Here is a 288,358-nt window from a genome sequence, read left to right as displayed (position 1 = left end):
ACACCTTCAGGTTATTTGTTTTAAGTTTATGGACAGTCCTTTAGGCAAGGAAAGGGTCTTCCTAAACACAATACCATGGGGAGACCACAGTGGTTCCTCTCTGAAATGACAAGCTCTGAGCTGGAGAGTCACAGCAAAAAAAAAAAAAAAAAAAGTAAAAGGAAAATGAACGTTCATTTTAAAGGGGTAATAGACATCTCTACCACGAGGCCCTCGCAGAGGGAAGAGTAAAACGAGACCAGGCTGTCACTCCTTTCGGAATTGCAAAGGTGCTGCCTAAAAGGGGAGAAAACTTCCATTGGCAACTTCCTCTGAAACACTCCAAGAAAGCAGCACGCAAACGCTCGTACTCCCCTTGCGTATAATTCATCTGATAATGTCTAAAATTTATTAACAGCAACTTTAAACACCGCTGAAGAGAAACGGCTTTTCTAAACGAGGGTCAAAGACAAACGCTTTGGAAACACAACAAGGCACAACCGCGGGAACATAGGGGAAAGAGCAGGGAGACGAAACGGAGTAACAAGTGTGGGGCCGGGTTTGCTTCGCCTGCAAGTGTTTCCCAAGGGCATCGTGGCCGGCGGGCCGGGCCGCGGCGGGGGGAGCCGCGGGCGCGGGGAGCCGCAGCGCTCCCGGAGGGGAGAAGCGCTCGGGCCGCGGCCGAGAGAACGGGGCCGGACCGCCGCGGGCGGCCCGCGGGAGCCCCGGAAGGAGCGGCGGGCTTCGCTCCCGGCCGCCTCGGGCTCGCACCGGGCTGCTCCCGTCGGGATCGGCCTGGCCGGGCCTCGGCCACTTCCCTCGGGGTGCAAGATCCGCCATCGCTGCCCGGCCTGCGGCGAGCGGAGCCCGCCTGCCAGCGCTGCCCTCCGCCGCTTTCACACTGTGTGATACCGCACCGCTGAACAAGGACCTGCGCTGGCCAGGCCGGCCCTGCTCCCCGGGGAGCTGGGCACCATCGCTCCCCGCTCCCGTCTCCCCCCTGTCCCTCTCCCCGCGGCGCAGGGTGAACAAACACGCCGCCGTCTACCTGTGCAACACCTCCGCCACACACTTTATTTACACGGAATCAGCTCGGGGCATTGCACACTATATACAGATATTTTCCCCCTCCAACAAGGCAGATCTTGTGCAAGATTAGTAGCATCCTCTGGAGCGCATCCGACAGTCCACGGGAAATGTCCCCCCCACTTAAAAGTATCAGCTGTCAGAGTCCAAGTCACTTTTCCCGTCCTCTTGTCTCTTCTCCGGTGACGTTTTAGACGCTTTATTCCACTTTTGTGCGTTTTCTGATTCCTCCGAAGACGATCGCTTTTGCCTCCTCCACTTCGCCCGGCGGTTTTTGAACCAAACCTGTTACGTTAAGAAATTAAATTATCAGTGGAAAAAAAAATAAAAATAGAACTATGCAAACCCTCAGTGTGACCTCAGCCCTGCAGGAGCTCTGCCGAGGCCGGTGTGCGGAAGCCGCGCTCGGACGGAGGGAGGCAGGCGGAGGAAGCAGCCGCTCGGGTGGGACCGGCCGGGCGCCTTCAGGAGGCACAGCCGCCTCACGACAGTCGCTCACAGCCCTGTGACAGGCTCGGCCGGCTGCCCCGAGGAAGGGCACTTGGAAATATTAAAAAACTTTCCCTCTGCCCGCGCAAAGCGGTCGCTCTCCCTTCGCTGGCCGAGCCGCACAGCGATACATCCGGTTCGAGCGCGTTTGAGTGCGAGAGGGTTGAAGAAGGAAAAAGAAAACAAAGTACCTCCACTTTTTCCTCTCTTAAGTGCACCCTTCTGGCCAGCTGTTCTCTGGTGCCCACGTCTGGGTATTTCGTTTCCTGGAAGAGGTTTTCCAGCGCTTCAAGCTGCTCGTCAGTGAAGATAGTCCGGTGCCGTCTTTTTCGCCTGCAGTGCAGCTGGTTCAGTAACTGCAGCTCCGTCCGGGACAAAGTGCCCACGTTCATGTAGGGCAACATCTGATGGGGAACAGGGGACATCAGGACTGACCCAGTGCCCTCGTAACCTACGGACAGACAGACGAGTCGACGACAGGCTTTGCATGAGATCGCTGCTTCCCCCCCACTCCCGTTCCTTCCCGTCCCGTCCCGTTCCGTTCCGTCCCGTCCCGAAAAAGCCCCCTCCCGCCGCCCACCCGCGCTCCTGCGGGCCGCCAGATGCCCGCCACCCCCTCCGGCCCCGCGACTGCGGGAACAAAGGGAGCCCGTCCGCCCCGTCCCACGCGGGGCCGCCTTACCTGCGGGGGGGACGCAGGAGCACTGCTGGGCGCCCAGGGGCGGCACGGCCCCGCAGCACGAAGGGCCCACGGGGGACGCCGGCACATGCAGCTGCCCGTAGTAGTAGTTGTTGTAGCCGAGCCGAGATCCAGTGACGGCCGGCGGCAGCGCGGAGGCGGGAGCCACCGCCCGGGAGTAAAATCCGCCGTAGTCAGAGGCGCTGCCGTAGAGCGAGTCCCCGTGGAGGCTGGGGAAGACGACGGGCGCGGCGCTCGGGGGCAGCAGCACCGAGTCCTTGCAGCGAGGTCTGGCCGCCAGGATATTGTCGATGCTGAACATGCTCACAGGCATGCCCCAAACCGTGCGGGGCAGGGCGGCGGGGACCGGCCGGGGGAGGGAGGGAGGAGGGCGGGAGGGAGGGTAGGTGGTGGCTGGGGAGGGGGGGGAGAGGCTGGAAGGACACGAAATCGAAACTTTTCGGATAAATTTTAAAAAGGGATCGGAGCAAAAAGAACAGAGCCTTTTCCGAGGGCAGCTTGCGGGCAGAGTGTGCGTGTGTGCCTGTGCGCGCTTGTGTGCGTGTGCGCAGGATCCACCCCTGGAACTTTCCCCCCTCAACTCTCGCCTGTTTACTGATCTCAACCCAGAGGGCTGCTCGGAGTATAATCCATCTGAACCTCTTCCCTTTTTTATACCCAGGCGACGTCATCCTGGATTTAGTTCCTGGTAATATGCAGATGACAAACAAAACCAGATTTGATTTTTTTTTTCTCCCCTTTTTTTGGTGGGGGGAAGAAGTGGGGGTTACACAAAGGAGTGAAAGCAGCCTGAGTCTGTGTATTGAGAATTAATGAAATTAACGTAATCCTTTCCATTAGCAGGCTTTTTAGAAAGGCCCCAGATTTAGGCTTGATCTCTGCTGCACCGGCTAATTGCCCAGGTTAATCTTATTAATGCCATTGTGTAGAAGTGGTTAGCAGCTCCTAATCTTGTCTATTATGCGCCTGCTTTGGTCGTGTTAGTTCACATTAGTGGGTGCGATTTCCTCTGTCTAAAGCTCAGATTCATTATTTATGCTTCGAACTGGTTAAGAAGTACTTTTTAAAAAAAATAAACTGCCACATAACCATGCAACGCCCCCCCACTCCGAGTGTTTCTGTAGCAGGATTTGTATCTTGCGTCCCCGTCTCGGAGGACTGAAAGGGCATCGAGGAGTACCCGTTTCTCGGACTTAAGGTTTATGCAGTGAAGCAACAACGTCTTCACTGAGTAACTGAACTTTTTTTTTTTTTTATTTTCCTAGGTCACCTGGCGGAACAAGGACGCGTAAATATTGTAAACTTCTCTCTCTCTCTCTCTTCCCCCCCCCTTTTTTTTTTAAACAGATTCAGACAGGTATCACTTTTTGTTTTAAAACAAGCCATGAGATGCAAATGTTAAAGACCAGTGCCGTCTCAAATCCCCGGGTGTGGTAGGTATTCCGATTTGCTTCTGATCTATCTTGGTGCTTATTTCTTTTCTTTTTAATCTTTAATTATCTACCTTAGAAAACAAAGTTCATAAAGTTGCAACGATACAGAGAACTTTGTATTTTGCATGTTCCGTGAATTTTTAAATGGAGACATTTTAAATCCCTAAAACTCTTCCTATTAAGAGGTTTGGCTCTCCTGGTAGCTGGCTCTTGTGATTTGCAGAATACTTCGTCTGTCACGACTGTCCCTGGAAATCCACAGGAGGTGAACTGAATAAGATTAGACTATTTACCCCATCAACTCTCCATCAAACAAGGTAGGAAATTGTACGCATGAAATGAAAACAAGCCATTAGAGTCCGTTTACGAGGAACACATTATTTTTCCTCACCAAAGAATATCCTCGTTAGCGCTTACTCGCACTTTATCCTTCCTTTCCTCGATATTCCAGGATTTAAAGCCACACCTGAGAATGATCTGAAACCTAGTTATAGCGAAAGACCCGTATAAACGTTAAAGAAAAAGAATGCCAAAACTAAATTCTTGCTTTGTTGATACATCGCAATGTGAATAATTACCAGCATCAGTTTTTACTTCAATTTGTCTGTGTATCAATTTATTTACGCCTTTGGCATTTAGACCTGAACTTCGTGCAAGTTTTTCAAATTTAATGAAAAGTGAAACTATTTGACAGAGGGTTCGGCGGTTTTTTGTTAGATTTGTGAAAATTTTTTCTGTTGATGTTTTTAGAGTTTTCTTTAATTTTTGTTTGTTTGTTTGTGGGTGGGCTTGGAGAGGGAGTTTGGGTTTGTTGGGGTTTTTTGGTCAGTAATTCCCTGAGCGCAGCCGGTCACGCTGCATGCAGAGCAGCGCCAGCTTAATGCCGCCATCGGGATGCTCGTTCACGTCCTCAGCGGCTCTGCAGCAATGCGCAGCAGCATCCCTCCGGTGGCCTGTGCACCCGGAGGGGAGCGGGGCTCCGGGCGAGCCGGGCTCGGGGTCCCCGGCAGAGCCAGGCCTGAGGTGAGGCCGGCAGCGGAGGCGCGGCCCGCTCCGGCTCCGGCCCGGAGTGGAACATCCCGCGGGTGCCCTGGGGGCCCGGGGGCGGCGGCGAGGGACGGGCGCTGCCCAGCGGCGGGAGAAGGGCGGCGGGGACAGCGCTCAGCCCCGGGACTGCCGCCCCTCGGGGAACAAACCGGGTGACCCCCGCGGGGGCTCGCAGGTGGGGGCACCCTCCGTGGAGACACCCTCGCCGGGGCGACTTCTCGGGTGTTTAGCATCACTCGCGTCAGAGCTTCATCTCCGCGCCTGTCCGGCTTCTCCCAGGTGAAAGCAGCGCCGCGGGACGCGAGTGGGGCACCGGAGGAGCCGCGGCGCTGGCGGAGCGCACACACACAGCTCGGGCTGTGAGGGCTCGGCTTCTCAAAGAGTTTTTTGCTCCCCTGACGGATGATCCACCACGCTGCAAAGCTTACCTTTATTCCTAATTTAGAAATGATATTTTCCAAATAACTTGTCCCCCCAGTGGGGAAGGTTTCTTTTATTTTGTTTTGTTTTAATCTGAGTCGCCTTGCCGTGAAACTCCCGATTTTGATACCCGCTTCGCAAAACCCTCTCTCGGAGTTTCTCATTTCCCAAGCGCTCTTCGCTAACCTGGCAAACGGAAAATTGTGTTAAACAAACAATCAGTTGTCACATAATGTTGGGGTGAAATTGTAATAACAAATGAAACACAAGCGAATTGTGCTGCATAGTGTTGCTAAGCAATTGTTTGTTACGGGAGGGTGGTCACAGCATGGGTTGAAAGAGGGATCTAAAGAGAAGCATAGCACTGGGCAGAGCAAGCTGTTAGGTATGAAATACAGTAAACACGGCGCTGATTTTCAATATTATTACCCAAACACGATTTCATACAAAGCAATCACCGTACACAAGTCTATGAAAATGCGCTTGTTGAGAAATCGAAATTTTTTTTTTATTTTAATACATTAAGGAATAATTCCGGGGATGCAAAACGCACCCACCGCCTTCCCGGCGGAATCTTTGACGGGCCTGGCGGCGGGAGAGGCACCGGGACGGCCGGCCGGGAGGGGCCCGGGGCACCGCACCCCAGCCCGCCCGCCTGGCCGGGGCTTGCCTCGGGCCCAGGTCCCGGCTGCGGCTCCCGCCCCACGCGAGGAATAACGAGGGGGTGAACCAGGGGTTTGGGGGATGACCGGCGGCGAAACCCGCACGGAAACGGCGCTTCGCGGCACATCTCTCGCTTATAAATGCCATCACCCTGCAGCGTTCCCCACGTTTGTTTCAAATTGATTGCATCATTGCTTCACCAGGAAAAAAAGTATAAAAGTCATACAATGCGAAATTACGGTAATTTGTTCCCAGAATAAACTTATCTTGAACTGATTAGGAGAGTCAGTCATTTGAAAATGAGGCAGAAACGCGATTGGGGTTTTTTTTCCGAAAGCTTCCCTCTAACAATATCAGCTTCTAAAGTTTTCATTCATATAAACTTTATTAATGAAGATCTTTTATTTAAATGTCAAGGGGATTTGAAATTTAGAGTAAATTATGAAGCATGCATGTCTTGCCAAGTCATGGGTCAAATGCATTTGTGAAAAACTGCTAAAAGAGCATATGGTTTTGAATTTTTCTACAATGACTAGTGTTTAAATAAATTGCTTGTACTGCTTAACTTCATGTATAATTTTGACAGAAATTGGCCTATAGCCTTTTGATATGTAAACATTTCAGGCTTTTATGCGGTATAAAAAGACACTTGCTTTTTGGGATCAGCTAAAGCAGTCACCCTGTAATTCAGAAAACTGGCACCTAACGTTACATTCTTGCTGCATTTCAACTTTCAAGTGGCAGTATAAGGGGGGAAAAGAGAAGGGACATTTCAAAAGTAATTGGAATTAAAAACTGCGAATGAGGTGAGAATGTGCCACTCACTGTCTGATTGAAATGGATAAACCTTAGCACTAAAGAGAATTCTCTGTCTTGTTTTCTAAAAAACAACAGAGGAATCAGTGAAAACAGGCTTCAACGTAGCACAGACCTGACTCGCATGTCAAATTAATGCCTTAAAACAAAGTCTGTCTAAAGTACAAATAGGTGTGATGAAGAAAATCCAGATATCCCTTCTGAATTCTGTCAGCTGTTTCTCTTCTACTGACTATCTTGGGCTGTAAAAATTGAAACAGACTTTTATACATGGAATATTGCATACAACGTATATAAATACACCACAACCCTTTGAAATGCCCCTTAGCTATCTTCATGTTCACTTGCATTTCACCAGTTCTTAAGTCTTTTGCAGTTTTTGCTCCAGTAAACATTCAATTGACTTCAATTAGTGTTTTGTTTTGGTGGTGTGTTTTGGTTTTTTGTTCAGGGTTTTTTTGGGGTGTGCGTGTGTGGGTTTGTGTGGTTTGGGTTGTTTTTGGGGTTTTTTTTCTTGTGAAGAGGAGACTAGAATGTGCTAAGGGCTTCAGGATACAGTCCATAAAAGTAGTGGAGTCACTCAGTTTTAAGTCTCCTTAAACTAAAATGATTTTGTACATGTATAAATCCATCAAGCTACTGAATAAATTCATTTATTACTAATATATCTGTCTCACATAAATAAACCTCCTAATGTTGATTAGATGGATAAGCCTAGCACAGTGCTAGACAGAACAGGACCTGGATAGTTGCCTGGTGCCAGACAGCTCAATATGTTTATTTCCTGTGTGCTTTAGCAGGGACTAAGCTAAAGTTGGAAAAAGGTTTAAATGAACTATATAATTTCAATCTGTTACTGTAGTAACATTTGTATTTATTGTATATGTCAGTTAGTCATACACAGAGTTCTCAAGATACACTACCCCTTTTGTTAATGGTCAGGGGTGATTTTTTTCAGAATTGTAACGAGTCAACATAGACAAATTCTGCTATAGACAATTCAAATTCTATAGCAATTTAAAAGCTGGTATGGATTCAGTTTGATGTGATATAATCTAGTGAAGAAAGCAGAATCTCTCATATGTTTCCATTAATTTGAACAAAGGAATTGAGATTATTTTGCAGGTTTCATACATATTCCAATGAACAGCATGGTTGGCAAATAAGGACATATAACATTAATGACTCAGCAAGAAAAAAACTTTTCCTCTTAACAGAAGTATCTGCATCTAAAGTGAGCAGATTGTTGCAAAGAAGAATCTTTTAAAATAGTGCATCTTTACAAGGGGACAGCGGGGTCAAACACTTTGGGTCCTTGGCTGCAATTGCAGGAGTCAACAGGAGAATGCCCTGCTACTTGAAAGTTTTGTTTTCCATCAAAAGCAGTTTGAGTGCAGTACTTTCTTCAAAGATACTGTAATCAAACCAATTTAAGCTCAGAAAAGTGGGATGATCTGGACTTCTACATTAAGAAAAATTTCATTCCAAGGGACGTGCTAGAGAGGCTGACGTAGCAGGTCTGTTGCACACACATGGCTGACCCAGGTTTTAAAAGTGGTTCTCAATCACTGTACGGCCAACAGCCAAAATTTCTCCCGGAAACTGAACATACTGTAGCAGTGTGCTTACCAGCTTCAAGATGGCTTCACTCTAACCTATTAGTAGTTTAATTTTCTCTGTAAGGATGAGATCATCCTAATTCCTCATGTTATATGTACAGTCACACATAATGGTAGATAGGGAGATAGGTGTGTGTATCTGTTCCCTACAAACAGTGTGCATAAGATGCGCTCATTATGTTATTAGGTCACTTTCTATGCCAGGGTTTGTACTAATAGAAGTAGAGCAATTAAAATAAATAAACAAACAAACAAGCAAAGCCAGAGGACCATTTTCCTGATTGACAAACGTAAACCAAACTAAGACTTCTGTTGTTGATTTGCCTTTTTCCAATAACTGAGCTAAGTTTCTGGATTGTCATGTAGCACACTGGATTTTAAACCATGAGAGATCCTGAGCACACACAGCTACAAATCAACAGAAATTGTGTGTGGTCAGCACTTATTCCACCCAAGTATTATTACATTGGCTAAAGATCTTCTTTGTAGTATAAACTGTACATACTTAGTGCCACCAGAACCTCTCCTCTCTCTGAAAAGGCCCTGGGGGTTACACCCAAAGTAGCTCTTTATTTGTAATGCAAAGAACCTCAAAAGTCTTTGCAAGGGAGTTAGAGCAACAAAGTCAGCTTTAAAAATAAATAAGTCAACTGTACAAAAGACAGCTACTGCATTGTTTTCTGTACTGTGCACACGATGTATATTCAGACTTCCATGGTTTTCTATGAGCTTTAGAGTTTGTGAAAATGACTAGTCTAATTTAACAGTGTTTACCATGGTGGAACTAGAACTGGAGCCCAATCCCACACCTACGGAAGTCTGCTTGGTACTTGCCAGTGATTTTGAATCAGAAGTGAAACAGAGAGTATCTTCCAGCTAAAAGTCACATTATCATTTCCAAACACTGTATAACTGAAACCTAGTAGACTTTTTTTTAGTGAAGTGTGCCAAATACATATCATGAATATGTATCATTTGCATTTTTTATAAATCCAGGAAATAATAATAAAAATGAAGGTCCAAAGTAAAAAAAAAGAAAATAAACTTATAGTGGAGAAATCTATAGTGGAGGGTAACAGATTTGAAGTAGGCAAGGCAAATATGCCAGAAGGAATTACAGAATTACTATCTTGGTTAGAAGATGTTTTGATCATAGCATTGAATTGAATATCACTATGATCTGTTTCAGTGACCAGTGCTTACATTAGACAGGAGAACAAGATCATCAAGTGAAGTAACTGAAGTGGAAGAATTACTATATTTACCTACTAATGCTCTCAACTTTAATCTATGTCTCTACCACACTGTCAGTCAACCATGTCCCCATTTGTGTTCTAATTTAGGCAAAATAGCCTATTTCCAGCAAAGGTAATTTGCCAAATTGAACACAGGACTCAAACCACTAGATGACAGAACTAAAAAGTTGTATTTATATGATTTTTTAATGTTTGGATTTTGTTTCTTTTTAGTATTTCTAAAAACATTTTAATTTACAATATTGATATACCTAAGTGTTTTGATACATTTCTGAAAGCCACCAGAAAATGTTAATTATGACTAACTTGAAGTCTAGATTAATTTATGGTTATTCCCTTCCTAACTAACCATCTAGTTCCAAACTAACCAGAACTAGATTTTTGAAGTCCTGTCATATATGTTCACCTCTAGTTGAAAATTTGCGGCATGTACCTTTTATACCTTGAATCTCATCTAATGAGAGAAGGAATTTTTTATAATTTGGGATTATATAATGTTTTGGAGCAACAAGTATGTCTTCTGCTCCTATGAATCAGGAATATTATGCCAGTATTTATCCATTTGCAGCTGTCTCCAGACACTTTGCCTTTTGATTTCTATTTTCTTTCTAATTCTATGCACTGCTTTCATACAGCCCAGTCTCCAAACTTTTGTTTTTGAAGGGAACTCTATTCTTTTAAGAAAATGTAAATTCAGAGGTTTTTTGATGGATTTGTTCCAAAGTTTTAGTAAGATATGCAAGATCACAGTCTGGGCCTGATGCCTGTTTCAAGAGGTCGGAGTGTTGTGAAGTTAGATAAAATTCTGGACTAGGAACTGAGCAGAGAACATGATACAGCAGCCAAAAGTCAGGGATATTTCCTTTTTCAGAAGTTTTATCAATGACATCCTCTTTATTTATGTGCTGATGTGGCATTACATGCTTTTGGGAGTGAGGATGAATCCTTACGTGACTTTTGCCATTGGTAAAGATTCTCAGGGAGAGGGAATAATGGCTCTTTCCCCATCCTGCCTCTTGTAGTGGATATATCAACATACATTAGCAACTGATTTGAGGATTAAATATGCTCAAAACTTTGGATGGATGGATGGATGGATGGATGGATGGATGGATGGATGGATGGACGGATGGATATCTGCATTTCTTGTGCCAATTCTTCACTGTGGTTTAGCCTCAGGGTAGTAAGCATGCATTTGCTACAACGTTGAAAAATCCAGTGGTCATAAGATATTTCAGGAAAGATCTAACCAAGGAAGTCAGTGCATAAAGAATGTGAATTTAGAGAGTGCTCTGATATACTCTGAATTTTCACATGGAAAAGGTTTTTTACTGAGGGTATTTTGTGCCTTTCAGCCATCTCATCATATGTACTGTGAGCATCTGCACAGCTTGAAGAAGGCAGTGAGTTGCAGATCTTTTCCCTACCTTTCTGCATGCTCCTAGAGAGACACCATAGTTCACAGAGCAGGCTTACTTTAAAGTAAGCTGTGGGCTTTTACCACTTCATGTTCAGAAGTGACCTAAAAAAAAGGAAAGGCATCCCACTTAAGAGCAAAAGTCTTACTGAGACTCCAGATGTTCTCAGAACCCCAAATTTTAGCCCAATAACAGCTCTCACAATAACTGTCTGTACAAAAGTTTTTCTTTCCAAACCTTTGAATTTCATGTTGGTTACAGAATTTGCTGTTTCGAACAGGGCATGAAAATGGATTTGAAACAGCAGTTAGTGACAGCAACATCTACCCATTTTCATCGCTAATTTGGTGCTCTATCTGAAGGGTTATCTACTTGAGTATCTTTAAATATTGCAAAACCCATGATAGGTGTCATGTGATGTTCCAGTGTATATTCATTTTGTAACATACATAAGATAGAACTTTTAAAAGTTTGGGGTAAATTTCAGAACCTTAGTAACCCAACCAATTTTCCAATAGACAGACATATTCTCAGTCTGCCCAAAGCAGGTAGTGCACTGTTTTAGTTTCCTTTGATTGAAAAATATTTTCTTTAAAAAGACATCTTAAGGCGTCAGTCACCAGATGACTAATGCTTTAGTCTAGCTATTAGAGTTTAAATCCCACTAATTTTAGGTTTTCCTAACCTCAGCCTGCCCTATTGCAGCAAAAGGAGACTGGCCCATGTTGAAACATTAGCAGGATCCAGGGAAACCAGAGAATAACTTTAAATATTTTGTACAAATATTCCCTAGTCTATACTCTGGCCCAAACAACTGGATTCTTAATTCTAAAATGATTTAAACATGAACATCAAGTTCTGGAAAGAGCTATGTTGAAAGAAATCTGACTTTCTTGTGCACAGAATGCCTTGACTTCAGAACTGGCTGTGGTTAACAAAAGCATTAACTTGACGTGACATTTGCTTGCTCTGTCCTCAAAGAGGGAGTGATACACAAACAGCCTTCAGACTGTGTCTTAAATTTTCTGGACTGTATTCCACACTTGGTTGTGTTACATGTTGCGAAGTCACAAACAAGGCTCAAGGAGGAAACTTGAAACATTCACTCTTAAGCAATCCAGGACTTAGACTACACACAGCAAGTCCACCAACACGCTTACTCTGAAATCACTGAACTGGTGCTGTTTCTCCATTAAAATCCAGAAGAGAAAATCCAGCAATTGCAAAAGTAACACCTTAAATGCTGAAACTGCATTTGAATTTTCTGTCAGCTTACTGCAGGTAGAGTAATTCTGTGCTGAGAGTGACTGCAATCGTATAGATAGTGTTCATAAAGACAAAGAACCGTGCAACATAAAGTTGAATAATTTTTTTATTTTCTTTCTTGTGGATTGCTCAAGTCCCATTGACTTCTCCAGCCTATACAACTTCCCTCCCACCCTCCCACTGCTCTGTTAGTCTGCCTGCTGTCTATCTGTCACTTGAAACTGTGGGCTGATTTCAAACACCCTCAAGCCTGACTGGTAAAACACATGCTTTTCTCTGATGTGTAATTCACAATATTCATTTAGAGGGATTTAAATGGAGCCTTGCTCTTACAGATTGAAGGAAAGTAAAAGTGCAGTAAGAGTCTATTGTTTTGGCACTCGGCTGCATGTTGCAGAATGTTGCATAGTGATGCATTGATAAGATAAAATATATGCTACCAGAAACAAGTCAGAGGTTTTTCTATTAAAATCACTCATTGCTCTGTGGCACTGTATAAACAGGGCAGAGTAAGGCACAGTAGAAGGTGTTCAGGAAAGGAAAACACATTTAACATTCATGCCATCCTACACAGGATTTTAATATATAAACACATACAAATATATATAGAGATCACAACATTTCAGGCAAGAAGCAAGTGTCAATGCATTCGAATTCCTAACACTAATAGTCCACTCTAACAGCAACCACCACAGATTCCCTTGGATATGTCTGACTTTGTGTAGTCGTGCTGTGCTAATAATGCACACAAATTCAGAACGCCGACTGCAGAAACTTGCAGATGCAGGCAGTAACCCTCAAGGGCTACAGTGAGCAACGTGACTTCAGATACGATCACTTCTATAGCACTGGTCTATAAAATCTGTGGTTTTTGCAAGATCAAAATGTGATTTGGTGTTCCCAGAGGCAAGTGGGAATGTTTGTGCCACTGACTAGCAAAGGTGATAGCTGAGTTGTCCTCCTTCACCTCTCTTGTCACTTTGTTTTCTACGACTGCTCTGAAGCAGGGTAGGTGATCCCTGAGTGACAGGGAAGCTGCAGCAGCTCAAGCCCCTAAACAAGCTACACAGGCAACAAACTGACAGAGAGAATTTCAGCAAATCTACATTACCCTTGGTTTTAGCAGGAGTTGGATTAGGTTTTAATTCAGATTACATTGCAAATACCTTCCTGTGGGATGACTGGCTAATTGCAAGTCTGGATGAAAACCACAGGACCTCGAGGGTAATTAAAACTCTCAAGAAAGCAGTACTTACGCTTAGAGAAATTACCTTGTTGTTGACACTGGGTGTAAACCACAGGTCTTCCTATTCCTCCTTCAACAGGACATTAAAATTGGTTGGCAAACATGAAAGGAGCTGAACACTTTAATACCATTACAGAAAGCTCTGCTAGACATCCCGCTGTTCAGGGTCCAAAGTGTCACTTTTGTTACTGAATTCTTGTTCTGTACTGACCTTTTAGACCACAGCTACAGTTGTGGTGGTACAACACGTTCTCCAGTAATTTGTTCTACCCCAAGCAAGTTGTAGATTATCAATATAATGTTAGTGTGATTTAATTTTAAATACTATTTTGAGATAGCCTTTGCACTAGCCAAGCACTATGAACCACTGACTGCTGGTTTAACTATGTTGATTTTAGCTGAATTCAACTGAATTAAGAAAGATTCAAAACAAATTCAAACCAGCCCCTCCAGAACTGAGAGAAATAATATTGGACCCGTACAAGGTTTTGTTTCAGTTCAATTAATCTAGCATAGAAAACAACCCTAAAAATAATTCAGTTGTCAAGCAGATTGGGAAAAAGTATTTTTTATACATTTTAGAGAAAAGCTTTTGGGGCTTACTCTCTGCCAGTGTATCAGTGGATTATTTCTAAATGCTGAAAGTATTTAGAGCTACCTTTTATGAGAAGTGGGCCAAAATTGAAAGAACAGATTTGAACTCTTGAATTTGCGGATTGGAATGTAATTCTCACACCTATTTATCCAGCCTTGCCAGACTTATTACCAGTACTTGAGCCCTAGGAGTGAACCTACTTTTACAGCTTTGTTTCCTGATCCGATGCAAAATTGCAATCCATGTATTTTACGGTTTGGGAATAGGCAGAGCCAAAACCTTGTAGAGCACCATTCCGCTCAAGACCAAGTATTCTCATCAAGATCACCTAATATCCCAGGTCTTCTATTTGGAACTCTACGTTTTTGAAGATGCTTGTGGGATTTTACCATGCTGCAAGTGAAGCACAGCTTAACACAGAGCCAACACCAGAATCTTCAAACTCTGTCTCTGTCTGTTCCTCCCAGTAGCTGCAACTAGTCTGGAAAACCAGTTGATCTAGTGCCAATTGCTCAGGCAAACAAGCGGTGTTAGCAGTATTTGATTTCTGAGCTTTTTTTTACTTTTTTAAGCAAGTTATTCATCCCACACACTTTCTAGACGTTAATTTTTAAGCCACCTTTTTTTTTTTTTTTAATTCCAAACTATATACACAGACACAAAAGTAATCCTTACACTCTTAAAAACATGGAAATTACAGCATGTAGGACTTTAAACTGCTTGAGAGACATTTGGGAAAAGAGAATACACATTCACTATGGATAAAAGCGAGTTGCTAACCAATACAAACAAATGTAACCTAATCTATCCACAGCAGTACCCTACTGAACACTTTTGCCTCCTATTATACAATTCTGCCACAGCAATAAAATCAACTGTCTGCAACAGTTTTAGTTCGTTGTATGGTTAATACCAATAATGTACTCAAAATTGATGTTTAACAGGGTGAACTGATTTGTTAGAGTGTTAACAGCCACAGACTTTAACTAATAAACAGATCATTAACTGCTGGTAATAAACAACTTGCTAGGATCATTTATTATTTAAGAACATACTTTGTCTTAAGAAAAGATGGCCCGCTTAAATCTATCTATGACACCTTTCTGGCTGCCATTCAAAGTGGGAGGCACAGATGAAGCCACAGAGAAACTATGCCACACACACTAGATCAAAATTCTTGAAAAAATACTGGTTTTCGTGAGAAAGTACTCACAAGAAATACATTAACTGCTTACACTGTTCAATAATATAGTCAGCATTTTTACCAAGCTCTTGTTTTTAATACTGTCTCTAATTGTAATGCAAGGAATCTAATTTCTAGTTCTGATAAAAACTGTAACATCTTCAACCTTCTTTTACCAGATGGGATGCCACTGCAGCAAGCATTTCCTTCTGGAAGTAGCTCTGAATGGGAGATACTATTTAGGTATATAAAGAGTTTTCATAATGGAAGAGGAAAGAAGTTAAAGGGAAAGGCCATGTAAACTTTGTTACACGAGAGGAAGGAAAAAAGGTAGCTTGAAATCACTCATTCTCAGGAAACCTTTTAAAAAGCTGAAAAGTTGTAAATACATTGCTTAATTACTCTAGATGATGACTGGAGATTTGGAAGGAACAAAAGAAATTCCCTGTCTCCCCATGGTTTCTAAGCCATTCCGTGTGTAATAAAACAAAGTCACACAATAAGATAGACTTCGCATATTGGAGTGTCCTAATTTTGTCAATATTTGAAGTTCAACAGTGTGGTACCACTGTAGTTTCCTTTTGGTTCTCACTTCTGAAAGAGGTGATGTGGCACAATGCCAATCTGATTGAAAAGCAGAGACACCTTCTAAGACTATTAGAATAAATTTAAGTTACCAAAGCAGCCAGATGAAGATTTCTTAACCTCCTCCCTGCATTATTTCAATAACCTTATTAGTCAAGCCCGTAAAAATACAACCACATATTCTGAAAAAGAGTGAGAGATAAGAGGAGCTCAATGACAGTTTGTTGATATCCAGATTTTAGATTCAGAATCACAAAATATTGATTTGTTTTCTAGTATCTCCTTAGAGCCACCAACATAAATTATGAGGTTATTTTTTCTAGGCACTGTGTAAATAAACTGCACAAACACTCCAAAGAAGCTACAGGCTGAATGCAAATGCAGTCTCAAGACTGAGTGTCAGCCTTTAACAAGCCTGCTGAAATGTACATATAACACTTTAATTACAGAGAGTTGAAGGATGACTTCTTTACGCCAGATCCTTACAAGTGAAGAAATGTCGTTTAAAGAAAATTTTTCATTACATTTTTTTTACATCCCTGTGCAAGCTCAGGAGAAGGCATTTTTAATATCATCGTTAAAATAATTCTGACCTTAAACAAATATAAATTGGCTATTGCTTGCAGTAAGAAAAAACCCCTGTATTTGCATGCTGGTTGGAAAAATGCTTCTATTTAATTGTTTGTGGAAGAAGCAATTTATTTATAGACATACTGTGCAGGAGGAAATTTGGCTCTCCTACCATATAATAAGATGCATGGCGCTCTGCCAGGATGCTGGCTATCCCTGGACATTTGGTGTTCCATATACCAAGAATGTGGAATTGCACTGCCTGTAAACAGAGAAGGCTTGTTTTCCAAGGACACTGTAAGACATGATTTTTCTTGAATGACAAAGTGAAAAATTAATGCAACAATTATGAATTTGCAAGAGCAGAAACTTTCTTTTTTGTATTTATCACCAGTTGCATTAGTCAGCTAATGAGTAGCTAAAACATATTACTTGTTACTTTTCCTTATCCCGTTTAGGGAAGATGCCGAAAAAACCTCTGGTTTTATGGGTTTTGAATATAATTCTTCTAAATCAGGGTATTACACAAATATTTCCACACAGCAGGATGACTCATAAATAAGTAAGGCAAGACTGGGATTTACTAATCTGTCAGTGACAGTATATCCAATTAATTCCTCTGTTTATTTAGGTAGGAGTTTTTTGCACTTTATTATCTTCAGTCTGTTTGACCACAGGGGAGAGAAGGCCTTGGAGGGGGAGTGGAAATAGATTTTTGAAAGGGAGCCATAATTAGCTCAATTCTTGGATTGAGCTCAGGAATGTTGTTACTGCTAAATAGCTCCTTAAATAGAGTATTTATAAACTACAGGCAAAGCTGTAATATTAGAAGAGAAGAAAACCCCAAATCAAATATATTTAGATGGCACAAGCCCTAGGTTAATGCCCTGGCATGATGACATAATCCAGCTCAAGGGGCGGGGAGTGAAGAAACATTTTACTGATGGCAAATCAGTGCATTGCACACAGCCCTGTTGGAGCCCATGGAGGGGATCTGGAAACCTTAGAGGTTGGATCCGCCCTGAAGGTCCCTTAAACAGCACCTGGCTCTCATGGAGGGGCCACACAGGTCCTTCCCAACGACCCATGTGCACACCCAGATGGAATCTGCTCTGCCCTGCAGCCGCAGCAATACTGAGTTTTCACTTGCCCACCTCTTACCCTCCCTCCTGCCCTCCCCAGCAGCCACCCCATACACAGCTTTCCCATGAGGGATTTCTACCCAAATGGGTGGAAATGAGAAGCATTTGCCCAGGAGTGGCCAGGCTACTTTCTGCCTCATTTTGCAGTCCTCTGGTGTCAGGCAATGGGGCAGAGATCTACCTCAGGGTATCTTCTAGCTACCCTATCTGAGAATAAAAATATATTTAATGTCACACCCACACAGCCATGCCCTATAATGCCCTGGACCCAGCCCCATTTACTCAAAACAGACTTATTTTTTTTTATCACACACAGACTACGTGGTCCAAACCAACTCCCCTGGAAGACATTTGGACTTCAAAAGGGACAAATTCAGGACCAAGCAAAATAAATCATTAAGCTATGATGCAGAGGATTTGTGCCAGGCCTCCACATAAGACTAAGTTTAATCATTGCAGATCAGGGTATTTGGGGACAACATCTATTTTGTAACTTCATTTAAAAAAAGTCAAATAAATGAGACATGGTTTGTCCAAAATTTCAGATTATTTTCCACATTTAAGAATTTTTCGTAGAAGACCTTTGCTTGCAATGTAATATCCCTATGAAGCTTGTTAAATGCTTTTCCAAGGCTATATAATATTTATTAAAAATTTATAACATTGTCTCCTGGACACAAGGAGAAAAGAAATAATCTCTTTTTCAGATTAAGTACTTGAAAGCTTGCAATAGTGGAAAATAAGTCTTACAAATTCTCTCTCAATTTCCATTTAATATATCCTGTTCCAAACACAGAGACAGTTGTCTCCAAAAGGTGCTGAAGTGCAATTATAAATTGCAGTAATACTGTTTCCTTGACAAATCCATTTCAAATACAATAAAAAACTTAATGAGATTAACTGCTTGGAAATTTAGTTGAGAAGTTTAGCTTAACGGAGTAAAACCCAGTGTGTTAATATATTAAAAGTGCAAAACAAAGTAAGGGGAAATGGAAAACAGAGAAATAGATAAGCAGTAGACATAGAGACAAAATCAAAAGAGCAGAGAAATAGAGAATCAATGTTTGCACCTGGATGCAAGTCGCTGTGTAAGGCTTTGATCCCAAAGCGTGCAAGCCATGCTCTACACAGAGCCTGCAGGCAGGACTTCAAAGAGACCCTGTGGTGCTGGAGCCCCTGCGCCCCCACAAGGGAGAGCCGGGACAGCCTGAGACTCTGTGGTTGAATCCCAGCATGGGAAAGAGCTTCCTCCTGGTCACACAAAACAGATAATCTTAAAAGCTTTTGTCTGTCATTGCTGCAGGAGTTGGTCTGACCAGCACAAACAGGACTCTGGTGGCAGCCTGACACAGTGTGCTTCTTCACTGGCACCAGCAGCCAGTGCTGCTGGGACCCCCATCACGCCTTTCAACACCTTTAGAAGAGGGAGTGGGGACACAGAAATGCAAAATACATTTTCTGAAATATAGATACATATATATATATAAATATAGGTGCATTTATGTATAGAATCACAGAATATTCTGAGTTGGAAGGGTCCAACAAGGATCAAAGTCCAACTCCCAGCACAGCACCATCCCCAAAAGTCACACCATGTGCCCAAGAGCATTGTCCAAAAGCTTCATGAACTCTGTCAGGCTGGTGCTGTGACCACTGTCCTGGGGAGCCTGTTCCAGGCCCCAACCACTCCCACTCTTTGGGTGTGTATATAAGTGTGTGTATGTGTGTGTGCATATCCATGTGTGTATTTATGTGTATGCCTATGAATTTTTGTGTATGTGTGTATATAAAGATATCCATATGAGAAAGATTTCTCCTACAATTTTTCCTTTGACCATTTTATTTAAGATGCAAAACTCAAGGGGGAAGGAGGAAGAGGGGTCATGGGAATCAAAAGTCAGCTTCCTAATTGATGGTTGTGAAACCTGATGAGTAAAATGAACATGGCATTTCTGACTTCCTCTGAGGAGCTACTGTAATAAATACAGTAGGTAGACTTTTGTGTGTGCCAGAGAAAATGATCAAAACCCTGTAGATCCAGCTCTGCTTGGTTTGGCATTGCCTATACTACATTTCTAATTTTAAAAACAAGCTGTATTTATACTGGTAGAAAAAAGGAGTAGAAAAGAAGAAATACATTTTGTTTGAAGCCAATTCCACTCAGATATTTGAATTTCTCTATTTCTAGCAAGAAATTATTAAGCCTTTTTTAAAAACTATTATTGTTATTCCAGTTCATCCCCTTCACTTGCTTAGTTCTTCAAACAAATCAAAAAAATTAGAACTGCATGACTGGAATTCACCACATAGTTGTAAAAACTTTATCTGATATAGATACATGAGTATAAATAGAATGTGGCAGGATCATGAGCTGAATTAAATATTGATTGGTATAATATAAACACGCACAGATGAATAAATGGTGAAATAACACACTGTAGTAATTTATTACTTTTTCAATCAAAAGTTATTTCCAAACTGTTTTTGTGTTAGAAGACAAACACATTCCTGCATGTTTATCATTTGCAAGCGTGTTCTTTTTTGTGCTTCTTGCTGGTTGTTGTTCTTACTGGATGACAAACCACCCTGGGTACATGGTGTTGGTTTTATTCTCTTATTGGAGAACAGAAAACAAGTCCTGCAGGAACCAATAATAAGAGATTTAACTTTTTTTTTGTAAATCCTTTTATTACCACAAATGATTATGATCACTTTTTACTGCACAGGATTTAAAACATTTCAAAGCATCCTTCAAGTAAATCTATTATATCCATCACCTCTCCCCACCTATTCCTTAGTCATTCCTATGTCCTCTGTGCACACAGCCAAAATGAAAATATTTCCCTATCACGGTGCATGACTTACGAATTTTTCTATTTTAAAAAATAAGAAACTGCAAGCATAGATTAGGTACCAGTTATCAAAATTAATTTATGCAAAATTCTGCTAGTATTTCTATATGTTGTACTGTTAGATGTAGAAAAATACCAGGGCATAAATCTATATTGACCATTCAAATACCCTGTTCCCCTCTGTTTTTGTAGACATTTCTATCTGTGAAGTCAGTAGCATATAACTTAAATCTGGAGCAGCAAACATAAAGATCTAAAAATTTGTGTTTTGTAGTTATAGTTATAACTGTGCACATGTGTATATACATACACATAACTATTGAATACATTTAAATTAAATTAAAATTTTTTAATCCATAAACATTATAGGAGGTCTGCTGTCAGCCTCAAAACTCAGAAGTTCTTGGTCAGAACCAAAGACATTTAAGTTCAACTTAAAAACGGAATTTGAAAGTATTTGGCCTTTACCTTTGCTTTAAGTGTTTAGGGCTCAGACTTGCAAAATTTTCTCTGCAACTACAAGATCTACAGGCATTGCTTTTCAATGAAAGCTAAGAATCACAGGTAATGAGATGTCTCCGAGAGTTGGAGCTTCATGGAAACACACCAAACATCATGAGACTTGTAATAAAATGATGAATGTTGGAAGCACTGCTGTAGTGTTGCTTTCAGAATACGATTCTTATAAAACACAAAATAGTTCATGCTAAACCCATGTTTTCATATTAATACCTCTACATTTGGTACTTACACTGGCAGGCTGAGAGTTATATGGCTGGTTTTTTCATATCACAGTAATTTACATAACCATGACAGCAAACTTCAGTTGCTACAAACTAGTATAAATCAAAGATTGAGGAAGGGAAGTGGACTATTTCTCTGAAATATGATTCTTGTTCCTTCTTACTATGGCTTCAATCTGAATTTTCATCCTGAGATCTTACCTTACATGACCCTTCTATGGGAAGCACAGTATTTCTTCTAAAAGGAGAAAAGTGCTTTGTGGGTGGCAATATTTTCCCAGAAAGGGAAAAAGTTGCAAGCATCAAGCCAGGAAAGTGAAGGAAAAGACATCACACATTTGGAGCTCTACAGGCAATAAATTTATTGTCAGTAGCCAGGTTCAAATAGCCTCATCTAGGGAGAAATTCCCAACAGAACCACAGCATGGATGAGAAAATAATTTTGGTCACTTGTGTTCTGACATTTTTATGAATTTAATTTAAGGTGACAAGACGAGACCTAGTAAAAATGGCTGAATGCCTACCAAAGGGAAAAAACAAATAACCTAAAAGAAAATGAAACACTTTTTTTCAGAAGGAAGTCTTTCATGGCTGTTGGTGTGTTTCTATGTTCCAAGCTAAAAGCATTCATACCAACATTTCAGTAGTGGGACAGTTAAGAAAAAACAGTCACAGAAACATTTCTAATAATCTGATCTGAATTACTTTTTGATTAAGGGCAACATTGAAGTCTAAAATGAAAGCTGAACAAGGTAACTCAGGCTCTCAGTTTGATAAATTTCTTTTGTGATTTTGGGCAAGTCAAGTGATTTAGTATTTACCACATTTTTAAGCCCAAATTTGCAAAGAGAGATAACATACTTCTGCATAGAGAAGAAATCTGATGCATTCAGAAGGGCATCCAGCCTTCTTTATTAGAACTGCCTTTGTGTTCTTAAAGGGAGCTGTACTTTGAAAAATTTTCTTTCCCTGTCCTTCCTTTTTCTCCCCTCTCCCATTGATACATATTTAATGGGATTTTGCAGGAAGGAAAAGATCCTAAGTGGTGTATTTGCGATAAGGGTCACTCTTTGGGCGAGGAATGATAACCACATACTGGGCTGTGTTAGGGAGTGCTGTGTGCAACTCAATGGGTGCAATTATTCTTCTCCCTTAGGCACAGGTGTGATCAAACAGAGGGTGCTGTGTCCAGTTTGATACTCCTCAGAATGAGAAGGAATTGGAACTAGTCCAATGCAAGATTATTAGGGAGATGAAGCACATGATGTACAAGGAGAGGTTAAAGAAATGGATTTCTTTAACCTGGAGAAAAGAAGGCTTATAGGAAATCTAATTGTTTTCTTATCTTCATAGTGGTAAAGGAGATGGAGACAGACCCTTCTCTGAGGTGCACAGAAAAGCCCAAAAGACAAAAAAGAAGTGCAACAAGAGAAAATTCAGTTAGATACAAGAAAAAAATTCATCACGAAACTGTTGCCCAGAGATTGAGGCATCTGCATACATGGAGAACTTGATAAAAACCTGATCAACAAGATTAGTCCTGCTTTGAGTGGGGATTTACATCAGATGTGATTATGATTAAAAAAATACGCTTTTCATCCTCAAGACAGATGTTTGTTGTTTGTGGAAGTTTTTGTTTTTAATTCTGTACCATTAGAACAAATTAATTTCCACACTTTTTTCTCCTTTGGAAGCATCATGATGGTATTTGCCTTAAGTGTACTACTGAATTTATTGTGCTACCTTCACTGCAGTCCAGGGTGTGGTTAAGGTTTCTACGGATATACATAAGCAATCTTTAAAATCCTGTGCTCAAGATCTACTAGCAGATCTGTTCCATCAACACAGAACTACTAACCTTATTCTTCAAATATTTGGTGTCATTCATGATGCTAGGTTTGCAAATGGATTGTTTTGCATGTTACCAAGACTGTGCATACTATCTAGGATATCTGGTTTGTAATCACACCTTTGACTGACAGGTGTTAACAAAAACTACCTTCAATAAGGATCTCCTATGAAGAGTGCCTAGAAAATGGGGTTCTGTCTTTAGTGCAGAATTGTTCCTTAGGTACCAGGAACAAATAGATAAGTGGCCTTGTTATAATGCACTGGCAGTGCTTCATCTTTGTGTGGAGTCTTTAGTTTTACTTGCTAATTCCAGTGGCAACCCATGTTGGGTACATATTCAACAGTTGCCATCATGACACTCTGCTGTTCTGCCTTCTCTAAGGTACCAAAATATATCAGAGATATCTTCTCAGGAGCCTTGGAAAGCTGTGAGGGAAGGCTCAAGATCCACTGAGCAAAAAAGGATCTGACATTCCCCAAGTTCTTGACATGGCCTGCAGGAATAATGTCCTTTAAAAATTGAGAAAAATTAACAAAGAAAAATAAATGAAAGCACCTGAAGAACTTGTGATGCACTCACTAAGAAGCAGAGATTATTTCAGGAACATGGTGGGGATGGGTCTGGACTGCCCATCCTAGGAAATTGGTATTTTTATTGCTGAAGTTATGTACAGCCTCTAGATATGCCAGCCCTTTTGTTTCCACTGGATGGAGCACTGGATTTGCATCTTGACCACTTCAGTGAGTGAGGTCTGAGGTGCTTTTTAGGTCCTAGGTAAGCAATCAAATGCATCACTTTTGTAGTAGGACATTGACCTGTGTCTTCTGCTCCATCTGCTTCTGCTCCACCTGCTTCTTCTACATCCAAACAGAGGCCAACGCTGCTCCCAGTGCAGCACAGTGATTATCAGATGATCTGTAACTCCCCATCTGGAACCAGAGGTCTTGTCATGCAGCAAACACCCGTGGTGTGCTGGTGGGTCAGTCACCCACAGACCTGAATTCTTTGCTGTTTGTAACTGCACAGAGGATTCCTCTGTACTGATTTAGTCTGTGCAAAGAGCCATTAGAAATATCGAGCCATGACAGAGATGGGTCCAAAACTGTCTAACAAACCAACTGAAATTATCTGGTGGACAGGAACTATTGGCTTCATGAGAAGCTGTTAAAGCCCCATGTGAGCAGATGCTGGATCTAGGAGGAAAATCTGGTTCTGGGGAAGACCACAGATTGGCTACCATCATCTCACATCAATCTTATCAAAAGTGACTGTGAATTCTTGATTCAGTTGGGGCCAATTTTAGGGCAAGGACTTGAACTCTGGTTAGGGCACCAAGTTTCTGACAGTTGTAGACAAAACCTGAGTTACTGTTGATCAGACTGGATTTTCTCTTTTTTTTCTGACTAGCTGTCCAGAATTTTCTGAGTGAATGAATAGCCAGCCATTTTCTCAAGTGAATAAGTCAAAGCAGATTCTAAGATGCTCCACTTTAGAAATTACTATGATCACTGGATATAAAAAACTCTTTTCTTGGTAAATAGTGGCTTTTCTTAGAGGCATAATTCTGAGTATCATTTTACTCTTGGTGATGATTAAATTTTCAGATTTCGACACCTTAACAATTGACCTTGATCAAGGTTCTGAATTGCCCATCATACGAAAAGAGCTTTAGACACCAAGCAATTATTTAGTGATAGCCATCAGGATAAATATTCACTGAAAAGAAAAATAGAATGAGTGCACATCTCAAATAGCAAGTGCAAAAAATATAATCAAAGTCAAAACTTAATTTGCATGTGTCCACAACTCTGCACTATAACTTTTTCCTCCACAATTTCCATGTATTGGAACATAGCAAAGGTAAAATTTAAGACTTCAAAATAAAATTACATCTTTTCAATAGCTATCATGAAAAGATGAGGAGCTGAAATCTAATGTCAAATCAAATTAAAGAGTATTATAGTGTAAATTCCATTTTCATTTTGCACATTTTAATACCTTGACTATTTACAAGCTAAAGAGACAACACTCCACTTAGATACAGCTACTTCTGAAATCTAAGAAAAAGCACAATGGACTTGCTTCTTTTCACAAGCAGCTGTGGCATATTCAGCTAGAGCCAGGAGACCTGTTACATTTGTTACATCGGAAGAAAGCCGATTACAGATTCTGTGTCGCTTTCTTTGTTAAAGAAAGGTTTATGAGGTCTCAAACAGAAACTCTTCAGGGTGAAACAAAAACTCTGAAACCACTTAGAAAGAATTCATGAAAGGAAACTCCTGCCAATATGTAAAAGAGGCTTTTACATATTCAGCATAACAGCAGGAAAAGAAGCAAATATCACTCATTTGATGCTATAGAACATCACAATATGTCTCTATAGATCAGTAGAAAGTATCCCCCTCTTTCAAGCAACAGTATATGGAATTAGCAATATACTTTCATATTTAAATACGAGAATGGCTTTTCTCATAATGTTGTTTGCATTTCAGGTGAGAACGGCTACACCTTTGTTTATCTGTTTCACTGTGCAGGAAGTTTAATGAGTCTGGTGCCATACCTGAATTGTCATTTGCAAAGTGAGAAACTCAGCAGTATGTAACAAAACATCCATACTTTTTGTGGCAGTGAGGAAAATCTCAAGTGTGTGTCTCAAGTATTTGATGCAGTGACACATGAGAATAGATAGAGCTTAAAGAGGGATAAACTCCTTGTGTCAGTGAGTTGCTGCCTGCACCCGCTGACCTATCAGGCAGAGTAACATCATGAAGTGAGGAGCTGAGCCACAGGGTCAACCAGCACGGATGAATTAATGTGCATTGTGGTTAGGGGACACTGGATTCCTTTAGTCCTGCTGCATCTGCAAGAGACCACAGAGCAAAAACAATCAAGTCTCACTTCCTCTGCAGTAGAAGAAAAGACCAATCATTTTTATGCAGTGGGGTTCTCTGTACTGACATAGCACACAGCATACAGCTCCGCTTTAAGTCCAATCTTGCAAGTCAGAAAAGTGAAGAACATGACAACATGTACATCCATACTCATCAACATGCATGTCCATAGATACTGAGATTTATGTACTTGTTGAAGGCTTCTGAGGACTCAGAATAGGGCTCTGGGTGAACATGGGGCATAGGACTCCTGGGCTCCAAAAGCACCCACTGCTGAGCTCCCTGCAGTGCTGAGGACAGCTCTCCCTACCTATCCTAGAGAGACGATAACAAACATTTTATCAGGGCCTATAGGGATTGGACAAGGGGTAATGGTTTTAGACTCAAAGACAGTGATTTAGATTAGATGTAAGGAAGAAATTTTTTACAGTAGGAGTGATGAAACACTGGAACAAGTTGCCCAGAAAGGTGACTTTTGCAACAAGGCATTTCACTTATCAGTACCAAGCAAGGAATAAAGCTTTAGCAAAGTTTATCTGCAGGACCATGTACAGCCACACAACACACAAACTAATATTTATGCTTTCCATATGTTAAACTTTATCATCCATGTATATCTATACTCACTTTTCCCTACTGATTCATTGTACTAGTAGGCTTAATCCACTTAATCTCTGTCTCTCAGTGTCTGGGACTATAAAATAGGATAATGAGGGAAGGACGACATATTACCTACTGCATGGTTTGTAAGACTTATGGACAATTCCTGAAAGTGGGAATTTTTCTGCAGAAAAAAATGGCAGGATCTGCTTATGATGTTTAGCTGGATCCACCACTATGCTAGCAATGAGCTCAGTTAAACCCTGTAAAGTTGCACCATTACAGGAAACATTCAAGTTCAAGAGTTTGTCCTTCTAAACTGATTTGTAGGAGTTTGTTTTTGTTCATTTTCACCAGTCACAAGAATTGTTTCTAAACATTAAAAAGTGTATAAACTAACTTTTAATTTAAAACACTCCTGCAGAAAATGTGCACAAGGAAAATAGGTATTCCATGCACAATAGTGACACAGTGACTTACAATGAGTAATTAATGAGAACACCTGGAGTATCTTTCAGAGCTAAACTGGAAACAAAATACTGGAGATTAGGTTTTCAAGCTACTGGTGGTCCCAACTAATCTCTTTCAGGTGTAAACCACAGTGTACGTGGAAAGCAAATTCTGACTCATTCCTGCGAGACAGGAGGTCTTCAGGCTAATAATTGCAGTATGTAGTTTCCATAAAATTTACGAGGTTGGCTTTAAATTTTAGTAGTGGCAGGCCTGCAATAAATGCCAATGAGGTCCATCAAAATGAGTATTTGTGTGTGTCCTCATAAAAATAGATCAACCTTTTTAACAGACTCCATGCAGAGGAATTTGTATAATTACAACACATATCTACAGCTTTAGAGTCCTTTCCACACCAAAACCAACATGCTAAGTCATAAATGCAGAGGAAAAATAAACACAGGAACATAATAAAAGAGATTTGGTTGGGTTAAGTCGCTCTGTCTCGGCTGCCATGTTGTAGCTAACAGAATTTCCACTAGGGGTGGGCAAAGGGATTATTTTCCCTGTTTGTCAGCTCTCCCCTCACCTTTGCCTCTTGCACTCTGGGGGATGGCAAGCAAGTCTGTTCACATAAAGGAAAGGAAAGGGACAATCAAAAGGGAGGAAGGGTCCCACCACACATACATACATTAATTTCCAGCCCATGCATTAACTCTTATCATGCTGGTCTTGATGGAAATGCTCAACAAGGAATGAGAGATGCCAGGCAGCCCAGAGGAAAAGACAAATTAAGTTTACATCTTGTGCATTGCGTCTATAACTTGCCAGTTCCATGGTCACAGCTGAATTGTCAACTCCAACTAATAAAATACAGTTTATATCTGAGATTCCCCACCATGCCAAGTTTCCACACAGTTCAGCTGAAGTGAAAAGGCGGTTATGATTCACTGATTCTCTCCCCAGCCCAGCCACAGCTCTCATCCTCAGGAATTATCCACCAGCAGGGAAGAACTGGAGTGTTATGTGTCACACAGAGTCCTCATCCAAGACTACCTCTGCTGCCAGGGACAAGACCCACAAAGCATGGAAGCAGGGGTGTCTGGAGGGATGAGGGGCAGAAGCCAGGGAAAATGCTACTTGGAAGCCAGTATGCATTTTAGGATAGTGCTCTTCCTAATAAGAGTGGGGACAGAGTTTTATGAGTGTTCATATACCTAAAAGCACATATGGGCATTTAGTGAGATTTCCAAAAATTCCTATGACTTTTATAGGAGTTAGGAGATGTTAAAACTCAAGAGGCACCTCTCTACACCTTTAATTTTCAAGTATTTTTAAAGGGTCTGGTCTAAAAATCAGCCAGTGTTTTCCAAACTGGCCTTGGTTTTGAGCAATTTCCATTGGCATAGCATTGCATTGTTTTAAATGGACTTAATGGATTCCACTTTTGTGTAACAGCCAGAAAACAGAGACTAAGTATGGGACTTGGTCTGATTTATTTTAGGCATCTGAAAATGAAGGGTGAGAGTCTGAATTAGTTGCTGATCTACCTATTGAGAGAGCAGACACTGGAAAGGGGTGAGTCTACCCCTGGAGGTGCCTGTCTCTCTCCCTTGACCACAGAGGGAGCACAGGCAACAAGCTCAGTTTAGACATCTAATTTGTAACAGCTGAAGCCAGATGAGATGAATTCCTCCCCCTCCTCCTCCTTCTCCTCCTCCTCTTCCTCCTCCTCCTCCTCCTCCTCCTCCTTCAGTGACTTAGCCAAAGGCATACAGAAAACAATGGGAGAGAAAAACACTGAATTCAGCCTCCCAAACCTCTAGACAGGGTTTAATCACTGAACTGAGCTTCCCTCTTGAGAGGAGGTATTGGAGACTCTTGCCAAAACAAATCCAATTGGTACAGGATGGAAAGCAGTGGAAGTTGTGCTGACTAATAAGTACAGAGTTGGGAGCTGGAGAGAACAAAAGGGTGATACCCAAGCTTAAAGGCTTTCCCCATAAATTAACCAGTTCACAAGAACTGTGGCACCACAGACATGCAGAGGCTGCAGCCACCCAGGGAAGCACAGAGGAGCAGGACTGCCTGGGCATGGGTCCTGACAATACGAATCCAAAAGCAAAGCTAGTTCAGACAACCAGATGTGCTAGTTTTCTCATGACATATCTATCTCACTACCCTGATCAAGGTCAAAAAACACGCATCTTTCTCTTAAAAATATTACTGTTAATAATAAGGAAGATTAACTGGCAATACTTCAAAATCCTAGTGAAAGCTGAAGATAGTCTGAAGTTTTGCAGCACAGCACAATGCTAACTCACAGTGAGGCATATGAAGTAATAGCTCTTATAAAGCAGTGTAGACAAAGAGTATTTCTGTTAAAGCTTTCTGTTTCATTTGAAGTTTTCACCTTTTTTCATTTTTTATTTCGTCTTTTATTTTCTACTCATTCTGATGAGGAAACTGTTCTCCCACTAATGAACTCTGAACCATATGACAAAAAGGGTTTTAAATAAACTTAAGAGGAGATGTTCTTTCTTTAAATATTTCTTACACTGCCTTCCAGTTTTTAAATAATAAAAAATAACCAATAGCACAACTTGTCATTATAAAACCAGATGATTCAAAAAGTAATTGCTTCAAAAGTTATAGTAGAAAGATGTTAACTATTTCTAGGGGCTATGAAAGGCAAGGGAAGACTTTCAAACGGTCTCCTAATCATGCACTGTTTCTTACTGTCCTTGTGCCGTAGATCTTGTCATAACACTCCCCAGGCTCCTCCTCCCTCATGCCTTTTAAATGACATTTGAGAATATAAAGCAGTTAAGCATCTACAATAGACACAAACTTTTGCCTTAATGATGAAGTCACTGGGAAAGTCCTAGTTGGTGTCAGTCAGGCCAGGCCTTTCCTCCAACCATGGCTTGTGAGATCCCAGGCGGAGCACAGGCACAGATGGGCTACAGACATGTCCTTCAGGACTGGGGGGTCTGGCAGCAGCTAGATGACTTTGCCAATAAATTTATTATGGTCTTCTGAACACTCATTATGGTCACACTGAGATATCAGAGGCTCAGTGTGATGTGCAATTACTCTTATTCCAATCAGAAAGCCAGCAACCAGCAATTTAATGTTATTTGTGTTTCAGTTTCCCTTGTGACTCTATGTGGCTTTGATGTTCTGAAGGCTGTTGGTCAGAGCAGTACCCACTCAATGCCTCTTCAAGGTGCAACTGCAAACCCCTGTCTCCAGTCCAGCCTTCAAACAGCTGGAAAATTTACTCATCTTTTAACTTTCTGGAGGGCAGTTTGCTACACAAAAGCTTCAGCAGAGTTTGTGCTAGCTGTTGTCAACACATACAAATGGGCAGCATTCCAGAGGGTTTATGAAAAATTAGACAAAGAGCTGTCAAGTAGACAAAATAACATTTCACTTTTGGACCCAAATGGCTAAACAAATGCTCTGGTCCTGTGGGTTTTTCCATAAGAAGGAGCTGGCAGTTGTCAGGTGTCTCCTTGACCGACCTGAGGAACCTGTAAAGCACCATGCTTTGAGAGACCAGCAGTGCAGGAGCCAGCTCTCATTCTGTTGCCCAGTTAGCACTTTGCTGAAAACCTTGTCCATTTTCTCAACTTCTCACAGACCTGACCCTGACGCTTGTATTGGCTGACAAAGTTCTGAGTATTTTTCCCTCTTTTCCTAGGTTATTTTCCCTGCTTCTCCTTCCCAGACACCCAGCCAGCTGTCAGCAGCACCCTAGGCCAGCCCCAAGTGTTGTTTCAGCAACATTTGTCTGCATTTGTTTCTGAGAAGTCCTTAACTTAGACCTCCGTGGCAGTAGTGTTTGAAGCAAAGCTCATCACAGAACTGGATTTTAGCCCCAATGTCTGTCACCAGCAAGACAGTGCCCCGGTGCCTTTAACCTAAACAAACTGGATGGTATGGGAGGGTGAATTCTCACCTATTTCACCCCCTTGTTAACCTACCTTTTCATAATTAATAACAGAAGTAACTCTGGGGCAATGGGGCATATCCTAAGTGTGTGTAAAGAATTAAGCTCTTTCAATTGCTATATATCCAGAATAAATTTGGCCTAATTAAATAATAGTGTTGTAACTTTCACTTCTCTGCACCAATCTACCCAGTTGTGAGCTGCAGTGATTGCTGTACATGAAAAACCATCACTCCTCAGTACCATTGCACCTTTGAGGTAAGTGAGATTTTCTTTCCAGCATATTCTGGAGCTTACTGGTACCTCAATAAAACAGCACTCTATGTCTCCAGATCCTAAGTTTCTTTTTTTTATTTTATGTACTCATACAAGTAACTAAACCTTAATCTGAATTTTTATTTAAATGCTGTGTGTTTTTCAGGAGATTTGAAAGCTTTTGGAAGATGCCTGATGATAAGCCTGACAAGAGCCAGCATGTTGTGTCTATAGAGCATGGCAGAGAGTTCAAGTGCTTCAGGACCAGGAAAAACCTTGGTGAGAAGGAGACAAATGCCGATACTCCAGCAGTGGGTTTCCCCATAGAGCTGCCAATTCCTATGGTCCTTTTCAGTCACACAGGCTTTGCACCTGAAATGGTGTAATGGGAGAAGGAGGAGGAGAGGAGACCTGGTGCTATGTCTAACACATTGTACACACAAAGCCATCAGCAAAATCACAGGCTGGGCTGCATTTTAGCAAGGAAGCTAAGGATGAAAGGCTTTCTGTTCCCATTGGAAACCCTCAGAGCCATCCATTCACCCTATCATATGTTCACTATCAGAAACTGCTCTTCAAAGCTGAACAAAAACTACTGTGCTGCATATAATTGACAAAGTTAATTGTATGCAGCATATTTCCTCTACCATAAATATTCCCAAACACCATTTGTTTCTGGATTTTACTGTTCTCTTCACTAAAGAACAGCTACATTATTGTTTCATCTGTAGCCCAACTGTTTTCTTTACATTTTTACCACTAAATTGAATCTACTGCCAGTAATCTAATTTACATTTAAAATGCACAATATGCCAACACGACCAGACTTCAGTAAAATTTTTACTAAAACTCATAAATGCCTTGATTCTGGTGTTTATAGAAATTTTAGACTGTTCGTTCCCTGAATGTTATGTGGCTAGTATCCTGAAATCATTCCCATATGAAATAAGAAACATTCTTAGATTCATGCTGTGTCAGGAAATACAAAATACAATGTCACTAGCCATTGCTCTCAAAATCAAAGATTTGTCATCTCCCAGCAAAGTGATTTGGATGGTGTGTCCAGCCTGCACGAGCGTGGGATATTAGCTCCACTCACCTGCTTGTGTTATTGATACAGCACATCTTGTTCCCTGCATTTCAGATTACAAATATTTCTTACCATCTTTGCTTCATTTATTTTTTCTTCCTGTGCACACAATTGCTTGGTTTCAAAATATTGCAGAATTCTTCAGGTGTCTTATGAGAGCTCTCCATCATCACTGAATCTACCCAGAGGCATCTTTGCTGAGTACCTACCTGACAGCTCCGGGAAGGTCATTTCCTCAAGGTTTAGATTACATTTCTCAGCTGGATACTGATTGTCAAATTTGTAATTTTAGCAAAACAAAAATTATCAGAGGTTCAGGTAAAATTGGAACAAGGTTTCAGGGTGGTCTTCCTTTTTCTGTTTGTTTGGGGTTTTTTTGGTTTGAGGTTTTTTAATGTGAAAATGGATTGTGTAGTAGACACAGCTCATTTTTGTACTTTCTAAACATTTTGACTTCTTAATTTAAAACAATATTTTCAGGGATATTAGGCTAAAGTTAGAGTTTTTAAAAGAAAAAATTGAAAGCAAAGAATACATTTGCTACCTATTAAAACTCCTTTTTTTCTTGCTTTGAAATAAAAGTGGTGGGATGTGTGCAGGCAGGCACATGTTTGTACACAGGGAATTAGAAAGGGTTGAGTTCTTTGAGTCAAACCCTCATTACAGCCCCAAGCCTGTATGAGTCCAAGAAGCATTTGGACAATGCTTTCGGGCACATGGTGTGACCCTTGACTCCTGGCCCCTGTGCAGGGCCAGGAGCTGGACTCGATGATCTTGATGGGTCCTTTCCAACTCAACAAATTCTATGATTCTATGATTTTCTTTTTTCGTTTTGTTTTAATATTTAACTTCAGCAATCAAGCCAGTTATAAAGTACTTCTAAAATTCTACACATAGCACTTATTTATATCCTTCAGCTAATATTTGATTGTCCAAATCCATTCTTGTTTGATTGCCTGTGCTTATCAGAAATGTCACAAGCTACAGCAGTATGAGGATCAGTGGCCACATCTTCAGCACCATCATAGTTTCAGTCAGTGTCCATAAGCTGTTCTACAGAGTGGATACTCTGATACAAAGACATTTATTATTTAAACTTATTTATCATAGAATCATAGAAGCAGGGACCATAAAGATCACCTACTTCCAGCCCCTCTACCACAGGCAGGGATACATTTGTTTAGATCAGGTTGCTTGGGGTCCCATCCAGCCTGGCCTTGAACACTTCTGGGAATGGGACATCCACAACTTTTCTGGATAACATCTTGCACTGCCTTACTACCCTCACAGTAAAAAATTTCTTGCTAATATCTAATCTAAAACTCTCATCTTTTAGTTCAAAACCATTCTCCCTCGTCCTATAACTGTCTGCCTATATAAAAAGTCCTCCTTTTTTATAAGCCCCCTTTGAGTACTTAAGTCTCATTTTGCAGTTGAGGCCAAATATGGATTCTTGCATCCTTACTAGTGGTTGAGAGAGCACACTGGGCCATATTTTACTTTACATCTCATTTTGAAAACTCAAGATTTATATGCTGTTATTACCCTGTGGAAGGGGAAAGGATAATCTAGAGTTTGTTTGATTCAGAGTGGCAAAAAGCTGAAGAGATGTAAACTAAGGCACTATCTGTGCTTAGATGGTGGGATTATGATTGCTTTAGGTAGAAGACAAGGTTGCAGCTGTTTCTTTCAAGGATGAATCAGACTCCTCTGGGTATGTTTGCTGTCTCACCTCTAAATGCATATAATCAGCTTGCAGAAAACCTATCTGTACATTACATTGCTTAGAAATATTGATTCAATTTTGTTTGTGCTGTTGTATACTGGAGCTGAGCATTGAATTCCAATTCTGCACTTGGATGCATGCACTTAAAAGGCTCAGCTTGGTTCTGAATAGAGAAAAAAGTGAGGACAACTAGTTTTATGCACAACACACCATTGCTCAAGCTGTATTCTTCTCTCAGGAAATTTTAATAGGATTTTTGTGTACAATAGGATTGTTGTACTCCAGGGTGCAACTATTTATGTAAATATAATCATGCTATTTATGTAAGAAATTCAAAAGTTTACAGTAAGAATCAAGAACAATTTCATCCTGAAGGAGTAATCATTTAATTGAGAATGCAGAGTTAAGGTTTAATGTTTTCTTTTTTCCTTTTCCAAGTGGTTTTTGCTAGCATTCTTACTACACTCAGAGTTTCATAAAGTAAATATACATTGTAGCCAAGCCAAAACTGCTGTGCCAACAGAAAGCAATACCCCACACCTGCTGAAAAAATCTCCCTTCTCAGTGCCTTATTTTTGCAAAAGCCCTTGCTGGGATATGGAAGCCCTTGATTGTCCTGCCTGATGAGCAAGCACCACAGCCGTTCTGAAAACTGAAGCACTCTGCACACTGCTGGGTAAGCAACACCAGACACTTAAATTCATGTTTAGAGCTACCCAGAAGATGGTAGTTTGAGGTTTTTGGACAATTTGTAAAATTTTAAATTAAAATTTCAAGTGTATGCTCTTATCCATCTAGTCTATGCAACAACATGGTAAACCTGATCCATGTTTACCCTGAATCACAGTATGCAGATGACACAAAGCATGGGGTCCATTTGCTCAAAACTCTTCCCTTGTCCATTCATGTCCTGGGGACCAAGCTGCCCTGCTGTGGTCTATGTCCCCTCTGCAGGGATGTCAACTGTGGTGTCACTGTATCTTAAAATGGTACCTTGAACAGAGGATTGACAGTGGGACACAGCTGGCTGTGAAATGGAGACCTTCTAGTGCTTGGGGAGAACAGCAAGGCAAAAAAACCTTGAGGGTGTTAAACTGAAAATAAAAAGTTCCTTCCTTTCTAACCATCTGCAGACTTCGGTCTTCATATGAGTTTTCCAAACAAGGCACTCAGGAAATGTTACATTAAAAGTTTTAGGAAGAAATGTGATAACCCCACCAAGGGACAGAGCCAGACAATTCTTAGAAACAGAGAATTAAATTTAGAGCAGGAGTCTATGGATGTCCAGTTAGTAAAGGGTTGCTGAAAGGAAATTGAGTGGTTGTAAGAACTTAATGCATTTAATAGAAATGCATTAATAGAGAAAAACTCTTCTTGGAGGATCTAGACTCCCACTTCAGCACGAAGACTGATAGTAAACCAACTGCTGAAGATGACTCCAGCTGTAATAAACTATTGGTTGAAGGACAGCATGTGAGAGAAAGGTACAATAAGATTGGTTTGGAACTTTTTGCACAGACTGTGAACTCTAGCTGAAAAATTACCTAAAAAAAGCTGGAGCAATAGTCTAAATTTCTGGGTAAATTTAGCTAAATGACAGGTTTTAGTACAGTCAGCCTGAAAAGTCAGACATCCGAACTCAAAGTGCATAGGTCTAATTTGTGAGCCTGGGAAACGGTAACTCTGGAGGGATTTGGGGTTCTTTGTGGATATTCAGACAAACATCATCTCCACCACTGACTCTAAAGGGCAAGTCCTCCTCTGGAATGGGTAGTGGTGAGGCAACTGAATGAGAGGTTGTAACATCCTACTCCTGGGCACCCAGACAGCTTAAAGTTGTCCAAGCTACTTCTGTCAAGTACCCATACAGGCCACACACATACGATGACAGGCTTTGTCAGTTTTGGAGAGGAAAACAGTACAAGATGAGTCCTAACATTTAAATCTCAAAATGAGACCCATTCACCTTGTGAGGGGATGCAAACTCTGCAGGGAAAACGGATACGGGAATGTCACCATTTTGTGGGAGGCCTTCTAACACTGGAAACAGAAAACCAAGATTAGAAGGTTGGGTTTGGATTTTTTTCCTAAAATATATGCTGTAGCTCAACTAGCGTTGTTACTGGTCTTGGAACGGCAGTCAAGCAGTCACAGTGCATTATCACAGCGGTCTCCTCTGGCGATAGAAATCTCTGAAGACAAGAAAAACACAGACAACGTGCCAGAGGCTTATTTTGTTAAAACCCCAACAATTTCAATACACACATCCCGTAATTAATTTGACTTCTTGCATAGTACACCTCCTTGTCCTGTCAGCCTACCCTAGGGCCAGGGGCAGAGGCAGTGCATACCCAGCATCCCATTCCAGTCCAGCACACCTTCCCATCTTGATAGAAGGGCTTCCAGTATCAAAGCCTCAGACTGGGGCCATTTAATTGAGCCAATGGTTTTATATTATTGTGAATTCTTTGACTGTTGTTTAACCTGCAGACTGAAAAATTCACCATGAGAGTCAGAACAAGATTCAGATTTATTGTCTGTGAACTGAAAGCCCATATCCTAAGGAGGTAGAGAAGTCTTTCCAGGTTGTTGGTGTTAATGAGCCTGACACACAACTAAGCACTACTGGCTCTATCCAGCAGAGGGAAGCAGCAAAAAGAGAGCTATATTGGTTGGTTTATCATTTTAACAATCACATAATAGAATCACTAGTTACTGCCTAAAGAAATATATTCATAAAAGGCAGCTACAGCCGAGGTCCCACCAGGCAGATTTGTTCATTTTTATCCAGTGACTAAGATCATGTAAAAGTGGGACATTTCATTAGACAGAGATGTTTCCTCTGAACCTGTTGAACACTTTAATATAACCTCAAATCATTGCAAAGAACAAATAATCCCTGCAGATGATACGAAACCTACACTTTTTACCTGCCCCTGTAAAATTGAATGAAAAAGTAACAGCACCACTATTGTGATTCAAACATAATTGAGTGTGCCAACTAATAATCTTTAATATCCACTGCTGACAGGATGGAATTAACTGCATTTTTCCCTGTCCAACTTTCATTTTTTTCCTTGTGGTGTAAGCCAGTATCTAATCCCATCCTTATATCATTTTGGCTATATTAACTCAATTGAGGAGAAAGTACTTAGCCTAAAGCACGCTAGGGTGAGACCTTGAAATAACAATGTTTACACAAGCTAAAGATGTCTTTTGTTGAAGCACTCCACTGATGCTTGCCAACAAAAGCTTTTCATGCGCGAAAGAGTCAATGCTGAATTATAGTTAAGCCATGTAATAATTATCCTCATTAGATGTAACCAGAGCATGGATAGGATGAATTCAGTTATAAACTCTGCTAATACTCAGGAAGCATATTCTATATGTAATTTAATAATCTTGGAAATAAATACACAAGTCTTTCTGTCTTTTAGCACAAGATCTATTTAAAGCAGAAAGGCAGTTCACAGTGAGAAGACCAATTTTTTCATTATTTGTTTATAACTTAATCTGGGTGAAGCTTTTGAATATGCTATTTAGGTGAGTGTAACAAGGCTTCCTGAGAGCCAGAGAGCTGGAACATGCTGGCCACCATGCCTTGGGTGTATCATCCTGGTGGGGAGATGGGCATGGGTGGGAACTTCTATCCTGAGCAGGGAGTGCAGATCTGGGTTGGCGTTGTTTCTGTCTTCTCCTGAAGCTGGTGGGAGGAGAGATTAATCCCCATGGAAAGATGCCGTGGGTGCACTGCAGTGTCATCTTTTCTGTTCCTGGCTCATAATTCCCTGTTCTTCTTGACTTACTTCTGACAATTTTTGGAGATCCTTTGACTGCTTTTAACAGGTGGTTTTAGCACAAGTTTGTAACATTCAGGTTCTGGTTAGAGCCTGCCAGACTGCTCCTCAAGCAATTTCTGCCCATGCACTTGGCAGCACAGGGGTAAGGGACTACTCCCATCCCAGTCCCAGACCAGTTGCTCTCCCTTGCTTCCTCCACCCAATTCTACCATTCACTGTCTGCATGTTTTTCAATTGACACTGTAGGCAGGTGACCTTACAAACTTCATCTCGAAACTTATATTGAGGGAAGAAGATGGTGGAGAACATTTTATTTATCTGTTTTACAGCATCTCATCTCAACGAGGTGAGCAGAAACAGACAGGACAGAGGGATGGTGATTCCCTGGCCTGGTATTGCTTTCAGCACCCTCCTACTGGCAAGCAAGGCAACTGTGGGCATCTTATTGTGCTATTTACCATGTGAAATCCCCCTGACCCTGTTGTGGGAAGCATGGCTGCTCTTTTCCCTGGGATTTTCCTCCCCCAGGACAGGAAGCCTGGCTTGGCTGCCTGAACAGAGCATCAAACCCCGGGGCAGGTTGAAGTCCCAGAATCAATTGGGGCTCTGATTGTCCCTGAACAGATCTCTTGCAATGTCTGTGACTTTGCTGTTTCTTCTATTACAGGGGATAATATTACTTCCCTATCGCTGAATTAACCAGCTGTGTCTGAAAGCATGAAAACATCACGTTTTCCTCTTCAACATTTAAACCTGATGCTGTTCTGTGAACAAAACTATTCAGAAAATTAGCTTTTGGAGGTTGAGAGACTTTGAGAGACAGGAGGCTCCTTTGGTGCTGCTTTGATCAGTCCTCACAAGACCCCAGCAGACCAAGGAGAAAGAGCAGCAAATTATATCAGCTCTTATCCATACCTTGTCTTATTTGTTCCAGCCCTGCAAGTGGTGAACACAGCAACAGGCGTGTCAGTGAGAGGTCCATGGCAAAGAACACTGGGTGGTGAGACTATATGTACACAAATATTTCTAAATAAAGGGGCCAAATGAAGGCAGCAGCCATGCACCATGTCACTAGGAGCTGCAGCATTCATCTCATGGATGGCACAGTCCGTGGGTGAAAACCTGTTGTTTTTTATGTCAGCCTCCCCCATTTGAGGCAGTGGCAAAAATCCATAATTACAAAGAGAGAAAATTCTGCGCCTTTCTAGTGATGCAATGCTGATGCAACTATCAAAGCTGGGTACAGTATACTGATGTGGTAATAATGCAACTCTAAGCCTACCAAGGTAAGGGAGAGCAGACAGGATGTGAAAAAAATTTGATTAATGCATTTATTTTTCCAAAGATTATTTACTTACTTTTGGCAAATGGCAGTTATTCAAAGGAGACTGATTTTTCAACTACTGATATGCCTCACAGTGATAGAGTAATCAGCATTTCTCAGAATATTATGAAAAAGGCCTATGGTCCATGGAAAAGTCGTATTCAAAACAACTGGTGTAAGAATGTGCTTGTGTAGTCTGAACATTTTTAAGCAATGAGGCCAGAACACTAAATTAAATATCCCATATTTTAAATTTTCATTGCAAAATATTTTGTAGTTACATTCAAAGTTATCAAATTTGAGGAATGATATAAATAAGATCTAACCTCCATGCAATTAAATTAAGCTGCTGCCAACGTTATTATTGGCAGTAAAATTGCTTTGATTGCTATCAGCTATAATCAAATATAGGAAAAGCTTGGAATGCTGATATGTTCCACAGTAGTATGCTCTGAAGCAGTCATTAAAAAAGAAAGCTCTGACACAACATATCTCTCTAAAATTATGCTCCACAGTAGCAGATATACAGCATAATGAATTATTGGGTTGTTGCAGCCTGTGTGCTTAAGCTCAAGTTATTATTTTATCTCCATTTGAGTTTTTGAACAGTTTAATGTTGTAAGTAAGCAGCAGTTCAATATACTGAATTATTCACCAGCCTGTGGAGTGCAGATTCCTAACACAGCAGTTCTGGAGAAATCTCTCTCAGCTCTAGCCAGGACATGCAAGCCAAAACAGAGAGGGCAGCTCTCCAGCACCCAGATCATCCTGGTCCATCCAAGCCCTGCCCAAGGACAGAGTGAATCTCTGCTCACAGCCTGTGGTTGGGTTAATTCTTTCTATTAGGAGCCACTCCAATGCAGCAGCAATGAAAGGCAGAGCAGAGCAGAGCAGAGCAGAGCAAACTGCACAGCTTGAAGGGGAGACTCGGTGTGTGAAGGGACCCCTGGGGTCACTTCTCAGTCACCATGTAGTCAGGCTTCAGGCAAAAACTGCACACAGACCTTGGGCTAAGCCTGAGGTTTGTTCCACTTGTGGCTTTCATAGAAACCGAGAGAACATGGGCTGAGACCATAAACACAGCTGGGTACCAAGGGCTGTTCCTTCTCTGGCAGGAGCACTGCAGCATAGTCTTCCCCTAGCCCCAGGACATCCGCCTCCCCTCCTCGCAGGGACACTTCCCCCCAGGATCTCAAAAGCAGAGAGCAAGGGCCAGGACACGCTGAGTGAGGGCAGCAGCCGCTGGGGATGTTCAAGTTCATTCCACACTCACCCTACAAGGGAAATCACAGGACTGGGTCACTTCCCAGCTCTGCAAAGCCACACTACTGGAGCAACAGGGGAGAAAAAAAAATGTCTTCATGAAACAAATCCTACAGGATTTCCTCACAATAATCCTCTACCCAGAGTGAGGTACCTGCATTGCTTTAGTGACCTGCTGTTTTGAGGAGTGTAACTGCTGGAAGAACAGAAGGGCAGACTTATTCAGTTATTTCCCCCATATACTCTGGAAAAACAGAGGGTTGCCTTCAGATACCATGTCTCAGAAGTGGAACCTAAATTTTCTCCAAGGTTCATGCTTTGTTGTTGAATTTCAGAAAGAAGCAGAATTAACTGCTTCTTGCACTCGGACTACACTACAGACAGCTTTTTGCCCCTGAGAATCTTATTGTGAAACCATTGCAGGGGCAGCAGGGATTTTCAGAGGGATTGCATGAGACAGCACCTCTAGATGCCTTGGAAAATCTCAGTCTAAACACAAATGGCAATCAACTAATTTGATGGGTAAAAAAGCTGTCCTTTACGAGATATACCTGTGCCAATTATACTCTATAATCTCACCTCCAGAGGTAAAATAACTTTCCTCCCCCAGACTATACTCAATGTATGCCATAAAAATTTCATCAGACAGTGGAAGATTCAGTGTACTATAAGAAAACATGTATGTCAGAGGGAGCCAAATATTCTGTCAGTCCCAGAACAATTCTACACTAGTTTTTAGAAATAGAACTAGAATAAGGAAGGGCAGATATTTTTAATAGTTATTGCTTTTTTATTGAGGGTAATCAAGAATGTTGAAAGAACAAGTGCTATTTTAGATAAGCATTGAAGGAAGTGATAGATACAATGTTACTTCTAAATTAATTTTATCAGTTGACCCTCTTCTTCAAAATTATAAAAGGTCGAAATATGAAGTTGTGTTTTGTGGATGCAGCAGGTCTTGGACACAAGGTACAGCGGGAGCATCTGACCCTCCTTGCCAGCGCTGGTCCGGAAGGGGCCAGCTCCCTGCAGCCTGGGCATCCTGGCAGCTCAGCTGGGAGGTGGCTCCAGAGGGGGAGTTGAACAAGCTGCAGCCAGACACAACCTTCTGCCCTTACTTACCCCAGCTGGACCCAGCTGATCATCTCACAGCACCCAAGCAGCCAGTGCTGCTGCTTTAAAGAATGGGCAGAAATGGGGAAGTGGTGAATGGCAGCATGTTCTTTGCACTACTTCATGTTAAAATATTTTCTTTACATTTTGAAAAGGCAGCTTATACCTGATCTCATCACATGAAGGACAAAATATGCCACTTTCAGTTATGTCACTGCATGCTATGTAGGAAAGCACAGACATTAACAGAGCCACAGCCAAGCATTGAGTGCATCTGCATTCTTTGTCTGCAGCCCAGGCTTTTCCTGCCTCACAGTGACAGGATCAGGGAAGAATTTTCTGTGACTAATTAGGTTTTAACTTGCCAGAGAGAACATGGACATTGGCAGTCTATTGTATAATAGTGAAGCAAAGTTTGAACTAGATTGAACTTAATTTCCTTTTCACTGAAAGGAAAGAAAGATTAATGAAATATCCCCAAATCCATCCTGTTAGCTTTTATTAAATCAGCAAATGAAATTTAACCTCCAATTCTGTTATAAAATCTTTTCCTGTAGATTAAGTTTCTGCAAACATAAATGAAATAGACGTACTCTCCCCTGCAACATTTTAGATATGAAAATTGCATTACTTCAATCAACATCAGTTACTTTAAGCAAATGTCATATTAAGAAACAATTATTTTTTGTGTTTCTTTTCACAATGTTACCTAGATTTTATGAAATGCCAGAACTTTGCTAGATATTCCATTTGCTGATATTCCAACATGTCCTTGTTCTTTCAGCCAATAGAACAGAGTTAACTCTTCAGGAATAGAGAGCTTTCTTTTATTGATGTTATACTTTTCTTCTGAGGGACTCTAAGTCAGGTTCCTCTCCCACCTTTTCTACTGCTTCTGGGCTCTAGTTATTGCATTAACACCCTGCCTTTACCACTCTTCTGCTAAACATCTCATTGAAGTTGGCAGAGTGACATCAGGAAAACCCAGCATCCTTCGCCTCAGCAGACGGGGACAGGCACTCAGGTGTTCTTTATGGAGAGTCAGCCAAGAGTGGTCCCTAAACTTGCTTCCAGTCATACTCTCGAAGGATCAGAGAAGGTGACATCTACCTGAAGCATCCATAACTGCATGGCAATGTCTATGCCTTCGAAGGTATTTACCTGCAAATGTTAAAACAAATGGGTTGGGAAGCAGGGCTCTGCTATTTCTCACTGGTAAGACAGAGCCGTAAAAATGAGTGCAATGAGCACATGCTGCATGGGGACTGCCTCTGTCCTGCTGCCTGCACACCAGGCCCTTGGGTTGCTGAGGGTCTAACTAGAGGCTCTGAGGGCTCTGGTGTGCTGCCGCAAAGGGCAGAGCCATGCAGAACCTCACCTCTGAAAATGGGTTCCTGTGCTCCCCCCAGGTGAGTGTTCCCACCATGCTGAACAGGCCCTGCCAACTCCAAGCCTTTGGAAAGCACAGGGCTCTGCAGGGGGAGAAGTGTCACTGCCATAGAAGCTAAAACATTAACACTGTTTACGTCAAACTGCCAGTGCTTGGTACTGCACAAGACAATATGAAACTGTATAAAATATTTGCAATGATTGCCAAGAAAGCAGACGCTGCCAATACTCCAGAGCACATCCTCTGGAACTGATTACTTCTAATCCTTTAGAAAATGTATAAATAAAATGATGCCAAGACTGATGGACAAGCCAGGGCACCTACTCATGTTTCTAATATACTGCTTTCCCTCCACCCCCTTCCCTTCTGTGTACAAAATGCTCTCCTTTTTTAGTAACTTAAGTTGACAATCATCAAAAGAAATCAAACTGTATATAAACGAACATTCTGAAGCATGTCATAGTACGTCAGAAACTATAGAAATCTACTAGAAGTCTGCAAAACAAGTATTTAAATCTTTTAGTAATGCTTTAGTAGAATGATTATTTAACTTACTAGCAAGAATGCATTTAGCAGGAACACCAGAGGCGTTTACCCTTAGTATTAGCTGCTCAATCACATAGCCTAATCCCAGAGGCCTAATCTGCGTGTTAGTGGGAACACAGCAATTATCTACATTCATTAGAAATTAGAAAGGGGGAAGGTGGAGAGAAAACCTCAATGGGTGGATAATTAGTTTCACATACTCTCATTGTTTGCATGAGGCCAAATCCATATTGCCATTGAAGTCAAAGGAGCTTTTACTAGCCCATGCTGCCTTTTCTTGCCGTCCAGACCACCAGCTATGATCATCAGAACTGCTTGTCTTAGCCAAGGAGACACAAGCTTGTTCTAGCCTTAAATATATTGGAAGGGTCTTTCTTTCTCATAAGTGTCTAGTAAGCTAGAGTAAGTGGATTTCAATAGCCTGCTTGCTGGTAACTGCAGCTGGTGCCTGCTTTGGGTTCTTAATTTTGTGCTAAACACAATACTGCTTTAGAACAGATGGATTTAGCAAAGTTTGCTAAGATACTAAATAAGAGTAGGGCGTTCCTAAAGCAGCTGGACACAAATTGGGTAAACATATAATGGAAGACCAGTTCTTTCACTCTCCATTCCCTAATAAAGATGTAATGATTTATCATATAGCTGGAGAACTGACATTCCTCTCAATAGAAAGGTAGTGTTACGCCTCACTATGAGTCATTTATGGCTAATCCCAGGCAGGGGGAGAGAACAGGCTACTCTTGCAGCCTGATTTCTGCAAGCTCGGTATAATTACAGCTGTCCTCAAGCTGAAGAATTCAGACATATTTCATGTCTCCAAAGTTTTACTGTAGCTCTTTGTAGCAGCAGATCTGTGTTCGTTTTCAGTCAGTGTAGCAATAAGATGTTCTGTGGTATTCTGTACTACCCTTATAATCCTCTTTTACTAATGACAGAAACTGGTGAAACCCATTTTACTAAGGGTCTTTGGACTTTTCCAGTCACTCCAAGTGACCAGGAAACTGTGCAAGCTGCATCTACAAATACCTATTCTAAGCTCAGGTCAGAGATTGCTATTTAGAGATGTTCTGTCTTCATTAATTCACCATAGATATAAATCTTAGGTGATTTCTAGCATGAAAAACATGGCAAATGCTTGCAATTTTCTTTGCTTTGAGAACACACATTGAAATAAGTCTTACTTGCAGGTGAACTGGCAAAGTCTATATACAAGCAGCAAGAAATGCATGAATCCAGCTTAAGCACAACTGCTCCTGGGTCTGAGGTGTAAAATGGGGGGTTCTCCTCATGAGATTCACTTTCTCTGCTCAGTGTTCTTTGAAGGCCTCTACTACACAAGGCAAAGAAGTGCTGTGATGAGAGGAGGTTAGGACCAAGCAGGGTGTGATGGATCTAAACAAAGCTATGTTCAAGGAAGTGTTAAATGCTGGCTGCATTTCTGTGACTGCAGAAATGGAAGTGTCTGCAAAGACCTGGAAGTGTCTCTGAAGTCATTAAGTGACTTTTGAGGAAAGGACTCCAGCTTCTCAATCCATCCACAAATGGACTCTCAGTTTTGGCAAAGAGTAGTTATTTCAATTTTCCTATAAGAGAAAGTGGGGAGAGATGGAGGAAACAAAAGGTTGCAGTATGTTGCCATGCTGCATAGAGGCTGAAGGGTCACTTCCCTGGGTACTGCAACGTCCAGCATGGCCCTCTGCTGTGTGATACCTTGGTAGACATCTCATCTCCAAGTGTTTAGCAGTGAAAAAATGCAAAATAGGAAGAACCAGAAGAAATTCTAACCTTGAGTTCATTTTCAGAAGATCAGGGAGATTTTTTAAAAATGCATGTAAGATCACAAGAAAATTTGGTTTGGAAGAGGCCTCAGGAAGCCATCTAATCCAGCCTCCTAGTAACTTCCCATGGCACATCCCTACTACACAGACATGTGTATCCCCTTCTACAGAGAGAAACTCCTTGTAATAGGGAAACAAATAGTTAAAAGTGTAACATTACCCAAGAATTACCTTTCCCTGGAATGATGCTTCTACAATTAAAACAGGCAGTAAAAAGCCATTCTGTGATGACAAGGAGGTGCAAAAGTGTCAAAGTCAAGGATTGAAACACAAATTTATTGGGGTGAATGGTTTGTCACAGAGTAATTAATATATGAAGAAAAATCTGACCGATATAATTTTGGAAAATCTTTTCTAGGAAGCTACTGGAAACAGAGCCACCAAGTAGGAAGACTAACTCCTTCCAAGGAGCTCAAAAGCAGATACCATTTGTGCGGCAGAAAACAGAAATTGAATATGCTTCCTGGCAAAAATGTGAAGAGCTCAGTGAGAGCTCCTTTCCAAACTGTGTTGTTCTTCCTCGCTTTCTGGGTGGTGGTGGTTCTGCTTTCTCATGTATCAACTCAGCCTCAGACAGAAACTCATTATTATGTAAAATACAACATGCAAACTCAGAATCTAAAACCCTATAATCTTAAAATCCAGCATATGGAAAATGTAAATGGGCGGTGTGGTGTGAGAAGCTGTTTTCATCTACTTCTGCCAGCAGTTGATGCCCAGAAGAAAAAAAAAGAAAGCTTTGTTTATGTGCCATCCTTACACCAAAACAATTTCCAAAGAGCCATCATGTGTCCCAAGTCAGGCCACTCTTTGTTTTATTCAGCAACCTTTCAAAGCACAACTTCACCAGTGTGAGGAAATAAATTTAAAGAATTCTATTGAAATAGTTTTGTCCTTTCTATGGACATGGATACAAACCCACAGGCACCCATCTTGTAGCTACTGCCAGCTTGTAACTACAGCTTATTCATTATGTGAGATGGGAGTGAAGTCAGGGTGAATCCTGGTTCCTTCTCCTGATGGTGTCTCATCCTTAGGCGAAGACAACAGGGGAGGGGATGACAACAATTTCCCAAAACCACAAATCTGAGCAGGGCATGGGGGTCACCACTGAAAGAGCTTTGGAAACAGCTAAATGATGGCCAGGGAGAGGTTCTGGGAGAAGTGCAGGTGGTCCTGCTGCATGGGACCCTGGGCCACGGGGCACAGAAAGACAGCAGCCTGTCGTGGGATCTAGAGGAACCTGTGTGGCCAGGGACTGGCAGCTCAGTCAGAGGAGGGGATTTTGCAGGACAGCTAGAGAGAAGAACTTGGTCAAGATAGCAAAGGCTCTCAGAGACACCTCTCTTTATGAGGAACCTGTATCCCTGCTACAGAAATCTGCCTTAAACAGTAACATTATGAGACTGCTATTGTTTTGAGAGGCTTTAAAATGCAGCTGCTCAACATATCTAAACAAATTCTGTTGCAAGCACGCAAAGTAATATACTTCAGACAATATACTCCCACAGAGAGCCTGGGCTCTAGCAGTAAAGACGCTGATGCAAGAACAAGTTAAAAGTATTCATAAAATAACAAATGTAGGAGCCTCCAGACTTACACGGTTACAAGACACACAGCTTTAAAGGACACAGACCAAGATTAGAGGTATCATTGCTATAGCTATGACAACATTTGATAATCAATCTCGTTTAGTGTTTAAAGATCTCTCATAGGTTTTTAATTAAACTTTGGAGGATCCAAATTATAAGTTTTGCTGTTGCACAGTATATGTTTACCATGAGATTAATTCTGGTTGATTGATGTGCATGCACTCAAGCCAGTTCAGAATATGCTGATAGAAGGCATGCAAAGTCTGCTTGTACTGCAGCATACCTCAGCCACAATTAGCTGTCATGAATTTCTTTTCATAGAAGGACTACCTATTTTAATTATCTTTATAGTACCAGGTGGACTGGTTTAGCAATTATTACATTTCATTCAAACCTTTGTCCATATTTAGATTTTTAACAAATTTCAAAATTAGCCTAAGAAAATGAGACTTGTGCAGTCCTATTGTTTCTGTGTTTGTGTCTGTTTGCATGTCCCTTAGCACTTGACAGAGGTTAGACGTCTCTAAAACACTACTTTTCTGTGTTTTATGCAAACAGGCAACCTGGAGAACACAAACTCTAGTATTTTCCTCACTGCAAGAAAAGTTGCCTTATTAGACACCAGAAAATCTACATATGAAAGATAAGATAAACATCCTCAGTTGCAAGAAATATTTCATAGGAACTTAGGGTATTTCAGGCTGGTAGTGTCCCCAGAAAGGGTCTTCTATGATACCCTGGGGAAAGTCATGAAGACAGAACACATTGCTCAGGGTTTGGCCCAGACATGTCTGGAGAACCACTGAGAATGAAGCCTGCACAGACCCTCCAAGCAACCTGTTCCACCACTTATAGTCCCCACAGGGAGAAAAGCTTCCCTGTACCCAGTCTGAACCCCTCTGGTTTCAATGTACACTGTCATCTCTTGTCCTCCCACCCTGCGGTGCTGAGCACAGCCTGGCTTCATCTTCTCCATGACCTCCCTGTAGGTACCAGGGGTTGCTGTGTGGTCTGCCTGAAGTTGTCTTCTGGCTGAACAAGCCCTGGTCCCACAGCCTCTCTCGAGTGGGTCTGTGCCCAGCTCACTGCCCACCATCCCTACAGGATCTTTCCTACAGAGCAGCTCAGCCAGGCAGTGCCAGCCCGGGTCGCTGCCAGGGGTCTGCCTTCCCAGGGCAGCGCCTTGTCTTTGCCCTCGACTGAAATGCCAGGAATCTTATGAAATACAAGCTGCTGGCCACCCTGCTGCTGGTGTCAGAGCCTGGCCATGTGGGATAGTCCAGCTGTGCTATGCTGCAGCTGGAGTCTGGTGACTTCCCAGCACACCAAGACCAATACAGAACATCTGCTCCCAGACAGAATGTTAACTAGGCTGGCTCTCATCTCTGCGGTCAGAGCCACAGCATGGGACAATTTTAATGTCTACTTACTTTAAACATATTTTGAAGGCAAAATTTTGCCCTCACCACTTGGCAGAGGATAGGAAATGGACTGACACAGGCTCATCTCTTGCCAGCCTGCCTTTGCAGGACAGGACACACACTAAGATGCATTTCACCATGAGCAGCACGCATTGCCCTGATATGCAGGCCAAGAGAGGAAATAATCAGGTTCCAGATTCAGAGTAAACCAAAGGAAATTGTACTCTGTGAACATGCAGGTAAGTAAGTGCAAAAAGTTAACCCAAGTTCAGGCAGCAAGCGGATAAAAGAGAAAAAACATTCAGAGAGACCATAAGAGAAAATTTCTGTCCCACAAAATCCCTGAGCCGAATATCACGGGTAGATGAGATTGTATTCTGTGAAATATTTTTGCCTTTTTTGTGTTCAGGTTCTCCTTCCTAGACATCTGTGGTTGGCTGCTGCACAGATGGGATACCAAACAGAATAGGTACCTGTGACTGGCCTGACACAGTGTGATTGTGCCTAAATTGAACCAACACACAGGATTCACACAGATGGGGTGCCTGAATTGCCCCTACCAGTGAAGAGCCCTTTCATGTCCACCCATGCCATCCACTTTCTCTCCATCTCCCAGCAAAGGTGATTGTGAAGACAGCCTCCCAGACCTGGTTCCATGATCATACAACACAGGACAAGATCACACCCCTATCCAGTAACTGGGCTTAAAGCTTCATTCCCATTTAGGCAGTATTTCAGGCAGTAAAGATCACAGAAACTGCACAGTTTCAAATGGGACCAGAAGCCTGGCTGTTCAGTGGGCTAGTTCTCACTCTATCAATGCTTTTTTTAAATATATGTAGCAATGACTTGCTGAAAAACTAGACTATTTGACATTGTTTTGAAGTTCAGGCTGTCTTCAAGGCCCTTACCTTCAATTCACATGTTGCAAGCCTTTTGAGTCTGGTATTAATAATAAATATTATTCCATGCATCCTTATGTTTTGCTTAATTTAATTACAGAAAATGTAATAGCCTTATGAAAATAATATATGAGTTTTCAAACCTAATTAACATGATACAAGTGCACAGGTCACTAAAACAGTTGTTTTATCTGGAAGTCTTCCATGCAAACAGATAAAAACAAAACTATATTTAATTCAGCAACTTCACTGTAAATTTAAATCAAAGATGACTACTTCTTGCCTAGGGGTGCAGCCTTCCTGGTAATAAATGCCTTCCTCTTGTCATTATTTTAGAAAAAGAGAAAGAGATATGAGAACCCTATCACAGAGTTTAAAGTATGTCCAAGTCAGCCATGACCAAGGCTTAACTGTTAGACCAGCCCTCTATCACCAAGGAGAAAATCAACCCAGATGTATCATATTATTTTATTAGTCAAACAGCAAATTTTACGTTTAAGGTAAACCCACTCATTTCTGCCCCTCCTCCACCTTGGTATACCTTCTATACCACCCCTCAACACGCCAGTCTAATCGCACAATTGACTCTGGTCTATAATTTAAGTTAGCAAGAGCTGTACATCAAATGAGAAAAAAATAACCCTAAGATTTTACTCTCATTTTACATTTTCTTGAATATTCTTAGAGTTGTGCCCTGAAGAAAAAAACAAAGCAAGTTTGATAATGGCAGCAGAGTCATTTGTAATTCAGGACTAGAGACCTGCATTCAACAAGTGGTTTACTGCTCCCAGTCAAAGAGAGTTGATTCCCTCATTTCTTGGAAAAGGGAAAAAAAATTACTCTGGTATCCAGGATGTCACATACCTGCCTACCCACAGGCATTTGTCTGTCCATCAGCCAAGGAGAAACAACTGCCCACTGGCAAATAGACAGTGCAGTTTGACAGACATCAAGGCTGATTCATCCAAGGGCTAAAGCAGGCAAATATTTTGTCTGTGGCAGTTGAAGAAGCTCCCGCCTGCTGCAGGCTTGCACAGTGCTCTGGCTCCTGCACAGCTAAGGAGTCCACATCTGAATGCATGGCCATGCTGCCCATCATGTCCTGGGAGGACTGAGTTGGACAGCCCTCAGCCTCAGAGGGGATTCTCTTGGATTTTCCAAGTGCCGTGTCAGAACAGAGGGGCAAGAACAAGGTTGGAGGAGAAACTGTGCAAAACAAACACCTGAAGACTTGTGTTCCCCTGGTGCAGTTTGGCAACCCAACTAGATGAGCTCAGAAAGCCAGCCTAGCTGCTTGGGTGCCTTGAGACTTGAAGAAACCTTCATTTTAACCACAGCTTTCAGGGAACCAAAGCTACCCAATAAGCCCAGATGCACACTGATGAAGGCTAAGGTGAGTTTTTAGCACCTGGAAAAGACAAATCCACTTGAGGTAAACAAATCAGCTGTACCTTCACTGATGGGTACCTCCAGTTGGCAGCAGAGGTGAGGGCATGGCAGGCAATGGCTACCTGGAGCAATAGGAGACCTGGAGCAATAGGAGCCAGGCTTTCCAAAATGATTCAGTGGGTGCAAAACCTGCCCGTGAAGCAGACTACCTGTGCTGGGGCCACTTTGCTTGGCACCACCCACAGCTCCCTGCTCCCCAAAATATTCCCTCCGTATGGCAAATATTTCTTCAACAGAGCTGTAAGTGATGTGAACGTGCAACTCCACCCACTTCTCTAGGAGCTCCAGAAGACGTCAAGACGTCAGAAGGGTATGTGAAGATGTAAAAATCCACATATGTCTGTATTCTCCATATCTCCATAACCCTCATATTCCAGTAACCTTCTCTGTGCAGCAGTCCTTTAGCAGATTTTTAGAAAGAGCCAACGTCACAATGCAAAGGCTGTATCCTTAAACCACCACATGTTTATTTAAAGAGGGGTTCAAAATTTAATGCTATTTTTCTGCTTTGTTCAAACTCTTAAAACATTGAAACATGCTACCCATTAAAGTCATTACCTCTGAAATCCTCTCATAAAAACCCCCTGTTTATTTCTATACCTCAATGTCAGGACCTTCATTACTTTTAAAATTCTGTGAAACATCTACACCTAATTCATAATTAAATGACCTTTTCACAAGACTCCATAACAGCACAAGAGCAGGTTTTGGATGAGTACAGAATTGTACAGTCAAACCAAGCACTTTGGGTTTCCCCAAAGAAAGGCTGGTCATGTGGCCAGCAGCTGTGACAGAGCAGGATCTCTATATAATGTGAAATGTAGTAATAATTACCTTTTCCTGTGCTCCCCCAAAAAATAACAAATAAATTATAACTTAGAAGAAAAAGAAAGTTAGTGTTTCTTCGCAAAGATTAAAAAAACAGTGAAGATTCAGGATAAAGAAAAGAAGTTGAAGAATGAAAGAAAAAATACTTCAAATAGAAAAAAAAAAAAGCTTTTGTACAGTTGTACTTCCCCAGATGCACAGAGCAGCATGCAGTTTAGAATTACTAGGAACAATTAAAATGAAACAATAACAAATGCGCAGACCAAAGGCGAGGCAATCCCCCTTTCTCCCCTCTTCACACTCTCTCAGCCTGCAGCCAATCCAAAGACCACGAAGAGGCTTGTGCCCTGCAGGCAGGTAAAGTTATGAAACATGGGAGAGAAAGCCACCCCAGGTTCACACCAAAATACATCTCAGTGCAGGTTTCCCAAAACAAGCACAGCAGGGATTTTGTGGTCGGCATCAACACTGCTAAAAATAGGTATTTCTTCCATTTGTCCTCCCAAGGTGCACCCCTCTTGAGTCTAGAGAAAAAGCAGCAACCCATCACACACAGGAGAAAGGGGTAGAAAATGTTTGGACTGATTGAATAATTAGAAGCAATAAGGAATAGTTATCAACACCAGGAGACTCCTCTGGAACAAAGAAAGAAAGATGTGACAAGAGCTACCATCTGGAAGAGGAGACAGAACGAGTGATGACAGGACCTAAAATGGTTTGCAGTTGCTTCTGGGCTGCTGCAGCTACTCTTTGCTATATTTAAAGAGCCAATGGCCAGAGCAGCCTTTTGGGAAAATACTCCTCTTGCCAAGGTGCTCCTGTGCTAGAGGATGTCACTGTTCATCAAGGGAAGGAGGCCTTGGGAATCCATTTCAAGCTAAAGGGCTGCTGCTATGGAATAATATATCCAGTGATGAACCCCAGCGGATTTATCTTGTTAGTTTCTTTTTCTCTAAGCAACACAGTCTGAAGAAACAGCTCCTAAATTTTGGGTGCAGAGAGCTAGAGAGATTATACTGTCATACATCACCAGTGTCACTTTCCCACCCCTGTCCTGTGCCAATCCCGAGGGGTTTGTAACCTTCATTCAGCACCTTTCTGTGGTACTCTCTGGCAAGACCTTGATTTCTACTGAGAGCCCCAGAGCCACATGGCAGCTCCGGAAGCACACAGCTTTTAGCTCTGGGGTCCCTAAATCAGTTCCCACTGTGGTCTCTAGGGCAGGTGCTATCACATGGACACAGAACAGGACTTCACAACCTTGCCTGGGGGAATTTGCTCCTTTATCAGGACAAAATCCCTGATCCAGGACAAATCATGTGTGAGATGAAAGCATGTGTTCCTCTGCCTATGGCACATCCTCATTTCTAGTGGGCGTGTGTGAGACTGAAATATGAACACAAGAGGGTCACAGCTTTTCTTCTCTTGTACCACTTCAGTTAGAATATGTCCCAAGGCAGCTTGGTTTCGGCAGTTTCCTCTTCACTCATTTTTCTGGTATTTCTATTTCTTTTCCTAATCAAAATATCCGAGGCTGGAACAGCAGGAAGGAGTTAGAACTGTGGCAGTTTCATATCTCAACTAGTGGTGAGGAAGCAAAGCGTAGGGTGAATGCTGTTTGCTATAATCCACGCCTGCCCAACACCCACAAAAGTTCAAGGATTCAGGCTGTGACCTGTTCTGCTTAGATTTTAAGCTGGGGTGGCATGGTGAAGCAGCATGAAGGGCTTGAATTTGACAGCAAAGAAACTTCAGGAGCATTATGAAGGTTGTGCTCAAGATGGCAGAAACCTCAATCTTTTGGCCCTCTTCCCAAGAGGAACTGGCTAAATTAAGGCCCCTTTCAGTTGTGGATATAACCCTAAACCAAAACCACAGGGATCTGATTCAAAATCTGCCTGCCTGAAATTGAGGCAGCTGGAATTCAAAGCTGGAATTCAAAGACTTTCAAAAGGAAGGTTCGGGCTTGCAAAGGAAAACCTAAATTTGTCAAACCCAAACAAACACACCTCAGCAGTGAGCTCTGGGCCCATCCCCTGCCTTTCGAGGCCTCGCATTCCTCATGTCCCTCTGAAAACACAAAGCAGTCCTGTTATCCAAGTGCTTGCTAGCATGGAGACTAGACAAGATGGAAAGAATTGATTGTGGGTGTCATTCTGCTTTCCAGAGACCAGCACTGCTCAGGTGGCAGTGGCAGGTGGAGGATGCACTGCAGAGCAGCAGTGATGCCCCTCAGTTTGCTCAGGCACTGGCAGTGAGCATCCTCTGCTCAGAGTGCTTCATGGGGAGCTCAGCTGCTGAACTTCTCCCTGAAGCCCACAGGTTGTAGCATAGACAAGAAATATTCTTGCTCTCCTGAACTCTATAAATTAACAGTGAGTTTGACCTGGATTTCTCAGTCTTGTTCATCAGGCATAGCTGGACTGAAGAGAAGTGAAACAAAACAAAACAAAACAAAACAAACCATGCTGCAGCTTTGTTAAAAATGTACTTTGGAAGCAGTTTAGGAAAGGGCATGTGGCTGCCCTTACAGCCCCCTAGGGATGCTGTGCTTGTGGGAAGTGCAGCAATGCTGAAAGAAGTCTGCATAGCTCTAAATCTGCTGCAAACACCCTGCTGGGTCACAGCCAGGTGAGAACAAGGGCTGAGGTATAGAGTTTGAGGCCACATCTTTATAGCCTTGCTGGAGGGCATGGAGTTCTCCTTTTTACATCTCAAACTGATGGCCCTGACATCAAACACACTGCACCCTTCTTTTTCTTAAACGAAACTACTTGCACTCCAGAAGGCTGAAAATGTATATCTCAGTTGTGAGTCTGCATTTTGCCCTGTGGGGACCATTACTAAGTGCAGTTACGGATGGACCTGCCCCAAACCTGCTGTGTGTATTTCAAACACACCCCAGACTGTCTTTTCAGAGCTGCAGATGCAAGCAGAGTGAGAATATGGGTTCAGCCTCTATTTCAACTTGGACTCATTCCCCACATTTCCACTTGGATCTATTTCTAATTTTAACTACATCCATTATAACATTTAGAGTTTGCTTGCAGTTTTTTTAAATAGTAGGGCTCTCAGCTCCACAGACAGCCTCTGACAAGTTTGAGTTAATGTGAAAGCACACCAAGGTATTTATGTCTCTGCAGACAAGGGTGAAAAGGCCAAATGCAGCTGCTGAAACTCTCACCCGATGTGAGGGGAGTGACGTTTCAGTGACAAAGTGACTTTAACACAGGGCTTGCAGTCCAACAGCCTGTTGCAATTCTCTTTAGCCTGTCATTCTGCCAAAGTTTGATCACAGAATAGCACCCAGGCCAGCAGCAGCTCCTTAAGGGAACCACAAAATCTGAGTGACTAACATGCAGCATCATTAAACAAACAAGTAGAAGGGAACATCCTTTCTGGGGATGGTATTATGATAGTTCTCCCTACCCAAATCCTCTAGGGCTGCAAGACTGCACCTATGATTGTCTGACTATAAAGCCTGTATCTTGCACTCAGTCTAATTAGAAATCTGAAGCAAAAATTACTTAAAATATTTTCTTCTTTTAATGCAGATATGTGCACTGAACACATTCAACATGAACAGGAAACTACAAAGAACTTTATATCCTTCATATTGTTGTGTGCAAAGAGCTACAGAGACTTTGCTAGGACACCTCCCAGCAATTTATAAAATGAACTAAAATATTTGTAAAAAGAAACCCCAGTCCTGAATAAGAAATATGATCCATTACTATACAGTTCAGTAAATACAATATATGTATACAGTAAATATATAGTGAATTTACTGATGTACTGTCCAACAACCACTCAATATGGTCTGATTGATCACCTAAATTTTCTCACAAGTCTTATCATCCAAGACTATGTCTTTGGGGCAGGGGCCTCTTTGCTCTGAATTTTTTCAGCACCTTGTAGTTCCTGTTCACTCTTAAGCACTGCAGTATAGTTATAGCACAATATTGAACTACAATATTGTTATTGAGTAATATAAACACAGATACTTACCTAGTTTGAAAAACATGCATTAGCACCATCTGGCCTGAAAAACTGTGACTCTACTACAACTAAAATACATTAATTTGCTCACCTGTAAAAGCACTGATGCAAGCAAAATTCTGAAACTGTCTTCAGTTTCCTTTAGTACAACACTGACCTCTCCCTTCCGCCACTGACTTCAAGTTCTCAGGCCCAAAACTTACATGCTTTGTCCTCTTTAGTTCCTGGAGCTTCAGCTGTCACACAGAGAATAAGTATTGTGTCAGGAAACAAGTTGTCTTGCCCAGTTTATAATATTCTAAACAAACTGAGAAATGTCCTGGACTGAGGTCCCGAGCACTTCCACACTTGGGAAATGCAGTCTTGTGTCTTTAGATGTGATTTCTTGGCAGCAGGTGGTACCTATATATACTTCCATATATACAGACTGTGTGCTACTTCCTTTAAAGGTAAAGGCTACAGCATTTTTTTCTAGGTGGCCTGACACCTCTGCTTGTGTGTGACACATACTACACACTCACCTCAGCCTAAGTCAGCAGGCATTAGCTGTCATGCAGACTAACCTGTAGGTCATCTAGAACCTACAATTCTTGGTCAAAAAAGAGGTATATATAAAATTCTTTTAAGGAAATATTAGCAATACAATCAGCAGCTTTAATGGGATCTTCAACTCTGTCACACCTATTGAGGAATGAGTCATAAATGTCACTTTTCCTTGTTTTGCTAGAGGACATTATGAGGCCATGGGAAGTGATCCAGGGCTTTGCTGCATGAAGCAGTGGATTTAATCATATTTCAGTTAAAAGTTTTAGTCTAAATATAGGGTGTGAGAAGTGTTGAGAATTTATAGTGGTCCAGAAGTTTTGCTGATGGTGATCCAGAAGTTTTGGAAAGAATCTGGGCTAAAGTCCACCTCATGTAAAGAGCAGCCATACCTAAGGTCGAGCTGTAGCCTCTGCAGGGACTGGAGCCGCCTTGTGCCCAACACCACAGAGCTGGGTGCAGGCAGCTTCTGCAGTCCAAATGATCAGGAATAGCAGGAAGTCGAGCCACGTGAGTGCGTTCAACACTAAATCTGTACATCAGAAATTACCATGTGGTCAACAGGACCATGACATGGTATCCCTTCATTCATCTGTGGAATGTATGTGTGCATCTAAGACAGGAGTTTCCAAGCCATTCCAAGAGGCTTGACATGCACTGAAGCTTTGTGGTTTTTTCTGTTCCAGAGAAGAGAATGGCTTGGGTACAAAAATCTTGTTCCAAGGCTAAGATAAAAGCACCTCTTTTAAAGGGAGTTTCATCTTCAAGATCCTGAAACAAAGGGATTATGCCATTCCTGAAGAGGGATTAGAGAGCTTTATCATCACTCATTGCATCTGCACCTACTGCTGAAACAGGAGGCTGGAGGAGATTAGAAACCAACTAAATGTGAATTAAAATTAGCATTATAAAAAGTTCCCAATCTGATTCTGGGAGTTAGGCTGTGATCTTATTTACATGGTTTTTAATAAGGATAAGCTCCAGAGGCTGCCTAGAGGATAATAATGTTACAGGATTTAAACTGCTGTAATTGGGACCCAAATCTGAATTACTGAAATTACTCCAGTTTCATACCAGAGAAATTAAGAAAATAATCCAGGCCTTCCTATCCCAACCTCCCAGGGGGACAAGAGTGTAATGCTGAACCTAAGAAATCCACTGTATTAATAATCCAGGAGGTGGTCAAGTAACTACACTTACACCTTTGTTTCTTAATGTATCATTTCTATTCTCACAACCAGTTTGTATTCTGACCCTTTCTGTCTCTGAAATTATAGACAAAAACAAACACTTTTTAAAGCAACAGAAATATGCTCTCTAAAAAGCTGGACAAATTGTAATTCCTTAACCTGTTGCTCTGGGAAACATTTTTGCTGCAATGTCAAAATAGTTAAACACATATCAGTTCCAAGTAACTTCACCTGTACTGTCAGCTTTCCCTGTTGGACACGTGAAGTCTTGGGGTACACATGAGCAGTTGTGGTACTAGAGTACAATGACAAAACCTGGCCTAAAGAAAGGAAACATTTTTGGACTGAAATTCAGTGTGTTGATTAAGGTCTGCTAGAGGCAAGAATGATCAGCCCATGAAGGATTTACTTTTGGAAGACAGTGAAAGGAAGGCATTGGCACAGGGTCAACACAGCATTGTGGCACTGCTACACATCAGCAGGTACCCACTGCTGATGCATACGTGGTTTGCTTGGCCTCAGGGGCTTTCAAGGCTGATGTGGATGGATGTTGTGTGTAGGCAGGTAGGTGGTGAAGGGAGATGCCAAATCTGGGCTGTGGGATGCAGAGCCACAGAGCTTCCCCACTGCTCTGCCTGGTCAGAACTCTCTGGACAACTCATCTGCTGCAGAGCTTCCCCTCAGAAGGTGAATTATTACAAATCATGGAAAGGTTTCCTAATAAAGGAAAGGAAATAAATCCATCAACCTCTATTCTGTCTGGTTCAGCAGAGTCTCATGGCACTTGTTAAAGTTTGTGGCTGGAATGGGACTGTAGGTAGGTTTTGATTTAATCTTGGCTCTGCTGAAGTAGATGGCAAAAAACTCACTGAACTTGAGGAGGGGAAAGATTAATACATTAAACCTTGTCCCTTAGTGGTTTTGCTTTGCAGAAGACAAAGTATCAGCACTTGCCTGGCTCACAGGCGAGCAAACCCTTGCTGACTGGAGTTCATTTTCTAGAGTAGGTAGAAGGACTGCTGCTCTGCCATGCGCCTCCTAGCTCCTCCTTAAAATCTGCCCTGAGCTCACTCCACTGTGCCAAGCTTTTGAAGGCCATAGTGCAGATAGTGAAAAAGAAATAATTCACACTGGTCCTAACTTCCCATTAGAGCAGTTTTCCCCCTCTGTATCCCTGTGAAGGCAGCCTGGTCTAGTAGGTGATTCAAAGCTCCTGTATTGGTAAAACTGACCTTTGCAGCCTCCCTTGCCTTGTCCCCATTTTACAGGGCAAGCAGCAGAAGAGGTTCATACTTTTTCCAGTCATGCTGTTCATCTGCAATGGGGGAGAAGCCAGCACTGTCTGCTCACCATTTTGTGCTTTATGACCTCAGATACCAAGTCACTCAATTGCTCTTTTCATCAACCTGAGACTCCTTTTCAATGAATATTAGAAATACCTGCTAGACAAGCTGTTTTGTTAGCAGGTCATGGAATTTTGTAATATTCCATACATCAGTTGGCAACTTTAACCCAAGGATTTTCAGACTTTGGCATCACAAGCACTAACTTATTTTTTCAGACTTTCTTTCATGATATTTGGAAAAGCCTTTTAATAAGACTTGCCTTGAATGTATTGTCTTAATTCTCTGTTTGGGTACAGTCCCAGAGGATAGTATTTTCCAGTGCCTACCAAAGCATACAGAAGGGGCCAAAATGACTTTTAATTCAATAAGCTCAAAAAACCGTGTATAGATTCTACTGAAGAGCAAAATTCCATAAACAGAGTCTGTATTTTCATTGTACTCAGAAAAAGAAATATTTTTTTCAATATTAAAAAGTCCTGGGTTGATCAAATTGTTGCATATTTCTTTCTGGGTAAGTGGTAGTGAGTAGAGATCTCTGACAGTTCTATATTAAATGCAGGTGGCTCTGTGAATGCTATTCCTGTCTGATACACTACATTAACCATAACCTGCAATTTCTTTCAAAAGAACTGGAATTAATTAAATTGTTTAATAAAACCTTACTTACCTGGATAAACTCATTTCTAGTTTGCATTTAGGTTCCCCTAATGTATCTTACTAGATCAGTATTTGTAACATAAAAAGGTAGAATTGTTTACTTAGAAAACCAAACATCAAGTGTAATCCTGATAATTGTCCAAGATTTTCCTTTTTAAGATGGTATTTTCTTTTATACTTTTTCTTGCTATATTCTGAATTACTAAATTAATTTAACATGAATTGAAAACTTCATTCCTGTTTCACAGCTAAATTCAAGGCTCAAACACAAATCCTTCTGTCTAATTTGCAGTTCAATGCACCTCCATTGAGTCTGCCTATAAACATGGATTTGGGCATTAAAGACATCAAGAGGTTTGGGGATGGACATACCTGGATGTGACTTGTTTTTCTTGTTGCTGTTGTTCAGTTTAAAGCAAATACACAGAGCAGAAAATAAAATGCATCATCACAGATCTACACCTTAACAGGACCATCTCTTATTGAAAGCAAGGTTTTTAACACAGAAGCAATGCAAAGCAGCTATATTATATCAGGAGTGCAAACCAAAAATATTCTTTCACTTGGTGCATGTTGAATACAATAAAGTTTAAAATTTTGCTGTTCTAAAATTTATTTTAAATTCCAGAAGAAAGTACGCCTGGGAGAAGATAACAGCTTTATTTTGTTTTCATGGTTAAAGCAAGCCATAAAATTCTTTGTAGCTGAGCATGGTTGAGCCAAAAAACGCAGCCCCATGATTCCAAGTGCAGCATCATTTATATCCATAAGCAGATTAAATTTTAAAAGTTCTCTCAATACCACTGACCAGAGGAACAATGTCATTGTTAGAAAACACACGCACTGGTTACCTTATAATCAAATTTTCACTGCCCTTTCTGACAGGTTTTTAAGTTACTTAAGGGATCTATTTATATGTGGAAGCATCAACATCATGCAGTAAATCCAACCACAACTCAGTCACATATTTTATTAAGTTTAAGTTCAGTGAAAGTGCAGAGTAAACTAGGGCCCTATGTCTCTCAGTTACATCTGATTTGCGGTTGCTATAAAAAGGCCCACATGCCGCTCTTTCAGATGTGTTTTGGATTGAAAATAGGATTAATGTGCTAAAGTGTGATTAGAATGGTTAAACACGATTAATTGGAACAGACTTGTATTGCCAAGGGAGCTCCGCTGTTACTGGCCAGCCTCCAGTTTACCAAGTGAACAAAGCGGGCCAACTGTCCAAGTTTTTCCATGTCTTTGCTTATGTGCCTTTTCCTTTGCATTTTCTCATAGCCAGCTTGTCTCAGAGCAGATTAAATACAGCTGAGAATGTTGGTCTAGGTCTGCAGCGAGGATCCTCAGGGAATAAGCAGGAACCTCAGGCCCAGACTTGGCTTCTCCAGCGCTGGTTGAAAACTGCCATGCACCTAGGGCAAGGGTCCAGGTGGATCGACTAGGGAGTGGGAGTAATTTGGGGTTTTTAAAATGATCTATTAAACCCCTGAACTTTAATCAAGCTGCTACCATACTGACAGCTGTGATTTACTCACACATGGCTGAGAGGGGTAAAAGGGGCAAGGACTGCAGAGCTCAGGCACTTGTCCCCAGCTTGAGAGCCCATGCGTGGGCCACACGTGCATGCTCCCCCCTCAAATTAGCACAACGGTGTGCTTTTATCATGGGCAAATTCATATGTATCTGTGCCTTAGAAAATCTATTTCATTTTTTTAGTAGATACTTGGCTGGACATCCAGAAAATGCTACCCCTCTCCACTAAGTGCCCTTCCCTCCCCCCCACCTTTTCCAAGCACAGATTAAGGATTTAAAGCTTAGGTAATCAAAGCTTTAAACTGATCCTGCCTGGAGAAGTCAGAATGGTTTAGTATATTGTTCTAAAAACAGAAATACCTCAGTGGTTTATTGCATGAAGATATTAAACTTTGCACAAATTAAACTCAGGAGTGCAGACATTTTGAGCTAAATTCCTGGCTATAAGCAACTAAAACCTTCATAGCAATTAAAACCATGTTTGATATTTTTTTTAATAACTCCAGGCACAATTCAAGTCACAATGGGATTGCCTTTCTCAATAATGAAATCATTGTACAGATTGTGGAGTAATGGCATTCTATCTGGGAATGGGCTTGGAAAACACACATGCATACAAGATCTCCAAGACAGCATGCACATATGTACACAACTGTCTTTCAATATTTAGTATCCTCCTTTAAAAACTGTCTAACCACTAGGGACAGAAGGGTAACCATATATTTATCTTCTGGGATTTGAGATCCTGAAGCAATTATTAGAGAAAAAAATTGGAAAGATAAATTCAGGGATATTTCTTGCTGCACTCTAGTTCATTTACGTGACTGTACATAAATTTCCATCTCTCTGAACAATGCAAACAGAGAGGCAAACAGCATGTGCTATCTTTGCTCATAATTTACAAACTTGCCTTGGAGTCAGTTCAGTGTCACTTCCCCCTAAGGGGCTCAACAACAACCTCTTCCCTTGCTTCCTTCTGGCTTTCCCTTCTCTGCCTTCCTACCTCTCATTCTCTCTGCCTCATACACAGCTTCCCAAAACCAGGCATATAGCTCCTGTGCTTGTGGTCATGTCCACAAAGCCAGCTCAGTTTCTTATCTAGATTTAACTACTAAGTCCATTGCATTAGGTAGATGATACTGCTTCAGGTGCAGAATGGATGTCCTTCCATTTTTTATTTGAAAGCGTTGTAGCACACAAAATCATAGATTAGTTTGTGTTAGAAGGCACCTTAAAGATCATGCCATGGGATCTTTCACTAGACCTTGTTTCTCAAAGCCCCATCCAGCCTGACCTTGAGCACTGCCAGGAATGGGGCAACTTCTCTGGCCAGCCTCTTGCAGTGCCTCACCACCCACATAGTGAGGAATTTCTTCCTAATATCTAATCTGAACCGACCTTATTTCAAGGTACATCATAGTATGCCAGGAAAAAAAAAGGGAGACTATTGACAAGCTTCTTCACAAGCTTTCTATCTTTCCTTCAGGTAAACACAGCAACTTCCTTTAGTGCTATGCAGTACATGCTGGTGGCAGCAAATCCCTTGCAGAGATCTGATTTTGAGCCGCTGCCACATGTAAATTGGAGTCCTAAGGTTTTCTTCTATAGTTAGATGATCAGCACCTTTAAAAATTAACTGCAGCTGCAGAAGAGTTAATTACCATTAACAACAGCAATTGCAGATGTCTGACACATTATAAGCTCTGTAGTTATCCTACAGGTGGTCCTGCTAACCAGCTATCTCAGTGCTTGCAGTGACTGACCCATCCCCATAAAGATACTCACAGGGTTTTCTTTTGTTAATGCTGGGGAGCTATTAAAGCCTTCTTGGCAAGCTTCGATTATGCCTTTCACTGACCATAGTTCAAAGTGTGCCTCTGTAGCTTGTCAAGCCTGCTACACACTGACAGGTACCCTCCCTGCTGCCCTCCCTCTTTGAACACCTGTCTGGTTAAACTTGTGAGCCCCAAACCTTGAGCACAGAGCTGAGCATTCACCAGGAGAAAAACATATCCAGTGGCGAAGGCAAATCCACGCCATCGAAAATACTGGTTGAAAGTAAGCTTCCAAAGCCCTGTGCTTGGACAGTCCTTTGGAGTAGTCTAGTTTGTCACTGAAGCAATAAAGTCATCATCCAGGTGCTTTGAAAACCTCTCATAAGGACTTGCTTCAATCAAAACACATTCAGTTCACAATGCTGCTTTCTTCTGTGGTTGCAGAGGCTGTTTCTCCCTCCAGTACACGGATGTGGATGAGATGTGGCTCAACAAGAATAGGGGCAGCCTGTGGTTCACAAGTTCTGCCAGTTCAAGTGGTGGCAAATAAAAGTTTCTGCTCCATACCTGACCAAGCTATCTACCCAACTTATGGTAACCATGAGAAATGGGAACATCAAGCAACCTTCCTGTTCAGAAGCCTTCAATGTTCACAGCCTAGTATACAAGCAAAAATATCAACATCTACTTCAGTTTATATTACTGGGCTAGTCTGGGAACTGTCTCAAAACTCCTATCAGATGTAGCTCTTCTGGCTGATGAAGGCACCATTCAGCTGACTTCCTCAGTCACCACAGCCTGACCTGGCAGTGCTTGTGAGCACTAGGAGGGCGTTTTGTTTTTTAAGACTTCCCTGGAAGGGAAGACTCAGCATAGCTGGTGTCACATAGAGAACCCTTGGTGATCTGTTATACAGCTGTGTGGATGCCCCATCTTGGTTAAGAGCAAATATTTCAATAACATCTCCCAGACAGCTATTGTATTTTCAACTCATCAGAAGACAAAATGAAAGGTCAGTGTTTATATCTTTGGTGTGGTACAAACTGGAAACACTCATTATATTTCAAACTACTGTGGCACCAAGCTAAAAAAAGTTTTAGGAAGAGAACTTCCACTGTCAGATGGGTCTTATAGTTCCTCACCACAGAATGTTGGATGTTGCAAAGTCATCAGATCACAACAGTACCTGTACCATGTCCTATCTTTAACACCAGCTAGTTACATTTTTCATAACCAAACATGTTGCAAAGTCCCTTTTAAATTGAAACCAGATTTTTTAATTCCTTGTGTAGTACACTAAGAAAGCACAAGGTACAACCTGCCCTCTGCACCACCACCGTGTATTGGAAGCTGCCAGTGCTGAGAAGAAGAAAGCTGCAGCTATGGGTCCCGGGGTGCCCAGTGTAAGCCATGCAACCAGCCACATATTCTGTGCCTTAATTATGCATCTGGAGATCTTGCCTTAGGGGAGGTTTCCATTTTTGCTTTTTTGTCAGATCTGATCGGTGTTTAGTGCGTGTGCACACACGCACGACACCACTTCCAGATTTGTGTAGAACACAACCGTAACTCTCTGAGAGAAGGTTGTTCATTTGTGTACTTAGGGGTGCTGTAAGCCTTGCTTTAGTTGCCCAACCTCAGCGCCAGGGAACTAATCTATCATCTCCTCACCAAACGTGAGACACGGCAGCGGAGATCCTGAAGCTGGACTGTGAGTGTTCCTACAAGAGACATAGAGCAGTGACACGTCAATGGTGGGGATGGAGGTACAGGAATGTAGGTGGAAGCAGAATTGGGACCCAGGCTATTTATAGCACTGAGTTAAGGTGATTCAGAAGTTACAGCCTGAGTAGGACACCTGGGTCTTTGCATGGCCATTGATTTTTTTGTGACTTATGGAAGTCACTTAGCTTCCCTTAGCTGTACATCCATAAAGCTGGGGTTACCAGCATGACCTTGCGCAGCACAGTGACAATAATTGCACAGAAGACATAAAAGAATGATGGTAGCAGCTATTGTGCAAGTAGAATGGATATATCACATTTATTTTCCTACTAACACTTCCCAAAATAATACATTGACATTCATAATTCACTTTTCTGAGCTTTTCTCTTGCACAATGTGTAACATTATAAAATCTTTATAGGCTGAGTACCATTACATGCATATTTACAGACAGTGAGAGAAAGAGAGTCGGAACAAAATCATCAAGGACTGGATGGAATAAGGAACTGAATGCTCCAACCCTCTTAACTTTTTCAAGGAAAGCAAAAGCACTGATCACAATGAAGCCTGTGAGTCCTTCTTTTGATTTCAACAACATGCTTAAGTCTTTTGTCAGAAGGGGGCCAAGACCCCTCAGCACCTAGCAGGGCTCTGCAGTCCCTGTGTTGCCTGAAGTCATGCAGTGAAGCAGTGGGAATATTGTGGGAATATCTTCTCTGGCTTCCTGAACAGGACAACTGAGAAATTACAGCTAAGAATGAGAGTCTGTCCCGGGTTTTACACAAAGCTCTGTGCACTCCAGAGAAGAATTTGGAGAGCTTAGTTACTGCTGGCTAAATACATATTCAGAGCAAAATTCTTTTCTGCATGCACCTGGTTTGCATGAATTCCAGGCTTGTGCATGCAAGGGAGGCGTGTGCACAACTGAAAAGAGAAGCCAGAATAAAAATGACCCCTAATTTCATATGACTCAGCAGGGGGGAAAAGAGTAACCCTGCACACACAGGTGTATATGACCTTCTTTAGATCCAAGATCTGGTATAGGACACTGAGGTCTGAATATGGTCTCTCTGGTTAACTGGAGAGAGACCTTTCAACTTGAGAATGATCCTTGTCCCTTTCAGCAACACAGAAGGAATATTGCCCATTCTGTCTGTTAAAACAGAGGGAGGAAAATAATCAGTCACCAATTCTTTGATTTTTTTTGTGTTGTCCTGCTAAATCCTCCCACTTTTGGCTAAACCATACCCTTTTGGGAAGCAGAGGACTATCATGACGCATATGGAAAACATGCAGAGCTGGAGAGCAGCATTTGGAGATGAGGAGAGCTGACCCCGGGACCAGCAGCCCTCAAAGACGCTGACAGCCCCACTCAGGCATCCTCTCCTCCAGGGCTCCACAGAGCAGAATCAAGTCCTTGAACAGGGGCTGAATGTGACATGCAGGCATTCAGCAGCTTTTCATACATCTTTATCTCTTCTGTTGTAGATTCAGTGCACTACACAGATTTATGGGAATTCTTTCCATGTTCACAACTTATAAGTATTAATAACCCGTCCAAGTTGGAAAATAATACACCATTCCTAACTCTATTAACTACAGAAAATCTGGCTTCAGTTAAAATAAGATCCCCTTTAGCAATGCCCAATATCCAATAAATATTATATATAAAAAAAGCCAGGCCGCATCTTATCTGACGTACGGTAACAGTAATGTTTTTGCCTGAGGCACTGCAAACTCCAGGCTTAAGAAGTCAAAATGACAGGGTGCAGATGATCGCTTGAAAGTTATAAGTTTTAACTTAAATAGTTAGCTTTAAGTCTTTTTTTATCTAATAATGATTATAGACAGGCAAATTCAGCAGGCTCACAAATCTACAAAGAGATATTAAAGTTGTAGATAATATTCAAAAACTGTTTTCTTAATAGTTGTGTTTCTGTCACTGACCTGAAAGGAAAAACGGCATTAACATTTCTGCCACTGCTATATAAAAGTGGCTTGGAGTTTTCCAAACAAGTGGTTTCATCCAGTTATCAATTGTTTTAAAACTACTTGTCTTCAAATTTAAGACTAAATCCTTTGGTCCTTACTCTGGCAAAACTCCTGTTACTGTTAGTGAAGGTCTTTCATTCAATTAAGACTTCTAATTTCAGGTTAAGATCTTCTGAGATACTTAAATGACAGATTTACATGTTTTCAGCAGATATTTGGTACTTGAATACCTAGGTCTGTGCCTTACTGGTACATAAAAAGTACATTAGTGTGTTACAGTATCTCAGGATCTTTTGGGATTAAATATGCCAAGAGATATCCTCAGAGTTACTCAGTGACTCCTTAAATTGGAAATGCTTCAGACCAGCATAGCCTAACTAGAGTTATAACTGCACCACTTTCACCCTGCTTTAAACTAGCAGAAGTGACTTGCAGCATACCCTGCCTTAGCAGGGGTCACTTGCAAAGTCAGCTGCCAAACCTGTCCTATTGAAGGCTGTTGGAGAATGCAAATTACCCCAATTATTTACTGAGAGCAGCCCGTCTCTGGCCTCAGAAGTTCAATTAACCTGATAGACAGTTAATTAAAAGTTAAAATCAACTATTGTCTCAGGTACTCCTCAGATGCCCTTCACCAAGTCCTGTGACTCTGTTACCACATTTTAGCCTTTTCTCTTCCCCTATGCTCAGGGAAACCACAATGCCAGCCCTGAAGACAGTGCTGGGGGAATGTCCTGTCCAGGAGCTGTGTCACAGACCAGTTACAGAATCCATCAGTAGCTACGATTACTATTTGCTCCATTTCTGACATCCTCAAGAATTCACAGTATTCGTTCATTCATTCATTTTCCCACTTTCTTGTTTTGCTTTGTGTATTAGTCTATAGGCCAGATGCCATTTTAAAGAGTTAGGACCAAAATGACACAAAATTTGTTTTTATGTGAGAGTGTGGATGAAACTTTTTAAAAAAGGAAGTAAGCTAGTGATGCTATTCACAGCAGCTCATGGACCCTTCTGCACCTATGGATTTTAAACTCAGAACATTAATTTGATTACACTTTTGTTAATCACATTGCAGCACTGGCTGGCTCACTATTGCTTATTTTAAGGAGATTTTTTCTGATCAGAGAAAGTCAGAAAACGATCTATTCAGCAAACTTTTTATTTATTGTCTTTGTCTGAGGCAGCAGTCTAGCAAGGTTAGAATGACTGAAAATTAAAGTCAATGGAGAAACTGAAAGGTTTCACATGCATACCAGAAAGGAAACTCATTTTCAGAATGAGATCTGGACAGTTATCTCACTCTGAACATGACTTCGTTAATTTGGCAGCTTCCAGCCTTCAGCAGGCTTTGAACTCTTTGGTGGATCAGTGGCCTAAACTTTGACTTTCTTCTCTGTGTAACAGTGAGGGGGAACCCTCAATAATTTTGCAGGATTTTGCAAGAAACTGTCTAGTCACTCATTCATCAGACTTACAAAGAGACTAAAATTGTTGTTGTTTTTATCCAGTTAAGGTCTGTTCTCTGCCTAGTTTGTTTCTGATTCTTTTTCTCTTTGGGTTTTGTGGGTTTTTTTGTCTTTTTTGCTGTGAGTTAAGTGAGGAATTGCTCAGGATCTCCGTGAACTCCGAGAATGGCACTTTTACTCCAGAGACACACTCTTGCCAGATTTCACTGCAGCTGAAATCCCCAGGGCCAACACTTTTAGTTGAATGATGTCCATTTGAAGCATCATTCCTGTCCCTGGCTTTAAAAGTGACAGATATGCTCTGGTTACAGCAGGGACGTGGGCCTCCACAGTTACTGCACACATTGTTCCCCCAGTGATGCTGGGCTTTTCTGCTGGTCCAAAGCTTTCAGACTTAACGAGAAGCAAGTGTGGGACACCCTGGCACAGCTTCAGACACACCTCACTTTTCCCATATAAAATCTGGCAAAGAGAAAAGCCTCGTGATGCTATCTTTCCACGTTTACACCACATAAGCAGCAGCTTAGAAAAACTGGTATTTTTCCATATGACAAATGGCAGCTTTCCAGACAATACCCTAAAATTTTGGTTGGTATTTCCTCTCACAGGCATGCCAGTTGGGAAAAAAAGGAAAGCCTCTTGTAGCTTTTGTGTGATGTTATGGCAGTGGGATACCACTGTCCCTCCTGTGCACCCCAGAGCCAGCTCTACTATACCACATTGGTCACTCACACCTCTGCAGGTTTCCAGGGCATTGTGGATAGAGGTCCTTACACCCCCAGCCACTAAGGGCCATCATTTTAACCAAGGGAGCAGGAGATTTGAGGGGAAGATGCTTCCACTGTAAACTGGATGTTCAAGAGTGTCTTGGGAAAGAGCCTGACATCAAATTACAGGCAGGCCCAGGGCAAGGGGGAGTTGAACACAGCCTGTTTTCCTCTGGAAGAGTTTGAGGACAGAAACAAAGGACTAAATGGGAGTCTGTCAGGGTGGAGAAAGCTCTTATTTTTATTTCCCATTATAGCTTTCAGCTGAGAAAGAGGTTTGGCCAAACTCATTACTTTCTGAGCAGCAGCAGTCATAGTTAGGGAAAAAATACTGTGAAAACTGCAAAAATTGAAAAATATATTCTTTCATAATAAAGTCTGAACTAAGGACTTGCTTGGGTCTCAATAAAATTGACAGAAATTTGTAATAGACATGAAAAACAGTAAGAATGGGAGTTTGCTTTGATCAAGAAATCTTCTGACATTTGTATTTCTAAGTTACCCTAGACAGTTACAGCAGGTTTTGAAAGCCATTAAAGAAAGGCTCCTTTCACAAAAAGGGTTTGGATTGACATTTCATTCAAATAGCTTCCTTTCTCAACCAAATGAAATTTTAAAGAGTGCCTTTAATTATGAGTTAGTGTTGTTATGGAGGCTGGATGTGTTTCATGTTAAAAATTGCAGGAAAGTATTTTATAGGTTTCAGTTTGGACTCCGTGAGTGTATCTGCAGAGTATCTTAAAAGTAGGTCAGAGCTGGCTAAGCCCAGTGACTGCCTGGACCTAAGGCTGATGTGGGCCTGGTAGCAAAGGGATGTCCTGACACAACCCGTGCCTCAAGCTCCATGCTTGGCTCAGTGATATCCCACCTCTGGCCCCAGGCTGACCACAAAGCCCAGGGCCCTTTCTGCAAGGGCTCAAACAGCACCTGCTCCCAGAAATATCCATTTTGTAGACAACGTGAGTCAAAGATGACTACCTTCATCCTTGTCCAGTCCTGGTTTTCCCTTGGGAAGGAAAGCAGTAGCTTTCACATCAATTTTGGGACTCAGACTAATAGTGTCTAACCCACATACTAGCTTCATTGAAGTAAACTGAAATTATTCACTTGTGCAGAGATTAAATCTCTTGAGAAGCTGTAGAAAAAACAGTCATGCTCTTAATAAATACTAGCAACATCCAGACGCCTTAAGCACAGCCATTTTTAGTAATTAATTCACTATAGATGTAGCTAGCTGATTTAAAGAGTCTGATTTATTCTGATTAAAGCATTTACTTCTATGTCAGCAGAAGGAAAATTTACTGCCTCAGGAAAACATAAATGTCAAATGTGTGCTTGAATATACAGAGTACCGTAGATAGAAAGAAGACGATGTTTTCACAGGTCATGTGCTTAAAGGTCAGTAGGGTTAAAGAGTACTTTTTTTGTTGTTTTAAAGCTGCCATACATGAAGAAGGAGCTGTGCAGCTGAAGGGAAAATGGCAAGATGGAATGTGCTCTAATGTCCATGGGAAGAGCACCAGGCACTCAAAAGGAGTACATGCATACAAACAATAGCTGAATTTGCCCCAAGACCCATAAAGAAGACTTTTGTATATTGTTCTGGCGCCAGAACTACTACTTTCCTGTTCTGATGCACATTGGCAGTTTTACTTTTTTAGACATCATTAACCAAGGGTACTCTTCTATTCACAGGCTTTCAATGTCTAATGTTATTATACTTGTGTGAAAAATTGCTATGTCCAAACCAATTCTTACCAAGGGAGAATTCCAGTCTCCAGAAGACTAAGCCAGGAATATTTCACCTGCACAAATGCAGTGGGGACATTGGAGAGAAAATATTGAAATAAATTGAAACCAACCTCTTACAGCCAGAAATTCGTGTTGGAACTAAGGGAGCAGTACTGGTGCCTAGCTGTAAGCACTGAATGTCACCTGGGACCACTGAGGGTGCCTAGGACATTAGCATAAGACCAGCAGCAATGACAGAGGACTCCTGCAAGAGACCCCTGCCCTCATGGAGTGGTATCTGGAAGCCACCTATATTTAGGGACCTGAATGTCTCCCTACATAATTCTAAGAACAGGCATTTTCAAAGCAGAAATTAATACAGAGCCTATGAAATTCAGGCAGCTATAGACAGAAACACAAATGGGACAAGGACTTCCTGGATTTTGTGTGTTCTGGAGACCAGATTTCATGTTCCCACCTCAAGTGCTGGCAGGGACTGAAATCCTGCTCTGAATATTCTCTGTAACTTCAGGTCTTATCCTGAAACAGTCTGGGCTGCTGCTGCTGGCTGTGATCCGTTTTGAGGCTGCTCACCCAGCACCTCACAAGAAGTGCTGCAGGATGAGGCCATTAGCCTGTATTTACATTGCCTGGTAATGCCATCAAACTTTCTACTTCTGGTCATTAGTAATCCATCCCTCCTGCCTCTCCTCTCCCTGAGGAAGTGCTCACAGAACCTGTCTCAAGGATTTCTGTTTTTTCATTATTGTTGTAGTCTCCCCAGTTTATCTTTCTCTTTCATTAAACAACAAACCACAGATACAGTTTCAACCTAACAGCCTGCTTGCAAGAAACTAACCATCCAGTAGCAGGAGCGCATCCTTCCCACATTCCTCAAAAATGCACTTAACGTGATTCATTGCTTTATTCTTTGCTTGAAGCATGTTTCACTTACATTAATAATATTTTACCTTTCACTTATAAATTCAAACACGAAAGTGGTGCCATTCTCCACATGATCATATACATAAAATATTACTAGCCTATCACTTTCCAAAGGTCAAATTCTCTTTTTTCCCTTAATTAGGATTCAAGATTTCCAACAATAAGCTGTTGCAGCAGAAGTATAGCTCTTTTATGCTTACTAATTCACATCTCTGCTTTCTCACTTTGCAAGAGGAAAAAGGAAATGGTTTTAAGTGGGATAAGTACACTTTTTTCTAAACAAAATGAGAAGAGGAAGTTCCAAATATGGAGGAAACAAGCAATTGGTGATCTGATTCAATAAGAATTTACACACAGAGTCCTTAGTTTTTGAAAAGTTTATCAAGTCAGTCCTTCACACTGAAGTGGTACAACCTGTGATGGGCTGTGTCTCACGTGCTTGAAAATGCAAGTTGGAGCTCCTTATTAATAAAGTTCCAGTCATGAAATGGATCTTCTCACACCTAAAATGGCAATATCAATGTCTTAAGTCATTTTTTCATGTTCTTGCAGGAGCAGACTTCATTTTGAGTCTGATTAAAATAAAGGGTAATATTTCATTATGAAACAATACCCTGATTTTTTAGGTAATACCTGAAAGGAAGTAAGTTTTGTATAAAGTGAAAAAGGTGTGTTAAATCAACCAACCTGAGAGTGCAAAGATAAACATAGTGAGCAGTGTGATTTCCTGTAACATGATTTTGCTACATCTAAATATAAAAATCTCACGTAATAGGAACCATGCCATTTGTGTCCCACAAGAACCTTCCCAAGGGGCCAGAGAGAAAGTTTATAAATGTGTTCTTGCAAAAAAATATCTGTTTTAAAAAAATAAAATTCAATAATGGGGAAAAGAACAAGCAGTACCCACACAACGGGTATACCCACACCATTAAGAAATTTTATTGATGAAATTCCTTTTTTTCTGATTTCATGTGTATATATGTCTCTGGAATTTCCTCTAACCTGGCTGTGCTACAAGTAAAGGGAGCTTTTTGGCTTTGGTTATATGCCTGGACTTCAGGATCTGGGCTGATGCCTGCCCTCTGTTGGAAATCATCTGTGTGTCCATGAGCAGATGAGTCCACTCCTCCCATGTCTTAGTCAGTCATTTGCAGGATACTTGGATTTTCCTGCTACAGCTCCTGGTGTAACACCACTGCCACATCTGAGGAAAAAGTGTCTATAAAATGGGACTTGGACCTTGTCAGCAGTTCAAGGCACAGTAGCCCTTCAGGTTCCAACCTTGCAGATGCTGGTACCCTCAGAAAGCAAAGTTCTTGCTGATGAGGGGGTCGGTGCAGTTTCCCAACACAGATGCCAGCGCTTTGCTTGGGAGTTGCTGAGGGCCTTGTCATGGTGCAGGAGCCTTCCCTGGCATTCCAGCTCCCCGCTGGCACTTCCAGCCTCAGATTTTGAGGTTTCCAGTCCCACTGAAGAGATGACTCAGCTGCCTGTAAAGCTGTACCAAAACCACGTCATTTTAGAGCCCAATGTAAACCAGCCCTGTCTTCAATTTACCTTCATATGCCAGCCAAAAATGGTGCCAGTTCTGATGCAAGTCAGAGTTCTGAGTCACTGCCTCATTAATTTCTAGATACAGGTTTTAAGTGCTTTAAAATTTTCCTCAAAATCCAATTCCGCCAGATTCCCAGTCACTTTAACATGTCTTCTTTGAAGTCCTTCCAGTTTTTCTAGATATTTTTGGTAATAGGGTGCCCAGCACTGAATGTAATTTTGCTTCCCTATATATTTTCTAAATCCTAGTTCTTAAAGCATTAGGGGTTTATGCGTGTGTGTATAGTCTATTATGTATTACAGTGTATCATATAATATATAATGTGAAGAATTTGCCTTCATATCAGTGATGCCAATTTTATTGGGAGAGAAATATTAGCAGGATTTGATTTTGAGTCACCAGCTGTTTTTTCTTTAAGGTTATTTCTTTTTTATTGGTGTCCCAGTGAATGACTAAAATGTAAACTAAGTTAAGACTTAACACCAGGAGGATTCATATAAGCATAAAATTATATTGGCCCAAATTTTTCTGAACTCGCTCCAGAATGCTTTGAGTTTACTGGACAGATTTCAGGTTGCCATCACAAAAGTGCCAAACCAGACCGAAAATTCTCAGATATCAAAGCTGCCAGTGCCATTTCTCCAATCAAGAGAAATGCCAAGCTTGGACAGAGGATGAACAACAGCAATGGTCACGGTACAACCTCCATTTTCAAATCTGAGCAAACCTTTACTCCAGGTCAGTGATATTAATAATGGACTTTCTACTGATTTCAGTGGGAATTAGCCCTTTTGTAGACATACAGGAAGTGTTTATCTCAGCAGATATCTCCTTAACTGTGATAGCTAACATGCATTGACTCAGCAGATGTGAGTGGCTCTGTAACAAAGCTGTGCCAACATGCATAATGTAGGTGGTGGAAAGTCTTAAGAAGAGCTATTTCAGAGAGTTAAAGAAATACAGAAAAGTTTTACATGAGGTATGAACCTCAACTTCAATTCTGAATACCACAGACTCCTGGATGATACTGGGCAACCTGCTTAGTCTGTCCCTGGATTCTCCATCCAAATGGAAGTCTTCCTCACATTTTCCTAAGAGGAGAGCCATAGGACCCAGCCTTTTCTCACTGTGACTTTCTTGATTGTTGTAAAAACAGAAATTGATTTCAGTGTCTTTGTTTCTGGAATAGCTTGTCAGCATTTTTTTTTCTTTTTTGGACACAAAACTTTCCAGGAAGTGGACTGCTTTTTTACCAAGTGAGATGACAGCAAATCTCCCTTGCTTATAGCTCACTTCCAGCTGGAAGGAAGGGGAGCCACAACTCCTAAGGTGTGAAAAAGTGAGGAGAAAATGGCAGTGAAAGCATTTTTGGTGTGGAAAGGTGGCTGGAATGGGGACACCGCCTGTGAGTTCCATTCACAGACAGAACAGCCCTCATGTCCTCACACTCAAGTGAGCATGCTGCTGGTAGCCTGGAGCTGGTATCAGCTGTGCTTTGGGTGTACCATGCAGTGAACAGTGAATTGAAACCATTCACCACTGCACGGATCTGTGGAAGTTTTCCTGTGCTGCCCGACACACCCAAAATAAGAATAGGTTGCTATAAACTTGTTATATGAACCTGGAAAAGGGCTTAACAAACTTAACAATGTGTTTTAAGATAGTAGTATTTCATTTTCCAATTAGCTGAAAAACAATTCTTTTCTGTCCCACACCTTGTGAAATAGCCTACCTTAAAGGCCAATGCTAATTTTGCACTGGTGTAAATAACAGCTGGGAGTAATTAAAAAAAAAAAAAAAAAAAAAAAAAATCACTCTGTACCAGGCTGAAAACAGATAAAACTCCATCCTTCCATTAAACAGGCATGACTATTAGAGTGGATTCAAATAACTTCCCCAGCCCAATAAAGTGCTGCATGGAACAAGTACTGTTGTTTAGGCTGAAAGTCTGTCTCTACTGGAGATAACAGATCGTGCTGATAACATCCAGGAGATAAATTGGTGCTGAGTTAGCTATGTTTTTTGAATGCAGAATTTGAAGGATTTAAGCAATTATATCTTAAAAAATCCCACTTTCCTTTGTATGCTACACAGTTACATACTATTGCAACCCACTCTGAAACTATTAAGCCAAAGGCAAGAAATAGGAAAACACGAGGACTCTTGAATAGTGAGAATTTGCACAGGGAATCAAAGAGGTTTCAAGTTCACTTAGTGCAGATGTTTCTATAATTGAGACACACTAGAAAAATGCATTAATGCACAAATCAGTCTTGCCTACAGTTATCTGAACCATAAAAAAAAGTCCATAGTCAGGATATAATTCCCTATTAAATCCTATAGGATACTTTAAAAAAATAACATAGGTTCTTTTTTTCCTATTAAACTCTTCAGGACTTTTTCAGTAGGGGAGTCCACAGGGAGCACAAACAAACCTAAAAATCTGTTGACCAATTCACCCCATAACCCCTTTTCATACACTTGCCCATAGATACTAAGGACCTGAATTTTAATGAGGCCAGCTAAGTGCAGCTGGTGACCTGAAAGATTTATTACTCCCATTTAAACCAGTAAGACTTCCTTTGGAACTGGCTCAAGCTCCCTTTACTGTATGTGCTCAGCCATCCATCCAACCCAAGCACAGACTCACGCATGCAAAGGCAGGAACTTGCACCTACACTTTCGCTCATGATGCAAAACACGCAACCTCACAGGTGGAGGAAGAACATGGAGTCTCACAGGCTTTAGACTTCTTAAAACCGTAATGCTTGAAGCATTCAAAGGAAAGAAAATGTCTAGGACAGCTCCAAGGCAACCTGAAAAGAATATTTTTTTCTGATCTTTCTAAGCATGACATAATTGTCTACTTTTAGCGTCCAACACATATAGACAGAGCTGGCCTGTTCTCCTCAGCAATAAACTGTAGCTCCCTATCCAAAATCAACAGGGACCATCTGCACCCTGCTGTACCATCCTTCAGGAAAGTTGCCTTTGATGGAAGTCTAAGCTCCCAGGAGTGACTCCTACCTGCAGGTTGCACATCTGTTTGCTCCTCGAGAACCCCTCGGGCACACAGCCTCCTGCTGTTATGCTAAATTTTAACAGGGATCTCCCAACCTCAAATCCAGAGGTCAATTAAGATTGTCAGGTGCTGGTTTCCAAACATACCTGTTTGCCCTGCAATGCTCCTCTAAAAGAACAGCAAACACTACCTTTTTTTTTTTTTTCTTTCCATCCAGACTTGCCTTGATTGCCCTGATGGACTAAAATAATGATACAAACAAGAAGGAAACTGTGTATCTCTTTATCTCAGCCCAGCAGGACGCAGATGGATAAGTGTGAATAACAAATTACTTCGCAGTGGATTCCGCTAATCAGCCTCAGGGCTGGGCTGGTTTAGCGGGAAACAATTCTTAGCCTTTTTTGACAGTGCTGGTTCAGGCGTTGGGCGGAGGACCCTACCCCCTAATTAAGAACCTGAAACGAATTGAAAACAGCTGTGAATAATTAGACAATTTAAGTGCTGTTAAGAAGGAATAATTTTTGTAGCCATCGTAATAAATCTTATGCTGCCCGAACCCATAGGTTTTACTTGAACTTTTTTCTGCTGGTGGGTTAGTGCATTACTCATAAAAGAAACAGTATCCCTTTTGTTTTGATTGGGCCTGCTTAATAACAAAAGAGCATATCACTATAAGTGGAAGTGTGATGACAAAGAGAATAGCCTTTACTTTCCTTAATTTTCAATCGTTGTGGTTCAGATCCTATGTCAGATTCCTGGCATATGAGTTTGGTGAAAAAAAAAAGAATTCTTGATTTGCACTGTAAATAATACCTGAACCCAAGCTACTTAACATTTTTTAGATTTCTCTGGAAAAATACATGTCAGGAAAATACTTAAAAATTCAGCAACCGGCCTACTGGCTTTATATAGCAGATAAGTTCTTGGAGTATTAACTAAGGCCTAGGGAAATCTATTTTTCTCTGAAATTTTCCAACTTTTTTTTTTAATCTCCTGACTTGTCTGGAATTCGGTTAAAGTGTTTCACAGTAAGTAATTTACAGATGGGGAGCTTTCACCAGGCACTGCCAAACTATTCAGGGCCTGATTCAGCAACACATAACTGGCTTTATTATACAATAGTTCTGTGAACACCTAAATTTATATTTAATATTATGTTGTGTATAGCTTTCCTGAAGGCAACGTATCTACTCACTCACTTAATGGTAAGGCCATTCATAAGTCTGTGGGATCCATCCTTTGCTTGAATAATGGCATTGCTTGTAAACAGGATATGGACAGAACTTGATTATTTAGAAGCATGCTTTGGCTTTATTGCTATCTTAGAATAGCATACATTCCTCTGTCATTTTGATGGACTCACATCACATAATTCCAATCTGGACACAGGTTCTGAACACCCAGTTTTCTGAGGTGCTGTTTTGTTTTCCTTACGTTTCCAGAGAAAAGAAAACAGAGCTCACTGTGCCAGCCATATGTCCACAGTATTGCAAACCAGCCAGCAGAAATGATGCTGTGAGGAAATACCTGATGCAAAATACTTGGTTCTGCACTCTGATGGCCTAGATTTAAGTACAAAGAAAGGAAAAAAAGCATTGTGCAAAGCCTCAGAAAATGAACCTTATGAAGGTGTTGGGAGTGAGGGTTGAGATCTATCTTCTTCCTAGCTCATAAGGTGGTAGGCAGCGCAACCCTTGCTGCACACCTTCCTGCGTTAGGTCCTTGGACACCTCTCGCTGTTCTGCATCTGCCTGCACATGAGATCTGTGGCAGTGGCTCCTGTATTTGAAGCTCTCCTCATCCTTTACACTATTTTGCCAAGGCCCCGGGGGGCATTTCCTCAACTCTGAATTACCCTTTTAATGGTTTATGCCCAAAGCAGTATGACTTCATCAGGATGCTGTTATGGGATGATTCCTTACCAAGATTTCCGTGACCCTATTTCTGTTCTTACATTGGCATTTGGATATTCTGCATATGGAAACAGTGGCCCCGCTGGGTATGAGGAGCTGAGATTTAAATTTCGGATGTTGTATCACCTGACTACATGTAAGAATTATGAATCTGCTTTGTACTAAAATGCATTTCTGGAAGTTGTTTTGAAAAATCCAGGATGCCACAAAAGCAGGGCAACTGTGCTGAACCAGGGCAAATATTTCCATCACTGAAGGTATTTACAATATTCAAATTCCTTTAGGAAAAAAAGAGAAATAATGATTTATGTCCTAAAGATACTTTAGAAATAGTAGCACTATAAATATACTATTCCTAATTTTCCACCCTTCACTTTTCATTCATCTACTTGCAAGCGCATGTATGAATTTCATTTTTCAAGAACGAAGACTGAATGTCTTCCCCAGAAAAGAGATGCAGTGCTGACGAGGAGGGAATTAATAGATTGCCTCTGCATCCAGTGGGAGCAGAGGAAATATCAGCAGAGACATACCTATCTATTCATAGGTGCTTCTCCTCTTTCCTCCCTGACTGCTGCTCTCTTTGGAGAACTAGTGACTAATGAAGATCCCCAGAGGTTTCCTAATTTTGGCCTAGGGTGCAGCAGGAGTTCACAGTGGCCAAAAGAACAATTTGATGTTTCAACAATACAACCTTTGGCAACACTGAGTTCAAGAAGCATTTGAACAATGCCCTCAGGCTCATGGTGGGACTCTTGGGGAGTCCTGTGCAGGGCCAGGGGTCGGACTTGATGATCCTGATGTGTCCTCTCCAAGTCGGCATATTCTATGATTCTATGATAATCAGTTTAGGCAGGAGTCATCAGTCACAGCCATGCTTGGGGCTTGCTGTTAACCCCATGGAGGACTTCTGGATGGGTCAGTGCAAGTCTTTGGGGGAGAACAGTCACATTACAGGGAAGCAGATGCAAATTAAAACCAGCTCCTTTGGTTCCTGTTGGCCTTGATGGAGTCGCAGTAGGGAAGGAGCGGTTTTGGTCGCCAAAGGAAACTCGTGTGTGTCTCCCAGCAGCAGCACCTCCGTCCCTCAGCTTCTCGTTCCATAAAATGGGGCCAATAGCTCCTTACCCTGTACATGGCTGCAAGGCTTAATCGGCTGAGGTTTATAAGGTGCTTTAGGAGCCTTGACTGCAAGTTGCTGCAGACTTGCTAACTACATTATTTCAAAATAAAATAAACACATTTTATACAATCAAAAGGAAAAAGGAAAAAAATTCACCACTCTTTTCTCCCCTCCAAGTCAGCTTCTCAGAACTCCTTCAGCACAAGTTACACTGCACTCCTCGCTCAAGGTTTCACAAATAGACATAGCTGGTTGGCCAAGAGATTTTTTTACCCTGGTGTTTATAATTCCAATTGGTGTAAAATTTCCTGATGGTTAACACATCCCGTTACAGACACTTTTGAATGAATGACTCATTCCCAAATAATTGACTAGCTTTGTAATTTGGGAAGTAAAAATCACATTTATGAGTCCCTGGGGGGAAGGCCTATAATGTTGTGCATAAAAAGTAGATAAATCATAAAACCTGATTTTTTTTTCATTTGTAAAAGCTTCCATTAGCCTTTGTGTGCACATTAAAGCATTGCCCTCTAAATGTGTGCAGCTGCTTTAAATCACTGGTGCACTTTAAAATCAAGTCTTTTTATATTGTGATGTTAAAATTACATGTTGGTTACTGTAATTCTGTCTTGTTTTTTGTGGGACATCCTTGGATCAGATCTGCTTCTGGGAAAACCTCTCCCTTTGCACTAAGTTTTCTAATCCCTGTAAGCAGAAGCCTAAGCATTTTGCAGCCAGTGGAAAAGTTGTTTATCAGGTAAACAAGGGAGACAAACTGAAAGGACCAGCCACTGCCAGTGCAAATAGGGCCCCATCCTCACTTAGCAGATGCATGAATTTTAGACTAAGGTTTCAAATAAATGTGCAGTGTGATTCTAATGGGATTTGACAAGGGTATTTGATGGCTGCAAGGCAAATCTATTATTATCTACAGAATATCTAGTTACAAATGTAACCCCCCAAAGGTGGTACTGAGACTACGTGATATTTAAACTCCTGAATGAAATGGCCATGCCACTTGTCTTGCCTTTGCAGTCTAAAAGTCCCATAGTCCTTTATGCTAGCAAGGCCTTTTCCCACATTTTCAGAGTACTGTAAATTAGTTTAGTATGCTTGAAAGAACCTGTAATTGTAACTGCTCTTGTTGACACATCAGCTTGATGCCACACAGAGCATGACTGGGACCATATCCTTTGGTTTTGCAGCTACAGTGCATTTCAAGTACTTGACAGGTCCAGCGCTAAGATGTTCTGAATTAGATTTGAATTACAACCGCTAAATGCCCTTGTCAAAGCTTGTTATGCCTGAAACTAGCCATATACATTTAACTGACTATTCCTATGGAAGATATACTGCTTAAACAAAGACATACTCCAAAGTTTCATACAGAATTGTCAAAATATAATTGAGTTAAAAAAACAACTAAAGCATAAGAAGAGCAATCTTTACTGCCTTCTCCCCCCACCCCCTCCTTTTCCTTCTTTGAAATAAATCCAAAGGACAATTTAGTGGAATCGCAGTACAAAATAAAAAGAATATATGCAGTTCCCGTGGAGACATTGAAATTTATACAAACAGCAGATTCATCCATACATTGATCCTCGTGTCAGGAAAGGCCATAACAGAACTTTAGGATCTCACCCTGTGAAAAACATTTCACATCACGTTGCTGGCATCAGAGAGCATCTGGTGCTTCAGGAAGAAAATTAACTAAAGCTAGCACATCGCTGAGAATCAGGATCAAGCCTTGAATTCTAGAGGACTCCAAATTCATGCCTCTTCAAATAAGGGAAGCACACATATAGACATGTGTGGAAGCACACAATGCCCATATGCAGTATGAAACGCACGTATGCACTGTTTATACAATTTAATAGAAACATAATAGAAACTTGTTTCTAACTTGCAGATGCATTCATGATCACATACTGGTTGTACCAGGCCATAATCATACCTTCTTAGGCTAGGAAATAGCAACCAAAGAGCACAAAGCTGATTTTGACAGTGTTTGAAACTCAGTCTGTGCAATGGAGATGTCAGTAGCTCTCAGGGCCTGCATTGTGCTGCTGCTTGTTAACCCCTGGGCTGCTGACACCAGCTGTGTGACTGCTGGAGTGGTCTGCTTAGGCTGACCTGGCTGGAAAAAAAGGGTGCTGGTTGTAAGCACCGCAGTGGGCAAAGGAGATGGTCTAAACCTTAAGGCTGAGAGAAAAGAGTGAGCACCTATTGCATCTGTCGAAGACAAGACCACCGCAGGCCTGCTTGTGCATGTGAGTTAACATCATCAGCTTCTCTTCCAAATTCTCCTGCATGAATGAAACAAAATATCTTGGGAGAATATCTGTTGCTTCATCACAGATTTCCTGATTGAATTTGAAAGTCGCATAATTCTGGAAGTTTTCTAGACTGGAGGGCAGGTCTCCACTATGATGTGCTCCCAGGTTTGCATTTGCTGACCTGGCTGCAGACACAGCCCGTAGTGCCCTCACTTACAGCTTCTCCCTTTCTTCAATGGGGTCTGTGAGCACAGAACATTTCAGACGGGGTTTGCTGGCATTCTGCAGTAGGGAGCCAGCACATGGCAGAGGCATATGTTCTGAAAGACCCCATGCCGGTCCAGCCACAGTAGATGTAGATGTAGACTCAGCATCAGTTCTTTGTTTCCAAAATAAGGATAAAGGTCCTTCCTCTGTGTGCCTTGGCCTGTAGATTGTAGCTTCTCTGGGAGACTCTCCATCCCTGGGAAGTGCAGGAAGCATCCAGCACAACGGCGTGCCATTTCACCCGGGGCCTCTAGAAGGTACTGTAAGACAAACAGAGAATAATCCTGCTTTACAACGGATAAGGGCTAGACAAAGACCAGGGCACTGCTGCAGGGCCGTGTTCCCATCTCTGGTGGAGCCGTGGTGCAAACAGATTGGGAACACACAACCAAGATTTCTCCCATCTGAAGCTGCCCTAGGCATTACCTCAAAAGTTGAATTCTCCAGCAGCATCAACTACAAAAAGATTTCTAACCCCATTCCAAGAGCAAAATGTGGCTTGAACTGGTCAAAACCTGCTGACAGCCTTAAGCAGCATGAGAAACCTGTTTCATGATGGCAGTTGGTTATTTTAAAACTGAGCTGAAAGATTAATGGTGAGATTTTCAAAAAATGTAGGCTCTCAATGACAGGAACTGACAATTTGCTCATGCAATTTCCCATCGCTGTGTGTGCAGCAGGGAGAAACGGGTGGGCAAAATGACACATGGCCGTTCTGTGCCTATGCTTTTTCTGGAAACCCTAGCCCTGAAAAGGCAATAAGCAAAGCTTTTATATGAGAGGCAGAAGGACTTAAGCTGAGAGATACATTGATATTCTTTGTTAATTTTTTTATTCAATTAAAAGGCACATGCTGATTATTTTTAGCAGTGTCCCCCTGATACAATTCAGATGTAAATCACATTTCTGTAGTCAGCTGCTGCTGTTTAAGCAGAAATATTTTGACACTATAATTACAGGGTTAAAACTATGCTTTACATTAGTGTATAAAACACTCATTAAATTAAAATTCTTCCATGAAATCATGAAAATAAACAGTCTGTCTGAACTAGCATCAACAAATTCACAGGATGCTTCTGCGTTTTCTCAGGGCTGGCCTTCAAGTGACTGTGTTACAAGGCCCTTATTTAACCATGAAGTGTTAAAGGTTCACATTCTTTTGAAGGTCCCATTCTGCTTATTTTTAAAATTATTGCTTTAATTGTTTTTACAACTTGTAAGATTTTAAAGCTATTAAGCCTCAAAGTTGTGGGAAAAATTAGAATGGTGATTATTATAACTTGCATAAGTCTGTGAGATGACTGTGGCACTGCATTTTTTTTCAAGGTGGATTAAATAAAAGGTGTCCGTGGCACCATATGTGACATGTCACATTGGTCTATTATGGCTGAGAAGCAGAATACACAATGTATACACAGCACCTTGGGGGATGGAAAAGAAACCAAAAACTCGGGGTGGTAATGTGTTAGGGGATCCTTCTTGTCCTCTCCTTTGCTCCCCACCATCTCCTTGCCTTTCATTTCCCTCCAGTCCATCACGAAGCTGATAGTCCTGCAGACAGCAGGTTCTACTGTCCGTGCCTTGAAGCAGGCAGAAGTTTCTGGCAGGAGATATCAGAACAAGAGCATCCCAGTGAGGTCCATCCACAATGCAGGAGTGGGAGCGAGGGAAAGAGTGCCTTAGCCCTGCCCTACTAACACAGGAATTCATTTATTAGGTCTGTTTCCACTTGCTTTGCTCCCCAAGGATAAGAAGTCACAAAGAGAGGTCGCTGACCATGGGAAGAGGCAGTGTCCCCTGGCCTGATGGTCTTACTAGAGGGACCCACTGATGGGCAATTGCATCAGTCCAGGCTCCTCCACCACCCACCGTGGGCAAAGCTTCCTGGGTGGGACCACGGTCAAGACCCCTGAGCCTCACAGGCATTCCCCAAGAATGTTGGAAAATCTGCATATGTTGGCACTCTAATCCCTATAAGCCCTGACTGGGTTTTGTTTGTTTCCTCTTCATCTGTACAGTATCACTGGTCTTTACAGTGCACCGAGCAAGCTGTGGCTGTGCTGGGTTTGGGAGTGAATGGCACGGGATCGTCAGGATGCAGATGATGTAATCACAGTGGTCTGAAACATTTTTGCTACATCCATATTCCACTGAAATCCACAATTATGGTTGACTTTTCTTTGATTGAAGATATTCCAGAAAGATGGACTGCAATGGTAATTGCACGATTTTATCTTAAGATACGAATCTGAGACTGATCCCTCTGGTCTTACGAAATTACAGTCAACATGTTATTTTCTCCATTTGTGCATGAAACGTATATGCAACAGTGGTTGCTGCAATGTATATTTAGCCTTAACTTGTCAGAGCCATCAGTTAGAAAATATTCAAACCCTTCAACCATTTTATTAATCGGGATTATGCACAAGAAAGTCTGTTTCAGAGTGTAAGTTTTAGTACACACTGTAATTCAATAGTAAAGATTTTTTTTTTTTTTAATGCTACAGTTGTTTTCTTTCAGCAGCCACATGGATGGTTGTTTTTTCTGTCCAGTATTACTAGCATTATGGTTAGCCTTTCTCTACCACAGGATGACATTTTCCATGCCAGATAGGAATAACCGTCTTTTCTGAGCCTAGATACTATAGCCCAGTGAATTAAATTAAAGAAAGTAAAACATTTTATCACTGGAAAACATTAATATTTTATTCTGACTCCACATTATCATGATACCTGTGGAGTATCTTCAGTAGGATTTTGAGAAATCCTACTAATAACAGTTGAAGTTACCCTTTCATTTTTGTTCCAGATCATTCCACAAAATACATTGTTCTTAAGTTAGATAACTAACAAATGTAATTTTTTTACTTAATATGTTTATTCAGATGAATTATTGTAACTGTTGGTCACTGAATTTTCAGGTTCTAAACAGAATCTCATGAGGATTCCTTCAGATTTTTAAACTTTATGCAGTTTAGTTGTTGAATAAGGAAAGAAAGCCCAGAATGAAAGCCCAAAGAACTATTTCTTGGTTAGTAGAGGCTTCTTCAAAGGAGAAAAAATTTTTAAAAATCTAAATTTTTTTCTCAAAAAACCAAAAAACAGGTCAAAAAGTATTTCTAGTAAGCTATTAAAAATATCCAACATTAAATTTCTTGAACACATTATTTTTACTGCCTCTGTTTGGATTACCACAGGATAGGTGTTAATGAACTCTTCTACACAGTTATAGCTTGCTTTCTGTTGATATTTTCTAGGGTCTGCTCACCCCTCTTTTTTCCTAAAAACATCACTGTTAGCAAAGTTCCTCTCTACAATAGTCACAGAAGACAAACACAGCTGAACTCAGAACTTGTTTTAAGAAAAATATTTTTCTAGAAATTCTTTTCTGGGGCTATCTCTTATTAAAGACATTACACACATAAAATTTAGTGAGAAGGAAACGATGACACATTGGTGTAAGGGTGAGTGTAAACTCTGAGGGCAGAGTGACTTAAAACAGTACCAAGTGATGGCAGCATAAAACAGACATTAGTAAACACTTGCCATGACCAATGCCCAAATAAATCAGATTACTCTGCAGTATAGATGTTTATAGAAATAGCCATTTTGGTGAATTTAAGGCACTTCAGATATTAACCTTACGTTTCGGAGCTGTGTGACTGCCCATTGATGTCAGAGAACTTAAGTGCCTGCTCCTACCTCTTCTGGCACAACTTTTGGAATATTTTTGAGTAACTCCACGAACACAACTCCATAGTCTTCATTTTCCAACAGCTATTTTACCTTCCCATTTCCCCCCTGTGACTGGAGCAGCTCTAGGGATACTCAGGAAACACAGAGCTACTTGTGGTTGAAGAAGACCTGTCACTGACCACCAGAACTAAGTAAATATATAACTAAATAAATATCCAGCCCTACATGTTTCAAGAAAGGCAGTTTGACACCATTTTGCATTTGGTTTCATCTACTTCTTGTAGCTTCCTCTCCCTCAGGAACAGCTCCACTTCTCCTACACTATGGTAGGGTAGTCCATTTGTGGCCCCTTACTTAACTGGTGATGATGGAGACATCTGAATTCCTCTGTGTCCAAGATAACAGCTGACACAAACATCACTACAGACATAATCTTCTTGCCCATACCTACCCCACCTATGGAAGTCCAGGAGCTTGTGGCTTTCTCGGCTTTCCCATGGCCAGAAAACAGCTATATAATCCAAACCACTGGGAAATATTAGCTCTTCCGCTACCTTCTACACACCCGTCCACATTTTCTTACATTCTCCAGGAAGAAGTTGTCTCTCCTCTACCTTCTTACGTGCAAGAGTTGAAAGAGTAAAGTAGGGACTAGATCCCTGTCTTTCTTAACTTCCCAAATGATGACCCCTGCGCTAGGGTGGCTAGACAGTCACTCCTGGGCATGAAGGATAAAACCTCCTGGGCAGCACCCACTAAAGGGCATCTGACTGCCATTCTGCCAGCAGGCTGTTGGCAACTGGGTGTTAATGGCCATCGTTGCCTCAGCTGACTGTCCAATGATGAGGTTAGGGCATTAACACTGACACAGAAAAAATCAGATGGAAACATTACTTGGCCTTGCAGGCAGCTAGAACTCCTCTCCACCACTTCCACCTCCCTCACCCTCTCACTCACATCCCCAGGCACACTTGCAGCCTCTGATTGCTTTATTGGTTCCAGGGGAAGAACATTGCTTGTTCTTTGTACAGATCTCTCTTCCTTCCCCTACCTCTCTCTTTCTTCCCATCCCCAGTTCCCAAATACGTTACTGGTGCTAAATAAGCAGCACATCAAATGGTTTTGAAGCTTCCTCTGGCAAAACCATAAAATCTGCACTGGTAAATACATATATATTTCTGCCTCAGATTCCCAATCTGTTTCCTTTAAATCCAATAAAATTTATATCATAGGGCTTAAGGGCAGAGAGCTTCATACAATTGAAACTGATTCAGTAAATGCAAAACATAAAAACAAAGTATTGGTGTTCGGTATTCCTATGTTTCAATATTGCTTTGATATTTCACTATGAAACTTAAACTGGGTTGGGGTTTTATGCATTCCTTTTCCCCCTCTTTTGTTCCCCCACTTTTTGCTTTGAATTTCATCTCTTTAATCACTGGACCATGGACCAGAAATTCTTGCAACTTGTTTGTGGATGGGCAGAGACTAAAGCAACAGCTTGTTTAGGAGTTGTTTCACCATCTGTTCTTGCTTTTTCCATTAGATGGCTGGTTTTACACAGAGATTCATTTTATCGTTCTCTCTGTAGTGCATCATCTTGTTTCATTCACATACTCACACAATTGCTCACTTATCTTCCTGTTTGTTCACAGTACCTATTTGTACAGGGAGTGCACATTCCTCAACAGGCAATATCCTCCACTGACTTCCACCAGGACCACATGTAACTCCTGGAGCCAGGGCTGGGATTTCCTTAAATTGTATAATAGATCCAAAGTTCTGGTGGCTGAAAGGGGCTGTTATGATTATCTAGTCTGACTTTCAATATAACAAAGGCCGTAAAACAACAAAGACCAAGAAGCAATTCCTGAACTGAACAAAAACCCTTTGGCTGAGCTGGAAAATGTTAACAGAGACCTCCAGTTTGGGTAATCCCCTACAGCTTTGGAGAAGTTGTTCCAGCAGTCAGAGGTAGCTGGCCTCTTTTTGTGAAGAAAACGTGGCTGCCTTCTAAAGTTTCCCTTTGCAGACACTGATTTGTATTCCCTTTGCACTGAAAAAATCAAGACCTATCTGATAGCCAAAATCTTCTCCCCCTAATGGATTCTGAGTATGCAGCTGGCCCCCAGAGGAGAGGGCAGGCACCCAGGCTATCCTTCTGAGCAGCAGTGAGCTGTTGTTCCTCTTTCATCTGCAACCATGCCCAGTTTCTGTCTGACAAAATAAATAGGTTACACTGCTTTCCATTTTTGCTATAAAGCAGGTTTTGAAGACCTTATCAGCTCATACAATTTTGAATATTTCTCAGTCATAGTCCAGTAAAAGACCTGCAAGAAATGGTGTTGCAAAGTACTCTCAGTGCTGGGCTGAGGAAGCTTTTTCAGCATCAAGGTGAATCACTTGATTCCTGCCTGTATCACAGCAACACGTGAGATCTGCTGTCTGAAAGCGAGGACAGATGACCACGTGCATAGGTCACACACTTCCGATCACTTCAAACCCTTCACCTAGATAGGAAGATGCAGATTAGACTCCACACAGCACAAGAAGTTGCTCCCACCTCAGCAGAAAATGTTGGAATAACTAACTTTTTGAATTTGTTCCCAGCCCTGTTTCCCATGAGTCTAAAATACATTAATTCACAAGGCTGTGTAATTAATGTTTATTTTCCTGCCATCACCTGCGTTCAGTGAGTTAAACATCTCCCTATGGCTTCCCCAGGCAATTTCAAATGGCCATTTTAATTACATATATAAATATACTAGAAAAATCTTTTCTTTCCTCCAAAACCTGGGATTCTATACCAAAATGATAATTTCTTGATGTCTTCTCCTTTCAACATTTAATGCGATATAGTGACACCATTTCCATAAGTAAAACTACCATAAGCTGAGGGGCTGACAACTCACAGCCTGAAAAGTGAGATATTGGAACCTTGCACTGCTGGGAGGGTGAATGGAGCTGGAGCATGGTAGGGTCAGCCAATACTTGCCCCAGTCCTGGACTAACCAAGGGATTAGACATAGAAATCTGAATGGTTTTAGCTTTAGAAAAACTATTTTTTATACCACTGTTTATTTATTACTTAGGAAAATTTTCCACCCAAAAAGCGGTATTTATCAGTGAGCTTTTTTCAGAGCTTTTTTTCTCTAGCTTCTCAAGAAGGTCTTTGTAAGGGGAAGATTTGTGCTGTTCAGTGAGGAAAGAGAAAAAAATCAGGAAACTTTATAATTTCTTTTTCTTTATAATCCCTTTACATTCCTGGCTTATTTAATCTTATGAACTATTCTTGAAGTTACCAAGAACAGCACCTGGACTATGATTTCCTCTCCTGTGAAGGTGAATGGATGTGTGTCACCTTTCTTGTCATTCTTGGTGGCTGATGGAATTTTTCAGGGTTTTTTCTAATGTACGGTTAATCTCAGAAATTCATTTTTTCATTTATATGCAGTCATTTTGCAATGGGGGCCTGAATTCAACTGTATCACAAATTCTGAAGCATCCTTTTAATGGCCAAATAGCTGACATCTGATTATTGGGAAGGAACCCTGGATAATTCAGCCTGTTCTGTAGGGTGACTGCCATTTTAAGTTACACCATGTCTGTTTGCTAGTGAAAATTGCTTAACACATCCAGCTTATTTAAGACAGCAAGAAATCAGTTTGACAAGCACTCATTATTCTGAAATCACATATTAAAGAGAGTAACATTTGCAAAGTACCACAGCTATTCAGGGAGAAGAACTTATGTGAGGTATAACCTGATTGTGCAGCGGGTAACAGAAGCATTAATACGAAAAACCTAAGTGGAAACACTTGACAAAATAAATTAAAGCACAGCTCTCCCCTGAAAAGTGACTAAAAATGGCATCCTAGGGTCCCATGTTTATTATGTGTTACCAAGTCCAGATCAGATTTGCTCAGTGTACAAATAAGGGGTGAAATTCTATCTGGGTTGAATTCAACTAGAGCTTTGCAGATTACTTCAATGAGGCCAGGATTTCATTTTAGGAAACTTTTTTTTCCTTTTTGAGCAGTCTGTGGAGACTTGACTTGGAAGATCACAAGACTGGTTGAAATGTGAAACAGAAAAATCCTAAAAAATTTCAAAATTGTTTCCATTTAGTAGGGCTGAAAGCAGGCCAGTATTTCGCTTCTGTGTTTTATAGCTGAAGATTTTGCATATGGGGTTTTTAATCAATCTTCTTATCAAGGATATCACTGACATGTTTATTAGCATTCTTTTCTTCCAGAAACACATAATTTGGAAAAATGAAAAATCTAAATGATCATGCTGGCATTGATCTTGATACGCTTGTCAGTAAAAATGTCAAGAAAAAAAAGAAGCCAAATCATGATGTGAAAAAGTCCACTTTTCTCCAATGATCTTTGTCTTGAGAAAAAGTCAGCTTTTGAAAGAGAGGAGGAGAGAATTACTTTCCCAAAACACAGACTCGCTGTCCCCGGTGGTTTGTGTATGTGGACTGGTTTTATGGGTGCCTTGGGTGATTTCTCAACCTGCAGCCCATGAAGGCAGATGGCTGCTTGCCCTGAGTGCTTTAAGACATTGGAGAAGCCTATGGAGAAGGACAGCCCACTGTGCTTCCCTCCTCTTTGGCACTGATGGGGTGTGGATCGGGCTGGGGAAGGAAGTTTGTTTTGCCATTTCCCGTGCTGTACTCCTGTGGTTAAAAAGAGGCTCCAGACTCCGGAGCTGTCAATCTGGCACTTTTCACTAGCACTTAAAAACAATTTCAAAATTGACTAGAAAAATGAGATCCCAAACCTGCTGTATGTGAACAGACAACAGCAAGAGCCATATCAAGGGCTTTGCTTGCAGGCGAGGCTGGCTGGAAAGAGGCAGTGCTGTGCGGATATTGCATTTTATTCTTGATAGCACAGGACCTCGCCGTGCTTCTGTCATGTTTAAGCTGTCTGTTTCCATCAGGGAAAGGTCTTAGAAGCACAAAACACATGGGCAGCCTTTCAGCCCTGTTTCAAATTTCTGCAACACAATAAATCCGTTTGTTTTTATTTCTTCTTTCTGTAAACATTTCTCCATCTAACATAGTAACTGCTGTTTATACAGTGCAGTAAAAGCACAGGTCAGAGCACAATAAGATTATAGTCTTACTTCAATATGTCCAATCCACAATAAAATAAAACCTTACAAAATATCCAGAGGAACAGTTTGGGGTTCTCTTCATATTAATGTGTGTCGTATGGGAGGGTTGTATTGGGGCATAATATTTTCCACAGCTGTCAGGACTTATTTAAAAGGCAATATCCTTTTTCTGGGATTTTATTTAGGTTCTGTTTATACCATATGTAGGATTGTTAATCCCATGATGTATGACTCAGTGGTGTATGATTACTTGAAGGTAATATGTACAAAATGAGCTAAATATTTTGGGATACATCCTTGGGATTAAACATACTGGGCTCACAACAGAGGGGTGGTATGGTAAGGAGGGGACAGAAAAGGTAACTGCAATCTGCTTTTGTGTCAAGTGCTTGGCCCAAAGGCAGACGATATCACTCTATAATATAAGTTGTCGTCAGTCCTGCTCCAGTGCATTCCCCATTCTCTGTGGCCCCTGTGCTCCCTTCCACAGGGAGGCACGGGGTGGAGGCTCAGATGCTTTGAAGGTTTTGAATCCTTTTCCACAAAGGATTCAATTCCTTCCCCTCTGGGAAGGAAGGTGCATTTATTCCCCTGCCCTGGCTCTGTTCCTTTCACTGGGACATGCCTGAAGAGGCAGAAATCCTAAAGGCCAGCTACCTCGACTCTCATGGGTGAGTTAACCATGAGGGTTGATAGAGCATTCTGGGGGCTCTTTGACAAGAAATACAAAACATGTCTTCAGGTTTAAACAACATGAAACATGGGTTCATTTCATGGATGGTGTGAATGTATTGAGACGTATTTTCTATCAGCTTTGACATGGAAAACAGAGGCATACCTAAATCCACTGAGCTAAACTTGTCCCGAGTGTAACTTCACTGGCCTTACATCAGGAATGTGTTTGGCCCAGTGACTCCACAGGTACTTATTTTTGCCATTTAGTCAGGTTCTTTCCAAATGATTGGAAATGAAAGGACACATTAAAAGGCCATAAAGGAGCTGTACTGTTAGATTGCTAATTTTCTCGTAGTTATTCAGTGTATTTGGTAACCAGCCTGTTTGGTTAGAGAATTTGCAGAGACACCAACTTCAGTTCTCCCAAACTCTGTGTGCCCCTGGAAAGAGATGAAATATGAAGAGATACACCTTGTTAAGGTGCCAACAGGCCAGAGTCTCATAAGTGTTCAAGCGCCTGAAAAAGCAGACAGACTCCCAGGGGAATTGTTTTATAGTGCCCATATGCCTGACTCCTCCAGGTCATGCAAGGGTGGTTGAGAAGGGAAGGAAGAGTTCAAACATCTGAGTAAGATGCCAGGCCAAGAAGATTTAGCAGCTGAGATCCAGGTAAGTGTTTTTTCCATTTTAATGCAAAATGTAGTCAGCTTTTGAAGGGTATAAAGCAGTACGAGTCTCTTAAAGGACAGTCCCTGAAAAGGACAACTTAGTTGCTGGGTGCATCACCAGGAAGTATCAATGAAATCTCTGAGACCTTGGCTCATCCCAGCCCTGCAGTTACCTCAAATGATGTTTTTGAGCTCTGGGCACTCCTCTAGCCTTACACAGCTCATAGCTGCATGAAACTACCAGGAACACCATGCACTGCTGTACATGGTCTCCCACCATAAACACACCAAGAGAGGTGCCCCACCAATGCAAGGCTGCTCAGGAGGCTGGCAGGAGGCTCCAGCCCCAGCCATGGGCAGACAAGGGACAGAGAGGCAACAGGAAAGTAGGAGGAGAGAAGATGACCCCCATCGCAGAATGGTCCTGCTTTACTTGAGATTTAGGCGACCACCTGGAGAGATGCTGTGTGGGGGGCTGGAGGGTTCAGTCCCCTGCACTGCTGCTTGTCCTCACTGCTGGGTGATGCACGGAGCAACACAGAGGCAGAGGGAGAGAGTGCAGCTGGCAAGGGCTCATGAAATACTGGAAGAGCGCCTTCATGGGACAGCATGGGAGCTTCAGCTATGAGGGAGTTGGGAAGAATATAGCCTGTTTCAGAGAAAATACATGGGTTTGAGGCACTTTCATCACTTAAAGCCAGAATCAGAAGTATTTACTTATCCCTAGGTAGAGATCTGAAACCTGATTAGAGGGAAAGGCTGCAAGGCATTCAGTGCAGCACAGCTGTGCTAGGCTGTATTTGTACACTCCCTAGGTGGAAACTCGTGTTCAAACTTTGCTCTTATCATGGAGTCATGTATTAGTTTGGGTTGGAAGGGACCTTTGAGATCATCTAGTTCCAACCTCCCTGTCATGGGCAGGGACAGTTTCCACTATCCCAGGTTGCTCCAAGCCCTGTACAACCTGGCCTTGAACACTCCCAGGGATGGGGCATCCATAGCTTCTCTGGGTGACCTGTGCCAGTGTCTCACCACTCTCACAGTGAAGAATTTCTTCCTAATATCTGATTTAAGTCTACTCTCTTTCAGTTTTCTGCAACAATTAACTCTGTTCAAGATCAAAGTAGACATACAGGCAGCCTTGGCACCACAGTTGAGGGCAGGAACTGAGAGAAAATTGGGGAGAAGTGGGGAGATGCCTAGGACAGCAGGAAGGGTGGTGAAAGTACTCCCCAGGCTGAACTAGGTGATCCAGTCAGTCATTTCACTGCCACCCCACTGCATACACTTACAGGCAGCATTCCACCAGCAGTGCAAACAGCAGCCTTGGTTACAGCTGAGCAATGACTGCTGTGATGGAAAACAGCTCTTAATGGGATGAATTGGGTAACTACAATTTTCCTCCAAACTGTCAGTACGAGACTTACTCGGCAGGGAAATGGCTCTTAAGGAGAGTGGCAGAGCTTTTCTCACACAGGATGTTGAACACAGCAAGATGCTACATGGGATGCTACTGAGGCATCTGTAGGTGAGATTCCAACCAGTATACACTGTGCTGGCCACTGGCAAACCGGGGGGCATCTGCTGGCTCCTGACACAACCCCTTCTCCCCTCTTATTCCCGGAAGCTAAACTGCATTTAAAAAAAAAAAAAAAAAAAAAAAGATGAAGTGAAATGGGGAGCAAAATTACTTCCCTCATGTCACAGTGTTTGCTGGAAAATTACAGGGAAACAATGTGATTCCAGAGAGAGGGGAATAGGCAGGGGGATGCATCCTTCCTGTGCAGGAACAGCAATGAATCCTCACAAAATTGGGACAGTGACTTAAAAATAATCCATGTGTTTGATTTGCTTAAAAATGCAAGGCAAATGCTGCCTGCTCTCCTGCTCTTCAACCCTGAATAATGAGCTTGCTTCCAGTTCTAAAGTTTTCTGTGTCACCATGACATCTAAAAATTTACATTTCTTCATTCAGAGGTTAAGGAATATTGATTGTTTAGGCTTTCTTTTTTTTTTGCCTACCAACAAAGTGGGGCATTATGCAATATACTGGATATCACAATATGGGGTAGTTTCTGACATCGTGTCTCCATTAACGTACAGCCGCAGTTAGAAAAAAAATGAGAAATCTTATGTATACTTCATAATCTGACAGACCTATCCTATTTATCATTTCTATAGCCAAATCCTGAAGATATTTATTAGCTATGGGTAAGATTCTTGTTTATTTTTCAGTGTAGATAAAAGACCTTGTCTCAGAGCAGTACCTTCTGCTGGATGCTGGACAAGCCTTCCTTTTAGTTTAGGGAAAAGAACATTTACACAGCTTTTTCCAGGCAAACATTGCCTTGCTTTGGTCATGCTCAGAGCAGGCTAAAAGCAATGGGGTTGTGTTAGCACAGTGTGGTATCTGTACTAATCTACATTTCAAATAATTAATAGAGCTGCACTAACCATAGCTTCTGGTCAAGACAGGTCATAGCAGAGAAAGATTGTGTTTGTTCAGAGAGAGGTTAAACCACTTCAGGAAATGGACAGAGCAGGCTCAGATATAGACAAGCTCTACAGGTGGCTTGTAGAAGCTGTTAGTTTAAGTTGGTGAAAGATGCAGGATTTTGTGCTGCAATTTAATATTTTTTACACATAAAAGAGGATGGAGACCTTCTGAAGCCATAAATGTGTCTGGTGAGAACCTTGGAAATCAATGGAAGTTTTGTCTAACCTTCCCGTAAGCACTATTTGGTGATGAAGGCAAGGCTGGAGCAGTACCTGGTGTTGCTAACTCTTGTAGTCAGCTCTTTGGAGTTCTCTCACCTCCCAAAACACATGGCTTCTACAAAAAAACCCAACACTTCCTCATGCTCCATATTGCCCTTCCCACTTTACTCTGGAGCTGACTGACCTCTGAAGAGGAACTTGCCTGGAGAGCTGATATTTGGAAGCTGACACTGTGATCATGTTTTAGGCCCAGTCAGAAGATGCAGTTTCCAGTTTTCTGTGTTGTGTAGCACAGAAAGAAAATTAAGCTTCTATGTTGGCATTCTTGAGGCAAAGAGGTTCCATGGCATGCATGGCATCCAAGAGCAGGGACTTTCTTCTAAATCTCATTATTTGTGACAAGCTCTGGTTGCATGTAAATAACTCCTGCACACAATAATGCTATTATCCACTAGTGTCTTTTTCTTGCCTTTCAATATCATTGTAAAGTTTATTTACATGGCCCCTTGCTCTTCAGTTAACACCCTTCCAGATGTACAATTTTCTTTCTCTATAATTATCTAGCCATTGTAAAGCTGAATTGGCAGACACTATATTGTAATTCTGGCACTTTTAGCCTAATTGGGGATAACCACATCAAGAGAAGATGGTCACTGACAAATGAGCACTTTTTTCCCCTGAAAAATAATAGTTAGCTGCTGCTTCAATCACTTTTTTTGACAGCTCAACATTTTTATATTTTTTGAATATACATTTTTACAAGGAGAAAGCTATTACCAATGCACCATACAAGCATGTCCTGTCCATAAATTTTTTATTATGGTAGAGCTTCACAGCTCAAAACAGTGCGGGTGACTTTCTGCATTAATGTCAGTAGGCATGTCCAGCAAGACCTACAGCCTCTCCACCCGGTGAAGCAGGACCAAGAACTGCTAGACAGGTTGTGGGCCACTAAAGGGGTCATGGAACGGCTTAATGGATAAACCAGAGAAATCATAGACTTTTTTGGGCTCAAGAGAAACATATGATAGCAGCAATGTGAAAATCCAGGGCTGCTGTCCCTGGGATTAAAGGGGTTTTTTAAAACTTTGAAAAGTATTTCATCTCACTCATGACATATGGGCCTTGGAAGTCATACAAGTCTTGTGAGATATTAAATATGCGATGCTTTGCAGTGACAAATGTACACTGCTGAACAGAGGGTAACAGGGGCCATGTCCCCTGCCAGATCTCTCCAGGCACACGTGCGGCACCCCAGGGGTGAGCTGTCACCATGCAGCCTGCCCACACCACACTGGACATTTGGCCTTCCTTCTCTGTGTCTTTCTTATTAATTCCCTTAGCCAAAGAGCAAAGCTTTGGTGAGAAGCAGCTTGTTTTGTCATCTCTTTGTGGGGGTTGATGTGAACACAGAGCTCAGTGCTGGGACATGCCAGTGCAAACATTCTCCATGACCTATCCAGCATCCCAGCCAACACAGATCCCCACGGGCTGTCAGAAGAGACTGCAGATCCTCCAGAAACTCCTCATGACACCACAAGGCTCACGGGGATGCGAGGGACCTCCTGCCCCTCCAAAGTCTCCCTTCTCACCTCAGGTCAGCTTCAAAATCCCTTTGGTCTCTGGGAAACCAAAGTGCTCTCAATGAAACACTCTTTCATTTCACTCTTGTGTTGGTATCGAGGACAGGACAGAAATAAAATTACTCAAATCTTTCATAGGCCTTTAATCTAAGTGTTTCAGCCTACACATTTGTACCTCTCTTAAATACATCGTTTATTCCACCTCCAAATTTCTGCACAATCCATCCATCCAATACACCCTATACCAAATATTTTGCCTTGTCATCTCCTTGTAAATAGAGGGTGTCAAATACATGGCCAGCTCACTGGACACAGCTAGGGAAATAGTTTAGTCTTCCCAGTGGAGTAATTAAAGAAATCATCCCAACTAGCTGGTCGGCTCTAGCCACACACCTAATCAGCCAGGCTGCAAGCAGGAGACTTGTGATACACATGCACTGGGAGGGGAAGGACATGCAGCACATGCAGTCATACATGGAGAATTCATGTTTCTGACGCCTGTGTTCCCAAGGATCCAAGAGTGGGACTCAGTCTGAGAAAAGTGGCTCTAAACACTGGAGAGCTGTTAAAAGGCCTGTGATGGACTCTCCTGGTAACTCCTCCAGGGAAGGCAAATCTGTGAGCTCAGCTGTGATTGAGTACATTGTGTCCCCAGTTGATAAAATTGCTATCATACCTTGGGCAGTAACACTCCAGCTGGAGTCACAAACAAGGAGTCTTGCCCACCCAAACAAGAAGAAAGTTATCCACAAAACTTCTTTTGGGCCAATGTTTGTATTGCATTGTTCAAAAATGTACTGCACTGCATTGTATCCCACCACATGCCTGCTACAAACTCTGAGCAAAAAGGATCTGATAACCCAAAGACTGAAGATTCCTCCTTTTCTCATTTTCCTGACGTTTCTTTTTGCCCTACTTAGATTTGTGCTGTATGTTAAAAAACCCAAATTCTCCAAAACAAAATAGTTTGTTGTGACAATACTCTAACTCAATAACAAGTCTGGAATTTAATTAAAATCTCTTATTTCAGTCCTTCTATGTACAAGCTACTAATCCTTGAAAATTTGTGAATTAAAAGTCTTTTTCAAAGAGCCAAGCTGTTTGGCAGAGAAAAGAATGGAGATGAGTAAACTTGAGAAGTAAATTGGCATCGTGGTTCTTGCTGTGTCTTCAGTTCCTGAAGGGGAGACAAGAAAAGGAACTTGACCAGCATTGGCTGACAACACTCATTTTTGCTGTGTCCCGTGGTGGCAGTGCAGGGATTGTTTCTTGTCTTTTTTATTTAGTACTAGGATTCTAATGGGCTTATTTTTCTTCTTCATCTCCACAGGGAAGAATATTTCTTTTCCTTTCCATTTTATTTCCATTTGCCTCACCAAAGGAACTCTTCATAGAAAAAAGTGGAAACTACAACAGAACTGTTCATCTTAATGTGTTTCTAGCATGGTTCCACGTTTACAGATGAGACTTAGCTGTGCTTCTGTTATGTGCTTTAATTAAGTCAAAGTGCAAAATCCCACCATGCCCAATAGAAACCTTTGGCTTGGAAGTGTGACTGGAGCCATCGAGGGAAACAAGGAATTCAGTGGAACAAGGTAGTCAGTGCACTAATTAGTATCCAACATCTGCATCAGAAGTCTGAAAAATGTGATTTTGAGCCTGCATCTGAAAGGGCATGAACTGTTCTTTCCTTTGTGCTCAGCCACATGTACCTGTCTCTCTCTGTGTTCACAGCAGGACTCAAGGGGGTGAGGCCATTGGATGAGGGAACTGATCTGACTAACCTAAGGAAACCCTAAGGAAAAGGACAGGAAAATCCAATACAACCAGTATGTCTCTAGGATGATGAGGAGGTGACAGCTGGCTGTAACACTACACCCAGGTATATGGAAAATAACATTTAAAACATATGATCTATGATTTTTTAATTCTGTGCATCAGCAGAATATCTTGTTAGCATAGAATAAATTCACTCCAGAGTTCCCCTGCCTCAGCTCACCAGAATTTTTGTATGTTTAAGTTCTCAAACTGAAACACAAACATGTTTCTTTGAAGAGTGAAGTCTGCTTGGAATTCATAAAAAAAAGTTCTTGTATTATGGGTTTTAATATTTATTTGAACTTTCTGAAGAATCAGAAGAAAAGGTTCATTTTTCAAATGATTTCGTGCATTTCAGCAGGAGAAAGCTGCTTCTGTAGGGGTGTCTGTCTGCTGCTGTTAGTAGGAGAAAGGCAGCAGGTTTCCAAAACTTTGCCTCTGTACCAGAGGTCTCAATCATGTCAGTGTACCTTTTTTGCCAAAACAGGCTGCAGTGAGATTTCCTGGCTGACATTACTAAAATGCTGTAACAGAAAGAGAAACTATCTGACTTGTGAACTGAAATGAGGCTTTTGATAACTGCAGAACTAAAATATATCCTATTCATCAGTGATGTTCAGATGGGTCACAGTGTAAAATACATTTCAGCATCACTGATTAGACACCTGCCAGAGAAAGGCAAGCAAACCTCATAGGAGAAGACATTTTTCAATCAGTAGGGCTCGTAACACTTGCCATGGAAGCTGTTCCATTACAAACAGCTCTGTTTCCTCTGCTGAAGGTGTAGTGGAAACATCTCATTTTTATTTAGCTGATCAGACAACCATTTCTTTGCAAAGTGGAGTGTGGCATAAAATGTGCAAAATGAGGTCTTTAAGAAGTTATACATTTTCTTGGGTAATTTTTAATTTTAGATCTCTGAGTCTTATTACTGTCCAGTCAGAGCTTGCTAGCACTTTGGAAGTGCCAGCTTCCTCAGTGTTTGAAGTGACAACTACATGAGCTGTGACATTTTAAAAGCATGATGTCTGCTAGGCATGTCTCAAAAGTTGTATGTGTTTGTTAAGTCCATAAATCTTCAAGCCCACTTGTCGCATTAGAGTTTTAAATTCAAATTTCAACTTTTGCTTCTCTTTGCCAAAAAAAATGTATATGCCAGTGTTCAATATTTCACTGCAAATTTATTAAAACTGGAAGAACTCATGTAGTGTAACAATCCCAGACAGAGGGGGTGTCTATACTGCAGCCTAGAGGTGTGACTGTGATTTGAGCAGACAGCAGAAGTAGCTTTTGTCTGGCTTGCTGGGTACTGATAACAGTCCAGCCATGGCAGCAGAAGGCTGAGTAACCCAGGGAGATCTGTGCACCTTCCCATCATTTCCAAGTGCTCTGAGGCTGCTAGTTTCAGGCTGCGTTGGAGAGTTTTCATGAGCTGCAATCCCCTTTGGGTTTCTACACATGGACAGACAAAAGGAAAAGGAGACTATATTAGAAAAAGATATGTTTCAAAGTACATGAAAAGATAATTTTTATAATAGCCAATGGCTATTATGGCTATCAGATGAACAAGTTTGGAGTTAGGAAAAAAGGTCAAAACCCAAGAATTCTTACCTGCTTTTCCTTACACCAAGGGTATTCAAGGATATGGATGAGTTCCTCTTGCAGATTAAAAAATGGCTGGAATAAAAGGTAAAATCCATGTGCATGTGAACAAAGGAAAGGTCTCCTAAGGGCTGTGAGAACAAAAACAAATGCAACCTCCTGGCCAAGAAGTTCCCCAGCCACAGACATGGAAAATATGTACAGAAAATATCACAGTATAACACCTGGTTCTCTCCCTAAGCCCCCGCAAGCCACTATCAGAGAGACAGGGCTGTGGCCAAGATGCATTTCTGGTCTGACTCAAAATGGCCCTGGTTTCATTCTTATGAAAAATTTAGAATAACTGCTTTTCCTTTGTGCAGTGGAGAGAAAATATCCACAAGGAGTTGTCTCAAGGAGTTGTTCCTGGAGTTGTGCTCCTTAAGCAGGCTCAAAAACTACTTAGGAAATAGAACTGGGACTCATTGTGGTTTGTCCTCTGAAAGTATCAGCTCTGGGTTTCACAGTGGTCTAAAGAGCAAACGTGAACTTGGGGTCATGAGAACACAACCACAGTGCTCACTGTCCCACTGTGCAAATGCACAGTGTCCCTATTCACAGTGTTGTGAATCCCTGATGCTGTTTTGGCTACCCAGTCTCTAGGAGGATGCATCAGAATTCAAAAGGGAAAGGCAAAAAAATATTGGAGAAAAGTGTGTGGAGGGCAGGGAAAGACAAGGAAATTTGGAACTTTCATACATGGAAGCAGTCAGCGGAAATGGGACTTTGCCACCCCAATAAACTTAAGTAATTTCTTTTCAAAGATGAGCAGATACAATAGAAGTGTGTAAAGTCACAAATGCTACAGAGAAAGTAGATAGCAAAAACTCAGATTTCTTGCAAAGTCAAGGAGAAAAGGAAGTCAAACCTATTGCCTATTTGCAGGATGCAAAACAACAATTTGCAAGCTTTCCACCTTTACTCAGCCCTGGTGAGGTGCATCTGGAGTGCTGCGTCCAATTCTGGGCTCCTCAGTACAAGAGGGACATGGAGCTCCTGGAACAGGTCCAGCAGAGACCACAAAGATGATGAGGGGACAGGAGCATCTCTCAGAGGAAAGGCTGAGAGACTTGGGCCTGCTCAGCCTTGAGACAGCTGAGAGAGGACCTTATCAGTGTATATAAATATCTGAAGGGGCCCTGTTGAGAGGATGGATCCAGGCTCTGCTCAGTGGTGCTGAGAAATGGGACAAGGGGCAATGGGCAGAAACTGATGCACACGAAAGCTGCAAGGAGGCAGGAAGAAGAAGGTACAAGAGATGGTAACTTGTGGGAATGACTGCTCCCTCTTGCCCATCCTATGGGACTGGGCCAAGCAAGCTCAGAACAACCAAGAGGAGGCACCTTCTCACCCAGAAGGTGAGACAACATGGGATGATACTGCCTACAGCATGTAGTGAAGGCCAAAATATTAAAAAGATTCAAGAAGCAATAAAAATTTAAGTGTCTATTAAGCCCTGTGGTGAAGCTCCACAGGGAATCCACAAGTGAAGCTCCACAAGGAATCCACAAGATATGAAGTGGCACAATTAAATGGTTTACCATGAAGGATGATTCTTCACTTTCTCCATTGATTACATTCTTTCTTCAGACACCTGCAGACCACTGCAAAGGTCCATCCTGGGCAGGTCAGCCTTCCAGTCTGATCTGTTCTGACAGTTCTATGTAGTTCACAGTAAACAGACTGTCCTCCTCCATATATATGTTTTCATTTTTAATGAACAACTTTCCAGTGAGATGAAGTGACAATGAACCAGTCAAATAATGGCAGTCTACAAGAGTGACAGGTCTGGGATACAATAAGATATGGTTTTTCACATTGTTTGAACAAGCAGTTATTTTCCAGAGCACAGTAAGAACCAGGGTGAGTGCTGCTCTAGTAGCTCTAGAGTACATCTGCAATACTGTATTTTAATAGGAAAGGCGCTTGACAGAGTGGATCAGACCAGTGTTCTACTGTCTTCATCATTAGTTATTCCCAGAGGGTTCACAGAAATGTGAGAGACATCCCACAATAGACCACTAGAAAATAATTTATTCATAAGAAAACCATCTCCTTAACTCACTTTGGTTATTGATGTCCGCCCTACTTTGAAGGCTGAAACCTTTTCCACTTTGGACCTCTTATTATTCATATAAATTCCTAACCCTGCAGAGCAGTTGGCCTCAGTAATACTTCCTGGCAGAAAGTTCCACAGGTTAATTATGTGTTAATTATTTCCCATGTTCCCTTTAAAATACCTGCATCCAAGTCAAAGAAAATGCTCACCTCCCTTTGGTTTCAGTAGACTCAGGGGCTCTCAGGCCTTGGCAGTTGGGGGTGGCACTGACAAGGTGGTAAGGAATCCAGCTATACGTGCAGTTTACATTAAATGGAGCGTACGTCAGCCGCCCTCATTTTTTGATAGAGATCTGAGCGCTGCAGAGATTTAAGCTTCCCCACAGTGATCCATCACGGCTCTAGACGCAAACAGAGCTGCATTCTGGGGTGTGCAGCTCCCCGTGGAGCATTTTTCCACACCAACAAAGAAGGCATTGTGTGTGTGTGTTTGTGTGCGCGTGTGTGCGTACCGGATGGGGAGCAGGGAGCCAGCCACAGCACACAGATTGATACCTGCAGAAGTATTAAGTAAATTGTTTCTGTCCCATCCTCAAGCTAAATCATTAAATGCTTGCTTGTGTCTGACATGAGGACCCTGAGCTGGTACTTTGATTCATACCTTCGTGCAGGTCCAGTTTCACACCACACCTGTTGTGACCCACTGTCAACCTGAGAGAAATGGCCCAGCTCTCCCTCGCCTGTCCACTGTCAATCATTTCCAATGAGTTCCTTGTGCTGGACCACAGGGCTCTGTACAGACACATCAGCTCAGCTGAGTAACCTGAGCACCAGGTCAGCAGCTGGTCCTGGTGACACTACCATGGCTGGTGTGATGGGAGACACAGGCTGGGAGCACATGGACAGAGGTCTCACAGAAGCCCACAACCAAGGACAGGGGAGATTGGTGTCGGCTCATGCTTCCCTTGCCTCCAGCAGCCCTGCCTTCTCCCTCTTGTTGATACTGGTGCTTCTGAAACTATGCAGTAGGTCAGATGAGGAACCTGATCCAGCTTAAAGCTAACATGACCTGAAAACAGAAAAATACCTAAAGACAGGCCATGATGAGAATTGTTCCCTTGCCCAGTGTGCAGGCTGCAGACACTGCTGCTGGGGCAGCAGGGACATGAACACAGTGCTGGGAGGGCATGGAAGTAAGGTTGGATGTCAATCTACACAGTGATTAAATTACAGGGATTGAAAAATGATAATGTTTTTCCCCTTTTAGTCCTTACATTTGGGAAACTCTAAACATGCTACCAACACAGCCAGCAGCCTTGGGTTCGCACAGCATGCTGTGCACAGATGCTGGCCCGTCAGTGAGGCTGAGTGCTCCCAGCACAGACTGCTCTGATCCCATGTGCCCTCCTCAGCACAGGGGCAGGATGTGAGCGGGAACATGAGATCCAGCAGGAGTCCAGATAAGGGCAGCCTTGCAAAGAAAATGAAAACAAGCAGCACAAGAGAGTCCAGGGACATGAAATCAGAAGAGAATGAGGCGAGTGAGAAGCATATTTGCTTTCCAGGGTACTCAAGCTTTATCACAAGAGCTCTGAAACATCATACGTTCACTTGTTCTCTCCCTCTGGGGACAGGAGCTGCTCGGACATGGTGGGAGGTGACATCTGATAGACTGGAACCTCTTACCCAGGTCTGAGAGACCATACCAACACAATGGCCCTGCTAGACAGGATAGGCATTTTTTTGCAGACCAGAACACCAAAGCTGTTATAGCTGTGCTTAATGTCACCAGAGTTTCAGTCTTATCTTAATGGATAGGAAGGCCCTATTTTTACAATCAGTCAAGAGTCTAAGATCAGCTCAAATAACATTTTCCTCCAGCACCCAGGTTACATTGCTCTGACTCTGAGGAAAGGGAATAAACACGGAGACCAAAATTTCAAAATAGAAACACATGAACAGGGATATTGTAGGATATAATTTTCACAGGTCATAGAGTGCTTGATGGATGCGCCTGAATGTGTGCTAGCATCAGAACTGCTGGCTCCTGATCCAGTAGCCATTTCCTTCCATATTTCCAGACGCAGAATATTTTTTTCCATAGTCTTAATGATCCATTAACAATGGCAGCAAAGGGACAAGGACCGTTGGCTCTGCACCTACTGGAGCTTTCCTAGGGAAAGACACAATGACAAATTTACGCATTCCAGCCTTAAAGACAAAATCTGAAAACCTGGCCTTCCTTCCTTTCCTCTGTAAATGTTGGGCTTTCCCAGCAAGTCAAAAATTACGGCATCTAAATACTTGGGAGAGAACAGTCATCAAAAACAGTATAAGCACTTCTGCTACACCTTAGCATTAGCAGTGACTGCAGTTTTCTTTAGAAGCTTCTGAGTGACGGGAAAGTGGATATAAAAAAGAAGAAATAGTTAGAAATTGTACAATATTCAAGCAGACTGTAATAATGTTAAATACCATTTTAAAGCCCCTAAACTACTTTAAAAACAACAAAAAAGGGACTGATTTACAACCTGCTTCACAGCTGAAGGGTGGAGTCCAGTAGGAATATTTGCCTTTGGATATGCTAGTAAAATAACAAACCTATATTAATCCAGTCTTGAACATAACTGCCAACATTTTGAGTGTATCCATCTGTTAACAGTATAGCAAAACAGTCAAAACAGACTTTATTTTAAAAAGGAATAAAAAGATGAAGGCACTGCTAAGACAGAAGTCAGTTATTCATTATAATACTTTTTGCAGCAGCGCTTCACTTCAGAAGCTGGAGAGCTAGTGGTTTTCTTTGCTTTGTCATGAGATGTTTGACATGCAGGTCACAGATGAATAAGTCACGTACACACCCACTTACGGTGTGTATGTATATGTATGTGTATATACATATACATATATATGTACTCAAGATTGAATTAGTAAACTTTTTTACTTGGGAAAGAAGTATGAGGTATAGACACAAGTTCCAATGCACAGAAAAAAATCATATTTTGATTGTGGTTCATGGGCACCCTGGTAGAATAAGGTCACTAATCATGTACCCTCTTGTTGACCAGCTTATCCCAATATCAACAGCTAATGGGCATGAAGCAAGGGAGCAATTACCTTTGAAGCCATTGAACTGGAGTGTTAGAATTGAAATATTACATGGTGGGGCACAGTCATGACTGGCAAGCAAAAGGGGGAAGAGTTACCTAATACCAGCAGCTCCCCCATTACACTGCCCTGGAGGAAGAGGTGAACTGCCAGAGGAAGGTGACTGTGAGACACAGAACAGCTCAGTGACGTCTCTGCAAAGCTCAGCTGATCAGCTCATGGTGCTAACAGGCTTGCTCATAATTGCTAACAGATTGATGATTACTCACACCACACAGACTATTACAGGGAATGAGCTGAGATGTCTCTTATGGAAACCATTACAGAGAAAACCATTGGGCCCTATCTTCTCTGCATAAATGAACAGAGCTTGACTGAGTCAGCAGAGGTTCCCCTTTTAACATGAACAAAGAATGTGGCCCCCCTGCTTCAAGCCCTCAAACCATGCCAAAACTGTCACCTTTAAGGTCTGAGTGATCAAGGTTTGCTCTTTGTCTCCCAAACAATTCTTTGACCAAGTCCCTCAACATAGGTAAAGCAAAGTAAATTGAAATATTCCAACCCATACTTGAACAGAAATTAAATAACAAAAAAGACAGACTTACAGCATGAGAACAGGTTGTGCTTGACTCTTGGTACCAAACTCTTCCTCAGTGAGAAGTTTGACTTTTTTATATTTGGCAGACAACATGGTGGAGACACAGGCCTGCCCCAGCACCAGTACCTGGCAGGTGACACAAGACATGTGACAGGAGGGAAACACCTTTCTGTGGGATCTTGAAGAACCACACCGCTTATTGCCCTCACCACTGCCAGTAGTTTGTGACTAAATAATAGCACCCAAAGATGTCAATAATAGCTTTTCACTGTGGAGGTTACTCCAAACATGAGTGAAGAAACCCTGCCTTCACCACGTAACTTCAAACATAAAAAGCAGAAGTCTAAGAGCAAAAGCACAGGCAGCTCTAAAATAAAACAATTGTTTATAACAAACAGCTGACCTACACACCTGTCCCAAAAAGTGCTTGTTGGGCATCCCTCATTGTCCATGGCAGAATAGGACCATTTCAGGTTGAAGACAAGTGCTACCACCATGTTTTTTTTTTGCTTCATTGTTCAGAAAAGCAGACCTCCACGTCAGCACCATTCTCCAGCTAGTTTTCTTCTGGTAGGTACACGTTAAATTCAGGATGACACTGACACCCCAGCCATCTTGGTCAGTCAGCTCCAAAACGACAGCTCTCATTTTAATGACGAAAGTTTATAATTATGTGATAATTAACTGTGCCTTGGGCTTCTGGGTACTATCCTCATGGAAAGCAAAAGAAAATGCTGGTGAGCTCCTGAGTACACTGAAGCCAATGGGTCTGATGGATCAGTGGACTGAAGCTAACAGTATGAAGTTCAAGGCCAATTGCTGCATTTGGTCACAACAACCCCAAATAACACTACAGGCTGGGGGCAGAGTGGCTGGAAAGGTGCCCAGCGAAAAGGACCTGGGGCTGCTGGCCAAAAGTGGTTGAACATGAGCCAGTGTGTGCCCAGGTGGCCAGAAAGGCCAAGGGCATCCTGGCCTGGATCAGGAATAGTGTGGCCAGCAGGACCAGGGCAGGGATTGTACTCCTGTACTCAGCACTGGTGAGGCCACACCTTGAGCTCTGTGTTCAGTTCTGGGGCTGATGCCTGAAGAGGCCACCTAAAAACAGAGACTAGACAGGAGTAAGGGAGTAAGGTAGGTATTTATTTGAAGGGCCTTCAAAGGTACCCCCTGGGGAGCCAGAGGCTATTGCCAAGATAGACCCCAAGATGGACGACAGGTCACGAGTTCTTCACACTTTTATAGGTTTGATTCGTTAGCATATCAGAGTTAATTCTCCGATTAAAGCTTCAGTTTAATGATGTAATTCCCCTCAGCTTGCCCCCCTCTCAAAGGCTTTTGGTTTATACTTTTTGGGCCTAGGATGGTCTGGATGTCCTTGAAGAGCAGGCCCGGAGAGACTTTGTTATGTCTACCTAGTGCGAGAGAGCAGAAATTAACAGGCTACAAGAAGCTTCAGAGTTACACACTAGGCAGTACAGAATTTGAAAAAATATAGAAGTTAAAACCTAAGGCATCAGGGCCTTCATGACAAGAAAGACATTGAGGGGCTGGAGGGTGTCCAGAGAAGGGCAATGGAGCTGGGGAAGGCTCTGGAGCACAAGTCCTGTGAGGAGCAGCTGAGGGAGCTGGGGGTGTTTAGTCTGAAGAAAAGGATCTTATCACTTCCTACTACATGAAAAGAGCTTCTCGCCAGGTGGGGATTGGTGTTTTCTCCCAGGCAATAAGTGATAGGACAAGAGTACATGGTCTCAAGCTGTGCCATGAGAGGTTTAGATATCAGGAAGAACTTGTTCTCTGAAGGAGTTGTTTATTAGGCTGCCCAGGGAAGTGGTGGAATCACCATCCCTGGAGGTGTTCAAGAAATGACTGGACATGGCACTTAGTGCTGTGGTCTAGTTGACAAGGAAGTGATCAGTCCAAGATTGAACTTGATGATCTTGGAGGTCTTTTCCAACCTAAATCATTTTGAGATTCTGCGATTCTGCAACTTTCACCACCAGTATCAAAGGATGAGGATATCAACCCATACTCTATATCAGTCTATAAACTGAGTTTGAGTCTTGGCTGGGCAAATTACTTAACAAACCATTTAACAATTTATTGCTTTTGGGAGACTTGCTCATTTTCCTATGCCTTTGTTTTCTCCTCTGACAGAACATTAAGAGCTTTATAAACCATAATTAGCAGATTTGGAAAGCACTTAGAGGTCTTGAGATAACAGCATGCTACAGGTGCACAGTGTATTTATTTTTAAATAAGGACACTTCAGGCCAGTGGTCCTCAACCTAGAAGCTGCAAAGCCATAACTTACAGAGTTGGGTTGCAAGTTCATTGGAAGTAAAACCAGCTCACAAGTAGAAACTGTGACATGAACCTAGAAGTGGTACTGGGAGTGAGGTCACGAACCTGGTGGTGAAACCAGAAGAAATGTCTGTCAGTTTTGCTAGCTCCAGAAGAGCTTAAAATAGCAGGCTTTGTGCTGATAAATATGTTTCCACTCAAGGCTACAATGCAAAGTGCCACAGACGTGCTTTTCTGTTGAGCTCTCCCTCAAGAACAACAACAGAAAGTTCTGCCTATGCCAGTGATCTACTCAATTAGATTTTACTTCAATACGTGTTAAGAGATTGGAACAAGATTTTAAACAAACTTTTACCCCCAAAAAGAGCCTTAACAGACTCAAACCTATATTTCCCATGTGTATACATCATCTGAATAATAATAATAAAAAGTCTCTGGGACATACTGTGAATATCAGTTTGGCTACCAGCTTTACTGCATGGAAAACTTCCCAGCAGGTGGTTGTAATCCTTCTAGAAAGGAACAGGGCTGGATCAGCAGCGCCTTGGGGTGTTAGGTGCCCGTCTCTTATTGGATTTACACTGTGATAATCTAAGCACAAACCATTGCTTCTTGGGTTACTTCATTAAAAAGCTGACATTTTGGTTCATGAAGCCATGTCTAATCTAAGCACTTGGCTTGCATTTGGTTTATCAAAGGTAAACAACTCTTGTCTTCAGCTTTTACAAAGCTTACTGTTTTTTCCTGGGCATTGGACTCTCTCTTTGTCCTAAAAGTATATTGCATTTCTCAAGAACATTATGTCCTGGAAAACATTTTTCATACAGAAATAATAAATAAATAAAGAAATCCCCCTCCAACAGGTTTTCATTTGTCACATATAATTTATGCCCATGTAAGATTCATTCCTTAAAATAAATACTGAAACCTCAGAGAAAGCCCTTGTTCAGGTCTGCAAGGAGAAAAAATGCCGTGTAAATGGGAGTGGTGGTTCAGCGCAGCCTGAGCCCCACTGGTACCCTCAGAGAGCAGAGCAGCAGACCGGAGTTTTTACTGGCCTCTGTTGTGTCTGTTGAACTGTTGCTCCGTCTTTAGTGAAATCTCAAGCAACAGAAATCCTCTATTAAAACCACCTGCACAGCTTTGTCAGCTGAGCTCCGTGCTGTCAAATGGCTTAGCTTCTTAAGCCAATACAAGTCATTAAGAAGAAGGTGAATTAGAGATTTAGACGTTGCCGATAGTAACTATCTCTGATCAATTGATATCTTCCTCTGATAAAGCGGCGCTCCCCGGCCGACCCCCTTCTCTGCCTCATCTGTGCAGACCCCGACCACTGGATCTAATTATGGGTGAGGAACACCAGGCCCTCGTCAGCGCTGAAAGGCCATCAGTAGGCCTATCCATTAATAACTCTCCTGTGCGCTGTACATTGTAATTGTCAGACTGCAATTTACAGTAATCCTCCAATGCAAAAACTTAAATAGCTGCAGCTGATTTGAAATTCATACAACCAGTTGAAAGAGAGAAAAACAAGATGCACGGGTTAAAAGGCCAAATTGTGCAAGTGTGTGCGCTGAGTGACAGACATTTTAGTACTAGCCTGGGACCATATTTTAAAAGGTCACTGAAAACTTTTGGCTTGGGCCCTCTGACAAACAATGAACTTTCCATATATTTATTTGCCATCTCTTTGTTTTTACAGCAAGCAGAATAAATGAGTTAAATGACGTTGTGTGGGTCTGCACATTGTCAGCACAGGTTATAAGTCATTATTAAACTCCATCAAATCAGACCAAACCTGGTCTAGGCAATGAGACTAAAAGTTATTTGCATTCCTTCTGTCATAAAAAATCATATCCCCTTACCCAAGACTTTCGTTTCTTTATTAAATGCAGCCACAAGAGTATTTCAGGTCTGGCAATGTGAGCTCAGGAAAACCTATTCTGTATAACTCAGTGTAACAGCTTAGAACCGATTCCACTAAAATGTCCCAGTTGAGTGTATCTGGGCACTCAATCAAGACACACATATTACTTTTAAATAAGATTAGCCTTTATATTTTGCTGCTTAAGTTAAAACTTTTCATGTCATTCTCTCATTTTATGTAAACTCCAACATAATTCTGTTTTAGAGAATACTTCAAACAAATTAAAATCCTCAACTTGAATGTGTCTAGCAAAACTCGCCTAATGGCATAGCAAGCTGTTTGGTGACACTAAAACACTTTTAAATAAGATGAATTTTCCCTGCGTTGCCCTGGCTTTGTAATTACTGCTGCTGAACAGCAGACGCCTTTGGTTACAATGGCAAAAGCAGCGGCTTGTGCTCTGAAACTTATTTGACAAATAACTTACAAGTGACCTGCAACATCTGTTTAAAAAATCGTCCTTTCGTATCTGCCTCAAGTCGAGTTCAGCATCAATTTTGAAATGCAAACATATCATCTGGGGCCAAGGGCAGCTCTTACACATACACAAGGCATGGTGCAGGGAGGGGGCAGGCTGCAGGAGCCTTCCTTATGCCAGTCAAGGGGAAAGAAAATGTTTAAGTAAGCCTCCATCCGAGCTACCAGCTTGTAGTGTCACAGTAGTGAGATTCAGTGACACTCAGCGATGGGCCTGATACCAGTGGTGCTCAGATCCTGGGTGCTCAGGAAGGCATGAGCCATGGTGGGATGGGACTTGGAGAGGTGGAGAGAGATGACCAGGGCTTTCAACCACCCTGGACATCAGCTGGAGCAGTGGGACCACAGAACCTCCGAAACCCAGCCATGAGCTTCGCTCATCTGGGAGATGCCAGTAATGCCTATGGAGGTGTGTAAGTCACGCCAACCCCTCTGGAGCTGAAAACGCCTACTTAGCAAGTAAAGGACTCCATACTCCAAACAAAACCAGAAAAAGGATTTCATAAAACTAATGACAGCCTAGTTTACACTCACAGAATCCTATAGTGATGGACATGATGCTCTTCAGCCTCTAAACCTCTCCTCAACCCTACCTCTCAATAGTTTACTACCATGCTGCTTGGCGTAACATCGGCTCAGGCTGAGATGGTACAAAAGCAGACGGAAGAGTGAAATAGAGCACTTCTCTCTTCTTCAGAGATGGGAAAAATTTTTTCAAGGTCTTATACGTCTTTTTATGTGGAAGTCGGTAAAAAATAAAAATAAGAAATTCTGACTGTATGTAATCCTGAATTACATTATTTTGGATCTGATTTAAAAGTAATACAACAAGGTTTGATTCAAATAACATGTGCAGTACAGATACCCCTTCACATCAATAAATATAAATAGTTTAACTATTGAATATAAACTTTTAGAGAACTATTTCATTATTGCAATCAAAATAGTCTGCTTCTAACTTATGTGGAAGCTCATGTAAAATACAGGTTGAACAATACTGAAAATATTGATTTTTGTAGCTTTAAAAGATATTTGCTTGCAAGAGATCAAAGGCAGATCTAAAAGTTTACTTGTGCAGGTCTCTTTTTCTCTCTGCTGCTTTTTTCATTTACTTTCTTATACATGAATTTAATCAGCAACCAAGCTCAACCATAAAGTGATAACATTTCTGCAGCTAATTGCAGCATATTGGAATCTAGTAAGGAATATTATTAAACTGTCCTATAATTCACGTTTTGTGTGAAAAACTGGGACTTGAAAAACACCTGCCCAAACAATTCATAAACACACAGCACAGCAAATACCTATGGTAATTCACTGGATTTACAACCGTCATATTATATTAAACATACAGTATCAAAATTTATCACCTATTACACAGATTCCTGTTTTAATAATATCTTGTTCTTGTACAATTGCACCTTCTTTCCCAAAGGGTCCCAAAGCACTTTAAAATCATACATACAGGAATTGCTTCATTCACTGTGGAAATACAGCTGCCTCTGGGGTGGGGTGGGGTTCGGGGAGCAGAGGAATTGTGCACAGCCCTTATAAACACTGACACTCGAGAGGGATGTCTGGGGACGGGGAGCAGAGAAAATTATACCCAAGCCTCGGGAGCATTGTATAAAAAGCATAATCACAGTTGCAGGTGAGGGAGGTGCACAGGCAGCTGTGGCAGAACTTAGCACAATTCGGGGCATTCTTGCCCTAACCATCACTGGTAAGCAGTCCTACCACCACCGTAGGGCCAGCCTGCAGCCTTCAGCTCCAACCCTCCGGCAGTGGGTCATGCAAAGGGATGAGCCTCCCCGTGGTGCAGCTCTGGCTGGTGAGGGAGTTGAGCTGAAGGCTCTTTGCACTGCCCAGATTCCCCAGAGATAACCCCAGTTGTGTTTCCAGGAAACCACAGGAAAATGGGAGCCCACTGATAGATATCTCTATGGTGGGCAACTGGGTGAAATTGGACAAAAAGAATGCAATATTAGAACAGATCAGGAAATGCATGGATTTTTGCTAGGCCGTTGACCTAGTTAGAACTTGGCTGTTGAAGACTGCTGCTACCTACACCAGTGAAAAATGTTTGTGCTCCTTAGCTGGCTCCAACTGCAGCTTCATCTCCTTCATACTTGCCATAATTGCCAAAGCAGTCTCCTTTGCCTTCATGTCAGCCCCAAATCTCTTCAGCCTGGTCTCGTTCAGGACTTTCTCTGACCCTCTTTGATCAAGGCAAGGAATCAACTTCCGAATTATTAGATTTTGCTTTACAAGGAAATCAAATGAGAAGCTTAAAACTGGCTCCTGAAAATCACTACCAATGGATTTACTCCTGCCTACCAGACTACTCTGGTTCTGCCTGTTTCCACCACTGCCCAGCTCTTCCCCACAATGCTCACCCCTTTCTGGGGGTGTTATTTATGTGCTGGGTTGCCCGGGTCTGTTTCCTTTCCTCTGTATATTTGAAGTGTCTCTGAATCTTGGCATTTCTTCCAACATATTTTCAGTCTATGGCTTTCTCTATTTGTTGATATGCTTCAGGTAGTTTATGCAGGTCCCCCATCACTCCTTGCCTCAGTCACTGTAGTTTCTGGGATTTCCTGACACACATCAACACACCATATCCTATCGAAAAAGCAGCTGCTATATATCTACCATAGACTACATACTCTCGTCTAGTTTAGTTCCTACAGCCTATGTGCCATAAGGCTCTGCTGCGATTTATTTAGCTGCTGCATTAAGTAACCCTTCACATTAGCTAATCTGCCAATAAACCACCATCACTTTACAAGAAACCTTCCACAGAGGTTGCTGTATGGTTGTTTTACACCATAATAAATGGTGTAAACAATAATTTAAATTCAACGGCTTGCAATTAAATGTTAAGTAAAATAAGGATTTCCCTCTCAATGTGCATGCACAAGGATGTGTGTTTGATTCAGCCCTGCAAAGTGGATGGGGAAGGTCTCACTTGCCTTGCTCTGCCTTGCTGTACCTGCTGAGAAGAGTGGCATTCTTTGGGAATTCAGCTCTCCGTGGCAGGCAGTACTCAGTGCTCCATGAAGGAACCCTTCTAGCTGACAGATTCCACAGAAAGAGCAACTTTTTTAAAGCCAAACAAAGGCATTTGCTCCAACAAAAAATGGTTAGTAAATCTTTCATAGATCCCTTCCCATCTCCACCACCAGCAATTTCAACACCGTTGTTGAGGCAGAGTCGCAGGAACTTTTGCCCTTGTTCTATGTGAGGCTTTTGCTGGCACAGCCCTGCACAGCAGCCAGTTGGCCAGACAGGGAGTACAGCTGCCTATGCCATGCTTGTTTGTATAATGAGATCTCTTTTGCCTAGAGCACATGTACTATGTAAAGCTGGGAAAAAGGTGATGAGTGTTGCTGGCAGGAATATAATGCCCTGCTATTCCAGCTAGAATCACTCTGAAAGCAATATTTTCTTAACTTGAAATTGGTGCTGCAAAATAGCATTAATTTCTATAGTTGTGTGAGAATAGGGCAGATCTTGTAATAGGCAGAGAAGTTGTGGATGTCCAGTCCCTGGAAATGTTGAAGGCCAGCCTGGATGGGGCTTTGAGCAATCTGGTCTAGTGGAGGTGCCCCTGACCATCGTGGGGCAGGATGAAACTACACTTTAAGATCCCTTTCATTCCAAACCCTTCTATGACTCTCTCATCTTAACTATCAAGCTCCTGAGGCTCTGCTGAATTCAGGGAGGGTTTCATTCAGACACCTGGGTCTTGTCTAAAGTCAGGCAGTGACTGGAGAATGAATACAGGAAAGTAAAAATAACTGATTTAAGTGGCTGTAATATAAGAACATGGAAGCAGATGTCTGTGCTTAACGAGATGTGTTTTCTGCTTTTTTACTAATGATAGTGAGACAGGCAACACTTACAAACATAGTGCTGTTGTTCTCTCTGTGTTGCTGTACAGATGAGAAACTAAGTAAAGTTAAAAGCCTTACCCTAAAAGTAATGTGAAAGTGCCACTCAAGTACTTCTGTGACAACTGCTTTTCCAAAGGAATATATAGTTGAGGACTGGACGGGTATACTGCCGTCTCTCATGGAACTCAGTGCTTCAGTTACATAAGTGATGTTTGCAGCTTAGCACCAGTTTATTACAAATGCTGGAACAGCTGCAGCAATTCATCTTCCCCGCTTCAGGCCAAGTGGCAGTAAAGAAGAGAGGATCATCCTCACCCTGGCAAGAGATGAGAGTGACCCTGGAATAACGAGTGATTCCCAGGCCACGCTGCAGTCTGATGAAATCTTCTTTTCCCCTTGTTCCATCACTTTCCCTGGAAGAACATTTCCAGCTTCAGGCTACTGTGTGAGACCCATGTCATCAGCTCAGTGCCATCCCAAGGTTAGGGAGGAAGGGGCCTCTTTCTCATTCAACTCACCTCATTTTCAAAGGGTGATCTCAGGGCAGGACAACCAAATGGTGGCCTGCAGCTCCGCTGACAGCAGAGAAATGGGTGGGAGTTAGCCCCAATGCATTCTGCAGAGGGCACCTGTCTGCCTGAAGCAGAATCGTCATAGAATCATTGAGTTGTTTAGGGTAGAAAAGATCTCTAAGATCTCAAAGATCATCGAGTCCAACCATTAACCCAGCACCACTGTGTTCATCACAAAACCATGTCCCCAAGTGCTACATCCACACGCCTTTTGAACACTTCCAGGGATGGTAATTCTACCACTTCCCTGAGCAGCCTGTTCCAGTGCCTGACCACTCTTTCAGTAAAGAAATTTTTCCTAATATCCAACAACTTACCCAACTCAAGGCCATATCCTCTAGTCCTGTCACATGTTACTTGGGAGAAGGTTATCTCAGAAATCGGCAGCTAGTGAACGTGCTACGTTTTATTAAAAAGCCTGAAAAAATAGAAGCAGAACCGCAGAGGCTGCCTCTGCACATCACTGTGTTTCTCACCTTCTGCTTGACATCTGGAATTTACACTTCTCATATCTGAAGAACTTGAGCTCAAATGCACCCAAGTTACAGAGCCCAAGTCAATGTCTTCCCAGTGACTTCAGTGAGAGCCAGACAGGAACTCAGAACTACATGAAATTTTCAAGCTAACAGAAGAAAATTACTTCAATTTAAAAGCTAGCATGAAACTTCGAATAAAATGCACATAAAAGGTAACGTTAAAAATATAGTATAAGCCAGGTAAGTGGAGATGGTTAAGCAGCAAAGTACATGATACCGTTTCCATAAAACTGGGAAGGTTCTTGGTTATTGTGCTCACCAAAATGAAATTATTGTTCACATTCTACAATAAGGAAAGACCTAATCACAGCTATGAGGAAAATAAAACCTGCTTACATGTCAGTACTTACACAGTACACAGTGCCGGTGTCCACTGACATGGAGATTTCCTCCTGCACCTGGACTCTAGAAGCAGTGTTAAGGGAAGCCCATACGAGCACCAAACCTTCTCTTCTGTGTTTCTGGATTTGAAGTTATGATTAGCTTTTTTACTACTTCTTTTCAGAACAAGCATTACCCAAAACTTATTCCCCTCAGTTTTCCAACTCCTTTTATTGTATGATTTTACTTGAGAGTAATAACAGCTAAGCACATACATCTTAGTTCAACTGATGCAATTATGAAACACATTTTTTCTTGTAATAAGGAAATAAGAAACCAGTACCTGTACAGTCTTCCTCAGATGTACTCTCTCTTCAATTCCTTTAAGGTGAGCACTGAGGATTGTCAGAAGGACAAACAGCAGAGCTTTAAACTAGCATCTAAGGGGGGAAGGGGCAAAACCAGGCTCACTAGTGATGAGTGATGGGATGGTGTGCCAGAACTTGACAAAATGTGCACTGATGGGATCCCTCAATCTGCTTCACCAGGCATTGGCTAAAATGTACCACACCTGAAATGTTTCTACACTAATGCACACATCAGGAGGAGCAAACAAGAGGAGCTCCAGGCTTTGGCCCAGTCCCAGAGATCCGACATCACTGACGTAAGTGAAAACTGGTGCAACAAGTCCTGTGACTGGAGTGCCCTGTTGGAGCGTTCCAGGCTCTTCAGGAGGGACACGCAGGTCAGAAGAGGCAGGGGGTGGCAATGTAGGTAATAGAAGGGGTAGAATGTATGGAGATCACACTTGGCAACGGCACAGTTGAGAGCCTCTGGGTAAGAATCAAGAAGCAAACAAATAATGTGGATGTCATTGTGCAAGTCTGCTATGGACCTCCCAGCCAGGACGATGGCAATGACTAATTATTCTTTGAGGAATGAAGGATCACTTCCAAGTTAATTGCCCTTGTCCTTATGGGGCCTCAACTTGTCAGAAATCAATTGGGAGCATCACACAGCTGGTACAACCCAGGCCAGAAGATTCCTAAAAAGCCTGGATGACAACTTTATAAAACAATTCCTAAGGGAGCTGACTCAGAAAGACGCCCTCCTTGATTTGCTCCTTGTCAGCAGAGTGGATCCCGTAAGCCAAGTGCAGATTGGCAACCACAAAGTGATCAAGTTTAAAATCTCTGGTGACAGGAGGAAAAGTGCCAGCAAAATCTCAGCTATGGACACAAGGAGAGCAGACTTCAGGATGCTCATGGAATTAGTAAGTAAAGTCCCCTGAGCTGGCAGACCATGACTGTGAGAATGATCAAACCCCAGTCAACCCTGAACTTGTGTGGGATCTGCTGCTCCAGCTGTCTCCCTATAAATCTATGGGGCCTGATGAGATTCACCTAAGAGTCCTCAAAGAGCTGGCTGATGTCATCACAAAACCTCTCTTTGATAATTTTTGAGCAGTCTTGGAAATCTGGAGAACTCCCAGCTGACTGAAAGCTGGTAAACCTTGTCCTGATTTTCAAGAGGGGCAAAGAGGACCCTGGAAACCACAGGCCTGTCAGTCTCACTTCAGTGCCTGGTAAAGTTACAGAGATACTCAGGGAGGTACTGAAAAACACCTGAAAGACAATGCAGTCATTGGTCACGGCTTCATGAGAGGAAAGTTCTGCTTATCAAACCTGACCTCCTCTTATGGCAAGGTAACTCACCTAGCTGATATAGGAAACGCAGTAGATGTAATTGTTTTGGATTTCATAAAGCTTTCAATACCGTCTCTCACAGCATCCTCCTTGACAAAATGTCCAGCCCCCACCTGGATAAACACATCATGGGATGGGTGAACAACTGGCTCACGGGTCAGGCACAAAGGGTTACAGTGAATGGGGTGACATCAGACTGAGGACCTGTCACTAGCGGGGTTCCACAGGGCTCCATCATCAGCTCTCTGCTCTTCAACGTCTTCATTAATGACTTGGATGCAGGACTGGAACGGATACAAAGCGAGTTCACAGACAAAATACGTGGCCACCTGCCTTTGAAGCAGAACCTCTACTGATTTTATACCTTGACTTTCTGGAGAACTGAGTTTGTTTCACAGTGCTACCCAGCAAGGGATGGACCACTTTTTAATCAAGCTGAGGCAGCCATACCTCACCTCATTTTGCCACAATTAACAGGATATAATGGCATCTTCAACTAATTTTTATTACTATTATTTTCAGACCAATTTTCCTGCAGAAAATTTGGGGAAAGAAAGCTTTCTTATTTGACTCCCTTGCTAGAACTGGGGAGGTGGGGGCTGTGTTACCCTTATTAGCCTACACACTGGAGCTTAAAGGGCCTTACCCTTAAAGGCCACTCCTCCAAATCCCAGAAAAAGCTATCACCGTGCCTAACAGCAGCCCAGCAGGCTTTTCTCTATAACTTAAGGCAAAACGTGTAGTAAAAGTTGCCCACTGCAGATGCCAAACAAGCGACTGCTGCATTGTGAAGTCTTCAGAAAGGAATACTCCTGATCTTTGTCTGACAGGTCTGACTTGTCTCCATGAAAAATACATGATACTACTGTGCCAGTCAGAACTGTACAAGCACACTTTCAATATTCAGGATATGCAAATTACTAACAGAAAACAAAGAGAAAAATAATGAAATTCCTGTTATTAATGCTGAGACTATTAGCTTATATTAACATATTATTCTTAAAACATCTGCCAGTCATACAAACTTGTGTTACAGAACCCTTGTGCTCTGGGGCCTCCCACACCAACAGACATTTTGCAGGTATAATGGTCAACACAGAGATCAAATTGTACCACATACACCATCATTTTTAACTGAGTGTCCCTTAAGAGTCTTCACATAGCTATGAAGACAGTTCATTCATCAGAGGAAGGAGACAAGCAGACTTATCTTTAAACAAGGTCAAGAAATATTGTTTTCACAAATGTTTTCACAATTTTTTTAAAATTTAGACTGAACAGCAACTTTCTGGTAAACTCTAGAAGATTTATGGAGAGATAAACAGAAATTTTAAAAATATCAAAACAACAATACAAGGTGAACAGACCATAACTTTATTGGAGATATACTCAGCTACAATTATTACAAAAAACTATTAAAGGTAATTGTGATCCATAAGGTGCAGATTGCAAACTTCTGCAGCATGATTACAGTATGAATGAATTACATTTTATGTCCCTTAAAGACAGCTGCAGCATGTGATGGTAAATATTTTATTGTCCATCAAATTATATTTGTTATTCTTTCTACTTGATTTTAACCATCTTTTCAGTCACACTATTTACAATAAAAAAGCCTGCAATTTCCAATTATTGTTCACAAACATTTTTCTCCCTAACTTGCTGCTGCAGTAAATTCTGAGTGCATCTACAAAGCAATTAAAGTAGTCTGTGGTTGCCATTCAAATAAAAGAGGGAAAACCCCAAGGACTTTATTGGATGAAATTTATTTTTAAGAAATGTAGTTAGCTTTGATAGAAGTTAATTTTAACTGCTAGTGGAGTATACTACAATGACCTCTAGATATTTGCTAACATAATTCATATTGAGTTACAGCTGATATTTAGATTACATTTGATGGTCATGAACTGTAGTGTTGAAAGTTTAAAATCTAATATGAAAGTAAAGAAATTGACTTCTTGAATATTAGAGCAACTGAAAAAGGATCAATGTCAGTAATTACGTACCAAAAATCAAAATGCTTCTTGCTTCACTCATGTAAAAAATACAGAGATTTCCATAAGAATGTGTTCACGGGGAACCCCATCCAAAACAAACTCAGAATACTGTCAGAGTCAAGTGCAGTATCACAGCAGACCACGATGCTATTTGTCATTTTCGGATTGCATATGCTACTGTGACTGAGATACTAAGAATTCATTTTCTGTACAGATAAATGCATAGAATATGTAGCATATGTTATGTCATATGCAGTAACATAAACCTCCTGCATTTTCCAGCTGATGGTTCTGTATTTGCTCACAAGGAGGAAAAACAAAACTCTGCAACATACATGCAAGCACAAGATCTTCAGGTATGTAAATGAATGCAGTTCCATTACTAAAATGATACTACATCAATTTGCACTAGCTGAGGATCCAGCACCTCATCCCTGGGCCACCACTGTATTCCTCCCCAGCACCGAAACTGGTTCTTGTTCAAGGTCAGTACTTGGCAGTTGCAACATAACTACTGTGTAATGAGACTTAAAAATAGTAGGCTTTTTTTTGTATGGACTTTAGCAGCATCAAGCTGAACAAACACTTCAGAAGTCACTACTGGGCACTCAATATTCAGACTGAACAGAGATTTAGTTAAGGTTGACAAATTACTAGGGGCTGTCTTCTCCCAAAAACTACATTATATGTGTTAAATGTTGGTTTGTTCAGAGATAATTACTGGAGTGTCAGTCAGAGGTCATTCTAATGTTAATTACTTCACATAACAGTAAAATGATGTAGTAGAAAAATAATAGCTTTAAAATACAATCAAGAGGTGTTACACATCTTTGTTGTATTTTTCCACATACAGTAAAAATGCCACAGACGTTACAAATGACCTATTTAAGTTGTGCAAGTAAATGACACATTGCAGGCATTAAAAACTATCTTTTTCAAAGTCATTAAATCAGAACAGCAGCAAGGCCAAACCACATTTTTCCTCTCTGTTAAGCATTTTTTCCTTGAAATGAGGTAAAGCATGGTACCAAGTGCAATGCTTATTTGTGCTACATGAACAGAACAGCGCAAAAAAAAAAGCCATAAAAATTAAAACACAGCATAGTTAGGAGGACTGTTTAAAAGTACAGTATAACAGGACTTAGATAAAAAACCCCAAGGTTCATGCCAATTAACCCCCACACTATTTATGATGAGCCTGTGTGGCTGCTTTTGAAGATGGGCTGCAACAGTCCGCTTACACTTGTGCTTACAGCATGTCAAGTGATTTCTATCCCAACCTTCAAATGATCAGATTTAGGTCTTTAATAGCATACACTGTCCAGTATCAAAATCATATCAACTGTAGGGTAAAACACACAGATGTATAACATGGAAACTAATAAGGATTTTCTGTCTCAAAGGATAAAAAGTATTTCAATGAGGTCACACTGGAAAAAATTGTGGCATTTAAAATGCATTTAAAAATGCATCAGCAGCAGAAACTACTTTATAGTCAGCCACTACACATTTCGGATGTCCAATTCATACGCTTTATCTAGTAACAAAGTGATCATTAAACTGTTCTGAAACACAGAGTAAGTTCAGCTGATTTTCTCTGCACCCAAACACTCCATAACCACTTCACTGCTAACAATTACCTGAAACCCCTGAGAATCTATAACCTTATAACAATCAGTAAGAATTTTAGGCATTCAAAGAATAACTGAAATTTTAGTTTTTCCTAATGCAATTAAACTACTTAAGACTTTCTAGATGATCTGATTTAATCTGCTGATTGATGTCTGGCCAGAATTGTTGCCATCAGTAATCATGCATTTTCACTAAGAAACTTCAGTCCTACCACAAAGAGCGAGCTATAGCTTAAATCAGTGACTTTTTTTTTTAGTTTTGTAAGCAGCTAATGCAAAGCAATTTACATTTAAGAATTTGGACTGCATGTTTTTATTGTTCCGTATCACCATATCATTTACACTTGCAGTTCTTATACCTCCTAGTTATATTTTCATGACTGAAGTACCAAACAAATACTAGACTTTTTTATAAGCTAGTATTTTAATTCTTGGTCTGACTCCTATAACAAGCAGCTTTCAAATTCAAGAATGGTCCTTTTCACAGACTGAAAAGTGACTGAGATAGCAAATATATGAACTTTTGAAAACTGTATTTCAGAAAAGCTTAATATCTGTCCCTTGTCACTAAGGCATTTACTTTATTTTTTTGTTAAGAAAGCAAGAGCTGACAGTTTTTGTTTTGTTTTAGTGTGCATTTGTGAGGAAAGGAATAGGGTTTAAAAGCAGGAAATACAGTATTTGTTTGTAATTTAATTCATAAGACACAGCATCAAGTTCAAACTATTGTGCTGGAAAACATTAAAACACCTTGCTCTGCTTTCTCAAACTTCAAGCATAATTAACAGGGCAAAATTGCAGCAAACCTCTACTGATACTGGTGGGAATACAAGACCCACAGCTTTTTTTAAAAGGTAAATTAAGAGGTATTACAGTTACAGTGCAAAAAAATTAAAATTTCAAGCATAATACATAAACATAGCACCAAAACAGAAAAAAACCCAATGCATGCAAAAATAAAAAAGGAAAAGAAGAGAAAAAAAGAACTGAGGTATTTAAGTGAAGAGTGCCTACAAAAATCTAATTAAAGAAGTATAGGCAAAGCCTAAAAAATAAAAGTATGATTTCCCCCCACGCTCCCAGTAGACCAATGAGCTAGTTTCTCTAAATTAAGGACCTAAATCATAGATGTATCAAAAGTACGGCAGTTATATCTCAAACATCAACTTTCATGTTATTTAACAGCACAGCTTTGGTAGATGAAATATGCATGCAACTCTGAAAAACAGTAAGAAATTTACGTGGAAATATCTCTAAGTGTAAAGGTGCTTTGTTTGTTAAATACGTAACCAATTGACTATAAAATCTGCAGCATATCTTAGGTGTGATATGTCTAAGGTTATTTTGTTAGTGACAGTTTGCACTGTGCAATTATTTGTTGCTGTTTCCAGTATTGGAACTATCTAGCTTGCAGGTTTGTGTAAAATTGGAATTTTAGCCAAAGACCATATTTCATTTATGGTATAAAAAAAACTGTAGACCAACCACCTCCTCAGAATTGTTAAAAATAACCTAATTACATATATATGAATATAATTTCTATTATAATCCTGTAATAAGTCACAGCTATAGTAATGAGTTGTACTGTAAATATAGAGCTGTATCATTGTAAAATGCATAACAAAATGAAGGGAATGTAAAACAGTTTGTTCCAAAAAAGATCAGAAATTAAAGATTATTAATGAGGGTTTATTTATTTTTAAGGCAAGAACCTTTTTTTATGCAAGACTGTGTGGCAAAAGGAAACCGAAGTTTCACTCTACCAGTATGCCAGCCATTTCAATTAATATCTGTCCCTAACAAATAAGTGCAATAATGATTGGGAATGCCATCTTAATGTAAGAAGATGACATGGAGAGAAAAAGGAAAATAAAAAGGAGAATACTGGCACACTTAATCTTTCTTATACCCAATCATCCAGTACAGTTCATCAACTGCTTTATGACTGGCACTAGTGCACAGATTGAAGAATTTCAAGATTACTATATATAAATCTAGCAACTGCATTAGGCATAAGCTCCCTGGCCTTCTAATACTAAGCAAAGCTGTACTGACAAGAAAAGTAAACCAAAAAGACCTGACAACAATTATTCTGAACACTTGCTAAATGTCATCATTAAAGCACTCTCGTGATTAAACAAAGCAGAAGTGAGGAAAGAAGACAAGATTGTGTTTGCGCAAAAAACTATAACTACAATTAGTTCCAAAATTTTATACATGTTAAATGTTTTGTTACCTATTCCGTTATCAAACAAACTTTAAATTCTGTCTTCCAATTTGTTCCTCTCAACATCAACTTTTTTTTTTTTAAATTTGCTTTATTTGTATGGGTTTTTTTTTTTTTCCCCATTTCATTTATTTTTAAGAGGAGTCTCAGCTGTTTGGGACCTGAGGTTGATTTGCTTTGAGGCTTCGTAGTGCTCTTCTTGCAGCTGCAGATTTGGCAATCCTGTAGCTTCTGCCAACACCTTTAAACTTTCCCTTTCCTACAACTTCCACTGTAACTCTGACCTTTCCATCGTAAGTTCTTTCTGCAGGACTGCAAAAATATACACAAGAATTACTTACTGCCTAGGCAAGTTAATATGAAATAAGAGACCTACATTCTTTTTTCTACAGAAGTTAAAGCAGTAACATTAAACAGAAATCATTACATTTCTCAGGAAGCTGTGCAAGCAAAAATAATAAAGAACAGTGGATGATGTTAGCTGCTTAGTGCAAAAGAAATTACAAGTACTTTGTGACATTTAAAAATTCTCAGTAGTTCATGAAGCACAGCTTAGAAACATTTTCTGTCAGTGTGTATGGAAGAAAGCACATCCTTACCTAAATTTGGCTGTCTCTGGCTCCATCTCCAGCAGCTCTCGCACTGGGGAACGGGGCACATTAGCAGAAAATTTTTCTATTTGGAAAAAAAAGTGAAAAACAAAAATTAGCTTTGTTCTTTTTATAGCAGATGGCACTTAATTATTAATAATTTTCTGAAAGCTGGCAATACCTATTAGTGGCCTCATCATTGGATAGTACACTTGCCAAACCATTTCCAAAGACATTCCACTATCCATATAAATGGCACCAGCAAGGGACTCAAATATATCCCCCATGGCCTTTGGTACTTCAATGTCTTCTTCTTTTTCTTCATCTTCTTCAGATCTTCTGAGCTGTTTGCAATTAAAAAAAAAAAGAAGGGTGGGAGGGAGAGACAAGGGGATGGGGAAAGAGAGAGACGATTGCTTCACTTACAGTAAAACAAAGATCTTCAGAAATGTAAGCTCTTTTATATCCTATATCCTGTGCTGCTTCCTCTAAGTTTTTAATTGACAGCTTTCCACAGCAAAATTGTTGTTTTATTCCCCAGTGAAACCAAGCTGCTGGTTACATCATTTTTCAAATATGGAAAAAAAATTCCAAACACCACTGTGTACAAGGAACTTTTATGCTTTGTGAATTCTTTCTGTGATAATTCTGTAGGATTTCACCGTGGGTCTGTTTTTTCCAATCAGAACCAGGCTTCTATCAGTTAATACTAGAAAGCTACCCATAACAAAGGAAGAGTTCACACATGATGTATCTCCCAAAAAGAGACACCTAAAATCTTTAAGTCCAGTCTCTGGATGAAAGTTGCATGTACCTCTCCTTACCTTATTTACCCCTGAAGACAAGCACAAAACAAGCACTAGTAACATAAGACATTAATAACTGAAAAATGATACCACCAGACTGAGCTAACGGGCACATTTAGGTATTTAGGTGCAGCAGGCAGTGTTTTCTTCTATGCTACCAATTTAAGACAATAGCCTATTTTCATTATCATAAATGAACTTTCAGTGTATGTCTTAAAGGTCTTGAGCTAATCTAATCCTTTTACTAAAATACTTTAAACACATGTAATATACATTGCCCTAACTACAAACAAAGTAACTTGGAAACAAAGTTTTTGACCGTTATGCTACTCTGCCTAAAGAGAAATAAGTTTCTGTCAGTCTTCTCCCCCAGCAGCTACTCTCTCACTCCATTTGGGGTTTAAAATCCAATTCAGTCCTCTTAAGAGTGACCATAATACTTCATAAACGTGTTCCACCCAATATTTCTACCTGAAATAAATCAAACAAGTAGTCAGACCTGATGTATACAGCAATCCAAATGGGAATTTTGACGTTAAAAACCAAGTTCAACTGTTTTGAATAGTGTACTTCATACCAAGTGTAAACTGAAGCACTTTTGCATTATACTGAAATAACAGAAGAGGAGAGAAACTACGAGCTATAAGGTAAGGGACAGATGTTTCATGAGTGAGATTTGAAAAAACAGAAGAGCAGATGACGTGGAGACACACATGGAAACCAGTCCAGCTGGCATGAACTGCAGAAACAAAGACTCTCACATTAAGTGATGAAATAAGAGTTTCAGTAATTCAGTGCCAGACCAAGATAGGGAGCAGGCGTAGGGAGAGTGAAACAAGGATTTTATTTGAAACAGCTATCACACAATTTGGTTTCAACTTTGGTAAAAGTTTCTTTTTGCATACTAGGAAAAACTCAACAAAGTAAAAAATACCACTAAAAGCTCTTAAAGTAAGTTCCCAGTCTTTTCACTCATATTGCAGAGAAAACAAGAGAGATAAGAGCTTGACCCTCTAATGTAAAGTAATTTATATTATCTCAATTTCAGTGACAAATTTCTTTTTCAATCTTTATGGAATTTTTCCCATAAAACATGGTTTTCACTCTGCAACAGAGTGCAAGGGCTGTAAGCACATATATATGACTGAAGTATTTTGATTCCTAAAGTTTTAAATTGTCTACTGGAAAGAAAAATTACTAAATACAAAAATAACATACTTATTTAGTGCTGGCATATTGTCAGACAGAATATTTTTTAAGAGACTGGTCAGTTTTTCAGAAGACAAATTATTACGGACATCTGTTGGGTAACACTTTTAAAGAAGGAAAATGAGAAGTCTGTCTCTTCCAGATCCTGACTAGAATTTTACTCACAAGGCCCTTGGTCCCAGAGATGTCCTAACCAGCTTATGTAAATGAATTACTTTTACCACATTCTCCAGAAAATAGAGGTTCATTATCATCAGCTTTCCTGCACAGCACAAGAGATGACCTGTGTTTGCAGGTCTTCAGCGAAACTATTTTTCAAGTGGCTTACTTGAAAGATGCATACAATGTTTCCGTGGCTAGCAGACATAAAGCCTTTAGGAGAATGTCAGACATACTTGATTAAAGAGCAGTAACATCTCCTCCAGTAAAAATTGTAAGAAAGAAAGCAGAAATCTCTTGTCAGTGTACTACATTTAATCGTCCCAGCATTGTGCCAAGGTAGCTTTGTTCACGGTGTTGTATGGATACCTTACCCTGAGTCAGCACTATGTGATTTGGCAACTTTTCATCACAATTTTATGTTGCAATAGTGCTTCCTATCAGCTGGTGAAAGCAGCAAGCTAAATGTGTATGTCTGTGTCCCACATTGTTCTAACATCACAAGAGCAAGACAACTACTAAAATCAAGGGCCACAGAGAAACCTAGAGGCAAATTGCTTTCAAATTAATTAATTTCTGTAAGTTCTAATTGATTTTATACTTCTTGAAGGCTGTATTTTACTTTGCATATTGCATCCTTCATTACTGGGAGCCTGCTTCTTTGGCTGCTGTGTGCATAAAACATTACAAAAATGCTAAGAAATCCAGTGACATGCTTCAAATCATATACTGAACACATTTCTTCTACTTCCACTAACCTCAGAATCCATTCCTTGCATTTCATTCTTTTCCATTTGAAACTGCACAAAGTCATCAATAACATGAAACAGTTCAGGAGAGACAGCTTTGAAGTACTTGTGGTAGTCATACTTTACAGCTAATGATGCAAAAATGGTATTATTGACTAGAGCAGATCGTAGGTCAGTAAGAACTCCTGGAGAGTGTTGCCGTGGGTCTTCATAAAGGTGCTTGGTTATGAGGTAGTCCAAAATTGCATCTCCCAGGAATTCTAAGCGCTGGTAACAATCTTAAAGCATTGGAAATAAAAGAATGTACAACAACACAATTAAGTTTAACACACACATTCTTTCCAGGCTTTCTGGATAAGAAGTTTGGTACACTGCCATGTAAATTCCACAAACTAACCAATGCTCAGGGAAGACAATCTGTTTTTTAAAAGAAGTATCCTTGTGTTTAAAGAAACTGCTGATGAATTACTAAAAAAAAAAGAAATCAAGAAAAACAAGACCTGTATCTAGTAATAAAGCCAATATTGAACAAAATGTTAATTTGCCAGGCTAGAAAAACAGCTGTGTTTATAATCAATTAATACTTTTACTCAAGATCTTCACGTGCTGAGAAACATCAAAAAGTAAAATTAAGAGATTCTGCCAGCAGGCTGATCTGAAAACTGTAACAATTAAAACTAAAAAAAAAAAAAAAAAAAAAAAAAAAAAAAAGTAAAAACAATACAAAAATCAATGTATTAAGATCAGGGGAACACAAAATCTGAGTTTTTTGTCTGATTTGCCACATGTTAAGACACCTTTAACAAAGATCCCTATTTAGAATATGTCTTTTAAACTGGAAATTAAAATTGTCAAGCCTTTGCTTTTTTTGACAATTGACAGGGGCCACAGGAAGAGAGAGCTAACAACATCTATTTTTAGAATACAAACAAAAGCAAAAACTCTCCTGAATGCAAATAGGGGTAGGTAGGTTGAGAAGGAAGAAGACAAACTACTACAGAAATTACCATGAGAGTGAAATGACTAGCACTAAGTTGCTTTTATAGCAGCCGAACCTAAGACACTGCCAGATCTCAACTGCTAGCTACTCCTTAAAAAGTTACAGGTAACAGCTGTTCACAGTTGTCTCACTTGGTATAAAAAAAATGAAAGCAAAAGTTTTCCTACAGTTTCAACAATGTAATTTCAACCAGACACTATGCCTCAAGGTTTCTGGTAGTGTATACAGATATTTATGTATGTATAAAAATGAAGGAATCATCTACCTTCAATACATTTTGTGAAATATTTGTAAAAAGTAAATACACATGTGGGTAATATCACCTACAATGAAAAACCAAAGGAGTGCTTCTGTGTTTTGTCAGAACTGTTTCCCAATGTAGCAGCATTTCAGAATTACTTATTTCTTTAATGAAAGCAGAGCTTTCTCACTCCTTGGAATAAGGGACCAATTCACTATGGGGAAAAATTCAGACTGTTGACTGCAAAGAAATTTGCCAATCACTACAAATAGGGTTGGAATTTTACCATGGCTTGCTTCTGATTGCATATTATTGTAGGAAAATATGCAAAGTTTTAGAATGAACAAATATTACATTAATTAGTATAAGCAAGAGAAATTTAAAGATCACAGAAACACAAATGTCTACTGCCGTAAAATCTTTTATGAGATCATGTACAGAAACATTAAACGATAATCTGAAACTAATATTTAGTCTGATTTAGTCAATTACTTCAAACTCTGACTTCAAATATTTACTCAATAAAATGCCTAGACTTAAATTAAGACTTTGAATTCACAGCTTCAAAGGGAAGTCTCCCCATTCTGCAATCCTATAGATTATTCAACTAATAAAAGCTGTAGTCTACAGTTCATCCTGAGAAGTACAAAGTGTAACATTCTTGGGATTCAATTACAGAACAAATTTGCTAAATATATTTGCAAAATACGACTGCTATTTCCTGAAGTATATGGCAATTTTCCAAAGTTCTACAAGAACTCATTTCCATTAAATGAGGCTCCAATGTCAGTCATATACAGCTGGTGATAGGACATTTATCATAGATGCTGTTTCTTGAAACTTGGTGAGGCCTCAGTAAATATATTCGATCTGCATGAAGTCAAAATATGAATAACCACCGAGATACAAATTGAGCAAGTATCCCCCTCTAAATAGCAAGCAAAATACTGTTTTTTAAGATATTGTATGCCAAGACTATTCTAACATGCAATGTCTAAAAAAAGTCTATATATATATGGGAACACAAGATACTACTTCTCTTGCTTTTGCAATATGGGGAAAAACTATAGAGCTTTTTGAAAACAACTTACCAGTAATGGTATTATAATGGTAAGAGGCATGAGTAAATGCCTGAAGAAGATAAGCCTTGTTCTTAAAACTGTAATTTATTTTCTTCTCAAAGTTTTCAAAACCAGAAATAAGGTGATTTAGGGTTTTTTCAGCATCTGGGTGATCAAACATACACCTTGGTGGAATCTTCAAACAGCCATACTCCAGGTCTTTACACAGAGAAGGCTCTGAATTAGCTACAGAAGCAGAAACAGAATTTGGTGAAAGGTTTTTCTGCTCACTGTTAGAGTTCTCTCCGGTAGCAGACGAAGTGCCTTCCCAATCAGTCTTTTTAATTACAGGGAGCACCTTCAGCCCCAATGAACACAGGAAAAGCTGAGCAGCTCTTTCACCACAGCTGGTCAGATAGCAGCCCAACAGGGCTTCCACACAGTCTGCAATGCTCTTGTCAGCAATACACTGCTCCGTATGCAAGTCATAGGAGATTGACTGTTTTCCTGCATCAACACCACAGTTTTCTTCTGATGGATTCCAGAAGCCCACTACAAAATCATCTTCTTCAACAGCCTTGCTAGGATCCAGATAGCACATAGCATCCCAAGAGCTATAGTCAAAATCATCAAAATCTGATGAACACTGAACATTACCCATGGATGACTTTTTGGGTGCTTTCCATTCATAGTTTGAATCAGTGGTTGAAAAGTGTGAGAGTGAAATTTTCTTCACAAAAGCCCCTGATCCCATTAACATATTATCAATGAATTTGATATGCTCCTGATCATACTCCAGAAAATCATCTTCAAAGTCTGTTTCTTCCTTGGGCAACCTCCACATTAGGTCTTCATTCTCTTCATCATCATTATAATCATCAAGTTTACCATTAGCCAACATGTTTTCCTTTGTCTATGAAAGAACACAAAAAAATGGTGCTGAAGAGGGAAATGAGACACTTTTACTTCAGAAAGATTAGAAAAGCAGGATTTGAGAAGTGTCTGCTAATAATAAGACTGATTTTTTTATGTTCCTAAATAATTACATTGTCCGATCAGACGCACAGTACAACCTCAACTTACACTAGCGTTCCAAGACTAGAATAATTGTCCTGGAACACAAACTCTCTGTTACTAACCTACAATAGCATGTGTTCTACACATAACACATGCTGCATTTCATAGGAACCTGTGCTTGTGCTTGAATGTGATGCACACACAATGAACTTTATATCCACTGAACATTATATACTTGCACAGCAAAGTAAACAATAGAAAATTCTAAATTAACAAATTTTAGAGAAGTACAAGAAAGTTCCGGGTCCATCCTTCTCTCTAGCTGCTAAATAAGACTATTACAAATGTTGAATAAATGCAATTTTGAAGATTCTTTCTACACCTTTCTACATGGAAAACTCATTAGGTGGGGGTTTTTTTCAGTCTTTTTTTTTTTTTTTTTAACAGGCTATGCTTCTAGCCCTAACTAATAAAAGGCAAAATTGTCACCAATTTTCTAATACTTACATACACATCCACAACAGCAAAATTAACGATGTCTCATGTCTTTTCCCTGCTCATATTGAACAAATTGGTACGGACTGACATAAATTACAAAGTGAACACAAATATTCCCAAATTATATAATGCTTTACAATTTGCCATGGCTCCTTTCCAGGAAAGCACTTAAACATATTAGCTAAATGCACTAGTAGTCTTCCTAACATCAAAAGGACTATTAACAGGCTCAACACAGCAACACTGATGTCAGCGGGAATTCTGCCACTGAATTTGATAGGAGCAAGATCAGATTCAAAGCACTTTCCTGGACTGGGTCCTGAAAGCCAACAACATTTTGAATCAAGTGAAATAGCCTTTATCTGCCCTGAACCTATGTATGTCATATTGTAGGGCTCAGTCACTAAATCTTGCAAATCTGTGAACCAGATGCTACCATGCGGGACTCTTCCCTTTGGGCAAAATGCACACACCCATCCAGAGGTGTGGATGGGGGGCAGCCATAAGGGGCTCTAGGCAGCACTTAAAAACTCTCTAAGGATCAAACAGATCTCAGTGTTCCTCATCGGGATGGACCAGGCTTAGTCAAGTTTAGTAACGAGAGGAGAGGAAAAAAAAGTGGCTATGGAAGTTCTTAGTTTAGACAATCTGCTGAAAGAATTTCTACTGCTGTAATTACCCATCTCACTCACACACAGAAGGGACTTCTGTAACTTAAATTAATCAGAAAGAGATATCAAAACTGGATTTAAGGCAGTTATTTTGTATACCTGTAGTAATATAATACTTAAGATTAATTTAATCAGTCCCAACAAAGGCAAGTACTGCTTTTTTTCTTGATACATACCACCTGTCACATTTACAACTGAAAAAAACTGTCTGAATGAGGCATGTCTATATGAATGCTCCAAAACAGATTTTGGCATCTGTTTTTACAAAGATGTAACAAAATAAAAATTTTTACTGTAATTTCATTCACAAGTTTCTTAAAAAAAATTTTAAGTAGCAGGACAGCTACATGAACTCTTCTAATATTGTCTGTACATTACTTCTTGTACACTAGAAAAAAACCTCTAAGGGATACGGATGAGCAGTGGCTAAAGAAGACAGCCATTCTGACAATTGTTTTTTTTGTCATTAGAATTTTAAAAATTAATCAACGATGAACCCCAGAAGAAAGAATTTTTCTTAAATAATACTCGACTAATTTTCAGGAAGTTATTGCAAAGAAATAATAAAAGGCGAAGAAAAATACACGTTAAGTGCTTTTTTTCATGCTTTCTTGAAGATGAGCCATTTGATAAAATGAATGAAGAAAGATTCTTCCCTTAACAAAGCTTAATAAATAATAACATTTGACTACAATCTTTTAGCAATTATTTGTCATAATGAGATTTCTATTTTCAGTTATAGACCATCAGCCCATGGATGGAGAATGAAATTTACATCCAAGGAAACAAAATACCTACTTGGCATAACCTCCCCCCCACTACTATTTAGTTGCATTACTCTCAGCATTTTGGTCTGAAACTGTGTGTTTTATTTACAAATAAACAGTGACTATCAAAGAGGAAGAGGCCACTGAAAAGTTGTGGAAAACTGAAACATCTTAAAAACCAACAATTAGCTCCAGTCCCAAACATACTATCTCATTTGCCAGAAAGGTATAGCAGGAGTCTTTTTTAAATGAAATCTTGGCACAATACAGAACCACAATAATCAGGTTGTTTTATTCTGCAATAAACATTTACTTGCACAGTACATCCACCTAAGAGTCCTCTCATGTGCCCTCTGGTGGTTCTACAGTCTGAGTGTGGTCTCCAGAACGGAAAAAAGAAAGATGTCCCTCCACCTCCTTCCCCTGAACTCCAAACCAGTCTGAAACACTTCAAGGTCATGTTACTGACTGCTGCGATCGCTGGTATTTCTGAACATGCCCTTCTACTCCCAGCATGTCAGAAAATAGTGTGAACCTTTCCTCACTAAGATATGTCATTGTGAAGCATTTGGTGGTAAGACTGAGGGTGTCAGACAGCGAGAGCGCCTAAGCCAGCACTGTATTTTACATGAGGAGCAGCTCTCAGTCATACCCATGGTGTAGCTACCAGCCATCAATATCAAAGATTTTCTCAAGCCAGTTCTACTCTTCAATCTGCCTCAGCACTATGAAAAACATAAACTCTTTTTCATATATTCCATAAAGGCGAACTCGTTCTTTATTACAAAGCAGAGAGTGTTCTGCCTGAACATATTACAGCTAAAGCAGTGATGATAATACCATTTAAAACTTCCAACAGAAACTTCTGAAAAACTCCTGGGAGCAGGCTAACTGTCAGCAGAAAAGCTTTTCTTCTCTGCTTCTCCATTAATATCTACACTCATTACTGGATGATGTGCAAAAAATTTCCTTACTTCAGGTTCTGGTTAGAATCAGTCTTCTTCTCATTTTCTTACAGAGAAGTTTTAGAAAGAAAAAAAATATACAGATTTACCTTCTTTTTTCCGGAAAACAGCAAAATAACTGGGGTAGTGGGATGAGGTAGGGGTGAAAGAATACAGACACACAAGTAACTACTTGTCAACACAGTTAAATAAATTCATACCATTTCATCTTTCTCCCACTTGTCAGTGTTGCTCTTGTCCTGATTTACTATGTAACCAGGAGGAAGCCAATTGACTGGGGGATCAAAAATCGACACCACCATGCGACTCGGAAGTCCTTTCTTTTTTCCAAGGCGATACAAGTTACAGTTGCTGACCTTGAAGAAGAATATTCTGATAAACCTCTGGACATACATTTACACAAATAGGCTAAAATGCAAAAGGAGCAAAAAATGTTATGTGTCAAGCTGGATCTTGTTCTATTATGCATTTTCTCCAGTTCTCAAAAGGGAGTTCAGCTTTTGTAATACAGTAGAACCAACTCAAAGCAAGATACCCATCTTCCCTTTTTTTATTTTGAGGCCAAGCATATTAGGTGTGACTGTTTCAGTTAAAGAAATCTAATATATTACATTCTCCTCGCAAAACAAACGGATTGCTACTCTTAAAATTACTATTGTAAATAGAACCTGTACAAGTGTCATTTATTACCAGTATAAATAATCATCATTCAGACTACATTTGGAATGAAAAGTTCTTATTTATAGGTAGACTGACCTAAACCTCGGCAGTAGACAGTGTTAAAACAGTTCCGTTTAACACCTACTAAGTCATAATACAGATGTTATTTTGATAGCCTCTAAAAATCACCTTAAGTATTTTAAAGGGAAGGGAAAAAAGCATTCTCAGATACAAATGTATTTCCTTTTCCTTTTTAACTATCAACTACTGATCTTTTTTTCTTCTTTTAAACGCATTTCGCATGTTTTAAAGTCTTGAAATTTGAACTTGAATATTCAATCACTTCTTTTATTTGAACAGTGCAACTTATTTAGCCCTCCTTGTTTTCCAAGATTAAACTATACAATCATTTCATTTTCAGAGTGATGCATTTTATTAGAGGTAGACAATGAATGCCTTGGCACTTAATTGAAGTTATCACATCATGTGGAAGAAAAAAACAAAACAAACAAAAGTTTTCACATGACTGATTATTCTAGCAGCAGCAGAACTGAAGACTCTGCTCCCTACTGTTAACATTTACTGTAAAATACTTTCACAAGTTTTGTTGCAACAGTTCTGTAAGATTTTTTTGTTGTTTCATTTTTAAGTAAGATGCTAAAAATTGCAAGGGAAGTATCTTCTTGAGGAAACAAAGGAAAGATCAAGTAAAGGTGCAACCTAAAGCTCTGTGCTGAGAACTCAATCTGTCCTTCATTCAAGCATTCCCGTTAAAGAACTTCTACTCAATACAGCTCTAGAGTTCAGTGCACCAAATGTTCTCACCAACCCAGAACTTTTAGTTCTATTCAATCTCATCTTTTCTTAGGTTCGTAATCAGCTGGTTTAGATGTCAAATTGAACTGCAGAAAACAGTTTTAATCAATCACAGTTATGGCAACATTAAGCCCACAGTCCCGTATTTTTATTACTAATATGCATGATACTCAATGTATAATGAACAAAGCTGTGGAATTAAATCAACCTGTTTCCATTCAACCTTCCAGCAAAAAATTCATATATATGGCTTGTTACAGCATGCTTTTTACACAGTATGACTAGATTGTTAGTACTCACTTTTTTGCTTCTCATGTATGATAGGCGTCCCTCGTGAGCATCAGGGTAAGTGCAAAACAAGTATGTAGTGATGGCATGCTTTAAAAATGAATCGCCAAGCATTTCTAGCCGCTCCAGGTTAAACCCATCACTAGCATTTGAAAGAGTCAAAGCTTGAAGAATGAGACCAGGATTAGGACCGAGAGTTTTTGAGGAGTACCCACTGCAAGGGCTCTTTTCAGAATCTGCTCTGTCTTTTGAAAGATTAATAGCTTTTGAAGTACTGGTGGTCACTGCCATCTTGGGGCATCCATCTGAGGTAGATCTGTTAGCATTTCCATCAAGGTATTTATTACTCGGTAGAGTACATTCATTGCTGGGCTTGGGCTGGTTCTCACTGTTGTATAAATTCTGAATGGGATATGAGGTAGTTGGTTGTACAGGTATTTCCTGCCTGCAGTAATTCAGCTGATTTCCTTGGCAAAAGTCTCTGTTAACTAAATCACAATTGCCATTGGCAAGATTCTTATTATAGGAAACACCATTAATTGCTGCAAGTTCTACCGAGACATCAATTTGGAGTTTACTGGGTGACTCATTGAGCAATGTTCTGTAACTCACAGACATTTGGTCATGGTTTTCTGCAGAAGAGGTTCTATTAGCACCTTGATGTGCAGCATTTTCAGGGACTACAATTGTGCTGTGCTTACAGTAATTTTCATTCTCTACTACAGAGGAGTTAGGAAGAGAGATGAAGGACTTGCTGTCAATAGACTTCTTCCATCCAAAGTCCAAGTTAGGATATCTGTCAAGATACACATGAGGTTTGTTACCAAAAAATATTAGCACAGAACGAGAAGACTCTACGTGCACATAGACATTTTAAAAGAGCCACAGCTTTCTGAAAAGTACAGTGACTGCAACATGTAAGTTCACCACTCACAATCAAGTATTTTTAAACTGTGCTTCCCTGAGAAGTGACATGAGTTAAACAAGAGTTACCAGTTTTGTAATTCATGCAGTAATAGTTAAGTTTCCACCTTTTAAGTCAGATATCATATTGAAGAATACCTATTGAAAAAAATACATGCCTGAAATCTGCAGGAAGTGATTTAACCCCTACACCAGCATCAGTGGCTGTTTGAGCTCTTAGTTCCTCTGCTGTCAAAAGGCAGTGCAGGCGGTAAAGTATGCTGGGAAGGCAAACTGCTTTTCTCCACAATGATGCTGGAATAGGATGTATAGCACAGAGCTCAGGAACCAGTATCTGGGAGACGAGGGGGAAAGAAAAGAATTTTCCTTGTAAAGGTAGCCACCAAATCACTATTAAGAGAGTCCACTTGAACTAGATGCTTCTGTTTTACCTGTTTATTCTGCAAACTTTCCCACTTTGCTTTCCTCTTCTCAGCACTGCTTAGTGGAAGTGCTTTTCCCTTCTGATTCAAATGGCGAGGAGTCAAAAGATTAAGTCTAAAAACCATGTGAAAATACTGTGATGTAAGTACATAATTAATGAATAGAACTTGCTACCCTCAGCTTTCTACAGTTTCTTAGTATTCAATGCACTGTGAAGTGGCAGCACCATTACCTCTAGGAAAAAATGGACACAATTTATAGTTCTTGTTACACAAGCACCTCTCAAGAAAAAACCCAGTAATTATTTTTGGAAGATACAAGCCCTCAGCTTTACCCCATATTTTAAAGAAAAAAAAAGGCACTTTAATGTCAAACTACAAACATCAGACACAACTATGACTGTTGTTACCTTGAAGATGTGTGGTCCACATCCAGCAGTGGCTGGTTAAGATTGGTAAGGTCAAGATTGTACTTTGTTTTATAATATTCTGCAAAAGTTTCATATTCAGGGGAAGGGAATTTACTGAGTGGAGTAAGATCAGTGTATACATCAGCTACGTAGAATCGATGAGGCTGATCAAAATTTCGATATCTAAAAAAAAAATAATATTTTGGCATTACAGTAAAGCTTTTGTTAAGTTCTTCATGTTCTAACATGGTCAGGAGATAAACAGTTAAATAGTGCACTTGAGATTTTTGGTTTATGAGGGGTTTTTTTTGTTGTAGAAATCATTTATCTAGCTAACTCAAATGCTGAATGAGAAACGTGCATTAAGACAAAGATGAATAAAGTCAATCTACAATCTGTGAAATTCCCTCTACAAGATAAACATTTAAATTAAATGGAGGACTTAGGGTCTTCCGTATGTAATAGAAAATAAAGCTCTGTACAACAGTAGTGCTACAAATGACAATTTCTTAATTCAAAACACCTAACAATTAAGTTTGATAATTTGGCTTTTTAGCATCTAGTCTCCTATGTGGTATTCTACATCAGTAGAAACTGAGTTCCTCTGTATACAAAGATTGTACTACCTCATGTCTAGACTGGCATTTTAACCAAGTCATCCTCCAGATCAAGTTAAAATACAAAACCTCAAATATACAGCAAGATGAATTCACAAGCCTTTCAACTGTGACATTCTTGCATTACAGGCAGAATATTAAATTTGAAACCAGACTGCTACAACATCTTTATTGTGGCTACCGAGGCGCATTGGAAACTATGGTGATAAACATGCCCAGAAGATAATAATAATGATAAAAAAAGTCATGAAATCAATATTCAACAATTAGATTTGCATATTATTTCATATTTGGATATGCTGCATCATTTTAGTTTCTACTGAAATATCTAAATAGAAACTCTAAACAAGTAGTATCTCTAAACAAAATTTAAACATAATTAATGAGACTTTTCAGCTTCTTTTAAAAAAAAATAAAGTCTGAGGCCAAAAAACAAAGTTTAAACCTACACTTATTCTCACTATATATTCAGCAAGTACCATTGTTTACAATATACTAGGTATAACACAAGCCAGTTAATCCATAGGGAATAATTAAGCCTCCACAAAGCCCAACAGTTCTGGAGAACTTTTGCATATCCAGTACCTAAAATGCATACCACTCAATATAAAGATTCTATTAAATGGTCTTTATCACTTGTAATTTTCCCATCTACCAACATGATACCTTCCTTTAGAGGCCCTTGGTGTGTATAAGCAGTAACCAGAGAACAGGACTCCCGTGCAATCTTCCAAACTAAAACTGGTTTTAGTAGGCCACTTCTTGATGAAGTTGCAGTGTTTAATCAGAATACTACGTAAGTTTTCTGGTGAGCTCTACTATTCCTTATAAAAAGGTAATGAATCTTGGGATACCTAAATACTTAAATCCTATTAATATAAGATTACCTATTGATTAAAAAAAATCCTTGAATTATTTGAAACACAACCAGATACCTTCAGACTAACAGCATACAGTTCTTAAAAAGCAATTCTGCTGCAGATACTAACATGCCCTTATTCAAGTTTGTATAAATACAAGAGGTACATACCTAAACTATGTAGAGTACTCACCGTGGAATGATAACTGCATCCTGGTAATCTTCTAACTTGAAAATAAAAGGCATTTCTTTTGTATACTGTGTACTGGGAATGCCTGTACGTGCCTCAGATTTCTCAATGTCTTCCATAAACTTAAAGTCAATGTCCAAAGTGCTGGAGTCATCAACTTAAAAAGGAAAATGCATAACTCAGTTTTCTAGGCTGAACTTTTCTGAGAAGTTGTAAATTACAGAAGTTTTGTTCTTACCAACATTAAGAGGTAGAACACAATAGGCTGAATCAGCTTCTGTAGGCTTGAACTCTAGTGCAGGTTTCTCAAGACGAAGAATATGTGAAAAAATGTACTGGTGGAGTCGTGTTATCAGCTCAAGCATTTGCAGAGACAGAGTAAAACCAGATTTCTTAAGCTCAATAGATATTGTAACCTCTCCCGAGCGAGTATACACAGGAAAGTGAGGAATCTAAGCAAGAACAAAACCAAAAGAATCACAAAAGAAAATCCAAAGTGGGATTCCTCTACAGAGTACTGTCTGTTTAGTTCAGATATTGAGGTAATGCTTGCCTAGCCCTACAGCAAATTGGATCAAATAGGACCAGAATTTTGAACTGTGATGGCATTCAATTACAAATGAGACTCTGAAAGTTAAAGAATGACTGATCTGGCTTTTTTAATAGTTCTCCTTGTGTTTTACAGCTCTTGTCTTTATAAAAACTAAGTAGAAAATGAAGTGTTTTCTCTTATGAAGGAAGAAATGTGAAAACCAGCGATATTCCTGAAATGTTTTCTTATGTGGACAACAGAAAATACAATTTGAAAAATATCTTCCTCAGCTGAGCCTCACCAACAGAAAATGCCTATTAAAAATTTTCCGAGGCAAGCGGTGCCAATTTCAATTAACATGGCCTACTTTTCCTGCTGCTGCTGCAGAGTAGGAATGCTGAGAGGACTTGTTACCCTAGCTTTTGTATAGATAAGGTAGTGCAGTGCAGGCCACCTCTGTAGCTGGTATGTCTACTCCTATCATACCTCATACAACGAGGAGGGACATCTTGAATTTGCCAGCGCAAAATACTAAATTTCTAACCCAAAAGTTTGGCAAAAATAGAATAGATTGTCCCATCCCTGAAGACAGAAAATGAAGTGGTGACTTGACTGGATGGATAGTGTTGCTTATTTTCTGGAGGTTACTTGATATAAGTATCATTTATAGTCACTTCCAACTGTTCAGTCTGGGGGTGGGGAGTAAGTGGATAACAGGTTGTAAGGCATGCAGAACAAGGAAAGGAAATAGATTCCTTACTTGAGGTATAGGTTTGGCTGTCAATATGCCAAAACATCTTGTTGTATCCTCAGGAGGATATAGCTTTCGTCTTCTGAAGTTGAGCTCGTCAGGTAGAGGAGTCGTTAATACCATTCCTATTACATACAAGTAACAGGGCTGATCAGGTTTGGGATAACTATCCCTCAAACACTCTGGAATCTGAAAAAAATCAAAAAAAGAAAAAACATTTACATGATAAACATCAGCAAAATTCACCTAATTATTATTCTTTGAACAAGTCCTCTTACGTTTATTTGGAAACACATTGCTAAAAACAAGGAACAAAAAAAAATTAATTCAGGCTCAAGTAGTGTTTTCTTTTTCAAGCAAAAATATTTGACCAGTAGCCTGGCATGAGATTTCCTTCATCTTCAGTAGGTGAGCTGGGGGACGGAGGGTGGCTTTTCATAAGAAGATTTACCAAAATTCTAAAGTAGACTTACTAATAACCTGTCCTATGGGTCCACATAAAGTTCCTGTAACTTTTCCAGTACATTCTGGAGCTCAGATGTCTGCCCTCAAAGTTGAAGATGCCTCTTCACGCAGAATCATTCCCTCAAATAAAGGTGTATTTGTGGTGGGTGCTTTTGGATATGCCCAGCCTCAAAAGATTGCTAAGGTAAGGTGCTGGTTGCTGGGGAAGGAGAAAGCAATTGGAACTCTAATAGTTTTGGGACACTTCCCTACAAATCTATTAGGACTGGACCTCCCAAAGGGAAAGGTGTGGACTGATGAAGAAGGTAAAATACGGACTTTTGGGAAAGAAACTCACCATCTATGCCTACTACGTGCTGCCTCAAATCTTCCTCCCTCCCCTCCCTTCTAACCAATATCAAGCCTTATCCCTTACCCTTGGGAGCAAGTACAGATCACCCCAGTTACTGACTACTTGAAGAAAAGGGTAGTGATTTGTTGCAGTGGGGATCCTGCAACACGCATATATCAAACCAGGAGTCCCGTGGAAAGGAAATATATATGGACAGACAGATTCTTGCTAGCTGTTTCAGAGATGTTTATTTCTCCAGCCGCATGGCCGGGGCTCTGCTGAGGAACTGTTCCAGTCACGGGACCAAGGGTCCTTCTGCCCGCGCAGGGAACACAAACCAACCAATGGGAACGAGGCTGAGCAGGGACAGGAAACCCCGTGTCTGTGCCCTCAGGGCCCCTCTCCCAGGGCTACACGGCAGGGGAGGGACCCCAACACCTCACCCGTTTTATTTTAATAAAAGGAGAATGAAAACAACTGGATAAACATAACAAGAACAGTTTCAAAACAAAACAAGCCACCCTCCTGAGTCTTTAAATGTCCAAACAGATTCTCTGGAACATCTTAGGGCTGACAGAAGGGAGACAGAATTCTCTGAGCATGCTTTGTGGGGAAACTGAGGCAGGAGAGGGTTTAACTTCTTCCCTCCCCCTTTTCATCCCCCACTCGGCATTGGAAAGGGATTTTTGGGGAAACAATTGGCAAAAGCATGGTTTTGTGAGGGAAACCATGGGTGAAAAAACGGATTGGGAATACACTGGGGGTAATAGGACATAGGGTAAAAGGGAAAGGTGGGATTAGGAAAGGGAAACTGTAGGGAGGGCTTACAATGGAGATACTGTCTAACATGACTACGATTTTTTGCATATATACTGCCTTTTACAGGAACACCATCAGGCCCAGTGACCTGCGATGCTTGTAACCCTTTTCTCCCTAGTACAATATTAAATTCCACCACCTCTCCATCTCCCAAGCTTGGGATCCATTTTTCAGGGTTATTCTTTTTAATAGCAGTTCTATGCACAAATATGTCTTGCTGGTTGTCATACCTTGTTATAAAACCATAATTTTGCTTAACATTATACCATTTTACTATCCCTAAGATCTTAGTTACTATAATTTTTTCCTTTTTCCCAGTGGCTGCTGTTTTCTGTCTCGCTGCGTCTTTGCTCTCTCCTTCGGTCGCTCCCGTGTTGGAATTGTCGGGGCTGCTGGTGCCTGCGCGCTCTTCCCGGGGTCGCGTTCGGGGCTGCGCGGGCCGGGCCGGGCCACGCCGCTCAGTTCTCCGTGCGTCGCCTCCTCTGGTCGCAGCTTCGCTGCCGCTGCCGGGCGCTGCACCCACGTCTCGGCCGGGCCCCCAAGCGACGACTCCCCCGCGCCCCGCTCCAGCGCGCGTCTCGGCCGGGCGCGGCTCCGTTCCACCGCCATCGCCGCCAGCCGCCGCCCGCGCGCCGCCCCTCTCGGTCGGGCGTTCACGGGGCTCGCTCCACCACGCGCTGCGCGCAGCCGGGCAGGCACCGCCGGGTCCTGCCGCGCCTCGCTCCGCCACCGACACTGCGGCTCGCGTGGCTCCGCCCGCGCGCGGGAACTGCCTCGCTGCTGCTCGCAGAGCGCTCGGTGCACGTGGCCTGGGCCGCACGGTCCCTGCGCCAGGATTCCCTTCGCCAGGACACAGCTGACATTGCTCAACAGTCTCAGTAATTAAATAATATTCACGAAAATATTCTTCCATCGGCATATATTTTGACTCCAGTATTAACTGTGTCCAAACGGTTTTCCAAAAGCCCTTGGTAAGAATTAAATCCCAAGAAACATAGAAAAAGTTCTTAAACAACCATGCCAGGAAGTGTTTCAGTTCTTTTTGAGCTTGAATCAAGCTAAAATTTACAAATCGTTGTTCAAGAATCATTTTAAGTTTAAGATAAATGTCCATATGCGGCTCTGAGAGCCAAGAGTCTTCCCACGGTTCCTCCATAGTTTAGATATGGAATAGCAAAGCAAAACCAAGAAGAGGAATCCAAAGTTTCCAGGGTTTACTCACACAAATCAGTCGCTTAGGGATCGGGGATCGTTCTGCTCACAAATCTCCACCATTTGTTGCAGTGGGGATCCTGCAACACGCATATATCAAACCAGGAGTCCCATGGAAAGGAAATATATACGGACAGACAGATTCTTGCTAGCTGTTTCAGAGATGTTTATTTCTCCAGCCGCATGGCCGGGGCTCTGCTCAGGAACTGTTCCAGTCACGGGACCAAGGGTCCTTCTGCCCGCGCAGGGAACACAAACCAACCAATGGGAACGAGGCTGAGCAGGGACAGGAAACCCCGTGCCTGTGCCCTCAGGGCCCCTCTCCCAGGGCTACACGGCAGGGGAGGGACCCCAACAGTGATTCCAGCACATTCTCCCTATAACACTCCAGGCATGGCCAGTTCACCAAACAAATGGCAATTGGAGACTGACTGTGGACTACTGAGGCCTTAATGCAAACATAGGAGCCCCAAGTGTCGCAGTCCTAAACACAGCTGAACTGACAGCCATCATAAAAGAACACGCACACAAAATTGTGGCTACCACTGGTATCAAAGACATGATTTTCATGGTTCCCCTACAGGAATCAGACTAGGAACGTTTTGTATTTACATGGGAAGGCCAGCAGTATACTTGTACCTGCCTCCCACAAGGACTCAAACACCCACCCACAATGGCACACCATGCTTTGGCACAAGAATGGTCACTTATTCCTCCCACAGCAGGGGTATATAAATAGTATATAAATATATAGAAGTATATAAACACATTGACAATATACTGGTGGCAAGAGATGAAACTGAACCAGTTCAAATGACACAAAAGGGCATTACTGAGCACCTAAAATCTCAATAATTGCAAGACCTCGGTACACTTTTCTATGGAAAAGAGTGAAATGAAATTTGACCTCCTTTCACAATGAGGCCTTACAATTCTTAATTTTTGAAGCCAACACCCATCAGTCACTAGGCCTTCTAAATCCTACTGATCCCCTACAGACTAGGGACTTGCCATTTCAGGACTGTCCATACATTAATGGCAGCAAGGGCCAGATGATCGTCCCTGGCCCATTGGATTTTACTCCCAAAGCTTTAAGGGACTCGTGTATTTGTTGGGGACATCCCTCCATAAGACTGGAAAAATCAAGATGAGCACTGTAATACTACCAGATCATGCCTTGCTAGCTGATGTGGGATCCTCATTTCCATTTCCCAGTTCAAGGTATCCCATTAGATACTAAGCCAAAAACCCCTGTTCTGATTTTAGAGAGAAAACCAATTGTAAAAACACCAAGTATTTAGCTCCCTGAGGAATGGCCTGGGGCTGATCCAACGGGAAATTTTATTCACACTTGTCACTGCAACAGCATGCTGGACTAAGGTATGGAGTCAGAATCCCTTCCCTTTGCCCCAAGCGTATCTTCAGTTTTACTAAAATGTCCAAAACGCACCAATACCGTAGCATCCCCATCTCCGAAGCAACACAAAGACCGGAATGGCAAATTAGTGGGATTAAAGTTCCAAATTATTATACCACCAGACACACAGTATCACTGACGCTCAAAAACGTCTTCACCCTTTATGTTACTTTAAAAAGGCATCAGTTTGTACTTGAAAATATCACTTGGCAATTGAATTTATTGAGTAATTGGACACAACATGCATTTGGAGAACTTAACACACAAGTCCAGTAGGCTTGCAAAATGACTTTACAAAACAGATCAGCCCTAGACATGCTATTGTTGAAATAAAAGGGAGTATGCAGAACGTTGAATTTATCTGAAACTCAGTGTTGCATCACAATCTGTGATGCCTCATTCTCCATTGAGGAGGCATGAGCCAAGATGAAAGAAATAAGTGATCAAGCTGGAGAACTATTTCAATCTATGCAAACATGAAACTGGTTTGATGGATCAGAATCCAGGTCATGGGTTACTACCCTCCTAAAACCTTTAGAGCTTACAGGATGGGGAAAATGGTTAGCACAAATTAAGAGCTGAAATTGTCACTGGATTTGTATTTTTAATTGTTGGCATTAGCCTGGTTAAGTGCATGACAACACACTTACGCATCTCGCGTTCCCCTTCTGTTCACTATACTTCTATCAGCACCATGAAAGAAGAACACTACGTCCACGTTCCTCAAGGCAATCTAGAACCATGGGGTGGAATGTTGTGAACGAGTAAAAACTAAGGAATGTTTTTCCACTGCCTCTTCGAAGATCAAGGTTTGAAAGTTCAAGTTTTAAATTGCTCCTAACAAAAGCTTTAGAAACTGCTTTGTTTTAGAAAATGAGGCACCTTGTTTGAAAATTATTAAAATAGCTTGCAGTTGATACATCTAGCGAGCAAGCAGCAGACTTTTGATACATCATGAGAGCCAGCCAATAACTTTATGAGGTGGACGTGTTGTTGCCACTCTCAAAACCCTCTATAAGCAAGTGCCCAACCTGCCACAGGTGCAGCCAAATCTACATAGTGCTAGAATCTTTGCTGTCTGTGCTGTCCTACACTGTCCTGTGAGGCTGCTCGTGCCCCCCGTTACTCCCTGCTGCCATGGCTCTTCTCCCTCACTGGCAAGCTTGACTGTTCTGGGAGGGACTTCACCAGACAAAGACACATCTCACCCGATGCAGATCTCCCCCAGTGCACTCTATAAGTCAGCGCTGGACCTGTGGTCGTGGTAGCCTCTTTTCTGTGCTTCCCATAATTATTACGGGCAGTTGCCTACTTTCCGATTTTCTCTCTTTCCTTCCTCTTTTATAAAACACAAAGTTGTATTATCGCTTTGGATCACACCATTTAACCTCATTTGTGTTTTAATCTTGCTTTTGGGTATGCTTAGAACCTTCCTTTCCGCAGTAGTGGATGGAGGCAAAACATGCCTCTCCTCACTTCAAGTGGATCGAAACTAGCTTTGATGAAAATTTCTGCATTTATCCAGTAAGTCTGGAGCACGTGTTATGTCCAACCTCTTTGGAACTTAACAGCAGAACAGGGAAAAGAAAAAATAGGTAAAAAGGAAAATGTGCGTACTCAGAAAAAAAAAGCTCGACTGAACTTACGGCTTCATTAGCACAGATTCTTTTTCCAGCAGAATTGTTTAAAAGTATCAAAAATGTTTTTATACACTTGGGACAAACACATAAACAATATTCAGTACACTGCCCCTTTGCCCAGGCACTACACTATATGAGTTTTCTCATTACAATTCTAGCTCGCAGATGTGAATACTCACAACAGCCACAAGCACTTTTAATTCTGATGCTCATATTTGTCACAGACGTTAAGAAACCATGCTTTATATTTGGTAGAAGTTCATTACTTTGCAGGTCTCAAAAATAATCCTCCTGTTTATCTAAAACTAAATGGCAATACATGTAGTCCTGGATTTTAAAGTTACACTGTAGTAAAACTATGGCCCTGGCTTAATGGAAAATTACTCATAAATTTAATAACTACATTAAACCCAAGAGGATCTTGCAGACCTTAAACATTTGCCAAAGCTTATTTTCCAGATGTGAAAAGTTGGGACAAAGGCAAGGGAAAGTATACTTCGATTCCCTATTAAGAAAAAAAATAACTGAGAAAGAATGATGCATCACTTGACAAATCAACTCCTCTGAATGAGATACCATAATCTTGCATTTTATGAATCACCCCTTTCCAACAACCGTTAGTGAGGTAAGAGGACAGAGAAAAGTACTTGTAGCAAGAAACACTGTGCAAAGATGCAAACTGTGCATCTTTGTGAAATGCAAAGATTATCAGATTCTGAATGAGTTCCCGGTCCCAAAGGCCCTTAGACAGAACCTGTAACAACTGCAGAGGAAAAAGGAAGGTTCCAGAGTAGTTGCAAAATACTCCACAAAGCCTCTTTGCTCCATTTGCTCTTAAAGTATTTGCAATTCCCCCAAAAATACCATTCAAGAAGTCCAATTTTACAAGCTGGTGCCGTTGAAACCTGTTGTAGCAGACTGTGAATACATTGCTTAACACAGAGCTATAGCTTCTTGTGTGATCCTTTTAATAGATCAAGTATAATAGTAAGTATAATATTTAGAACAACTTTAAAAGTAAAAAAACCCATAGAAGTACACTTATTTGATATTGGAAGATTTAAACCAGGAATTATGAAATTCTGTATTCAATCAGTAAACTAAACCGAGCATCCAAAAAAAACTCCCAAACATATTTCTGTGTTTAGCCTGGGGTACATCCTTCAGTGTTCAATTATTTGTCAAGAAAGCCAATTGGGTAAAGATTTTACAGATTATTAATGCAGGACTATTTTCCTCAGTTATCTTCATACTAGGCAAATACAGCCAACAAGCCCTACAGAAAGAGTATGCTCTCTGAGCTTACAGGCATGCTTCCGAAGCATGTGGTACCATAAACTCAGGTAGCACTGCAGGCTTCCACAGAATTAGAACAGCAAAGTATTTCCACTGTAAATACAAGACTTCTAAAAAATTCTTAGCTGCTAATATTAAGAGTTGGCAATTCTGTCTTATCAGGACATAAAGCATTAGATAGAGATCTAGACAGCAGTAAGTGATACTAACAGCTTTAGGATAGCACTGTCTTCGTTTTGTAGAGCCTGGCCTTCCTGGAACACTGGTTTCTTCTTCATCGTGTAAATCAAGTTCCTCCTCATATTTAACCGTTTCTTTACCAACTGGCATCAAATGATCATCCAGTTCACCTGAATGAAAAAGTACAAAGAAATAGCATTACGAACAATCAAATCTTGGTTCCTTCATATCCTACACAGTAGAGGAGATTCCTTGTGAAAACACCTCACATGTAAGGTTTTAAAATACATGGACTACTGCAAGGCTCCAAAAGTGCAACTTTGGGGAATGAGTGATAAAGACTGAATTTTGGGCAAAAATGCTAACTTCTAGTAAAAAATCTCTTAAATTTAATTTAAAAATTCAATTCTTTAATGAAAATATCCAAGACTTCTTTTTGCCCATAAAAAACAATCTTTGACTGAAACACTTATTTTAAAATCACTCACATGGAGTTATACCAAGGAAGAAGGAACATTTCTATTTCTCTATCATTCTAAAAAAGCAAATTACTGCTGTTGAATGTGCACTTTCAACACTGACTTGAGCCACCATCAGGGTGCCATTCTTGGATACATTTGTTGATATGAATTCAGTATTCAAAAGGTTTAACTCAAAAAAAAAAATACAAACCCCAGACCTACAATTTTTTTTTGCTTAAAAAATACATAAATACTTCTGTACTTCATCAAAAAACCTGTAACATGGAATTATCTTTAAAATGTTCCTCAGTGAAGAATATGCTCCATTATACTTACTACAAACAAGAGCTGAAGTAGTCTTGCAATATCCTATTTTTGGAACATGACTTATGATACAGTACAGAAAGGAATAAATTTAGGGTTGCGTATTTTATATTTTGTCACAATTCACTTTAAAAACCATGTTCTTTTGGCTGTAGGATGTAGTCCCTGACCTATAATCACTTCTAGAGAACAAGACTCTTTTCCTCTATTAAGTATATTCAATGCCAAAATCTTTGTCTCTTGTACTAATGTTGCTTTTGCTGTTTAATACAAAATATGTTAAATAACAAGATTTCCCTGTAAAATTTAACTTCAGCTTACAAGGTGTAAGCTAAATTATTAAGTCCATGACCACATCACAAAACAAGGCAAGCGAAAGAAAGCTGCAATAGATGGCTACAACAGAAGGGCATGTACATCCATACCATATGCAATTTCTCAACTATAAAATATACTTTAACGAAGAGGTTGTTTTTCCAGTTCTTACCAATTTTGTGCAGTTTTTCACAGCAAATAAGAGCTACAACTCTCTCAGCCAGTCTTGCACAACTCATTGGAGGGCCCTATAAACATTTAAATACCTCGTAAAAACTTTGGGTGATTAGCAAGTTATTTACTATATATGTTTAATTCAACACAACAAAGAATTTGAAGCTAGGAAAATTTTTGTAAAAAACACACTGATGACAGTTTTGTGAAGATATTCAGGCTTGCTTTTCTATGAAAACCAAAATTACAAGAACTCAACTATACTATTAATCAAAACCAATAAAGGACAAGTGCATGAAACAACATACAGGGAAGAATATCTAAATATTTTTGCCTTTGGCATAAACAGTAACTGATGGAAAATGGATTATAACAAAATCAGACAGTAATCTAAAAACAGAGTACAAAAAAACCCTCTGATTTTCATTAACAACAATGAAACTAATTCTAAAAATGGCACAGACCAATTCTTAGCTCAACGTACTAATGTATTTCCATGCTTTTCCTTCCCCAAATACCTACAACAATTGAAGCTCGAAGAGGTGAGTTGATTGGCAGGTAGAGAGTAGAGTAAAATGTATGGTCAGGCAGTTCCCGGGTTTTACACTTGGGAGCCAGGTGTGTAAATGGATCACTTGGTAATCTAGCGCAGTACCTAAGTTGACAAAACATTTTATACATCATCAAAACCTGCAAATTGAAACCTAAACACTTTCCAGTGCAACCTTGCCCTACTGGTATGACTGCTACAGAAGATGATTTCAGGCATACTGAGCACTGTAAAGGTATACTGCTGACTCATATTCAACTAACTTCTGAGCAGAAGACCTCCAAGTCCTTTCTTTATTATAAACCTGGTCTCCAGCAAGGTCACTCCAGCTTGTAATGATGCGTAAGACTATTTCCTGCCAGGTCCCAGGGTTCACATTTTGTCTCCTGAGCTTACTGCTCTCTTATTCCTCCTGTTTATCATTCCCCCTCCTGCCTTTCCTCCCTTGTACTGACCTTCCTCTCTCCCAACTTAGTATTAAATGCAAACATGCTGATGTTAAACCGTGCTGGACCTCCTAACAGTCCAGAAGTAATGCTACATATAACCAGTTGCCAAATAGCCATTTACCGTCTGTCATTCATCCTTCAGATCTGACTGCTTTGAGAGGCTTTATTTACCACTCCATCAAAATGCTCTGCATCTCAAGAATTTAGCTATTAAAGTAGTACTTTGGCAATTGCATCTAAATCTTTTCTTAAGTAAATGACATTCACTGCTTTTCATAGTCAACCACTTCATGATACTGGAGATAAACAGCCCTCAGTAAAACCTGGTTGGTTTCTGCCAACCCCCTTTTCTTTATGGGCCTAAAACCTGCTGCCATGAGGACTTGGTCCATAGGATTCCATATGACTATAGTTAAATTGACTGGTCCACAGCTCCCTGGATCCTCTTCCTTGTCTTTTTTGTCCTCCTATCTCAGAGAACCTCCTCTAACTGCCATCGCTTCACAGAGCTGATATTTGACTAGTTCCCTTGGAAGCATACCATCCCGTCTTGTGGACTTTTATTACTGTGGTTTTGTTTTTAAAGATGACAACAGATTGCTATTACAAACATGAATACTAGAATTGGAAGATTTAACTACAGTTTTAACAGTTCTTTATTTATTTTTAAAACTAGATTGACAAGAGCAAAAATGCAAACCTACTACATATTTTGAAGCTGAACGTTTTCAGGGAAGCTTTTAATTGAACAGTTATCAACATAACTACAGTTATTACCAGAGCTAGAACCTCTGGTAGGATAAATATGAAGAAAACAAATAATCCCTTCAAACCTTTGTGACCACTTTCTTTAGGAGAGAAAATTCTGTCACAATGCCTAAGAGGAAATGTGTAAAATGCCCCAGCCCATGCTTCCATGTTGTAAGACTGACTAAGAAACATTTTATTCAATTACAGGAAATAAGAAGTGAATATGCCTCCTACCTGTTTATGTGCCCAATAGCAGTGTTAATAGTAACCCTTGGACTGTTCTCATCTGGCCTCAATACATAGGGTGGAAAGACATCGTCATCATCAACAATGGGTTCAGTTTCAGTTTCATTGGCATCAACAGACTTTGAGCATTTGTTTCGGAGGATCTTAACATTTCAAGAACAGAACATGATGAGAGATTTTTCCCTTAAAACATACTACGATACACTTAAAAAAACCAGGCCCATTCCTTTGACCTCATACCTTCTCAATTGCTTTGTATGTCTTAAGATCTTCTTCAAAACTTTTGATTTTGTCTGTATCTGCTAACATAATGTAGTTGGAAATTGGTGCTCTAGCTCTTCCTTTTGACTGCACATAGGAACGGTACTCTGTGGGCAAATCAAAACGCACCACCAAGTTGCATTTTGGTATGTCAACGCCCTCTTCTACAATACTAGTAGCAATAAGTAGGTTGGTCTCATGTGCACGAAATTTTCTAAGAACCTGCAAAAGTAATGAAGACAAATTCGACATATTAGTCCAAGATCTGTAACCATCATGAGATTCAACAAAAGGCAGTAAAAACCAAGATGACTGGCTCAGACGCCCCCAAAACATGTCCAGACATGAAAATACAAAACTATTACAAAGAATCTTTTCAGAAACATAACAAGACTATTTATCAGAACCAGCAGATTTCTAGGAATAACATCTGATATATGGAATCACATGTGTCTAAGAAGCTACTATAACCCCTAGAAATGGAGAGGATCCCCCCTATCTACTTACAAGTTTTCAGTTGTGGTATTAAAGAAAAAAAAAATGCTGCTTTCAGGACACCATCTTTTCCCAAACATTTCTGAGGCTGAAGCATCCTCAGGGTAGAGCACATTCTAGAGCTGGCACTTCTGGTATTTATACTATATAAGAAACAATACTAAGGAAAGGTGTGGTGTCAGGACCACAATCCAGACAGGATGAACTTTAAACGATGTAAAATCAGGTGGGTTTTTTTAATAACATTTAATGATTAACCAAACTCACATTTAGAAAAGATAAATATTAAAATCAGCTTAACTACTGAAAATGTCAGTAAGCCTGACATTCTTTACAGTAGTATTATATTACCACTAACACAATGCAGAAAAATTAGATAATGATCTGACTAAATATAAACATGATTTTACATGAAGTTTTAATTTCTATTTGTGTAATGTAACATAGCAGTATCTCCAAACGTGCTTTTATTGTTTTACAAACAACATCTGAATCTCCAATAAGTATGCGTATTTGTTAAAACAAAGCTGTCCCCTGGACTTCTAATGACTGTGCCCCAGACTCTGCCTGTTGGTTTGTTCTGTTTTCAAAGACACACACACACAAAAGGTTCTGAAGGTACCGCCAGTTTAAATTTTTTTTCTTGAAGTTACCTCTTCCTGTTTTCTAAATTCTACTTCCATCTGCTTGTTACGAGGCTGGTTCTTGCCAATGCCATGTCCAGTTATAAAATTGCTACTGATATAAGCCAGTTCTGGATCTTGCTTGCCAGCTTCTTTTATCAACCTAAAAATATTACACGTGTTTTAGAAGTTACACAACCCACAAAATGGAAGAAAATCTTTTGTTTGTAAGACCTATATTAAAAAGAAAAGTGGAAGCATGACAATTAAGTCATGCTAACATATAAATTGACTGCAGTCTTCTCGAAAACCTCTGTAAGGTTACCACAAGACAGACTGCATACAGAAACACAAGGAGTGCTCATGCATCAGACACATTTCAGACCTATCATGGTAAAACTAGGTATTCTGAAACCAATCTATTACTCTAAGGCTCTCTGTTGTTAAAGCACCCTACTCAAAATTACTTTGTTAATCTCTTTTTCTGTAAGCTATAGCTGATCTTAGAAGAAAGACCTGTAACTGCTTCCTCAACAAAAGTATATTTCCTCAGTATAAAATGTTAACTTTTAGGTTAAAATTTAAGATTGTAATTCTACTTAATATTAGAACATACATTCTGTTCAAGTACACTGGTGACAAAATATTGACCTGCTCTCAAGAGTCATGCTCAGCCTACCCAATGAGATGTTCACTACTTGTAAAATTAACCCAAGTAGAGGACAAAATACAATTCTTTAAAAGGAATACTCAACAGGGATGTGAGGAGCATTCATGCTCTCACTTCATTTCCACTCAGTTTATTCTTTATGTTACAGAAGCAGAAAACGCTGGCTTCTGCAGTGTTCTGATTTCACAGATAAGGTAGAAGATTGCTCACCTATATAATGCCCTAAATCTAAGAATGAGGCATGTGTGGATTTAAAACCACAATTACAGTGCACAATCAAAGGAAGTATCAGTTTCCAGGATGAACAGAATTTGGAACTTCTCAGCTGTAACAGGCTAATTTTAAGCAGCAGAGCCAATAAAAACCAAGGGATTATATACAACAAATAATCCCTTGCATTTGTCACTACAGCCATCCCAGCACTACTCTGCTCAAAGCATATCCATCCTGTCCATTGCCAGGTGCTCCTCACAGCCAAAGAACAGCCTGCCTCTCTACACCTCCAGCAGCAACTCCAACCTTTCCCAAAAAGACCTCTAGCATTTCTGCCTCTCATATAAGTAGATGGGTTTGGTGCCAGTCCCCGGCTACAAGCCTACCATTTGCCCAGCAAGCTGCTGCCAAACCAGGTGGAAAATGACAAAGTTCTCCCTGCTCCTTCTAACCTTGGAAAACTACTGAAGTCTTGTCCCCTTTCCTAGTCCCTGTTTTAAACAAAATTTATGGGAACATAAAACACCTTGAAGGCTTTCCTCCTTATAGATCTGTTAAAACTGGAATGAACAGGGAGATAGGCAAGAGGACAGAAGAGGCATACAACTTGCCACCCTTAGGGGAATAGACTAGAAGGATCCTCCTGTGCCAAAATGCAAATGTGGTTTGTTAGTTCAAGGCCAAATGGAGTTACGTTTCTGTATGCAGTCTAGGCTCTCAAGACAGACACTCTATGAAAGCATGAGTTAATAACTGGACAGAAATATTTTTTTAATATTTCTTTTTCAACATGGCATTTCTGTGAGGTCATACAGATTGAGTACCTACTAAATATCTTGAACACTCTTACTTTAGTTCACTTGTATAGAAACGGACAATTAAAAGCATCTGAATAAATACTTCATTGCAAATCTTCAGCAAGTTCCTGAGAAATATTCACTACTTCAACCTTGTGACTAAAAAAAAGTATTTGTGGTAGGTAACAGGTGGTGTTTTTCAAACAGATACAGGAACTTCTGCTTTCAAACCCTTCTCTTAAGAGAGCTGAGAGGGACTGCAACACAAATGGAAGGAAACTGGGCTTCGGAAAATCTCTTCTGTTCTGAAAAAGAGCTTATAGGCACCAGAACTCAACTGTATACACCAAATTAAACAGTGAGCGAGCCTCTCCATCGACTGAGTGTAATAATAATTAAAGACCCAGAAAGTACAACTCATGCCATGAATTTTGCCCTTCTTCCATCATACTGGATTTCATAAAATGGTATTCCAAATAGTACCGTAATAAATATATTTTAAGAAAAATTATACTTCTGTTTTAACTCAGTTCCTTTTAATGATCCATACTGGATTACTGGAAGCTCAAGTAGCTGTGATATACTAATTCAATCACTCATGACTCTCCCATTCAGGAGAAAGTCTTCCCCCTATATATAGCCTAATTATAGCTATCATCAGGAGAGGCCCTTGAACTAAATCCACTCTGCTGAAGAGGGCCTACAATGAGCTTCTCCACTAAAGGCTTCCGGTCTTAATTCCAACAGCTCAAGTCTGATGGTCAGTACAACATCGGGTATTCTGAAATCAGGTGCTACATGAGGTAAAGGAGCATTTTGAGAATCTGGCAGCTAGCTTTCCAAAGGGGATAAAAAGTTACATTCAGTTTTATATTTTGCCACCAATAACCTCTGCTCAAGGTGCCTAAAGCTCAAAGATGGCAGAATTTGATCACCTATTTCATCTAGAGACCGTATTCTGTCAGGTTCAACAGCAGATAGGACATTGTATAGTGCATAAATTACAGAATACAAGAATGCACAGTGGAAAACCAGTATTATTTAAATCACATTCATAATGGAACAGAGAAGAAAAAAGTTTTCAGAATTCTGTGCATTCCCTGCTGGGTAATGAAATACTCATTTCAGCTCAGCAAAAGACTGTTAATGTTATTTCTTCAGGACTTACTAACAGAATATGTTCATTTTGCTGAACAGCTTGGTTTGCCTCATACTGCAGATTTATGTAAACATATTTAAAATGCAAAAAAGAAAAGAGAAAAGACAAAAGTTGACAAAAAACACATAGGCAAGTCTGCAGATCAAAGGATATGTTATGCACTTATTGACTCAAGCAAAAATGTACCAACAGAGGGGTCAGATTTAGAGGTATCCAGGATGCAATGAACACCTTGCATAAGACGTTTGCTACACTATCAGAGAAACCTATCAAAAAACCAAAACCAGGATAGGTGAATCAATCATGTCATTCACAGTTTGTGGAAAACAGCTTTTAACAATTAAGTGTTATACATAACTAACATGTATCACATTCGAGAATACAAACTGATAAGGAACTACAATATTGCAAGCTGGCAAACACTCCCAGGGTTCATATTTTTCTTGGTGGAGACTTTAAGAAAGCACTTAGTGTTTGACTAAATAGGTGCTTTATAAACATCAACTGTGAAAGTAGTACTGGTAAATATTGAGAGATATTTGTGCAAGAGTAAGTTTGATTTTCTCTAGACTTGGATCATATAATACTGTCATTTAGTAGGGTAATGGTGAGATTTCCAGAAGTATTGCACTCAGTAGGCTAGAGAAGTTTCCAACATCCATTGCAAATATAAATTTAAAGACTGATTAAAATAAATCAGTATATGCTTATTTTATAGGTTTAGTACAGTATTTCACATTTTGCCTTCTAAAGGAATCAAATTAAAAAACTCAGGACCGAAACAAGTCCTCCAGTACAACTTTCAAAGACATATGCTCTTCCCTATGCTTTAGAATATTCCATATCATCTCCTACACCAACTTTATAAATAGACTTCTGAAAATACATGGCAATCCCCTATATATTCATGATATTAACATCCTGGCAGCTGAGTCTGCCTTTTTTCTTCAGAATATTTATTTTAAATAAAATGCTTTACCTATTTAGAACAACTGCTGTGTATCTTCTTTCCACAAAAATAATTCCACATAAAATATTAGTAAAGGGAGATGGGAAATTAGTCTCTGGCTTCTCTTTCTCCTCAATTTCTTCATCCTCATCATCATCTTCAGAATCACTCCAAGATACGTAATTATCCTGATTCCTATTGTTATACCATTCAACACTTTCAAACTGCTGCCGTTCATATGGTTTGTATTTGCGCAAGATTTCAAGCAGCTTTATTACTTTTGGGGTCACAAATTTCAGGTCAAGTGAGGCAGGCGAGAAGTGCTCTTCACAGAGTGCATGTATTTTCCTTAGGAAAGTGTCTGTAAACAATAAAAATTTCCTGTGCAGCTCCTCTTGTTCATGTTTGATATACTTCTGCAGCTCTCTCACCATCATCCCAGCTACCTTATCTGCACACCACGGTCCCAGAACAACCAACACAGCTCGACAGTCTGACAATATCTACAACAAATGAATTCAAGTATCAGTTCAAAGAGTACATTCATGAACTATTCATTTAAGACTAGGGGCTTTTTTCTCTTACAGCACAGTCTATGTAAGGATTATGACAATTTTTCTATTAAAAAAAAATGCAGAAGTCTGTTTTTCTTATTTAGATGACCTTGGGAAATTTGGTCTTTCTAATGGACCAAGTTCCCCCCTCCCCCTTAAATTACTACCAATCAACTTCAAACTGTACATTTGTAAATCTCCAAAATACCCCAAGCTTAATCAAAATTTTGCTATTTTGTAGAACTGTAATTTGAAAATTATACTACAAAGAAGAGTATTTTTTGAAGCAGCTAGATAAACAAAGCAAAAATTCTTATCTTTATTATATAACATAGAACTAATAGAATAAACACTTTACTGGGCATTTTTACTTTATTTACTACTGACAGCTGGCAGGGTTTCAAAAGCATATAACCAGAAAGTTGCACGGTGGCCTTAGGGTAGCCTTAGGAAGTCTATCCTTTCAAAGCAAAAGCAGAACACAGTGCTTTGTATGTGTGGGTGGAATACTAAAACAAGAGAACTATATCCTATTCAGAGAAAACAGAATAGGCATTAGAGTACCATCATAATCTTATCTGATGAGAAGTTGTTCCCTCCTGAAGAGTGAAGTTGTCAGGCAATAAACTAGCAATTCAGAAATGGGGTACACTGGTAAAAGGACTTATCATTTGGATGCCCTTTATTGCACCAGAAGAACTACAACTGAACTGTAACAGTCAGGATGCTGGTTTTCAGCTGCTACTTTAATTTCTCTTCCTTCTTCCCTTCTGTGAGGAAATAAAGAACAGGCTATCATCCTCTTGATGCTATCCTCTGAGAAGTTTATTAGCTCTAACACTTAAGGGCAAAATTATCTAGAGTAATTGTAACTTCATACAGAGGCTTGATACTCCTACATTGCCAAGACATAAAACACCTCAGTCTGAAACTCATTTACTTCCTTAATTTGGGTGCCTCCATCTTCTCTGAGATGCTTTAGATGTATAGCAGTTAATCCACTCTTCTGGACTCTGCAAGTCATGAAGATTGCCTCCAACCAGCATTCCTTATGTATTTTAGCCTATTATTGTTTAAGTTTAGCACAAAAGTAACCAGGACTTCCAATTCCCATGCACTATGATAGGCTGCCTTATGTACCATCTTTCCCTCTGGCACAAACAGTATTTTATGGACAGAGTCAGAGTCCTCAGTTTCTAAGAATGCTAAAGGAAACCAAAATATTTTGGGCTGAAGAAAGAAATACATTCTCCAAATTTCTCATAGACTATCATAGGAATAGTCACAGTAGTGACTCACTACTGACTTCTTGTTCAAAGACTTACATCTATGTAAGTTCAAAGACTTACAACTACATTAGGAGGTAATTCCAAACCGGGAAGCCCAAGCAGGGTTAAAAAAGGCGTCTGGACCCTCTGTGTGAGAGGTCCCTGCTAAACACTCCACACCTTCTGGGCCAAAAGTCAGGACAACACAGGGGCAAACACAGAGAAAGTCAGGGGCAAGCTTGAGATTCAAATTCCATTCCAGCAAGGTGTGTCACTAGTCCAATACTGTTCTAAGATAAACTGCAGACACCATACATCTCTGGCTGGAATTTTTCCCTAAATTCTTCCTTTATCAACTTTTAATGCAACTGGGTACAGTCCAAATTCTTCCTGAAGCATTATTTCCTCTTCTGTACTGAATTTATTCAAAGGTCATAGGAGATTGTGAAAATGTAGTATTCTTGACTTCAGAGATAAGGACCAACTACATCAGGGTGCAGAACTGTTTTAGTGTTTTAAGCAAGTCTGAATGTCAAACTAAATGAAATTCTAATCAATGCCTGCCATTGAAGCCCCACTCATTTACGAACACAACTGCATGTTAATGAACACAAAAATCAGAAGTCTTTTTGCTTCAGATAATCAAGGATGGCTAGCTTAGGAAGTTTCAGTTATGTAACATACGTGGCAAAGAAAAACAGTAACAAGATTTCTGCTCCCCAGGTTTCTCACATTTCTTGATATTCTTACCTGCTTAGAAATTAAGGTAGAATCTCTTTCTTTTGAATGCACAGATATGTTGCAGTCATTTAGAAAAGCCAGTGCTTCATCCAATTCCTTTAATAATCTTCCATACAGCCCACTTTTGTCAGTATATGGTCCACAGTCTACAACAATCTCACATGGCTGAGAAGTATATCTTAATGAGGGCAAAGATCAAATTAAACACAGTTCTGAAAGCCAGGGCTATTTCAGCTCTAAATGTTATACAGCAAACACAACAGCAACATGATGTGTATTCAAGAACATTTCTTTCCCCACCATGAATTAAGAATTATTAAAAGTTATACAGTTAAACACTTTAGAAAAACCTCCACCACCCCAAATACTGAACTACTTAATTCTAGATACTGTTCTAATACACTTCTAAAAAGGAGGTTAATATATTGCTATCTTCATTTTAAATATTGGAAAATTTAAGGAAATTCAATTTACTTCACCAACATCTTCACTCATTTTTCCATAGTGCACTCTCTTGATATACAAAAGAAAACCAATCCACATAATGTAAATTTATGTCTATATATCCATTTACACAAGTAAAATAATTACTATTCTTGAATGGTAGTAAGAAATTCTTAAAAGCAAATTGTTCAGATGAGTTCAAAAAAATGCATTTAAAACATTTACACACAGATGAAACACCTGCTCCATAACATGAAAAAAACCCACTTTTAACTTTGTCTGAAACACAACAGTACAGTAGAGGTGGAAGAAGAAAACATTCTACGTGGCAATCATTTCACCTTAATTATTCCCTACACCAAGTCATCGCATTATCACCACCTTTAGTTTAATAACATTAATAGGATTCTACATTCTGTAACTCACTTGCCCTGCTATTTAAATATTTACTACCTCATCTCATCTCCCTCTATCTTTCATCAGCCTTTAAGACCCAGGCTATGCATTTGGGGGAAAAAAAAAAGGCAACTTCTCTGGCATTAAGAACACATTGTACTGTGGACGTTGCAACACATTCCTAAATAGTGACATTATGGCATCCACTGGACATGAGATAGTTACACTTCAAACAAAAGAGTTCATTTTAAAAGTTCAGGAATATTTTGTGAAATGTCAATTTTTTAGCTTGGTGGTGTGTTGAGGGTTTTTTGGTTGTTTTGGGTTGGGTTTGTTTGTTTGAGGATCTTTTGTTGTGTCTTTGCTGTTTTGTTTTTTAACTACAGAAAATCTCTCCATACCAAGGCCAATCAGCCTTTGTATTCATAAGCCATTTAACAGTCCATCTCTGCCCTAATGGAATAGCAGCATCATATACACACAATTCTAAAATTTAGAAGATGAAATATTGCTACTGGTTTATTCCTCTATCCAAAAAGGAAATGCAGGCATCAATTTACCAACAATCATTATAAAACACACCTGTCTAAGACCACCAAATCAGTTGCAGTTTCAGCATTGCTCTTTAAAATTTTCTCCAGTTTCTGGATCTTCTCCTCTAACTCAGCAGGATCACATTTCCCATTTAAAATGGAAGCTGTTAATCCCAAAATTCGAGGACATGATGGATAATCCTCACAGATCTGTGAAATCAAATCAAATTAAATTATTTGCAAAAGGTATCCTGTTAATCTACCTGCAAACTTACGATGCTTAGGCTGGAAACTTTTATTTCAATATCAGGTGTTGCAAAAGGAACCAAACACTGAATTAATATTTTCTGTTCTACTGACAGGAAGCTAAACAGCCATCATATTTAAAGGTAAATACTTACAACATGGAAAAATAGAAACAGTTAGCATTAAACAGAATATCCTTGTCACACTTACAATACATGTCATAATACTTCCACACCATATAAAAAGGCACATGCACTTGAGAAGAGATTTGGAAAGAGATTTATTATGCAGGTATCTCTCACTTATAAGCCAAATATGACATGGAGCCAATAATATTCTGGAAAGAGCCCTAAACACACCTTTAGAAATCAGCATTTTTAAAAATAACAAAATTCCCCTAATGCAATAAATTTAGCTTCTCTGTTAATGACAGATTTTTCTTTAATCCCCACTACAAAATACAGTACATACATTATTCCTCTACCTCATAGTATCACTGAAGTCTTAACTCAATCCAGTAATTTCACAGTCCCAGGAACACGCTAACATTGGTTCCACTAATATTTTTTTCTTGGTAGTAAAAGTTGCCTGAAATGGCTCCCAATTCTCCAGCCCTCCCACTGAATTCTTCTCCTCAGCCAAGCATATTAAACATTCATGCAATAAATGCACCTTCATAATTTCACGGTATGGATGATCCTGGATGGCGAGATGGCACTCATCAAACACCAGAAGATTAATATCTGACAGGGATAAATACTCATGTCTCAAAACAGTCAAAGCAACATGACATGTCATAACCAGAACCTAGGTTGAAAGGAAAGAAACAAATGTCAGTACAAGAGAAGTACAAGCTGTCTCATGTCAAGGTGAAGGAGGAAAAGCCTTCAGCATATCTTGTGAGACAGCATTAGCAAATATCAACCCCTATTCATCTACCTACACCAGGTAAGGACGAAAGAGAATCAAACACTCTCTACTGGAGAAAGTTATCTATCTGAAGGGGGGTGTTCATATATATATGTATACGAATTTGTGTGCGTTTGTATATCTCCAGTCACATGCCTAGTTAAAAAATGAATACAACAATCTCAACACCAATCAGACTACACAGAACAAGCATCATTAAATCCTAATAAGTTAAGTTAGTGTCCTTATGTGTCCCAGCATCATGTCTCTGGCAAGAAGGATAGTTTTTTCATAAGCTCTTAACTATTTGCAGCCATAACATAAGCAAGATGTTATCAGAATTCTTTTTAAAGAAAAACTTATTTCTTGTACACATAAAAATGGAGCTCTTTAATAAAATTATGTACTATTTTTACACTCACTTTGAACTTCACTAAGTATAGTAACACTTTCTGTTATCGGAGTTCCTCAGATGTGCTCCACAGACCATTACTAATCACTAGAAAGAAAACCCCAAAACCCTAACATTTAATAGGATTTTAATAGCATTTAAAGTATAGTATGCACACTCAAAATTTCTTCTGCAATCAACATCATGAACAAGTCAGGGAGATTTAAAACAAAGGACTTAGAGGATGGCTTTTTAAAAACAACCTGACAATGCCTATATATATTTGCCTCAAAATTAACATATAAATATTACCAATATGCTGGATTTCTTTTTTAAAAAGACTGAATGTATATTCGGAAGAAACCACTTCTGATCCAACCTCTCTGTCTGTATGCTTTGCTTATAGTTTTTACTTAATACATTACCTGATGCTTGGAGAATTCCTGACTCCACTTCTCTTTTGTCCATGATTCAGTTATCTCTAAACTTGAATATTCTCCCACTTTAAGGTCTGAATGTGTCCTGACAGCTGACACTTGTTGAGCAACTTGATTTGCTTAAGAAAAAAAAAACCTCATTACATAAAGGTCTTCTCATACTTTAATTTGTGTGTCATATGACCTAGCACCATATTTTATAACATGGTCTTTAGTGTAGGCTAACGTTAAACCACGTGTACCTGGCAACTGTCTTTACGCAAAACCACATCAAGGAAACAGATCGGTAACTAAATTGCACTTCACATTCAATGTCTTAACTTCAAACTAGAAAACAGAACATGTTATATATATAAACAGGTTACGTTAAACGCATGATGAAACAACAGATGAAAGGCACTGCACCCTTGCTGTTGAAGACTTTATGCAAAAGTTTCTCCCAGCTTTACTTTCAGAGAACTACTGTTACAGAATATTCCATGGAAATATTAGCAGTGTGTTTGGGAACATTTCCTCTTACCCGAGTTGACCAAGAACACAGTTCTTTTTCCGTTTTTGTTGAAATCTCCCCTGATCTGATAGGACAGCTCTTTAGTGAGTAGTACTGCAATAAAAGTCTTCCCTGAGCCAGTGTTTAAGCAGACTATTGTATTATGATCCAAAGCTGCTTCAAGCAGTTCAACCTAGGTTTAAAAAATAATAATGCCCTTACTTGCAGCAATGCGTGAAAAAGCTGACAAAAAAATAACAAAAGTGATAAACTATAGACAAGTCAGTAGTATCGCCTGAGATCCTTCCAGTGCCATATAATTAACAGATCTTTTTCATAACAATGTATTCTCACAATCTCTCAAAAACATTAACACACTATGTATAGCCCAGCTTTAAAATCCTTCTTCAGTACCACAGTTTGCTCTCAGGTAGCTTTCTAAATATATCTTTTTAATAGATCATTCTGTTGCTAGATACATTGTGAAAAGAAAGAAGCTACAGCTTTTACATCTAACTGCACACATCAATTCAACCAAACAAGCAAGAAGGCTAGCTCAAGGTGATCCAAGTTTCTCAGTAATACTAACAAAACACTTCTGGGCACCTCTGTAGTGCAAAGAGAACTGATATTCTAGAACTCAGAAACAGTTTTCCATAACAAAGTGAAAATCAGAGTACCCTGATTGGGTTTCTGACTTTAGAGGGCTGCTTCGACCAGTGTGTGAACCAAAAATCAGAACTAGTATACAATGTGGAAGACAAAGTGAGAGGTGGAAGGAGACATGATGTCTGCATACAATTGAGAGGCACAGTTTATTTGTCCCTTGCAGCATTCTGCAGAGAGTGGCAGGAGAAACACCCAGCTTAAAAGCTGTTCTGACTGTTAGAGCAAACTGAGAAGAGGGAATGGGGATATAACAAACGTAAGAAACCAGCCAAACTACAGAATTAGCTCCCAACAGGTGGTGCTGAGAGAGACATGTCTTGACAGTGTGCATCACTGCATGTTCTCCACCTGCTCTTGTTCTTTTTCCATTAATTAATGGATTTAATTGTACTTTTTTTGATGTTACTGTATTAGTACTATCACTAGTACCTGATATTTTCTTGGCGTGTAAATGTTATCATGAATTGCTTCTTGTTGCCATGGTAGTCCAAAAAATGGACCCATTGGGGAGGAAGCAGGGGTCATGAGCTGCAGTCCCGCCATGCTGAGGGATTGCAAAGCAGGGCTTTTCATTCATTCATCCAGTGTTTCTTTCATTGCATTTTTGTTCCAGCACAGCCTACTATGAGAAGAAAATGAACAGTATTAGATATAGTTGCAATCTCAAGCAAGAAGAGAAAATTTATATTAAGAAAAGGACATTACTTCATTTTACTTACAGAAGTGTTCTTCTTATACTATTTTCAGCAGAAATTGTTAATTTTAAATTTACAGGCGCTTCTCCACTTGAAGATACGTGCTAATCAAAGTACCCCCGAAATTCAAAAGGAGCTGTACTTTACAGGACAATGCTCATTCTATGCAATTGGATTTACACACATACATTTTAATATGAAGTTCCATTTATGGTCTCACAGAATCTCATTTTATATCTTTACAACAAACTTTAAAAAGTAAAGCTGTTTAACCTTTACTGCAGGAAAGAAAAACACTGATTTTCTACAGCATAGGCAAAAGTATCATTTTCCATTTTTCCTTCCAACCAAAAAGGCCTTTGACCAGTTAAAGCTCTAAATACATGCAAACAGGAATTTTATTCTAATAGCTAGGAGAAGAACAGGAATTACCCAAGAACTTCAGTATTTTCAAATCATCAGATTCTGATAAGATTATCTTTTTAAGAACTGTTAGAAGCATTATAAATAATTGCTGATGACTCTGGTAAGGACTAATACAGAATGGGACCCTTATCAGGTTAACCACCAATTTCCATAAAGACACTATAATTCATAAACAAACAAGGCATTCAGAACTTCATGACAATTATGCACTGGAGAATACTTTCCCACTGAGGCTATGAAGTTCTCATCACAGGGTGGGGAGAGGGTCCTGTGTGTGTCTGAGTGAGTTAAAAACATTTGCTATTTGTCAGGAATGATCAAAATGAAAACAAAGAAAAACTAAACAAAAAAACTTACCAACTAGAAAAAACAAACAAACCCCACAACAAAAAACCTTTAGCCTGGGAAAGTGATCATGGCCTGATGACATAGAAGAATATTGCTGACGTATACAGGAACATGCTACATGAAATCTAAGGAATTTTGAATACTCCCCTCTTTAAACTGGATACATACCCTATCCAAAACCCAGTATTTTCAAAAGTTATTTTCCCTCAAAATTCCTACAAGCTCTATATTAATTTTAGCATCAATATGGGTTGAGAAATGCGTAAAATTGACGATGCATTCATATTTAATCATTCTTTAAAAAGATATGAGGAAAAGCTAATTAACATTTTATTGCACTGAAATGTTCCTGCTTTTCTACACAACAGGAAAGCAACAAAACTTGCTTAAGTTTTGCAAATGTGCAGTAAGGAATAAAAAAAAAAAAAAGAGAAAAGTATAATATGCTAAGAGAAAACCAGTAATGGTTATCAGAAATAACTGAAGAGAGACATTAAAAATAAAGCAGTACAAATAAATCATCAAAAATGGGGCATCAACTAGATTTCTAGAGGTCCCTTCCAACCCTAGTAATTATGTGATTCTGTAATTAAATAAAAATATTAATTTAGATTTGTTCCGTAGTCTCCAACTAATAACACTGTTGCTCTCTGTTATATCTTACTATTTTTTAATTAAATATTATAATCTGGACCACGTCTAGACACTGATATTGAACTAGTATTAAATAATTATAGGAAGCTGTGAAAAAAGAGATGAAACCAATTATCTCACTTTCCATCTCAGGCATATATTGTAAAATAAAGGGAAGGCAATATATTGAAGTACGTGATCACCCTTCTTACAAAGTCAGAAGTAATTTCACTTTACAGTAAGTGGTCAGATAAAGCTTTGTCTCAATTCATTTCAAAGTGGCGGGGGAAGCCCCAAAGGACAGGGTGGTTAAGGTGAAGTAGCATTACACATGCAGTTCCTTTGTAAAGAATTATTTATCTTTTGTAGACAAACGTTCAGTAGTAAATGCTACTTAGTGAACAAGGCCAAATGTAACATCTTGGGTTTAGGCTCAGCAATAAACGTACTTCCCCCTCCATCAAAAAAGTTCCTCTTTAATGTAAGTGTTGATACTGCTGGAATACTGTCTGATATTTTCATTTGAGCATCACAAAAACTGTCATAGTGAGAAGATTCCAAAAAGAAAAGATGTATTAAAATCTTAAAAAAACTCAAAAGGAACGGATGTGCATTTTCACAGGACATAGTAAAGAATATGTTTGACATTTTATGTTTTTTCAGTTGCTTTAGGACAATCTCCAAACTCATGCAAACCTTCTCATTTATTTTTCACTCCTCTAATGTAAGCTAGTATTTGAGCCCAAGTATTTCAGATTAACTGAACAGATAAAATGGATCAATATTGCTTTATTTAGCTGTAAATAAAGAACAACACAGTCTACACAAATCAAAAAATCATGCTATGTTATTATTCGTTTCAGTAGTAATACAAAAAAAGACTCCTGTAGACTCTTAAATTGTTTCTATACATTTCAAAGAATGCATACAAGCAAATGCAGGTTCTAACAATGCACCTATAGTAATTTTATAGTGTGTTCTAATCTGGCACAACCAAAGATGTTTTGGTTCATTTCCTCCTCAGAACTAGTGGTTTCATGGCTGTTCCTCCACTGGCAGTCCAGAGCTTTGGGTCATAGGAGACAGCTGGCAGGAAAGATACAGTCACCATAGAATGGTTTAGGTGTTACACAGCTGCATGTAGCAATCTGATCATTCTTGACATTCTAAACTACTGAGCATTCGCACATCAGATGTACTTGATGTTTATCAGTATGTGACTGATAGATTAAATCAGTCTCGTGGCAAGGACAGTAGCATGACACACAATCCCCAGCCACCAGCAGAAAGCATCAGGAAACTTAGGGCACTACTAACCTTAGTGAAGCTTTTCTGACAGCTTCTAACTGACAGCTTAGGTGCAGGAGAACAAGGAAGAAGGGAGAAAAAGTAGGGGAAAGTGTCATCCCCAACACCCCCTTCTCCAAACTTATAGATGAAGCTCTCCTTTAATATATCTAGCTTCTCTTTTTGTATTCCAGTGAGGGGAAACACTAGTTGGTAACACATACAAAAAATCCTTAGAATCATAGAATGGTTTGGGCTGGAATGGACCTTAAAGATTGTATAGTTCAAACCCCCAGTAGTGTCTGAAGAACACAAAGGTCTTTTGCCTGATTACAGTATTTCATTGAAATGGTTTCAATCATGCTTCTCTACTGACATAGAGCAACTGGTGAAATAACAACTAATGTTTGCTTTGTTTAAAATGAGACTTCACTGTCATAATAGAAAAACCCCAAATATTTTCCATAGTAAAAGTTGAAGCTGATTCCTCAATCATTCTTGTACATAAGCCCAGACACTTCAGTTTTATAAATCACTTTAGATGAGCAGCGCCTCCTCTTTGTTTACTATTCCATCTGTGTTGTGTTTCTTTTTCAAATGATAAATACAACTTTGGGAACATATATAAAATAGCTATATTGCATCACCAGGAGGGAATTAAGGAGAGAAAACCAACCTTATTTTAAAAGGCTGCTAATAAAAAACAAGTACAGGATCAAATATTACAAGTAATTAATCTCTTCTGCTACGCACCTAATAACAGTGATACCAGTTTAGTTACCCTGCTGTTAAGAAGCAAGAGGATTTATGCTTATGTATGGCTCCAGGCTGTGAAACAACATATACTCTAAACTACAGCTTTGGTTTCTGTGTACCTTCATGAAAGACCTGCTCTTAAGTACAATCATGTCACTGAGATCAAAAAGCATTCTCAAAAAAACCCCTTTGAAGTGCAAAGGAAGAAATATATGCACATTTGTAACTTGAAAAGCACACACAACCAAAACAGCATTGTGTGCCACTACAATCATACCTGGGTTGAGCTGGCATGGGACATAACACATTTGAAAGAACATACAGGGGGAGGGAATTTAAGCTAAGTCAGTAAAAAGAAAAAGTTATCCTCCCAAATCAATGTTACTTTCTGCTATACTAAGGTTTCGTAGTACTGGTCTTCATTTCTATGATTTGTATTGGAAGTATGTAAGATCTGACAAGATCAATGTCAACATTATTACGGGAGTAAGCCAGATAATGCAGTAATTGTATCATTCTAGAGTCTCTATTTCAATAGCAAGGAAAAATATCAAGTTCTTCAATAAAAGAAAAGCAGTACAGGATCATCTAGGAATAAAAAGGGAAAGAACACATCTACTTGAAGAAAAGACTTTAAATTGAAAACATTTGAGATGTAAGCACATATGTTCAGAATCTGTGGACAGAAAACTGAACATGAGCTAACTGAAACTGGCTAACAGTAAAGCAAAAAAAAAAAGCCAAACTAGTCCTGCTCAGCCAGTGTTGAGTAATAAAGATACTTGCTAAGATGTTCCATCTTTGTCCACTACACTATTTTGAAAACTGATAGAAAAGAAACTGTAAGAACTTGATGAAGCTGAATTTGGAGCAAGAAACACCTGAAACAAATCCTGCCTCCTGTGACTTTAGACTAGTTTTAGAAGCTGGATAAGGCAGCACAGTGCTCAAGCTTATTTGCTCTACTAAAATAATAGTGAAAGTTCCAGTTTCATGGCCATCAATCTTGAGAGTTTTAAGAGAAGAATTTACAACCTAGTGTCCTTATTTCACATTTATGTGAACAGATAGTGAACTGCAGAGCTAAAATTAACCCCTTATTCCATCATTTAAAGAACTGTTTTTCACAAGAACATACAATGTTGGAAATGAAGTCAACAACATGCAATAGCAATTCTTTCTAGTCTGCAATAATTCTGGAACTGTGGTGTAGGTTTTTCAGTCACATGACTATATCCAGTTTGAAGCCATCCCTTGGCACACAAAAAATTCAATGTTTACTGCACTAAGGAATACAGGCCAAACTGACCAGAGCATTCACCTGGAATGAGACATCCTGGATCTAGTCCTGCTTGGAGGACAGTTTAAAACATTTATGGACTGGCACTGAGGTACATGGAGAAGAGACTTGCACGCTGGGGACGCAACTTTCAAGTTCTTACCACCATTTGTGAGCACAGTTTATGTTATATTCACAAGTTGATGAAAACTATAACCATCTCCCATTAACAACAAAAATTTCTTACTGCCATTTGCAATGCATTTAATTTGCTTTCTGGACTGATTTTTAAAATTGTACCTAATATAATCCTTGTGATACAAACATTATTTCTAATGCTTTAGGATTTCATCTTTGTCCAGGAATGTGAACAGACAGTGTTCTAATTTATCCTCTAAAAACACTCTCAGCACCAGCCAAAACAAGTTAGCCTCAAGAGGTAAAAATAATCCACTTACTCTAAAGGAAATAAACCACAGTCTATAAAAAAACATTAATAGAACCTTGCTGCTTGAATATTCTCTTACATGAACACTTAAAGAGTCTGAATGCAGTTTCTGTATAGCAATTTCTATGTTCAATTGCTATATGAAACATTAACTTGCTGAGTGGTCTAACACAGAAAATTCTTACTTGGGTAAAGGAGGTCCAAATAAAAAGAAAAAATGTAAAATATTACAAATATGAAATACAGAGTAGAAAATGAATGTAAATGTTAATATACAAAATGTAAAATGTCACTGAGAATGTTCCATACCAACTTACACTGTATGCATTCAGTGGCAAGAATTGTTTTTGCCTCAGTGAAGGGGAATTTGCAAGAATTCTACTTTGTCTGGTTTCTAAACCTCCTTTTAGAAGAAGTGTACTTTTTAAAAGGATTTTACTTTTTCTGTGATAGTCCAAAAGAATATACTACTTCTTCCAGAAAAAGAAGCATATTTTGTTAATATTACTCCTGCAACTTCAGTTCTCTTAAAAGAACTTAAAAATCCCAAATTAAAACCCCCCAGTTTAATCTGGAAAAAGAAAAGCCCAAAATTTAACCATCAAACAACTGTCAAACAGTATTATTGAGCAAGATGAATCAGAAATCTCTTTTATATTGTGCTCTCTTTAACACAGAACACAGCTTATGAGACATTCTTTCTCTCCCATCTTTCAAAGATCTTTATCACATGCATTGCCTAACAGCAATTTTTACATTTGGTCTTAAAATGTTCTCAAATATAAGCATTTCTATAAAGACCATATTCCCTGGTTTCCCTAGCACAATCATCAATATTGATTGTGAATGTCATTTTAAACAACAAGAATTTTATTAGTTCTATTTTTCTGATACACAATCAGTGTAACAGCACAAGCAGAACACTGGTCTTTAATAGCCTACTAAGGCATACCAGAACAACAAAGGCTGCTTTCTGTTGTTCAGGAAAAGTTTCATTAAAGTGCTTATCAAATCAAAGTTAAATTGATGCTCTATATTTGGATGAGCTGATTTTGAAACACTTCTACAAGCAGTACAACAGTTAACAGCTGAAATTCCTGGCAGATTCCTTCTAAATGTCTGTTTGTAGGAGAGAAACGGAATACAACATGACACTTAGCAGACTCAGAAAAACCCTGAAGTCCTTCATGTAGTGTTCAGTATGACCAAACCTGGACATGGGGCAAAAGCCTAATAAACACTTCATGTTGCAATCAGTCCAGCTTGACCAACAGAGCCAGCAAGACACTGCTCCCACAGGAGTTGTGCGGCTGCACACTGCAACAGTCGAATGCAAAAGGATTATACCACTATTTATCAGTGTAACACACACAGGCTGTAGGGCATTTACAAGTAAAGTAATACAACGTGAAAACAAAAATCAGTTTTGTAGCACATCTCTAGTGATACCACTGCATGAGGCATTCAGAATAAACGTGCAGAAAGCGGCTGTTTCACCTTTAAGGAATACAGACAAGCAGCCAGATTCTGAAACAAACATTCATTTTTTTCAAATGATGTGTATAAGGCCTGTGGAACAACCCTAACTACGTAGTTGCTTAATCAGCAGTGTAGAACTGGTGCTATGCAGACTCCTTTTACCTTCTAAACACAAAGGACAAAAGACAAAGCATGAAGTATATGGACCTAAGATGCAAGGCAAGGTGATCAACAGCGGAACTAAACACATTTCTCTCTTCCCTACGTTATCAACCCACATTTTTCTGCTACGTAGTTTTAATCAGATAGCCTCTTTCCCTATTTTTGCAGAACTCGTATTTCAAACTGAAGCATAGTCTTGAAACTAAGACCTTAATTTACCTGTCATTTCTTTTCCTTACCATTTATTTTGTATCTCCTATCTGGAACAACATATGAATTCAATTCTAATTCTAACCCCTTGTGTCAACTCTTTTTTTTTTTTTTTTTAACTGATTGTATTTCACCAACACAACTACATTTGAATATAAAATCCACAAGAAAAATACACACATTCTTTTAAAAAACTGAATAGATTTCTAATCATATTCAGCTTCATAAGAAATAGCAGGGCATGTGTTTCATGATAAACATTTAAACTTCTATGAATAAAATGAAGTAGCTACTTTCATTTTTCTTTCCAAAGAAATTCACAGTCAATTTCTATAAATTCACACGTGGAAGTTACTTTACTCTATAGTTCTGAAGCAGCTTTAAATATAAAATAGAAGAACACAGTGCAGTGATACATCAAAACCTGTTTCTCCCATACTACAAAGCACAGTCTTACCGTTTTAATTTCCACAATCTCTGTGTTTATGCTTCCCAAACTGCATTTTGACATCATGATATCAGCTTGTAGATTAATCACATAATTTGCAAGCCTTGGCTCTTAAAAAAAACAAGAACAAAAACCTATGAACTACAATAGCAAGATAAATTGTGGTAATTCAGTTGCTTATAAACACTTATATGTGTTGAGCCTACACCACAACTTGCTGACAGAAATGAACTACCTAAGTTCACTCTGAACACAAATTATTTTAATTTACTATTAGAAACTAAAATGTAAAAGAGTTATTTAAAAGATAATTTAGTTTAAATGTGCACATACTTCCCTAGTCCTATTTCCAGGTTACTATCATTAATTACTGGTTCACGTGAGAAATACAGGAGTAGAGTGTTTGATATAATTTTACTATGGTTCGTATAATTGTATTGCTTTTTCCATGCACATATATTTTCAATTTGAGTTCGACATTAAAAAAAAATCAGAATTCAAACTTCCGTATACTGTTTCAATTTGAAACTGCAAGTAATACAGTCAACTCATGAAAAAGCAACAACCATTTCTCTCAAAGTACACATCAGTCTTTTTAGTAAAAGAGAAAATCCTGTGCATTTAAGATAGTAATTCAACCACAAAAGTAAAATTTGGAAAAATAATAATTCATGACAGTGAATTTCTAGATATATTAGCCAAATATATGTATTATATATGTATAAAAAACTACAACTCAAAGCAAAAATACCGTATTTAAGCAGATCTAGTGTTCTTAAAGCTATAAAATAAAATACTTGCACAATATATACACCTAAAAGTGTGAGGTTTTCCAGACCTAAAAAGACAGATAGTGAAGTCCAATTTTTTAAAATCAATACTGAAAACTTAAACACAAAATGAATCTTGATGAAAATTTCTCCTCCAATCAATTCCATAAAGTTAACAAAGAGGACACCCCCAAGATTAGTTCAGTATGTTCATTTTTACCTCAAATGCTGATGCTGAGCTTTTCCAGAGTCTCCAAGCCTGTAATTTTGTTTCACCCTAGGTAACCTAAAAGGCAACATAAAGAGAGAGCATTTTAACATGAACTGCCATTAAAATCAACTGTGCCATGTGGTAGTCTGCTTTCTTGCATTTTAATATTTAGCTCTGTAGCAAGAGCACATGGTCTTTCAAAATCTAATTATCATATGCCCCTTTTTGGCTAGGGATACAGAGAGTCAGTGTCTGGAAGACCAGCCTTAAGTGCTCAGGAGATATTTGCATATTTTGTTTTATCTGCTAAAGTAATTGCTAGCTGAGGCCAATTAGATTTACAGCTTTTCTCCCCTGTGCTCCCTCCACGTATGTTTCACCTAACACAGTAAGGAAATCTGGAAGAAAATTATTATTCAACACATTTAAGAGAGAGATCTGAAAGAATGTATGTTTTCCAGAAAACAAAGTAAACAGTTACCGTTCAATTTTACAAGAATACAAAAGGAATGCAGCACAGAAAATCTAATGAATACTGCATTCATGTACAAAATAGACCCACAAAACATTTACTCCCTAGGCTACATTTTAAATTTGTGTTTGCAGCACACATAAATACATCTTTTATTTTCAGCACAAAATACAGCAAATTGCTTCTAAGATGTAGTAAGTAGGACTTAGATTTATTATAGCATGTTCCTACTATGTCTAGGTTATTCATTTATTCACTGCCTCTAAACATGAACCAGAATATATATTCCATTGAACCAGAAAATAACCTACCCACAGAAAACTGCCGCATCCACGGCAAAAATATAGAAATATACTCCACTCTATATATTTACAAGAAAAGTTGAAGAGAACAACGCAGCATTTGGATACCCTGGCATAAAGCAAGCATGAACAGAAAGAAACGTTCAACCCTTGTCAATAAAGCTAATGCCATGTGTGGCTTAACAGAGCAAATTTACTTTACTGCCTAATCGCAGATGGCAAACACAAAGCACAGAGACCAGTAGGTAAGAACCAAAAAAGTATGTAATTCTAATTCTCCACCAGCACAACCGCTTCCTTTGGCACATCGAAGTCAGAAGACCGAGGCTTTAATCAATCGATTGGAAGGCAGGAATTACAGTAGGCCCTTTGAATGCCAACCTAAAACCAGACAGGCCACATTCCGGAGATGCAGTCAAGGTCTAGTACAAAACAGCAGCGTATAACACATTAGCATCTAAATGGTGCTGGTGCACCCACTCAGACAAAGCCGGGTTCGATCCTTCTCCGGCGGCCACGGGCACCTGCTGCTGGCGACGGCCCTCGGGACAGCGGCACCGCCCGGGCAGCCCAGCACCGAACATCCCCCATGCTGCAGTCGCAGCCGGCAAAATATTTTCTACCACACCAAAAATAAAGAAAAAATATATATATATATGTTTAATTTTGCTCTATAGTGTCAGAGGACCTCGTAAACAAGCAAAAGAAACAAAAAGGAAAAATTATTGACATTTTAGAAACCTAATTTTTAGGAAAGCCAATGTCTTCTATCAAACAGCAAGGTTTCCCCTTTTCTTAAATGTCACCTTTTCTTTTAAGAGCTCAACATTCACATATTTTATCAACAGATAGAAGGCAAGAATTCTAAGATAATCAATCACTTAAAACGTCTAACTCCAAAACATACCACAAACACAATAAATACTCAAAGCACTAACATGAAAAAATCCCCAGTTCCTATAAAGACATCAAGAGAAGCATCCAAGAAGTGTCACAGCAGGCACTTCTGCAAATCTCCAGCACTCTAGAAATCTGCAAGCAACCACAAGTTACTTCTGCAAATCTCAGCCAAGATCTTGAAGTATCTTGGCTATTTGCTACTGAAACACTACTAATGCAAAACCCAAGTATCCAAATATATCAGAGAATACAGACTATATAAACAGGTTTTATTTTTATTTCATGGGTTTATAACTCAGTCCTTGAAAATAATCTCATTCATACGATACCTAACCTGCTATTAAAAAAGGATGGTCAGAAAAATGGTAACTGAAATTTACAGTAAAAGACTTGCTGTCACACTATAAACAACAGGCTGAATCTGAAAGGCTATCAACGTTCTTGCTCTTCAGCATCTTCAATTTGAAATTATACAACTATTCCTTCCAGCAGTTAAACCATTACTCAAATTGTTAACAACATGAAAATGAAGTTATCTTGCAGTAAGTTCTATGCAACTGAACTCTTAAACTCACATGAAAGCTGTGATGAAGTGAATTATCTTTATGCAAATACAACGGGATTCCAGCATGAACAAAAGTCCTGCATGATCTTTAGGGGATAAGGTAAAAACTGCCATTATGATTGGGAAGAAAAAGTACACCTGGGCTGGCATCCTGTCTCTATAATTACAGCTGGCCACGTATGCTGAGGGCTGGGGGGAAGGGGTGACTATAAAACAGGATTTATCCTTTTCTTCCATTTGTTATTCCAGGAACTTCATATTTCAACTATTTTTCTTCGGTTTATTACAGTACAAACAATAAAGTTATGTCAGAAACCATAGTACAAACTCCCTACCACCTCAGATTAATTTGAAAGCAATATACTCTTTGACACCCAAGGACCTAAGCCTTCTTCAGGGAAGTCAGGAAAGAATTACACTCAGGACACACACCTCTCTAAATATACAAACACTCTGAAACACATTTATTAGTTTTAACAGCAATTAGAATTAAATTATGCCACTTATTTGAGAGGTTTTTTTGCTGCATAGAAAAACTGTAGCTCAATGTGTAGATTCTAATTTATGGGTAACTATACTATCATATCAGTATCGTAAGTAGGGATAACTGACCATATCTGTGAATTTATTTATTATTTGGTTGTTTACTTGGGTACCAAATTATTTACTTGTGATGATTTAGTTAATTTAAAGGTTATGTTCAAGCTTTTCAGGTACTTATGTCTTTCCACAGGAAAGCAATTAAGCAGACATTAGAGCAGGGATTTCTCTCTTCCTCAATTTGGGGGCAAGCTGTGAGGCAAGTACAGTTCCAAAGGATTAATTATTCTTGCTTTGGATAAGTAAAAGCAGCAGCTGCCCCCTGAATATAACCCCATGTGGAGACTTCAATCCCATTATTTGCATAAACATAAACCCTTTCTCTGCATGTGGCTAGAAGTCAAGCTCCTCAAAACATGGGCACTCAACAGTTCACTGTTAACACTGTGCCGCAACATCCAAAATTACTAAGTGCCCCACACTACAAAAGACTTTCTCTGAAGTCAATAATTGTATTATGCAAGGCCAGCAGACATTTGGAGTGTAAATCAAGCTCTAAAACTTGTACCAATTCTAAAATGAGAGTTCAAATCTACTGCAGTTGGCCATATCAATTTATGTACCACTCAAGAACCACTGTTCAAATTCTAGCCTTAGATCCAAAAAACCCCCAACAAAACAAAACAAAGAAAACCAAATCAACCAAACAAAAAGTATTCATCATTAACGGTGCATCAAACTAACTCTTCCTAGTGCAACCTTAAAATGCATAAGTATTACATGGTGGTTAGCATATTATTTAGTCCACATTTACGCTTTGTTGTTTTAAATGTCATCTCAAAAAAGAAAGACTTATCACCAGTTACACTACTTGTCTTCACATGGCCTTTCCCTGCAACGAACTTGTGGGCACACTACTAGAATTTTCTTTTATGTGAAACTGGGATGAAGTCAGTATTAAATTCATAAAAATAAGTAGTACAAAGAAACTTATTTCTCCCAAATTCTGAGGACATTCAAAGCTCCTCAGCTGACATAGAATTCAATCTCCAGAGAAAGAACACCAGAGAGGAGAAAAAAAAAAACCCGCAACAAACAAAAACCATACTTGATTATTTTATTTTATTGAAGGAAAATATGTGAATAACTTCCAAGACATTTCCATAGGTCCACACAGCTGTTATTTTTTGGTTTGGTTTTTTGCTTGCTTGTTGCTGGGTTTGTCTTTGTTTTTCTTTTGGAACATGTAAGAACATCTAAAGGTGAAGATGTTGCTCAGGTTGAGTCAACACCCCTGAAGGTATTTAACAAAATGTGTAGACATGGCACTTAGGGACATGGTTTTGTTTGGGCTGGGCAGTCTTACATTGATAGTTGGATTTTAGGCATCTTTTCCCTAAATCATATGGAATTCTGCAATTCTATGAAAATGCTGTGGCAAACCAACAGTGTTGCAAGGGCTCTCACACAAGATGAAGAGCAGAATAAATGTGCATGATTGTAAAATGATCTGAATTAATTCCAAAGTGGAAAAGATGTAATTATTTCCCTCTATGTAAATAGATGCACTTAGACTAGAACATCAGCATTCCTTTACATTCTTTACAGTTAAACTAATAATAAGACTTCAGCAGCTCATCTCAATTAACTTCTATTTTTTTTAATGCATCGATCTTTATTTTCAATATTGTCCAAAAAAAGCAAATATTTGCATGGTGTCTGGGGTTCAAAAGTGGTGAGAAGCCATAAATATTACATTTCACCAGTATAATGCTTCAAGCCTCATGTAGCATTTCCATATCACAGGTTATCTGTACCACTGTTGACCTTCCAGAACAACTGACATAATACCGAAACTGAATCGAAAATATTCAACAATTTACTTGGCAAAAATGATCAACCATGAAAGCTGGAACAGGGTCAAACATAAACCACCTCCTCTGTTAGCAGTGAGGTAAGTGGCTCATAAAGGTCCTTTAGCTCCAATACTGTTGCAAGTTAGCACCACTAAACCTTGCAGCGCAGAGATCTAAACCAGAAAACAGACCCATTCCTGATTCATCCATCAATCTTCCCACAGTAGCAGAACAAATGCAAGATGAAAAAGAATAAATTGAGATAAAATACACATCCTTGAGAGAGTTCTCTGCATGTATATTAACAGGTATCTTTCCCTAATGCCAAGTGTAGATTGCAGTTAAGAATCCTTTCAGTCCAGTGCAGCATTAGTCCAATTTTCCACATTAGATCTGCTCATAATATATACAGTGATAGATACTCTTAACCATGTGGGTTAAAAAAAAGTATCCAAGTTGTTACTCCTCCTTGAATGACAGCAGAAGCTTCAAAAACTGAAACAAACTGTTTTGCTACAACCATCATTAAAAAATAGGGGGCGAGGCATGAATGGTGAGAACTTTTTACCCTTCATTTTTCACAATGGAGTGAGAGCTATTCCTGCATATATGCAAAAGCATTCCCAGATATGCAAATGACAGGATTGTTCCAGACATTAAAGCAGTTGTGGTTTACTGGATACAGCATTCACTGAATACTCATTTAATTATTAAAGAGGCAAGTTAGAAGAGAAATGAAATTATTGTTAAACAATTCCACTGTTTTATGTTATTATCTAAAACTACTCAGGCCTGAGAAATAATGTTTTAAAGGAGTTAAATCCCTGTAAATGGTGCAACTGAGGGTTTCTGACACTACGTTGGGTTCTGCAAGCAATATAGCTAAGTTAATATAGTACTAAACGTGTCAATTAACTCTTCTGCTAAGCACAACTCAGAATTAATATATTCCTATATTTGTTTCAATTCCAGACCCTGTTTGCATTATGGACACAATACTGCATTAAAAATGACACATATATGTACACAACCCTAGTCTACAGCCATCAGTTGAAAAGAGTTTCTTTCTTCTGTAACATTAAAATAGATAGTCCTGTAATTCAGTCAGTTGTGAACTGCATTTTCAGAGCAGAACACACACATACAAGTTTGAGTAGAGACTCTTGTCTAAAAACAACACAGCAGATTTTGCTTTATCAGAGATTACCAGCTCCACTAATCTTGGTTATTAAAAGATAAAAAATACAAAGCAAAAGAAAGAATTGTCATGTTCTTACCACGTTAGTTGTAGTTTGCATCAACATTGCCAAACCACCAATTATTATCCCTGTTATCATCTAATTACAAAAAGTATAGTAGCTTGATTGCAGCAACATTAAGTAGCCAACATCAAGCAACTATGAGCAAAAACTCTGAGGTGTTTTCTTAATTCAATAGTTCTCAATTTTCAGAAAAAAAATGCAGCCAAATTCTGTGAGGCTGACTGGCAGCTGCATTGGCAGAGTCTGGACTACCTCCCCTTTCTGCTGTGCTCAGCTTCCACTTTGGATACATTAAGACTTACCAAAAGAAAACAGTAACAGCCTGGCAGGTACATTCCTGGTGACTGACAAGGGACGACTTGGCAATAACAGGAGAATGAGATAAGCAGCAGAACACACCTCCACCATTCTGAATGTGGGAAACAAAACTCGAACTCACATACAATCTCTCGCAGTTATTACTGTATCATTCCTCCAGAGTCTGGGCAGCTCTGAAGTGTGTGCAGAGTCTGGGCAGCTCTACACACACTTCAATTCTTTCACTTAATGATGAGCACTGGATTTAGAGTACTTTCTTACCCTCATTTATTCTCACAGTACCGTGCAGATGACCAATGCCAGTAGGTCAGACTGTGTTTCTTCAGAGGTCAATCAAACCCAGACTCTCTGAAGACATCCATGAAGCAGCACAGAAGTGAAGGGCAGCTGTAATGAACACCCAGTCAGACAGGCTGGATCAGAAGAGGCACCGGGAGCATCACTGGGAACTCAATCTAGTTATGAGACAATTAAAGGGAAGAAGCAAGTTTCTAGCAGCAAACCAGAAAAGACGTGAATGCAATCAAAGATTTGGAAAAGCAGAGATATTTCAGATAAAAAAAAAAACAAAACAAAAATACAAAAAAACCCCCAAACCTTACTAAAAGTCTTTAGATACCAAATAATTTTGTTTATGAACAGGGTAATAATCAAGCATTTTAAAGTAAAATATTCCACCATTAACATGCCAATACAGCAAGTCAAATTAAACCAGAGGCATTAACATCCCTAATTTTGATTTCTACCGGTAAACATCCCAGATTTATACTGGGAAGGCTTACATCTAAGGTTCCTACATAACTACCCTATTAGTTAGGAAGTTACATTGTTTTTATAGTTTTCCTTAGAAACTAGTGCATCCACATCGATATCATTTAGGTTGATTTCACAACCTAGGCATCTGACTAATTAGGAGAATAGCATCGCAGCCATTAACATTCAAGTAATCACACTATTTACCTTATTAATTATTGTACTGAATTATATAGAACAACTTTCCCCCTGCATACTATGGTATATTTGAAAAGAATGCATAACTCAATTAATGCAAACATATATTACATTTATAGTAATAAATAAAACTTTAAATTACTCAGAATAAATATTTAAATACAACTGACTTTGAATTTCACTGACTAATCATTTGCTTTCATCAGCTAATGAGCAGCTTATTTGAGTAGGCATACACAGATGCATTAAGATGTCTAAAGAGGCAGATAATTGATGACTTCCAGAATGATTTAAGCAGATTAGATGCCTAACTTTCAATGGAGATTTCCCTCTTCTTCCTCAGCACTGCTTTCTCAACCCTGAACAGAAAATCTCTTACTTCTCTTCAGCTAATGATTTTAAGAAAATTACCATTTTCATAATTTCTTAATTTGCAATTCAAGCTACTTCAAATACATACTAAAACCGGTAAAAAAACCTCAAAGCACTAAACAACAAAAAAAACCCTCTAGGTCTCTAACACTTGTAATAGAAAAGTAGTTTTGAAATGAAATTTTAAAGGTATATAATTTTTAAGTTAATAAGTTTGACCTTGTTGCACAGACAAGACGTTAGAGAAACTGAGACTAATCAACTAAAGCAATGAAGTACATTGAAAAGGAAAAGTGCGTTAAACCCTTGTGAGCAAACTGTCACTGAGAAGAGTGACCTTATTACTCCTCTTTTAGTAGGATTAAGCACATGGCATATGCAGAGGTTTTACATCCCATCATTTTACCAGATCAGTATTTCACTTCAGCTTTCTAAAACATGTTTATAAAAATCTGTAGCTGGTTGTACAGTCAAATTTTTCTAAAACAATCAGAGAAGAAATACATTTCTGATGTAAACAAAGCACAGGAGAGATTTTTTTCATTTTATCACTCTTCTTTCATTTTCACTCAGCAGCAAGACAAAACACTGTATAAAAAGGCTTCCTGATCACAGCTTACCACGCATTTAATATGGCACAGCTGTACACACAAGAATTAATGGTTATATTGTCCTGAACTATTTTTCTCCCAGAGTCAGACAAGTGTCAAAGCTGTTAGAGAACGGAAGGAGCAGTGACAGTGGGGTTGCTTCACTGAACACTAGGTTTTCATCAGATTGGATCTATAGTCTCATGAAAACTAATCCCAAAACACTACTTCTCACCTGTTAATTGAAATAACTGTATCATGTTTTTCTCGATTTTGTACTTGCTTGCTTTTTGTTAATAGCTGCTGTTATAAACAGGTGTGTTGTGACAGTAGTTTTGTGGGTTTGTGTACAAAAATCATCTGTGGTAAACCCAGGATAGGAACCAAAGTCAGGGGAACATCATGCTACAAAAATTAAATTAAAAAACAGTTGGATTTACCAACACTTCTTCAGTAAGTATTTCTGAGATGTGAACAACTTTTTAATAAAAGTAACTGCAGTCAGTGCAGTAATCACGATGGAACACTTAGACTAGCTATTAGCTTGGAAAATTCAGATCTGAAGTTACGCCTAGTTTAAAACCTCTCATTTTTACCCAGTGGTAATTTGTAGTTGTGACTCCATAATTAGGAATCTGTAAAAGAAACTGCTTAAAATTCTGGGACTTATTTTCCATTTTGCCTCAAATGTAGTGATTATATGTTCCAAGACACTAATATAATTAGATACAAATCAATGACTTAATAACTTTAAGTTATTAAATTTTATTAAAAGAGTGTTTTCCTCTATCCAGCTTTCCATTCTTATGAAAATGGTGGGATGAGGTTTTTTTGTAATGATATGTTCAAGTTCTAGGGTATAATTTGATTAGCTTTAAAAGCTCTTCAAAGCTCAGTGTTTCCATTTTAGTGAAGGAAGGGGGGGAATCATTGTCCTGATTTAAAAAACCAAACAAAACCCCTAAAACCAACCACCATTGCCCCCAAACAAAACTAAACAACTCGCTAGTTTGTTTACCATGAACCTGGCAGAGATTTGTAATCACTCATTTGAAATCACGGCTTCAGGACTCCACACTACCCAGAGCAGAATTTGCTATATAATTATGTGGGAAGTTCAAAAGTAACAAGCTGGAGTAGTTGACAAAGGTAGGTTACTTTTGCAGATCAGGAGAACTTTCTTGTTTGGTTTTTTCCCCCCCAACTTGAGTAAGAAGTTCCTCTCCACCCCAAAAATTGCCTTGAGAGTAGAACTAGGGGTAGGCTTAGGCTATACAAGTTTTCCAACTTGGTTGGTTTTGGTTTTTGTTTTTTGGTTTCTTTTTTTCATAGACTAAACTCAATTTTATGGTTAAAATTGACTGCGGTTTTTGTAAAAATATGTAATTGAATGGTGATTCCATGCAACTATGGTACATGTATCATACATGCATATATTGGATTTTTAAGCAAAAATATCCAAAACTTAAACAATGTTCTTTTCAATGTTATGAGTTGAGCAGTTCCCAGTGTGAGCTAAACTGTTGTATCCTGTTGGACTTAAAGGGTACACAGTGTTTACAAATTTCAGTTTACACGCATACTTTAGGAATATTGTGTAATATTGAGGGTATGTGTAATTTTCATATGAAGTAGTAGCCAATACTTAAGGCCAGGAGTATTTTTAATTAACATTATGATACTGTCAAAAGAGTTAATTAAAAAGACAAAAATTAGAAAACTTTAGATAATTTAAAATTTTGCATTCTAATTAGGGGGCACATGATCATAGAGGTGCTCTCGAAACAGTAAAACTTTTTTCCTGTTTGGCAGCTGAGGAGCTTAGGCTGTATCTTGGGCTCTAGTTTGACAGGCATTTTAGATGGCATTCAAGTGGCTGTCAAAGTGGAGGACAACCATCTCCTCATGGCAGCTCTAATACTCCTCTGATCCATATGAACTACTTTGCTGAACCAATAGAAAACTTGCCTAGGTCAAGGAAATTGGATTCAACAGGTTTTTGACTGTGACATTTAAAATCAGACACCAGCCTCTCTTCTCTATTGCCAACTGTTGCTGAACTGTGTTACACTAAGAACAATAAATCTAAAAATTCCAAACCCAAAACTTCTTGCTGTGTAGCACAAACCTATTTGAAAGGTGCCAGAGGAAACACCTAGAGGTACCAGACAGCAGTAACCGGATGAACCGATATAAGGTTTTAACAACTCTTAATAGCTGACAATGTATACATTAGTAGCATTACTGGCATACTACTCACAATGCCTGCCAGAAATCAGCACCTGCTTCATCATTATGCAAGTCACTACATGCCCTAAAATCATCCAATAATTCCTTGCAGACCCTCATCAGCTGCAACTATAACTGGTCAGTAGAGAGTTTTAACAAATCATGAATTTTATCACTAAAAACTCATCCTGTGTTCAGTTTAGGCAACACATAGTCTTTAGAAGACCATTTTCCAGACAATTTACTATTAATCAAGGCAGGTTTAACTTCTCGACTTCAACACAGCAAAGCATTAACTATGCAAGGATTACAATAGGGAAAATTGCTCATCTCCTGGAAGTTGATCATGTCTTTCAAAAACCCAGGGAGCTCATAGATGTTTTTGGCATTCTTCCAATCCTTTTTTCAATTAAATACTTGAAGATAAAAATGCATTACCTTCCTAAAACCTACACACTTCCTCTTCCAGAGCTTCATCACCCATCATGCCTCAAACTCATTGCTCTCATATCACTCAGTAGGTGGTATAGCCACACTTCTGTAGTTGAAGATTTCATTAACTCATAGCCCTTGTGATTACACAGTAAACAAATCAACTGATCTATTCAGCATATAAACGTATGGACATACTGGGTATACATTTCCAGAAATACTTGGATATATGTTTCTTTATTTTTTGATTTATAATCTCTGAAAGTATATAGACAGCTTCTTGTTTCCGTATCATTTACAGCTTGCTATCTTTCTTTAGCATCAGTGAACTCTCGAGGCCAATGCTGATAGAGTTCAATATTCTTTAGAAATAACAAAGAAAGGAGAAACTTTCCCCACACACTTTTTTTACAAGTTGTAAAAAATTGTAAGGCAGTCCATGAGACCTTGCTGACAATAACTGTAAAAATAATGAAAAAGATACAAGGATAATCCCATGGCTCTCAATAACGTGCTTCTGTCACTTCCCCTTACAGTCTCTGCCATTCATGCTGACTCTGTTCATTACACTGGTAGAAAATATTAATATTCCAATTTTCCTCTTATTTTGTCTCACAGAAACAGGAAAGCATAAGCAGCAAGAAGAATAAATGACAAAAACACACACATCTTCCTGGGGACTCAAAGAACATGCAGCAGAGGTATAAATGTGTGTTTGTTTGCTTTTTTTGTTTGTTTTAAGAAGGAGTGTACTTTTTATGCTCATTATCCATCTCCAACAGTAATTTGGTTTCTGCAGTCTTGGAGGTCATTGAGATAGGACTATGTTAGACAGCAAAAACCATGAAAAATTATCTTCAGTAGCTGGGGGAGAAGGGAGGAGCATTGATTCTTTTTTCCCCCCCAAAAAATTTTAACAGAGCTCATATCCCTTCTTAACAACTTTACATAGCAAGCTGACAATATAGGCATTTAACTTAAGTTGAAAGATGGCCAAAGGTTGCAGGTCACTAAAAAAAACTGACTGACCAGAGCTTTTGCTTGTATTGTAAGCACTCTCATTTTATGTCTTCTTCCAAAAACAAAAAGCCTAGTAGCCATTGATCATGAAGGTACAGCAAAGCACAGGTTTGCCTGCTTAGAAATACACAGCTTCAGTGAGGAATTAAAAGCCTTGCTTGAGATTGATCCCAGACACTAATATCCTGAATAAAGAAGAAATACTATCAATTAATATTACGAATTCATAAAATCCCAGTTAATAAGTCAGATTAAATACATTTAAATGTTTTAAGGTATGCAGAATACAAACATCAAAAAAATTTCTTTTATTTATGCACTTGACAGTTAAACTCAAAAGAGGGGGTGAAAACGAAAATACCTAAATTAACTCGCCAAAACTCAGTGGGAGAAGTTAGGTCTTCTATGGTTTGAATGTTGTCTACAATTCAGATCACCACTAGAAGTTTTTACTACGAACTACAAGGCAACTTCACCTTTAGATAGCTAAGCCTTTTTCATTTCTGCTTGAACAAAAATTATAGAGCAAAAACATCGAAAAAGGCCAGTAACAGTTCAAGGAAAGCTGTAAGAAACTTGATCTAGATCAGAAACAAAGCAGACTTCACAAACAAAAGAGAAACATGAATTGCAAAGGTAGCCAGCCCAGACATGCTTGCATAGCCAAATCACCTCAATGGAGTCAAACAAATTAACTTTAAAAAGCAAAATGTATTTACCTCACTTCCTAAGGAAAGGAGATTTATGCAATCAGTAGGCAGGTCTAAAACTCCAATTCAGTTTTCAAAAATAAAAGATTAAAAAAATAATTCCTAAATTCCTATTTTCAAGACCAATTTCTTCACTACTACCCAGCTACTTATTAACATCTCAGCTGAGGAAAAGGCTGCTACACGGCTTGACAAATTATCAAGAATCAGAGTCCAAAAGAGGAGACACACACTGGAAACCAGATTTTAATAACTAGCAATAAGGGTCTGGTTCAAACATGGGTTTGGGGCCAGGGGTTTTTTTGTGCGTATGTATATTTGCACAAATGAAAAAACACAAGGATATTGATATTTAAAACAAACAAAAAAATGCCAAGGCCAGATAAAACAGTCTGAAACTGACCACCTCTGTTTCCAGGTCAACCTGTCCTTCAAGTCAGTAGCCACCCTGCTGCTTCTCAGATCTCTCATGCTCATTCAATGAACCCAAAGGAACTGATCCTTTATGAAGAATAACAGACTATTTAAAACATGGGCGGAAACTGATCATGCCAGCTTACATCACAGAAGTACTGAGCCACTGAGTGACATAAAGAGAAGAAAGCACAGTAAACCAAGGTTTTCTACTATCATTAGTAAAGATCAAGAGAGAATACTTTTGATTTTTTTGCCTTGGTAAGAAGAGGCACAGTAGTAACAGCTGTGCCAACCACAACACAGATCTCAGACTGGCAAGTGTACTGCACTTAAAGGAAGGGCCACAACAAGCAGTACTGAAGTCTCTTGGATCTAGGTGTATTTATGACAGAAGGTGGACAATATTGCTCTTTCTTCTCCTTCCCACCAGAGAAGGACCTTTCAACACCTGCAGCTATGCAACCCTACAAGTAAATTCCTTGACATAAGTTTCAGTTCTCCGCTTCTTGACTGTATGATTTTGAAGGCGACAAATATAATGGAAAACTGATTTAACTAATGTAGTCCACAAACAGAGCAGAAATAACAAGGGAATTCCAGATATATTGCTCAGCACGCAAACTTGTAAAACTATGATGTCACTAAATAAGGCATGCAAGAACTATCAAAACCAAGAGTTGACCTAATATAATATCATGGCGCACACTAAAGTGGGCTCTGCTTTGCTCTCTAGATTAAGTCTTCTATAATGTTTATTTTAGTAACAGTCCTAAAGCCACCATACCCCAATTAACACAGTTTGAACACCGAAACTTGAAATGCCAACGAAGACTAACTTCAGCTAAAAAATTAACTTTTAGTTTTTACTATATATCAGGTTTCTTCTCTTCTGGTTTATCACAATACATATGGTAGTCACAAAAGGCTAAAGGATGAAAAAAAGATGTCTGGGAAGTGTAAAGCAAAATCATGCTTTCTGATCTACTCCAGCTATTCTTAGCCTTCAGGATATAGCATTCTAAAAGCACATTGCACACATTTTATAGAAGCTCCTGTTATACACAACACTATAATTATGCTTTTACTTTCTTTAAAAGTAGCACTTCCTAAAAAAATATATAAATGAAATCAAAATTCTGCTATCAGTCTGAAGAAATTACTTGAACACATGAAGGTGATGGGATAGAGATGGCCAGTGGTTACACAGTCAGGCATTAGGACTGTTCCATCAATGATCTATCAGGCTCAGTATACTCCCTAGTTTGTATTACCTACATGAGAGGGGAAAAAAGGTCAGAGAGAATTATGGAACAACAGAACAACCCATCTCAGAATGTTCTGAAGCTCTACCTGCTGCCTGATAGTGATGCCTTTTTACTGGCCCTAAAATCACGAGCCAGACACAGTAAGTTGATAAAAAGGGGTTACCTTTACTAGGATCCTTATGGTGCACAACATGCTGAAAAGACATGAAGATGCACATGTAACATAAAGCAGATACAATTTTTATATATTTAGCAAATTAGCATAACTGACAAGAATCCCCAATTAGATACATAGGGGATAAGGTAATTCCCCCCAGTACTACCCTTTTCTGGAAACCCTCCCTTAGACAGGAACTAAACTTTGTCTATGAAAATGTGTCTCACGAAGTCATTTTAACCTCAGTTCCTGGAGAACCTAACCTTGGAGCCCAAGACCTTAGAGCTGCTGGGGAATTTATTTTGTCTTTCTGTCTAATAGAGTAGGTAAAATGCTAGCTACAAATACAGTAATAGGCTACAGTGCTACAAATATAGATGTAAAGAATATAGAGAATATATAAAAGCAAAAAGGCAAAAACCAATTCAGTATCAACAGACTAATCTACACCCCAAAATAAAAATCCTGTCTGTAGTCTTAGCACTTACTGTAACGCTCATCATCCCTAAAGCCCTAGAATCCTTTTCAAAATCTTCCTGAACTCTTGCTCTCACTTACATTCTCGAGCTTATCTAAAGAGAAATCAGACTATTTCAGCTCCTTTATCCATTTTAATAAGTAACTCCTTGCTCTTTTAAGAATGTATGTGTTTTCGTTTAGTTTTGCCAGTAGTTTGCATTCAGTACAGATCAATGCACATTTAGTCAGTTCATACTGAAAGCCAACATGGGTCAAGCAGTGATACTCAGACTCTGAGTACCTGTGCTGAAGCAATTCCATACACTTTGCTGAAAAAGTGGCAAAGTACTAAACACATTTTTGAGGTGGGAAAGGAGAAACATCTGTGGACTACATAAAAAGCCCCATGAAAATACACTATTTTTTTGAACTGCAGGTTTTGCTTTTTTCTTCTTGTATGCTACAGATGGATCAAGGTATTTCTAAAGAAAAAGGGAAAAAAAGTGTATCTTCTAGAAAAACATTAGTGTAATATAACAGACAAAATAGTTTGGTTGGCTTCCCCCTACCAGCAACCAGTGGAGAACATGTATGGAGCTGTAAAATTGCAGGGCAGGCAGGAGCACCTTCCACAGACCAGCCACCTTGATGTTTGCCAAGACTGAAAAGACACTCTTGTTTTTATAGCCTCGGATGATTTTCACTACAAATTAATTGTTTCAACCTTCCTGCAAGCTTCTGGCATTGCCAATAGGCTGGTACACCACGTCTTTCAGTTACACACAGTGTAAAGGGGTACCGCATTTGTTTTCAGTCTGTAAGATACAGAAATCTTTCAAAAACAGGAGAACCAAGCAAACAATCAACACTTCCCTCTTCTACTTTCTTCATGACTCTCTTTGTGATGTTTGTTATCCCTTCACTGGCATGTCCTTCCTCATGTGAAAAGCCCCAGCCAGTTTTCAATCTACATCTCCCTTAGCCTAATACAACCTTTCAAAAGTAGAAGAGAGATAAAGGGAAAATACCCAAACTGCATTTAGTATTAAACATATAGACTGAGAACGGATTTATACAATGACATATTGATGCCATTTCCTTCTCAAGTAATTATTAATTCTTGTATTAATAATTTTGTGTCTGCCAAGTGCTGACCTGCCACTTTCACACAACTGTATCATCAGGATGCTTTGAAGAACAGCAGTAGCTAATTCAGGGTCAGCATTTCTGATAACTATTTTTTAATCCTATCAATTAAGAAAGTAACAATCCAATTATTAAACACATAAAAAAAGCACTTCCAGCTGAAAACTTCTAGCAGCATCTTCAAAGCTCACAGACCACAATGTGGGGATAGACAATAGGAAAAACTCTCTTAACAGAGGCACTTAGGAGAATAACTATCAAATTAATTTCAGTTAGTGTCTGTATGAACTTGCTAGAACAAGCACCACCCCACCTACGGAACATATATGTGCAGTCAGCATTTCAACAGAGCACCCAGAGTGGCTTATTTAAAGAAAACACATAAAACACAGTAAAACGGGCCAAACTAAGTGTCTACAAAGTTAACTGTAGATTACCACGTTCACGGAAAGAAAATGAAAAACAATCTTCTAGCCTACACTTTCACCACCTGAGCCCACCACATAACCTGAAGACCAAAATCTTAACATCAAAAATACTCAAAGCTGATCTGAAGTGCCAAACATCCTCCGGACTGTTAGCACTTAACTGAGATTCACAACTCACTTTGAGAGTCACTTTTTTTAAACACTAAATTTCTGATTAAGCAGAATACACCCCAAAAAAACCCACCCATTTTTTTTGGTCAGATGTCAGTATCATTCCCCATTTTCTACTCATGCGGGCTTTTTCTATATTACCTAACACAGCAACAAAGTCCTGTGCAAAAACATATGTCTTTTTCGTTTTTCAACGCACATTCACACACCACAAGGTCTGCCTTAATCACACTGCCTTCATTTACCCTGGGAAAGGATGGAAAGGAAGCAAAGAGGAGAGCCAACACATTCTTATATCGCCCTTAACATCAGCACTGCTGTGTATAAACTCCTTTACTACCCGCCACTGCTTTTCCCGGGCCCCTGAGGACACAGCGGGAGGGCCCCAGAGCTCCCGGGAGGCTCCGGCGCGGCTGCCCGGGGGGCGCCGCTCACAGACAAAGCCGAGCGGGCCCGCAGCGCGGCCCAGCCGTGCGGGCCCCGCCGGCGCCGGGAGCTGCTCAGGCCGATCCCAGGGCCCGGGCGTCGGTGCTGGGAGCCGCTGGGGTGGAGGCGGGGCAGCGCTGCCCGGGCCCCGAGAAGGAGGAACGGACCGCCGCCATCCCACCCCGCTGGCGGCGGCGCCGGGGCCGCGGGAGCTGCGGCCGGCGGGCGCGACACACCCGCGCTCGGCCGCTATGCAGCTCCCGGGGCGCCATCTCCTACCTGCTCGGACCGGACCCAGCCCGGCGCTTCCCCCCACTACAGGCCGCGTCTCATTGTGCTCCCGCCGCCGCCGCCGCCATTTCCCCGCCGCCGCTGCCTCAGTCCCCGCAGCTGTCAGGACCCTCCATTCACCTGGGCCCGGGACGGCCTCCCCCTCCCTCCCTTGCCCCTGCGCTACGGCCGGCGCTACGCAAACAGAGCGCCGCCCCCGCCCCTCCCGCCCGTACCAACGGGGGCCGCCCAGCGCCCACGGCGCAACCCGGCTCCGAGAATTCCGCCCTGCGCAGTCCGCACGCTTCGCATCCCCCACGCTATGAGAGGAAGCAGGCGATTGGCGGCCGGAGCCGGGTAAAAGGTGAAAGGTCGCGAGGCAGCCAATGGGACGGCGGGATACAGCGACTGCCGGCGAGCCGCCGGGCGCTCCGGGCGCTCACGTGCGTGCGCGCGCGCTCTCCTCCCCCGCCAGAGCGCTGCCGAGCGCTCGGCCGTGCCCCGCGGGCGGGTCTCGCGCGCTGAGGCGGGGGGCGCGCGGCGGCGCTGAGGCGGGGGCGGCGGCCGCCATCTTGGGACGGGGGCCGAGGCCCGGGCGTTCGCTTCTTGTGCCACTGAGGCAGGGCTGGTCGTGGAGAGACGGATCTGAGGGAATGCGGTTATTCTATCGCACGGCATGCCCTCGGGGAAAAAGGTGATCCCTTTTGGCCATGTCTGGATAGAGCAGCAGTGAGCTGTCTCATGACTGTGTAACAAAATCTCACCTTTTCACACACACAGGTAGCCATTTCCATCAGAAGTCACCTTCCTGACACAGGCAATGTGGTCCTTTTCCACCGGGGAGCCTCCAGCCCTTACTGCTGCAGGGCCCAGAAAGTGGAAGAAGAAAAGAGAGCTGCAGGTGCTTGGGTTATGTAGGCTCCCAAAGCAGCATCTCTTTCTGTCATTGCATGAGGCAGATTGTTGACTGGTTGGACCACTGGTCTCACTCCAGTATCTTGGCAACACTCCATTGATTGAGTAGATGTTACTAGTTGAGGGTTTTTTAGCAGCTGAGAGAAAGCTGAAGGGGGTTTACCCCTCACGTGCCGACAAAAGGAAGCCTGGAGGTCACAGCTACAATGCCTCTAGAAGGCGGCAATCCCCACTGCAACACGCAAAACGAAGGGGTAAAGCTCCTCACCCAAAGGAGCTTTCCTCTTGTTGCTGGAATGAAGGCACAAAAGCAAAGAAGAAAGGAGACTCTCCATATGTGTTCCACACAAGAACACCCCAAAGAAAGAGAAGGACAAAGAGCCAAATATATAAGAGGGTCCAGGGGTTTTATACTGGGTACAGAATAGGCGGGGAAAGGGATCTCAGCCAATGGGATAGAGACAAGCAGGTGGGGTTGACAGCAAGGGAACCAATGGGAACAACACATAGGAGTGACTTAGGGAAGGATCCAATGGGGCGTCAAGGAACAAAGAACTTTCTAGAACTGATACATATTAAACAAGGAATATGAATATACATAACTTCATACATAAACAGGGTGGGGAAACATTAACCAATCAGGGGAAAACATGCAAACATCAGAACAAAGGACTCATGGGTTCTCACCGTGACTGAAGTTATGTACTAAACTTGGGTTGCTGACCACCACAGCTGGCTGTTTGAGTTCTCCTCACGAGACGGAGTGGCTGGAACCACCTGCAGCACCAGAACTAAGAAGTACCAAGTCTTTTCAAAAGTGCTTTGAAATGTCTGGGATTAAGCAGTGGGTATAGCGTAAGGTTTTGCCACCGCCAAAACCCTTAAACCAGAGGTGAACAATGAGTTATGTTTGTGTTAAATCAGGGGACCCAGTGAGAGTCTCCTATGAGCGCATGTGGTTGCAACAAGGACTGGATGGTGATCGGCCTTGTTGCCTAATAAAGATGACCATGAATGCAATGTCACTTCTGGCCACCCACTGCCATTGCAAGTTGTGCTGAAGGCAGTGTGTTTTCAATGGAAGATCTGTCACTGGAGGTGCAACCTCCCTCATTCCATCTGCTCTCTACCAGGGACTTGCCATGGTAACACAACTGTGCCTACAAAACCAGTATGAAAAGATAAAGCTCACTGGAGCACTCCTAAGGTTCATTTAAAACAACCTGAGTAAAATTACTTCAGATTCAAAGTGATACAGAGGCCTGGGGTATTACCAAATTAAGTATTTTCTTGGCACAAACCACTGTTCCTGTTTAGAGCACATCTTCTGTAATGACTGCCATTATGCTGTTAAATGTTACAGTACTAGGTATTTTTATATAGGATTGAAAGGGCATCCTTCTGGTTTTTTTTGGGTTTTTTTTTTGTTGTTTTTTTTTTTTTTTTTTTTTTTTTTTTTTTATGGATAGAAGAATAATTATATCCCATGACAAAAGCTGAGGAAGAGGAGCAGCTGTTCAGTCTTATCCAGTGGGAACTGTCAGAGCATATGGATCTATTTTTCCAATTTTAGCTGAAGTACTGAAGGAAATTGGCATTCTTGATTCCTTCTAACATAAAATAGAGCAGAAAGAAACCCTCCCTAATGCAGGCCATGATTAAATAATGAATTTTATTCATTTCAAGTAGGTTCAAAGAGAAAGCAACCAGAATACTTAGAAAACAAAACAGACAAATGCCAGGAGAATTCTGGAAGTTATTTTCTTGTATAAACGGGTGTCTTTCTCCACAGCTACTTCCTCCTTGAGCCTGCCTGCTGACAGGAGTTTTTGATATAAAAGTACAGGATAAAATCTGTGCTGTTCCTTACAATCTTATTCCTAGTACCCTCTCTCCATTCTAAGAAACAGATATTTGATGTCATATATTTGTGTAATCAGACCTAACCTTCACAGTTTAAGCCCAAATTAAAAATTTACTTTTAGGTTGATTTCACAAATTCCTTACAAAGCTTTTTAAAGTAAAATGAACTCATCAATGCGAGATGCAACTCTGAAAAATTCCACGTATTTCAAACTGGTTGGCATTCAGAATTTGGTAAAAAAACATGCAACCAACCGTAAAAGCAAAACAAACAGGCTGTGGGATGAAGAGGATACACTGCCCAACTATTAAAATCTGGAAAAGAGTAAGTAACAATGTACCAAGTAACAGCCTTCCCCATATCTTTAGTACTAGAAATACTGATATTTGCTCTATGGGGTAACTTGTTAGACAACAAGAAAATAGAGGCATTTATCTCCCTTTAAAAAAATCAAAAATGGATGGGAGGCTTTTCTGTTTTTTTCTGTTGACTATGATTAAAAAAAGATTCTGTTTGGGTCAGAAAAGAGGAAAACTGACATTAAAAATCACTTTGTCACAATGAATTGTCTTTGTTCATGCTACAGAACGCTGTAATCACACCAGTGGAAACCAGGCTCCATCAGGTTCTAAAATGGACTCTGAAGAGACTCCTTCCTGCAAGACAATGGTGACCTCTGTTGTTCCCTGCTGTTGGTACCAGCCGTGATGTCTTCTGGTCTTGTGTCACCCACTGGTTCAGTAAGGCACTTTGAAACAAGCTGGCAGTTACTGAGGAAATATGTGCCCAAGTGTTGCATTCTAGTTTCTGGCCAGGAAAAGATGTGTCTATTCTGTACTCCACTTGGGAAATTTTTCCTTGAGGCTTTCCTCTCAAGAAGCCCCTAGTCTGGCTACCAGGTTTTCCAGCTCATAGCTGGGAATCACTGCAGGAAAGAACAGTTGCAAACATTTTAGACCAGAGTGCTAATAATAACACCTGCAATGTGTTATGAGAAAAAGCTGCAGGTATGATTATAGAGAAGGAAGTTGGAAGAAAGAAAGAACCTATTTTGAACAGATTCCATTCTAAAACTGAAGCTTAGATTATAACAAGGTGTTGGGTTGCATGAATCTTTGTCTCACCCTAAAATGCATTTAAAAAAAAAAAATTTGGCCTGCTTTCCCACTTTAGTGACCCAGACTTCGTAATTCCAAGGGTATTTTCCCTAGTGCAAGAGAAACTTCAGTAATTTTTTTTTTTTTAAACCTCTTTAAATTGCTGACATGAGGATATGAGCTGACATAGTTTGGAAACTGACTCCTTTCTCTCTTGGCAACATTTCCCAGGCAAAGTTCCCTGCTTTTTCCTTGGGTTTCTCCAGACTGATGATCTCCTCCATCATCTACTTACAGTCTCTAGAATGTCTCTATCATAGGTAGACATATCACTAAAGAAAGCACACAAATTCAAATCACTGGTAAGGAAGAAGGATGGAATAAAATAAATGTTCTGTTAGGAAATAAATCCCTTTTTGACCTACTATAGCTACCAGTGGATGAAAAAAAATGGGGAACAAAATTCAGCTCAGCCACAAGATTTGTATTCAGCTCTGAGCTTGTTAATTGTATTGGCTGTTCTGGAATGTCTCACAGAGAGAGAATATTTTGAAACCAAAATTGGCTTCCAACTCTTCTAGAAATAATTTTTGGCTTATTTTGATGCCATCAAACCTACAATGGTTTTGGATGCCGTGGTTACTTTTCCTATAAATTTAGAAATACATCAGAAGTAGAAAAAGGAGAGCATCACAAAAGCCTTCGGTGTGACTAAAAACATCTCCTGAATATGGGCGGCAAGAAGGAAGAATTTTGCCCAGGTTTACTGGTGATGTCAGCCCTTGAAGAACTGAGACTGCACTGTTTCCTTTCAGGTTTGTGCCAGTAGGGAACCAGGGAAAGGCTCTTCCTTTCTATCCTTTTCTAAAAATGGGTGCAAGGTTTCCCTTTTTCCAGTCACCTTGGACTTCACCGGATGGGTTTTTTTTACTGAAAGATGGGAGCAATTTCACAAGCAGCTGCAATGGCACAGTGAAAAAGATCTGTCATACAACAGTTAACAGAAGTTCATAATATCCTTGAGATATACCCTTTTTAATGCTCATTTTTTGCCTGAGAACCAAGAAATACCACTTGACAATGTATAAATCTATATTTATGTCAATTCTTGATAACAAGCAGAAAATACATATCAGCAGAGTGATAAATCAGTTCCCCAGGGTACAGAGCAGCCATAAAAAAGAAATGTAAAAATAATCAATTCAAAGTATTTACAGCAGATGGAGCTATACATTTTGCTTTGATCATATGCTATATGATATTCCAAGATAAAGTCTAGTTTGGCAAGGACTGTGGTAAGCCAGTGGTACTGTCTCACCAAGGAATGGATTTAGTCACAGAAGGCATCTCATAAATTGCTGCAATTAGCTCTCCTGGAAATCATCCTTGTAACATCAGTAGAAATAGCAACTCAAGAAGAGATTACTGCTGTATATTGGTGTCTTAATAAAGATCACAGCTCAAGTCTGAGGCTTTGCTATATCCACTCACCAGTTTGAAGGTTCTCCTGCCCCAGCTGGCTTTTGTTTACCAACCAGGTAAAATGAGCACTGAGGAGAGGATGAAGGTTTCAGTTTACACTACCAACAAGAATATGTGTGATGGCCACAGGTTATCCTTAGGAGGTCCGGGCTCCTGCACAACCAAAGTGCATACTCAGTGTGTATACTTGTGTAGGGCTCCTTGTTTGAAATGAACCCTGTGCTTGTCTTTGCTGCTGCCAAGATCCAGATGCTACATGTGCATCATCTTCAAGCTAAGAAATTGTGATTACACAGCAAGGATAAGGGAGATTACTTTTGAGTTTCTATCAGAATTACTTTTGTCCTAGAGTAGTTAAAAGAAAACCAACAGTTCCTGTCTTACTATGTTTGAATTTGAACTAAAGTTTGGATCTCATACTATTGTAAAAGTTTACTCTGCTTCCACACACTGAGATGACCTATCTTGCCTGTTTGAACTTTACACCTCCCCAGTGCACTTGCAAATTCCTAACCATAGTGTCAGTAGTCAAAAAAAAAAAAAAAGAACCCAATTTAAAAAAAAAAATCACCAAAGTGTATTTAGAGATTTTAAAGTTTTGGTAAGGAAAAGTGCTAGATGCCCTATCCCTGTAAACATTCGGTCAGACTGGACAGGGCTCCGAGCAATCTGATTTTGGTGGAGGTGCCCATTGCAGAGGAGTTAGACTGGATGACATTTAAAAGACTCTTCCAGCCCAAACCATTCTATGATTCTGGAAATTGCTTTGTTAACAGGACTGGACCCAAATATCCCAAATTCTCAACAGCACCATGAGTATTCTCTTGCTATGTATGCTTAGGTGTGGGGGAGGATGGTCCAATAGGCAGGTACAGCTACTCCAGGACTGGCTAGAAACACTATGAAAGCATGTGAGATAATTTGGTTTTGTAGAAGGATTAGAGGAATATTTACAAGTCCTAAAGCGTGATACCCATGAAGCTTTTAGAGAAGAAGCATTCCTATGCCTTTCACATATGCCATTTTCTTTCTCTGTGTTTATCCAATTTAGATATATTTTTCAGGAGACTCCATCATAGGGCTGATTCTGAACCGTATTGCAACTCTATTGTACTTTATTTTCTTTTTCTCATATACTGCAAACGGAATTAAGGTGTAGGGAGAAGTACATAGTAAATATGAAGTGGTACTGCAACTAGTAATTTGCTAATCCACAAGTCTAAACATGTACAGAGAAACAGCCCAGATAAACTAATTGTAAGAGTAGTAAATAATTAAGCACAACTGTTTTTGTAAGCTTTCCCATGGCTTGCCTTTATAATGCCAATTTCTATGTGTTAATAAATTAGTAATTCTTCATCTTTATAAAAATTAAAAATCAGTTTGTTTATTGACCGGAAAAAAAGTTTAGATTCTTCCTCCAAAATGAAAAGTCACTTTCTGGGTAAGTGGGAAACTATGCACTTTATGAATTTGCAGTCTTTACTAAGGTCTTCTCTCCTAAAAAGTGCATTTAGTTTCTGGGCACGAAAATGTGTAAATAGAAAAAAATAATACATATATATATATATAAAATAGATAAAATATATAATAATAACAATTAAATTAAACAAAGAATCCACAAGGACGAACCCACAGGTAACAGATTAGATACAGGAAGCCTGTCCATTTATTTCAAAATTGGAGATTCTGTAAAATAAATTGGAGCTATTCACTAGTAAATACTACTCTTCTTACAGCATAACAGTTTCTAAAAACATTTTCTTCTGGTGTACCAGCTATACAGAAGAATGTAGTTTTTTCTCACAAAAATTAGCTATGAGCAACTAGTGCAAACATCCAATACAAGCCCCTCACTGAAAGTGTTCAGAAGAAATGTATTTAAAAGTACACGAAAATGCATTTCCTTCAGTTTATCTGGACACCACTCAAATCCTCCCAGCATTTGTTCTCATTTTAAAAAGTCATCATTCCTCACCACTTGCCAAAGAGAAACATGTATTTTAAATATTACATTCCTTACTTACAATGATTTATTTACGATGAAGTCCCTCATTAACTCTTTAGCCATCTAGTACTTTACATTTTAAACTAGAGAATTTTAACAAGAAAGGTAAAACAGTTTATTCAGCTTTTTACACAGCGGTATACAATAGCGCAAAGTGGTATGCCTACTGAAATGTTTTGTTCAAGACAAAAGTACAAGTTGAATTTTTTATTACAGTAAAAATACTTATTTGACTTGTGTAACGTATTTGGCATTAAAATGTGACTGCGTTGTTTCTCTCAAGAACTGAGCAGCATATATGTTGAAATTTACTTGATTCACAGTAATTTTGAAATAAACGAGAGTGATTTTCTGTTACAGTCTTAATAATGGCCATGGACCAGGGACATCCCTGTACAAACTGGTCCTTGGACACAGCAAATCTGTTCTGTGAATCAAAGAGATTCCAGGAAGGCCCAGTGAAAATCATGAAAAATAAATTACTTACTTGGGGAATAAGATATTACCTGGCCTGAAAATAGCAGTGATGGCCAGGAACTAGCCTTTCTTGGAATGGTAGGTTTTAGTATTTCTCACTAAGGTAAAATAATTTTTATTGGTCCTTCTAACATTTTCATGAAGAAAAAAATATATTAATCACTCAGGGGCCAATTTTATGTTCCAGATACATAAACTTAGACATTTCCCCCACTATGGGGAGAAAGTAAGATGGTTCTCATTTTCCAGTATCAGCAGTAGCAGCTGCTTGGAATGGAATTGTCAAAAGTGCCACTGATGTGGAAGGAGGTTTTCCATGTCTTACATTCAGTGGAGGAAAGAAATCCTTTGATGCTCCACAATTTCAGTTAAGATAACCCTGCAATGACTATGGCACTTGAAAAAATAAGGGTTAATTTTTCACCCTTTGTGAGCTTGAGTTGTGTGAAGCAATGGACAGAGTAAGTGAGCTACTCCGCAGAGAACATGACTTTTCTGTATCATTTAATGTGCGTGTATCCCATCCTCCTGCATGAATGGCTTCACGATCTTGGGCTGGTATGGGTGAGGACAAGCCATACTGTGTATCCTGTTTATATACAAACCTGGAAAGTGAACAATCCTAAATTGGGCAGCTGTAAATTAGTGTTATCAGTGGTGTGCCAGGGGACATTATTTACCTGACAAAAACCTGCACAATGCAGAAATACAAAGGATTTAGTGGTTTTTACCTCCATTCAGATCTGTTGCCTATTAGCTCAAAGGAAACAGCAGGCAACCTATTGTCAGGGTTATGAGCTTTCAGCTGTGGCAGTTTGGGAACTTCCACGGCCATATTCCAGCCTGGAACCTCACCCTTGTTTTCCAGTTATTTGTTCCCTACTGCTGTTCTCTTAATTCAAGATGGAAGTAGATGTTAACTTCCTCTCTTTGGAGGGTTGATTCTGCAGAATTTAGGCAAACAAATGCTCTGTGTAAAATGGAGGTAACTGAAGTGAGTGGTGTATGGTTGGTGTACATTGGATTTGCATGGGCATTGCATAGGCTTCAGTGACTTCCTGGCCTATGTGGTTGATGTTGATTTAAGTGCTCTCAGGGCCAGATCTGGTAGTGTGTGCTTAGCACACAGATGTGTTGCACCGACTTCCACAGAAGTAGAGGAACTGAACACATCACTGGATGCATTCATGTTTGTGCTTGGCAAGAAGGGACTCCCAAGTATTTAAAGCTAGCATAAGTGATAAAGCACTATTACAATTATTATCATGTTAGATGGCTGAATGTGATACCACATACACTGGCCAAATTAATCTCCTAAAGCTCAGGTTCTGTGAGGGTTAGTGTAGAGACCCCTAAAAACCCCCATTGGATATGGCATGGTACCCCTGTAAACTCAATGGAGCACTACTTGAATAAAGAAGTTACAGTCATACTGAGCAGGAGTAAACTGAGAGTGTCCAGAAAACGTAGGGGATTTAAGTGTGTTTAGACGCCAAATATCAACATGTAGAAATTTCAGCCTCAGGAAGTTTTAATGGAAGAAAGTAGCTCACTCACTCAGTATATTTTGCAACTTTAGCTGAAAGTTTAACATCACAAAATGACATATTGCTATGCAGCTTTAAGAATCACACAAATGTATTCAATCATTTCCCCCACTTTTCAAATCTCCTGTTCATTAAAAGCTCTTCTCCTGTTTGCAGTTTCCAGTTTTCAAATGGATGACACAACCGATGCATAGCTTAATGTTCATTCTCATGAGTCATAATTAATAAATAATTGTATCACATACATAGAATTTTACAGGTACTCTTAAAATGGTTTTACAGTTCTATTAAATATATAGATAAAATAATCACTGCTATATAAAAAAAAATAATTTTAAAACAGCTGAACTCTCAAGCTTTGCATAAAATTCTGTAGACACATTCATTACAATCTAGAAACTCAATAAAAATACATTTTAGAGCTCAATCTCTCAAAAATATTCATGGCATTGAAAATTGATTGTCATTTTTTACTGTAGTCTGTGCTTGCCCTGCCTTTGCACTGATAATTTCCTACAGTTTGGCAAAAGCTATATTCCGGTCAGTTTGTAGATTATGTGACTGTTTAACTCATTTCCTCAACTCTAAGTCATCTGCCCCATAAATGTTTAGCGGGGTTCTGTCTTTAATAGTGTATCTTTCCTTGCACTTTCTATAAAATCACAATGAAACACTTTGCAGTTAAGTTACATGACTACGATGACATTGAACCATCCTATTACAGTTGCCACTCAGTCTTTAATGCTGCTTCTGTGAACACCAAACATCCTTTATCCAGTGATCCTCAAGGCACTTCCTGATGCTTACACTTCACAATGCTCTGCTACCCACGTTTGCTCAAAACCGGTAGGTTTTAGAAAGAGTCTTAACAGATCAGTACCCCTGTGTATCTGAATTCAGCCACTAAATCAATATACCAAATGTGGTCAGTTCAAGCTTAGCATTTTTCAAAAACCCAGGCAAAAAATCAGGAAAAATTTCCTGTATTCAGACAGTGCACAGATCTGTTGGAAATTGGGTAGACAATAGATTGCCCACCAGCCTTTAAACCCTCCACTACCGCCAGCCAGTCCCCTGGGCAGCAAATTAAAACAGGCTTTGCCATAGTGAGTATTTCAGAATCAGGCTTTTAGGCAGTAGCTCAGAGTAGGCCACAAACCCCAAAACGAAGCAGTGTTTTGAGAACAGGGCACTTGCATTAAGGGATTGGATCTTGCACTGTGGAAGAAGAGATGCAGACTCACAACTCAGTTTAACTGAGGGAAGCTGCTGCTTATGCAGATGTCACTCTTTACTGTTCCAGGTAAAGGCAAAACTCTGAAAGTTCAGGTTTTTTTTTAAGCAAAGTTGACAACATCAGTATTATCACTTTTAGTGCTTCACCCTGGCTCTTCTCACCCATGGAATGGCTGGGTAAGGTACACTGCTTCTGTTACAGCACACCCACAATAAAACAAACCCAAAAAATTGAAAGCAATGTAATACCCACTATCATGGAATGACTTAGTATTTTTTTTATTTCATCTATTTTGGATGGAAGAAGCAATCTCTCAATGGGATAGGCTGGAAAGTGTACATCAACTGAAACACTGGTTGAGATGACCACTACAATTGCTGGATGCTGTCTGACATTTAAACTGCTCATTTCAATGTTTCAGTTACTGTTCATCAGTGGGAGGTAACAAAGAAAACCTTGGGTTTTCTCCTTCTTGGACAAAAATAACAGTGTAATGACATTTCTGGCATCAGTGCATTCCTGTTCACCTTTCCATTCTTCATGGATGTCAGCTGTTTAGATAAGACATCCAAAGAGCTCCTCATCCTGATTAATTTTCTTAGGAGGAAGGAAAGAAGACAGAAGGGAGCATATTTTACTTGATTGAACTTTGATAGCTGTAAAGCCCTATAAAGAAACTGTAATCCAACTCCAAATAGCCTCTGCTGAAGATTAATAAACATGGAAGAACCAGAGTAAAGATACAAAGGGTCAGAAAAAGTTATAAACCAAAGAAGCCTATGAAGAGTGGAACATAATGAAAAGCTGTCAACAGTTTTGCTCCAAACTAGTGTAGTACACTGCTGCTTGCTGCTATTAGATAGATGCTGTACCCCAGCCTGGTATTCCCTGGTTTTCAGGATAAGCATAAAATGTTTCTTGTACTAAGTTTTATTCTTTCAGAGGAAAAAGCACTAACCCTTCAGCTTTCTATTTTAGCCTACTTCCAGAAAGCACCTTCAAAAATTCTAATATAGGTTTTCTTTTGGAAGAAAGTATCACTGTCTTCCACAACTAGCACAAAAAGGTTCATGAATCACAAAATCAGATGACTCAAAATGTTGATTGCTTTCATGAACAAGATGAAAGAAATGTCTTTTTTTTACTTACACTGATTTAAACCAAATTAAGTTGGGACATTTGGATCTCTTCCTCCCAAGAACAATGGATCTTATTTCTAGGTTCATGGGGTGAATCCAGCTCTAGTCAACAGTGACAGGACAGAATAGGAAAGATTTCAGCTTTGTTGAAAGGTGTTCATAATTTTATCTTCAATGTTTAAGATCTCCTGACATTCCTTATTTCTATTGAATTCTAACTGCAGCTCAGGAGAAAAATCCCAGGGGAACAAAAAGCTTATGAAGGAGAATGAAGTGTGGTGGATGGTTACGATTACCCCAGCAGATAACATAACTACAGACAGGTTTCTAATACCTGCAAATAAATTGCTATATATTCTGATATATCTTGATCCCAGGTACTATAAGTTCATCTGAAAACTTAGCCAGGGTAGGGATACATCTTATGCTACATAAAATATGTAAAACTTATAGCCACGTGATTTAATTTTCACTCAGTGTAAAATTATGAAACCCTTCATTTAAGGAAGTACATTGCAGTCAACCTTCCAAATTTTCAGGTGGAAGCAGCAATGTGATGTAGTCTCATAAAGCATACTGTGAAACTAAAAATGTGCCAATGAGAAGTAGTGACTTCACTAAAAGTCGCATGGAGAGAAGTTACTGCTATTGAATTGAAGACTTCTCTTTTGTCCTACAAAGCATGGATTACACCTTCTCTGGCAAAAATCCTCTTCCAAATATCCTAAAGTGATCATTGATGTGGACAAAAATTACAAGAGGGAGAAGTAGCTCAGCTGTGCCCATGGACAAGCCACAGGAGTCTCTTCAGTTGTGCTAGGACGTCAATATTGGTTGTCAGCATTTCTCTGTATTTAGTTTTACATCTGTCATTTCTTTCTCAATTGATTTAGACACTTAAAAGATATTTCTAATTCTTTTACCATGCCCTGGTGCCTTAAGAGTAGCCTCAGCAAAGAAGGCACCTATTATTTTTTGTATCTGCAAAAGAGAGAAATCGTTATGCAATCTGTAAGTAAAAGCAGCAGAGAAACTAAAGCAGAAGCAGACTCAGAAGCACTGAGGTACCTTTAAAAAACTTTAGTTTCTGTTCTGAGATTTCCCATATAAACTCTCCTAAGAAGCAGCTAGCATGTATGTTCTTCGCATTTCTCCATACCCAATTTACTCCTGCAAATCAAACATACCAAAAGGTGCAGGAGAAAAACGACTTTAAATCCTAAAAAAATCAAACTTCCCTACCACAAAACCCTCAACCTGATCTTGTTGTCCACTGGATTTGCTACTGGAACTGTAATCAAGTCTTGATGTGTGTTAGCTACCTGTAGCTCTGCTCTGCCTCCAACTCTTTCAAATTTTCCATGGAAAATGTGAAGAAGCATTTCTAGCCTTGCCCTTGCAGGTGGTCAGATCCAGAGGTAACTCAACACCATCCCTCTTCCGCAGCTGTCAGGCCCTACATAAGAAAATTAAGCCAGAAGAATAATTTTTGAAGACTAGAGCTCTGAATTGTTCATACTTCTACTGATAATTATCTGGTTTTATTTAGCATCTTATAAAGCAAGGCACAAATGTACAAAATTGCATCTACTAAATCGGATAATTTTTATATATATTTACACAATTACCATAATATAAAACGTGCTTTGACACTGTCATAGCACAACAGTAGTGGAATTGAGGACAACCTGATAATAAATACAAATACCAGGTCCTGGATTTCTGTTTGTGCTTCACCTGAAGGAACATATTCATATGCAGGTACACAAAGCAATCCAGCCACCATCTTTTATTTTCCACACCTCACACAGATCAAACTTTGTTGCTAAGAAGCTGTGGAAGGAGTAAAAGGCAGTAGACCAGCACCCAGAAGAAAATGACGAAGTAGAATAGCTCTGGCTGCTCAAAAATAGTAATCTCATGAGTTGGTGCTGGAGTCTCGCTTGCTTCCAAGTCCTTTTTCTTCCTGAAAATGGGAGAATTCAGTAAGAGGCAAGGAAAAGAAGAAAAAGCCTTCAGTGTTAATAATTACTGTGAAGATCACAGGGTGGACTAAAAGACAACAGTTTAATGAACCTTTTCAGTCTAGTCAGTTGGAGGGCCCCAGCTGGACTAGGAGGGGCATACTGGGTGTTAGCAGTGTGTTCCTTCCAGAGTCAACATATGTAGGAATCCATCTTCTGAAAACTCCAGACAAATTCTCAGATAGTTTAAGTACATGCCATTATATCACAGCCGTCTGATTTAAGATTTCCACCAGTCAAAAAGATACCCTTTTATTTTCAGAACAGTAAACAGAGTGCTGGGCAACATGTCACACTTCCACAATTTCGTTTATACACTGGATCTGAGTTGATATATTTTCCCCAAATCATCTACTTTCAGAGCTCCTCATGCTAGGCACTAGAATATTAAACAGAAAAAGCCCAAGACTTCCAACCAAGAAACCAGCTAGTAGTTGGGGGTTTGCAGGACAACTCCAAAATTTCAACTTTCCAAATTTCCAGCTGTGGTTCATAAGAGCAAAGCCCAATGGATTCTGCCAGCACCACTGAGCTCTCACCATGACAAGGAAAGGTCTTATTTGAAAAGGCACAAGATGATACAAACATTTTATAATTTTATATTACTGTAAGAAAAACCCTCTGGTAAACTGTTTTTAATCTACTTTTGGAGAAAATTTGTGTTTTTCTGGCTTGGGGCATCCGACTGGATATATACCTGAGTATTACACAAAATTAGCTTAGTATCAGCAAATTGTACAACTGATACAACTGTAGCAGCTATTTGTGTGGGGTTTTTTTAACAGAAGCATAAGTGAGACCAGGCCAGTGGATCCTGATAATATTTTGTATGTTTTCTGCATCTAAATATAGCAACCATTTTACCTAGAAGTTCTGAGAGGTACTATTCATACCATGTATACTATTAGTATCAGCTAAGAGGCAAAACCTAAAGCGATCCTTGTTTCTTATAGATATTTAGACCCTAATACCAAAGGGATGCACACTCTGTGTTCATGACGTGTCACCCTAAGTCTAAACTAAACACACATAAAAATTATCAAAACTCATAGATGCTCCAGCAGAGGCCAGACCTTCACTGAAGTAATTGACTTTCCCTGGCACTGATCTCACTAAACATTGTTTTGACAGTCTTCCAAACCTGGAAGGAGTCATCGCTGCCAGAGGGCCTAACATTTGAAGTTCGCCCACTCTTTTCTCAGCCTGAGATAACCACCACGTGGGGAAAACGCTCAGAATCTTGCTTAGACAGCTGAATCTTTCAGGTCAAGAAAAAGCAGTTTAGTCAAGGGACAGATTGAGCGATAGCGAAATTTTGTATCTTACACCTATGGGAAATGTGGACTCTCAGCCATTACAGAAGACAGTTGCTACCATTATAATTAATTTCCAGCTCCTTTTGTATCACTGCTAGTAGTACCTAGGAGTTATGGATTCCTTGAAAAAGTCTGTCTGAATAAGAACCACTCACCCAATGATTAATGGATTTTCACCCATATCTGTCATCTTCTGCTCGTTTACACCATAGGTTTCCTTAAACAGACCAGGAATAGATTAGATAACAAAAATAAAATTCAGCATCTCACAAAGGTGGTAACTGTGTATTTTATGCAAATTTTATCTAATGTTTGCTCAAATAAAATGAAAGTGTGCTTATAAACATATTCCCCGTCAGAACATCCAGTACTGCAGTCTGGTGCACACACAGAAAAGGAAAAAAGTTGTGAAATAAGATTTTTTTGCTTTCAACTGCTTTCATCAGTTGAATAAAGCTCCCCTCATTCATATGTATTTCTACTAGCTCTGACAGCAGTGCAAAACTAAAGCATCTGTGTGAAACCTCCCTTTCATTGAACACTGGTGGCAGCATTTTTTTTTAAAACTCCTATATGGTCAGAATTTTATTTTTGTGTTGAAAAAAAGCCATATTCCTACCCTTGCTCAGCACGACCAGATTGCTGATGCTGTCCCTTCCTTCTGACTTTAAAAATAAAAATCCAGACCTCAGCTGTATAGAGTGCTCTCAAGAAACCAGTATGAATTGCATCTGTCGTTAGGGGCGCAGTTGCATGTTACAACTAAAATTCTTTTAGGGTTAGCTGCTGATAATGTAATATACACTGCTACTGTGAGGAAAAGGGACGGAGCCCAATTTTTCAAAAACAGTGCTCTTCAGGAGACACCCAGCATTTTTGCAGGGCTGAGACCAGGGCACCAACATCATACAAAGAATTAAAGACTAAAAGAAACTGGGGCAGCAAACAAAGGCAGCTTCAAACAAGCAAAATGTTGCAGCTATACAGTTATGATGAAGTAAGATTTAAAGTTACAATAGATTTAACTGTAGTATTAGGTACTCCTTTGTGAATTTGTTCAACGTTCAGTTTAGTATGTATTTAGGAGAGTTCAGTAAAACTTTGCAACTATGCCTGGTTTTAGCACTAAAATTATTAGAAGTCACAAGACTTTCATACTGTCACAGGCCTTTTTACAGTGTGTGAACTTCTGGAGTTTAAGAGAACCAGAGAAACAGCAATATATCCACACTCACCTCCTCAGAAGCATTATGAGAAAACCTTTTTCGGAGATGAATGTTGGCATCACTGTCACTGCTTCTGAAATGTATGTAAAAGCAAAGTTTTTAAATTCATAAAGCTAAGTTAAAAAGAGACACTGCAAACGGACATGACAGGTTTAAGCTACACAAAACCACAAATATGCATTGTTGTATGTATTAGAATATGGACTGGAATTTATCAGTAACATGATAAAAATGTCTTTGGGAAAATCCAACCCACAATAAAAAATTCATATGCTCAAAAAGAAATCTTTTCTGAAAAATTGTATCTGAGAGCATTTTTGCACCTTTGACATCATTAAGTGAGAGTATACCCAAGTTTTACAGCCATTGATATAAAAAAAATTTGGACTGACAGGGAACAGAAAGCTTGAAGGGGAGAACAAGTTTTTCTAAGCAAACTCTCAAATTCATTAGAGTGCTCCAGTGCTAAGCATCAACAAATTATGGTTCATGTCCCACTCAAATAGATTACCTAAGAATAAATTAGAACATAAGAAAAAACAGAAGTGAATGGTCCAAAATTAGCTGAGTGTCTCTGTACTGGGCCTGGCTGGGCTGCAGTTAAATTTTCCTAGAGCAGCCCCTCTAGTGCTGTGCTTTGTACTTGAACCTAGAACAGTGCCAGTCCCACCCCAGTGCGCCGGGGCTGGGCAAGAGGCTGGGAGGGGACACCACCAGGAGAGCTGACCCAAAGTGACCAAAGGGCAGTGACACACACACACGTTCTTATATCTGTCTTCTGAAGCAACCACTACACCCTGCTTCCCAGAAAGTGGCTGGACATTGCCCTGCTGATGAGAAGCAGAGAACAAATAAATTTTTTTTGGTCTTCTTCTAATTAGCTTCCTTTTGCTTTGCCTTTTCATTGAAATGCCTTTACCTCAACCCATGAGTTCTTCGTCTTATTTTCTCTCTAACACCTCATTTACTTGTTCATAACCAGAAAAAACATCCAAAAAGTATCTACTGGAATCAATCAGTGTCATGCTTCCACATAGTGTCACAATGCACATAGACTGTTTCATCTCCATTACAAAATAATCTCTCTGTTGGAAAAGCAGTTATAACACTTCCATGCTTAAAATGCACTGGGCTTCCACTTGGGTTTTGTGTGGCAAAGTTTGTAGCACAGTCAAATCAAGTCCCACTGACTCACTCAACATGTTTAAGAGAAACACAGAAAGAAGCCAATGAATCCCAATACTTCTTCCTAAAACAAGACTACAAGACTACAAGAAACATCCAATGGACAGGGCACATTTCAAAAGACCTGTCAGGTGTGTTTAAGACAAAATTAATGTAAAACACCTGGTAAAGTCCTGGAATTCAGCGTTTTGTTCCAGGTTATCTTGTGATAGAGTAGTAGTGGCAACTTCTGAGATCTGCAAATCTTCTTCAATCATATTTTTCCCTTCCTCCTCCTTATTACTATTTTCTTCTGGTGTCTTTATGGCTATTGGTAAATCCTCTAGATGTTCTTCTATGGCCTGTTGAAATTAAGAAATGTTTTGCGTTAGACAACAAGACTGATTCCCCACCCTTCCAAATATCTTAGTGGTGCAGCCTACTCAGATGTTCAACTGCAGGTAGTATGAGACTGAAAGTCTCACTGAAGAGAATAAAAAAGCAATGCATTTCTTGAAAATCTTTTGGAATACACTGAGCTATAAAGTATCATCAGTCTGACATACATACATACATACATACAGTTGGAAAGTCAGATCTTTCTATTAAAAAGTCATGACATGACATGGCTCTTTGAGGCAATTCACGACTTTTTTAAATCTACCCCCAAACAGTCTTTCAAGTTAACAGCAAACTGACTTCATTACTGTAGTTAGTGTCAGGACCAAAACATGTTCAAGCAACGTGTCTAAGCAACATGTAGAGCAGCATTAAATGGACACTCATTACTGAAAAACACTGTCAAAAATTACTGCACTGGAAAACATGTAAGGCACTTCAAAGCTGGTGTCTGCAAGAGGACATGCAGGAGCAAACTGCCTAAACCAAATACCCTCAAAGTGCCCACTTCTTTCTCCTCGTCTAGTGCAGACAAGCCTTCATTTTACTGACGTAACATATGCTACTCCAATTGGTTTTTCAAGTTTTTGTAGGCAAACTTACTTGGATTGAGACAAAAATTATCATTGCCTGTATCCTTTCTTTAGAAACCATACTAATTTCTGTTCATCTCATTATGGATTATTAAAAATACCCTCTCTGGTAATCTTTTATGCCTAGGGATTATACAGTAACCTCAAACTATTTCAAAACATAATAAAAATTCACACTTTTGCCATACTATTAGCTCATATTTTATGCTTAGGGATTACGGAAGCCTCAAATTATTTTAAAACATAATATAAATTCACTTTTTTGCAGTGCCATTAGTACTAGGGTTTATTTTCTCTTTTAATGTCAGATCTTCTCAGGGATCTGCAATTCCATTCACACCAGTAGGGGGCTGTGGCAAACAGTGTAATGGAATGGGAAACCAAGTACATTTTAAATATTTCTTCCAAACACTGCAAAATGAAAGCAAATGAAAACCACTGGGATCTGATGCTAAGCCCACATATGTACACCAAGAAATGCTGGTAATAAAATAAAATAAAATAAAATAAAATAAAATAAAATAAAATAAAATACCTCAGGATCTTGTGGAGTAGTGGAATCTTGATGGTTGGTGGCCTTATTACCATCTTCTTCTATTTCTGACTCTTCTACTAGTAATGGCACTTCTTTTTCATCAGAAAAATTCACGTGACTGCTTGTTTTTGTAGTTTCCTCCTCGCTGTTCTCAGTATCTGTTTCTGATGGAGGGGTACCCAGCTTATTCTCCAAGTCTGGCTCTGGAGTGTCTTCCTTGTAGTCCTGTTCTGGTAAGTTCTCGTCATGTAAAACATCTGTTACGGCTTCAGAAGCAGCTTTTTCATTTCCTGTATCATAACCTTCGATACAAGGCTCGAGGTAAGCATTCAGAACTGCTGATATGGGAACATTATAATGTGGATAATAAAACAGATCATGGGGGATCACGGATACTTTTGAAGAACTGGGTAGCGCTTTAGCTGCAGACTCAACTTCATCACAGCTGTCCAGGTCCTCTGGAGTTTTAGGTACATCTGAGAGAGAGTCATCAGATGTTTCATGCTGTGCAGATAGTTCTTGGCTTTCGAGATTAGAATCATTCAGTGAACAAGGGTTCATTTCTATTGTCTCAAGGACAGGTGATTCCTTTATATGTTCATCTTGTGGAAGTGTCTGTATTTCCTCATCTAGAAGATGGAGAACATACTTCTGCGTATCTTCTTGTTTTGAGGTATCTTCTGGTAAAAGAATTGAAGACTGGGGTTTGCTCTCTTCTACTTTATTAATAGAATCATCTGTAAGTATACCTGAAGTCCAGGATAATGGACTCAAAGAAGAAGTATTGGCTGAAAGGCTCTTGGTTTCATTGTCATATTCAGTAGGGGTTTCCTTAGTTAATTCTTCAGAGTATTCTTCAAAAGAGTCAATGGAATTTTTCTGATCTGTCAGAACAGCTCGAGAAAGGTCATTGTTCTCTTTCAGTGGATCATCAGAGATGCTCCCTTCACCTGGCATGAATTTATCGTTTGGAACCTCCCAAGAGGAATTGGATTCAAAACTGACAGATCCTGTAATTTTCAGTGAGGTAGGCCTTTGAGGCTCCTCTTCAGACATTCCCTGTAAATCACCAAACACTTGACTTGGTTTCCCATTACAATTTTCAGAAACGGTTTCTGATGGGCTTCTCTCAGGGATATCAGGAACATGGACCTTTGGCGGAGCTGGATGACTCCTTTCATGATTAACAGTATACATATTTTCTTCGCTTTCGCTTAAAATCAAGATTTTGCCTTCCTTTTCTGATGGTGTGTCTTTGATGTGGACATACGTGGACTCAATTGGAAGCTCCTTGTCAGGATCTGTAAAGTCTTCCTGTAAGTGATGATATACCATTAGAAGACAAATCCTAACTCAGGTACCATTTTACATTTCCCAAACACTATGGAAAGAATAAATACCTAGTCTTTCACTCCATTACCTTGTGAATGGCCAATTAATAACTCACTTATTTTGAAAGTAGGATTTTTTTTTTTTTTGGCAAGTCAAGTGCCTTGAACAAAGCTCAACGTCAACAACACACTTGTATAGGAAGATCAAAATGCAGACAAGCCTACTCTTCAGTTGTTAATGTATTCATCTCTCCCTGCTGCACCTATGAAGACAACTGACTTGGCTTTTTGACATCCCAAACCCTGGGAATAACATAAATCTAACAACTCCAATAAATCCATTGTGAAATATATTGATATACCAGCTTATTTCCTTGCAACACTCTATTAAAAGAAAGTCAGTTTTTTACTTTGTCCATTAAAATGCCAACAAGTCCTAAAGTCAACCAATCTTATTGCTCATCTAATCTAATAATAATAATTAGATTATTAAAATAATTTTAATTCCAATTACTTTAGTAATGCCTACCAATTTTATCAGCTACAAAATATATCCCAACTGTAACTTTCAGTCAAGAAATGAGAGAAAATGCCTGATTCTCCAAAAGGCCTTTGCCAATTCTTGACACTGTCAGTCCTTGCTTAATCCTCAATTCTTTATTTTTGCATCAAAGTACTGGTCATTTCAGGTGCAGTTTATTTCATGCTTATAATGAGTGCTTTTTACTGTTGTATTGACAAGGTTCAGATTTTGGTATCTTGTGTCTCATACCTGCTAAATTCAGACTGATCATGGCCCTCAAACTTGAGAAGATAAAAGTAAAAATTGAAGTCCAATGGATCACTATAGACAAAGGAATAAATTTCAGCCTTACTTAAAACCAATATAGCGAAGCAGTAGAGTCCTATGAAACCAGTTCTAACCTCTGAAAGTTATAATTGGATGTAAATGTATAAAAGCACTGTTCTACCTAAAGCATTTTAGCAATCACCAATGAAAGCCCACTCCACTGGATTTAACAAAAACATGAAAAATTAAATCCAGGTTTGTTATTTTAGATAGCTTAGAAAGAAACCTAGAAAATAAATCTGACTTTATTACGTATACCAAAGCAAATTAAAGAAATGACAGGAGATAGGAGTAAACACATACCCCTTCCAGCTCTGGGAAGTGCTCCAGAAATTGTGCCACATATGTCACAATTGACTGTTCATCGGGTGACTCCACCATGATATCTGTGGAGACAGACGCAAGGGGCTTGAGCACACACAGCTTTGGAACGCTCTTGCAGAGGAACAGATTGTCAGACATTTATCCTGCCGCTATGGTCACAGAAATAACTTTTTTTCTGACAGATAAGAGAGATGCTCTTCACTGCTGATGGCACTTGACAGAGTTCTCAACATCCTATTCACATTCATTTTTTCCTATTTCCAAACACATACTGAACCCTGATCAGGGTTCCTTCTCATCCACTTTTATACTGCCATTTATGCTGTTGTCACTAGACAGTTGAGTGGTTTTGAGCAATAACACAGAGCTTTATTTTTATCAGGATGTCCCAGTCTTCTAATAGGTGATGAAAGTGCAATTGTGCTTTCAATCATGCCATCAAGGCCTAACACTGGTCTAGTAGAGTTCAGTAAAAAGAACTACAAGAAGTCCATTTATACATACTTTATATACACATACACACTTAGGTTTACATGTATAAATATGTGTGTGTATATATATGCACTGTAAAGGGAAAACTGGGAGATGCAAATGCATTTGAATGGGTATCTCTCCATTTGCCTGGTATGGCAGCCTCGCACACTTCATCATGGAGTGACATTTAGTCTCTGCAGATTAGGTGCTACAGAACAGTGCTAATGCACTGAGACACCCCTCAGCATAACAATTAATGCCCTCTAGGAATGCAGATGTCAAAAAGCATCTAAGCATGAACCAGGACCAGTGTACATAGCTAAAAACATGGTAAGATCTCTGTCCCCAAAGAACTTACAAATATGACTGCAAGCATACAACGGCAAGCCACTGACCATTTTTATTGTTCTTATCAACAAGCTCAATACACTAATCACATCAGCAGCCTAATCACTGGGAGGTTTTTGGTAGGTATCACAATGCAATATTAATAAATTCATTATAGTCTGAGTGTTACCCAACAAAGCTGATATAAGCGTTTTACCTTCTGGTTCGAGGAGCCGAGGAACACCCAGTTTATTCTGTGCTATGCTGAAAGCATCCTCCAGGTTTTCTCGTGCTGATTTCTCTAGTGCATGTTTCATGTCTACCAAAGTACAATCTATGGCTTTTATGACGGCTAAGAAAGCAAGGCCACTCCTCCAACTACTTGTAAAGTCCTGGACTGCAACGCCATACCTAAATAGAAATACATACATTTTACATGGGTGGTTTGCTAGAAAATCCAAAGTAAAGGCATCATCATTTTCAGACTCCTGAAAGTTAAAACGTAAGGTTGCTGAGTAGCACCTGTCACATCTGAGATATTTTTGGATTTCAAAATCTAGAAATACATTCAGAAAACACATGGCTTCACAAACTGATGTGGCTAACAGCTGACATCAACCTGCTTGTAGGAAGTAGTTAGTGAAAACAAAGCCCTCAAGAATTCAGCAACCACATTTAACATTCACAAAACCAAATGTCTCTGTGATTCCTGTTTCTGTTGCTCTCCAGCATTTTAATGCCATAGCTTGGGAAAACTTCCAAGATTTAAACATTTAAACACACAAGCATATATTATTCACATTCCTGTGTACTTGGCCTTCTATAGCAGAAAATCTGCCAAATGAAAATGGTGTCAGCATATGCATAAACCACAAGAGTTTTAGATGCCCAAAGTTTTGGAGGAAAAAACAGCCATCAAACTTGCAATGGAATACAGCCCCAGAAGAGAAAATTCTGCACAGATCATGGGGTAACAGGATTACAGTGATGCTATTATGTTTTTAATACTGCAGTTGCAACAACAATTTTCTCTTATTAGATCTTTTCAATTTGCACTCTTTGACTGGGCTGAAAAGTCTTCGGCCTTTACTTCTCAGGTCCTCACTTTTGTTGTACCACCTGTTAATGATGACTTCAGCCTTATTTTGGACTAAAATTGTGCTTCCTCTATGGTCTGTCCTGGCAGCAGTGAACTACAGATCTCAATGGAAGAAGTTTATCTGCTCAACAAGCACCCTTAGTTTCACTGGAGATAACCAAAGGATGATGTGGTCCACAGGACCAAGTATTTAAGATGTAAATTTTTGTCTTCAACACTAGACACAGAAAATTTGTGTTCAAAGGCAGATTTGGACATATAAATCAACAGACAAAAAAGCCAAATATTCAGCTAACCAACCTGTACAAGTAACTTTAACACATGCCCTCTTTAAAACTCTCTGCCAGTCACTACTTCAAATAACAATATATGTAAAATACACTCGAAGCATTTGCATGTGCATGAGACATCTTACACTGCAGTTTTTTAACCTGAGTAATTCTGCCAGGATAAAGCATTACTACACAAAATGCTTTGGTGAAAGAACCACTTTTTTATTAAAGAGGAGAGAGATGTGTTGTGCAATGGAAATGCACTCATATGTTACAAGTTCAAGAGAAGTGACTTAAGTTTCACCCCCTTCCCCTCTTTAATTCTGAGGAAAGAGGAACTCTAGTAGGGGTTCTGTCCTTCAAGGCACTTTGCAGTACACAGAGAAGCTTCCTCAGGGCTGCTGCTTAATTTAAAAGGCTGCTGATAAAGTCTTTCAGTACATCTGTTTTTTTGGTTCATCCCTTGGTTATACCTAACCTTTAATTAGCAAAAGATGTCAAATAGACTGCATGAAAGCTGGGGTCTGGGGAGTAGAGAATGATCCTGTTTTAAACAGCACCAAGCAGGTTAGTGCAAGTTAACATTTAACACTCAAACCATGGAGCCAGCAGCGGCCTTCAAGGTCAGATGGCTGCTGTAAAGACATGGCCATAGTGAAACACCCCCCTGCAGAGACCCTGTGCTCCCAAACTTCAAAAGCAGAAGAAGCCACAGCACATGGTAACATACCCATGGGGCAGGACAGAGAAAAGAGACTCAGCTTCAAAAGGGCAGGTGGCAAGACACTCTTTTGTTCAAGGGTTTGTTAGCTTACTTTCTGGTTTTCCTCTGAACCCAGATTAGAAGGGCCCTGATGGCTTTCCGCTGATCCTTCACTGTAATGGACATGTTTCTCTCCATGCTGGGAGTGCTGGGGGATGTGTCTGATTCTGGACCACTGGGCCCAGAGGACAGGCTGGAGGAGGAGGAGTTCCTGTTGAGGTTGCCTGTCAGCTCCTTAATCTGTAATAAAAGATGAAATACACAGTGTTCTGCTTTATCACTGGCTGCATCGTGTCCTTGTTTTCATGCAAACTTTAGAGATCAGTGCCATAACTGAATTTTAAGTGATAATTATAAACCTGTTCATTTTAACTCTCAACTTGTATTTTACAAGCATGGCAGCCAGCAGCAGCCCAGGCAACAGAAAGGGCAAGCAACCAGTTTGGGCCGAACTACGCAAATTAAACAAAAAGCAAAGAAACATGTCCTTGAAAGAAAAATTAGTTTAACTGAAATTGTTCTCTTCACAGGAGTTGCTTGAGTGAAATGTTTTTAGCAAAGAAATGGTGACCTGCAGCCGCACTCCTGTCCTTGATCAGTGCTGACATTTGAGACTCTGCTGCTTTTTGGGCCCCCTGTGCCCTCTGCTGCCAGGGTGACAGGTCCTGGTCACACCATCTTTGCCGGTGAGTCTGCCTGGCCAAACTGGTTCTGTGCAGCACTGTTCAGCCTGAGGAGCTCAGCCAGGGAGAAAAGTCCCAGTGCAACTCTGAGATCTTTTTTTTAACCTTATAGCCATTTTTTAAATCAGACCAAGAGAATGAAAGGGCCTCACAGTCTTACAAGAGTTGCAGAACCCTCCCTCCATCTCTCTCTGTCCATTAGAATTTGGATTGTCTAGAAGGTAATTTTCAAACTATGTGTAGGTTAGGGAGCAGTTTTAATCTAAGCCTGGGGATAAATAAACTTTCAGGCTCAAATACGTTTTATCAGTTCCAAGTCCTTTGAGATCTTTCATATGACCATGTACATCAGTTGCAAATTTTTGCCATGTTGAGTAAGTCTCCAGAGAACAGTGATTCTAAATGGAATTTCCCACCACACTGGACCAAATCCAGAAAAGGTAATTGAAAATAAACTGTGACCTGGAACCAAACCCAGGACATTGGTTCAGATCCAGGGAATCTGGAACAGAACCCTGAGAAGGCACAGGAAAGAAGGGAAAGTAGTAATCTGAAGCTCTAATTCAGGTCCAAGTTAAATGAGGGCTTAAATTGTCTCCAATTTACATCAAAATAGGTCCAATGAAGTAAAATGAAAGCAGCTGCAAGTATAAAATTAGTGTATATTAGGAGGGAAAAGCTCAGGTTTAGCATGATTAATTATGTTCTTTAGGATTAAAAATCAATTTAAAAATCACTATTCAGCTGGAATAGATGGATACCATGAAGACCGATTACTTATGGTTAAAGTGTTCAAATTTTATTACCTGAAAAAACAAGATTATATTCCATATTAGTCCAAGTACCAGAGAGGAATTTCCATCTGCTATTTCTGCTGCATCAATGCTAACAAGCTTTACCTGTAGAAGAGATCATAAATTCAGAGCCAAATTCAAAGCAGCAAGCTATATGCAAAAAATGCACTGAGACTGCTGGATATGTCCATACCACTTCTGGCACTGACAGGCCAGCAAAAAAGCAATACTGAAATCTTGTATCAATGAAAATTTGCCCTGATCACAATCACCCTTCTCCTGGAACTCCTATCTGAAACCCCCAGCATAGTCTGCAGAACAGAAGTGGACTCAGCTCTGCATTTTTGGGACTACAAATGCATTTTCTCCATACAAAAATGGAAGAAGATGGGGCCTCCTCCAGTGGACCCCACTCATAAAAAGGAGAGTCATTTCTCATACAAAAATCTAAAATCCTAGTAAGTTCTGCTTACTTCTTTTCTCCTATGCATCTCCTTTCTCCTTCCTTATCCCACCTTACAGAGCTTGTCACAGAGTTCTAATTAAATCAGTTAGCAATGGATAGGGTTGCCTAATCCAAGCAAACTCTAGGCTTTCCCACACTGAGGTTCTTTCCAGCTGATAACACCAGGATGTTATTCTCTTAGACAACACGGACTTGGTTTTGGCAAAGGTCACAGAGGAGGGAGGAAACAAGGAAGCTGTCAGTACTGCACATGGCACCCAGACCGAGTTAAAGCCCAGCAGCCCATTTATCACTGAGAAGTCCCAGACACGGTGAATCATTCAGCAGGGCTCTACCCTGCTGGCCCAGTTCCACAGGAACGGACACTGTCGGGTTCCACCCACTGTGGTTTAATATCTAACCCTGAAGCTCTTGGCAGCCAAGGCATTTTGCCAACACTTCCATCACCACCCTTCACTAACCGGTTTGGTTAAGCTGAAAAAAGGAAAGCAAAATAACTTTTTATCTAGTGGTTTGCACAACATTTTCAGTCTTAGCAAGAAGACACCTCTAGTTGTCATATTTCAAGGATCAGATTTCTTGCTAGCTCCAAGGTATTTGGCATGGGAAAACCTTTGAGACTTAGTACATTTGAATAGCAGTTTCTCCAAAATGGGGAGCAAGTCACATTTATCATTACACTGCTCAGTGTGAGCTCTGTCCTCTTACTGCTGCTTATGTTTGTCACCCAGCCTAGCAGAGATAGTCAGCTAGAAGATACTGGCTGCTTACTCTTGAGGTAACAGGAAATCCATAGGAAAGTACTTTTTAGCACCACTGATTTAAAAAGCCACTGGCATTCAAGGTTCCTCCTGCCTGGCCTTGCTGATTGAGGACCTAGTAAGATCCTGGCAACCAGATATGCTTCAGCTGCAGCTCTGCCAAGTGCTGGTACCAACAGAGAGAAATAATCTCATCTGCAAGTGGGCCTTAGCTGGATTTGGGTAAAAAGCATCAACTGGGAAACTGTTAAGAAATATGTGAATATGTAAAATATTTCTTAGCAGTTCTACAGCAGGACGTGTAGACGTACACATTTAGGGCTAGATCAGCCCCTACTGATGGAGTTTCCATAGGGAGGCTGGAACTCCTGGAAGTTACTGGACAACTTCTTGACCTTTCACATCCTCTCCTGGGGAAAAAGGCAAAGGATGTTAAACCTCCCGCATCTACAAAGTCATAAGAGATGTGCTAAGACCTCACATCATGCTCATTTCTGCACTGGAGTTTGCAACAACTCTCCTGCATGACAACCACTGCTGCTGGAGCAGGAGCTAAGCTCAGTGCAGGGAAGCAGCACAGTGACATCAGTTGCTGTTGTAGCATCCCATATAAGGCAGGGTTTTGCACACACTGATCCCTCCTCACCCATAAAGTTTAACCTTACTGAAGTCCTTTAGAGGAAATAGCCCAATACTTGTTTTTCTGGAAGTTCTAGGTATACCATGTATATGAGTTGTTACATGGCTGGGGCTTCTCTTGACCCCATTACTCTCAACATTTTTTAAAATCAGGGAGTTTTCAACACACAGGCCACTTCTACAGGGCTTTGGAATAAACCCATCACAGGAGAGACAAAAAAAAGAATGAACCATTTCCAGCTACAGGGTCTGATCACACTTGGTCACTTACAACTGTAGGCAGTGATGCTGTGGTAGTACAACACTGGCTATGAGGGAAGTTATATCCATGTAAGGCTTTGATTCCTGGAATTATGCATTTATATCATGTTCCTGGATTTCACTTTCTCTTACCTTTGACTCATGATCAGCTGCTGCAGCAATCAGTTTACCAGATAAATACATGATTTCTAATAGTGAAAGTATTTCTGAGAAAAGAAAGTCATCTACCATCAGTGTAACTGAAGTAATGCCACTAAGACCCAGATCATAAAAATTACTTGCATTTCTTTTTATTTTCTTTTAATATTGGGTTCCTGATCCTTTAATCCCATTGAACTTTAACATATAAAATGATCAAATAATCCTTGCTTTAGACTCCGTAGGTGTTCTTGCTGTGCATTTTTATGTGGCTTTTCAGCCTTGCTGCTAAGTCACAGCCTCTTTAAGCAGTACACTCCTCTTACATACATGCAGCACATCAGATTAGCAACAACTACAACTTGCAGCATACATCAAGAGAAAATATTAAGACTAGTCTTTGAAAATACTCACATTACTGTCCTCCAAGAACTTAAGTGCTTTGGCTATGTTGTTCAAACGAAAAATGCGATGGGTCGAAGATTTGTATTCGTGCATCTAGATAAAAGAAGTGCCACACTGTTTTTAAAACAGAAATCACTCACCACATTATACAAAGCTTAAAACACTACAAGCACTGAGGCAAAATAAAGCTAAGGAAATCTATCTATGAAAAATTATTGCCATCTTTTGTGAGCAGTAAAATGCTTCAACTACACGATAGTAGCAAACCGGGTTAGCAACCAGTTTTACTGCTCTCCAGATGTTACCACTCTCTTGGACCTGCCACATTGATTATTTATGTAATCACTCCCCAAGCATGTTCAGTCACAGGATCAGATTTGCCTGAAAATTCATAGTAATAGATTTTCTTTTGTCTTGAATTAAATGAAATTATCTTAATTAGGAAGCATGAGCAATTTTAATAGCAGGCACAGGCAGGTGGGAGGCAAAAACCTTCCCTTTGGCAGAAATGAAAGATTTTGCATGCCTGTCTCCCTGCAATTCTACTTCAGCACACTGTTTTTATCCCATGTGTGCAGAAACAGCTAACAAGAAATTCGGCCAGCTGACCTTACCCCCTTCTCTGACCTCCTCCCTGACCTTCCAGAGCATAGCCTAGGGTTTACCATGATGTATCCTCCCCTTCAATTCCTTCCAAGCCTGGCCCTCAATGCAATCTGTGCGAATGCACATAGAGACACTGCTGCTTCTGCTGCAGCTCTGCCAGACTTTAAGAGTATTAAAAAATACTCTTGACTCTGAATGTGTGAGCACACATTCAGGGGCCATTCCTGCTGCAGGGGTATGCAGGTGGTCAGCCACTACAGAGCATCATCACCAGGTGCATCTGCAGTGGTGAGACAGCTGCTTCTCTTACCCAAGTGTGATAGCCACACACGGGAGAGTTCTTGATGACAAGATTGATGGAGAAAGAAAACATTAAAGTCAACTGTAACTGGGCATTTATATTTGCACTGGGTGTTCCATTTCTGGTACGTGGAACTTTACAGAGCTCTTACAAAGAAAGGAGGAGAGAAGTTTCTGATTAGTAAAGCTTTGCCCTGCTGATTTAGACCACCATATTCGTAAGACTAATGAAACCTGAGCCAGGATACCAGAATTAAACTCAGACCTACAGCAGGCATCAGAAGACCTATTGAGTGTCATAATGATCTTAGACAAAATAGAAACAGACCTTACGGATTAAAAAAATGATACAGCAAATATGTGTTTTCTTGGTAATGTGACTTGGGTAATCTCCAGATGGAATGTGTGAGCATTAAAGTATTAAAGCCTTAAAAACCCTGAGGGGTAGGAACATTAACACTGATCACACACCATTTACACCTCATTGTTATATATTTCCTTGAAATCTACATTACAGCTCAGGACACCTGCCTGTAAGGAAATGACAACAAAGTTGCTGAAATTCTTACTACTTTATGTAAGGCATGGGCCCAAATTCACCCTTATTCCTTGGATGACCGGGCACTGTTGCTTGTAAGATACTGAGCTCCTATGTGTGGAGGTTTCTCCCTGTCTGTACATACCAACTTTTGTCCTGAAAGGACTTCCAGGAGTGCCATCAGGATTTTGCCATCTTGTATATCAATAAACAAGTCTTTCACTTTCAAAGGGGGCTTGCACTGTGAAGAAAAGAAATCAGGTAATTTTTAAAGCAGTACTGTTTGATAAATCACCATGATTTCAGAGAGATGGAAGGAGACTTTTACAAGACAGAGATACAAGAAGTAAATCATAGCCTGCAGGGAGAAAGAGCTGACTGTTCTTCACATCTGTGGCAATTCTGTCCTATGAATGTTGGAGCTAAAACTGAAATTATTCAAGGACTAATTCCAGATTTCCCATAACAGAACCTAACCCTAAATACTCTGCCTAAGAAATAATCACCCAAGAGTTGGGTGCTGATCCCTCAGAGTAAGACATGTCCAGCAGAAGCAAATACCACTTTATGCCCGTGATCCAGCCAGCCACAATGTCCTTCTCATGTGAAAGGCTTCTGGTGGTTTCATTCTGTCTCCCAGCATTTTTTAAGTACTTTAAAAAGCAACTTCTTATATTGTGTCTCTCTTTTCTCAGCAAACTCCTCCAAAAAGAACCATCTCCTCCCTTCACCACGGTGTTGGTCGATGTGTGCACTTCAAGGCACACAGCCAAGTCAGCTCAGCCCTTAGGGGTATTCCCAACTGCAGCAATTACACTCTGCTCAGGTGTCACTCACTCAGGTATCCCTAAAGAGCCCAATCTTTTCATCTTTGGTTGGGAAACGCACTTCTGTTCGATTAAGCACTGCTCCTGGCAAATGGGGCCACACATTTTCATTACTGGTCTTCAATCTAGCCAAGAGTACTAAACAATGCTCCATGAAAGAAAGCAAAGTATCTTTCATTTCAAAATTAAATAACTTCTCTGAAAGACTAAAACACAAACACTTTCTATTCTTTCAGTACTTAAAGCAAGAACAAACAGAACTCAGAAATTCAGACTACTCCCAATTATCCCATGACCAGCAGAGCCAGAGCTTCTCAAAAGATGACCCAAGTGGGATCACACCAAAAGTTTCTTGAAGAAGTACAAGAAGACTTCATTGCTGCCTTTAAAAAAAACAAGCCACTCTGCAAGAAGTGCTTCTTTGAGGATAAAGGCAGAAGCCACCTTTCTCAGTGCGTGTCCTCAGGGAATCACCCATAATTAGAGACAGCTTTGGTGAAGGTCTCATTGTTTACATGGTTATGTTTATTATGCCACTTCCAGGAAAAACATTAATATAGCAGAAGGCTTTTGGTCATTCTCCAGAAAAGCATTTTTATTTGTTGAATCAGAGAGGAAAAAAATTTGTATGCACCCCAGAGAAAGCTGACCTGCCCACAAAGGTTCTAAGACTTCATATGCCTGGCACAGCAGAATTAACAGCACCCTACAGCCTTTTTCATGATATAATTCCTTCCGTAAATCAAAGACCTTCTTTACAGTCACATATTTGACAGCCCTTTCTGACAAGTTCCAAAACTGCAGTTAGTTCAAAGCCCTAGAGCCTGATTCATGCAGGCATCATGTAACACTGTCTTCATTCTGAGAGGCCTTTGGGAGCAATTGCTAGTCAAAACGTTTCCAACTAGCCTTATTCTGATTTTCCAGTGAGATTTAAGAGGATCCCTTTATGCCTTCAAAAACACTCACTGCAGAGTAGTGGACTTAAGCAACGATAGATGTGATGCCTTTCTTCTAAAACCCCTTTACTTTACTGTGTCTGAAATGCAATCACTTCTCAAGAACTACAGGAGCTAAACTGAGAGTGAGCCCAAACCTAGTCCCAATCTGTACTTTTTGAAATTTAGCCACACATACTAAGGCATTGTGAAGATTAAGCACCAGTCCAAGTTAGGGCTTCATCTAGATCAGGAAGCTGGTCTCATTCCTTGATCCTGCACTAAGCATTGCTGTCTCAGTAATATTAGGATTTTTCTTCTGCTCTTTTCAACCTCAACAGCAAGAAAAATGTTCTCTGCCTGACACACTACTCAGGAGAGGTAGTCCTTATCTACTATCGATAAGAACAGTAAATTAGGTTTAAAAGCTATATTATGGTGTCATTAAGAAACAATTGCAACTTAAAGATATGATGTCCAAACATTAGTTCTCTGATGTAAGTGTATATGTGAAGATCCCATCATATTGCCCCCCATAACATGTCTGACAAGAAATTACTGTCTTCCATCTTCAAATCTGGGATGAAGACAAGTTCTGAAGAACACCTGTCTTTGGCCTTGATTCCTCAGATGCTCAAACTTCCAGTCCAGGGAAGAACACAGACATCGTCACCTCAGAACCTCAACCTATTTGATTTTATGTGGGTGCATTCTGTGGGAATATTCTACCCTTATGGTAACAGTCAGTAGCATTAAAGATTTAAATGGACCTGAGATGATAAATGCTGGTCAAGCATTCATTGTGCCCGAAAACAAATTTTAATTAATCCAGAAACAGGCTTTGAGCTTCCCCTCATTCTCCTCCAAATGTCCCTATGCACAGAAGTCAACTTTGTTTCCAAATTTTAACTGCTTGAAAGGGAGTTAACTGCAATGTGTCTATGGCTATGTCCTTGTATCCCAATATCAAGATTGTTTGTCAGTCTTACCTTTCCCAAATGCAGGTTTATCCATCTGGTAAAGGTCCTCTTCTGTACATTTTCGCGTTCGACTACAAATATCAAAAACAAAAAACAGCATTTAAGCTTCCAGAAGAGGGAGAGCTGGTAGGAAATTTCAGAAACTGTTGCACGAAATAATTAGAATTCATGAGAACTCAGTGAATAAGACAAATACATTCTAAATCAGGAGATACAAGGTTGAATTTCAATGTTTTATTCAGTTTCTTTGCCCAGACATGAGCTATATATTTGTAGATGCATTTTAAAGGCAGGAGGAAGGAATTTCTCTTAGTTTTGAAGTCTTCAGTGTTCAGCTTCTGAGAGGTGAGCATTTATGTGCTGTGCACAGCTCTCCACTGTTGTCACCCTGTGAGCAGGCAGCTTGACCCTTTTATGTCAATTTAGAGGATTGTTGCTCTGACACCCTCTTGCAAATTGGGCTGGTGTGGATTCCAGTCTACTTACTTGCATGCACAAGGAAACAGGACCAACACAACAATTTTGTCTTCATATTTATAAATGAATGGAAAAGCTTCATGAAATCCCATCTTCCCAGTCTCCTAACTAGTGCATTTAAAATCAGAATTCCAAGTCCCTAGACTGAAGAATCATTTTATTTATATTGCAATAAGTCTAGGAGTGCTTGTTCTTTGCCAGAAGTGCTGTGCACTAGGTGCTGTACAAACAGCTCGTGGGCCAGCTGAAGAGTTTTTAATCACATCTGCCATTTCCTGAATCCATTTCCATAGTGAACTACGGCAAGAGTGTAAGGGGAATCATATTACTGACCAGCTTTCATTTACCTTCTAATATAAAAAAGTAAACCATATATTTAATATAAACCAAGTAGACTGTCAAAGTAATATTTCACTTTAAAGACAATTATTCTCAAGTGGTTCTCAAGTTTCACTTGAATTAAGGAAATCTGGCAATTTATGAACAGAACCCATTAAAACTAGTTATATGCTGTATTTCAATTTACTCATAGAGCGTATCAAATATATTTTAAAACCATTTTGTTTCTTCAGCCCTACAAAAACAGCTAACCTATCTACTGGGAAATCACATTCTGTAAAAGTCTGGGTTGTTTTCATTGGTCAGACTGATTATAGGCCAAGCAGTAGCTTCCGTAAATCAAATTTTAATATTGTTCTTTTTGATCATTTTAACCAAAGGGTCAGCAGCCTCCAATTACATGTATAATTGTTTTCCTTATTTTGATGCATTGGAATAGAGCTTTTCAGCATGAAGTACATCTGTCACTGATGGCCATTCAGGCCTTTTAAGTCATCTTATTCCATAAAACCTGATTTTCTCCAAGATTGGTTAAAAAAAGTCATTACCCTTTAAGTGCTTTAGAAAACATAGAAAATGCCAAACTAATTATTGCTGTTGGCTTTTCTTTTAAAATGTCTTAGAAGAATGTGCAAAGATTTGAAACAGCTCTCTACAAATGAAACTGTAAATTATATTAGGATTCCAGAGTATCTGTAAAACACCCACAGCATTTACCACCTACAAATCCCAAAGTACAATAAACTGAGAGATGTGTCACATATTTCTTGGGCTTTGCTTCCTTCAGCACCTCAGCCCAGAACTGGCTTTCCATGCGCTCACTCCCACAGCCACGGCTGAGCAGCACAAGTGCTGTGTGTCACCCAGGGTGTAACTTCCACAATCGAGCTGTTAAAATTAACCTTTGACAGTGGGTGGAGGTTAAGCCAGAATCATTCCCAGATATACTTCTTTCTGTTCAAATACAGGTGCTGGTGCAAAGGGGAAGGCAGAACAGGCACAGGAGCTAGCAGCAGGTAACAGGGCCACCTATTAAACTTGTCTGAAATGCTCAGGAATGCTTCAGTGGGCACCAGTGCCAGGCTTCAGAAAAGAAAAAGGAGACCTTATCCAATGGGCTGGATATACAGACTTGCAATGTCAACTAAAATCAAAAAGGAAACACAGAAAGTTCACAGAAGCAAATTTAATGTTTTCTGGTATCATCAGAGGCTTGGTTTCTTGTCATATTTTTCACTAGTCACTCTGGCAACCTTCACTTTCAGTGTAAATAAGGATGCAAAAGAGAGCTGTGTTTACTTACAGATCATCCATAAAACTGAGCACATGCTGGCTCCTAATTTTGCTGCAGAAATTCTGCCATGATGCAAATTAGGAGCTGCACATATGCCTCAAAGGATGGGTGAGCTGGTATTACTGCTTCGGGAAGCTCACACACCAAACATAAAAAAAGGCGCATTCAGGAAAGCACTTGCATACATAGACAGTTTTCTGAGATGAATCTGTCTCTACGGCAAACAGCTGCTTTCCAGGAAGAGTGATGACCCCAGAATAGGCACTATTTGATTCTATAAAATTCTAAAGCAACAGTAACTGGAAGGGGAAGAGGAAAGGAGAGGAAATGTGTTTATAAAATCCCTAAGGCAGACAAACCCCTAATGCAGTCCATATGCTCGATGGCAGAGTTAACGTGAAAAGTTCAGCACAGGTATTTACTGATGTGTGCCTTTAACTGCTGTTCTGCTCCGACCTTGTGGACCTCCCAGTTTCAGTATAGCCCCTCTTCTCCAGAATCTTTTCATTTAAGACGATTGTAGAGACTCTATAAACTTTATGCAGTTTCTATAAATTAAATCAAATCTTTTTTTCTCCTTCACACCTACTATTATATAAAAGTGAAGAAAATCATTCAAGTCCAAAGTTCCTATGCTTACGTATATAGTTTACTAAAACTGCACTGTGTTTACTGGGCAGCTAGAGAGCAATAACACTATTATAAAATAATAATTACACCCACCATATGGCTGGCCTGCACACAAATCCTACAGTGGAAAAGAAGGATGCCTGCTGTGAGGGTTGAATTGAAAGATGTAATGCTGGAAGGTAGTAAAAAGTCAGGAATTGCCTTTTTGATTCAGCTCAGCTCAGACCTTGACATAAGAGAAAAATTATAGAGACAAATTCTGACCACACACAGAAGCTGGGTCTTCTGCACTCTTCCAGTAAGTCCACCTACAACATGCTTTCACAGGAGGGTGTAAGAGGCACAGCATTTTTATCAAAGTGCATGGGTATCAAAGTGCATGGGCTCTGACAGGCATCAACTGCAATAGTTTAGAGGGAAAGAAGGCACTGGAGAAGGAGAATGTGTACTGTTAGGATGAGGAGCCTATTGTATAACCCACACAGTTCTCTGCCCCACAACTGTGTCCTAGAGGACAGCAGAATTTGTCAGAATTTGGCTCAGCCCCAGTAACTGCACCCTAGTCAGTATTCAATATTCACAAAAATATACTGCTTTGTAAAATCTTATGGCAAAGGCAACTAATTCCTTAAAGAGTAAAATTAAGATAGTTCAAAAACCACTTAGGCAAAATTCAAAGTTAAACTGCTAATGCACAAGGGAGCTCAGCTGCTTTCCTGTGTGGCACTATTTCCTTCCCCACCAGTCTAGAAACTCCTCCGGCATTTACTAATGCCATTTCTCCCCCTCTCAAATCTCCTCAAAGGTCACCACTGTTTGCATCACTTGCAGGAAGCTGATCCCTAAGAGCCTCTACGTTCAACAGCAAATTTGAGATAGCAAATATTGATTTGCTTTTAAATACTATTTATTCTGTTGTTGTAGAACCAGTTATGAATAATCCTCTGAGGCACACCACCATGGGGCTGGGCACTTCAAGGAACTATGAAATATGGAAGCTGATTTGAGTAGAACACTTGTCAGTGTGTAATTACATAGCTTGAGGAAACTGCTTGATTTGCATGTATGGATATTACTCCCAAAACAAAGCAGAAGGTGACTTAAACTTGCTTCCAAACCTATTAGCATTTCATCTAGGATACATCATCAAGTGATGTTAAAACCTTCACAACAGGCCAATCTGGCCTGTAGATCCACTTACAACTTACCTTCTGGACATCTTGCCAAGTTCCAGTTTTGTAATAAGCACAAAATCCAGCTTCCTTGTTTCTACCACAAGCTCAGCCTCTCTATAGATATGCTTGCTATTAACTAGAAGCAAGTCTTCAAGATGGAAAGCTGGTGTTGGCCACCTAACTGTGATAGAGGGTGCTTTAACCACCCTTGGCTTCAGAGACAATAAGTTGCCAGGATAATCGCCCCATATTCACTTCGTAAGTACCCAGTGACCACCACAGAACCAGTTCATAATGTGCACAGCTCTGGATGTATCCCAACATTTACCAAAGTCTTTGATCTGGAGAAAATGACACTTCTTATTACACAACAAAAACATATGGGAAAATGTATGGTAATTAAATACTACAGCCTAACTCTAAAGTGCAACATGATTCAGACAACCAAGGTCTTGCGAAATGCAAATTCCTTTCCTTCTGCCTTCCTCACCCCCAAGCTCCCATTCACAGAGCTAAGCAATCAATCGGTCTCTAATGAACACATATTGAACAATCCACTTTTGAACTCCAGGGCACTAAACAAAATGAGAACTGGAATTTTAAACTGGGCTTCCTGGTGTTCCTGCACTGTGGCGCAGCCTAGGTATTTCTGATTACCAGGCATCATACTAACAAATCTGAATACTCCTTTCTCTGCAAACAGTGTTCACAAAGGAAGCCTGACTGACATCTTAAAACTTGGATTTTACCTAAAATTGCTCATTTGAGATGATGATAGATGCAAGCAGTTGCCTACAGGCAAATAAAGACCATTAGTTACAGTACATGGTCAGGCACATACAGGATGTTGATGACAGATACCGGATACTGACAACCCTAAGGAAGCTTGGATCCTTGTCTGGGAGACCTTCTACTGTTCAAACACGATAGGTGGGACAAAGTTCAGGTGCACAGCCCAAGGACAGAGCACATGCAAGCAACATGTCTGACATGGGAAGGATGATTAAAGGTGTACTGTAACAGAAGTAAAAAAGGAGTGAGCAAGGGAGACTGGGTGCAGGGTGCAACTGACAGCAAAAGAACTGGAGAGTTTAAGATAAAATGTGTAAAGTAGGGCAGGGAAAAGTGCAATTAAATTTTGTACTTTTGTCTCATCTCAACACAGAGTTACATTAAACACATTGAACTATGAATGCTCAGAGACATAATCTCTATTATATATTTTCACAAGAGAAAGAAAAAATAGTTCACAACATTCCTCTCATGTATATGGTGCAGTCCAGCAACACTGCTCTGTGAGCACTCAGTACTTGCACATAAAAATCTCCATATTTGTAGGAGTGTGAATTTTAAAGGCTTAATCAAAATATAAGGAATAATTTTAGCCAAATTGCCCACAAAATTAATTTTATAAGCTTATGAATTCCTGCAAATTCTCTATTTTCCTTATGCTTAAGAAGCCCCCAAACAGCTTAGAAGATTAATATAAATTTTCTGTTTGATCTATACAGGGGTTGAAGGCTTTGTTGTGTACCATATGCCAATTTGATGTAATCTGGAGCACATGAAATATTAAATCTTAAAAACTCTGGTTTTCTAAAGGAAACATTAACTACACTATATAACATGAGTATGCTCTCAAGTTACCTCTTATAAACAGGGCCTCTAAGCCCTCCAGATGAAGTTGTTAAGTTAATTGTTTGTTGAAACTGACCCATTTATTAGGGTCCTTATTAAATTTCTATGGCAGGTGTTGAAAGCTTGAGGCTTTTTCATTCCATCAAAGTTGCAGAGTCCAAGTCTTATTGGTTCAAAATTCTTTAAAACTCAGGTTGGTGCTGCAGAACACGTTGTAAGATCCCAAGCGTTACGTTTTCATTAGCTGCAGCTAAACATGTTTCTTTTGGACTTTAGTGTCTGGTTATAGCAAAATATTTACTGCTGCAATTGGTATATTAAGATTACATGCACCAGACAAATATTACAGGATGAATATGAGATTTCTAAAAAACTCTTAGTGCTTCAATCCTCATAATGTCTGAGACAGATGTTTCTCTTACCAAAGAATTAGATGAATTTACTTGTAAATTCTACTGGGCTTTGGAAGAGAAATCCTACATAAAATATTACTATTAGAGCTGATCAAAATAGCTTCCAATAAGAGGGATTTATATTTTCCCTTGAAAACTAATTTAGTTGTGGCAGATGGTAAAGATTCCCCTCCATGTACCCTTCAATCACAAAGCAAACATCTTTGTTCGCACGACTCTTTATAGACATGGGAAATGTTATTGAACAGATTAACAAAATTTCTCATTTACATACCAGGAATGTTATGAAACAAAATCTGACAAGGTTAAAAAAGAGAAATACAATCCTGTTCTGAACACAGAATGAAACAGACATCACTGTTTACTGTGAACATTGCTGGACCCAAATAAAGTGTTAATTAGGTTAAATTCAATGGGTTTGAAATTGATCTAACAAGTGACTTAAGTGTTGATCCAGCAAGGGATTTTCAGGCTGTGCAGAGTACCTCTTGTGGTTTATTACACACTGTTCAAGGATCATAATATCTCCTTCTGTCTATGAAAAGAAACAGGATTTACTGTTACCAGAAATTGCCATTAGGAGAAACGCAACAACAACCAATACTGTTGCGGTTCAAGAGCTGTTCCTCATGCAGCTCATGATGTTCCAGTCCTGTTTGCTGCACTAGTACAGGTTTCTCCAAATGGTTCACCTCCTGCGACTGCTGATGTTTCCTGAAGGGACTGTGGTCCCCAGCTCTGCAGTGGGCAAAATATCCCATCCCTGTCATTGCTGGCATACTGAACTCCACTTGAAAGCACAATGCTTAACTTCAATTTCAACCTTTTGCACCTTGTCTACCTACTTGAGTATAGCCGGTCCAATTCTCTGCACTCTGCACACTCAAAAATAAAATCAGGAGCATCCTTCTGAAACTAACAAAATCATAGTTGCCACATTCAGCCAGGTTCCAGTTAGTCCTATCTTATCAGTCAGAGAAATGGCTCTTGAATCAAGTTCACATTGACATGGTTTTACTAGCACAGTTTTTTCCTCCCACATGGAGAAGAATGTCCCACAGCCATATCAGTATCTGCACCAGTATCTATGTATCACTTCTAAGTGGTTTCTGGCAAGATGTCCATTCTCATCCTGTGGCATCTAAAATGAAAAATACATCAGAAACCATCCTACATCCCGCAAATAAGGGCTAGTCACAGAGTCCAGTCCATTCCATCTCCACTTTGCATTTACCTTTACTTGTTACAGCAAACATAGAAAGCTTAAACTGTGAAGCATTCCTTATTCTTCACATTTTTTCATTTCCAGAGAGGAAAAAAACTCCTTTTGGCTGGTTAACTTTGTTGAGACATCACAATCTGAAATGCAGTGAGATATTCTGCTATACATCAGATCTGACAACAGTGCTAAAGCCTGAATAATTTGAGATGAGCAAAGAAGCCAAACAAAACCCACGTTATATGTCAGGGTTATTTCTTGACATTCAGAATCAGATGAGAACTAGCACGTGCCCAGAGTCCCACTGTTTCCTATATTTGTCAGTTAATAGGGTGGTGGTTAACTGTACTTTTATGTATTTGAAACCATTGTAATTGAATTTGCGAGTAGAATGAAGAAAATGCAGGCGCAGGGGACCAGCAACACATCCACTTTCCACAGAAGAGTCCCAGGCAGTTTCCTGGGCTTCTTTAGACAAACCAGTCTCTAACACAAAATTTGAACTTTCGCTAGTATTAACCAGGATCTTTAAACCACCACAGGATGGTACAGAAAGGCTGAGAAGACAACTGCCAGAGGCATATAATCTTCTTTGGAATTTGCCTTTACCCGTGGGAAACTTAGAAGACAGTTGTTTCATTTTCTCAAATCAGGTAAGGAAAGGCAACAACAAATGTGTCACAGAACTACCTTGCAGAAGCCCTGAAATCACAAGGGTGGGGTGCTGATGGCTTCTGGATTTCTCTTTTCTGCTTCCCCCACTATCCCCAAACGCCTTGAGATTACCCAGCCAGTACATTATTCAAACCAAGGAATGCTTATGAAGCCTTCTGGACACCATAGCACTAGAAGAGGTTCAGAAGTAAAACTTAATTATATGTGTGTAGTACTGCAAGAGCAGCAATAAAAGCCAGAAAGAGTAACCCAGTTCAGGGACCACCAAAACCTACTGGTGTGCTCAGGAAATGGAGCAGCCACGGATGGGTCTCCCAGGCGAGAAATACACAGAATCCAGAGTCACACTGCCTTTTGCCCCTCTCCCACTTATTCATCCTTTTAATGTCTCTTATCAAAGCCAATAAGAGCACAGAAGAAATAGAGTGAGTATCATGGTAATCAGGTGAATATTAGAAACATGCAGAGATACATGCAACTCTAAGAGCAAAAGATTGAAGAGATTTACGGAGATTAATATTAACTAGAAAAAAATCCTCTGGCTTTGGAGGAATAAGCAGATGCTTTGTTCATTGTGGGCCAGACACATGATCTGAAGTAGAGGGTACAAGACTCTTTTGGAGGGACAGAGAGGAAAACAAAACCAAAAGCAACATAAGAGGCAGGAGCTACACTATATAAGGTGCTGTATTGCAGGGCAGAGCAACCACCATTCAAAAATGGATGAAGGCAGACTGTAGGCTGCCACAGTTAGATTAAAATGGATAAAAAGCTGAACCACAGTAGAAATCCTTCTTAAGATGCATTTTACAAAATGCAACAGCCTAGCAGTGATCAGTGCATGCTCCTGAGGAGTTGCCATTTGATGTAAATGACCTGTTGGGAGGTATTCCAGGAGGCTTCAAGAGAGATACTCCTTCTTTTCTATGAAAGGGTGGCTGCCACAGAAGAAATTATGGGCAGACCAAGGATGGCAAAATTCTGAGCGTTCAGTGAAGTCAATCATGCAGTCTCCCCCACAAGACCCCAAGCCTGGCCCCTCTAGCACTAACACAGGCTTTGTGGGCAGCACAGCAGAAAGCCTGGTCCCCTCTGCACCCAGGTGAACACTGCTTTAGCACAGGGAACTGTGAGCTGCAAGTCCTGGGCATTATTCTGGGTGATGCTATCCAGCTACCAAAACTGAGCAGAGAAATTATTTTTCTGAGATCAGTAGCAGTCTTTCTTTTGCTCTAGCAGGCTTTAAGACCAGGTTATAATGTATGAAGGTAGTTCAGAAATAGTATTGGCACAGCTTACCAACTAGTCAAAGCTAGAAAGTATCAGACAAAATCTTGGACTGGGTTTGGAGTAAGGCCTGCAGTAACACTCAGAATCCCAGTTTTTCCTGAGTCTCCCAGAATGCAGAAATGCAGCCCTCAAGTGACTGACTGATGCTCTTGATGGAGCTCCACATTTTTAGCTATATGCCTGAAGGCAGGTTTCAACAAATCTGCCAGGATGAAAATCCAAGGAAGAGCAATGTGTATATGAACTCTCTTGTTCTGAGGATCCAACAGTAAAACAGTACCATTTTAGGGCATTAAACCAGTGAGCTGTAGACACTTCATGCATCTTCAACACCGACACTGACATGCCTCCTCCCTTTGTTATTAAATAGTTCACCTGTAGCTTCCAGGACAACTATCACCTCTCTACCTCGCTATTTTTTGCAACTCTTTTTCCAAATTTCAAATGAGAACATGGCAGGAACCATGAAAATTCACACTCTGTCCTTCATAGCCAACATGGAACATCCACTCAAAAGGAAAGGCAAACATAAAAGGATTTGGATTTAAGTGCCAAGCAAATATTTGTGTTGTTTATGGCCATTTCCAGAAACAAAATTTATCAGAGAGACATTCCTCATGTACAATATTACCCATAGCAAGAAAAACTTCTTTCAAGCAAAAACCTGTTACGACATAACTATACTCTGTATTTGCACTGTACCTTCAACCTAATCAGCTCTGTCATCCTCCTTAACAGACTTTTCCATCCTTGGGGACAGGACACAGCAGTGTCTTCTGTTACAAAGAAGCAAATAGGAGCAGCAAGAACTTCAGGGACCAATTACCACGCAAGCAACAAGCCCTTCCTTTAATACACTCCACAGTGCTCATATGGCATCATCACATCTTTCCAAAAGCCCAATTAAAAAAAAAAAAAACAAACCAAACAAACTTATGGAAAGAACATGTATTTTGTTGCTTTGAACTGTGCCCAACATGTGTAACAGTCCCTCCTGAGATGTGTTTAAGAGATACACTTCAAAACAGGACTCAAGCCTTTTATTTGCTATATTAGCTTGTAATCAGAAGTTAATCTGATATTCCAGAGAAAGGCAGACCTTCCAATATATGTCATAGTCCCTGGCGAGAGGAATAAAGGCATTTTGGCAAGAGAGGAGGGCTAGCATAAGGGAGGGTGTCAAGCCATGTTTTGGCAGCAGAGCTGGCCCAAGAGCACTGACACATACAAACACTATCACATGAGCTCACTCTTGCTCCCCATGTTGCACTGCCTTGCATCTCTCACCCCAAGCTCTAACAACAGGATTCTGGTTAGTGCATGTTCCTCCTGGCTTTTTATCCATTTGCCGAATCAAATCAGGAATGTTGTACAATGGGAATAATGCAGAGCATGAGGGCTGACAGCATTCCTGCTGCTGTAGGAGTCAGAAGAGCTCTAATCAGTCAGCTTCTGTTCTGCCTCTTTTTCCTCTCTCTCTGACAGGCACACCTGCCAATTTCAGCCCAGAGGAATGCCAGTATGTGCTGGATATGGTTAACAGGTGATACCTCCACCTTGTTTAGGCCTCCAATTACCTTTAGAGCTGGAATGTGCGTGCTCTCCAACAGCAAAAAATCAGTACCTTAGCCTCCATTTTTCTTCATCCATAGGACATAAGATGGATGGATGAACAACAGAAGAGGACAGTGAGGACGCTGCCACTGTCAGGACTACACACTCCAGTTCCTTATGGCAACTGAGCTGGACAATCCAGTAAAATAGGAAAAGACACCAAAAGCATAAGGAAGGCTTCACTGCACACAGACCCCGATGTTTGAACATCTTGTCACCAACACTGAGATCAGGTGAGCTAGTACAAGCACGGGCATTGCACTGCGGGTGACAGGATGACAAGATTTCCTCACTCAGGCCCTGTCTATACTCAGGCCTAGAGACTTCAAAGCTGTTTTAGGACTGTTTGTACATGACTTGTATAAGATTCTTTTATAAGAAGCCCAGGTATCTCACAGAGCTGTGTTAGAGCCAGGACAGAGCCATTCTGCCTTTGCATGGTGCTTTCAGCTGAGAAGCCTCTGCAGGTGGTCATGGTCCTCTGCAGCAATCGTGCCTTGCCTTGCTCATGCCATCCAGCAACTGCTTAGTTTTGAGAGCCTAGTTTTAAGTTGAGAAGTTTAACTCTTGTGAGGAGTTGCTACTCTTTACAGCTGTATGAAATTATTTAAGGCAAACGAAACATTTCAGAAATATGAGACATGATTCATGGATTTTGAGAGACAGAGCTCACATAAATCTAGTGTGTGTCATTTTGAGATCATGGAAAGACTTATATTAAGTATTCCAAGGACTCTGGCAGGCTTGAAGTGTGTATGGCAGTGAGCACCATCAAAGCACTTGCAGCACCCATAGTACAAGCCAAGTCAGACCAGAGAATTGAGTAATCATGACTAAAATATGATCATACAGTCAGTTCCCCTCAGGGTTAGAAACACAGTGGAATCTTCACAGAGAAAATAAATCAGGAATGCAACAACCTGATTGCAGCCTCTTGCATGGCAACAGGAAAACAAGAAGTCTTTAAGCAAAAGATGCTACTTTGAAACTGAGGTATCATTAAAAAAATAAAATTACTCTCAATGCAAAACAGCATTTAGACTCTGCTACAAAATCTTGCTAGGAAGGTCATGGATACCAGAGTACAACCTCTATCAAAAAATCCTATGTAAAGTACGTCAAGAAGGCTCAAAATCTTAAATGCCTGCAGGAATTCCTTTCAAACCTTGGGCAAATTTTAATGCTCTGTGCTTCTCATCTGTAACAGTGGAATCATTCACACTTTGAAGCCAACTTGAAATCGAACCCACAAACACTGACTGCAAAGTCAGGCCCTAATGTTCAGAAAATAAGGAATTCATAAGATGATTTTCATGATGCATCTATCCAACAATACCACAACTGCTGATCAATAACATCATTTGCACAGCCAACAAAGGAATGCCAACAGGACTTGACAAAACAGTGTGCCTCTCTTGTGCTAGTTTTGTTTGCATCTGGATAAAGACTGACCCCAGTGCAGTAAAGCTGTAAAGACAGAAACACGTTTTACCTACTAACCCTGGAAGTTACTGATACTGGAAGTAACAGAAGAGAAAATGTTACAACTGAACTTCATCAGCAGGCCATTCTTCCCTTGCTCACCAACATGACATTCATGAGAAAGTCACCAGAAAAGTCAGGATGGGAATTTTGTTTTAGTGTAACTTCACAGAGACTTTTCATGGTTACCCTTTAGTTTATTTTTTCCATTAGTAATTATGACTGCAATTTAGCTGTAAGAATGGCTTTGAAAATATACCTTCTCTATTTCGATTTTTTTCTACAGCTGCAGAATGACACTGTTTAACTTTTCTAAGTGGATTTCCTTTGGCTTTGGCTCCCATTTAATAAAGCGACGAGTTTGCTGAAAACAGCCTTTGCAGTTTCAGTGGATTAGTATGGTAAAGCCTAACTTGATTGAAAAATAACTTTGCTCCATGTTGCTTTACTGCCAGTCAGCTCATGCTGTTGCCTACAGCTGCGTCTGGCCGAGAGACTGGCAATTTCACTTTTTGTTTGTTTTCGAATGGTCAGCAACAGCAACACCAATAACATGCACACTCTTCATTTTCACGTTCTGTGGTGTGTGCAGAGTAGGTGGGAATCCTCGAAGTGGAGACGCATTGTCAGAAGAGAGTTTTGCTACTCTGCTGGAGATCAGCAGTTGATAAAAGCAAAGAAAGTGTGCATGGACCAAAGACAGCAATATAATTACTTACAATTCTATGCCAGATGAAACACATGGGTGGCAATTAAGTACAAAAAGCTTGTCAGAAATCCCTAAGTACATAATTTAATCAGGATTTGATGCTATGACACCACTACATGCTGCACACCTCTTTAAGATCATGTCAGATCCTGCAGCATTCTGGGCACAGCTGTGTCTCACAGAGGCTCTTCCTTGACAGCACCCACAGATCAAGATAAGCATCAGGATTTAGCTTTCATTTGTCTGCTAAAACAAACAGATTTACTCTGTAGATCATGTCATTATAAATAAAATAATAAATAATAGTTACTTTGTTCTTTCAATACTGAAAAGGTTTAATTTTATAGCTGTTTTTTGTAGGATGGTCACATTAAACCTCACACGTGTAAGCAAACAAAGACTCTTTGACATTAACAGATGAGAAGAAAGGACCATGGGTCATTCAAATTCTCAAGACAAATCTTGTATGCCTTTCCTACCTTGGCCAGAAAATTAAAAATGGAGATAACTGTTGACTCTTACAAATGACAGTATTGGCTCATATGTCTCTGCTGGAAAAACAATAACCAATTGATTTACTTCTGTGACCACTGAACATAGGATTTCAAAACTTAATTATATAAATCCTTCCACTTATACACTTTCAGACAACTTTCTCCATTGAAAAAAAAATTTAAAAGATACCATCAGGTATAGAAGTACAATTATATAGCAAAGGACATATTTTTGTCACAGACAACATCCAGAGAAGTAAAAACTTCGAGTTTTTGAACAGATTAAAATTCACAAACTAATGACAAAAAGTACTTAGACAAGTTCATAGTATTTACAACTTCAACAGAGATCTCCTTGCATAAAGAACATAAATTTTGCTCACTGCAATACAGCAGTCTTCCAGAGAACTTCCCTGGTAAGGAAGCTGCCAAGGGGTTAAGAGATGAAGTCATCCAGTTTCAGAAGGAATTACCAGTCAAAGGAAAAACTTTCTGCTGGTATAAACTGACCATTTTCCCCTGCATTTTTAGACTCTTATAAAATTGATCCATGCAATTTCAGGGCCAAACGTAAGAAATTATCACTATACTGATTTTACAAACAAGTTACATTTGATGGTTTTGTCTGATGTCATACAAGAAGCCAAGTTACATCTCAGGCCTTGCTCTTTTAAATCACGCTTTGCATGGCATGCCAGGATATGCTTAGAAAGCTCTGATTTAATTTGATTTGATTTGAGTTGAGTTGCTGTGCAAGAGATGGATCTTTAAAATGCAGCTTGTGTGGGCCCTTTTCTTAATGAAATCCACTGAGATACTGAACTCCACAGTTAAAATAGGTTTTACCATATAGGTTTGAAGCAAATGAATTTGGAGCAGAATGTACTTGCTATAAAAAGTAAGGGGAAAAAAAAGTCTTCAAACTTAACATTTGTCCCAAGAGTCACATAAAATTTCAAGTCACAGGGTTGTCTTCCAGGGAAACTAATGTTTCCCTGGAAACATGTTTCTAAATACAGCTGCTCACTCACATCTTGTATTAACAGTTTGTTCAAGTACAGAGATGGGCTAATCAATGCTGAGTTAGTATCCCTGAAACTTGCCCACTCTAGTCAAATCCTCCAATTTCTCAGGATCCACCTATTTTTAATAACATAACAACATTATGTAACAAACCTAACCTGTGGTTTAAGTTACTTCCAAAACTCAATGCATGCAAATCCTCATCTCATATTTTTGCAGTAGCCCTAACACGTTTTTAACCTCTGGCATAAAAATAGAGATGCCCTACTGCTAATTACTCTTCAAGTCTGAGACAGCTGGTGCTCAGCCAGGTACCAGCATTCCAGGCATTCCAGGAAAGGGACTGTATCCTGACTTCATATCATGCCTGGAACACTGGAGCACCAATCACTTCTACAAGAAATATCCAGAGCTGTTCCAGCTAAGCTACGATGAATTAAACATTCTGAGGAGCTCCTGGGAACCAGTGGAGGAAATCTGTGAAGTCACCATGGTGTGTGGTTTCAGGAAGAGGAAATCTGTGAAGTCACCATGGTATATGGTTTCCCTCCTTACCCAGGCACTAATATAAGTATTAGTCCCAGTTTCCTCATGGATAAAGCATAAATGCTGGTGAATATTTCACTTCTAGAGTGCAAGAAGAAGGAGCTGCATATTTCCAGCATTCCTTCTGGTTACCCTGCATTGAACTTCTTGCCAATATCCACCTACAACTAGGAGGCAATGCTGGTCCTGGCATGTTTCCTAACAAGATCTCCAGTTGCAGTGGGTTTGGCAGAGTTTAATTGCTGTCTTGTGTCTCTGCCTAGGAAGAGCTGGCTCTGAAAATAAGTGGATGGGTGACACCAACCTTTGCCCTGTCATCTTTATGCTTTACCAGAACAGAGGCGCTAGAACACATCATGCTAATCTCTTGTGACTACTTACCTGGCAGATGGATATTTTTGATGACAAACAATTCTTTTATCTTTTGATGCAAGAGTGGTGGCAAGAGTAAGATTATTTGATCTGAAGAAATGAAGACTTAAGATTTGACAGAATAATTTTTTCTCTTTGTGTGAGGTGTCTCATGAGTGGCACTGAGAGACTAATTTGCTGTCTTTCCCAGCAAAAGAACTAAGGAACATCTGATGAAAACACCAGGACACAGGTTTAAAAACAAAACTAAGGGAATTGCCTCTTCACATAGTTGCACTTTCGAAGTCCTCACAGCCAGATGCTGAGGATTCAACACATTAAGTGAGAGCTTCAGGGGAGACACAGTCACAGAAGGAAAATTCTCCAACAAATTCCCTCCTGGCTCTGGAAGTCCCTGTTTTGCAAATGGTTGCAGACTAGATGAGATAACTAGGTACCCCTTTGACAATCCTCAGAGAGAGACACTTGGCTGAGCAGACCTTTGCGTGAGTCCATGCCTCCAGCACATTCTCCTGTAAGGTACTGCAGTGGATGAGTCTCAGCTGTGGGACAGGTCAAAAGAGAACCTGGGCTGAAGGCACTCTGACATATTCTAGGCTGAAGCAAAAGACCACTTTGGATAAAAGGCCCTGGGAGGTAGAGAAAGAGTGAGAAACCTTTGCATTTTCATGCTCATATAGCAATGGGAAGGCAAGAGGCTTGGGTTTGGTTTTCCTCTTCACTATTGCCTGCTCTGTCCAGTCTAGAGTAGGACTTCCACTGCTGCAGATAAGTAGATGATTGTTACCATACTTGACACCTATTTGCAGTCTTCTTTGCATGACCTTGTACGGTCCCACCCTTAGATGGACTGAAACATTAAAAAAAAAAAAATCAGGGAGAAGGAAGGACCTGGATAAAACACCCCTTTTGGCTACCTGCTCCAAGAGCCTTTCACTCACTTTTACTGATAAAATGTAACACACCTTGCTAAAGTCAACTGTTTTAACAAATTACTTTATTAATTTAAAATGTACTAACCTACTTATAAAACAGCTGGCCTTGTTAAACCCGCTGTCTGTTAATAAAACAGCCCTGAAAAATTTCTGCAGTGTATGTCTTAGAGGGTCTGTCTAGCTATCACAGAGTCCATGGGCGGGAGAGAAGTATTGTCATCTCAAGCTGGACACACAGAAAAACCCCTACAGTAAGTATAAGAACCAAAGTAAATAAACAGATCTCCTATCACACCCTGAAGGTTGCCACCACCCAGTGCTTGCCAAGGAAAGCACATTCCAGATACAGGGCCCTTCCTGACTGCCACAATTACTCCCAGAAACAGGTCAAATGCATCAGACTCCAGATCTCTATGGGAAATCAAAAGCCAGAAATAAAGTCAGGAAAGTAACACAAAATTATTCTCAGACAGGTCACCACAGAGAATATTTTTAAACCAGAAACAGTCTGCTCAATGTGGACTAGAAGCAAAGAGCAGTTACTTTCTCTTACCCTCATAGTGAGCACTATTTCACTGATGCCAACATCCTCTGGAGATTCATTTCTCCATCTCCTTGCAGATCTGTTTATCTTAGCCTGACCCCTAATTGCTTCCTGGAGATCAGAAAATGCCACTTCTGCCTGCTTTGCCTGGGGCTGTCCCTGCTTTCCCTTGGGCTGACTAGGTTGTATGAACACCCCTCTTCTTTCCCTCCCTTCATCAGGAGAGCTTTTTGTAGTGAAGTGCAGGTTTGCTGAGCAGCTAGGGATATGGAAAATGCTGCTATTAAAGGTTTTCCTAACAATGTAATTGCTTGACAGACAAGGTCACTTGCTTTACACATCGAATGAGTGTTTTGAAAGAAACCTGCTGCTTGCAGGGATGTCAGCACCTACTGTCCGATGTTCTTGCCTTTGGCCTGTAAAAGCATCCTGGGACTTTTGGAATAAGCTCTGGGCAGAGAAGTTATCAGTCAAAGACAAGAAGAAAGAATTTTAAGCAAAGAATTTGACTCATAAAGTCAGTGGGTGTGGTGATATATGAGAATGTTCTTTAAATTCAAAGCATCTCATTGCTGCCTCTGTTCTTTTCTGAGAAGGAAAAACGTGGTGTTTCTTAACTGGTATTTTTTTCAGGAATTGCACCTGGAGCAAAAGAGAATACCACAGTTATCCAAAAGGACTCTGTGTTCTTACTGAGGAAGCAGCTCAGTCCCCAAGCAACTACAACTACTCATGACCTACACACAAGGTGCATATCCAAGCACTTTTCCCACAAAGCCACCTGTGCTGCACTCCCAAGGACACATTCCCTTCAGTCTGTCTGCCACCCCTTGCAGTTCCTGGGCAGGAACTTCTCATGCTGTAGTCCTTAAACCTCAAACGATCTCCACTGGTCTCAGCACACTCATCAGCAGTTTCTTATGGCTTGGAGACTTGGTATTCACTTCAGACATAGAGGTGAGAAGGTAGAATTGTTTTGCACTAAGGAATGTTGTCAGCAATCCATTTTGGAGAAGACCTTTCTTTAAAAAGTTTATAGTTTCTCAAGTTGTAACACAGATCAATGAGAAGTTGTGCCAATTATGGCACACCTGAATTTTTGCCTTCAGTTTGGAAGCACTAACTCATGCTTTACCTTTAAATGCCCTTCTGGTTCTTGCTTGAAATTGTACAAAAACGTTCCTGAAATCAAATTAGACTGTCTGCAGTTGTCTTTACTGAAGAGCTTCACAGGTGTCTAGCTAGCTCTGCACACCAGTATGCTCATTCTGGGTAAATGCTCATTCCAGTGAAACCTTCTGCTCTGAATAGAGCTGGTGGTATTAGTAGTATCAGACATATCAGTCCTTGGAAAGGATCCATTTTGTCTTCTACACTGTTGCTTTAGAGAAAAAAGGAATCTCCTTCCTCATTATGAAGTTACAGGCCCAGTGAGGCCTAATTCAAACCCACACATCTTCTGGATGCCTGTTTGCAGATGCACGTCCTTGTGCTCCACATGGCCCCTGCCAGCGTCCCACATCACCGTCCCAGATTTGTACCCTCCTGCCAATTCTTCTCAAAACTCAGAGGTGCTCACAGGTAACCCAGTTCTGTCTAAATGATCCCCATTTGCTGAATCACCTGTGCAGCCACAGCAGCCAAGCCATGGCAGGAGGTCCCGGGGTGCAGCAGCAAAGCGGCTCCCAGAGCAGCAATGGAGAACCAGCCTGCCCCGAGCCCAGCATCCCGGAGCCTGCAGGCACCAGGGCTGTCCCACGGGACTCCTGCCAGCCTCTTCCTTCCTTCCCCTTTGCCCCAGCTTGCAAGGAGTTTGACTCGATACTTCGTGTGCCACTGTTTAACATATGCACACTGGATAAGATGCTACTTTTTCTGTCTTTTTTAATCCCTTCAAGCTCCTTTAATTGCAGCCTGGAAGCTTTTTCCAGACTAGTGGCTGGCATTATTTTATCCTTTCCCTGAAGAGTTCAGCTGCCTTTGCAATTTACAGGCACTTCTCTAGGGCTGAATCTCAATATTTCCTGGGATATGGAGTCACATGTTCCAGAGATTATCCCACCATCCATCCTCCTTCTGCTTCTTGAGTCAAGTCAGAAAAGAAAAAACAATACGCATACTTCTCTCTCCCCAAAAAGTGCATTCTATCCCATTAAAAATTTATGCAGCCTGTACTTCGAACAGCAGAAATAAGTCCTGCAGATTCACCACCTTGTCATTTGCTCCCCCATTCTACCACTAGACAATAATATTAAGTGAGGTTTTCTAATTATTTTCTTTGCCATGGTCCTCTCTGCAATCAGGCTCTGTACTTTCTCCACATGCAAGCAAGGATTATTTGCCAAGGAGCATCTTTTTCCACATAGTTTCTTCTGGATGCACAGCCCTTCTAGCTATTGTTACTTTGCTTTCCTATTCTATTCCTTACTTGTTAAATTGATTATTTGATTCTGTTACACATATCAATTACCAGAAAATATAATGTTGCAGAAAAGATCAGAAAAAGCTGGTTTCAGAAACACCTCAGCTAATCCCAAGACCATCTTGTCTTGTGTCTCACTAGGTGCACACAGACTTGTGGGGCTCTCCAAATTCCTCCCCTCTGAAACCTGAGTTTCTTCCTCAAAGATGAACACAAGCTGCTCCATGTTGCTTTTGAGGAGTTCTTGTGTTTCCTCATAAACACACTACAACTCTGTCTCTTTTCCAGGTTTGATTATTTGACATTCAGTAGGAATGTAACTTCACACCATTGTATCAAAAATTCACCTCCTTTTATTTGAAGGGCAAGGAAAAAGCGTGGGTGGAAATCACAGGCACTTTTATTTTTTTCTTCATGCGTATGAAAGGCAGATGGAACATCAAGCACAGCAGACCAATATTGTAAATAATTCAGGGACATGAAAGGTTCCTCTACAGAAGCATCATTATGTTTTAAACTGCTTTCAGTTTAAATGTTTTCAACAATTAGGAAACAGCTGTGCAGGCCACTTCCTTTAAAAGCATCACCCTCATCAATAAGCACAGTATCCCTCAGCTGATTAAATGCTGTTTGTTAGGATTTCCAAGAGGACCACTGACTCCTGTTGTATAATTTTGGAATGACTCCTTAACAAGATTAATCAGCAGCTCAGAGCTTGTGGGAAGTGTGCAAGTGTGATACATCAAAAAGAACCATGCAACTGCAATGTGATAGCCACTTTCCATGCCAAAAGGATTCTGGGTGAAAGGAAGGAAGGAAAAAAGAGAAGGATTCATGTACATTATTAAGCAAATATCAGGCTGTAGATTTTATCTTTGGAGTAATGTCAGCATCTCAGGTATTTTTGTAGCTCCAAAGACATAGCATCCAATTCAATTCACTGAAGCATTAAGCTTCTGTAAGTTTTGGTTAAAGTCACACTGAGCTGTCAACTGTTTTTTGAAAATGCAGAATGTACTGAGTTTTACTGAATCATAATCCATTAGATCTGTTGAATTTTTAAACTAGTTCATTCTCTCTACCTATCAGAATGAATGTTTTTATTACAAACCCCCAAATCTAATACTACTACGTGCAACTGTGACTAGGATATAAGACCTGCAGCCACATGTGCAGAGAGACACCTGAGACTCCTCTCCTGGCACAGAAGCAGGAACACGATAAGGAGGTGCCACAGGGAGACTCGTGGTGTTCACAGGAAAGGACAGATATCCTGATGCACCTCTGGAGCATTATTTGAAGATTTCGGGTCACCTACATGTTAGGAGCCCAAGCAATATACCTGTTGCCTAGCAAACCATTGACATTACTCACTGGGTATTTCTTTAGTAAGCTGCCAGTGTTTTCTGGATGTGCTTGTTTAATTTTTTTAAATAGGATTACTTTGATCATCTTCTATTCCTTTGTCAGTGTAGCTTTTATGCTGCATTCTGAAACATCTGAAGTACTTGCTTAAAGCTTTCAGAAAAATGCACTCCTACTCTTTCAAAAAATGTCATTTTTAAACATTTATTGATGTTCCAAGACACATGACAAGAAATGCAATTAGAGACACTGTGATTTTCCCCCTATGCATTCAATTTCTCTATTCCCCACCATAACTTGCGTCCCAAGTGTAGGTTATGTAATTTTCCCAGAAAATCATTCAAAAAGATACTCTTACTGCTGGGTTGAGGCTGTTTTCCCCTGCCAAGAGTTTGCCTCCTAAAACCTTTTCAAAGCAAAGTCAATTTTTAGTTCATTATCTTCAGAGATAACCATAATAACTTAGTAACATAAGCAGCAAAGAACACCAGTGTATTTCAACAGTACAGTAAATCCATCCTAAAGCTTGTTGGAACCGAATTTTTTTTTAAAACCCACATCATACAAAATGCCAAACTAATACAATATTAACCTAGCAGCTTTATTATGTAAAAAAAGTTGCAAGTTAATTTCGTATCTCCAAGTTTTAGATCACATCAGTCATTGTCTGGTGTTCTGCAGCCAGCAGGTCAGTGCAGAGTTGTCAAACTCTTCACTGCACATTCTGGCAAATGCAGCAAAGTAAATGTGATCCCACATGTGATCTCGATTACTTCTGCATTGTTTTATTGCACAGTAAATTATTACAGTAAATTATTGTACAGTATTGTGTTTCCTCATAAACACACTACATCTCTGTCTCTTTTCCAGGTTTGATAATGTGACATTCAGTAGGAACGTAACTTAAGACCATTGTGTCAAAAATTCACCTCCTTTTACTTGAAGGGCAAGGAAAAAACGTGGGTGCAAATCACAAGCACTTTCATTTTTTGTTCATGCATATGAAAGACATATGACAACATATAATCAATATTAACAGCAATGGGCTAGGTAGTGTTAAAATAACTCCTGGTTTTAATGAGCTGGGACAGTAGGATACACTTCCCTCATGAGTTAGGCTGCCACCCGTCAGCCTGTGCATCACATCTGGGCACCCACCAAAAGGAGGGGAACACTTAATAACAAGTCTGCTCTTGGCTCATCATGTATTTTAGCACAGACAGTTGCAATCCAACCCAGGAGAGCCTCAGATTTACTTTTACACACACGGAGGGGACCTGAATGCACAGCAAGAAGAGCAGATTCTGCTTGTCCCATTTTGCCCTTAATTCCTTCCCCATGAGGGTCTGTAAGCAAACTAAAGCCCTTATGCCTGTAAATGGAGTGGCTGTGGAATGCCTGGATCAGTGTTTATTTGCAAGGGAAGGGATATTCTCACAGTCTTCAAAAGCAAAAAATGTTTTGTTTGCTACTTTTAATGTGAATATCGTATTTGAATATGTTTATAACTCAATCACATAATTTATTATAGCCTATTCTTGGAAACAGAGGTTGTAACTAAAATACTACTATTTCTTTAACTTAGAAGCATTCATGTAGTTGGATTCAAATCTCCATCCTACAAAGCAATCAAAAGCAGAAATGCAGAAATGGAGAAATGCCTACCGACAGCAGGCTTTATCAGCCGCATAACATGTATCTCATGACAGAGCTGCAAGTTTGCAACACCCCATCAGGTAGGAAAGACCCAGAATGACAATTTGCTTTCTTCTTCATCCTTTAGTGCTACATGACTAAACATGACGTGTAGTGCCATACCTATTTTTCCTTACCTTTATCATGGATTCACAGTTTACACACCCAGTGAGAGCATGCAGATAGCTCTTCTGCAAAGATTTGCTTAATGTTCTCCATCAGCTCACAGACTCAAATGGCTGGGAGTTGGGGATAGGGAAGAGCTGTCTAAATCCTTCTGTAATTCTATGGGAAACCAGATGCAGGATCTGATGCCAGCTAAAGTTAACCTGATGGACAAAAGGGTTTATTTTAACTTGGTCACTCAATCCAATTCACTGCACAGTGACACAAACACTTGCGCCTGTATGAGCCAAGGGGGAAAAGGGTGTGTTATAGCTCTGCCTGTCTTGGCAGCAGCACTGGCTTATTTCTATTTAAACTGTATGTTAAAGTATGTCTTAAGAGCCCTTGAGCCATTTTATTTAGTCTCTTGAGTCACACATACATCACACAGGTTTTTGCTGCTGTCCAGACTGGAGACACTTCATAAACAAAGCATGAGTCCTCATACAGGAGGGAAAATTATGGCATGTCTAACAAAATACTTGGTGATCCAATGGCTGCATACAATGGTTGTATTTTCAGAAATAGTTGCAGTTTGGTAGTTAAAGCAAAGGATTGCTGAGGTATGCCACCATCATGAGAGAAGCAAACAAATGAATTTGTTTTCATGTCTCAGTCTCCCTACCTTCCATAAGCACTTTGTAAGGTTTCAGGATGAGAACTAACATTTTGATTGTGCGTCTATGAAAAAAACAGCTGACAAAACCTTTCAATTCTCGAGATTTTTAAAAGCATTTTAAAATGTAACATAGGGCTGTGATAAAAAAGAGGTATGTCTGTCAAAAGGTTGACTGTCCATTCTCTCCTGTGTATTTGCAGGGCCTGCACTACAAGAAAAGTCCTTATCTTAAGAGTTTGTTCATTTTCTCTCTCCCTACTACATACCTTTACCTATGCAGTGATAAGCCACAGAAAAAAGCACATGTACTGTTGATTTATAACATTTAAATTTTGCATTTTGTTAGCTGCTCATCCCAGTCCTACTCCCAATGATGTAAATGAATGAATTTGTTTTGCACAAGTGGCTGGAGACATAAGGATCAATAACCACCTTCCTCCTTGCCTGCTTTGCATTTATCATTCCTACCTCTCTGTTTTGCTGGTGCTGATTTCCCCATTCAGTCTTTGATCTTGGCTGTAATCTTGGCACACAGTTATTTGTTCCTCTTCCCTTCTCTGTTCATTCTTTCCATCTCACAGCTGATAAGTGGCGCAGCTCTATAGAGGTAGTTCCCTTCCTTACCAGACAACAATTTGGAAAACCAGAGCAATCACAACCCATTCCTGATGCTGCTCTGCGATAGCTGCGGTTAGGGAAGCATTACATACACCTAGTCACTCCAGCTATAACATTTCAGGCCAGCACAAGATGAACACAACACCCCTCAGGCATCTCTGCATTATGCTGCCCAAAGGCAGCAGCTGATGCACCATCTCAGGAGGCCTGATAGCAGCATTCAGTCCTCGCTCATGCATTAAATATCAGAATCACAAGGGGCTGCTACCTTTTAAATCCAGCTCACTATAAAAGGATCCTCTCTGTTGGTTATTTCATAGCTGAAGGAATGAATAATTAGAAGGCAGTAGGTATTCTTCACCAGAACTAAATCTTTAGTTAGGAGCAGAACAACATCCAGCAGATCCAGACTTTCATTTATAAGAACTTAGAGGAGTCAAAGGTCCCTTGGACATATGCAGAGCAGGCTGGCAGCAAAGGTCTGATGTGCAGAGTGCACACCAACTGATCCTGAGACACTCTGGCTCTCAGCTGAGGAATGTGTTTGTCACACAGGCATCCCTGCCTTCTGCAGGACTTGCACAACTGTCCTGTTTACACCATGCTGGTGGCAAATTACAAGCAAATGAAGATTCCCTCCTTTTCAGTTTAATTTTACAAGCTGCTCCAGGATGAAATGTGCCACATGGTTAAACAAGAGCTGGGCTTGGGGTGTGGGATTTGACTGGCATTAGCTGCAAGATGCCATACCAGTGGAAATGAAACAAACTCATCTTGTTCCAGTGACTTAATGCTGCACAAACAGAAGCTAGTTAAATATAGACCATGGCTGAAAAATCATTTTCCATAGGTGAAGCCTACTAAAATCCATGCTCTCAGCAAAGCTGCAAAGCTTGCTGCTAGCTGATGTCCCTGGTAGCTTCTCCAAGGGACCTTGGTGCTGCCAGCTATGCTGGAGCACACTGGGATGGACTGGGCACGCATGGCATGATCCACACCTACCCAGGTAGGATGGGAGGTGCAAAAATGCTTCTCCAGTCCAGAAATCTCTGTGTTACAGCCCCACGATGGAGGCTGACTCTGCTGCCCACAGACACGTGCGAGGTCTGTAGTAGAGCTGGCAGCTGCACTTTCCTCCTTAACAGCCTAATGGCCCTGAAGTGCCAGTGGCACAGTCAGGAGTCCTCTTACCCTTATTAGTGCAGGAAAAGTACTATGGATATATCTCAGGCTAAGAGGTGGATATATCTTTTGAGGTAAGGATGTAACAACAAGAAAAATAAGAGAATAGCTTTTGATGACAGGGTCCCTTTGAATACTCAGCTTGCTAAACAGAACTAAAACACCTGAAGGCTTGGATCATGGAAGAGTCCTGTCTGCCTCCACTTGGGAGTCCTTGCTACTGTAGGATGAAGTGTTGCAGCATCAGTCACAACCAATATTCTCCAAGGAGCGACCACATTGCAGTTGGCATTTGCAGACTGTGGAAGGGCAGCCCAAAGGGCAGTGGGCACGGGGCTCAGCTGCAGGTCTTGGGCTCTAAAAAGAAATTCCTGAACACTTGCAGTACTGTATATCTTCCAAAGAGGGCAGGAAGTTCTGTAACACTAAGAATAGCATAAAAATCACTTTTATTTTCTCCTTCAGTTCTTTTTATAAGCTGGGCTATTTTAGACAGAGAAAAGCCATTGTTTTAATGATTGGTCAATACCCAGGCATTTTTCCTGCCTTAGCATATTCATCGTTTTTCAGGTCTCCAATGGAACTGCAAACAGGCACACCTCAAATAAAACTTCAAGGTAAAAACAGACAAATGCAAGTGCTCAGAGAAATGCAAGTGTTCTGGAATGCACCATCTCTCAGGGAAGTGCCCTTCCACAGCCAGTAAACGTCAACTGCAGTATGGTCGCTCTTTGGAGAAGATTGGCTGGAACTAACACTGAAACACAGAAGGCAATGACCTTCCCAATGTAACCTAGAAGAGGGCTTCACTTATTTGCAGTCAGGGTGCATTGTTGGGTTGTTTTCAGCTTTCAGATCTACTGGCATCTTTTGGCATTCATGGTAACACCCACATCCATATCAGCTGGACTACAAGTCACACAGTTGCTTCCCAGCCTCTACCACTGCGAGGGGTTGGTCTGGCCAAGGTGCAGACCGTTTTGCTTCCTGAACTTCACAAGCTTTCTGTTGGCCTAGTGACCAAGTTTATCCCTGTGGATTTAGGTTCTCTCATTTGATGTTGCTACCCCTAATTTAGTGTCGTTCACACATCTGAATAAGACACATTCTGTGCTGATCAAAATGTTGAGCAACGTGGACTCCAGCAGAGTACCCTGCTCACTACTTGGTGCCAGCTGGATGTGAGCTCTTTGATCTCCTGAAGTCCAGCAGAAGGTGGACCCAGCAGATTTCAACCCACCTAACAATCTGTTCCACCAGATTGTAACTGAAGTACCAGAAAGGCCATTTCCCACTGGCAGAATTTGGCAGCTTCGAATCTTTCCTACACTGGCAAGGATGAAAATATGCAGATGGAAAGAGAAGCCATGGTATCTCTGAATTAAATTTTTAAAGTCCATCTGAGACCTGGGATTGCAAAGGTCAGCATTGAACTGTACCACAAATTTATCAGCACAAGAACAGCTGCCTTTGCGGCCTTTAGCTTACTGAAAAAAAATGGTAATGTTCACAGATGAAATTGAGATCCAGCACAAATTCAAGTGCATGTGAGGCACAACTTGCAAGAACTGATTAATTCCCAATGTCAGTGACTGTGATTTAAGCATTCTTCCAAAACCAAAGAACATCTCTTTAGTGGGGCCTCCTTAACAGTTAACAAGATCACGCTTTCCAGAAGATCACAGAACCTGTGCGAAGAGATTTTATAGCTTTCAGTGAAGCCATTAAAAAGAAGGACTATCATGCAATCCAAAACTAAAGTAAAAAATGGAAGCAAAAACACACTGACTGACTCCAGTGAGAACTGGTTGTTCAGATGAAGAGATTACCATTTTGGTGTACATACACAAATTAGCAATTAAGGGTAATTGCTTTCAGCTGCATTTTCTGTTTAAAAAAGTATTAATAACTTGTAATTAACATTAATTTAAGGACAGATGAAAGCCCATGTTGGTGCTGAGAGTAGACACGCCTGACAGAAAACAGCTACCTCATATGCAGTGCCGGTGGTTGTCAGCTAGAATATTTCTTGTGTGTTCCCAAACCAAAATTACAACAGCTTTAATCTCTCTGTCTTCTCAGGCACTTCCTGCCCACTAATCTCTCCCTTTAACCATGGTCAGATCTTCAACAAAAGTACCACAGAGGAAGAAACTCATTGTGTGCAGGCTGCCAGGTATCAACCAGACACTGCTCCTCGATACCCACCCAGACCTCGTGCCATGGCACCAGACCTGCCGTGCCCGTGTGAGCTGCACCACTGAACTCCAAGGGGAGGCCTGTGAGCCACACTGCCCTGCCACACGTGCTCTTCTACCGCCACGTGAAGAGATAAACGTAGCCAAGATTTAAGACTAAAAAGAGTCTGCTGGAAGATTTCCTCATAATTTGCCCTGACAGTGTTTCCTGCCTGGAAATAAAATCTGTCCAGCCCCAGGCAGCCCTGGTTGTGTTCCTCTGCACATCACCACGGGAGGCAAGCCCATGCACAGGCAGTACGACAGGCAGGGCAGCCCCTTGGCTGGCCATCCCCAGGTGAACCTTCCCTTGTGCTTCCAGGGCAAACTAGTGAAGGGCCAAGGTGATGCTAAGGAAGAAGTTACTGGGCCATTACAGAGGTGTGGCTCTGTGGCTCCCCTGAGGTCAGTGAGGAGGTACAGGGAACAAGGCACCCTGCCTGGTCAGCACTTCAGCCAAAGGCAAGTTCATCTCATGAATGCCCCTCCCATAAGTTACAACTTTGAAGTTATATTTCCAAAAGTTTACCTATTTGTGCACTTCACTCTGTAAAAGTACATGCCTGTTACAGGCTTTAATGCATCAGGCTTGTAGATTTGTTCTAAAGAATTGTGCCCCCAGCACCTGGTTACCCAAGCGATAAAACCCTTTTGCAGAGTGGTTTAGTATGCACTTTTCTGGACAGAATGCTGGATCACACCTAAATCTCATCTGGGTCAAATGGAAGTGGACTTGGTCTCGTCAACCGTAGCCAATAGCACATATTTGTCAATACACAGGACAAAGGCCAACAGGGACAGTTTCTCAGCTGAGCTCCAGATTATAAAACACTAGGCAAGGAAAAAAACCTCAAACCTCAAGATAGTGCTGCACCTGTCCTATATGGCATGCCCATTTCTATCACCTATATTCCCTCCTGTTGACTACTGTTGAATTTCTTGGGGTTTTTTCCCCCACTCTAATCAGTATTTATATTTGGTCAAATGGGTAGCCTTCAGCCCACAGGAGCATTTTTCAAGTTATCCAGCCCCGCTTCCTGAGCAGAATCACAGAATATATGAGTTGGAAGGGACCAATGAGGATCATCGAGTCCAGCTCTTAAGTGAATGGCCTGTACAGGCATCAAAACTGTGACCAGGCCATTATTTGCACCGTGCTCCAACCAACATGGCTAATTCCAGGGTCAGGTACTGACCTTCACCACTGGGGCTGGAGCTGTGACTAGAGTTCATTGCCCCATTTCCTTCACCATTCCAGTACACCACTGGGTTCACCATACATCACCTTCAGTGGTGGAGCTGGGCAGATTGAGGTCCCTGCCATATAACTGCTTGTGTAAGCATCATGTGACTTCTTAAAAAAAAAAAAGCCCTAAAAATAATAATTATTGTTATGAAGCCCCAGCCAGGCATCCATTCTTCCAACAGTGGAGAAGCTCAGAGATCTCATTTCATCTCAATTTCCTGCAAATCTATTTCTATAGTCTGAGGTTCAGGAACTTTTTATCAATAAAAGGCTAGTTCTTTATAGTCATTCCAAAGGGCTCAAACAGACTCAGAATAGAATTCAGTCAGTTCTATCACCAAAACTTAACAGCAAACAGGTTTCATTGTAAACAGGATTGGCAATACACTATTTAGACATTTTTCAGCTTTTTGGAGCACAGGAACCCTCCCCACTTCTGATTGTGATTTTCAGTTTAGTTCTGGGAAAAACATTTAAACTTTCCACACTCCCTCTATTCTACTGATTGTGCAAGGAACACCCCCTTACCTGTTACAGACCATTAACAAAGTGCCCTTTTTGTGCTTCCTTGCCCTCCCCCACGGCATTTGGAGAAATGCTGCAAAGCTGTGACCCTCCTCAGACTCCACTGCCTGTTGTCCAGGAGCTGGAGAAGGCAAAGAGGAAAGTGTCCTCTGAGCAGGGGTGCAGGAAAACAGGAATTTCCCTTTAGGGATTGGCTGCAGAGAATTACCTGGTTGCTTAGAAACATGAGATTAACTACAGCTCATTTTCCCCTTCCTTCACACATCCACTTAAACAGAGGCCATAAATCAGCTTGATGGGAGACTCAGGATGGCTAGTCTGTGAGGTGAGACGCAGGGTCACCACGCAGGGTCACCGCACGGGGCAGGTGGCAGACAGGGGGGAGGGCATGTTTTCTGCTCCCCAGGCTGTGTGAGCTCCCTTTGGTTTGCAGAGAAAAGTTTCTCATTGCTGAGTTTCAGCCGCCAGCATGAGAGTTAATCATGGAGCTCCCGCAGCCACATCACCTGTGCCAGGATTTCAGCTTTAATGACAATCAGTTGAGGGAATGCAGTCAGGGCAAAGCATCTGACAAGAAGAAGGCGATGATATTTAAAGCAAATGATATTTTAAGCATAAACAAAGTTACGTTAATTCCTGCACCTCTTAGTAATATTTTCTATGTGAGCTGCCAACGCATCAGTGATTGGCAGCAATAAACATGCTCGCTGCCTGTTTGCATCTTTCATATCTCAAGGAATTGGACAGAGAGGGTGATTAGCAACACAGAGACCCAACTACTGCTTTGCTTACCCACCAGCACGTAACACAGAAGAAGGAAAAAACAATCTAGATAAAACAGACGTGGACTTAATCTCATACAGTTTATGGTCAAACCAGTTTAACATGAAAAAGCACCACTGCTAACACAAACATGAGAGCATAGCCCACAGTGTGTGCTCAAGAGCTTTAATGAAGTCTCTGCAAGAATACTCTTCAAGGCTGACATAACAGGTCAAAGGACAGATGAACTGGTATCTGCCTATAAAGTACTAGAATTTGGAAAAAGATACCGGCAAGTGTGCCTAATTTAGACTCTTTCACATTCATCCACATTCACAGACATCAGCTCCCAGACACAGTGTAGAAGGGATATGCTGTGCAGTACATACCCAATAACCTTGTGGACAGGAGCCAGCAGTGTGGTTATCATTATGCTGGATAGTTACTACAAGCTGAGGGTTAATTATTAGCAGAACTTAAAATCAAAGAGAGTTTGATCCAGGCTGCATAGCTACACACACACACAAAGCTTCTACCCTGAAGCACTTCCCGTCTCTTTACGGGCAAGCTCAGCATAGTTTAGACACGTCCAAGGTGGCACACCATGCCAAGGTAGCAGGGACAGGGAGACTGTAGCCAGGCAGCTCTTGAAGAGTCAGCACCTACAGGAATGGGTTTTGGGGGGCTTTTCACTGGGTGGTTTTTTTGCACTTCAATGGTTGTTTACAAACAGCATGACTAGAACAAAGTTATGTTTCGTGTATTATTTATAAGTTCTGCACACAAAAATTCTCTCCTTGACCTTGGAAATATTTTTTTTCAGGGAGAAAGGACTAGAGTTACCTTCTGCTCTGCATTTGCATCCTTAACAATGAAAAGCAATGTCCTCTGCAAGGAAAGGCTTGCAAATATCAGGACTCTGATTTTGTCAGAGGTTATTTATTGATATTTAATAGTGAATTCAAGCTGGTGGGATGGGGAAGGCCAAGGGAACAAAGCAACAATCAAAAACTGCAATCATCTGACAAGTTTCTTCGTAGATTAACAGAAACTCAGATTTGGTAGAGTTGTTTGTTCTTTTTCCACAGCAAAATGCTCTTTGGGCCTACATGAGCAATCATACCCAAGGGTTTTTTTCACTTAATTGTCCTGTTAATTCAGCATTAACCTGATGGGCTCATTTATAACAAAGAGTTTTACTTGTGCATAAGCACTTGATATTCAATCTGCATTCAGTAAGAAAACCAGGAATGTGGGTAAGCAGATCAGATTGAGTTCAGAATACGCAGTGACAGGGGGAATTGCCTCTTTCAGTCTTCACCTGGGATGGTGCAGATGTACAAGGTTTCTAAGGCAGACACAATGGAGCAAGTACCACATGCAATTAACAGATGGTACACACTCTTCTACCAACGCCACAGAAGAAAAAGAAAAGGAGTTTACCCTACCAAAATGAAATAAAAATGACGAGCCAAGCTGGCTAAACAAGGCAGTGTTGGGGGGGTCTCAGCTGACAACACTGCTCTTTTATGTGCTCTCATACCGTGTTCGGTGCATAAGCATGGGCTGACGTGACCAAGGGCTCCCCGCGAGCGAATGAAGCAACTTTCTCCTGGCAGAGAAGGATTAGTGTTTGCTGACCCTGTCAAAAGGAAATCGGGGTGACCTCTGTCTCCCCCCTGCTAGTCCTGCCACCCCAGTAGCTGCAGGGCTTACACTGTAGTCTGCAGTGTTTACATTGCTGGCCCCAAACCTTCTTCTGTGTCTGCAGAGTTACAGCAGAGGCTGAAATTGAGCCTAATTCTCTCACAGCAAAGGAGAGTGCTTTCCCAGCCTGGCATTTAGCATTTCACATTCTCGTGTACTGCAAACAACCATCAAAACCAGGGAGAAATCACGGCTGCAGAGGAAGTCTGCATGACCAGCTGAGAAGGTCCAACTTCCAGTTGGTTAGGGTTTAAGAGAAATGCCACCCATTAAGCCAAAATTGTAAAGAGAGTCTCGGGGGTCTTATGAGACAGGGCAGCTAGGTTCAGGGATCACATCCAGCCCCTGCAAAGTGCCACAACTCAAAGTGTTTGTGTTAAGAGTCGCAGCTGTGAGAAAGGCACAGCTTTAATGAGGGCTAAGTCAACAGGAGGGACTTTCCAGGCGTGTAACACCAGCAGCCACGGTGACTGCCGATAGGAGTATGCTGTGCTGATCAAGGAAACTTTTGCTGAAGTAGTTTTGAAGTGAGCAGTCCAAACAACCTCCCTATCATTTACACCAACGTCCTCTCAAACATGGGGCTTTTGTTAGTACCTCAAATCTTGCTTTAGTAAATTAAAATACATTTCCACTTTGCTCTGCTAGCCACTGCAAGAGCAGAAAAGGTGAATTAAATCCTAACACTGTTCTTGGGAATGAATGATCCTGGGACAATGTCAACAGCCTGGCAAGAGCTGAGGAAACACTCAGGCATCTCCCAGCCTTCACTCATGCCCCCTCCCTGAAGTACTCCTCAAGGACTTTCCATGCATAAATAAGCTAAGGTAGGATGAACTTTAAATAGGCCTCACCCTACACAGTCAAATAAACTAGGGAACATGTATATCTGATTTGTAATATTTGAATTTCAAGCAGTGAAACTTCTTGTTTTGATACATTATACATGGAATTACTAGCAAGCTGCAGACTCGATAGGTATTTTATGTGTTGCTTTTTACCATGAAGCACAGATGGTTGACTTTGCTCAGGGACCGGGCATTGCTGGGAAAACTCAGGTTATGGCAGTCCAGCTAAACAGTGTTCTCCTGCTTACAGCTGTAGTTTAATTTATCCATTCACTACCTCTCAAGGCCAAATTTCACATTTTGCATCTGCAGTCAGGCTGGGCCTTGGCCATGCTGTAGTTACTTGTCATTCTCAGTCAGTCAGTGCTGTAATCTCACTTATTTGTAGTCAAGCTGTTGTTAAGTACAATGATGTACTTTCAAGAGATTACTCTGTATAAATAAAAGAACTTAATTTTTTTTTCACTGATCACAAATGAGATAACAAAAGCAACATAAGCAAGGCAATAAATAAAATGGGTTTATACAAATTAACATTGAATTTGTTTGTTTCATAGTCTGCAGTCTGAAAACATGACCGCTTGCACTAGGCTAATGTCATTGATTTCTCTTGCTCAGATAAGCATGCCACCAAAAAAAGTCTGAGGTGAGGTGGGAGCTTTTATTAGGCCGAGAAACAGGAGCTGGAAAAACAACAAAGCAACTTATCAGCCAGCCTAAAAAAAGACATTACCTCTCCCTACAAACCTTGCCTTGCTTATATCATGGCACTAAATTCACTACCCAAATATTTCTCATCCTAACGATTAAATTTTACATTTACTAGAAGTCCAAGAGCAGCAATTGATTTTGTTAACTAAACAAGATTTTCTGTGCAGAAGGGCAAAGAAAGCATGAGAACACTGGTACTGGAAACACAGCTTGTATAATTTGGCCAGCAGAGTCTTTGAATCTGCGAGTTCCCCCACCCCCACATGCTGCAATCTCAGCATCCATGGACAATCCCCAGCAGCAAAATGATGGGCCTTGGGACCAAATTACCTCCCAGCTGACACTGCCCAGAATTACCATTGCTAGTGTGGGTGGGTCTGTATCCCAAATAATTGATTTGAGAGACGAGCTGGCTCCCTTGCAGGCATGCAGGATTCCTTGGGGACTCCTGAGAGGAGGCAGCAGCAAGCTCCTGAAGTGGCTGAAAGTCATCTTTCATTCCACACTCACTGCCACGGCACTGAATTAGGAGAGCATTTTCTGTGAGGCTGGAGGAATAATTGAATCCCATGGATCAGCAGATGAACAGGTAATGTATAGCCATGGGTCAGTGTAGGCATTTTTCCTGGAGCATCCTCCAAGTCTAGAGAGGCCTAATAAACTGCTTACAGGAACCATTATAGGTATATAGCCATTAGGTATATAACCCTGCTTTGTCAGCTGCAGAGTAAACATACCCCCACACATGTGGTCCCTTTCCAGCATCCTTGTTATTAAGAGCAGCTCAGGCATCCCCAGTGAGCTTCTTGTTGAGACAGAAAGGCAGGGAAATACTCTTGAAATTAATTCCTAGCCTATTTTTGTTTAGAGTAGCCACACAACTCCTCCTCCCTGCCTCAAGGCGATGCCAAAAGCAAAAACCAGAATTACAGACAAATGAGCCTCAGCCTCACTGCTCCAGCAGGACAGGGCTCTGCACTCAGCCTTTCCAGCTAAACCACTCCTCTGCCTGCCCCTCCCAGCACAGCCTCCAGCACCAGCGGCTGTGAATGAGCCCAGCTCCACAGGTATTGATCCTGGTACAAGGCACATGCTTAGCTCAACTGGCTGGACTCAGGGCCCTCTCTCTGCCACTCTCACTGCTTTCTCTGCATCCACTTCTGTTGTCAGGACTTGGGTCAACTTCAAGCATGCAATGGAAGATCTGCACTGCTAACACCTTGTCTCAGGTAAAATACGAGCAGAGGCAGGAAGTATCCTTAATTCAGTTTACATTTAACTATGAACAGCTGAGGCAGAGCCACCTTCATTCTTCAGAGGAACCACTACACCAGCATCCAGGCTGATCAGGAAAGTTAATTCTCGTTAACTTTTGAGGGTACTCATGTTGACACAGTCTATGTTATTCCTTAGCTGCACCATACCAGAGTGGCAGTGACCACGTTTATGGCTCCACAGTGCTGTAAATAAACGCTAAACCTGTGTTTTAATGGTGGCAGGCAGGCAGCAGCTGTTGCTGGTATTGCTCTCAGGACTCTCAGAAGGGAAGGCACTGAATAGCCTAAAGATATTATTGTCTGCAACGAGCATTTTCTTTCATAAACACCACCTGAAAAAAAATCAGCCAGCCAACAAACCAAAGAAGTTGTATGTTGGAAAACAGATGATGAAAAGGCTTTCCTGCGCCCCTGCTCTGGGCACCAGGCTGTCAGATTTTATGTGAGGGGAAAGTAAGATATTACATGATCTGAAAGAGCATGTTAGAGAAAGGAAAGGCAGGATACAGAATAAAATGCATCATTCATGGCTTGTGAAAGCCTTGAGGCAAGACCTTTCGGACTTGCTAATTGCTTTGCTGAGAAATAGGCCAGAAGCCATAAGAATGACTCCTACAGCCAGGCAAATGAATGCATAAAGCATTGCAACATCCACTCAGGGGCTTCCACATCACCCCTCTTGCACAGGTGTGCTGCTGGCTCACCTGGAAACACGCCAGCCAAGGACAAGTGTATGGGATATCAGGCTGATCCAAAGATCTAGGTTTAATTCTGGTATGTAGTTCTGTATATTCAGGTTTTTGAATTGCAGGCAGATACATTCATATAAACTGGCTGCAGTCATACTGTAGCCCTTAGAGGACCCTCACTGTGTGCTCAGAGCCTTAGCATGCAACTCTGTGCACGTGAGACAGGCAGAGATGAGCACTTCCTCCACTGCAGTAGCCAGATTTAGCCTCACTGAGCTCAATGGCCAAAAATTCAGTGGGTGCAAGATCAGATCCCAGTTGCAGGCAAAGAAATTCATATGACAAGTAGGAAGGATGAAGGCAAGCTTAACAGCTTACAGTTACTAAGGTTTGCACAAGTGCATGGTTTGGTGGATTTAAGTCATGGACAAAGCATCAAAAATCTTTTCACTTCTTATGTTATAACTACCTCCTCCTCCATGTCCCCAGCAATCAGCTTCGGATTTTCTCATCCCAGCAGGCAAAATCATAGGATTTTGTCTACCTACATGTTCAAGTCTCTCTTATTGACATTCTCTCATTTCAGAAAATGCTATTCGAGCCAATTCCCTGATAATATCCTGCTGACCACCACCAGCCACTGCTCTTCTTTGTAAAACCTCACCAGAATTTTTCCTTAAGGACCTAAGAAAGGCTTTGCTATTGCTGTTTCAAATTTGTCACCGAATTCAGTAAGAGTCATTCACTGTGTGTGAAAAAAGATGGACTTGCCCCCAAAGCATAGAGATCAGGCACCCTCCTGCTCTGCCAGCTTGTCCAGCTTCCAGCCCCTTCAGCCCCCTTCCAGCCCCAGCATCTTCTTGCTGTGCTGTTTTAACTGTCTTCCCTCACTGTGTCCTTAGAAAAGTCTAACCCCTCAGCTGATACTCTCAATCCATCAGCAAAAAAATCTCTTTTAGAGCCCTTTCCTTCCCCTTTGGTATTATTTACTGATGTATCAAAATTACCGTAAAAACTCATTAATAAAACACAGATCTGTATCTTCCATAAAGCAGCTTATCTCCATGAGATTGCAGAAGTAAAACTACTGAAAATGCAAGAAAACAGAATCTGTGCCTTAACTGTAGTTCTCTCAGTCATACTACATCAATTAATTTACTGAAGCAGATAAAATTTTAATTTCTCATACACTTATTTTCTTACTTAAAGACGTTCCATCTATTTCTCAGGGTCAAGAATATGAAAAAGAAGAACTTGACAGAGATGAACAAAAACTAAGATGATCAAAGATCCCTGGGCTTGACAGGCTTCATGGGGAAACCACCAGTACCAGCTTGTGAGTATGAATGAAGCTATCAGTTAGTATGATAGTGGTATAAAGTTTCAGAGCATATAAAACGTTTTTTTGTAGTACTTCAAATTACATAATGGTAAAAAGACAGACTGCTTTGCAATACCTTCTATATAAGAATCCTAACTATTATTCTATAATTATAAAAGGAGTCACAATGAAGGCAGGAGAATTTAAATAGCAGTTCAAACATCAATGGTGAAGTACAGTGAAGCTGCGGATACCCAGACAGATCAGACTAAAATGCCATTGCTAGCTCTGTAGGCAAATAACATTTAAGCTACTTTATAACTGATGTGCAACATGATTCAAACCAAGCTGCAACACATTCAATGGGCAACTTTCTCCTACACCTTTTAAAATCTGCCTGTAACATTTTAACTCTTTATGTTACTGTCCCTTAGGTTTTTGATATCTACAAGGGGCATACAAGGAATTCACAGTTTCCCCAAGGCCAGAGGTTCCAGCCCAAATAAGCCAATGAATGTCAAAGCATAGAGAAGTGAAAGTGGGAACAACAAGAGAACGTCACCTAATCTTGTGAGTTCCACCTTTAATAAATGTTGGTAGCTCCCACACTGGGTGTAAGGTAAATATGCATTAGCAGTAAGTACTGTCTGGTATAGATTTGTTTTGTTCTGTGACCTATGCATTTGGTCCAAGAGAGAAGGCAGTAAAAGCAGAATGGGTCCATTGCAATCACAACACAAAGAACAGTCTTTTACCTCATGCAAAGAATACTAGCACAGATGGTGAATCCACATTTTGCAGGAAAATCCATGTGCTTCCACATTAATGAGACATGGGTTAGAAGAACACAGTATTATACACTATCGTCATTATGTCAGAAGTGATTTGTTGTCCAAGCTTAGGTATCCAGATGGTGCCAAAAATACTCCAAACTTTCTATAAGCACAAAGCTTTCACTATAATTAAAAAATGGTTTCAGAAAATATATTGATTTCTCTGAGTATTTCTAGTTCACTTTTAACTGCTGAACATGCCCTGTATTTTGCTTACAGTACTTTAACAAGGACATATATGCCCTGGAAAACCTCAAAAGGCAGAGCTGAGGAGTGATAGCACAGGAGAGGGGAGATGGGCAGAACCATCACGTTCCAAAGTGCAGAAAAGAAGGAACCAGGAAGCCAAGAGCTATGTGGTACTTCCTTGGTGGATATACTAGCAAGGTCTTCAGAAAAGTACTGGCCTCTGGTGATGCAGGATGGCACAAAAGCAGAATTACAGAACTAACTGTTCCGCATTCATACTGTTAAGATTAGCTCCTAGCCCCTTCTGATTCAGATCAGGTTTAACCCTTTCTGTCCATGATGGGTTTATCCATACTGGAGCCAAAGCAGTTGGATTTTATAACTAAGTCCCATTATTAGCACACTTTATTTTCTGATAGGAGCCTCAAAAATCTTCATAAAAGCTTGCAGTGAAATAATTGTTCTCTTTTCACTTCACTCTAGCTGACTCCCACAAGTCAGACTGTATTTTTCTCTTCAAAGTAAATTGTACAGCTTCTGTTAAAAAGCTCACCTTTGAAAAAAAGCCTAGAAAATACCACGCTAAATTTGACAGGTTTTCCTTATGTTTCAAAGCCAGGGAAGGGTTTTTCTGGAAAAAAAATGACACCTTTTCTACTCAAGAAGACTGAAAATCTGCAGAAAAAGAATGGGTGGGGAAAAAAAGAAAGAAATAAATTGCCAGGACAGTATGTGGGTGACAGGATTCAGTCTTTAATCTGACAGGTGTATGTCAGCACTCCTTCACAAACATACCTATAGGGGATCTGATTGTTTTCCTCCTGTTATTGTACTATTTCCTAATGATACCCCCTGTTTTTTAGGTTAGCTTTCTTGCCTGATGTCCAAAATGCAAACAGGTTAACAAAATGAGAAAAGCTGACACCTTTTGTCATCGATCTATTTGCTCTTCTGAGTGTCTCAAGCAAATGCATCTTGAAATTAAAAATCATGTTGTCAACCATGCAGCAGACAATGTGGTCCAAAGACAGATTTACAGACTGGTAACTAGGTAGCAGACAGAGGAGGTGGCTGCTCAGCTGATGGATATAAATAGTAAAATCCTAGTCAACAGGATATTATTGTTCTTTGGGGCTCCCAAAGAAGCCTTAAGCGATGGATCAGCTCCTATGTACATATTGATTGCAAGCCAGTGCCCGTCTGCAGTGGGGAGAACCTGCCCAGGGAAGACATGGGGCTATTTCAGGGCTTACCAGGCCGCAGCACTTCCCATGCTCTGGTGGGAAGAAGGATTGAGAAGGTGGGGGTGAAGTGCTCAGCAAAGCACCTGTCATTTATTCATTCCTCTTAATATGAGTAACTCATCTCTAAGAATGAGGCTAAACAGCAAAGCTTTCCTCTGTTCATGCAATGAAACCAAGCCTAGATGGAGATGACCAAACAAACACCAAAGAGCTTAAGAAACTGGGAATAGAGAACAAAGAAGGAAAGGAATCTTCCAGGAGCAGGTCAGAATGGCTTATTTATCAAGCTGTAACTCCACAAGACACCAGCTTCAACTGGCTTCAAACCAAGGCAGCTTACGTTCTCAGATATGCAGAGCTTCCATTATAAACCACGTTTAAAGGTTAGGCAATTAATTGCCTCATTCCTCTATAACCTTTGCAGTACAAAAACATAGAATCTGATTGATGTCCTATTTCTAATTTTGGTTTTTTTAACTCTCTGATTTCTTTCTCTTGCAGAACATGTTCCTATGATCATCCAGGGCAGACACACATCCTTCGATAGGTATTTCCCCACATTCACACAAGATAAATATGCCTCATCCATGCCCTCGGCAAGCTCTCCCTTGGTCTTCCTCTCTACCCCACCGAGCTCTTTCAGACCTATGCACAAGAAAGACAGGGTTTCAGGACAATGGATATATCACTGCTCTCTGTTAAAACAACATTTGGATAATTCTGAGAACTGAACTGAAGAGCATGAATTGACAGCAAGTTCATGCTGGGATAAAATTTAATCTGATTCATTTATGCATGCAAGCAGAAAGCTTTTATTAGCATACATTTCTCAAAGAAAACAAATTATAGTTCCTGGAGATGTTCATCATTAATTACCCTCTTCCAGCATCTAGCAGGAAGTTTTCTTCCTTCCGCAGCTTCACTTTATCTTCTTTCTAGAAACACATACTCAAAACAAAATAAACAAAACTTCTGTAACAAACTCAGTGAACTGAAAGCATAGTACAAAGAGCCAGAGAGAGCACAGCTATTTTGGATCTTAACTGAGGTAATTCCAAAGCACTTGAAGGAAAAAAAAGTTTCTACCTGAAGTTGATAACTAGTAACTCATCAAGATGGCCAACATACAACATCAAAAAATACATCTTCACAAATGGGGAAAAGTAGAACAAAGCAGATTTATTTCATTCTACAAACATTTTGTTCTTCTTGCATTTAAAAAACCCCAAGTCAAGCCAAACTGAAATCTGATTGCAGTTAACCTTCACACCAACTGGTGTGCACTGCACACAGCACCACCAAGCACATGCAAACCCAGAGGGGAACCACCTGCCACCAAACATGAGAACACCACATGCTGGGGTGAAAGACGGGTCTGTAGCTTCATGGTAATTATCAGCTTGTAAAGGTTTACTATAGAGAAGGCAGTATATACATGTTACAGTTCACATGAATTGTTAGGGGACATTGTTAGCTTTTGTTGTAACATAATGAAGGAGACAAGAAGATGTGAAGAAAGGAATTTGGTCAGGTAGTTCCAATGGTCAACTTGAAAAGAGAATACCAAGATTGAAGGCCTGCTCCACCAAAATTTTCCATGCTCTTACATAGAAAAGCATGTCATTAGGTTGTCTGGATAACTTTGAAATAAATCCTCTGGATTTCATGTGTCTTTTATCCTCAAGCCTAACTTAAGGGTGTCATCTATAGAAATACATTAAAACCATGAGACGCTTAAACACTAAAAAAAATAGAAATAAATAGATAGAATACATTAGGAACACATTTCAGTTTTAGTCAAGATGAACACAAAGCAGTAAGAAGGAAAGCCTATGGGCATCAGTGTTATCTGAGCACTGGAACTCAAGTTGAGCCTCTCTGTAAAACAAAAATTGCTAAATGCTACTTCCACATCCATAACAGCCCCTTCATTCTTCTTTAAGGGTGCTGCATGCAAGAAGACACATGTGTAGCAGGACCAGAAAGCCAAGAAGTGGGCAACCTCCGCCAATCTTGCTGTCACGTGGTTATCACATTAGCACATTACGCTGTATTTTCCATGCAGCTCCTGTGTTTAGGCTCCAAAACTGATCATTAGTATGATAAATTAAATGAGTGGAAACTTTGGCTCAAAGAGCCCAAACTGCTGCAGCTCTGAAGTCAGTCACTCTTCCTAAGCTTTGGTTCATTAGTGAAATGAGAATACAGGAGGTCAAGTGAACATTCAGTTCATAATTAAGTGCCTAAATGACAAAGCTGTTTACTGGCTGGAGTGACGCAGCACAGGGGTCTCATCAGCACTTGCTGTGGGCATCCAGACCACTTCTGCAACTGGCTTTCGTAATCAGTCTCAGCATACAAGCAAAGGACTCGCTGTGCGTGAAAAAAACTGAGATCCTGCATGAAAAAAAATTGCTCTAGAGCCATCTGTGGGATAGGCAATGAAATAATGCTTTGACCTTTCCCAAAATTAAAGGGTGTAAAGGACTTGAAAAGTACTAAGATCCAACCAGTGGAAACAAGATCTGAATATAACTTGCCGTGTTAATTAGTTTCCAAACAGTTTTGAGACAGATGGGTATCAGCTTCCCAGACCTCCTCAGCTGCACCAGGATCTCTCAGCACCTGTGGAAGGCCCCTCTCAGCTATGCCTGGGTGTGGACAGGAAGCGTGCACCATCCTTCTCCTGCAGAAATGGGCTCCCATCACCAGGGTCAACCCATCAACCACTTCCTGACTTCAGAGGAGTCACATTGGTGCGACCTCCAAATTCTTAAATTAAAATAAACTCATGATGAGTGATACTGTCAGCTGCAGCTTAGACAAAGGATTTTACAGCATCCTTTAGCTGTGCTAGCAACCAGAATATGGTGCTTCCTTTCTTCATACACACAGTTGTTGAACGAAGATCTCCTATCTTCTTTTATCTTTCTGATAAGCATAAGGATGTTTTAAAGTTTTGAAAGGCCAACATTGAATACGTCAAAAAGACTGTCTACCTTCACAAGAAGAAATGCAGTTTAGCCAGTAAAAATTCTAACTCTGTCTTCTTTCAGCCAATGTCAATAACCAAACAACTTCTGGAAGAAGACTGAGCATAAGTTCTTTTAACCAACATTAGGTCCCTTAACAACTTTTTTCTCTAAAATGGGAAGAAACAGAAAAACTCAGGCAAGAGTCTCTAAAACTTCAAATCACTCCTTGTCCTGTATCCAGAGAGATCTTAAAAAAAAAATAAACCAACAAAACCAGAACAAAAATGAGAGCAACAGGAACTAAGTGTTGTTCAGTGGCATTAATCATCAGGCCAGGAAGTCCCCTACACAGCCTGAAATCTGATAACACAGAGAGGGACCAAATGTTTCCCAGCTACTCTTAACAGTCACTTTTGGAATCAGGTTTTGTACCAGAAAGAGGCCTATGGAATACCTCATCAAAAAAGGAGAGTCAATGGGAATTTTGTCTCTGAAAGATCATCTTCTCATTTGGGCAGGATTTTTATGTTTCACCAAGTTTAAGTATGACATGCAAATGCTGGCCACAGTCCCTCCTGCACGATCTACGTTTCTGAGGACCACACTCTTCCCCGCGGGCCTGCTTCTGTTTGCCTTGTTACTCTCCCTGGGCAAACAGCCCAGGCAGATTTATGTTTCATTCCTTGTATTTAAGAAAATAAGTCTGAAGTGGACATTTCATACTATGTTATTTATAAATGCTGTATCTTTATTAAGTTACAACTGCAGTTCATGTTTATCATGAACATCAGTAAGAGCCAGAAAACTTTAATCATGCGTCCAAATGCAGTCATATGAAGGATCAGATTTTAAGTTATCTTCATTGGCACTCCTTTCATTTGTCACAGAGCCAGGTCTCTCTTGCCCTTCCCATCTTTCACTGAGCCAAGAGAAGCATAATCAGCCCTCAGTTGTGAACTATCCTGACTGCATACACCAAACACCTATTGACATACATTAGGGGGTTCTTCGCAAAGACTGAAACGAAATGGCAAAGTACTTCTATCTGGCCATTAGTGCACAACAGAAGGACAGCTCGTGCACGTAACTGCTCCCTCTGCTTTGGCTGCAGTTCAGAGCTTCAGCTGGAGTCCTGTCAAATAGACACTTCAGGCTGTGATATGACTCTCACAACATATGAATAACACATGGCCTCCCGATTGTCAGGGGGCTTAGTGCACTGTTATGTGTATCTCCTGAAGAAAAGTTAGGAAAAAAGGGCTGGAAGAGTAAAAATGTATCTGGGCCATTCCATGGGTATGGGTAAAGCATCTCTGACCTTAGCAGGGCTCAAGAGGAACTCAGACATATGGAGCATCTAAACAGATGTGTTTTCTGGTAATGGACACTACATAAGAGCAGGGACTTCTTTGCTCAGCTTGGGACACCACAAAATGCACTCACATCCCCAGTCTTAATTATGATAAAATGAAGATCCAAAAGTATGCATGCATTAAATATAACGAGGACTGGAATATAAATCTTTATGTTTAAAATGAACCCTGTGACAACATATTTCATGAGCATTTATTTTGTAAACAACTGGAATTATACTACCAATTACACTACCAAAAGAGGACAAACATAATGAAGCAAATCAGCACTAGATTTGCTAGAAAGTCTAGAAAGGTCTCATTTCTGACTACTAACAGTAAAAGATGCTAACATTCAAAGTATAAAAAACAAGGTAACTCATTCTTCACAAATATACTAGGTCTGAATTACATTGACATTAGGAGTAACTTTCAAGATATGGCATAAAATACATTTTAATTTATGTCTGAAATTAATTAGTGGAAAATTAATAGCATCCCTCAAAGTATTACATTATTATAACAAATACATCTTGAATCATGCCATCAAATTAAGTAATGGGCACAGGATTAGAGTTATCTTTTAATTGTTTTTGATAACATCTATTCAGATTCAGTGGGATTTCTGGTTTTATAATGAAATCCTCTGCTTATAGCTTACAGGTCCACAGGCCTTCACTCTGCAGATATCCAGGCTGTTGCTATTAAGACCATCCCTAGAAGATGCCAATTTAAACTTTTGTTCATGGCTGTAGAGCCTCAAACTACAGCTAAAATACAGCTCAGCTCTTTGCACAGAAATATGCAGCAATTACAATAAAGTAAAATTCATCCTGCAATCCTCCACCTACAGTCCCTGCATTTAACTGGTTGGGGAGATATAAAAATAGAACAGGTACAGAGACATGTAGAAAAAGACAATTATTTCTTACAAGGTGCTGTGATGCCCTTCACCACCCCAGCACGGACCCATACCTCACTGCTTATCTGATAATTCCTACTCCTGAATACATTTTTGAGTTAATTTTGACTTCTACATTACAAGACAGATATTTGGCTCTTCCCCCTTAGACATGTGCCCTTAAGAATCGTTCTGAAATAACAGTAAGGTTCAACAACTTAGGACATAAACAAATAATGTTTAAATGGACACTGACAATCCAAATGCCCAAGGTTGCCTCTTCTAGTCCAACAGAAGTCTGTCTTTAAAAGTGAAAAAGGAAATCAAGTAATCTCTTTGTAATATTTTCAAAATAAATGCTACACATCCTTCAGAAGGCAAGTGACAGAACCTTGAAATTGTCCTTAGGAGAAAGAAAATTGTTTGAATTTCTGTCCAAATCAAGTGGACAAAACAAAAAACAAGCAGGAGAACTATGAAAAGTCCATTATACTTTAAAATCATCACTAGTTTTAACACAGTGTTTTGCAGACTGCCATTTTTAAACTATGACTTCAGGCATGTAATCCAGTCTGAGGTGTCACCAGCTCTCCTAATGCTGAGGCTGGTCAGAGCTTGAACAAAAGTTCACCCAGGGAAGACAGAGAAGGTGATGTTGGTAAGTCACAGCACGTCAACCCCATGCCTCGAGTCAGGTCCATGCAGTTGCCAAACACAGTCTCTCTTAAGACAAATTGTCAGTACACGAGTGAGTTCATGTGACTGTGGAGCTACTGGGCATGATTTGAATTTGGTGTCACTTCATCCATTCAATGGGACAGAGAGCCCAGACTTCGAATTTGTTAGAGAAATTAGGCACTAACCTTGTTAAAACTGCATGCTGAAACATGCAATCTGCACTTTGTCTCCCCTCTCGCTGCTCCTTTATTTCAGTGCCAGGGTTTCCTACATCTGGAGCAGGTAAGTCTTCCTTCCATTGCTGACAAATACTGTCAGGTATGAGACTGCCCTTACACACACCATCCCCACTAGGACACTTAGGTTTCCAGCATTAACTTTGGCTTCTTATACCTGGATCTGAATCTTTATTTTGGGGGTTCATATTTATAATTCTCAGGCCTATTTAACTTTACTTTTAGATAGAATAGGATCACTTTGTAGTTGTACAGCACTTCGCCTAAGGTTCTCCAGACAATTTAATCTTTCCAAAAGTCACCTGAATCTACTAAGAACTCCACTAAATGAATCTGCCTACAGGCAGAATGAAATCCTGCTGAGTAGGGTGAGAAGTTATAGAAGAGTTAAAGTAATGAACAGTTACAGCACCTTACTTTTGTCAGAATGAATGGATACATTAAAAAAGGTTTCCTTCTACTCATGACATTTCCATGTACTTGAAAAGCATGCCAAACTATAGCAAACAAGTTGAATGCGGCTGTATCTCGCAATTAAAGGAAAATTATTACTCTGTGTAGTTAAGTGCAAAAGTCATAAAAAAGTATGCTTCACACATAAATTAAAAAGAAAAATATGGAGAAAAACATTTTCAAGATTGACTATAGTACCTGCCTTTGGTCATCCATCAGAGATGCTTTAGCCCCCACAAAGTAAAGATATACAGATACTCTCACTGCCAGAGTTAACTTCTGTGAGTTATGCATTTGTGTTACTTCTCAAGACAGAGGCTTCCCAATCTGTTACCTCGTAAGATGCTGAGATTCATGTTAGTGACAATTATAGTTACTACTGTCCAAAGCTTATAAAGTCTAGGTCTCAAGGATCCAAACAGGAAGTAAAGCAAAATCAGAGAGTGCTGGGACTTTATGACTAAGTGATCCACCCAGAGATATAAACTATGGCAAGGATGGGGAACCGATGCAGCTGATATTGTTCAGGTTATTTCTTCTGGTCTGTCACCATTTTTTTTCTCCATTATTTCTGACAATGCTACAATACACTCCTTTGTAGCCCTCCAAATACTTCTGCAGGCCATGTACCCCTCAGCAGAGCAAGAATGAGACTCAAGAAAGTATTTAAATCCACAGAAATAAAGGAATAAACATGTACAGGTTTCTGTGAGTTCTGGATCAAAACCCTGAATGAGTAGTGAAATAACGAGCAGCAGGACCTTGACTCATCCTCTGATAGCAGAATGGTAGAGTTCTACCATCCCAGCCCATCTACTTTATTATAAATGTGCAAAATGAACATTCCAACTGTAATTATTTTTAAGTTGTGGTAACAGCACTTGTTTGCCAGAGATGAGCAATACATCTGACCACACAATTATTCATCTCTACATATTTCATTGCAGGGAATGTAAGGAAAGATATGTACTACTCAACATACATTTAGACTATTGCAAAGCACACAACCAACATACGATCTAAAAGAGGATGAGGATGTTGCCTCTTTCTAGAGAGTGCAATTCACCACACAAGGAAGTATATTTTTGATGATCCTAAATCAAGCTTCCAGTAGGGAAGATTTTAAAATATTCTTGTATTGTAACAAAATGTTCCCAATGGTGTTGTAATGAAAGAAAGAAAGAAAGAAAGAGGAAAAAGCCCATCTCCTGGCAGGAAATTAATTATTGAGCATTCCACTGCTTGACGATGCGCTCCTACATTCTGTGCGGGGTTTCCATTTTTCTCTCTCAGTATGTGGAGAAATTCACTATGGAGAATACACAAACAGAACAAAGAGCACGAGGGTATCAGTTTGTTAAATGCATTTAGAAACTAAACAGAGCGGAAGAGAGGAACTTGGTTTGTGCATCACCACACCTAGTGTTTATTCCCTCTTTACATTCCTCTCCCTTCTATTAGATTGTCACTTCTGCATCTGTTCTCTGAAATCACCTCTGTTGAGAATGGAAGCATTGTGCCTGCTCTTAGCATCACTTAGCTGACACAGTTTTGAAATGTCACCTCCTTCTTTTAAAAAATATAATAGAAAATCTCTTGATGGAAAGGGAAAATAGAAGCCCACCGTTATATGCCTAAATATCAAGATGTAATTCCATTTTTAAAATCATTCTTTTTTTCCACCCCCAAGTCCAGCCCATTTAGTAAATTTCACCCCTTGCTGCCTATGAAAAAGCTGAAAAAGCCACAGAGGCCATAATTTCACCCATTAGTAACATGACAGAACATATAGTTCCTGGAGCTACTTCTGCAGCCGGCACATGAACCTAAAACTTCTTCTCAATTTGGTGGGATCATACCACTGTAAAAGCATCTTCATGAGAGCAGACACTTCCCAGTAATTGGCATCTTGGATTCTTCCTGGATATGGAACAACAAACTAGAGAGGGAAGATGCAACAGACTGAAACAGCATATGCCATCTTCAAATACAATTCTATGTCAGCAATGCTCTATAGCTTAGCTAAGACATAATGAAGAACTTTTCAAGATAAATAAACAATTTTCACTTTTAAAAAATGAGGCAGAAAGGGTACGGAAAACTACTACAGCAGATGGCTGTATGATTCCTGCAGAAACATTAATACCAGCTAGGCTGCTCAGGACCCTTTCTCACAGTCATTAGCACTTGGGCTCTTCCATCAGCTGGTGCTCAGCATGGCTCGCACACAGCATGACTGTACTGCCTCTATCTGCCTTGCACACCTCATGTTTCTCTGGCTGTGTGCATCAGCCCAGAAGTCTCCACCTCTGCATGCAGACATGCCAGTGTTTGCGTGTGTTGTTCGTATCTGCAAATATTTAGCTGCTGCCTCCCATCCTCTCCTTACACCTTCTTGGGTCTATATTAATGTGATAGACTCCCCAGAGACCAGGAGGCATCTCCACATATGCAAAATGTCCCACTGAATGGGAGCATTTTGAATAAGACAAACCATCCACTTCATATTCTAAACACAGCTGGTCTTGCAAGAGAGTGCTGCAGGAGCTGGAGATGCAGCAGCAGATGGGGACCTTCACTGCATGAGATCCTTCATGTGGCTCTGGGCAGCAGAGTCCTGCAGGGGGTCTGATGGTGCTGATGGAAACTCTGTATTGTCCTCACCTACTTTTTCATCCTAAACTCTTGACTTTCTAGCACATCAAAGCTTTTATTGATTCTGCAACTGATAGAAAATGATACTGGCGATTATTCAGATTGCATTGTTTTGAGAGGAGATATTTAATTTTGAATTATAAAGCAGAAGCAAGTTTAATTACTACATATGAGCATATGCTGCCATTTTACAAGAAACTGTTCTGAAGAGAAGCACCATGCTCTGCCACCAAGCTCCCAAGCGACAAAAATCACACTCTCACGAGTATCAGACTCGCCATCTGTAAAATGTTTTTCATCTCTAGAAGATAATGTGAGAATTATGTGTTACAAATCATACATTTTGTGACAGCTATTATCACTTGTTTTGGAGCAGCACCTTAGAACAAATGCTTTTTCTCCCCTACAAGAGCTCACATGAGGCATGAAACTTCTTAAAAACCTATTTAGTAGTGCAAGCAAGGTGATAACTAATATATGTTTCAAAATTTCTCTTGTGTAGTAAGAAGGGAACAGGAGGGTTTTTTCATGAACATAATGCCATTCAATGGAATTTGCTCTGTAAGATGACATTCTCCTACACAACTATAGGAATTTTAGATAAGGCTGTGTGCATCTGTATAAATGCATTTTAAGTTCCAGAAAGGGAAATTACCTTAAACCTTCTCTCACAAATGACTGAGTGGCAAAGCCAAAAAAATATTACTCTTTCTAAGAACAGATTACTTTTGTATTCCTTCTCAAAAAATGCCCATGAATTAAGGATTAAATTTGATTTAATTACTATAGTTTTGAGCGACAAGAGATCAGAGGCAGTCCAGTCATATTAACACAGAGAATCAAAAGAGACTCAGACAGAAGCCAGAAACATAGAACTACAATGTAATGAGAGACTGTGAAAACCCAAGGGGAGTGCAGCCTGGAATCAACAGCCCTGACCGTACTCAAAATCTGAATTTCATTCAGAGGCTAGGATGATGCAGGTCAAAATGATGTGGAGTGACCCCATCAGCAGCTAACTGCATTAATACACCAGAGCTGAAAGAATGGCTAATTTGACTCTCTTTTCTGATAAATTATACATCTTCTATAATCAATCCAAACTGAAACTAATTTCCAGCAATTGCACTGCTCTGCCAGTAGACAGTGCCTTAATATAATTATGCATAGACAGGAAGAGATAATGACCTCTGATTCAAGTCTATTATTTTTACGGGAAATGAAGATACATCGCAGTATTATGTGAGCTATTGATTAAGATCAGTATGTTACATTAAACAAGTTGTTCTCCCATAAACCACTGCTGTTTTTTCCTCTTCCATCGAATCTTGCTGTTCTTTCCAATCACGAGGAGTTACCTGGTGAGGGGCAAACATAACTTTGGAGCAACTACTACTATTACATTGATACCGACCTACATTCAGAGCCAGGTATTTGCATCCCTTCCGCCTGCACAGCCTGTGGCATAATAGGAGAGCATCTCGTAGATGTTTTATCCAAAGACTCTGTCCATGTTTATTCAACAGTAGCTTATTAGAAGATACATGAAATTGTGTCCTCTGATAGTCATCGGCTTCCCTTCAAATCGCGGTGGTCCGGACCCGGAGCCGTGCCCTGACCGCGGCCGAGTGACCCCAGATGTCCAGACGGGAGCGGCGGGCGGGCTCTGCCCGCAGCTGGGGCGCCTCGGCCGGGCCCGATGGGGACCCCGCGGCGCGGCTCCCGTTACCCCACGGCAGGGTGAGCCCCGGCGCCGCCCGGCCGCCCAGATCTCCCCCGAGCCCAGCCGGAGCCCGCAACCCCCGCCCCGACGGCCCTCGGGGAGGTTTGTGGGTGGCAGCACCGCCCGGGGGGACACGCCGGTGCCACCTCCGCAGCATCCCCAGTGCCGCGGAGCCCCCGCTCCCCGTCCCTGCCCCGGCGCCGCTCGCCCCAGCGCCGGGGCTCTCCGCGGCCGGACGGGCCGGCGTCGCGCTCGGGGGAAACTTTGGCCCCGCCGACCTCCTCCCCCGGCCCCGCACCCGCGCCGGCCCCGCTCCGCGGAGCTGCGGGAGCCCGCGCACGGCGGCCCGGGGGGCGAGCGGGGGAGGAAGGACCGGCGCGGGCAGCAGCAGGGGCAGGGGAGCGGGGCGGCGCGGGGGCGGAGGGAGGGGTTTCTGCGGGGGTGTTGGTTTACCTTGGAGGTTCTGCACTCGGATGTCGCTGATGTGCCCGATGAGCTCCTCGCGCTGGAACCAGTCCCACTCCTGCCCGGCCATAGGGACGGGGGGCCGGGGCCAGGGGGGCGGCGGGAGCCGGCGGCACCGCCACCGCCGCCTTCACCGGCACCGACGGCGGGCGCGGAGCGCAGCGGGCGGGGGGACGGCCCCTCTCCGCGCCGGCTGCGCCCCGCCCCGCGTCCCTCCCTCCCTCCGCTCCCGCCCGCCGCCTCCCTCCCTCAGCCCGCCCGGCCGGGGGCGGCGGGCGCTGGCGCGGGGCGGGGCGGGGGTCTGGCCGTGCTCCCCGCCGCGGGTAGCGCCGGCGCCCGCCGCCCTTGCCTCCCCTCAGCGGCGGCGGCGGCGGCGGCCAGGCCCCGCACCGGCCCCGCGGTCTGCGGCGGGGCCCGCTCCGGCCGCCCCCTCGGGCGCAGGCGGGTCCGGCCCCGGCGCGGCGGGGACCCCGCGCCCGTCCCGCCGGAGCGGCCTCCCTGCACTCCCCATGAAAACGCGTTTATTGCCGAGGCAGGGGGGCCGCGAACAACGCCGAGCGTGTGGTCGCTTCCTCCTGCCGTGCCTGGGGACCGGAGAAGGGTCGTCCCTAGAGTAAGTGTCATGCACCACGGCGGTAATGGAAGAACAAAAGTATGAGCAGCAGAGGTGTTTTCCTCTTGGGGTTGAAATCAGTGCCACTATACATTAAAAGCACTAATAGTTGCATACTCATTTAGCTTGCTGTTGGTAGTCTGTTCAGGCTCTCAAATTTCCTTTGAGGTGAATTGAATGTCTTCATGTACACCGTTTTTCATCCAGCTTGGACAGTAATTGTTACCAAGGCTCTTCGGTGTCACTGAGATCTGTTCTCTACAAACCTGATGAACAGAGTGAGCACTTCATTTCCATACGAGGCGTTTCATTGCAATATACCACTATTTGTACCTTCGTGCCGGTAAACAGCAAATTTTGACATAATCCAGTCAGACCAGTATAGCATCAAGAGTTAGACTAGCAAAACACACAAGCAAGATCTACAAAGTTAAATATAAACAAACTGGGATCTAGAAATTGTGGCTCTTTCAAGTCTGAAGTGTTTATGTGATCCCAAGCAAACACTCCACACAACCAGTTGTTTCACCCAGCTCAGGAATGCAATGCTCTTCCCACAGCCTGCTCTGGTGATTTTGCTATTACGACTCAAAATCAGATGGAAATGGTAAGAAGGCAAAGTCATCCCTGAAGCATCTAATAAGGATTTGTCACTACTGTAACATGCAGCAGTCAGCTATCCCAAAATGCAGTCTCCAAGAGTCTGAGGCAGTCTTCAGCTGTTTATATATCAAGACTGGAAAGTTTTGCACAGGTGTAAGGACACATGAATGCCATGACAAGGAGTTTATAAACCTGAATGTAAGGAGTAGAAAAAACAGCTTGTGGAAAAAAAAAAAAAAAGTGTCTGAACTCAGATTTGCACAAATCACAATGCCAGGCTTTGACTTCATTTTACACTGGGAGGACCTGTTTTTTTTCCAGGCATTATCCAAGTGGGCTGAATGCATCAGTACCACATTTAGAGGTGGAGCTGGAAACTGAGTGAGTGTGGCTGTGGGAAAAACAGGTGAATGACTTCACAGCATCAGTTGAAATACTGTCTGCCAGAAGTGGCTGGAGATCCCTAATCCATACTGCTGCTCAAAGAAGGATTATTCCCAGCCCTGGATGGGGACAGCTGAGGCTTTGTCCCATTGTGTGTGAGCATCCTCCAGAAGCTAGGGTGTCATGAGCTCTCTAAATGGCCTTTCACATTCTGCACTGGCCTGCTTGTGAGACCTCTGAGTGGCCATTTGCTATGGTCAGCACACCAGCTGGAAAAAGGGAGGTGGTATGTGATACAGGCGAATGAGAAGAAGCAAACACATCTGCAACCTTCAGCAGCAGAATCATAGACTCACAGATTTGAAATTTTTTAGGATGGAAAAGACCTTTAAGATCATCAAGCTCAGCCAACAAATGAACACTGTCAAGGCCACCACTAAGACATGTCCCTAAGTGGCACATCTGCAAGTCTGTTAAATACCTCCAGGGATGGTGATTCCACCACTTCCCTGGGCAGCCTTTTCCAATGCTTGACAACTCTTTCAGTGAAGAAATTTTTCCTAATATCCAATCTAAACCTCCCCTGGCACAACTTGGCAGTATTTCCTCTTGTCCTATCACCTGTTACTTGTGAGAAGAGAACAACCCTCACCTGGCCACAATCTCCTTTCAGGTGGTTGTAGAGAGCAATAAGGTCCTTCCTGAGCCTCCTTTTCTCTAGGCTAACCCTCCTAGCTCCCTCAGCAGCTCCTCACAAGACTTGTACTTCAGACCTGTCACTATCTTCTTTGCCCTTGTCTGGATGTGCTCCAGCTCCTCAATCACCTCAATGTCTTTCTTGCAGGGAAGGTCCCCAAACTGAGCAGGATTCAAGGTGCAGCTGCACCAGTGCCAAGTATAGCAGGATGGTCACTGCCCTGGTCCTGCTGGCCACACTCCTTCTGCTGTAACTCCTCACTGCCAGCCCCACCTGACCTGTGATGTTACAGCTGTCATTCATTGTTCTTGCAGATTTCCCTAGAGCTAATTACTGCCTTCACCCTCCTCCTTGTCCTCATGTAAGACCTGCCCAGCTTCACTCTCATGGTGGTTTAGGGTGCAGCCCATGCCACTGATATCTCCAGGTCTGCCAGATAGCTGCACTTGACCTGCACAGTCTGGGTCTCAGAGTCAGGCTGGGTTTAAGATGTAAATGATTAACATTGTGGGAACAGGGAAGTTAAAACTTCCGCTTAGAGAGAGGAGAAAGGCATTAAACCATTCTTACCTAGGAAAACACCTGCTCTGTGCTGCCCTGTCCTCTGAAGGCACATTAGCAGAGGCTGGTGCGGTCCAGCAGCGGCTCAGGCTGGGGCTGCCAGCTCTTCCTGTGCCGAGGGAGGCAAAACCATCAGCACAGCAGCCTGCCCTTCTCTTGCCAACAAGTCAGGCAGAACTTCAGCCTCAGGTTCAGCCCATCCGCCAGGTCTGATCACACCAGCTTCTAGCCCAGCACATCAATATAAGCTGCATCAACCTCATACATTAATACGTTGGCCCATGAGGTGCTGCGAATGAAACCCTGATCCAGTTTTACTTAGCAGGCGTGCAGCTGTGTGGGGAAGGCAGCAACCATGTCACCTGCATTTGTCCATCTGAGACTTTCAGCTGGCTCTTCAGCACCTTCCCCAAATCAGCTTTGTGGTTAGCAGAAGCCCTCATATGTAGAACCTCCTCTGAGATAATTGTAAAAAACACTGCAATATATGTAGAACCAAGTGCTCTAAAATGGAAAGGTAAGCCTCTAACGTCATAAGGACATTTAAAAATTGTGACATCCAACAGAGCATCCTGTATAAACATTTTTTTAAGTTTTTATGTTCTTCCCTGCAACCTGGGGTCTGTGATTCAGCTCAGTAAGAAAGTATGAAATCTGGACTCTCATATTAAGCTAGAACACTAAATGTTATGTTACTTGTAAACTCTGTAAAGGCTTGTGGAAATTATCTGTGAAAATACTATATGCCTTCTAAGAAGTAACTGATTGTATGCAGTGAGGAGTAAAGAACTTCTCTTTAACAAAAAGTGATTTCATATTTTATTAACAAAGTCCACTTGCCTTTTGATGTTTAAGGACTATTCTATAACTGAAAAAGCAGGTTAGATTTAATTAAGTCCCTTGGCTCAGACTTGTTACTTAGGGCAACGCTGTAAACACTTGGCAAAGACTCTGAACTTTAATAGCAGGTTTATTAAAAAAAGAGTTTGGTCACGTATGAGAAAGCAGGGAGTCTGATAGGAAGTTCATGGGGAACCTACCACTGTTCTGCATAGCCTTTATCTTTTTTTTTAGTGTATGCAGAATAAAGATGTTAAAAAGCTTTTCGTTTCCCATCCTTTGCCTATCTTACCTGTGAGTTAATGAGTTGAATTCTCAGTTTGAGAAGAAAATTTACACTTGAAGGTTGTGTAATAGTAGGAACAAAGCCATCAAATTCTACAACTCAGCTTTGTGCCTGTCCGTATGGAGGGTACCTTGTAGTTCCTGCTAAAATCGCAAGGGAAGGTATCTGACACAAAGGAAGCTATTTCTGAAATTAAGGAAGATATTTATGCCATTGTAGCTAATTTACTTTGCCTTTATAAACAGAGTTCTCCATATGAACAGTCATTCTAGGAATGGATTTTTTTTTTGGTTTTGTTTAAAATAGTTCCAGACCAGTGGTGACCAGAAAAAGGTGTTGTCTATCTTGCAATAGGTGAAAACATCGTGCATTTCAACCCAAACCTCAGAGGAGTGTAACTTCCTACCCAGCCATGCCTCAGCCATCCATGGCTGCTCCGACCCAAGAGCTACAAAAACAACTTTCCACTGATCCTTTCTAGACCTCCCTCTGCCTACATTCCCAAAACATCCTTGTTGAATACCCCAGGTCTGCAAGGTGTTTCTCTGCCCACAACAAATAGTGTTTTCAGAAAGGTGGTGGGCATTTGGGTCCTGCCCTTGAACTACTGGCATAGTCCTTGAGTCTTTGCGTGTGCTTCTGGCTGGTTAAAGGGGCTGCAGAGAATGTGAGGATCTCACTCAATTTTTAATCCTTTTTCTGAAGTCTTACAGGATGAGGACTGAAAATGTATGCTGTCTTACCCTATAGCTGAATGAGAAGAAAGGAGGAAAGTTAAAGTCTGTAACACACAAAAGTAATCCACATTCTTATTTAACTCTCAGACACATTACAACCCAGCTTGAGTGGTCACTCCATTTCAAGGCAATAATCATGCCCCTGGAGGTCTCATCAACACTTTATTTTCCTTGCTTAGCCCATATCTGAAATACTGAGGAGGGCCATCCAGGAGAAAAGACTCATTAGCTCTCCCAGATGAATAGGTAAGTGAAGATTTCATTGCTATTACCCTGTCTGACAGCAGCCACCCCTTAGTCTGGCTCCTCTGCCCACACACATGTAAACAATGGGAGGGGTACCATGTAAAACAGACTTTCAAAGCAAAACACCAAAAAAGTCAGGAGAGAAAAAGACAGTCTAATTCCACCAAGTAAACAGAAGACACTGAGAAAAATGTATTGTAATAAGAGGATTAAGCAACTGGAGGAAGTAAGGTCATGAGCAAAAAAAATCAAGTAAGCTATGAAATATAAGTGCTTTATGATTTCTTTAAAGGCAAAGGAACGTACACTAAAATGTGTGTTCTACTTTTCCACCCAAAGTGTGATAACTAGCAATGATTTAATTTATAAAATGTATATAATCAATAAAATGAATACCAGCTTAGAAATAGGAGTGTTTTGCCCCACTAGACCCATCTTCTTCTTAGTCCCCTTCAGATGGTAAGAGAGGAAGAGGGGTGATGACTCTTGGCCCTTCCTCAGTGTACCACTGAGCATATTTAGAACTCTGGATATTGACCAGCCTCCCTCTGCTCTGCTGTGTCTCCTCCTCCCTTGACTCCCAGAAATCCACCACATAAGCCACACTGATGAACCACATTTATTCACAACAACTGTTGCCACATAATGGCAATAAATAGACTATGGAACTTGCTGGAAGGTCTTTATGTGCTGAGTATAACTTTCATCACACAGTCCATGAATAAGGCCAGGAGTTACAGTGGCTTCTAACTTGGAAGGTGAATTCGTTTTATGTGCTTGCTACCAGGGTAAAGTTTGTTTGGACCAGCTTAGTAACAAAATGCACTTGGGTATTTTCAAGTCTGGGTCTTTTGGGATGACAGGGTAGCATCACAGGGACAGCTTTCACGTGCTAGAGGTGTAGAGGTGAGGTCCTTCTGATTCTTCATCAGGGCAGCTGGTGTGGTGGGGGCAGGGTTGTGTGGGTCACTCTAAGTCCTCCCTCTGTTGGTTTTTCATTCTCTTTGGTAAGTGTGGTTTATTTTAAGGTGTGATTTAGTGAGAACATGTGTGCTTTATTGACAGAGGTGGTGGGAAAGGCTGTTCTCTGGTCTTCAGGCTGGTTTTCTTATTTTCTTACATTCAGTTTGGTTTTCTGTAATTTTTTCATGCAGTTGAAAATTGGAAGAAAAGGAGAGTAGTTATGTAAAACTCATTTGAATGTTACATACTTGTGGAGCTGATTTCTTTCTGTTGCCATGAGCCTTTCATTCAAAATCTCCCCCCATACTAGGGCAAAACCCTTCCTTGATTCAGAGAGGACTTGACACAGAAAAAGTTCCATCTAGTTTTTGGAAACTTGTTTGTTATTTTTTCCCTTTATTCTGCTTCTATTTTCCTTCTGTTTCTGATGGATGCAGGATGCAGTTGTCTCATCCATGTGACAGTATTGTGTAATTCTGCCCCTTTGAGCCTGATTTGCTCTCATTCGTCTGTGACCAGCTGAATTCAGGACCTTCAGATTCCCGTCTGTGTGCTCCAGCACGCTATGAAGATTTGTTGCCCCAGTAGATACTGAACAAAGGTTGCAATGTTTACCAGCAAAGGGATCATTTTTCCAGCTCTGGATGTTGTATAGCACCCTAAAGGCCAGGAAAAAGACGCAAGAAGCAAAGCTTTTACCTTTAAAGCATCTGAGCATCTCCAAGAAGTTTCCATCTCTTCAGAACCTGCTCCCATAACATGAGTTTCACGGTTTCATTCTGTCTGATCTCCCTGCAAAGGTAGAGATGCCAGCCTGGTTCCAGCAGCGCCTTAAACAGTAACCCAGGAAACAGAGGGAGCAATTCTGAGTCAGGGCTTACTGCATGGAAGGAGAGAGGGACAAAAAGCAGTGGCCTGGTGTGTGGATGTCTCTGCGGGTGATGATGATGGCAGTAGGGTCCCATATAGCTGTGCAAGCTGGTGAAGTTGTGCAGGAAGAAGCAATCCACCTGAACACTGCTCAGGGGTGGCCATCTCTGCACAATGTTCAGCTTCAAGTCACCCTGGCTCGCCTGGTTGCCTTCTTCTGCCTGAATGATCTTGGCTAGAGAAACCTGTGGTACATTCATTGTATATCCCAGAGATACAAGTCAAGGCCTCTGCAACAGTACTCACTGGCAAAGACTATTTCTGGACATAACTACAAATATTTAATACAGTGTAAATTATAAATCAGCCTTCTCTGACACCAACCAGAAGTAAATGCTTCAAATGAAAATGGAGATTGCCTGGTCTGTTTTTTACCCCATGAATATTAGGATTGGAAGAAGGGCAGCAGGTAATTATTAGTGTTCAAGCACTGCAGTTGCAGTTGCTATATAAACAATGCTAACATCGCTGACTTTTATACACAGCTTTCCATCTGCAGATTTCAAATCTCTTGTATATTACAATTTTCTATAATTTCCTGGCATAACCTGTCTGAAACAAAATCTACAAGCCCTGCAATAATATTTGATATTACAGAAAACAACCAGTATATTTTTGCAATAAAATGTTTGTGGAGGAATGAATTATGTGTGATCTATTCTGCGTACTTCACCATAGTAACAAAATGAATTGGTTTCTTAGAAGCCAGCAAGCAAGAAGGCTTCTTTTGAACTGCCTGACCTCTTTCCCAGCACTGGAGATGTCAAATATTCTTCAAATGCAACATTCAGCTAAACTGCCTATCAATGCAGCACCCTTCCAAAGCAATTCAACCTCTTCCTATTTGTTTGTTTCTGTTTGAAGAAGGGGTTTCAATTTTACATCCAATGTCAAGTCAGTTTGATTGTGAGAGATGTGAGAAGAGATTCCTTCCCCGACCTTCCCAAACAATATTAGCTTTGAAAGTAACAGAAATATATAAATGCTCCAAATGTAGGGGCTGTACCTTGTAGCTGATAAATAAACTGATGGTTTTTTGAGGTAAGAAATGGATGACTCTGATGCATAACCAGCCAGACAGAGGCTTTTGCAGTATGAGATGCACTCACTAATGTTTCCAAGCTCTTTCAGAGCAGGCATTTTCAAACCTTACTTATATTTCACTTAATATTTAATGTCACAGTTCTGCCAGAAGCCTCTGAAAATAGGGAGAATTAAAAGCCATCAGTCATTCCTTAGCAGAAGGAAGTTGATGATTTAGAAAGTTTCTCTTTATCATGTTTCCAAGCGTGACTTTGAGGAGTGCTAGGAATGTCAGGCGTCCTTGTGGTGCCTGTAGAGGCAGTTTAGAAGTCATGTTTGGTGGTATTTCACCTGAGCACGGTTAACTGCAAGCATCTGTCAGGGTTTGTCAACCTCTAACCAATATGTCCTTAAAGACTAATCACCTTAGAAGTCATGTTAGAGAACACACAGTGGAGCCTTTCCTTAAGTAGGTTTTGATGTCCTTGCTTTGCTGTGGTCAGCAGGGTCCTCAGTGTTGGTTTGGAGATCAGCACCCCAGTCAGGAAATGTTTCTAGTGAGAGGTGGCTGGCTGCTTCCTTCTGATCTGTTCTTGTCCTCTTTTCTGAATGCATTTTCCAAATTAAGCTCTGGATTTCAAACCCATCCTTTAAACAGAAAAATCTGGAATCTGGAGAGAAGACAAACAGCAGTATCTTGTGGGTATGGGGTACCAAAAAGAACTTTCTATGCTCAGTTTGTAGGTGTTGGTGTGTGCATGAGCATGGAAATGCAGGCTGAAGTGGTAACTTGCCAGTGGTTCAGTATAGGGATTTCATCACTGTTGCCTTTTTCCCTGTCCAACCTCCCTCTGCATCACCCAGTCCCTCCTGTATCACAGAGATGGGTTGAGGGGATAAAAAATGGATGGATTTGTATGTATTTATGCATTGTTTTCCCTGTTCTAATAACTGCTTTGCAAAAATGAACAACAGTTAAGGAGGAAGGTGAAAGTATGAGGCATCCTCACTTGGCAGATATTCTTAAGTCAGCTTTGATGGAAATGTTTGTACTTTGCTTCTGAGAGAGGCTCCGGAATACATCTATTTATATTGTAACTCCCTTGACTTGAACTAGCAGATGATCATAGATACCACAGTACAAAATTCAACTGGTGTAATTTGAGAAGAAATTTTGGAGATTGAAAATACCCTTTAATTTTCCCCTTAGAAGAGCCCAGAAAAGGCATTTGGTGCAATCTCCCACCTCTCAAAACCAACACAGTTGCAAGTGATGGATTTGAATGGAAGTCCCAACAGCAATATTTGTCTCCAGTACTGCAGAACAGTTGAGATAAAAATCTGACAAATTTCCCAATTTTGTTAGGTTCTAGTAAGGCTGCCAAAATGTGCAAAACTTGAAAAATCAAGGATTTTCTTTCTTGTGTTTTTATACAAGTCAATGGCTCATCCCATTTGATCCAAGAGAACTTTTATGGGAGCATTTTGAGATTCCAGGATGAGGTAGAAGTGTGACCACATGTAGTGGTGCTGGAGAGCTCTGCCTTTTGTATTCAGTGATTTTTACCAGCACTTACAAATCTTGTTGCATTTTATTGCACAATTGATTTTAAAATATGTATATGTCCAGGTGCTCTTTCCTATGAACATTGGTGAGAAACATCCCTGAAGTGTTTCACGAAGAGGCGAAGTGTTCAGGGCTCTTCACACACAGAGTTAATTTTCTTCTTAAGAAGAAAACACCAGTTCTTAAGGGGTTTTAAATGCACGGGTGACAAGAAAGACAAAAACCAATGGCCAGAAGCCGAAGCCAAGATGAATCCAAATGAGGAGATTTTAATAGTGAGTCAGTCATCCAGAGAAATGACGATTTGCCAACTCTTAATGTCTTCAGAGAGAGAGCGTGCCTTTCTAGAAGATGTGCCATACTAACAGTACAGTTTATTCAAAAGTGGGTTAATTGTGTGAAGTATAATGACTTGTAAAATAAAAGCTGTATCAGAGGATCTGCCTAATGGTCCTTTGCCTTTAGTTTTGTGAGGTTTATCTTAAAAGGGTGTTGCTTTTCTTTTAGTTTTTCCAGCTCTTGCACAGAGTAGGTCAAAGAATTTTAATTCCATTCCTTACAGATTTCTACCTGGAAAATGAAGCCATTGAGCAAAGCAGAAGTCGTAACAGCAACTGTGAAGTGATAACAGTTTGCAGTTAGTGCTCAGCCAGTGGGAACTAATTCACTCATTCACAAAGCTACAAAGCTGCTGTCAGACGGCATTTTTTTTGTCGCTATCAAACAGATTGTGATTAGATCCACTGACAAAGGTGAACGGTTTAATAGTCATAATTTAATCCTCTTTATCAATTCAGCAGGACAGTCTCTAAATCACACAGACCATTTTTTGCGAGGTTATCCTGAATTTATAGTCAAAACCATTGCCACAACATTTGGAAATGCATATTGCTAGATGGTTGTTATAGTGCAGTTCATACCTGTGTGTGTACCTAACCTGAACGGCCTCTCTGCCAAAGGTGTGTGTAAAATTATCTGTGTATGTACCTGGACATACACATGTATGGAATTAATAAATATGGGAGTGAACAGAAGAGTGCTGGTGGTGGAACATGAGCATGTGGATGTCTGGTTTGTTCAGTACTGTTTCTGTGAGTCATACACATCTGTGCACAAGACGCTACTGCCTCCTGCTCCTCTTACGTATCTTCATGAAGACTCATAACATTGACATGGTATCTGCAAGAGAGGCTCAGGGAGTCAGTGGGTGCCCTGTTACCAGGTGATACTTGTCAAGACCCTGTCTTCCCCGTTCAGGTGTGTTCTGAGAGTTAAAACACAAATAGTGACACACATACAGAATGTTACCAGGATCATTCACTCAATTCAGAGCACCTGAATTTGAGAAGTCTGGATATTAGTTTGGCTTTGGCTGTGTCTTAGGGCATACATGATCATATATAAGTCACTTAATTTCTCTGAATTTATCTTATTTATAGGACTGGATGCTCTTGGTTTACTATGCCCTACTTCTCCCAGCTCTTGTGAACTGCTACATTCGTGTGTCTTCATGTGGAGGCAGTTTCAGGAAAGCTATGTGGTTTCATTATTGCCTGTACAAACAGAAAGCAGTGCGTGTATTTTGGCTGGTAAAAGTGAAGCAACAGTGATCAGAGTTTTTTTCTGTGCATGTCTTAAGGTAGGCTATAGGATATATCCATGTTCAGTTCTTTTTTATGTCTTCTTTCTGAGCATCTCAGTTGGTACTGCATGTGCTAAACCCCTCTATGCTGACCAGGAATGGTTCCAAAGTTCTTAACCTAAGGCTGTCAGTGCAGGGAAATGGTGTAATCTCCCCAGATTATGGAAGGGGTTACAAACCATGTACCAGAAATTCTCAGATTTTTGCTCTTGCAAAAGATATTTGCTTAAAAGTCCCTTTGCCTGCCAGGAAGAAAATTTGGGGGAGAGATGAAGTATGTTTTTGCTCCAGCATAGTGGAAGCGACCTAAGAAAATATGCTCCGGTTATATCCTAGAGGTGAAAGGGCCAATAAAACAAACAAATAAAGTTGTGCTTATTGCTTTGAGAAATCTCATCATTTCTGAGCTGATTTCAATGATTTTTCAACAGGTGCAGCCACAGGGATGCTCTGCCTTTCCTAAACAGATGATATATCAGTTTAAAATCAGTTCCCAGCTGATAGGGAAAGGATTGCAATCTGCTTAATAGTGCCATTGCTGCAGACAAGTAGACGTCATTTCTGAAGGGAAAATATTGGGAACACAGCTATTTCCTGAGACCAAAGGAGACAGACAGGCCTGCAGCCATTGGTTATATCTGGGAGCACCATGTCGTGTGTGCAGACTTCACCCCACAACGGTGGCCTTGAGTGCACAACCACAGCCAGTGTCAGCTCTCACCTCATGCATTTTATGTGCTGTAGAAGCCACGGCTTTATCCCCGCCCTGGTTCTCAACTTCTGCCAGCGCAGCTTTCTCGGGAAGCTGGAGCAGCAGCACACAATGCACAATGTAACGCCTCTCTCCCTGTTTCTTCCTACAGACCGGCCATTGAGCACTGGTCAGGAGCCATTAGCACCCAGTTCAAACAATGTAAATTCTATGAGAACTCATTGTTTTTATAAAGATCGCATGCAATCTGTTGCCAAGCAGCCTACGCAAATATTTAAAGCCTGCCTCTTTCTTCACACAGTTTAAAAACAAAACAAAACAAAAATAACAAGAGCTTTTACTTTGTAAAGGCTGAGGCAGAATTAACCTCTTCCTGCACAAGTACCAGACACTGAGATGATGGAATTATTGACATGTGCATGCGTTCCGAGGGAATTATGCTGGAGAGGACTTGATTTGGAGGCTGGCTGTGTATTTATATATGTATTGTTATATATTTTGACACTACAAGATAGGTCTTTCCAAGTCCCTCTTTTCTTGAGAGGTAACATTTTTCTGGCTAACCCTAATGTAACTACCTGATTTCTAAGGATCACCTCCTCACCCCAATTATCTCCAGGGTCCAGGCCCACCTAGGAAGAATAGCCACATTTGATCATGATTTTCTCTCTCTCCATTCCTGCTGTCGTTCATATCTAAACACATGCTCAGCTGCATTGCTGAAATCGTCAGACAGGAACAATGTCCATTCTGTCAAAATGTTATAGGAGTGCCAGCTCTAGATTTGTGTGCAGAAACTTGGAAGTAGACACACATTTAAAAATACTCAATATTTTTACTCCTATCACACTTCAGTCTCACCAATATGAGTTATCAGGCTAGGTTTTTCTGTCTCTGGGAACAGTGTCCAGGCACGGAGCTGTCTAGTCAGGCAAGAATTATCATCAGTATCACAGTGGATAGACTTCATGAAAAAACAGACCAAGTACAAATATAAGTAATGGTTCAAATCCCAGCGGCACTTTTCCATAGGAATAGGCTTTCATACAGTACGTACCTTTGTGTGCAACTGGAATACTCAAAAGGAGTCATTTCCCAGCCAAATGAAGCCTTTATCAGTGACTCCAGGGCCTGATTGCCAAGGAGACGTCTATGATCTGTGAAGAGTCAGGATTATGAAGGTAATTAACATGCCCCTAAGATCTGCCTCAGAAGTTTGCCATTCATTCATGCCACACATACCTATCCCATAAGAAAAAGACTGTTTTCAGGACATTTTCTGACCACCTCCTTCTTGCATTTGATTTCTAAGGTTCACTTTATTATTCTGCTTTTTGAAACCAAAGTTTCATGTTCAGAGCAGAATCACATAAATGTGATCTGAGCTCCCTGAGGTTGTAAAATTTCATGATACATCTTATATAAGTTCTAAATCAATTCCTCCAAACTGATTTCAGAATTGCCTGAAACACCATTTAGTATGGCCTGACCTATTTTTGCTAGACAAACTTTAAAACTGGTTGGAAAGTATCCCCATTTTAGCAATGACCTTGTTATTTATAACCAGGTCTTGATCCTATAATATCTATTAATTAAAATAATTTTCCTCAAAATGTCATTTATCCACACGTTCATGAGGACATAAAATCCTGCAACTCGCCTAACTAAGATCTGAAAGACCTTACTGTGGTTTCTTATCGTGGCTATAAAAATGCAAATACCTATAGCTAATGTGCCACGATGGGGTTACCGGGGTGGTAACATCAATTATATGCATAACTGTTTTCTGCATCAAGACATTAATGTGTAAAAGCACAAACAATTTTCAAGATTTATCTTACTTTTAAATGTATTTACTGATTGAGATTTACTATATTTCCTTCTGTGAGAACCATACACCAGTAGACAAGTTTTCCTTTCGTTGCCAGTTTGCTTCACCTGTGGTTCTCATGCATTGCCAATGAGATCTGCAGTACCCACAAATGAAAAGGATAATTTAAACTCACAAGAAGCAACTGAAAGTAACCAAGTAAGAGTTATTTAGAATAATTTGGGTTGGAAGTGACCTTTAAAGGTCGTCTAGTCCAAACTCTCTGCAATGAGTAGGGACAGCTTCAACTAGATCAGGTTGCTCAGAGTCTAGTTCCAGTTGGGCCTTGAATGTTTCCAGAAACAGGGCATCCACCCACCTCTCTGGACAACCTGTGCCAGTTTTTCACCACACTCATTTCTTCCTTATAACTAGTCTAAACCTACCTTCTTTTCGTTTGAAACCATTACTCCCCGTCCTATTGCAACAGGCCCTACTGAAAAGTTTGTGCCTCACCATAAAGGTCCTTCTTGGCCTTAAAACTTGCAACTCCTTAGGCAATGGCTTGCGCTGCAGGCGGGGGATTGAAGATGAATGCCCGTGTGTCTGGTGGCTCATGTGCCGTCTGACCGTCACGGGCAACATGAACCGCAGCGAAGCAGCACATTTGAGTGCCGATGGCTGATACAGAAAATCTCCTTTAATGCCCTGCGTGGCTCGGGGCTCGGCGGGGTCAGCCCCCGCTGCCGCCCGCGGTGCGCGCACGGCGGGCAGCGCCGAGCCCTGGGCACCGCTGCCCTCTCCTGGCGCCTGCCCGCATCTCGGGATGAGCCGGGGGCCCGTGCGCGCTCTGCGATGGGTGGGAGCGTGACAGCCGCGCCGCAGGGCCGCACGGGGCGGAATAGAATTAGGTTTCCTGGATATAACCCAATTTACAGGTAGCTATACGGGGTTGTGAAAGACTGTGGCAATAAAGATGGTTTTAGTGCGTCTCTGCTTTAGGGGACCAGTCCCACCCATGCTCCCCTCCCTGCCTTGCACTCCCCGGCGGGACATGCCCGGGTGCCTGCAGCCTGCTGTCCTGCACCGAGGAAGGCAGTAAATGGGAGAGCTTTTCATTAGTTAGAGCCCCTAATTTGGGGATTGTGTAAAGCTTTTTCCCATTCCTGTAGTTAACCTGAAACCTCTAACACATGCACTGCCAGTCTCAGTGGAAAACAAATCATATGTTGAGTGTTGCAATGCTCCACAGAGACATCGGGGAGAATTTGTCAGCCCTGGACCCTAGAGATACACAGGGCCTTTTTATTATTTCAACTTCGAGCAGTCATTTGTGACTGAGTCCAGAGAGTGTAAAACTGCCTCGTTTTCCAGGCGCTTTGCATAGGCACCTTTGCCTGTATGAGATGCAGGGAACTCAGAGAAGGGCGCTGCAGATCAGCCTCCTCTGCTCATCCTCTGAAGTGCAGGACTTCAATTTTTTCCACATCTTTTTTACCCTTTTCTCATCCGTCTCCATTCCTGGTGAACTTCTAAGGGTACAAGAATGTTGCACACCTGCAAAACATTCATTGACTTTCTCTCCAGCCAAACCCATGTTCAAGGTTCCTCCCCCGGCTGGGGCAACTTTCCCTTGCAATACAGGGAATAAAACAAAGAGAGAGGGGAAAGTCCTTCAAGCCTTTTTCAGGCCAGGGGTGGAACCGCAGGAGCAGGAGCAGCCTGAGCATTCGAAAAAGATCAGAGGAGGAAAGGGAGAAAAATTCCGAAAGAGGTACATGGCTCTTGCATGCACCTCACAGCCTTAACCTGCTGAGTGGTAAAAGAAATGTTCTCCACTCCCTCTGTTTTTATTTTCCTTCTCAGGGAACTTTGCATAGCTGGAGGAGGAAAAGAAAAATAACTGTCTTAGATATTATTCCAGTACTTTAATTTCTGTTTCAAAGAATCCAATTTATTAGCAGCAGTACCTGGGATTATACTCACCAAACAAATTCTCAAAGGAAGCCTCACCATCTAGGTGTATTTTTCATTATACAATAAACTCTGAACTCCACCAAAGGTGTTTTCTCGTAATGTTAAACTCAGTGCCTGACAATTATTGTCCAGCTCCATTTGGTGCCAGAAGTGCATTCAGTGGAGAAGTAATAAATCCTTTCATGCTGTTTAATAAAATGAGAAAATGTGTTGCTCACACTTGGATGCTAGACTTTATTACACAAACACAGCTAAAAAAATAAATGGAGTATTTCCTGTTTAGAAGTGCCTGCAAGTCACATGATGTTGATTTTCTCCAGGTGTTGCAACCCTAAATGAAATTTTCACTTAAGTTATTCTTAAAGAAGTGAGTTATTTCAAAATGCAATAATCAACATGTTGTTAAAGGTGCAAAAACCATTGTAAAAACCCCCAAAACATCCAATGTGCTGTAATGAAATTAGATGTGAAGCATTGCGGTTGCCAAATTGTTCAAGACATTTGTGAGACACTTTGCCATCCACTTGAGTGCTTTTCTGAGTTTCTACTGAGAGAAAAAAAAAGCAAGGAAAAATCCTATGAGGTCTGAGAAATGCTTTCAGCTCCTCAGTTGGTTTTGTCTCTTTGTAGGGAGCTGGGGTTATTCTCTGCTCTGGTGGCCTGGTCTTGGTTAGAGGTGCCACTGCCATTGTAAAATAGATGCCTGATATAAATAAATATCTTCATCAAGGTGAAAGCGCTATGTGAAAACTGCTCCTTAAGCAGGATTGTCTGTTCCTTCATTTTCACTTATTTAAATGAAAGAAAAAGTCAGCCACACTTTGTCTTTTAATAGATGAATCCTTCAGTTTTGGATGTGTTCCATACTGCTCATACTCGCACAACCCATGTGAACCTCATCCTGTGATGCTTTCAAGAACATGATGAATACCTGTCATGCATGCCTCATTTCTCCTCTCTCTTGCCTTCCATTTACAGGCTTGTGTGGGCGAGTCTCTCCCCTTTGGGGACGTGGTGGGGGGCATTTAGAGGTGCTCAATAGTCTGTATTGCTGTGGGAGATGTGGAGCAAGAAGCACTGAGCATTAGGATGGGTCTAACATCTTGCTGAAGTTTCTCCCACAGCTTCTGAACAACCACCAGGGTGGAGACTCCTCTCAGAGTAGCTCTATGCACATGTAAATTCCCTGCACACCTGAGAAGGATGGACCTCGCCCCAAAACTTCAGAGACATCTAGACAAATTCTGAGCCCTAACCATCTGTTATTTCCATCCATGATAATTTTTTGATATACCATTATATGAACTTAGCGTTGTCTCTTTCATATTTAATAGCTGGAGTTGTATCTCTCCTCTGTTAATCTCTTGCTCAAATCTCTCCCAGTTTAAAATGGCTGAGCACACTTACACCAGTGGGGTTAATTACTCCAGTTGGTGTTTCTCACAGAAAAAAGCAGATCTCTATCATTGGGTGGCTCATGCCTTTTCTGTAGACTAACACTAACATGAATATCTCTAAGAGGCACTGACAGTGCACCTCTATAAATGTCAAAGAACAACAGCACCTCAGATATCATCCAAAAAGCTCTTGTACCTGAAAGAATGATTCAAAGAGCCACCATTTCATACACAATGAAACAGGTCAGAAGTGACTGCACAAACTTGCCAAATGATGCAAACTTTGTAACAGGCCCTCAGAGCACACATTGTTTCCTTACCAGCTTGACCAGCTGATGACTCTGCAGTCACCAGAACAGGTGGGATCACCCTGTCCTCCCACCCTTCCATTTTCTGGGCCAGCACCTGCAGTCATATGAGTCAAGGAACACACCTATCTGAAAATTATTGGGCTTTTTGGAGGATTGTTTTTTGTCTAGATCAGTCTGCTGATGCAGTTGGCCAAACAACTTAGCTGGTTGCTGTGGTGGGGCAGTATGGCAGGGAAAAAAGTTGGGACGTACCTTTTTAACAACAGTGCAGTCATCAGATGGCTGGAAAGGCTTGTGAAAC

At 40.5% G+C, this 288,358-nt stretch overlaps 3 protein-coding genes and 3 long non-coding RNA genes across 12 annotated transcripts; 2 read left to right on the top strand and 4 right to left on the bottom strand.

Annotated features, from left to right (window-relative positions):
• Window positions 1-1,024: 1,024 nt before the first annotated feature.
• Window positions 1,025-2,925, bottom strand: GSC (goosecoid homeobox). The gene is given in 4 exon segments (XM_048307608.1): window positions 1,025-1,350; window positions 1,746-2,005; window positions 2,237-2,661; window positions 2,663-2,925. Coding segments are annotated over 4 exon segments (1,101 nt in total). The 3' UTR covers window positions 1,025-1,197.
• Window positions 2,926-3,495: 570 nt separating this feature from the next.
• On the top strand, window positions 3,496-6,382 carry LOC125327747. The gene is made up of 3 exons (XR_007204353.1): window positions 3,496-3,687; window positions 3,911-4,004; window positions 5,014-6,382. It is a non-coding gene; the product is annotated as an uncharacterized LOC125327747 (long non-coding RNA).
• Window positions 6,383-98,676: 92,294 nt separating this feature from the next.
• Window positions 98,677-103,852, bottom strand: LOC125328221. The gene is made up of 2 exons (XR_007204603.1): window positions 99,124-103,852; window positions 98,677-98,964 (listed from the first exon to the last, which is right to left on the bottom strand). It is a non-coding gene; the product is annotated as an uncharacterized LOC125328221 (long non-coding RNA).
• A 14,157-nt stretch (window positions 103,853-118,009) lies between these two features.
• Window positions 118,010-188,311, bottom strand: DICER1 (dicer 1, ribonuclease III). 6 transcript variants are annotated; one of them, XM_048307519.1, is made up of 30 exons: window positions 188,007-188,114; window positions 177,216-177,409; window positions 170,749-170,814; window positions 169,768-169,868; window positions 162,017-162,209; window positions 160,949-161,111; window positions 160,417-160,547; window positions 159,364-159,498; window positions 158,495-158,655; window positions 157,082-157,250; window positions 154,540-155,012; window positions 150,752-150,884; window positions 149,583-149,825; window positions 149,331-149,485; window positions 147,870-148,002; window positions 147,346-147,421; window positions 146,104-146,243; window positions 138,723-138,902; window positions 137,669-137,882; window positions 137,434-137,587; window positions 135,765-135,947; window positions 135,364-135,469; window positions 135,091-135,266; window positions 134,021-134,804; window positions 132,445-132,600; window positions 128,357-129,239; window positions 126,034-126,302; window positions 123,283-123,445; window positions 123,111-123,186; window positions 118,010-122,823 (listed from the first exon to the last, which is right to left on the bottom strand). In XM_048307519.1, the coding sequence occupies exons 5-30, from the start codon at window positions 162,158-162,160 to the stop codon at window positions 122,658-122,660; spliced, it is 5,766 nt and encodes a 1,921-aa protein (XP_048163476.1). In that variant the 5' UTR covers window positions 162,161-162,209; window positions 169,768-169,868; window positions 170,749-170,814; window positions 177,216-177,409; window positions 188,007-188,114; the 3' UTR covers window positions 118,010-122,657. The 6 variants fall into 6 exon arrangements, with proteins under 6 accessions (XP_048163476.1, XP_048163475.1, XP_048163474.1 ...); XM_048307518.1 differs by lacking the exons at window positions 177,216-177,409; window positions 188,007-188,114 and adding an exon at window positions 188,234-188,311; XM_048307517.1 differs by lacking the exon at window positions 177,216-177,409 and having other exon boundaries at window positions 188,007-188,111.
• LOC125327718 lies at window positions 186,020-194,939 on the top strand. The gene is made up of 3 exons (XR_007204347.1): window positions 186,020-186,032; window positions 188,929-188,939; window positions 193,605-194,939. It is a non-coding gene; the product is annotated as an uncharacterized LOC125327718 (long non-coding RNA).
• Window positions 194,940-194,994: 55 nt separating this feature from the next.
• CLMN (calmin) lies at window positions 194,995-270,933 on the bottom strand. Of its 2 annotated transcripts, none has more exons than XM_048307524.1 (13): window positions 270,747-270,933; window positions 220,806-220,867; window positions 218,197-218,292; window positions 216,617-216,700; window positions 213,950-214,042; window positions 212,513-212,700; window positions 210,544-210,737; window positions 209,505-209,587; window positions 207,021-208,334; window positions 205,677-205,855; window positions 204,339-204,399; window positions 203,259-203,320; window positions 194,995-201,729 (listed from the first exon to the last, which is right to left on the bottom strand). In XM_048307524.1, the coding sequence occupies exons 1-13, from the start codon at window positions 270,826-270,828 to the stop codon at window positions 201,576-201,578; spliced, it is 2,652 nt and encodes an 883-aa protein (XP_048163481.1). In that variant the 5' UTR covers window positions 270,829-270,933; the 3' UTR covers window positions 194,995-201,575. The 2 variants fall into 2 exon arrangements, with proteins under 2 accessions (XP_048163481.1, XP_048163480.1); XM_048307523.1 differs by having other exon boundaries at window positions 204,339-204,402; window positions 270,747-270,932.
• Between the last annotated feature and the right edge of the window lie 17,425 nt (window positions 270,934-288,358).

This window comes from Corvus hawaiiensis, chromosome 6, assembly GCF_020740725.1.
Source record: "Corvus hawaiiensis isolate bCorHaw1 chromosome 6, bCorHaw1.pri.cur, whole genome shotgun sequence".
Lineage (NCBI taxonomy): Eukaryota > Metazoa > Chordata > Aves > Passeriformes > Corvidae > Corvus > Corvus hawaiiensis.
This window is presented reverse-complemented; position numbering and strand designations above follow the sequence as displayed.

What these genes read in the sequence shown, in the direction of transcription:
- CLMN (XM_048307523.1), bottom strand. Translation starts at nt 270,828, where the DNA reads ATGGCCGGGCAGGAGTGGGACTGGTTCCAGCGCGAGGAGCTCATCGGG. An exon ending in CTACTCCACAAGATCCTGAG is followed by an intron (nt 205,856 to 207,020) that starts GTATTTTATTTT and finishes TAATTTCAACAG; the next exon opens with GCCATAGAAGAACATCTAGA. An exon ending in CTCATAATGCTTCTGAGGAG is followed by an intron (nt 203,321 to 204,338) that starts GTGAGTGTGGAT and finishes GGTCTGTTTAAG; the next exon opens with GAAACCTATGGTGTAAACGA.
- DICER1 (XM_048307518.1), bottom strand. Translation starts at nt 162,160, where the DNA reads ATGAAAAGCCCTGCTTTGCAATCCCTCAGCATGGCGGGACTGCAGCTC. An exon ending in CATACAAAGCAATTGAGAAG is followed by an intron (nt 149,486 to 149,582) that starts GTATGAGGTCAA and finishes TGAAATGTTAAG; the next exon opens with ATCCTCCGAAACAAATGCTC. An exon ending in AAAGTTTGCAGAATAAACAG is followed by an intron (nt 135,267 to 135,363) that starts GTAAAACAGAAG and finishes CTCGTCTCCCAG; the next exon opens with ATACTGGTTCCTGAGCTCTG.